Here is a 288,358-nt window from a genome sequence, read left to right on the forward strand (position 1 = left end):
AAGAGGGACTGAGCACAGCATTTCAACCCAGGTTTAATATCAGACTGTTAGGAAGTCACAGCGGAGATAGGAGGGACTGAGCACAGCATTTCAACCCAGGTTTAATATCACACTGTTAGAGGAAGTCAGAGAGGAGATAGGAGGGACTGAGCACAGCATTTCAACCCAGGTTTAATATCAGACTGTTAGAGGAAGTCAGAGAGGTGATAGGAGGGACTGAGCACAGCATTTCAACCCAGGTTTAATATCAGACTGTTAGGAAGTCACAGCGGAGATAGGAGGGACTGAGCACAGCATTTCAACCCAGGTTTAATATCACACTGTTAGAGGAAGTCAGAGAGGAGATAGGAGGGACTGAGCACAGCATTTCAACCCAGGTTTAATATCACACTGTTAGAGGAAGTCAGAGAGGAAATAGGAGGGACTGAGCACAGCATTTCAACCCAGGTTTAATATCAGACTGTTAGAGGAAGTCAGAGAGCTGATAGGAGGGACTGAGCACAGCATTTCAACCCAGGTTTAATATCAGACTGTTAGAGGAAGTCAGAGAGGTGATAGGAGGGACTGAGCACAGCATTTCAACCCAGGTTTAATATCAGACTGTTAGAGGAAGTCAGAGAGGAGATAGGAGGGACTGAGCACAGCATTTCAACCCAGGTTTAACATCAGATTGTTAGAGGAAGTCAGAGAGGTGATAGGAGGGACTGAGCACAGCATTTCAACCCAGGTTTAATATCAGACTGTTAGAGGAAGTCAGAGAGGAGATAGGAGGGACTGAGCACAGCATTTCAACCCAGGTTTAATATCAGACTGTTAGAGGAAGTCAGAGAGGTGATAGGAGGGACTGAGCACAGCATTTCAACCCAGGTTTAACATCAGATTGTTAGAGGAAGTCAGAGAGGAGATAGGAGGGACTGAGCACAGCATTTCAACCCAGGTTTAATATCAGACTGTTAGAGGAAGTCAGAGAGGTGATAGGAGGGACTGAGCACAGCATTTCAACCCAGGTTTAATATCAGACTGTTAGAGGGAGTCAGAGAGGTGATAGGAGGGACTGAGCACAGCATTTCAACCCAGGTTTAATATCAGACTGTTAGGAAGTCACAGCGGAGATAGGAGGGACTGAGCACAGCATTTCAACCCAGGTTTAATATCAGACTGTTAGAGGAAGTCAGAGAGGTGATAGGAGGGACTGAGCACAGCATTTCAACCCAGGTTTAATATCAGACTGTTAGAGGAAGTCAGAGAGGAGATAGGAGGGACTGAGCACAGCATTTCAACCCAGGTTTAATATCAGACTGTTAGAGGAAGTCAGAGAGGTGATAGGAGGGACTGAGCACAGCATTTCAACCCAGGTTTAATATCAGATTGTTAGAGGAAGTCAGAGAGGAGATAGGAGGGACTGAGCACAGCATTTCAACCCAGGTTTAATATCAGACTGTTAGAGGAAGTCAGAGAGGTGATAGGAGGGACTGAGCACAGCATTTCAACCAAGGTTTAATATCAGACTGTTAGAGGAAGTCAGAGAGGTGATAGGAGGGACTGAGCACAGCATTTCAACCCAGGTTTAATATCAGACTGTTAGAGGAAGTCAGAGAGGTGATAGGAGGGACTGAGCACAGCATTTCAACCCAGGTTTAATATCAGATTGTTAGAGGAAGTCAGAGAGGTGATAGGAGGGACTGAGCACAGCATTTCAACCAAGGTTTAATATCAGACTGTTAGAGGAAGTCAGAGAGGTGATAGGAGGGACTGAGCACAGCATTTCAACCCAGGTTTAATATCAGACTGTTAGAGGAAGTCAGAGCGGAGATAGGAGGGACTGAGCACAGCATTTCAACCCAGGTTTAATATCAGACTGTTAGAGGAAGTCAGAGAGGAGATAGGAGGGACTGAGCACAGCATTTCAACCCAGGTTTAATATCAGACTGTTAGAGGAAGTCAGAGAGGTGATAGGAGGGACTGAGCACAGCATTTCAACCCAGGTTTAATATCAGACTGTTAGAGGAAGTCAGAGAGGAGATAGGAGGGACTGAGCACAGCATTTCAACCCAGGTTTAATATCAGACTGTTAGAGGAAGTCAGAGAGGTGATAGGAGGGACTGAGCACAGCATTTCAACCCAGGTTTAATATCAGACTGTTAGAGGAAGTCAGAGCGGAGATAGGAGGGACTGAGCACAGCATTTCAACCCAGGTTTAATATCACACTGTTAGAGGAAGTCAGAGAGGTGATAGGAGGGACTGAGCACAGCATTTCAACCCAGCTTTAATATCAGACTGTTAGAGGAAGTCAGAGAGGTGATAGGAGGGACTGAGCACAGCATTTCAACCCAGGTTTAATATCAGACTGTTAGAGGAAGTCAGAGAGGTGATAGGAGGGACTGAGCGCAGCATTTCAACCCAGGTTTAATATCAGACTGTTAGAGGAAGTCAGAGCGGAGATAGGAGGGACTGAGCACAGCATTTCAACCCAGGTTTAATATCAGACTGTTAGAGGGAGTCAGAGAGGTGATAGGAGGGACTGAGCACAGCATTTCAACCCAGGTTTAATATCAGACTGTTAGAGGGAGTCAGAGAGGTGATAGGAGGGACTGAGCACAGCATTTCAACCCAGGTTTAATATCAGACTGTTGGAGGAAGTCAGAGAGGTGATAGGAGGGACTGAGCACAGCATTTCAACCCAGGTTTAATATCAGACTGTTAGAGGAAGTCAGAGAGGTGATAGGAGGGACTGAGCACAGCATTTCAACCCAGGTTTAATATCAGACTGTTAGAGGGAGTCAGAGAGGAGATTGGAGGGACTGAGCACAGCATTTCAACCCAGGTTTAATATCAGACTGTTAGAGGAAGTCAGAGAGGAGATAGGAGGGACTGAGCACAGCATTTCAACCCAGGTTTAATATCAGACTGTTAGAGGAAGTCAGAGAGGTGATAGGAGGGACTGAGCACAGCATTTCAACCCAGGTTTAATATCAGACTGTTAGAGGAAGTCAGAGAGGTGATAGGAGGGACTGACCACAGCATTTCAACCCAGGTTTAATATCAGATTGTTAGAGGAAGTCAGAGAGGTGATAGGAGGGACTGAGCACAGCATTTCAACCCAGGTTTAATATCAGACTGTTAGAGGAAGTCAGAGCGGAGATAGGAGGGACTGAGCACAGCATTTCAACCCAGGTTTAATATCAGACTGTTAGAGGAAGTCAGAGAGGTGATAGGAGAGACTGAGCACAGCATTTCAACCCAGGTTTAATATCAGACTGTTAGAGGAAGTCAGAGAGGTGATAGGAGGGACTGAGCACAGCATTTCAACCCAGGTTTAATATCAGACTGTTAGAGGAAGTCAGAGAGGAGATAGGAGGGACTGAGCACAGCATTTCAACCCAGGTTTAATATCAGACTGTTAGAGGAAGTCAGAGAGGAGATAGGAGGGACTGAGCACAGCATTTCAACCCAGGTTTAATATCAGACTGTTAGAGGAAGTCAGAGCGGAGATAGGAGGGACTGAGCACAGCATTTCAACCCAGGTTTAATATCAGACTGTTAGAGGAAGTCAGAGAGGTGATAGGAGGGACTGACCACAGCATTTCAACCCAGGTTTAATATCAGACTGTTAGAGGAAGTCAGAGCGGAGATAGGAGGGACTGAGCACAGCATTTCAACCCAGGTTTAATATCAAAAATATACAGGTGGACTGAAGGAGCCCAAGTGATGTTTCTGTTCTAATGTGGAGAGAGGATTAACCTGGTAACCAGAGACCATTGTGTAGAAACCCCACCAAATCTGTTAATCCAGGTTGAATTAGCGAGCATTTAGCGAGAAAGAGGATAATGAGGGGAGGCTGGAACGGATTAGCTGCAGAAAAGTCGTATATGACAATTTTACGAACAATGATGGACAGGTAAAGACCCTTTGGTCCATCCAGACTTTCCCAGGCAATTGCCATACTTTGTTCTAGTTATCCCAAACCAAACCATGGGTGAGGTGAAAAAACACAGGTCAATTTGGGGGATTTAAATAGGGGAAATTCCTCTCCAACCCATCTAGGCGATTGAAACTAGTCCAGCAGATCAATCTTGCACTGAATTCCCGGAAGTATCTTCCTGTTGTAAGAGGTGATGTCCACACTAAACAGGAACAGGTCCAGCTCTCGCCTGAAGGAATTCACCGAGTCAGTGTCCACCGCCAGAGAAGGTATCCTGTTCCAGAGGTCGACTATTCTCTGGGAAAAGAACCACCTCCTGACATCTAACTTAAATTTGGCTTTGCACAACTTAAAATGGTGACCCCTGGCCCTCCGTAAGCTATGTAATTGGAACAAACTGTCAAATGGAACACAATCGATTCCCTTCATCATCTTATAAACCTCAATCAGTTCACCGCTTAGTCTTTGCTTCTCTAAAGTGTAGAGTCCACATTCTTAGCCTATCTTGATAGCTAAATTGCTTTATACTGGGAATTAGTGTAATGTCCCTCTGCATCAGTTTCAAAGGCTCTACCACCCACCTTATGTGGGGACCATAATTGGACACAGTATTCCAAGTGAGGCCTTTACCAAGGTCTTGTACTAGGACAGAATAGGTCGTCTTATACCCTACTGTCCTATGAACGCACCCCAATACCCCCTTTGTTCTAGCTATCACTTCACGACATTGCTCCTGTACCTTTAGAGATGTATCCACCAGAATACCCGGATCTTCCTTTCTCCCCCTTATTTAATGCCATGAAGGGTGTATGAATGTTGAGCACTCGCACTGCCCACAGGCATAACACGGCACTTATCCAAGCTAAACACCATTTGCCAGTCATGTGCCCAATCTCCCAACACATTAAGATGTAGTTTTGTGGAGCCGTGACTATACAGGTTGATGGAATTTTGTACATGCGGTGTATGTGGGTTATCAGAAGGTGTTTGATAATGTGGCTCACCAGAAGGTGTTTGATAATGTGGCTCACCAGAAGGTGTTTGATAATGTGGCTCACCAGAAGGTGTTTGATAATGTGGCTCACCAGAAGGTGTTTGATAATGTGGCTCACCAGAAGGTGTTTGATAATGTGGCTCACCAGAAGGTGTTTGACAATGTGCCTCACCAGAAGGTGTTTGATAATGTGGCTCACAGGAAGGTGTTTGATAATGTGGCTCACCAGAAGGTGTTTGATAATGTGGCTCACAGGAAGGTGTTTGATAATGTGGCTCACAGGAAGGTGTTTGATAATGTGGCTCACCAGAAGGTGTTTGATAATGTGTCTCACCAGAAGGTGTTTGATAATGTGGCTCACCAGAAGGTGTTTGATAATGTGGGTTATCGGAAGGTGTTTGATAATGTGGCTCACCAGAAGGTGTTTGATAATGTGGCTCACCAGAAGGTGTTTGATAATGTGTCTCACCAGAAGGTGTTTGATAATGTGTCTCACCAGAAGGTGTTTGATAATGTGGCTCACCAGAAGGTGTTTGATAATGTGGCTCACCAGAAGGTGTTTGATAATGTGGCTCACCAGAAGGTGTTTGATAATGTGTCTCACCAGAAGGTGTTTGATAATGTGGCTCACCAGAAGGTGTTTGATAATGTGGCTCACCAGAAGGTGTTTGATAATGTGGCTCACCAGAAGGTGTTTGATAATGTGGCTCACAGGAAGGTGTTTGATAATGTGGCTCACCAGAAGGTGTTTGATAATGTGGCTCACCAGAAGGTGTTTGATAATGTGGCTCACCAGAAGGTGTTTGATAATGTGTCTCACCAGAAGGTGTTTGATAATGTGGCTCACCAGAAGGTGTTTGATAATGTGGCTCACCAGAAGGTGTTTGATAATGTGGCTCACCAGAAGGTGTTTGATAATGTGGCTCACCGGAAGGTGTTTGATAATGTGGCTCACCAGAAGGTGTTTGATAATGTGGCTCACCAGAAGGTGTTTGATAATGTGGCTCACCAGAAGGTGTTTGATAATGTGGCTCACCGGAAGGTGTTTGATAATGTGGCTCACCAGAAGGTGTTTGATAATGTGGCTCACCAGAAGGTGTTTGATAATGTGGCTCACAGGAAGGTGTTTGATAATGTGGCTCACCAGAAGGTGTTTGATAATGTGGCTCACCAGAAGGTGTTTGATAATGTGTCTCACAGGAAGCTGTCGCCGTTTGGTATACGATGACATGTAGCCGCCTGGGTAGAATGTGGATAATGTGTTTAGTTTTCTCCATTTGTGTTCACAGATCCGAACTCTACAATCACTGAGTTCTTGACAAAGTGCGAAGATTACCAGCTGTTCCAGTTCACGAAATTCTACCGGGACAGACTGGAACAGGCGATTGAAGGAGGGGTGGACGGAGTCAGCTCGTTGTTAACATACGAGAGGCATTTCAGTGGACAAGAACATCGGGTAAGTGGGAGGGACACAGAATGAGTCTGGATTATCCAAACATCACAGAACTGACAGGATATCAGATCTTAGAATCACAGAGTGTTACCGAAGAGAAACTTGTCAAATAGGAACTAAATAGATAAAACTGAAAATATTGTGAATCTGAAACAATGATATGAAGAGGTGAAAATACCCAGCGGATCCGTCAGTATCTGTACAAAGGACCGGGGAACGGTTTGGGTATAACTCTTTGTGGACTGAAAACAAAGGGAACAGTTTTAGTGGGACTGGGAAAAGGAGAGGCCAGAGGCAACAGACAGGAATTTCAGGGAACGTCGTGAGTTTACTGACCTGGAAACTACTTAAAGTAAATGAAGGAAATGAGAGATGACAAAAATCATCTGTGGAGTAAATGAGAGGCTTTTCAAGAACAAAAACACAATGGCTAAAATGTCTGAGACACGAACAGGAAAACTAACTCCCCAAAGAATGAGGATTGAAAACCCGACGCTGTGCAGGTTTTTCCTCCCCCTGCATCACCGGGAGTCAATTCCAACTTTGACAGAGACTCAATACTGGCGGTAGAACCTGTCGAGGAGTGTCACTCCCCGGGACAGCACTTCAGGAAATTACAGCAAGCAGCCTGTACTGTTCTGTCAGTTACCTGTAATGGAACAGAGCCAAATGGAAATGATAATCGGGCAGGGTGTATAATGGATGGTCGACCTGCTACCAACTTTCCCAGTCGATAATCTAGGAAATTTACTCTCATCCCAACCTCCTGCTCACTGCCCATTACTGTTAATATCCCACCTAGTCTCATCCCAACCCCCTGCTCACTGCCCATTACTGTTAATATCCCACCTAGTCTAATCCCAACCTCCTGCTCACTACCCATTACTGTTAATATCCCACCTAGTCTAATCCCAACCTCCTGCTCACTGCCCATTACTGTTAATATCCCACCTAGTCTAATCCCAACCTCCTGCTCACTGCAGATTACTGTTAATATCCCACCTAGTCTAATCCCAACCTCCTGCTCACTGCCCATTACTGTTAATATCCCAGCTAGTCTAATCCCAACCTCCTGCTCACTGCCCATTACTGTTAATATCCCACCTAGTCTAATCCCAACCTCCTGCTCACTGCCCATTACTGTTAATATCCACCGAGTCTAATCCCAACCTCCTGCTCACTGCCCATTACTGTTAATATCCCACCTAGTCTAATCCCAACCTCCTGCTCACTGCCCATTACTGTTAATATCCCACCTAGTCTAATCCCAACCTCCTGCTCACTGCCCATTACTGTTAATATCCCACCTAGTCTAATCCCAACCTCCTGCTCACTGCCCATTACTGTTAATATCCCACCTAGTCTAATCCCAACCTCCTGCTCACTGCCCATTACTGTTAATATCCCACCTAGTCTAATCCCAACCTCCTGCTCACTGCCCATTACTGTTAATATCCCACCTAGTCTAATCCCAACCTCCTGCTCACTGCCCATTACTGTTAATATCCCACCTAGTCTAATCCCAACCTCCTGCTCACTGCCCATTACCGTTAATATCCCACCTAGTCTAATCCCAACCTCCTGCTCACTGCCCATTACCGTTAATATCCCACCTAGTCTAATCCCAACCTCCTGCTCACTGCCCATTACTGTTAATATCCCATCTAGTCTAATCCCAACCTCCTGCTCACTCCCCATTACTGTTAATATCCCACCTAGTCTAATCCCAACCTCCTGCTCACTGCCCATTACTGTTAATATCCCATCTAGTCTAATCCCAACCTCCTGCTCACTCCCCATTACTGTTAATATCCCACCTAGTCTAATCCCAACCTCCTGCTCACTACCCATTACTGTTAATATCCCACCTAGTCTAATCCCAACCTCCTGCTCACTGCCCATTACTGTTAATATCCCACCTAGTCTAATCCCAACCTCCTGCTCACTGCCCATTACTGTTAATATCCCACCTAGTCTAATCCCAACCTCCTGCTCACTGCCCATTACTGTTAATATCCCACCTAGTCTAATCCCAACCTCCTGCTCACTACCCATTGCGGTTAATATCCCACCTAGTCTAATCCCAACCTCCTGCTCACTGCCCATTACTGTTAATATCCCACCTAGTCTAATCCCAACCTCCTGCTCACTGCCCATTACTGTTAATATCCCACCTAGTCTAATCCCAACCTCCTGCTCACTACCCATTACCGTTAATATCCCACCTAGTCTAATCCCAACTTCCTGCTCACTGCCCATTACTGTTAATATCCCACCTAGTCTAATCCCAACCTCCTGCTCACTGCCCATTACTGTTAATATCCCACCTAGTCTATTCCCAACCTCCTGCTCACTGCCCATTACTGTTAATATCCCACCTAGTCTAATCCCAACCTCCTGCTCACTACCCATTACTGTTAATATCCCACCTAGTCTAATCCCAACCTCCTGCTCACTGCCCATTACTGTTAATATCCCACCTAGTCTAATCCCAACCTCCTGCTCACTGCCCATTACTGTTAATATCCCACCTAGTCTAATCCCAACCTCCTGCTCACTACCCATTGCGGTTAATATCCCACCTAGTCTAATCCCAACCTCCTGCTCACTGCCCATTACTGTTAATATCCCACCGAGTCTAATCCCAACCTCCTGCTCACTGCCCATTACTGTTAATATCCCACCTAGTCTAATCCCAACCTCCTGCTCACTGCCCATTACTGTTAATATCCCACCTAGTCTAATCCCAACCTCCTGCTCACTGCCCATTACCGTTAATATCCCACCTAGTCTAATCCCAACTTCCTGCTCACTGCCCATTACTGTTAATATCCCACCTAGTCTAATCCCAACCTCCTGCTCACTGCCCATTACTGTTAATATCCCACCTAGTGTAATCCCAACCTCCTGCTCACTGCCCATTACTGTTAATATCCCACCTAGTCTAATCCCAACCTCCTGCTCACTGCCCATTACTGTTAATATCCCACCTAGTCTAATCCCAACCTCCTGCTCACTGCCCATTACTGTTAATATCCCACCTAGTCTAATCCCAACCTCCTGCTCACTGCCCATTACTGTTAATATCCCACCTAGTCTAATCCCAACCTCCTGCTCACTACCCATTACCGTTAATATCCCACCTAGTCTAATCCCAACTTCCTGCTCACTGCCCATTACTGTTAATATCCCACCTAGTCTAATCCCAACCTCCTGCTCACTGCCCATTACTGTTAATATCCCACCTAGTCTAATCCCAACCTCCTGCTCACTACCCATTACCGTTAATATCCCACCTAGTCTAATCCCAACTTCCTGCTCACTGCCCATTACTGTTAATATCCCACCTAGTCTAATCCCAACCTCCTGCTCACTGCCCATTACTGTTAATATCCCACCTAGTCTAATCCCAACCTCCTGCTCACTACCCATTGCGGTTAATATCCCACCTAGTCTAATCCCAACCTCCTGCTCACTGCCCATTACTGTTAATATCCCACCGAGTCTAATCCCAACCTCCTGCTCACTACCCATTGCGGTTAATATCCCACCTAGTCTAATCCCAACCTCCTGCTCACTACCCATTACCGTTAATATCCCACCTAGTCTAATCCCAACTTCCTGCTCACTGCCCATTACTGTTAATATCCCACCTAGTCTAATCCCAACCTCCTGCTCACTGCCCATTACTGTTAATATCCCACCTAGTCTAATCCCAACCTCCTGCTCACTGCCCATTACTGTTAATATCCCACCTAGTCTAATCCCAACCTCCTGCTCACTGCCCATTACTGTTAATATCCCACCTAGTCTAATCCCAACCTCCTGCTCACTGCCCATTACTGTTAATATCCCACCTAGTCTAATCCCAACCTCCTGCTCACTACCCATTGCGGTTAATATCCCACCTAGTCTAATCCCAACCTCCTGCTCACTGCCCATTACTGTTAATATCCCACCGAGTCTAATCCCAACCTCCTGCTCACTACCCATTGCGGTTAATATCCCACCTAGTCTAATCCCAACCTCCTGCTCACTGCCCATTACCGTTAATATCCCACCTAGTCTAATCCCAACTTCCTGCTCACTGCCCATTACTGTTAATATCCCACCTAGTCTAATCCCAACCTCCTGCTCACTGCCCATTACCGTTAATATCCCACCTAGTCTAATCCCAACCTCCTGCTCACTGCCCATTACTGTTAATATCCCACCTAGTCGAATCCCAACCTCCTGCTCATTACCAATTACTGTTAATAACCCACCTAGTCTAATCCCAACCTCCTGCTCACTGCCAATTACTGTTAATAACCCAGCTAGTCTAATCCCAACCTCCTGCTCATTACCAATTACTGTTAATAACCCACCTAATCTAATCCCAACCTCCTGCTCACTGCCCATTACTGTTAATATCCCAGCTAGTCTAATCCCAACCTCCTGCTCACTGCCCATTACTGTTAATATCCCACCTAGTCTAATCCCAACCTCCTGCTCACTGCCCATTACTGTTAATATCCCACCTAGTCTAATCCCAACCTCCTGCTCATTACCAATTACTGTTAATAACCCACCTAGTCTAATCCCAACCTCCTGCTCACTGCCCATTACTGTTAATAACCCACCTAGTCTAATCCCAACTTCCTGCTCGCTGCCCATTACCGTTAATATCCCACCTAGTCTAATCCCAACCTCCTGCTCACTGCCCATTACTGTTAATATCCCACCTAGTCTAATCCCAACCTCCTGCTCACTGCCCATTACTGTTAATAACCCACCTAGTCTAATCCCAACCTCCTGCTCACTGCCCATTACTGTTAATAACCCACCTAGTCTAATCCCAACTTCCTGCTCACTGCCCATTACCGTTAATATCCCACCTAGTCTAATCCCAACCTCCTGCTCACTGCCCATTACTGTTAATATCCCACCTAGTCTAATCCCAACCTCCTGCTCACTGCCCATTACTGTTAATATCCCACCTAGTCTAATCCCAACCTCCTGCTCACTGCCCATTACTGTTAATATCCCACCTAGTCTAATCCCAACCTCCTGCTCACTGCCCATTACTGTTAATATCCCACCTAGTCTAATCCCAACCTCCTGCTCACTACCCATTACTGTTAATATCCCCTCTAGTCTAATCCCAACCTCCTGCTCACTGCCTATTACTGTTAATATCCCACCTAGTCTAATCCCAACCTCCTGCTCACTGCCCATTACTGTTAATATCCCACCTAGTCTAATCCCAACCTCCTGCTCACTGCCCATTACTGTTAATATCCCACCTAGTCTAATCCCAACCTCCTGCTCACTGCCCATTACTGTTAATAACCCACCTAGTCTAATCCCAACCTCCGGCTCACTGCCCATTACTGTTAATATCCCACCTAGTCTAATCCAAACCTCCTGCTCACTGCCCATTACCGTTAATATCCCACCAAGTCTAATCCCAACCTCCTGCTCACTGCCCATTACTATTAATATCCCACCTAGTCTAATCCCAACCTCCTGCTCACTGCCCATTACTGTTAATATCCCACCTAGTCTAATCCCAACCTCCTGCTCACTACCCATTACTGTTAATATCCCACCTAGTCTAAACCCAACCTCCTGCTCACTGCCCATTACCGTTAATATCCCACCTAGTCTAATCCCAACCTCCTGCTCACTACCCATTACTGTTAATATCCCACCTAGTCTAATCCCAACCTCCTGCTCACTACCCATTACTGTTAATATCCCACCTTGTCTAATCCCAACCTCCTGCTCACTACCCATTACTGTTAATATCCCACCTAGTCTAATCCCAACCTCCTGCTCACTACCCATTACTGTTAATATCCCACCTAGTCTAATCCCAACCTCCTGCTCACTGCCCATTACTGTTAATAACCCACCTAGTCTAATCCCAACCTCCGGCTCACTGCCCATTACTGTTAATATCCCACCTAGTCTAATCCAAACCTCCTGCTCACTGCCCATTACCGTTAATATCCCACCAAGTCTAATCCCAACCTCCTGCTCACTGCCCATTGCTGTTAATATCCCACCTCGTCTAATCCCAACATCCTGCTCACTCCCCATTACTGTTAATATCCCACCTAGTCTAATCCCAACCTCCTGCTCACTACCATTACCGTTAATATCCCACCAAGTCTAATCCCAACCTCCTGCTCACTGCCCATTACCGTTAATATCCCACCTAGTCTAATCCCAACCTCCTGCTCACTACCATTACCGTTAATATCCCACCAAGTCTAATCCCAACCTCCTGCTCACTACCCATTACCGTTAATATCCCACCTAGTCTAATCCCAACCTCCTGCTCACTGCCCATTACCGTTAATATCCCACCTAGTCTAATCCCAACCTCCTGTTCCCTACCCATTGCCGTTAATATCCCACCTCGTCTATTCCCAACCTCCTGCTCACTGCCCATTACGGTTAATATCCCACCTAGTCCAATCCCAACCTCCTGCTCACTGCCCATTACTGTTAATATCCCACCTAGTCTAATCCCAACCTCCTGCTCACTGCCCATTACCGTTAATATCCCACCTAGTGTAATCCCAACCTCCTGCTCACTGCCCATTACTGTTAATATCCCACCTAGTCTAATCCCAACCTCGTGCTCACTGCCCATTACCGTTAATATCCCACCTAGTCTAATCCCAACCTCCTGCTCACTGCCCATTGCTGTTAATATCCCACCTAGTCTAATCCCAACCTCCTGCTCACTGCCCATTGCTGTTAATATCCCACCTAGTCTAATCCCAACCTCCTGCTCACTGCCCATTACCGTTAATATCCCACCTAGTCTAATCCCAACCTCCTGCTCACTGCCCATTGCTGTTAATATCCCACCTAGTCTAATCCCAACCTCCTGCTCACTACCCATTGCTGTTAATATCCCACCTAGTCTATTCCCAATCTCCTGCTCACCACCCATTACTGTTGATATCCCACCTTGTCAAATTCCAACCTCCTGTTGACCGCATTATGGTTAGTATCCCAATTAGTCCAGGTGCAATCTTCTGTTCACTCCCCATTCTCCAGCATTAATTTCTATCCACGCAGCAAAGGAAATTGATTTTATTTTTAAAAAAAGGTCCACTTGCTTCTAACATAGCTTGTGGGATTGAATTCTGCTTTGTAACCACCTCGTGTGTAATTCAGTTTATCAACCTTCACACCGAATTCTTCTAAATAGCATAAATATGTTCCCTCTGGGCAATCAGTGGAAACTATCAGTAACTATTTATTGGATCATAACTCTTCAGAATCTGAAGACTTGCAGCAAACCCTCACTTAATCTGCTCACCTCTAGTGGATTGAGTCCAACGTTCTCAAATCGCACTCTCTAACGGTAACTCCACATCCCTGCTAACATCTTCGTGTAATTGCACGCCAGCTTTTCCACTGCTATTACATCCTAAACATGGAGTGCACAAACCTGTGCACAACTGGGTAAATTACCAGCCCCTGTGCACTTGGCGTGGGACGTCACTCCCCAGGGGGAACATGAGGAAATTGAGATTACTCAGTCTGTAATTACCTGCCCCTGTGCACTTGGTGTGGGACGTCACTCCCCAGGGAGGAACATGAGGAAATTGAGATTACTCAGTCTGTAATTACCTGCCCCTGTGCACTTGGTGTGGGACGTCACTCCCCAGGGGGGAACATGAGGAAATTGAGATTTCTCAGTCTGTCATTTTCCATCCGCTCACTTTACTGGTTTGGTTTCTGCACCATTTTGTTCAAGGACTGAGTGACTGGGGATAAATTAGTGATAGTTTCATATTTTTGCAATAGGCCAGATTTTGCGGTAGAAATAACGGTGGGGCTAACAGCGCTCACTGTTATTCAAGTGTAAATTGGACAGTAACTTCCAGCGACTGCACATGCGGAGTTAAACAGGAAAATCGGGAAGGTCCTGTCCGAGTTGCCCTGCTGCTCACAAAGCTGAGCGAGAATGGTGTCTCGCCGAGAGACTCGCCACTGAAATGGAATGGCATAAAATAACTGTACTTACCTGATAGATAAACAGGAAACTCGCCAGGAAAAGTCAGGACTTGCCTATTCCAGTGTAATTATTTTTTTACCGGTGTGATCAGTCTTAACTAATGCCAGACAACCTCTCTTGCACTGAAAATTGACCTTTACACCTGTGGAGTCTCATTCCTTCAGATTTTAATCATTGTTGGAGCTGTACAGACAAAAATTCAATAATATTGGTAACTTTTCTTTCTGTCTTTTTTTGTTCCCTCTGAACATAAGATAAGAAATAATAGCAGGAGTCGGCCATTTATCCCTTCGAGCCTGCTCTGCCATTCAATAAGATCATGGCTGATCTTCTACCTCACCTCCCCTTTCCTGCAATAACCCCATGTCCCTTGATTCCCTTAAGATTCAGAAATCTATCATAGAAACATAGAAGATAGGAGGAGAGGGCCATTCGGCCCCTCGAGCCTGTTCCGCCATTTAAGGAGATCATGGCTGATCATCCAAATTGAGTACCTTGTCTCTGCTTTCTCCCCATATCCCTTTAGCCTTAAGAAATATATTTAACTCCTTCATGAATATATTTAATGAATTGGCCTCAAGTACCTTCTGTGGTAGAGAATTCCACAGGTTCACCACTCTGGGTGACGAAATTCCTCCTCATCTCAGTCCTAAATGGCTTACCCCTTATCCTTAGACTGTGACCCCTGGTTCTGGACTCCCCGGCCATCGGGAACATCCTTCCAGCATCTAGTCTATCTAGTCCTGTTAGAATTTTATATGTTTTAATGAGATCGCCTCTCATTCTTCTAAACTCCAGCGCGTATAAGCCCAATCGACCCAATCTTTCTCATACGTCATTCCTGCCATCCCAGGTATCAGTCTGGTGAATCTTCGCTGCACTCCCTCCATGGCAACAACATCCTTCCTCAGATAAGGCGACCAAAACTGCACACAATACTCAAGGTGTTGTCTCACCAAGGCCCTGTACTACTGCTGCAAGACATCCTTCCTCCTGTACTCGAATCCTCTCGCTATGAAGGCCAACATACCATTTGCCTTCTTAACTGCCTGCTGCAACTGCATGCTTGCCTTCAGCGACTGGTGCACAAGCACACCCAGGTCTCGATGCACTTCCCCTTTTCTCAATCAATTGCCGTTCAGATAATCTGCCTTCCTGTTTTTGCCACCAAAGTGGATAACCTCACATTTATCCACGTTACATTGCATCTGCCATACATCTGCCCAATCACCCAACCTGTCCAAATAATACTGGATTTTCTCTGCATCCTCCTCACAGCACACACGCCCACCCAGCTTTGTGGCATCTGCAAATTTGGAGATATTACATCTAGTTCCCTCGTCTAGATCATTAATATATATTGTGAATAGCTGGGGTCCTAGAACCGATCCCTGCGGTACCCCACTGGTCACTGCCTGCCACTCAGAAAAAGACCCACTTATTCCAACACTTTGTTCCTGTCTGCCAACCAGTGCTCTATCCAAGTCAGTACCTTACCCCCAGTCCCATGTGCTTTAACTTTACACACTAATCTCTTATGCGGGTTCTCATCGAAAGCCTTCTGAAAATCCAAATACACCACATCCACTGGTTCTCCCGTATCTATTTTACCAGTTACATCCTCAAAAAATTCCAGTGGATTAGTCAAGCATGATTTATCTTTTGTAAGTCCATGTTGACTTTGTCCGATCCCGTCACTGTTTTCCAAGTGCTCTGCTATTACATCTTTTAAAATGGATTCTCTACCAACTTTTTAAATAGTGGGGTAACATTAGCTACCCTCCAATCCATGGGAACTGTTCCAGAGCCTATAGAATTTTGGAAGATGACCAGCAATGCATCTACAATTTCTAGGGCCACTTCCTTAATTACACTAGGATGTAGATTATCAGGCCGTGGGGATTTATCGGCCTTCAATCCCATCAATTTCCCTAACACCATTTCCCTACAAATACTGATTTCATTCAATTCCTCCCTCTCTTTAGACCATATGTTCCCCGACATCTCTGGGAGGTGATCTGTGTTCTCCTTTTTGAAGACAGAACCAAAATATGTATTTAGTTGGTCTGCCATTTCTTTGTTCCCCATTATAAATTCCCTTGAATCTAACTGCAAGGGACCTACGCTTGACTCCACCAATCTTTTTCTCTTCACATATCTATAGAAGCTTTTACAGTCAGTTTTTATGAACCCTGCAAGCTTACTCTCATTCTATCTTCTGCCTCCTAATTAATCCCTTTGTCCTTCTTTGTTGAATCCTAAACTGCTCCCAATCCTCAGGATTATTGCTTTTTCTTGCCAATTTATATGTCCTCTCCTTGGATCTTATGCTATCCCTAATTTCCCTTGTTAGCCACGGTTGAGTCGCATTTATTGTTTTATTTTTATGCCAAACTGGGATGAACACATTCTGTAGTTCATCCATGCAATCTTTAAATGTTTACCAATGCCTATCCACCGTCAACCCTTTGAGTGACATTCCCCAATCCATCCTAGCCAACTCACGCCTCATACCATCATAGTTTCCTTTATTTAAATTCAGGACCCTAGTCTCTGATTCAACTACTTCACTCTCCATTTTAATTAAGAATTCTATCATATTATGATTGCTCTGAACCAAGGGGCCTCGTACAACAAGAATGTTGACCGATGTTGATCTCTGTCCTGAATATACCCAATGACTGAGTCTCCACAGCCCTCTGGGGTAGAGAATTCCAAAGATTCACCACCCTCTGAGTGAAGAAATTTCTCCTTATCTCAGTCCTAAATGGCCGACCTCTGTTTCTAAGACTGTGCCCCTGGTTACAGACTCCCCAGCCCGGGGAAACATCCTCCCTGCATCTACCCTGTCAAGCCCTGTAAGAATGTTGTATGTTTCAGTGAGAACCATTCTGAATCCAATCTTTCTTTCCCTCTCTTTATTTCACTTTCTGAATGTGATTTGACATTGCATTCTATATTCTAACTAAGACTTCCTGGTTCAGACTTTGCGTAAAGATTCTTCAAGCTGATTGGTTAAGGAATCATACAGTCGCTTCTCCTGTTCCCTCTGCAGAGGGCGCTGGGTGTTTTGGCTCTAATTTACACTGACGATGAAGAAACGGCGATATCTGTTCAAGTCAGGATCGTATGTTACTTGAAGTGGAACTTGGAGGTGGCGGTGTTTCCATGCGGATGATGCTCTTGTTCTTCTAGGTGGCAGAGGGCGCGGGTTTGAGAGGCGCCGTCAAAGAAGCCTTGGCGAACTGCTGCAGTTCTTTCTGTAAACAGCACACACTGCAGTGATGGTGCACTGTTGGTGGAGGGATTGGATGTTTAAGGTGGTGGGTGGACTGATGAAGTGTATTTCTCTGTCCTGGATTGCAGGGAGCTTCTTGAGTGTTGTTGCAGCTGCACCTATCCAGGCAAGTGGTGAGTTTTCCATCACACGCCGCATTTGTACCTTTATAGGTGCAGGAGAGGCTCCTGGGTGGCCGGGAGTTGTGCCACTCGCCACAGAATACCCAGCCTCTTACCTGCTCTAGCAGCCACGAGTTTTTTTTGTGGCGAGTAAATGGTAGGGATTTGACGATGGCAATGCCAGTGAATGACAAACGGACATGGTTGGACTCTCTTGTGGGAGATGGGCATTGCCTGACACTTGTGGCGCGCGAATGTTACTGACCACTTGTCCGCCCAAGCCTAGATTTTTGTCCAGGACTTGCTGCATTCGAGCACGGGCTGCTTCATTATCTGACTAATTGAAAATGGAGCTGAACAGTGAAATCATCAGAGAACATCCCCACTCCTGGCTTTATGATGGAGGGAAGGTAATTGGCGAAGCAGCTGAAGTGGTTAGTCCGAAGACTCTGCCCCGAGGAACTCCTGCAGTGATGTCCTGGTGCTGAGACGATTCACCTCCAATAACCACACTCCATGGTGTCACACACGTCGAACACTGTCCCGAGGATCTCCTGCAGTGATGTCCTGGTGCTGAGACGATTCACCTCCAATAACCACACTCCATGGTGCCACACACGTCGAACACTGTCCCGAGGATCTCCTGCAGTGATGTCCTGGTGCTGAGACGATTCACCTCCAATAACCACACTCCATGGTGTCACACACGTCGAACACTGCCCCGAGGATCTCCTGCAGTGATGTCCTGCTGCTGAGACGATTCTCCAATAACCACACTCCATGGTGCCACACACGTCGAACACTGTCCCGAGGATCTCCTGCAGTGATGTCCTGGTGCTGAGACGATTCACCTCCAATAACCACACTCCATGGTGCCACACACGTCGAACACTGTCCCGAGGATCTCCTGCAGTGATGTCCTGGTGCTGAGACGATTCTCCAATAACCACACTCCATGGTGCCACACACGTCGAACAGTGCCCCGAGGAACTCCTGCAGTCATGTCCTGGTGCTGAGACGATTCTCCAATAACCACACTCCATGGTGTCACACACACGTCGAACACTGTCCCGAGGATCTCCTGCAGTGATGTCCTGGTGCTGAGACGATTCGCCTCCAATAACCACACTCCATGGTGCCACACACGTCGAACACTGTCCCGAGGATCTCCTGCAGTGATGTCCTGGTGCTGAGACGATTCTCCAATAACCACACCCCATGGTGCCACACACGTCGAACACTGTCCCGAGGATCTCCTGCAGTGATGTCCTGGTGCTGAGACGATTCTCCAATAACCACACTCCATGGTGCCACACACGTCGAACACTGTCCCGAGGATCTCCTGCAGTGATGTCCTGGTGCTGAGATGATTCTCCTCCAATAACCACACTCCATGGTGCCACACACGTCGAACACTGTCCCGAGGATCTCCTGCAGTGATGTCCTGGTGCTGAGATGATTCTCCAATAACCACACTCCATGGTGCCACACACGTCGAACACTGTCCCGAGGATCTCCTGCAGTGATGTCCTGGTGCTGAGACGATTCTCCAATAACCACACCCCATGGTGCCACACACGTCGAACACTGCCCCGAGGATCTCCTGCAGTGATGTCCTGGTGCTGAGACGATTCTCCTCCAATAACCACATTCCATGGTGTCACACACGTCGAACACTGTCCCGAGGATCTCCTGCAGTGATGTCCTGGTGCTGAGACGATTCTCCAATAACCACACTCCATGGTGTCACACACGTCGAACACTGCCCCGAGGAACTCCTGTAGTGATGTCCTGGTGCTGAGACGATTCTCCTCCAATAACCACACTCCATGGTGCCACACACGTCGAACACTGTCCCGAGGATCTCCTGTAGTGATGTCCTGGTGCTGAGACGATTCTCCAATAACCACACTCCATGGTGCCACACACGTCGAACACTGTCCCGAGGATCTCCGGCAGTGATGTCCTGGTGCTGAGACGATTCTCCAATAACCACACTCCATGGTGTCACACACGTCGAACACTGCCCCGAGGATCTCCTGCAGTGATGTCCTGGTGCTGAGACGATTCTCCAATAACCACACTCCATGGTGTCACACACGTCGAACACTGTCCCGAGGATCTCCTGCAGTGATGTCCTGGTGCTGAGACGATTCTCCAATAACCACACTCCATGGTGTCACACACGTCGAGCACTGTCCTGAGGATCTCCTGCAGTGATGTCCTGGTGCTGAGACGATTCTCCAATAACCACACTCCATGGTGCCACACACGTCGAACACTGTCCCGAGGATCTCCTGCAGTGATGTCCTGGTGCTGAGACGATTCCCCAATAACCACACTCCATGGTGTCACACACGTCGAACACTGTCCCGAGGATCTCCTGCAGTGATGTCCTGGTGCTGAGACGATTCTCCAATAACCACACTCCATGGTGTCACACACGTCGAACACTGTCCCGAGGAACTCCTGCAGTGATGTCCTGGTGCTGAGACGATTCTCCAATAACCACACTCCATGGTGTCACACACGTCGAGCACTGTCCCGAGGATCTCCTGCAGTGATGTCCTGGTGCTGAGACGATTCTCCTCCAATAACCACACTCCATGGTGTCACACACGTCGAACACTGTCCCGAGGAACTCCTGCAGTGATGACCTGGTGCTGAGACGATTCTCCAATAACCACACTCCATGGTGCCACACACGTCGAACACTGTCCCGAGGATCTCCTGCAGTGATGTCCTGGTGCTGAGACGATTCTCCAATAACCACACTCCATGGTGTCACACACGTCGAACACTGTCCCGAGGAACTCCTGCAGTGATGTCCTGGTGCTGAGACGATTCTCCAATAACCACACTCCATGGTGTCACACACGTCGAACACTGTCCCGAGGATCTCCTGCAGTGATGTCCTGGTGCTGAGACGATTCTCCTCCAATAACCACACTCCATGGTGTCACACACGTCGAACACTGTCCCGAGGATCTCCTGCAGTGATGTCCTGGTGCTGAGATGATTCTCCAATAACCACACTCCATGGTGTCACACACGTCGAACACTGTCCCGAGGATCTCCTGCAGTGATGTCCTGGTGCTGAGACGATTCTCCAATAACCACACTCCATGGTGTCACACACGTCGAACACTGTCCCGAGGATCTCCTGCAGTGATGTCCTGGTGCTGAGACGATTCTCCTCCAATAACCACACTCCATGGTGTCACACACGTCGAACACTGTCCCGAGGAACTCCTGCAGTGATGTCCTGGTGCTGAGACGATTCTCCAATACCCACACTCCATGGTGCCACACACGTCGAACACTGTCCCGAGGATCTCCTGCAGTGATGTCCTGGTGCTGAGACGATTCTCCTCCAATAACCACACTCCATGGTGTCACACACGTCGAACACTGTCCCGAGGATCTCCTGCAGTGATGTCCTGGTGCTGAGACGATTCTCCAATAACCACACTCCATGGTGCCACACACGTCGAACACTGTCCCGAGGATCTCCTGCAGTGATGTCCGGGTGCTGAGACGATTCTCCAATAACCACACTCCATGGTGCCACACACGTCGAACACTGTCCCGAGGATCTCCTGCAGTGATGTCCTGGTGCTGAGACGATTCTCCAATAACCACACTCCATGGTGCCACACACGTCGAACACTGTCCCGAGGATCTCCTGCAGTGATGTCCTGGTGCTGAGACGATTCTCCAATAACCACACTCCATGGTGTCACACACGTCGAACACTGTCCCGAGGAACTCCTGCAGTGATGTCCTGGTGCTGAGACGATTCTCCAATAACCACACTCCATGGTGTCACACACGTCGAACACTGTCCCGAGGATCTCCTGCAGTGATGTCCTGGTGCTGAGACGATTCTCCAATAACCACACTCCATGGTGTCACACACGTCGAACACTGTCCCGAGGATCCCCTGCAGTGATGTCCTGGTGCTGAGACGATTCTCCAATAACCACACTCCATGGTGTCACACACGTCGAACACTGTCCCGAGGATCTCCTGCAGTGATGTCCTGGTGCTGAGACGATTCTCCAATAACCACACTCCATGGTGCCACACACGTCGAACACTGTCCCGAGGAACTCCTTCAGTGATGTCCTGGTGCTGAGACGATTCTCCTCCAATAACCACACTCCATGGTGCCACACACGTCGAACACTGTCCCGAGGATCTCCTGCAGTGATGTCCTGGTGCTGAGACGATTCTCCTCCAATAACCACACTCCATGGTGCCACACATGTCGAACACTGTCCCGAGGATCTCCTGCAGTGATGTCCGGGTGCTGAGACGATTCTCCAATAACCATACTCCATGGTGTCACACACGTCGAACATTGTCCCGAGGATCTCCTGCAGTGATGTCCTGGTGCTGAGACGATTCACCAATAACCACACTCCATGGTGCCACACACGTCGAACACTGTCCCGAGGATCTCCTGCAGTGATGTCCGGGTGCTGAGACGATTCTCCAATAACCACAGGCAATGGAGTCACACACGTCGAACACTGTCCCGAGGATCTCCTGCAGTGATGTCCTGGTGCTGAGACGATTCTCCAATAACCACACTCCATGGTGTCACACACGTCGAACACTGACCCGAGGATCTCCTGCAGTGATGTCCTGGTGCTGAGACGATTCTCCAATAACCACACTCCATGGTGTCACACATGTCGAACACTGTCCCGAGGATCTCCTGTAGTGATGTCCTGGTGCTGAGACGATTCTCCAATAACCACACTCCATGGTGTCACACACGTCGAACACTGCCCCGAGGATCTCCTGCAGTGATGTCCTGGTGCTGAGACGATTCTCCAATAACCACACTCCATGGTGCCACACACGTCGAACACTGTCCCGAGGATCTCCTGTAGTGATGTCCTGGTGCTGAGACGATTCTCCAATAACCACACTCCATGGTGTCACACACGTCGAACACTGTCCCGAGGATCTCCTGCAGTGATGTCCTGGTGCTGAGACGATTCTCCAATAACCACACTCCATGGTGCCACACACGTCGAACACTGTCCCGAGGATCTCCTGTAGTGATGTCCTGGTGCTGAGACGATTCTCCAATAACCACACTCCATGGTGCCACACACGTCGAACACTGTCCCGAGGAACTCCTGCAGTGATGACCTGGTGCTGAGATGATTCAGCTCCAATAACCACACTCCATGGTGCCACACACGTCGAACACTGTCCCGAGGATCTCCTGCAGTGATGTCCTGGTGCTGAGACGATTCTCCAATAACCACACTCCATGGTGCCACACACGTCGAACACTGTCCCGATGATCTCCTGCAGTGATGTCCTGGTGCTGAGACGATTCTCCAATAACCACACTCCATGGTGTCACACACGTCGAACACTGTCCCGAGGATCTCCTGCAGTGATGTCCTGGTGCTGAGATGATTCTCCAATAACCACACTCCATGGTGTCACACACGCCGAACACTGTCCCGAGGAACTCCTGCAGTGATGTCCTGGTACAGAGACGATTCTCCTCCAATAACCACACTCCATGGTGTCACACACGTCGAAAACTGTCCCGAGGATCTCCTGCAGTGATGTCCTGGTGCTGAGACGATTCTCCAATAACCACACTCCATGGTGCCACACACGTCGAACACTGTCCCGAGGAACTCCTGCAGTGATGTCCTGGTACAGAGACGATTCTCCTCCAATAACCACACTCCATGGTGTCACACACGTCGAACACTGTCCCGAGGATCTCCTGCAGTGATGTCCTGGTGCTGAGACGATTCTCCAATAACCACACTCCATGGTGTCACACACGTCGAACACTGTCCCGAGGATCTCCTGCAGTGATGTCCTGGTGCTGAGACGATTCTCCTCCAATAACCACACTCCATGGTGTCACACACGTCGAACACTGTCCCGAGGAACTCCTGCAGTGATGTCCTGGTGCTGAGACGATTCTCCAATAACCACACTCCATGGTGTCACACACGTCGAACACTGTCCCGAGGATCTCCTGCAGTGATGTCCTGGTGCTGAGACGATTCTCCAATAACCACACTCCATGGTGCCACACACGTCGAACACTGTCCCGAGGATCTCCTGCAGTGATGTCCTGGTGCTGAGACGATTCTCCAATAACCACACTCCATGGTGCCACACACGTCGAACACTGTCCCGAGGATCTCCTGCAGTGATGTCCTGGTGCTGAGACGATTCTCCAATAACCACACTCCATGGTGCCACACACGTCGAACACTGTCCCGAGGATCTCCTGCAGTGATGTCCTGGTGCTGAGACGATTCTCCAATAACCACACTCCATGGTGCCACACACGTCGAACACTGTCCCGAGGATCTCCTGCAGTGATGTCCTGGTGCTGAGACGATTCTCCAATAACCACACTCCATGGTGTCACACACGTCGAACACTGCCCCGAGGAACTCCTGCAGTGATGTCCTGGTGCTGAGACGATTCTCCAATAACCACACTCCATGGTGTCACACACATCGAACACTGTCCCGAGGATCTCCTGCAGTGATGTCCTGGTGCTGAGACGATTCTCCAATAACCACACTCCATGGTGTCACACACGTCGAACACTGTCCCGAGGATCTCCTGCAGTGATGTCCTGGTGCTGAGACGATTCTCCAATAACCACACTCCATGGTGTCACACACGTCGAACACTGTCCCGAGGAACTCCTGCAGTGATGTCCTGGTGCTGAGACGATTCTCCAATAACCACACTCCATGGTGTCACACACGTCGAACACTGTCCCGAGGATCTCCTGCAGTGATGTCCTGGTGCTGAAACGATTCTCCAATAACCACACTCCATGGTGCCACACACGTCGAACACTGTCCCGAGGATCTCCTGCAGTGATGTCCTGGTGCTGAGACGATTCTCCTCCAATAACCACACTCCATGGTGCCACACAGGTTGAACACTGTCCCGAGGATCTCCTGCAGTGATGTCCTGGTGCTGAGACGATTCTCCAATAACCACACACCATGGTGCCACACACGTCGAACACTGTCCCGAGGATCTCCTGCAGTGATGTCCTGGTGCTGAGACGATTCTCCAATAACCACACTCCATGTTGTCACACACGTCGAACACTGTCCCGAGGATCTCCTGCAGTGATGTCCTGGTGCTGAGACGATTCTCCTCCAATAACCACACTCCATGGTGTCACACACGTCGAACACTGTCCCGAGGATCTCCTGCAGTGATGTCCGGGTGCTGAGATGATTCTCCAATAACCACACTCCATGGTGTCACACACGTCGAACACTGCCCCGAGGATCTCCTGCAGTGATGTCCTGGTGCTGAGACGATTCTCCAATAACCACACTCCATGGTGTCACACACGTCGAACACTGTCCCGAGGATCTCCTGCAGTGATGTCCTGGTGCTGAGACGATTCTCCAATAACCACACTCCATGGTGCCACACACGTCGAACACTGTCCCGAGGATCTCCTGCAGTGATGTCCTGGTGCTGAGGCGATTCTCCTCCAATAACCACACTCCATGGTGCCACACACGTCGAACACTGTCCCGAGGATCTCCTGCAGTGATGTCCTGGTGCTGAGACGATTCTCCTCCAATAACCACACTCCATGGTGCCACACACGTCGAACACTGTCCCGAGGATCTCCTGCAATGATGTCCTGGTGCTGAGACGATTCTCCAATAACCACACTCCATGGTGTCACACACGTCGAACACTGTCCCGAGGATCTCCTGCAGTGATGTCCTGGTGCTGAGACGATTCTCCAATAACCACACTCCATGGTGCCACACACGTCGAACACTGTCCCGAGGAACTCCTGCAGTGATGTCCTGGTGCTGAGACGATTCTCCAATAACCACACTCCATGGTGTCACACACGTCGAACACTGTCCCGAGGATCTCCTGCAGTGATGTCCTGGTGCTGAGACGATTCTCCAATAACCACACTCCATGGTGTCACACACGTCGAACACTGTCCCGAGGATCTCCTGCAGTGATGTCCTGGTGCTGAGACGATTCTCCAATAACCACACTCCATGGTGCCACACACGTCGAACACTGTCCCGAGGATCTCCTGCAGTGATGTCCTGGTGCTGAGACGATTCTCCAATAACCACACTCCATGGTGCCACACACGTCGAACACTGTCCCGAGGATCTCCTGCAGTGATGTCCTGGTGCTGAGACGATTCTCCAATAACCACACTCCATGGTGCCACACACGTCGAACACTGTCCCAAGGATCCCCTGCAATGATGTCCTGGTGCTGAGACGATTCTCCAATAACCACACTCCATGGTGCCACACACGTCGAACACTGTCCCGAGGAACTCCTGCAGTGATGTCCTGGTACAGAGACGATTCTCCTCCAATAACCACACTCCATGGTGTCACACACGTCGAACATTGTCCCGAGGATCTCCTGCAGTGATGTCCTGGTGCTGAGACGAGTCTCCAATAACCACACTCCATGGTGCCACACACGTCGAACACTGTCCCGAGGAACTCCTGCAGTGATGTCCTGGTGCTGAGACGATTCTCCAATAACCACACTCCATGGTGCCACACACGTTGAACACTGTCCCGAGGATCTCCTGCAGTGATGTCCTGGTGCTGAGACGATTCTCCAATAACCACACTCCATGGTGCCACACACGTCGAACACTGTCCCAAGGATCCCCTGCAATGATGTCCTGGTGCTGAGACGATTCTCCAATAACCACACTCCATGGTGCCACACACGTCGAACACTGTCCCGAGGAACTCCTGCAGTGATGTCCTGGTACAGAGACGATTCTCCTCCAATAACCACACTCCATGGTGTCACACACGTCGAACATTGTCCCGAGGATCTCCTGCAGTGATGTCCTGGTGCTGAGACGAGTCTCCAATAACCACACTCCATGGTGCCACACACGTCGAACACTGTCCCGAGGAGCTCCTGCAGTGATGTCCTGGTGCTGAGACGATTCTCCAATAACCACACTCCATGGTGTCACACACGTCGAACACTGTCCCGAGGATCTCCTGCAGTGATGTCCTGGTGCTGAGACGATTCTCCAATAACCACACTCCATGGTGCCACACACGTCGAACACTGTCCCGAGGATCTCCTGCAGTGATGTCCTGGTGCTGAGATGATTCTCCAATAACCACACTCCATGGTGTCACACACGTTGAACACTGCCCCGAGGAACTCCTGCACTGATGTCCTGGTGCTGAGACGATTCTCCAATAACCACACTCCATGGTGTCACACACGTCGAACACTGTCCCAAGGATCTCCTGCAGTGATGTCCTGGTGCGGAGACGATTCTCCTCCAGTAACCACACTCCATGGTGTCACACACGTCAAACACTGTCCCGAGAAACTGATGCAGTGATGTCCTGGTGCTGAGATGATTCTCCTCCAATAACCACACTCCATGGTGCCACACACGTCGAACACTGTCCCGAGGATCTCCTGCAGTGATGTCCTGGTGCTGAGATGATTCTCCTCCAATAACCACACTCCATGGTGTCACACACGTCGAACACTGTCCCGAGGATCTCCTGCAGTGATGTCCTGGTGCTGAGACGATTCACCTCCAATAACCACACTCCATGGTGTCACACTCGACGAACACTGTCCCGAGGATCTCCTGCAGTGATGTCCTGGTGCTGAGACGATTCACCTCCAATAACCACACTCCATGGTGTCACACACGTCGAACACTGTCCCGAGGAACTCCTGCAGTGATGTCCTGGTGCTGAGACGATTCTCCAATAACCACACTCCATGGTGTCACACACGTCGAACACTGTCCCGAGGATCTCCTGTAGTGATGTCCTGGTGCTGAGACGATTCTCCAATAACCACACTCCATGGTGTCACACACGTCGAACACTGTCCCGAGGATCTCCTGCAGTGATGTCCTGGTGCTGAGACGATTCTCCAATAACCACACTCCATGGTGCCACACACGTCGAACACTGTCCCGAGGATCTCCTGTAGTGATGTCCTGGTGCTGAGACGATTCTCCAATAACCACACTCCATGGTGCCACACACGTCGAACACTGTCCCGAGGAACTCCTGCAGTGATGACCTGGTGCTGAGATGATTCAGCTCCAATAACCACACTCCATGGTGCCACACACGTCGAACACTGTCCCGAGGATCTCCTGCAGTGATGTCCTGGTGCTGAGACGATTCTCCAATAACCACACTCCATGGTGCCACACACGTCGAACACTGTCCCGATGATCTCCTGCAGTGATGTCCTGGTGCTGAGACGATTCTCCAATAACCACACTCCATGGTGTCACACACGTCGAACACTGTCCCGAGGATCTCCTGCAGTGATGTCCTGGTGCTGAGATGATTCTCCAATAACCACACTCCATGGTGTCACACACGCCGAACACTGTCCCGAGGAACTCCTGCAGTGATGTCCTGGTACAGAGACGATTCTCCTCCAATAACCACACTCCATGGTGTCACACACGTCGAAAACTGTCCCGAGGATCTCCTGCAGTGATGTCCTGGTGCTGAGACGATTCTCCAATAACCACACTCCATGGTGCCACACACGTCGAACACTGTCCCGAGGAACTCCTGCAGTGATGTCCTGGTACAGAGACGATTCTCCTCCAATAACCACACTCCATGGTGTCACACACGTCGAACACTGTCCCGAGGATCTCCTGCAGTGATGTCCTGGTGCTGAGACGATTCTCCAATAACCACACTCCATGGTGTCACACACGTCGAACACTGTCCCGAGGATCTCCTGCAGTGATGTCCTGGTGCTGAGACGATTCTCCTCCAATAACCACACTCCATGGTGTCACACACGTCGAACACTGTCCCGAGGAACTCCTGCAGTGATGTCCTGGTGCTGAGACGATTCTCCAATAACCACACTCCATGGTGCCACACACGTCGAACACTGTCCCGAGGATCTCCTGCAGTGATGTCCTGGTGCTGAGATGATTCTCCAATAACCACACTCCATGGTGTCACACACACCGAACACTGTCCCGAGGATCTCCTGCAGTGATGTCCTGGTGCTGAGATGATTCTCCAATAACCACACTCCATGGTGTCACACACGTCGAACACTGTCCCGAGGATCTCCTGCAGTGATGTCCTGGTGCTGAGACGATTCTCCTCCAATAACCACACTCCATGGTGTCACACACGTCGAACACTGTCCCGAGGATCTCCTGCAGTGATGTCCTGGTGCTGAGACGATTCTCCAATAACCACACTCCATGGTGTCACACACGTCGAACACTGTCCCAAGGATCTCCTGCAGTGATGTCCTGGTGCTGAGACGATTCACCTCCAATAACCACACTCCATGGTGTCACACACGTCGAACACTGTCCCGAGGAACTCCTGCAGTGATGTCCTGGTGCTGAGACGATTCTCCAATAACCACACTCCATGGTGTCACACACGTCGAACACTGTCCCGAGGATCTCCTGCAGTGATGTCCTGGTGCTGAGACGATTCTCCTCCAATAACCACACTCCATGGTGCCACACACGTCGAACACTGTCCCGAGGATCTCCTGCAGTGATGTCCTGGTGCTGAGACGATTCTCCAATAACCACACTCCATGGTGCCACACACGTCGAACACTGTCCCGAGGATCTCCTGCAGTGATGTCCTGGTGCTGAGACGATTCTCCAATAACCACACTCCATGGTGCCACACACGTCGAACACTGTCCCGAGGATCTCCTGCAGTGATGTCCTGGTGCTGAGACGATTCTCCAATAACCACACTCCATGGTGTCACACACGTCGAACACTGTCCCGAGGATCTCCTGCAGTGATGTCCTGGTGCTGAGACGATTCTCCAATCACCACACTCCATGGTGTCACACACGTCGAACACTGTCCCGAGGAACTCCTGCAGTCATGTCCTGGTGCTGAGACGATTCTCCAATAACCACACTCCATGGTGTCACACACGTCGAACACTGTCCCGAGGATCTCCTGCAGTGATGTCCTGGTGCTGAGACGATTCTCCAATAACCACACTCCATGGTGTCACACACGTCGAACACTGTCCCGAGGAACTCCTGCAGTGATGTCCTGGTGCTGAGACGATTCTCCAACAACCACACTCCATGGTGTCACACACGTCGAACACTGTCCCGAGGATCTCCTGCAGTGATGTCCTGGTGCTGAAACGATTCTCCAATAACCACACTCCATGGTGCCACACACGTCGAACACTGTCCCGAGGATCTCCTGCAGTGATGTCCTGGTGCTGAGACGATTCTCCTCCAATAACCACACTCCATGGTGCCACACAGGTTGAACACTGTCCCGAGGATCTCCTGCAGTGATGTCCTGGTGCTGAGACGATTCTCCAATAACCACACTCCATGGTGTCACACACGTCGAACACTGTCCCGAGGATCTCCTGCAGTGATGTCCTGGTGCTGAGACGATTCTCCAATAACCACACTCCATGGTGCCACACACGTCGAACACTGTCCCGAGGAGCTCCTGCAGTGATGTCCTGGTGCTGAGATGATTCTCCAATAACCACACTCCATGGTGCCACACACGTCGGACACTGTCCCGAGGATCTCCTGCAGTGATGTCCTGGTGCTGAGACGGTTCTCCAATAACCACACTCCATGGTGCCACACACGTCGAACACTGTCCCGAGGATCTCCTGCAGTGATGTCCTGGTGCTGAGACGATTCTCCAATAACCACACTCCATGTTGTCACACACGTCGAACACTGTCCCGAGGATCTCCTGCAGTGATGTCCTGGTGCTGAGACGATTCTCCTCCAATAACCACACTCCATGGTGTCACACACGTCGAACACTGTCCCGAGGATCTCCTGCAGTGATGTCCGGGTGCTGAGATGATTCTCCAATAACCACACTCCATGGTGTCACACACGTCGAACACTGCCCCGAGGATCTCCTGCAGTGATGTCCTGGTGCTGAGACGATTCTCCAATAACCACACTCCATGGTGTCACACACGTCGAACACTGTCCCGAGGATCTCCTGCAGTGATGTCCTGGTGCTGAGACGATTCTCCAATAACCACACTCCATGGTGCCACACACGTCGAACACTGTCCCGAGGATCTCCTGCAGTGATGTCCTGGTGCTGAGGCGATTCTCCTCCAATAACCACACTCCATGGTGCCACACACGTCGAACACTGTCCCGAGGAACTCCTGCAGTGATGTCCTGGTGCTGAGACGATTCTCCAATAACCACACTCCATGGTGTCACACACGTCGAACACTGTCCCGAGGATCTCCTGCAGTGATGTCCTGGTGCTGAGACGATTCTCCAATAACCACACTCCATGGTGTCACACACGTCGAACACTGTCCCGAGGATCTCCTGCAGTGATGTCCTGGTGCTGAGACGATTCTCCAATAACCACACTCCATGGTGCCACACACGTCGAACACTGTCCCGAGGATCTCCTGCAGTGATGTCCTGGTGCTGAGACGATTCTCCAATAACCACACTCCATGGTGCCACACACGTCGAACACTGTCCCAAGGATCCCCTGCAATGATGTCCTGGTGCTGAGACGATTCTCCAATAACCACACTCCATGGTGCCACACACGTCGAACACTGTCCCGAGGAACTCCTGCAGTGATGTCCTGGTACAGAGACGATTCTCCTCCAATAACCACACTCCATGGTGTCACACACGTCGAACATTGTCCCGAGGATCTCCTGCAGTGATGTCCTGGTGCTGAGACGAGTCTCCAATAACCACACTCCATGGTGCCACACACGTCGAACACTGTCCCGAGGAACTCCTGCAGTGATGTCCTGGTGCTGAGACGATTCTCCAATAACCACACTCCATGGTGCCACACACGTTGAACACTGTCCCGAGGATCTCCTGCAGTGATGTCCTGGTGCTGAGACGATTCTCCAATAACCACACTCCATGGTGCCACACACGTCGAACACTGTCCCAAGGATCCCCTGCAATGATGTCCTGGTGCTGAGACGATTCTCCAATAACCACACTCCATGGTGCCACACACGTCGAACACTGTCCCGAGGAACTCCTGCAGTGATGTCCTGGTACAGAGACGATTCTCCTCCAATAACCACACTCCATGGTGTCACACACGTCGAACATTGTCCCGAGGATCTCCTGCAGTGATGTCCTGGTGCTGAGACGAGTCTCCAATAACCACACTCCATGGTGCCACACACGTCGAACACTGTCCCGAGGAGCTCCTGCAGTGATGTCCTGGTGCTGAGACGATTCTCCAATAACCACACTCCATGGTGTCACACACGTCGAACACTGTCCCGAGGATCTCCTGCAGTGATGTCCTGGTGCTGAGACGATTCTCCAATAACCACACTCCATGGTGCCACACACGTCGAACACTGTCCCGAGGATCTCCTGCAGTGATGTCCTGGTGCTGAGATGATTCTCCAATAACCACACTCCATGGTGTCACACACGTTGAACACTGTCCCGAGGATCTCCTGCAGTGATGTCCTGGTGCTGAGACGATTCTCCAATAACCACACACCATGGTGTCACACACGTCGAACACTGTCCCAAGGATCTCCTGCAGTGATGTCCTGGTGCGGAGACGATTCTCCTCCAGTAACCACACTCCATGGTGTCACACACGTCAAACACTGTCCCGAGAAACTGATGCAGTGATGTCCTGGTGCTGAGATGATTCTCCTCCAATAACCACACTCCATGGTGCCACACACGTCGAACACTGTCCCGAGGATCTCCTGCAGTGATGTCCTGGTGCTGAGACGATTCACCTCCAATAACCACACTCCATGGTGTCACACACGTCGAACACTGTCCCGAGGATCTCCTGCAGTGATGTCCTGGTGCTGAGACGATTCACCTCCAATAACCACACTCCATGGTGTCACACTCGACGAACACTGTCCCGAGGATCTCCTGCAGTGATGTCCTGGTGCTGAGACGATTCACCTCCAATAACCACACTCCATGGTGTCACACACGTCGAACACTGTCCCGAGGAACTCCTGCAGTGATGTCCTGGTGCTGAGACGATTCTCCAATAACCACACTCCATGGTGTCACACACGTCGAACACTGTCCCGAGGATCTCCTGCAGTGATGTCCTGGTGCTGAGACGATTCTCCAATAACCACACTCCATGGTGTCACACACGTCGAACACTGCCCCGAAGATCTCCTGCAGTGATGTCCTGGTGCTGAGACGATTCTCCAATAACCACACTCCATGGTGCCACACACGTCGAACACTGTCCCGAGGATCTCCTGCAGTGATGTCCTGGTGCTGAGACGATTCTCCAATAACCACACTCCATGGTGCCACACACGTCGAACACTGTCCCGAGGATCTCCTGCAGTGATGTCCTGGTGCTGAGATGATTCTCCAATAACCACACTCCATGGTGTCACACACGTCGAACACTGTCCCGAGGATCTCCTGCAGCGATGTGCTGGTGCTGAGACGATTCTCCTCCAATAGCCACACTCCATGGTGTCACACACGTTGAACACTGTCCCGAGCATCTCCTGCAGTGATGTCCTGGTGCTGAGACGATTCGCCTCCAATAACCACACTCCATGGTGTCACACACGTCGAACACTGCCCCGAGGATCTCCTGCAGTGATGTCCTGGTGCTGAGACGATTCGCCTCCAATAACCACACTCCATGGTGCCACACACGTCGAACACTGTCCCGAGGATCTCCTGCAGTGATGTCCTGGTGCTGAGACGATTCTCCAATAACCACACTCCATGGTGTCACACACGTCGAACACTGTCCCGAGGAACTCCTGCAGTGATGTCCTGGTGCTGAGATGATTCTCCTCCAATAACCACACTCCATGGTGCCACACACGTCGAACACTGTCCCGAGGAACTCCTGCAGTGATGTCCTGGTGCTGAGACGATTCGCCTCCAATAACCACACTCCATGGTGTCACACACGCCGAACACTGTCCCGAGGAACTGATGCAGTGATGTCCTGGTGCTGAGATGATTCTCCTCCAATAACCACACTCCATGGTGCCACACACGTCGAACACTGTCCCGAGGATCTCCTGCAGTGATGTCCTGGTGCTGAGATGATTCTCCTCCAATAACCACACTCCATGGTGTCACACACGTCGAACACTGACCCAAGGATCTCCTGCAGTGATGTCCTGGTGCTGAGACGATTCTCCTCCAATAACCACACCCCATGGTGTCACACACGTCGAACACTGTCCCGAGGATCTCCTGCAGTGACGTCCTGGTGCTGAGACGATTCTCCAATAACCACACTCCATGGTGTCACACATGTCGAACACTGTCCCGAGGAACTCCTGCAGTGATGTCCTGGTGCTGAGACGATTCTCCAATAACCACACTCCATGGTGTCACACACGTCGAACACTGTCCCGAGGATCTCCTGCAGTGATGTCCTGGTGCTGAGACGATTCTCCAATAACCACACTCCATGGTGTCACACACGTCGAACACTGTCCCGAGGAACTCCTGCAGTGATGTCCTGGTGCTGAGACGATTCTCCAATAACCACACTCCATGGTGCCACACACGTCGAACACTGTCCCGAGGATCTCCTGCAGTGATGTCCTGGTGCTGAGACGATTCTCCAATAACCACACTCCATGGTGCCACACACGTCGAACACTGTCCCGAGGATCTCCTGCAGTGATGTCCTGGTGCTGAGACGATTCTCCTCCAATAACCACACTCCATGGTGCCACACACGTCGAACACTGCCCCGAGGATCTCCTGCAGTGATGTCCTGGTGCTGAGACGATTCTCCAATAACCACACTCCATGGTGTCACACACGTCGAACACTGTCCCGAGGATCTCCTGCAGTGATGTCCTGGTGCTGAGACGATTCTCCTCCAATAACCACACTCCATGGTGCCACACACGTCGAACACTGCCCCGAGGAACTCCTGCAGTGATGTCCTGGTGCTGAGACGATTCTCCAATAACCACACTCCATGGTGCCACACACATCGAACACTGACCCGAGGATCTCCTGCAGTGATGTCCTGGTGCTGAGACGATTCTCCAATAACCACACTCCATGGTGCCACACACGTCGAACACTGTCCCGAGGAACTCCTGCAATGATGTCCTGGTGCTGAGACGATTCTCCAATAACCACACTCCATGGTGTCACACACGTCGAACACTGTCCCGAGGATCTCCTGCAGTGATGTCCTGGTGCTGAGACGATTCTCCAATAACCACACTCCATGGTGTCACACACGTCGAACACTGTCCCGAGGATCTCCTGCAGTGATGTCCTGGTGCTGAGACGATTCTCCAATAACCACACTCCATGGTGTCACACACGTCGAACACTGTCCCGAGGATCTCCTGCAGTGATGTCCTGGTGCTGAGACGATTCTCCAATAACCACACTCCATGGTGCCACACACGTCGAACACTGTCCCGAGGATCTCCTGCAGTGATGTCCTGGTGCTGAGACGATTCTCCAATAACCACACTCCATGGTGTCACACACGTCGAACACTGTCCCGAGGATCTCCTGCAGTGATGTCCTGGTGCTGAGACGATTCTCCTCCAATAACCACACCCCATGGTGTCACACACACCGAACACTGCCTTGATGCCAAGCACAGTCACTGTCACCTCACAGCTGGAATTCAGTTCTTTGGTCCTTTGTTTGGAGTCGATTGGTCCTGGTGGAACTCAAATTGAGCCTCGGTGAGCAGCTTATTTGTGACGAAGTGCTGCTTGATCGCAGTGTTTATAACTCCTTCCAACACTTTTCTGATGATGATTGCGAGCAGGCTGATAGGGCGGTAATTGATCGGGTTGGATTTGTCCTGCTCTTTGTGGACTGGACATACCTGGACAATTCTCTACATTGTTGGGCAGATTCCAGTGATGTGGATATACTGGAACAACTTCACTAGATGTGCGGTTGGTTCCAAAGCACAGATCTTCAACACCACAGCCAGAATATTGACGGGACCTTTAGCATTTGCTGTGCCCAGTTCATTCATTTGTTTCTTGATACTGAAATGCCGGGGAATTCTGCACTAAATCTCACACCTACTGTACATTCTGGAACTTTTGTCACCTTTAGTGCTTCCTCCAAGTTGTGTTCAAAATAGAGGCGTACTGATTCATTGGCTGAGGGAGGGCGGTAGGTGGTAATCAGCAGGAGGTTTCCTTGCCCATGTTTGACCTGAAGGCATGAGATTTCCTTGGCTCTGGAGTCAATGTTAATGGCACGAAGGACACTTGCATCTGAGGGTACATCACTGCGCCCCACCATTGGTGGGTCTCTCCTGTCCGATGACTGCTGATGGAGGATCCTGTGACTTTGCCTAATAACTATGATTTTAAATGTATCACTACGTCACACAGTTGCTTGACTAATGTGTGGTCCACTTCTCCCTACTTTGGCACCAGTCCCCAGGAGTTAATGAGGAGGGCTTTGCAGGGTTGACTGGGCTGGGTGTTCCTGCGCCGTGTCCGAATCCAATGCAGAAGCCGAGCGGTCCGCCCGTTTTTTTTATTCTGTATCCTTTCTAGAGGCTTTCTAGGCCATTTCAGAGGCCATCACATTGGTGAAGGACTGGAGTCGCGTATAGACCAGGCGTAAAGGGCATTGGGTTTTACGACAATCTTTACTAATATCAGCTTTTTGTTTTGAAATGTTTCAAATTTGAATTCAAATTCATGAAACGTCCACGATGATATTTGGACCGTTATCTCAGGATTACTTGTCCAGTAACATAACCAACAGGCTATCGTTCTCGACGTCTCATCATCTCTGTGTCCATTGTCTGATTGCACCTCTGAAGTGCCTTTCGACGCTTTCTTTTCTGCATTAAAGGTGTTATATAAATGTAATCTTTGATGATGACAGTCCTGACTACACCAACCCCATTGCTGGATATCTGTTCCCGGTTACCGAGGTTTCATACCGGCAGTGGATGTGTAAAATAACGGGTGTCGGACATTTCAATTACCCGGGGGGGAAAGCGATTAAATTTTTCATTATTTTTATTGGTCAATTCTCCAGCCCGACACCAACAGTGATTGTTTCGATTAGTCAGTGTAATTTCTCAGGCAGTTTTCTAGCTGTTTCTCTCACTTCAGATTCGTTCCTTCCCTGCCACTAGAGTTCTGACTCGCTGCTTTTTTATTTCTCGGGAAATCACAAAGTGCAGCAGCAGGAAAAACTGAGAGAAAGGAGTCTATCATATTGTCAGTCAGTAATCTGATGTCATGTTGGACACTGAAGGACAGAGACAAATAATCACGTTAAAACTGCTCTCAGTGATTCCTCACTCTCCGAGAACTATAATTCATCAAATTTCTTTGCCGTTAATGACTGAATCAAGATGTTTACAGAATATTCAGCCCATGTTCAGAATGGATCAGAACCCGGCACAGTGACTGCTTCCTGTGCTCAACAACTGGGAGATCCCATCACTGAGCAGATCCTTTCCTTCACATTCTCGGTGTTTATATTTCACTCAGCTCCTCAATATATTCATTACTATTCTTTGCAGGAAGTCACTGAGCTCGCGGAGAAGGGAAACCGGGCAGACAGTTCCAAACTTCTCCTAACTCTGGTGATGGAGAAAGGCTCTCAGGCCCGAAGAGTGATGTGGGAATCCTTTGTGAAAATGCGGTATGGGGTACCAAAGCTGGACAAAATACTGAAAGAAATGCAGGAACTTGGTACGTTAAACTCAGACACTGAATTCAAATTCAGATTCAAACAGGATTTCACTATAATATTACACAGATCTGATTTCATGAACGCTAATTGATTTAAACAGGTTCTGATCCATTTGATTACATGAACATCACACGAGGTTTATCCGAAGTACCCAGTCACCTGAGAGGTAAGTGATGAAATGGAGATTTCAAACCGTTTATTTCACTATAGAATCCAAATATTTGACTCAAGCTGATTTGTTTAAATGTTGGCAGAATTTGTGAATGAGAAGGTCCAAGGCTCAGGGAATAGGATTGAACATTATTTGGATTCGTGATTAATCCACAAAAGTTCTGCATAGATTCAATTTACAAATAAAGCCGATTTTTTAATTATTGGTAAATTTGCAGGTCTTGTATGCTCCAGTTAATCCGACTGTACATTGCCTACACCTGGCAGGATCCTGATACACTGAAACCCCATACACACCTGGCAGGATCCTGATACACTGTGAAACCCCATACACACCTGGCAGGATCCTGATACACGGTGAAACCCCATACACACCTGGCAGGACCCTGATACACTGTGAAACCCCATACACACCTGGCAGGATCCTGATACACTGTGAAACCCCATACACACCTGGCAGGATCCTGATACACTGTGAAACCCCATACACACCTGGCAGGATCCTGATACACTGTGAAACCACATACACACCTGGCAGGATCCTGATACACTGTGAAACCCCACACACACCTGGCAGGATCCTGATACACTGTGAACCCCATACACACCTGGCAGGATCCTGATACACTGTGAAACCCCATACACACCTGGCAGGATCCTGATACACTGTGAAACCCCATACACACCTGGCAGGACCCTGATACACTGTGAAACCCCATACACACCTGGCAGGATCCTGATACACTGTGAAACCCCATACACACCTGGCAGGATCCTGATACACTGTGAAACCCCATACACACCTGGCAGGATCCTAATACACTGTGATAAACCCCATACACACCTGGCAGGATCCTGATACACTGTGAAACCCCATACACACCTGGCAGGATCCTGATACACTGTGAAACCCCATACACACCTGGCAGGATCCTGATACACTGTGAAACCCCATACACACCTGGCAGGATCCTAATACACTGTGATAAACCCCATACACACCTGGCAGGATCCTGATACACTGTGAGAAACCCCATACACACCTGGCAGGATCCTGATACACTGTGAACCCCATACACACCTGGCAGGATCCTGATACACTGTGAAACCACATACACACCTGGCAGGATCCTGATACACTGTGAAACCACATACACACCTGGCAGGATCCTGATACACTGTGAAACCCCATACACACCTGGCAGGATCCTGATACACTGTGAAACCCCATACACACCTGGCAGGATCCTGATACACCGTGATAAACCCCATACACACCTGGCAGGATCCTGATACACCGTGATAAACCCCATACACACCTGGCAGGATCCTGATACACCGTGATAAACCCCATACACACCTGGCAGGATCCTGATACACTGTGAAACCCCATACACACCTGGCAGGATCCTGATACACTGAAACCCCATACACACCTGGCAGGATCCTGATATACTGTGAAACCCCATACACACCTGGCAGGATCCTGATACACTGTGAAACCCCATACACACCTGGCAGGATCCTGATACACTGTGAACCCCATACACACCTGGCAGGATCCTGATACACTGTGAAACCACATACACACCTGGCAGGATCCTGATACACTGTGAAACCCCATACACACCTGGCAGGATCCTGATACACTGTGAAACCCCATACACACCTGGCAGGATCCTGATACACTGTGAAACCCCATACACACCTGGCAGGACCCTGATACACTGTGAAACCCCATACACACCTGGCAGGATCCTGATACACTGTGAAACCCCATACACACCTGGCAGGACCCTGATACACTGTGAAACCCCATACACACCTGGCAGGATCCTGATACACTGTGAAACCCCATACACACCTGGCAGGATCCTAATACACTGTGATAAACCCCATACACACCTGGCAGGATCCTGATACACTGAAACCCCATACACACCTGGCAGGATCCTGATACACTGTGAAACCCCATACACACCTGGCAGGATCCTGATACACTGTGAAACCCCATACACACCTGGCAGGATCCTGATACACTGTGAAACCCCATACACACCTGGCAGGATCCTGATACACTGTGAAACCCCATACACACCTGGCAGGATCCTGATACACTGAAACCCCATACACACCTGGCAGGATCCTAATACACTGTGATAAACCCCATACACACCTGGCAGGATCCTGATACACTGTGAAACCCCATACACACCTGGCAGGATCCTGATACACTGTGAACCCCATACACACCTGGCAGGATCCTGATACACTGTGAAACCACATACACACCTGGCAGGATCCTGATACACTGTGAAACCACATACACACCTGGCAGGATCCTGATACACTGTGAAACCCCATACACACCTGGCAGGATCCTGATACACTGTGAAACCCCATACACACCTGGCAGGATCCTGATACACTGTGAAACCCCATACACACCTGGCAGGATCCTGATACACCGTGATAAACCCCATACACACCTGGCAGGATCCTGATACACTGTGAAACCCCATACACACCTGGCAGGATCCTGATACACTGAAACCCCATACACACCTGGCAGGATCCTGATATACTGTGAAACCCCATACACACCTGGCAGGATCCTGATACACTGTGAAACCCCATACACACCTGGCAGGATCCTGATACACTGTGAACCCCATACACACCTGGCAGGATCCTGATACACTGTGAAACCACATACACACCTGGCAGGATCCTGATACACTGTGAAACCCCATACACACCTGGCAGGATCCTGATACACTGTGAAACCCCATACACACCTGGCAGGACCCTGATACACTGTGAAACCCCATACACACCTGGCAGGATCCTGATACACTGTGAAACCCCATACACACCTGGCAGGATCCTGATACACTGTGATAAACCCCATACACACCTGGCAGGATCCTGATACACTGTGAAACCCCATACACACCTGGCAGGATCCTGATACACTGTGATAAACCCCATACACACCTGGCAGGATCCTGATACACTGAAACCCCATACACACCTGGCAGGATCCTGATACACTGTGAAACCCCATACACACCTGGCAGGATCCTGATACACTGAAACCCCATACACACCGGGCAGGATCCTGATACACTGTGAAACCCCATACACACCTGGCAGGATCCTGATACACTGTGATAAACCCCATACACACCTGGCAGGATCCTGATACACTGTGAAACCCCATACACACCTGGCAGGATCCTGATACACTGTGATAAACCCCATACACACCTGGCAGGATCCTGATACACTGAAACCCCATACACACCTGGCAGGATCCTGATACACTGTGAAACCCCATACACACCTGGCAGGATCCTGATACACTGAAACCCCATACACACCGGGCAGGATCCTGATACACTGTGAAACCCCATACACACCTGGCAGGATCCTGATACACTGAAATTCTATGCACCGAAGATTTACAGCTGTTCACACAGTCGAACATTAATCCTTGGTGGGATGTGAGGGAAGGACAATGCCTCAGTTATCTGCATGCACGAAAACCCAGAACTTGCAATCTGGCAATATTTTGCTCGACAGATCGCACCCATCTGTTAGAAATGGACATTTGTTGGCATAGAGTTGGGCTCGTTGCCCAGCGAATACCCACGAAACTGAGCCTGTCAAGATCCCCTTGAAGCCTCTTCACATCCTCTTCACAACTGATACTTTCGCCTAGCTTTGTATCATCAGCAAATTTGGAAATGTTACATTTAGTCCCCTCATCCAAATCATTGATGTAGATTGTGAATAGCTGGAGCCCAAGCACCGATCCTTGCGGTACCCCACTAGTCACAGCCTGCCATCCTGAAAAAGACACGTTTATCCCTACTCTTTGTTTTCTGTCTGCTAACCAATTCTCAATCCATGCTAGTAGATTACCCCCAATAATACCCCCTAATTTTGTTCACCAACCTCTTGTGTGCGACCTTATCGAAGGCCTTCTGAAAATCAAAATACATCACATCTACTGGTTACCCTTTGTCTACTCCACTAGTTACATTCTCAAAGATGACAACCAATGCGTCCACTATCCCAATGGCCACCTTTTTCAAAACCCTAGGATGTAGGTCATCCGGTCCTTGAGATTTATCGACTTTTAGTCCCATTAATTTTGCTAGTACTGTTTTATTACAAATAATAATTTCTTTAAGTTCTTCATTCTCGTTACACCCTTGGTTTTCTTGTATTTCTGGGAGGTTTTTTGTGTCTTCCTCCGTGAAGACAGAAACAAAGAATTTATTTAATTTCTCTGCCGTTTCCTCATTCCCCATTATAAATTTTCCTGTCTGAATGTAAAGGACCTACATTTACCTTTGCCAGTCTTTTCCTTTTCACATACCTAATAGAAGCTTTTACAATCCGTTTTTATATTTTCACTAGTTTGTGCTCATATTCCATTTTCCCTTTTATCAATTTCTTGGTCCCCCTTTGCTGATTTCTAAAAAGATCCCAATCCTCAGGCTGACCGCTTTTTCTGGCAACTTTATAAGCTTCCTCCTTTGACTTAATACTGGCTTTAATTTCTTTTGTTAGCCATGGTTGGATCACTTTTCCTTTTGGGTTTGTCTGCCCTAGAGGAATATATGTTGCAAATTATGCATTATTGTCTTAAATGTTAGCCATTGTATGTCCACCTTCATACCTTTTAGCGTAGTCTCCCAATCTACCATGGCCAACTTGTCCCTCGTACCCTTGTAGTTTCCTCTGTTTAGATTGAAGACCGTAGTTTCAGATTGGACTACATCACTCAAACTTAATGTAAAATTCAATCATATTATGGTCACTTGTCCCTAAAGGCCCCTTTACCACAAGATTATTGATTAGCCCTTTCTCATTACACAGTACCAGATCCAGAATAGCCTGTTCCCTGGTTGGTTCCTCCACATACTGATCCAGGAAACCATCTCGCGTGCATTCCAAGAATTCGTCCTCCACACCATTAGTGGTATTTTGATTTGCCCAGTCAATATGTAGATTAAAGTCGCCCATGATTACCGTATTGCCCTTGTTACATGCACTTCTAATTTCTTGATTGATACTGTGCCCTACATTACCAGTACTGTTTGGTGGCCTATACACAACTCCCACCAATGTTTTCCACCCTTTGCTGTTTCTTAGCTCCACCCAAACTGATTCCAGTTCTGCATCTCGATCTGCTGAGCCAAGATCTTTAATCTCCACCGTACCAATCTCATCCCTTATTAACAGCGTTACGGCGCCTCCTTTTCCTTTTTGTCTGTCCTTCCTAAATGTTGAGTACCCTGGAACATTCAGTTCCCAGCTTTGGTTACCCTGCAACCATGTCTCTGTAATGGCAATTACATCGCACCCATTTACTTCTATTAGTGCCATTAATTCATCCACCTTGTTGCGAATGCTACATGCATTTAGATAAAGTGCCTTCAACTTTGCCTGTTTAATATTTTTCTGCACTTTGACCCTCTTTACTGTTGGCCTTTGTTTCTGCTCCCTACTAGTTTTGCTGACTACTTTTCTAACTTGCGCTTCCAGCTTTGTTTCTCCCCATTCTGGGCCCACACTTAGCTTCCCAGCCCCCTGACAAACTAGTTTAAATCCTTCCCAACAGCACTAGGAAACCCCCTGCGAGGATGTTGGTCCCGGTTCTGCCGAGGTGTAACCCGTCCGGCTTGTACAGGTCCCACCTTCCCCAGAATCGGTCCCAATGCCTCAGGAATTTAAATCCCTCCCTCCTACACCATCTCTCCAGCCACACATTCATCTGGTCTATTCTATTTCTGCTCTTGCTCGCACGTGGCACTGGGAGTAATCCTGAGACTACCTTTGAGGTCCTGCTTTGTAATTTATTTCCTAGCTCCCTATATTCTGCTTGCAGGACCTCGTCCCTCTTTCTACCTATGTCGTTAGTACCGATATGGACCATGACCTATGGCTGTTCACCCTCCCCCTTCAGAATGTCCTGCTGCCGCTCAGTGACATCCTTGACCCTGGCACCAGGGAGGCAACATACCATCCTGGAGTCACGCCTGTGGCCACAGAAACATCTGTGTTCCCCTTATGATAGAATCCCCTATCAGTATTGCTCTCCCGCTCTTTTTCCTCTTCCCCACCGCCCCCCCCCCGTGCAGCTGAGCCACTCGTAGTGCTGCAGACTTGACTCTTGCTGCATTCCCCTAAGAAACCATCTCCCCCAGCAGTATCCAAAGCGGAAAATCTGTTGGAGAGGGAGATGGACCCAGGGGACTCCTGCAATACCTTCCTAGTTCTTTTACTCTGCCTGGCGGTCACCCATTCCCTTTCTGCCTGTGCACCCTTTACCTGCGGTGTGACCACCTCGTTAAACGTGCTATCCACGTAGATCTCCGCTTCGCGGATGCTCCACAGTGACTCCAGCCGCAGCTCCAGATCCGAAACGCGGAACAGCTAGTGGAGAGTTTTCCCCTCGATTCCCATTGACTTCAGTTTTACTAGGGCTCCTTGATGCCACACTCGGTCAAATGCTGCCTTGATGGCAAGGGCAGTCACTCTCACCTCACCTCTGGAATTCAGCTCCTTTGTCCATGTTTGGACCAAGGCTGCAATGAGGTTGGGAGCTGAGTGGTCTTGGCGGAACCCAAACTGGGCATCAGTGAGCAGGTTATTGGTGAGTAAGTGTCGCTTGATAGCACTGTCGATGACACCTTCCATCACTTAGCTGATAATTGAGAGTAGACTGATGGGGTGGCTAGTTCTGGGGCACAAGTCTTCAGTACGACAGCTGGGCTGTTGTCAGGGCCCATAGCCTTTGCTGTATCCAGTGCGGTTTCTTGATATCTGGAGTGAATTGTATAGGCTGAAGACTGGCTTCTGTGAGGGTGGGGCCCTCAGGAGGAGTCTGGCCCCAAAGTTTTCTACGCACTAGATTCTCGCGATCACTGTGTCGAGAACGTTGGGTTTTCTGAACTTTAATTCAAATCAACAGAAGTTAATGGGGATTCCCTTTTGTGAACTGTTGTGACCTCAACAGACTGTCTAAGCAGCCAATCTAAAGTCAGAATTCTCACAGACAGCGAACAAGGAAGTGAACAAGCCCTTAAAATTATAACATTTAAAAATGTTAGAGCAAAACAAAGCTTGGGGCTCTCAAGGGGGAAAACCAAACCTGATATAAAGATGGGCAAACATTAAAATATTTCTTTTGAAAATTTTCTTAAAACAAATATTTCTATTAAAATGCACAAATTTCGCACTGCGCAAAAGTAAAATTAGTTTCCAGACCCTTAACAGTTGTTTACTAGTAATAACGCTTTAATTCCCCAGTTTCAACAATTCCTTTCTATCTCACGTTTTGTGAGGAATTGGACAGTGTACATACTGTGGAAGAGCTGAAGCTCTCTTCAGTTTCCCTGATCTGGTATTGACACTGATTGCCGGCTCCGTGGGGGCAGGTGGTGGGGGTGGGGGGCCACAGCACAGCTAGTTTCAGAGCTGTCATTGACAAGTCCGCAACTTCAGGATTTTCGCATGCACCTGCTCATGTGCCAAAATCCCAAAGTTGCCGTCAGCTCAAAGGAGGAATCTTGGCGAATGCTGTCAGTTCGCCGTCATTCCGACCGCAAATTCTGGGTTCACAATTTCTGAAACACAATATAACGATATGATTTCAAAAGGCCTTCGATAAGGTCTTCTTAGGCAGTCCCTCAGAACCGTGGATGACTTGCTTCCACATTAAAAATGAGTTCTCAGGTGACTGATGAGTCCAATGCGGGACCTACAGTCTCTGTCACAGGTGGGGCAGACGGTGGTTGAAGGGGCGGGTGGGTGGGGTGCTTGTGTTGACGTGCGCTCCTTGCGCTGCCTGTGCTTGGCTTCCGCTTGCTCCCGGCGAAGAGACTCGAGGTGTTCGGCGCCTTTCCGGATGCTTCTCCTCCACTTTGTGCAGTCTTGGGCCAGGGATTCCCAGGTGTCAGTGGGGATGTTACACTTTTTCAAGGAGGCTTTGAGGGTGTCCTTGAAGCGTTTTCTCTGCCCACCTCGGGCTCTCATGCCGTGCCAGAGCTCCGAGTAGAGCGCATGTTTTGGGAGAATCGGGGGAATTAATAATCATAGAAATCATAGAAACCACACAGTGCAGATAGAGGCTATTTCGGCCCATCGAGCCTGCACCGACACATATCCCACCCGATCTCCGTAACCCCTACACCAACACATGTATTTGTAGGGAAATGGTGTTAGGAAAATTGATGGGACTGAAGGCCGATAAATCCCCAGGGCCTGATAATCTACATCCCAGGGTACTTAAGGAAGTGGCCCTAGAAATAGTAGATGCATTGCTGATCATCTTCCAGAACTCAATAGACTCTGGAACAGTACCCATGGATTGGCGGGTAGCTAATGTTACCCCACTATTCAAAAAAGGTGGCAGAGAAAAAGCGGGGAATTATAGACCGGTAAGCCTGACATCGGTAGTGGGGAAAATGCTAGAGTCCATTATAAAAGATGTAATAGCAGAGCACTTGGAAAGCAGTGACAGGATCGGACAAAGTCGACATGGATTTACAAAAGGTAAATCATGCTTGACTAATCTACTGGAATTTTTTGAGGATGTAACTGGTAAAATAGATAAGGGAGAACCAGTGGATGTGGTGTATTTGGACTTTCAGAAGGCTTTTGATAATTTTGCATGCTAACCTCTTATGCGGGACCTTAAGGCACATGGGATTGGGGGCAAGGTATTGACTTGGATAGAGAACTGGTTGGCGGACAGAAAGCAAAGAGTTGGAATAAACGGGTCGTTTTCCGAGTGGCAGGCAGTGACTAGTGGGGTACCGCAAGGATCGGTCCTAGGACCCCAGCTGTTCACAATATATATTAATGATCTGGACGAGGGAATTGGATGTAATATCTCCAAATTTGCAGATGACACAAAGCTGGGTGGGAGGGTATGCTGTGAGGAGGATGTCATGAAACTCCAGTACGATTTGGACAGGTTGGGTGATTGGGCAGAAACATGGCAAATGCACTATAATGTGGATAAATGTGAGGTTATCCACTTTGGTGGCAAAAACAGGAAGGCAGATTATTATTTGAATGGCAATAGATTGGGAGAAGGGGAAGTGCAACGAGACCTGGGTGTTCTTGTGCACCAGTCGCTGAAGGTAAGCATGCGGGTGCAGCAGGCGGTTAAGAAGGCAAATGGTATGTTGGCCTTCGTAGCAAGAGGGTTCGAGTACAAGAACAAGGATGTCTTGCTGCAGTTGTACAGGGCCTTGGTGAGACTGCACCTTGAGTATTGTGTGCAGTTTTGGTCGCCTTACCTGAGGAAGGACGTTCTTGCCATGGAGGGAGTGCAGCGAAGATTCACCAGGCTGATACCTGGGATGGCAGGAATGACGTACGAGGAGAGATTGTGTCAATTGGGCTTATACTCACTGGAGTTTAGAAGATTGAGAGGGGATCTCATCGAAACCTATAAAATTCTGTCAGGTCTGGACAGACTAGATGCAGGAAGGATGTTCCCGATGGTCGGGGAGTCCAGAACCAGGGGTCATCGGATAAGGGGTAAGCCATTTAGGACTGAAATGAGGAGGAACTTCTTCACCCAGAGAGTGGTGAACCTGTGGAATTCTCTGCCACAGAGGGCGGTGGAGGCCAGTTCATTAAATATATTCAAGAAAGAGTTGGATATATTTCTTGAGGCTGAAGGGATCAAGGGATATGGGGAGAAGGCAGGGACAGGGTACTGAATTTGGATGATCAGCCATGATCTCATTGAATGGCGGAGCAGGCTCGAAGGGCCGAATAGCCTACTCCTCCTATCTTCTATGTTTCTATGTCTCGTATCGGGCATGTGGACAATGTGACCCGTCCATCGGAGCTGATCGAGCGTGGTCAAAGCTTCGATGCTGGGGATGTTGGCCTGAGCGAGAACACTGACGTTGGTGCATCTATCCTGCCAATGGATTTGCAGGATTTTACGGAGGCAGCGTTGGTGGTACTGCTGCAGTGCTTTGAGGTGCCTGCTGTACATGGCTCATGTCTCTGAGGCATACAGCAGGGCGGGTATCACTGATGCTCTGTAGACCATGATCTTAGTGCCGGGTTTGAGGTCCTGGTCTTCAAACACACTCTTCCTCAGGCGACCGAAGGCTGCACTGGCACACTGTAGGTGGTGTTGGACTTCGTCGTCGATGTCTGCCCTTGTTGACAATAGGCTCCCGAGGTATGGAAAGTGGTCCAAGTTGTCCAAGGCCTTGTCGTGGATTTTGATAATCGGGGCAGTACAGTGTGGTGGGGGCAGATTGGTAGAGGACCTTTGTCTTACGGATGTTTAGTGCAAGGCCCATGCTCTCGTACGCTTCAGTGAAGGTGTTGACGATGGTTTGGAGTTCGACCTCCGAGTGAGCGCAGACGCAAGCGTCATCTGCAGTTCGCCGTCATTCTGGCCGCAAATTCTGGGTTCACAATTTCTGAAACACAATATAACAGGATATGATTTCAAAAGCCTTCGATAAGGTACCCCATAATAGACTGATGAGCAAGGTCAGAGAATGTGGAGTCAGGGGACAAGTAGCAGAATGGATTGCTGGCTGGCTTCAGGACAGAAAGCGGAGAGTAGGAGTAAAGGGGAGCTATTCACAGTGGCAGAAGGTGGGTAGTGGTGTTCCACAGGATCACTGCTGGGACCACTGCTGTTCACAATTTACATTAACGATTTAGAGTTAGGAATCAAAAACACAATTTCTAAATTTGCAGATGACACCAAATTGTGGGGGGAGGATAGTCAATACTGAGGAGGACTGCAACAAGTTACAGGAGGCCATTAATAAACTTGCAGAATGGGCATATAATTGGCAGATGAAGTTCAACATATAAAAATGTGAGGTAGGAAGAATATTTTGGTAGGAAGAATGGGGAGGTCGCCCATCACTTGGAGGGTGCGAGTCGAGGTGGGGTAGAGGAACAAAGGGATCTCGGAGTACAAATACACAAATCACTAAAAGTTGCGACACAGGTTAGTAAGGCCATAAAAAAAGCAAACCAAGCACTAGGGTTTATTTCTAGAGGGATAGAATTGAAAAGTAGTGAAATTATGCTAAACCTGTATCGAACCTTGGTTAGACCACACTTGGAGTACTGTGCACATTTCTGGTCGCCATATTATAAAAAGAATATAGAGGCACTGGAGAGGGTGCAGAGAATATTTACAAAGATGATACCAGAAATGCGAGGGTATACATATCAGGAAAGGATGAACAGGCTGGGTCTCTCTTCTCTTGAAAAAAGAAATGAGGGGTGACCTAATAGAGGTCTTTAAAATGATGAAACATTTTGATAGAGTGGATACAGAGAGAATGTTTCCACTTGTGGGGAAGAGCATAACTAGAGGCCTCAATATAAGACAGTCACCAAGAAATCCAATAGGGAATTCAGAAGAAACTTCTTTACCCAGAGAGTGGTGAGAATGTGGAACTCGCTGCCACAGGGAGTGGTTGAAGGGAATAGTATAGATGTATTTAAGGGGAGGCTAGACAAGCATACGAGGGAGAAGGGAATCGAGGGTTACACTGATAGATTTAGATGAGGAAAGACGGGAGGAGGCTCGAGTGGAGCATAAACACCGGCATGGACTGGTTGGGTCGAATGGCCTGTTTCTGTGCCGTATAACCTGTGTAATGATTCGGGACAGCAAATAGCCATTTGTCCCAAATGAGCGTTTCTCTATTATAGAGATGAACCCAACTAGCCCTCCTCTCAGTGTATCCACAGAATCGCATTTACTTGTCTCCATACTCCACTAACACTGCCCCTTTAGTGTCCTTCCCTGATAACTGTTCCCCCGCTCTATTACCCTTTGGGTAAAAAAGTTACCTTGGGTTCCCTTCCTACTTCTGACATTCAATTTTCTCGGTTACTAATTAATTTGTAAATGTGAGCCTGTTTCCTGGAGTAATGTCATGAATTCCATTAAAACGTTTCAATTCCGAAGTCTCTTGCCCAAACAAAGCACAACTAACCCCCTCAACCCCACCTGGACTCGCACCCTCCAAGTGATAGGCGACCTCCCCATTCTTCCTGCCAAAATGTAATACCTCACATTTTTCTGTGTTGAACTTCATCTGCTAATTATATGCCCATTCTGCAAGTTTATTAATGGCCTCCTGTAACTTCTCAGTATTGACAATCCTCCCCACACAATTTGGTGACATCTTTCTCATTCCCCTCTGTACCTTCAGAATGACAGTAACCTTCACCAGTGATCAGGTGACTGTGGAAGTGGAGTTAATACACCAGATAACCAGAGTCCTGAAGCAACAGCAAATGACCTCCTGTCCTTTCACAGCCTGTCTCTCGCTCAGTGCCCACAATACCACAGATAACATGTCCGAGTCCTGATATAAGGACAGTGGATTTCTGTTAAGGATCGGAGAGGATTAAAAAGGGAATTCCAGAGCTTAGGGCCAAGGAATCTGAAAAAAGGCTGGCAATGATGGAATGATGAAAATTTGGAACGCGCAAGAGGCCAGAATTGGAGGAGTGCAGAGATCTCTGGTTGTAGGGCTCGAGGAAGCTACAGGGATTGGAAGGGTGAGGTTATGGAGGGATCGGAATGCAAAAATGATTATTTTTAAAATGAGGCATTGCCGGATGCGGAGCTGATGTAGGTCAGCGAGGAATGGGGTGAGGGGTGACTGGGACTTCGGGCAAGTTAGGTTCAGGGCAGCAGAGTTTTGAATGACCTCAAGTTTCCGGAGGGTGCAAGGTGGGAGGCTGACCAAGAGCGCTTTGGAATAGAGAGGCTGAGCAGGAGAGGGTTGGAGTTGTTCAATCTGGAGGTAATGAAGACATTGGTGTGGGTTTCAGCAGCAGATGAGCTGAGGCAAGGGCGGAGATGGCCAATATTATGGAGGTGGAAGTAGGCGGTCTTGGTGATGGAGAGGATATGGGGTTGGAATCTCAGTTAAGGATCAAATAGTCCGCCGATTGGAACTTACTTCCCTTCCCAGTCTGTCCATCACCCAATGCACACAATATCACAGATAACGTGCCCACGGTCTGATAAAATAATAGTGGGCTTCACACCATTCACAGTCTGTCCATCACCCAATGTACACAATATCATAGATAACGTGCCCACGGTCTGATAAAATAATAGTGGGCTTCTGACCATTCACAGTCTGTCCATCACCCAGTGTACACAATATCACAGATAACGTGCCCACGGTCTGATAAAATAATAGTGGGCTTCTGACCATTCCCAGTCTGTCCATCACCCAATGTACACAATATCATAGATAACGTGCCCAAGGTCTGATAAAATAATAGTGGGCTTCTGACCATTCACAGTCTGTCCATCACCCAATGTACACAATATCACAGATAATGTGCCCACGGTCTGATAAAATAATAGTGGGCTTCTGACCATTCACAGTCTGTCCATCACCCAATGTACACAATATCACAGATAACGTGCCCAAGGTCTGATAAAATAATAGTGGGCTTCTGACCATTCACAGTCTGTTCATCACCCAATGTACACAATATCATAGATAACGTGCCCAAGGTCTGATAAAATAATAGTGGGCTTCTGACCATTCACAGTCTGTCCATCACCCAATGTACACAATATCATCGATAACGTGCCCACGGTCTGATAAAATAATAGTGGGCTTCTGACCATTCACAGTCTGTCCATCACCCAATGTACACAATATCACAGATAACGTGCCCAAGGTCTGATAAAATAATAGTGGGCTTCTGACCATTCACAGTCTGTCCATAGAGTCATAGAGTCATAGAGTTTTACAGCACAGAAAGAGGCCCTTCGGCCCATCGTGTCTGCGCCGCCCATCCATCCCTGTCCAGTCTAATCCCATTTTCCAGCATTTGCTCCATAGCCTTGTATGCAATGGCATTTCAAGTGCTCATCCAAATGCTTCTTGAATGTTGTGAGGGTTCCTGCCTCTACCACCCTTTCAGGCATTGAGTTCCACATTCCAACCACCCTCTGGGTGAAGAAGTTCCTCCTCAAATCCCCTCTAAATCTCCTGCCCCTTACCCTGAATCTATGCCCCCTTGTTATTGACCCCCCTACTAAGGGGAAAAGTTCCTCTTTATCTACCCTATCTATGCCCCTCATCATTTTGTACACCTCAATCAGGTCCCCCCTCAGCCTTCTTTGCTCCAAGGAAACAACCCCAGCCTGTCCCACCTCTCTTCAAAGCTGAGGTGCTCCATCCCAGGTAACATCCTGGTGAATCTTCTCTGCACCCTCTCCAAAGCAATCACATCCTTCCTATAGTGAGGCGACCAGAACTGCACACAGTACTCCAGCTGTGGCCTCACCAGCGTTTTGTACAGCTCCATCATAACCTCCCTGCTCTTATATTCTATGCCTCGGCTAATGAAGGCAAGTATCCCATATGCCTTTTTAACTACCTTATCTACCTGTTCCGCTGCCTTCAGGGATCTATGTACATGTACACCAAGGTCCCTCTGACCCTCTGTACTTCCTAGGGTCCTACCACTCATTGTGTATTCCCTTGCCTTATTTGTCCGTCCAAAATGCATCACCTCGCACTTTTCAGGGTTAAATTCCGTTTGCCACTTTTCCGCCCATCTGACCAACCCGTTTATATCGTCCTGTAGCCTGAGGCTTTCCTCCTCGCAATTTACCACCCCACCAATTTTCGTGTCATCTGCGAACTTACTGATCATACCTTTTACATTCTCATCCAAATCATTTATGTAGATCACAAACAACAAGGGACCCAGCACCGATCCCTGAGGTACCCCACTGGACACAGGCTTCCAGTCACAAAAGCAACCTTCGAACATCACCCTCTGCCTCCTGCCACTCAGCCAGTTTAGGATCCAACGCGCCAAGGCACCCTGGATCCCATGGGCTCTTACCTTCTTGACCAGTCTCCTATGCGGGACTTTGTCAAAAGCTTTACTGAAGTCCATGTAAACCACATCCACAGCATTTCCCTCATCTAGCCCCCTAGTCACCCCCTCGAAAAATTCAATCAGATTTGTCAGACATAATTTACCCTTGACAAAGCCATGCTGACTATCCCCGATTAATCCTTGCCTCTCCAAGTGGAGACTAATTTTGTCCCTCAGAATTTTTTCCAATAATTTCCCTACCACAGATGTTAGGCTCACTGGCCTGTAATTCCCTGGTTTATCCCTGCTACCCTTCTTGAATAATGGTACTACATTAGCTGTTCTCCAGTCCTCTGGGACATCCCATGTGGCCAGAGAGGTTCTGAAAATTTGTGTCAGAGCCCCTGCAATCTCCTCCTTTTCCTCCCACAGCAGCCTGGGATACATCTCGTCCGGGCCTGGGGATTTATCCACTTTTTGGCCTGCCAAAACCGCTAGCACCTCCTCCCTCTCGATGCTAATATGTTCAAGTATGTCACAGTCCCCTTGCCCGATTTCTGTGTCTGCATCGTCTTTCTCCATAGTGAACACAGATGCAAAAAATTCATTTAAAACCCCGCCTACCTCGTCTGGTTCTACACACAGATTGCCACTTTGGTCCCTAATGGGCCCTACCCTTTCCCTGGTTATCCTCTTGCCCTTAATATACTTATAAAACATCTTGGGATTTTCCTTTATTTTGCTCGCCAGTGTTATTTCATGGCCCCTCCTCGTCCTCCTAATTTCTTTTTTAAGTATGCCCCTGCACTTTTTATACTCCTCTAGAGCTTCTTCCATCTTTAGTCTTTTGTAACTGCCAAAAGCCCCCCTTTTATTCCTAATGCATTTTTGTATATCCCTTGTCATCCAAGGTTCCCTTTGCTTGTTGGTCCCACCCTTGACCTTTACAGGAACATGTTGGCATTGTACTCTCTCTATTTCCCTTCTGAAAGTCTCCCACTGTTTTGATGTGGATTTTCCTATAAGTAGCTGCTCCCAGTCCACTTTGGCCAGATCCTGCCTTATCATATTAAAATCGGCCTTCCCCCAATTTAGAACCCTTATTTCCGGGCCGTCTTTGTCCTTTTCCATGACCACCTTAAATCTCACCGAATTATGGTCACTGTCGCCAAAATGCTCTCCTACTGACACTTCCACCATTTGCCCGGCTACATTCCCTAGAATTAGGTCCAGTACCGCCCCCTCTCTTGTAGGACTTTCTACATGTTGGCTCAAAAAGCTCTCCTAGATGCACTTTAAGAATTCTGCACCCTCTAAGCCTTTCACACTCTGAATATCCCAATTTATATTGGGGAAGTTGAAATCCCCCACGATTATTACCCTATTATTTTCGCACTTTTCTGAGATTTGCCTACATGTCTGTTCCTCTATCTCCCCCTGACTGTTTGGGGGCCTATAGTACACTCCCAGCAAAGTGTTTGCCCCCTTTTTGTTTTTAAGTTCTACCCATATGGCCTCATTAGAGGAACCCGCTAATATATCATCCCTCCTTACAGCAGTAATTGACTCCTTAATTAATATTGCAACACCCCCTCCCCTTTTACACCCCCCTCTGTCTCGCCTGAAGATTCTATACCCCGGAATATTGAGCTGCCAGTCCTGACCCTCCCTCAACCATGTCTCCATGATAGCAACAATATCGTACTCCCATGTGTTCAACAACAACTTCAGTTCATCCACCTTATTTGCAAGACTCCTTGCATTAAAATAAATGCCTTCCAGCCCTGCCAATTCTCTTTTGCCTTCACATATTTGCTCTGCCTTCCCAGCTGACTTGTTTTTCCCTCTGTATTTGGCTGTAAATCACCCCCTACTATAGCTCCACTCTGTACCCCATCCCCCTGCCAAGTTAGTTTAAACCCCCCCCCAGCAGTGCTAGCAAACCTCCCCGCAAGGATATTGGTTCCCCTCTGGTTCAGGTGTAAACCATCCGAATTGTACAAGTCCCACATTTTCCAGAAGCAGACCCAGTGATCCAGGAAACTAAAGCCCTCCCCCCTGCACCATCCCTTTAGCCACGCATTCATCTGTTCTATCTTCCTATTCCTATACTCACCAGCACGTGGCACTGGGAGTAATCCAGAGATTACAACCCTTGAGGTCCTGCTCCTTAATCCTTCACAATATCATAGATAACGTGCCGAAGGTCTGAAAAAATAATAGTGGGCTTCTGACCATTCACAGTCTGTCCATCACCCAATGTACACAATATCATAGATAACGTGCCCACGGTCTGATAAAATAATAGTGGGTTTCTGACCATTCCCAGTCTGTCCATCACCCAATGTACACAATATCATAGATAACGTGCCGACGGTCTGATAAAATAATAGTGGGCTTCTGACCATTCAGTCTGTCCATCACCCAATGTACACAATATCATAGATAACGTGCCCACGGTCTGATAAAATAATAGTGGGCTTCTGACCTTTCACAGTCTGTCCATCACTCAATGCACACAACATCATCGATAACGTGCCCAAGGTCTGATAAATTAATAGTGGGCTTCTGACCATTCACAGTCTGTCCATCACCCAATGTACACAATATCATCGATAACCTGCCCACGGCCTGATAAAATAATAGTGGGCTTCTGACCATTCACAGTCTGTCCATCACCCAATGTCCACAATATCATAGATAACGTGCCCACGGTCTGATAAAATAATAGTGGGCTTCTGACCATTCCCAGTCTGTCCATCACCCAATGTACACAATATCATAGATAACGTGCCCACGGTCTGATAAAATAATAGTGTGCTTCTGACCATTCACAGTCTGTCCATCATCCAATGTACACAATATCATAGATAACGTGCCCACGGTCTGATAAAATAATAGTGGGCTTCTGAACATTCACAGTCTGTCCATCACCCAATGTAAACAATATCATAGATAACGTGCCCAAGGTCTGATAAAATAATAGTGGGCTTTTGACCATTCACAGTCTGTCCATCACCCAATGTACACAATATCATCGATAACGTGCCCAAGGTCTGATAAAATAATAGTGGGCTTCTGACCATTCACAGTCTGTCCATCACCCAATGTACACAATATCATAGATAACGTGCCCACGGTCTGATAAAATAATAGTGGGCTTCTGACCATTCACAGTCTGTCCATCACCCAATGCACACAATGTCATAGATAACGTGCCCAAGGTCTGATAAAATAATAGTGGGCTTCTGACCATTCACAGTCTGTCCATCACCCAATGTACACAATATCATAGATAACGTGCCCACGGTCTGATAAAATAATAGTGGGCTTCTGACCATTCACAGTCTGTCCATCACCCAATGTACACAATATCATAGATAACGTGCCCACGGACTGATAAAATAATAGTGGGCTTCTGACCATTCCCAGTCTGTCCATCACCCAATGTACACAATATCATAGATAACGTGCCCAAGGTCTGATAAAATAATAGTTGGCTTCTGACCATTCACAGTCTGTCCATCACCCAATGTACACAATATCATAGATAACGTGCCCAAGGTCTGATAAAATAATAGTGGGTTTCTGACCATTCACAGTCTGTCCATCACCCAATGTACACAATATCATAGATAACGTGCCCACGGTCTGATAAAATAATAGTGTGCTTCTGACTATTCACAGTCTGTCCATCATCCAATGTACACAATATCATAGATAACGTGCCCACGGTCTGATAAAATAATAGTGGGCTTCTGAACATTCACAGTCTGTCCATCACCCAATGTACACAATATCATAGAAAACGTGCCCACGGTCTGATAAAATAATAGTGGGCTTCTGACCATTCACAGTCTGTCCATCACCCAATGTACACAATATCACAGATAACGTGCCCAAGGTCTGATAAAATAATAGTGGGCTTCTGACCATTCACAGTCTGTCCATCACCCAATGTACACAATATCGTAGATAACGTGCCCAAGGTCTGATAAAATAATAGTGGGCTTCTGACCATTCACAGTCTGTCCATCACCCAATGTACACAATATCGTAGATAACGTGCCCACGGTCTGATAAAATAATAGTGGGCTTCTGACCATTCACAGTCTGTCCATCACCCAATGTACACAATATCATAGATAACGTGCCCAAGGTCTGCTAAAATAATAGTGGGCTTCTGACCATTCACAGCCTGTCCATCACCCAATGTACACAATATCATAGATAACGTGCCCACGGTCTGATAAAATAATAGTGGGCTTCTGACCATTCACAGTCTGTCCATCACCCAATGTACACAATATCATAGATAACGTGCCCACGGTCTGATAAAATAATAGTGGGTTTCTGACCATTCCCAGTCTGTCCATCACCCAATGTACACAATATCATAGATAACGTGCCGACGGTCTGATAAAATAATAGTGGGCTTCTGACCATTCAGTCTGTCCATCACCCAATGTACACAATATCATAGATAACGTGCCCACGGTCTGATAAAATAATAGTGGGCTTCTGACCTTTCACAGTCTGTCCATCACTCAATGCACACAACATCATCGATAACGGGCCCAAGGTCTGATAAATTAATAGTGGGCTTCTGACCATTCACAGTCTGTCCATCACCCAATGTACACAATATCATAGATAACGTGCCGACGGTCTGATAAAATAATAGTGGGCTTCTGACCATTCAGTCTGTCCATCACCCAATGTACACAATATCATAGATAACGTGCCCACGGTCTGATAAAATAATAGTGGGCTTCTGACCTTTCACAGTCTGTCCATCACTCAATGCACACAACATCATCGATAACGGGCCCAAGGTCTGATAAATTAATAGTGGGCTTCTGACCATTCACAGTCTGTCCATCACCCAATGTACACAATATCATCGATAACCTGCCCACGGCCTGATAAAATAATAGTGGGCTTCTGACCATTCACAGTCTGTCCATCACCCAATGTCCACAATATCATAGATAACGTGCCCACGGTCTGATAAAATAATAGTGGGCTTCTGACCATTCCCAGTCTGTCCATCACCCAATGTACACAATATCATAGATAACGTGACCAAGGTCTGATAAAATAATAGTGGGCTTCTAACCATTCACAGTCTGACCATCACCCAATGTACACAATATCATAGATAACGTGCCCACGGTCTGATAAAATAATAGTGGGCATCTGACCATTCACAGTCTGTCCATCACCCAATGTACACAATATCATAGATAACGTGCCCACGGTCTGATAAAATAATAGTGGGCTTCTGACCATTCACAGTCTGTCCATCACCCAATGTACACAATATCATAGATAACGTGCCCAAGGTCTGATATAATAATAGTGGGCTTCTGACCATTCACAGTCTGTCCATCACCCAATGTACACAATATCATAGATAACGTGCCCATGGTCTGATAAAATAATAGTGGGCTTCTGACCATTCACAGTCTGTCCATCACCCAATGTACACAATATCATAGATAACGTGCCCACGGTCTGATAAAATAATAGTGGGCTTCTGACCATTCACAGACTGTCCATCACCCAATGTACACAATATCATAGATAACGTGCCCACGGTCTGATAAAATAATAGTGGGCTTCTGACCATTCACAGTCTGTCCATCACCCAATGTACACAATATCATAGATAACGTGCCCACGGACTGATAAAATAATAGTGGGCTTCTGACCATTCCCAGTCTGTCCATCACCCAATGTACACAATATCATAGATAACGTGCCCACGGTCTGATAAAATAATAGTGTGCTTCTGACCATTCACAGTCTGTCCATCATCCAATGTACACAATATCATAGATAAAGTGCCCACGGTCTGATAAAATAATAGTGGGCTTCTGAACATTCACAGTCTGTCCATCACCCAATGTAAACAATATCATAGATAACGTGCCCAAGATCTGATAAAATAATAGTGGGCTTTTGACCATTCACAGTCTGTCCATCACCCAATGTACACAATATCATCGATAACGTGCCCACGGTCTGCTAAAACAATAGTGGGCTTCTGACCATTCACAGTCTGTCCATCACCCAATGTACACAATATCACAGATAACGTGCCCAAGGTCTGATAAAATAATAGTGGGCTTCTGACCATTCACAGTCTGTCCATCACCCAATGTACACAATATCGTAGATAACGTGCCCACGGTCTGATAAAATAACAGTGGGCTTCTGACCATTCCCAGTCTGTCCATCACCCAAGGTACACCATATCATAGATAACGTGCCCACGGTCTGATAAAATAATAGTGTGCTTCTGACCATTCAGAGTCTGTCCACCCAATGTACACAATATCATCGATAACGTGCCCAGGGTCTGATAAAATAATAGTGGGCTTCTGACCATTCACAGTCTGTCCATCACCCAATGTACACAATATCATAGACAACGTGCCCACGGTCTGATAAAATAATAGTGGGCTTCTGACCATTCCCAGTCTATCCATCACCCAATGTACACAATATCATAGATAACGTGTCCACGGTCTGATAAAATAATAGTGGGCTTCTGACCATTCACAGTCTGTCCATCACCCAATGTATACAATATCATAGATAACGTGCCCATGGTCTGATAAAATAATAGTGGTCTTCTGACCATTCACAGTCTGTCCATCACCCAATGTACACAATATCATAGATAACGTGCTCATGGTCTGCTAAAATAATAGTGGGCTTCTGACCATTCACAGCCTGTCCATCACCCAATGTACACAATATCATAGATAACGTGCCCAAGGTCTGATAAAATAATAGTGGGCTTCTGACCATTCACAGTCTGTCCATCACCCAATGTACACAATATCATAGATAACGTGCCCAAGGTCTGCTAAATTAATTGTGGGCTTCTGACCATTCACAGTCTGTCCATTACCCAATGTACACAATATCATAGATAACGTGCCCACGGTCTGATAAAATAATAGTGGGCTTCTGACCATTCACAGTCTGTCCATCACCCAATGTACACAATATCATAGATAACGTGCCCAAGGTCTGATAAATTAATAGTGGGCTTCTGACCATTCACAGTCTGTCCATCACCCTATGTACACAGTATCATAGATAATGTGCCCACGGTCTGATAAAATAATAGTGGGCTTCTGACCATTCACAATCTGTCCATCACCAAATGTACACAATATCATAGATAACGTGCCCAAGGTCTGATAAAATAATAGTGGGCTTCTGACCATTCACAGTCTGTCCATCACCCAATGCACACAATATCATAGATAACGTGCCCAAGGTCTGATAAAATAATAGTGGGCTTCTGACCATTCCCAGTCTGTCCATCAGCCAATGTACACAATATCACAGATAACGTGCCCACGGTCTGATAAAATAATAGTGGGCTTCTGACCATTCACAGTCTGTCCATCACCCAATGTACACAATATCATAGATAACGTGCCCACGGTCTGATAAAATAATAGTGGGCTTCTGACCATTCACAGTCTGTCCATCACCCAATGTACACAATATCCCAGATAATGTGCCCAGGGTCTGATAAAATAATAGTGGGCTTCTGACCATTCCCAGTCTGTCCATCACCCAATGTACACAATATCAAAGATAACGTGACCAAGGTCTGATAAAATAATGGTGGGCTTCTAACCATTCACAGTCTGACCATCACCCAATGTACACAATATCATAGATAACGTGCCCACGGTCTGATAAAATAATAGTGGGCTTCTGACCATTCACAGTCTGTCCATCACCCAATGTACGCAATATCATCGATAACGTGCCCACGGTCTGATAAAATAATAGTGGGCTTCTGACCATTCACAGTCTGTCCATCACCCAATGTACACAATATCATCGATAAAGTGCCCAAGGTCTGATATAATAATAGTGGGCTTCTGACCATTCACAGTCTGTCCATCACCCAATGTACACAATATCATAGATAACGTGCCCACGGTCTGATAAAATAATAGTGGGCTTCTGACCATTCACAGTCTGTCCATCACCCAATGTACACAATGTCATAGATAACGTGCCCTCGGTCTGTTAAAATAATAGTGGGCTTCTGACCATTCACAGTCTGTCCATCACCCAATGTACACAATATCATAGATAACGTGCCCACGGACTGATAAAATAATAGTGGGCTTCTGACCATTCCCAGTCTGTCCATCACCCAATGTACACAATATCATAGATAACGTGCCCAAGGTCTGATAAAATAATAGTGGGCTTCTGACCATTCACAGTCTGTCCATCACCCAATGTACACAATATCATAGATAACGTGCCCAAGGTCTGATAAAATAATAGTGGGTTTCTGACCATTCACAGTCTGTCCATCACCCAATGTACACAATATCATAGATAACGTGCCCACGGTCTGATAAAATAATAGTGTGCTTCTGACTATTCACAGTCTGTCCATCATCCAATGTACACAATATCATAGATAACGTGCCCACGGTCTGATAAAATAATAGTGGGCTTCTGACCATTCACAGTCTGTCCATCACCCAATGTACACAATATCATCGATAACGTGCCCAAGGTCTGATAAAATAATAGTGGGCTTCTGACCATTCACAGTCTGTCCATCACCCAATGTACACAATATCATAGATAACATGCCCACGGTCTGATAAAATAATAGTGGGCTTCTGACCATTCACAGTCTGTCCATCACCCAATGCACACAATATCATAGATAACGTGCCCAAGGTCTGATAAAATAATAGTGGGTTTCTGACCATTCACAGTCTGTCCATCACCCAATGTACACAATATCATCGATAACGTGCCCAAGGTCTGATAAAATAATAGTGGTCTTCTGACCATTCACAGTCTGTCCATCACCCAATGCACACAATATCATAGATAACGTGCCCACGGTCTGCTAAAACTATAGTGGGCTTCTGACCATTCACAGTCTGTCCATCACCCAATGTACACAATATCATAGATAACGTGCCCAAGGTCTGATAAAATTATAGTGGGCTTCTGACCATTCACAGTCTGTCCATCACCCAATGTACACAATATCATAGATAACGTCCCCAAGGTCTGATAAAATAATAGTGGGCTTCTGACCATTCCCAGTCTATCCATCACCCAATGTACACAATATCGTAGATAACGTGCCCACGGTCTGATAAAATAATAGTGGGCTTCTGACCATTCTCAGTCTGTCCATCACCCAATGTACACAATATCATAGATAACGTGCCCAAGGTCTGATAAAATAATAGTGGGCTTCTGACCATTCACAGTCTGTCCATCACCCAATGTACACAATATCATAGATAACGTGCCCAAGGTCTGATAAAATAATAGTGTGCTTCTGACCATTCACAGTCTGTCCATCATCCAATGTACACAATATCATAGATAACGTGCCCACGGTCTGATAAAATAATAGTGGGCTTCTGAACATTCACAGTCTGTCCATCACCCAATGTACACAATATCATCGATAACGTGCCCACGGTCTGATAAAATAATAGTGTGCTTCTGACCATTCACAGTCTGTCCATCACCCAATGTACACAATATCATCGATAACGTGCCTAAGGTCTGATAAAATAATAGTGGGCTTCTGACCATTCAGAGTCTGTCCATCACCCAATGTACACAATATCATCGATAACGTGCCCAGGGACTGATAAAATAATAGTGGGCTTCTGACCATTCACAGTCTGTCCATCACCCAATGTACACAATATCATAGACAACGTGCCCACGGTCTGATAAAATAATAGTGGGCTTCTGACCATTCCCAGTCTATCCATCACCCAATGTACACAATATCATAGATAACGTGTCCAGGGTCTGATAAAATAATAGTGGTCTTCTGACCATTCACAGTCTGTCCATCACCCAATGTACACAATATCATAGATAACGTGCCCATGGTCTGATAAAATAATAGTGGGCTTCTGACCATTCACAGCCTGTCCATCACCCAATGTACACAATATCATAGATAACGTGCCCAAGGTCTGATAAAATAATAGTGGGCTTCTGACCATTCCCAGTCTATCCATCACCCAATGTACACAATATCACAGATAACGTGCCCAAGGTCTGCTAAATTAATAGTGGGCTTCTGACCATTCACAGTCTGTCCATCACCCAATGTACACAATATCATAGATAACGTGCCCACGGTCTGATAAAATAATAGTGGGCTTCTGACCATTCACAGACTGTCCATCACCCAATGTACACAATATCATAGATAACGTGCCCAAGGTCTGATAAAATAATAGTGGGCTTCTGACCATTCACAGTCTGTCCATCACCCAATGTACACAATATCATAGATAACGTGCCCACGGTCTGATAAAATAATAGTGGGCTTCTGACCATTCACAGTCTGTCCATCACCCAATGTACACAATATCACAGATAACGTGCCCAAGGTCTGATAAATTAATAGTGGGCTTCTGACCATTCACAGTCTGTCCATCACCCAATGTACACAATATCATAGATAACGTGCCCACGGTCTGATAAAATAAAAGTGGGCTTCTGACCATTCCCAGTCTGTCCATCACCCAATGTACACAATATCATAGATAACGTGCCCAAGGTCTGATAAAATAATAGTGGGCTTCTGACCATTCACAGTCTGTCCATCACCCAATGTACACAATATCATAGATAACGTGCCCAAGGTCTGATAAAATAATAGTGGGCTTCTGACCATTCACAGTCTGTCCATCACCCAATGTACACAATATCACAGATAACGTGCCCAAGGTCTGATAAAATAATAGTGGGCTTCTGACCATTCACAGTCTGTCCATTACCCAATGTACACAATATCATAGATAACGTGCCCAAGGTCTGAAAAAATAATAGTGGGCTTCTGACCATTCACAGTCTGTCCATCACGCAATGTACACAATATCATAGATAACATGCCCACGGTCTGATAAATTAATAGTGGGCTTCTGACCATTCACAGTCTGTCCATCACCCAATGTACACAATATCATAGATAACGTGCCCACGGTCTGATAAAATAATAGTGGGCTTCTGCCCATTCACAGTCTGTCCATCACCCAATGTACACAATATCATAGATAATGTGCCCAAGGTCTGATAAATTAATAGTGGGCTTCTGACCATTCACAGTCTGTCCATCACACAATGTACACAATATCATAGATGAAGTGCCCAAGGTCTGATAAAATAATAGTGGGCTTCTGACCATTCACAGTCTGTCCATCACCCAATGTGCACAATATCATAGATAACGTGCCCACGGTCTGATCAAATAATAGTGGGCTTCTGACCATTCACAGTCTGTCCATCACCCAATGTACACAATATCACAGATAATGTGCCCAGGGTCTGATAAAATAATAGTGGGCTTCTGACCATTCCCAATCTGTCCATCACCCAATGTACACAATATCAAAGATAACGTGACCAAGGTCTGTAAAATAATGGTGGGCTTCTAACCATTCACAGTCTGACCATCACCCAATGTACACAATATCATAGATAACGTGCCCACGGTCTGATAAAATAATAGTGGGCTTCTGACCATTCACAGTCTGTCCATCACCCAATGTACGCAATATCATCGATAACGTGCCCACGGTCTGATAAAATAATAGTGGGCTTCTGACCATTCACAGTCTGTCCATCACCCAATGTACACAATATCATAGATAACGTGCCCAAGGTCTGATATAATAATAGTGGGCTTCTGACCATTCACAGTCTGTCCATCACCCAATGTACACAATATCATAGATAACGTGCCCACGGTCTGATAAAATAATAGTGGGCTTCTGACCATTCACAGTCTGTCCATCACCCAATGTACACAATATCATAGATAACGTGCCCACGGTCTGATAAAATAATAGTGGGCTTCTGACCATTCACAGACTGTCCATCACCCAATGTACACAATATCATAGATAACGTGCCCACGGTCTGATAAAATAATAGTGGGCTTCTGACCATTCACAGTCTGTCCATCACCCAATGTACACAATGTCATAGATAACGTGCCCTCGGTCTGTTAAAATAATAGTGGGCTTCTGACCATTCACAGTCTGTCCATCACCCAATGTACACAATATCATAGATAACGTGCCCACGGTCTGATAAAATAATAGTGGGCTTCTGACCATTCACAGTCTGTCCATCACCCAATGTACACAATATCATAGATAACGTGCCCACGGACTGATAAAATAATAGTGGGCTTCTGACCATTCCCAGTCTGTCCATCACCCAATGTACACAATATCATAGATAACGTGCCCAAGGTCTGATAAAATAATAGTGGGCTTCTGACCATTCACAGACTGTCCATCACCCAATGTACACAATATCATAGATAACGTGCCCAAGGTCTGATAAAATAATAGTGGGTTTCTGACCATTCACAGTCTGTCCATCACCCAATGTACACAATATCATAGATAACGTGCCCACGGTCTGATAAAATAATAGTGTGCTTCTGACTATTCACAGTCTGTCCATCATCCAATGTACACAATATCATAGATAACATGCCCACGGTCTGATAAAATAATAGTGGGCTTCTGAACATTCACAGTCTGTCCATCACCCAATGTACACAATATCATCGATAACGTGCCCACGGTCTGATAAAATAATAATGTGCTTCTGACCATTCACAGTCTGTCCATCGCCCAATGTACACAATATCATCGATAACGTGCCCAAGGTCTGATAAAATAATAGTGGGCTTCTGACCATTCACAGTCTGTCCATCACCCAATGTACACAATATCATAGATAACATGCCCACGGTCTGATAAAATAATAGTGGGCTTCTGACCATTCACAGTCTGTCCACCCAATGTACACAATATCATCGATAACGTACCCAGGGTCTGATAAAATAATAGTGGGCTTCTGACCATTCACAGTCTGTCCATCACCCAATGTACACAATATCATAGACAACGTGCCCACGGTCTGATAAAATAATAGTGGGCTTCTGACCATTCCCAGTCTATCCATCACCCAATGTACACAATAAAATAGATAACGTGCCCAAGGTCTGCTAAAATAATAGTGGGCTTCTGACCATTCACAGTCTGTCCATCACCCAATGTACACAATATCATAGATAACGTGCCCAAGGTCTGATAAAATAATAGTGGGCTTCTGACCATTCCCAGTCTATCCATCACCCAATGTACACAATATCATAGAATAACGTGCCCACGGTCTGCTAAAACAGTAGTGGGCTTCTGACCATTCACAGTCTGTCCATCACCCAATGTACACAATATCACAGATAACGTGCCCAAGGTCTGATAAAATAATAGTGTGCTTCTGACCATTCAGAGTCTGTCCACCCAATGTACACAATATCATCGATAACGTGCCCAGGGTCTGATAAAATAATAGTGGGCTTCTGACCATTCACAGTCTGTCCATCACCCAATGTACACAATATCATAGACAACGTGCCCACGGTCTGATAAAATAATAGTGGGCTTCTGACCATTCCCAGTCTATCCATCACCCAATGTACACAATATCATAGATAACGTGTCCACGGTCTGATAAAATAAGAGTGGGCTTCTGACCATTCACAGTCTGTCCATCACCCAATGTATACAATATCATAGATAACGTGCCCATGGTCTGATAAAATAATATTGGTCTTCTGACCATTCACAGTCTGTCCATCACCCAATGTACACAATATCATAGATAACGTGCCCAAGGTCTGCTAAATTAAAAGTGGGCTTCTGACCATTCACAGTCTGTCCATTACCCAATGTACACAATATCATAGATAACGTGCCCACGGTCTGATAAAATAATAGTGGGCTTCTGACCATTCACAGTCTGTCCATCACCCAATGTACACAATATCATAGATAACGTGCCCAAGGTCTGATAAATTAATAGTGGGCTTCTGACCATTCACAGTCTGTCCATCACCCTATGTACACAGTATCATAGTTAATGTGCCCACGGTCTGATAAAATAATAGTGGGCTTCTGACCATTCACAATCTGTCCATCACCAAATGTACACAATATCATAGATAACGTGCCCAAGGTCTGATAAAATAATAGTGGGCTTCTGACCATTCACAGTCTGTCCATCACCCAATGCACACAATATCATAGATAACGTGCCCAAGGTCTGATAAAATAATAGTGGGCTTCTGACCATTCCCAGTCTGTCCATCACCCAATGTACACAATATCATAGATAACGTGCCCACGGTCTGATAAAATAATAGTGGGCTTCTGACCATTCACAGTCTGTCCATCACCCAATGTACACAATATCATAGATAACGTGCCCACGGTCTGATAAAATAACAGTGGGCTTCTGACCATTCACAGTCTGTCCATCACCCAATGTACACAATATCACAGATAATGTGCCCAGGGTCTGATAAAATAATAGTGGGCTTCTGACCATTCCCAGTCTGTCCATCACCCAATGTACACAATATCAAAGATAACGTGACCAAGGTCTGATAAAATAATGGTGGGCTTCTAACCATTCACAGTCTGTCCATCACCCAATGTACACAATATCATATATAACGTGCCCACGGTCTGATAAAATAATAGTGGGCTTCTGACCATTCACAGTCTGTCCATCACCCAATGTACGCAATATCATCGATAACGTGCCCACGGTCTGATAAAATAATAGTGGGCTTCTGACCATTCACAGTCTGTCCATCACCCAATGTACACAATATCATAGATAACGTGCCCAAGGTCTGATATAATAATAGTGGGCTTCTGACCATTCACAGTCTGTCCATCACCCAATGTACACAATATCATAGATAACGTGCCCACGGTCTGATAAAATAATAGTGGGCTTCTGACCATTCACAGTCTGTCCATCACCCAATGTACACAATGTCATAGATAACGTGCCCTCGGTCTGTTAAAATAATAGTGGGCTTCTGACCATTCACAGTCTGTCCATCACCCAATGTACACAATATCATAGATAACGTGCCCACGGACTGATAAAATAATAGTGGGCTTCTGACCATTCCCAGTCTGTCCATCACCCAAAGTACACAATATCATAGATAACGTGCCCAAGGTCTGATAAAATAATAGTGGGCTTCTGACCATTCACAGTCTGTCCATCACCCAATGTACACAATATCATAGATAACGTGCCCAAGGTCTGATAAAATAATAGTGGGTTTCTGACCATTCACAGTCTGTCCATCACCCAATGTACACAATATCATAGATAACGTGCCCACGGTCTGATAAAATAATAGTGTGCTTCTGACTATTCACAGCCTGTCCATCATCCAATGTACACAATATCATAGATAACGTGCCCACGGTCTGATAAAATAATAGTGGGCTTCTGAACATTCACAGTCTGTCCATCACCCAATGTGCACAATATCATCGATAACGTGCCCACGGTCTGATAAAATAATAATGTGCTTCTGACCATTCACAGTCTGTCCATCACCCAATGTACACAATATCATCGATAACGTGCCCAAGGTCTGATAAAATAATAGTGGGCTTCTGACCATTCCCAGTCTATCCATCACCCAATGTACACAATATCGTAGATAACGTGCCCACGGTCTGATAAAATAATAGTGGGCTTCTGACCATTCCCAGTCTGTCCATCACCCAATGTACACAATATCATCGATAACGTGCCCACGGTCTGATAGAATAATAGTGGGCTTCTGACCATTCACAGTCTGTCCATCACCCAATGTACACAATATCATAGATAACGTGCCCAAGGTCTGATAAAATAATAGTGGGCTTCTGACCATTCACAGTCTGTCCATCACCCAATGTATACATTATCACAGATAACGTGCCCAAGGTCTGATAAAATAATAGTGGGCTTCTGACCATTCACAGTCTGTCCATTACCCAATGTACACAATATCATAGATAACGTGCCCAAGGTCTGATAAAATAATAGTGGGCTTCTGACCATTCACAGTCTGTCCATCACCCAATGTACACAATATCATAGATAACGTGCCCAAGGTCTGATAAATTAATAGTGGGCTTCTGACCATTCACAGTCTGTCCATCACCCTATGTACACAGTATCATAGATAATGTGCCCACGGTCTGATAAAATAATAGTGGGCATCTGACCATTCTCAGTCTGTCCATCACCCAATGTACACAATATCACAGATAACGTGCCCAAGGTCTGATAAAATAATAGTGGGCTTCTGACCATTCCCAGTCTATCCATCACCCAATGTACACAATATCATAGATAACGTGCCCACGGTCTGATAAAATAATAGTGGGCTTCTGACCATTCACAGTCTGTCCATCACCCAATGTACACAATATCATAGATAACGTGCCCACGGTCTGCTAAAACAATAGTGGGCTTCTGACCATTCACAGTCTGTCCATCACCCAATGTACACAATATCACAGATAACGTGCCCAAGGTCTGATAAAATAATAGTGGGCTTCTGACCATTCCCAGTCTATCCATCACCCAATGTACACAATATCATAGATAACGTGCCCACGGTCTGATAAAATAATAGTGGGCTTCTGACCATTCACAGTCTGTCCATCACCCAATGTACACAATGTCATAGATAACGTGCCCTCGGTCTGTTAAAATAATAGTGGGCTTCTGACCATTCACAGTCTGTCCATCACCCAATGTACACAATATCATAGATAACGTGCCCACGGTCTGATAAAATAATAGTGGGCTTCTGACCATTCACAGTCTGTCCATCACCCAATGTACACAATATCATAGATAACGTGCCCACGGACTGATAAAATAATAGTGGGCTTCTGACCATTCCCAGTCTGTCCATCACCCAATGTACACAATATCATAGATAACGTGCCCAAGGTCTGATAAAATAATAGTGGGCTTCTGACCATTCACAGACTGTCCATCACCCAATGTACACAATATCATAGATAACGTGCCCAAGGTCTGATAAAATAATAGTGGGTTTCTGACCATTCACAGTCTGTCCATCACCCAATGTACACAATATCATAGATAACGTGCCCACGGTCTGATAAAATAATAGTGTGCTTCTGACTATTCACAGTCTGTCCATCATCCAATGTACACAATATCATAGATAACGTGCCCACGGTCTGATAAAATAATAGTGGGCTTCTGAACATTCACAGTCTGTCCATCACCCAATGTACACAATATCATCGATAACGTGCCCACGGTCTGATAAAATAATAATGTGCTTCTGACCATTCACAGTCTGTCCATCGCCCAATGTACACAATATCATCGATAACGTGCCCAAGGTCTGATAAAATAATAGTGGGCTTCTGACCATTCACAGTCTGTCCATCACCCAATGTACACAATATCATAGATAACATGCCCACGGTCTGATAAAATAATAGTGGGCTTCTGACCATTCACAGTCTGTCCACCCAATGTACACAATATCATCGATAACGTACCCAGGGTCTGATAAAATAATAGTGGGCTTCTGACCATTCACAGTCTGTCCATCACCCAATGTACACAATATCATAGATAACGTGCCCATGGTCTGATAAAATAATAGTGGGCTTCTGACCATTCACAGCCTGTCCATCACCCAATGTACACAATATCATAGATAACGTGCCCAAGGTCTGATAAAATAATAGTGGGCTTCTGACCATTCCCAGTCTATCCATCACCCAATGTACACAATATCACAGATAACGTGCCCAAGGTCTGCTAAATTAATAGTGGGCTTCTGACCATTCACAGTCTGTCCATCACCCAATGTACACAATATCATAGATAACGTGCCCACGGTCTGATAAAATAATAGTGGGCTTCTGACCATTCACAGACTGTCCATCACCCAATGTACACAATATCATAGATAACGTGCCCAAGGTCTGATAAAATAATAGTGGGCTTCTGACCATTCACAGTCTGTCCATCACCCAATGTACACAATATCATAGATAACGTGCCCACGGTCTGATAAAATAATAGTGGGCTTCTGACCATTCACAGTCTGTCCATCACCCAATGTACACAATATCACAGATAACGTGCCCAAGGTCTGATAAATTAATAGTGGGCTTCTGACCATTCACAGTCTGTCCATCACCCAATGTACACAATATCATAGATAACGTGCCCACGGTCTGATAAAATAAAAGTGGGCTTCTGACCATTCCCAGTCTGTCCATCACCCAATGTACACAATATCATAGATAACGTGCCCAAGGTCTGATAAAATAATAGTGGGCTTCTGACCATTCACAGTCTGTCCATCACCCAATGTACACAATATCATAGATAACGTGCCCAAGGTCTGATAAAATAATAGTGGGCTTCTGACCATTCACAGTCTGTCCATCACCCAATGTACACAATATCACAGATAACGTGCCCAAGGTCTGATAAAATAATAGTGGGCTTCTGACCATTCACAGTCTGTCCATTACCCAATGTACACAATATCATAGATAACGTGCCCAAGGTCTGAAAAAATAATAGTGGGCTTCTGACCATTCACAGTCTGTCCATCACGCAATGTACACAATATCATAGATAACATGCCCACGGTCTGATAAATTAATAGTGGGCTTCTGACCATTCACAGTCTGTCCATCACCCAATGTACACAATATCATAGATAACGTGCCCACGGTCTGATAAAATAATAGTGGGCTTCTGCCCATTCACAGTCTGTCCATCACCCAATGTACACAATATCATAGATAATGTGCCCAAGGTCTGATAAATTAATAGTGGGCTTCTGACCATTCACAGTCTGTCCATCACACAATGTACACAATATCATAGATGAAGTGCCCAAGGTCTGATAAAATAATAGTGGGCTTCTGACCATTCACAGTCTGTCCATCACCCAATGTGCACAATATCATAGATAACGTGCCCACGGTCTGATCAAATAATAGTGGGCTTCTGACCATTCACAGTCTGTCCATCACCCAATGTACACAATATCACAGATAATGTGCCCAGGGTCTGATAAAATAATAGTGGGCTTCTGACCATTCCCAATCTGTCCATCACCCAATGTACACAATATCAAAGATAACGTGACCAAGGTCTGTAAAATAATGGTGGGCTTCTAACCATTCACAGTCTGACCATCACCCAATGTACACAATATCATAGATAACGTGCCCACGGTCTGATAAAATAATAGTGGGCTTCTGACCATTCACAGTCTGTCCATCACCCAATGTACGCAATATCATCGATAACGTGCCCACGGTCTGATAAAATAATAGTGGGCTTCTGACCATTCACAGTCTGTCCATCACCCAATGTACACAATATCATAGATAACGTGCCCACGGTCTGATAAAATAATAGTGTGCTTCTGACTATTCACAGTCTGTCCATCATCCAATGTACACAATATCATAGATAACGTGCCCACGGTCTGATAAAATAATAGTGGGCTTCTGAACATTCACAGTCTGTCCATCACCCAATGTACACAATATCATCGATAACGTGCCCACGGTCTGATAAAATAATAATGTGCTTCTGACCATTCACAGTCTGTCCATCGCCCAATGTACACAATATCATCGATAACGTGCCCAAGGTCTGATAAAATAATAGTGGGCTTCTGACCATTCACAGTCTGTCCATCACCCAATGTACACAATATCATAGATAACATGCCCACGGTCTGATAAAATAATAGTGGGCTTCTGACCATTCACAGTCTGTCCACCCAATGTACACAATATCATCGATAACGTACCCAGGGTCTGATAAAATAATAGTGGGCTTCTGACCATTCACAGTCTGTCCATCACCCAATGTACACAATATCATAGATAACGTGCCCATGGTCTGATAAAATAATAGTGGGCTTCTGACCATTCACAGCCTGTCCATCACCCAATGTACACAATATCATAGATAACGTGCCCAAGGTCTGATAAAATAATAGTGGGCTTCTGACCATTCCCAGTCTATCCATCACCCAATGTACACAATATCACAGATAACGTGCCCAAGGTCTGCTAAATTAATAGTGGGCTTCTGACCATTCACAGTCTGTCCATCACCCAATGTACACAATATCATAGATAACGTGCCCACGGTCTGATAAAATAATAGTGGGCTTCTGACCATTCACAGACTGTCCATCACCCAATGTACACAATATCATAGATAACGTGCCCAAGGTCTGATAAAATAATAGTGGGCTTCTGACCATTCACAGTCTGTCCATCACCCAATGTACACAATATCATAGATAACGTGCCCACGGTCTGATAAAATAATAGTGGGCTTCTGACCATTCACAGTCTGTCCATCACCCAATGTACACAATATCACAGATAACGTGCCCAAGGTCTGATAAATTAATAGTGGGCTTCTGACCATTCACAGTCTGTCCATCACCCAATGTACACAATATCATAGATAACGTGCCCACGGTCTGATAAAATAAAAGTGGGCTTCTGACCATTCCCAGTCTGTCCATCACCCAATGTACACAATATCATAGATAACGTGCCCAAGGTCTGATAAAATAATAGTGGGCTTCTGACCATTCACAGTCTGTCCATCACCCAATGTACACAATATCATAGATAACGTGCCCAAGGTCTGATAAAATAATAGTGGGCTTCTGACCATTCACAGTCTGTCCATCACCCAATGTACACAATATCACAGATAACGTGCCCAAGGTCTGATAAAATAATAGTGGGCTTCTGACCATTCACAGTCTGTCCATTACCCAATGTACACAATATCATAGATAACGTGCCCAAGGTCTGAAAAAATAATAGTGGGCTTCTGACCATTCACAGTCTGTCCATCACGCAATGTACACAATATCATAGATAACATGCCCACGGTCTGATAAATTAATAGTGGGCTTCTGACCATTCACAGTCTGTCCATCACCCAATGTACACAATATCATAGATAACGTGCCCACGGTCTGATAAAATAATAGTGGGCTTCTGCCCATTCACAGTCTGTCCATCACCCAATGTACACAATATCATAGATAATGTGCCCAAGGTCTGATAAATTAATAGTGGGCTTCTGACCATTCACAGTCTGTCCATCACACAATGTACACAATATCATAGATGAAGTGCCCAAGGTCTGATAAAATAATAGTGGGCTTCTGACCATTCACAGTCTGTCCATCACCCAATGTGCACAATATCATAGATAACGTGCCCACGGTCTGATCAAATAATAGTGGGCTTCTGACCATTCACAGTCTGTCCATCACCCAATGTACACAATATCACAGATAATGTGCCCAGGGTCTGATAAAATAATAGTGGGCTTCTGACCATTCCCAATCTGTCCATCACCCAATGTACACAATATCAAAGATAACGTGACCAAGGTCTGTAAAATAATGGTGGGCTTCTAACCATTCACAGTCTGACCATCACCCAATGTACACAATATCATAGATAACGTGCCCACGGTCTGATAAAATAATAGTGGGCTTCTGACCATTCACAGTCTGTCCATCACCCAATGTACGCAATATCATCGATAACGTGCCCACGGTCTGATAAAATAATAGTGGGCTTCTGACCATTCACAGTCTGTCCATCACCCAATGTACACAATATCATAGATAACGTGCCCAAGGTCTGATATAATAATAGTGGGCTTCTGACCATTCACAGTCTGTCCATCACCCAATGTACACAATATCATAGATAACGTGCCCACGGTCTGATAAAATAATAGTGGGCTTCTGACCATTCACAGTCTGTCCATCACCCAATGTACACAATATCATAGATAACGTGCCCACGGTCTGATAAAATAATAGTGGGCTTCTGACCATTCACAGACTGTCCATCACCCAATGTACACAATATCATAGATAACGTGCCCACGGTCTGATAAAATAATAGTGGGCTTCTGACCATTCACAGTCTGTCCATCACCCAATGTACACAATGTCATAGATAACGTGCCCTCGGTCTGTTAAAATAATAGTGGGCTTCTGACCATTCACAGTCTGTCCATCACCCAATGTACACAATATCATAGATAACGTGCCCACGGTCTGATAAAATAATAGTGGGCTTCTGACCATTCACAGTCTGTCCATCACCCAATGTACACAATATCATAGATAACGTGCCCACGGACTGATAAAATAATAGTGGGCTTCTGACCATTCCCAGTCTGTCCATCACCCAATGTACACAATATCATAGATAACGTGCCCAAGGTCTGATAAAATAATAGTGGGCTTCTGACCATTCACAGACTGTCCATCACCCAATGTACACAATATCATAGATAACGTGCCCAAGGTCTGATAAAATAATAGTGGGTTTCTGACCATTCACAGTCTGTCCATCACCCAATGTACACAATATCATAGATAACGTGCCCACGGTCTGATAAAATAATAGTGTGCTTCTGACTATTCACAGTCTGTCCATCATCCAATGTACACAATATCATAGATAACATGCCCACGGTCTGATAAAATAATAGTGGGCTTCTGAACATTCACAGTCTGTCCATCACCCAATGTACACAATATCATCGATAACGTGCCCACGGTCTGATAAAATAATAATGTGCTTCTGACCATTCACAGTCTGTCCATCGCCCAATGTACACAATATCATCGATAACGTGCCCAAGGTCTGATAAAATAATAGTGGGCTTCTGACCATTCACAGTCTGTCCATCACCCAATGTACACAATATCATAGATAACATGCCCACGGTCTGATAAAATAATAGTGGGCTTCTGACCATTCACAGTCTGTCCACCCAATGTACACAATATCATCGATAACGTACCCAGGGTCTGATAAAATAATAGTGGGCTTCTGACCATTCACAGTCTGTCCATCACCCAATGTACACAATATCATAGACAACGTGCCCACGGTCTGATAAAATAATAGTGGGCTTCTGACCATTCCCAGTCTATCCATCACCCAATGTACACAATAACATAGATAACGTGCCCAAGGTCTGCTAAAATAATAGTGGGCTTCTGACCATTCACAGTCTGTCCATCACCCAATGTACACAATATCATAGATAACGTGCCCAAGGTCTGATAAAATAATAGTGGGCTTCTGACCATTCCCAGTCTATCCATCACCCAATGTACACAATATCATAGATAACGTGCCCACGGTCTGATAAAATAATAGTGGGCTTCTGACCATTCACAGTCTGTCCATCACCCAATGTACACAATATCATAGAATAACGTGCCCACGGTCTGCTAAAACAGTAGTGGGCTTCTGACCATTCACAGTCTGTCCATCACCCAATGTACACAATATCACAGATAACGTGCCCAAGGTCTGATAAAATAATAGTGTGCTTCTGACCATTCAGAGTCTGTCCACCCAATGTACACAATATCATCGATAACGTGCCCAGGGTCTGATAAAATAATAGTGGGCTTCTGACCATTCACAGTCTGTCCATCACCCAATGTACACAATATCATAGACAACGTGCCCACGGTCTGATAAAATAATAGTGGGCTTCTGACCATTCCCAGTCTATCCATCACCCAATGTACACAATATCATAGATAACGTGTCCACGGTCTGATAAAATAAGAGTGGGCTTCTGACCATTCACAGTCTGTCCATCACCCAATGTATACAATATCATAGATAACGTGCCCATGGTCTGATAAAATAATATTGGTCTTCTGACCATTCACAGTCTGTCCATCACCCAATGTACACAATATCATAGATAACGTGCCCAAGGTCTGCTAAATTAAAAGTGGGCTTCTGACCATTCACAGTCTGTCCATTACCCAATGTACACAATATCATAGATAACGTGCCCACGGTCTGATAAAATAATAGTGGGCTTCTGACCATTCACAGTCTGTCCATCACCCAATGTACACAATATCATAGATAACGTGCCCAAGGTCTGATAAATTAATAGTGGGCTTCTGACCATTCACAGTCTGTCCATCACCCTATGTACACAGTATCATAGTTAATGTGCCCACGGTCTGATAAAATAATAGTGGGCTTCTGACCATTCACAATCTGTCCATCACCAAATGTACACAATATCATAGATAACGTGCCCAAGGTCTGATAAAATAATAGTGGGCTTCTGACCATTCACAGTCTGTCCATCACCCAATGCACACAATATCATAGATAACGTGCCCAAGGTCTGATAAAATAATAGTGGGCTTCTGACCATTCCCAGTCTGTCCATCACCCAATGTACACAATATCATAGATAACGTGCCCACGGTCTGATAAAATAATAGTGGGCTTCTGACCATTCACAGTCTGTCCATCACCCAATGTACACAATATCATAGATAACGTGCCCACGGTCTGATAAAATAACAGTGGGCTTCTGACCATTCACAGTCTGTCCATCACCCAATGTACACAATATCACAGATAATGTGCCCAGGGTCTGATAAAATAATAGTGGGCTTCTGACCATTCCCAGTCTGTCCATCACCCAATGTACACAATATCAAAGATAACGTGACCAAGGTCTGATAAAATAATGGTGGGCTTCTAACCATTCACAGTCTGTCCATCACCCAATGTACACAATATCATATATAACGTGCCCACGGTCTGATAAAATAATAGTGGGCTTCTGACCATTCACAGTCTGTCCATCACCCAATGTACGCAATATCATCGATAACGTGCCCACGGTCTGATAAAATAATAGTGGGCTTCTGACCATTCACAGTCTGTCCATCACCCAATGTACACAATATCATAGATAACGTGCCCAAGGTCTGATATAATAATAGTGGGCTTCTGACCATTCACAGTCTGTCCATCACCCAATGTACACAATATCATAGATAACGTGCCCACGGTCTGATAAAATAATAGTGGGCTTCTGACCATTCACAGTCTGTCCATCACCCAATGTACACAATGTCATAGATAACGTGCCCTCGGTCTGTTAAAATAATAGTGGGCTTCTGACCATTCACAGTCTGTCCATCACCCAATGTACACAATATCATAGATAACGTGCCCACGGACTGATAAAATAATAGTGGGCTTCTGACCATTCCCAGTCTGTCCATCACCCAAAGTACACAATATCATAGATAACGTGCCCAAGGTCTGATAAAATAATAGTGGGCTTCTGACCATTCACAGTCTGTCCATCACCCAATGTACACAATATCATAGATAACGTGCCCAAGGTCTGATAAAATAATAGTGGGTTTCTGACCATTCACAGTCTGTCCATCACCCAATGTGCACAATATCATCGATAACGTGCCCACGGTCTGATAAAATAATAATGTGCTTCTGACCATTCACAGTCTGTCCATCACCCAATGTACACAATATCATCGATAACGTGCCCAAGGTCTGATAAAATAATAGTGGGCTTCTGACCATTCCCAGTCTATCCATCACCCAATGTACACAATATCGTAGATAACGTGCCCACGGTCTGATAAAATAATAGTGGGCTTCTGACCATTCCCAGTCTGTCCATCACCCAATGTACACAATATCATAGATAACGTGCCCACGGTCTGATAGAATAATAGTGTGCTTCTGACCATTCACAGTCTGTCCATCACCCAATGTACACAATATCATAGATAACGTGCCCAAGGTCTGATAAAATAATAGTGGGCTTCTGACCATTCACAGTCTGTCCATCACCCAATGTATACATTATCACAGATAACGTGCCCAAGGTCTGATAAAATAATAGTGGGCTTCTGACCATTCACAGTCTGTCCATTACCCAATGTACACAATATCATAGATAACGTGCCCAAGGTCTGATAAAATAATAGTGGGCTTCTGACCATTCACAGTCTGTCCATCACCCAATGTACACAATATCATAGATAACGTGCCCAAGGTCTGATAAATTAATAGTGGGCTTCTGACCATTCACAGTCTGTCCATCACCCTATGTACACAGTATCATAGATAATGTGCCCACGGTCTGATAAAATAATAGTGGGCATCTGACCATTCTCAGTCTGTCCATCACCCAATGTACACAATATCACAGATAACGTGCCCAAGGTCTGATAAAATAATAGTGGGCTTCTGACCATTCCCAGTCTATCCATCACCCAATGTACACAATATCATAGATAACGTGCCCACGGTCTGATAAAATAATAGTGGGCTTCTGACCATTCACAGTCTGTCCATCACCCAATGTACACAATATCATAGATAACGTGCCCACGGTCTGCTAAAACAATAGTGGGCTTCTGACCATTCACAGTCTGTCCATCACCCAATGTACACAATATCACAGATAACGTGCCCAAGGTCTGATAAAATAATAGTGGGCTTCTGACCATTCCCAGTCTATCCATCACCCAATGTACACAATATCATAGATAACGTGCCCACGGTCTGATAAAATAATAGTGGGCTTCTGACCATTCCCAGTCTGTCCATCACCCAATGTACACAATATCATAGATAACGTGCCCAAGGTCTGATAAAATAATAGTGGGCTTCTGACCATTCACAGACTGTCCATCACCCAATGTACACAATATCATAGATAACGTGCCCAAGGTCTGATAAAATAATAGTGGGTTTCTGACCATTCACAGTCTGTCCATCACCCAATGTACACAATATCATAGATAACGTGCCCACGGTCTGATAAAATAATAGTGTGCTTCTGACTATTCACAGTCTGTCCATCATCCAATGTACACAATATCATAGATAACGTGCCCACGGTCTGATAAAATAATAGTGGGCTTCTGAACATTCACAGTCTGTCCATCACCCAATGTACACAATATCATCGATAACGTGCCCACGGTCTGATAAAATAATAATGTGCTTCTGACCATTCACAGTCTGTCCATCGCCCAATGTACACAATATCATCGATAACGTGCCCAAGGTCTGATAAAATAATAGTGGGCTTCTGACCATTCACAGTCTGTCCATCACCCAATGTACACAATATCATAGATAACATGCCCACGGTCTGATAAAATAATAGTGGGCTTCTGACCATTCACAGTCTGTCCACCCAATGTACACAATATCATCGATAACGTACCCAGGGTCTGATAAAATAATAGTGGGCTTCTGACCATTCACAGTCTGTCCATCACCCAATGTACACAATATCATAGACAACGTGCCCACGGTCTGATAAAATAATAGTGGGCTTCTGACCATTCCCAGTCTATCCATCACCCAATGTACACAATAACATAGATAACGTGCCCAAGGTCTGCTAAAATAATAGTGGGCTTCTGACCATTCACAGTCTGTCCATCACCCAATGTACACAATATCATAGATAACGTGCCCAAGGTCTGATAAAATAATAGTGGGCTTCTGACCATTCCCAGTCTATCCATCACCCAATGTACACAATATCATAGATAACGTGCCCACGGTCTGATAAAATAATAGTGGGCTTCTGACCATTCACAGTCTGTCCATCACCCAATGTACACAATATCATAGAATAACGTGCCCACGGTCTGCTAAAACAATAGTGGGCTTCTGACCATTCACAGTCTGTCCATCACCCAATGTACACAATATCACAGATAACGTGCCCAAGGTCTGATAAAATAATAGTGTGCTTCTGACCATTCAGAGTCTGTCCACCCAATGTACACAATATCATCGATAACGTGCCCAGGGTCTGATAAAATAATAGTGGGCTTCTGACCATTCACAGTCTGTCCATCACCCAATGTACACAATATCATAGACAACGTGCCCACGGTCTGATAAAATAATAGTGGGCTTCTGACCATTCCCAGTCTATCCATCACCCAATGTACACAATATCATAGATAACGTGTCCACGGTCTGATAAAATAAGAGTGGGCTTCTGACCATTCACAGTCTGTCCATCACCCAATGTATACAATATCATAGATAACGTGCCCATGGTCTGATAAAATAATATTGGTCTTCTGACCAATCACAGACTGTCCATCACCCAATGTACACAATATCGTAGATAACGTGCCCAAGGTCTGCTAAATTAAAAGTGGGCTTCTGACCATTCACAGTCTGTCCATTACCCAATGTACACAATATCATAGATAACGTGCCCACGGTCTGATAAAATAATAGTGGGCTTCTGACCATTCACAGTCTGTCCATCACCCAATGTACACAATATCATAGATAACGTGCCCAAGGTCTGATAAATTAATAGTGGGCTTCTGACCATTCACAGTCTGTCCATCACCCTATGTACACAGTATCATAGTTAATGTGCCCACGGTCTGATAAAATAATAGTGGGCTTCTGACCATTCACAATCTGTCCATCACCAAATGTACACAATATCATAGATAACGTGCCCAAGGTCTGATAAAATAATAGTGGGCTTCTGACCATTCACCGTCTGTCCATCACCCAATGCACACAATATCATAGATAACGTGCCCAAGGTCTGATAAAATAATAGTGGGCTTCTGACCATTCCCAGTCTGTCCATCACCCAATGTACACAATATCATAGATAACGTGCCCACGGTCTGATAAAATAATAGTGGGCTTCTGACCATTCACAGTCTGTCCATCACCCAATGTACACAATATCATAGATAACGTGCCCACGGTCTGATAAAATGACAGTGGGCTTCTGACCATTCACAGTCTGTCCATCACCCAATGTACACAATATCACAGATAATGTGCCCAGGGTCTGATAAAATAATAGTGGGCTTCTGACCATTCCCAGTCTGTCCATCACCCAATGTACACAATATCAAAGATAACGTGACCAAGGTCTGATAAAATAATGGTGGGCTTCTAACCATTCACAGTCTGTCCATCACCCAATGTACACAATATCATATATAACGTGCCCACGGTCTGATAAAATAATAGTGGGCTTCTGACCATTCACAGTCTGTCCATCACCCAATGTACACAATATCATAGATAACGTGCCCAAGGTCTGATATAATAATAGTGGGCTTCTGACCATTCACAGTCTGTCCATCACCCAATGTACACAATATCATAGATAACGTGCCCACGGTCTGATAAAATAATAGTGGGCTTCTGACCATTCACAGTCTGTCCATCACCCAATGTACACAATGTCATAGATAACGTGCCCTCGGTCTGTTAAAATAATAGTGGGCTTCTGACCATTCACAGTCTGTCCATCACCCAATGTACACAATATCATAGATAACGTGCCCACGGACTGATAAAATAATAGTGGGCTTCTGACCATTCCCAGTTTGTCCATCACCCAAAGTACACAATATCATAGATAACGTGCCCAAGGTCTGATAAAATAATAGTGGGCTTCTGACCATTCACAGTCTGTCCATCACCCAATGTACACAATATCATAGATAACGTGCCCAAGGTCTGATAAAATAATAGTGGGTTTCTGACCATTCACAGTCTGTCCATCACCCAATGTACACAATATCATAGATAACGTGCCCACGGTCTGATAAAATAATAGTGTGCTTCTGACTATTCACAGCCTGTCCATCATCCAATGTACACAATATCATAGATAACGTGCCCACGGTCTGATAAAATAATAGTGGGCTTCTGAACATTCACAGTCTGTCCATCACCCAATGTGCACAATATCATCGATAACGTGCCCACGGTCTGATAAAATAATAATGTGCTTCTGACCATTCACAGTCTGTCCATCACCCAATGTACACAATATCATCGATAACGTGCCCAAGGTCTGATAAAATAATAGTGGGATTCTGACCATTCACAGTCTGTCCATCACCCAATGTACACAATATCGTAGATAACGTGCCCACGGTCTGATAAAATAATAGTGGGCTTCTGACCATTCCCAGTCTGTCCATCACCCAATGTACACAATATCATAGATAACGTGCCCACGGTCTGATAGAATAATAGTGGGCTTCTGACCATTCACAGTCTGTCCATCACCCAATGTACACAATATCATAGATAACGTGCCCAAGGTCTGATAAAATAATAGTGGGCTTCTGACCATTCACAGTCTGTCCATCACGCAATGTACACAATATCACAGATAACGTGCCCAAGGTCTGATAAAATAATAGTGGGCTTCTGACCATTCACAGTCTGTCCATTACCCAATGTACACAATATCATAGATAACGTGCCCAAGGTCTGATAAAATAATAGTGGGCTTCTGACCATTCACAGTCTGTCCATCACCCAATGTACACAATATCATAGATAACGTGCCCAAGGTCTGATAAATTAATAGTGGGCTTCTGACCATTCACAGTCTGTCCATCACCCTATGTACACAGTATCATAGATAACGTGCCCACGGTCTGATAAAATAATAGTGGGCATCTGACCATTCTCAGTCTGTCCATCACCCAATGTACACAATATCATAGATAACGTGCCCAAGGTCTGATAAAATAATAGTGGGCTTCTGACCATTCCCAGTCTATCCATCACCCAATGTACACAATATCACAGATAACGTGCCCACGGTCTGATAAAATAATAGTGGGCTTCTGACCATTCACAGTCTGTCCATCACCCAATGTACACAATATCATAGATAACGTGCCCACGGTCTGATAAAATAATAGTGGGCTTCTGACCATTCCCAGTCTATCCATCACCCAATGTACACAATATCATAGATAACGTGCCCACGGTCTGCGAAAACAATAGTGGGCTTCTGACCATTCACAGTCTGTCCATCACCCAATGTACACAATATCAAAGATAACGTGACCAAGGTCTGATAAAATAATGGTGGGCTTCTAACCATTCACAGTCTGACCATCACCCAATGAACACAATATCATAGATAACGTGCCCACGGTCTGATAAAATAATAGTGGGCTTCTGACCATTCACAGTCTGTCCATCACCCAATGTACGCAATATCATCGATAACGTGCCCACGGTCTGATAAAATAATAGTGGGCTTCTGACCATTCACAGTCTGTCCATCACCCAATGTACACAATATCATAGATAACGTGCCCAAGGTCTGATATAATAATAGTGGGCTTCTGACCATTCACAGTCTGTCCATCACCCAATGTACACAATATCATAGATAACGTGCCCACGGTCTGATAAAATAATAGTGGGCTTCTGACCATTCACAGTCTGTCCATCACCCAATGTACACAATATCATAGATAACGTGCCCACGGTCTGATAAAATAATAGTGGGCTTCTGACCATTCACAGACTGTCCATCACCCAATGTACACAATATCATAGATAACGTGCCCACGGTCTGATGAAATAATAGTGGGCTTCTGACCATTCACAGTCTGTCCATCACCCAATGTACACAATGTCATAGATAACGTGCCCTCGGTCTGTTAAAATAATAGTGGGCTTCTGACCATTCACAGTCTGTCCATCACCCAATGTACACAATATCATAGATAACGTGCCCAAGGTCTGATAAAATAATAGTGGGCTTCTGACCATTCCCAGTCTGTCCATCACCCAATGTACACAATATCATAGATAACGTGCCCACGGTCTGATAAAATAATAGTGGGCTTCTGACCATTCACAGTCTGTCCATCACCCAATGTACACAATATCATAGATAACGTGCCCACGGTCTGATAAAATGACAGTGGGCTTCTGACCATTCACAGTCTGTCCATCACCCAATGTACACAATATCACAGATAATGTGCCCACGGTCTGATAAAATAATAGTGGGCTTCTGACCATTCACAGTCTGTCCATCACCCAATGTACACAATATCATAGATAACGTGCCCAAGGTCTGATATAATAATAGTGGGCTTCTGACCATTCACAGTCTGTCCATCACCCAATGTACACAATATCATAGATAACGTGCCCACGGTCTGATAAAATAATAGTGGGCTTCTGACCATTCACAGTCTGTCCATCACCCAATGTACACAATGTCATAGATAACGTGCCCTCGGTCTGTTAAAATAATAGTGGGCTTCTGACCATTCACAGTCTGTCCATCACCCAATGTACACAATATCATAGATGACGTGCCCACGGACTGATAAAATAATAGTGGGCTTCTGACCATTCCCAGTCTGTCCATCACCCAATGTACACAATATCATAGATAACGTGCCCAAGGTCTGATAAAATAATAGTGGGCTTCTGACCATTCACAGTCTGTCCATCACCCAATGTACACAATATCATAGATAACGTGCCCAAGGTCTGATAAAATAATAGTGGGTTTCTGACCATTCACAGTCTGTCCATCACCCAATGTACACAATATCACAGATAACGTGCCCACGGTCTGATAAAATAATAGTGTGCTTCTGACTATTCACAGTCTGTCCATCATCCAATGTACACAATATCATAGATAACGTGCCCACGGTCTGATAAAATAATAGTGGGCTTCTGAACATTCACAGTCTGTCCATCACCCAATGTACACAATATCATCGATAACGTGCCCACGGTCTGATAAAATAACAATGTGCTTCTGACCATTCACAGTCTGTCCATCACCCAATGTGCACAATATCATCGATAACGAGCCCAAGGTCTGATAAAATAATAGTGGGCTTCTGACCATTCACAGTCTGTCCATCACCCAATGTACACAATATCATAGATAACGTGCCCAAGGTCTGATAAAATAATAGTGGGCTTCTGACCATTCCCAGTCTATCCATCACCCAATGTACACAATATCATAGATAACGTGCCCACGGTCTGATAAAATAATAGTGGGCTTCTGACCATTCACAGTCTGTCCATCACCCAATGCACACAATATCATAGATAACGTGCCCACGGTCTGATAAAATAATAGTGGGCTTCTGACCATTCCCAGTCTATCCATCACCCAATGTACACAATATCATAGATAACGTGCCCACGGTCTGCTAAAACAATAGTGGGCTTCTGACCATTCACAGTCTGTCCATCACCCAATGTACACAATATCACAGATAAAGTGCCCAAGGTCTGATAAAATAATAGTGGGCTTCTGACCATTCCCAGTCTATCCATCACCCAATGTACACAATATCGTAGATAACGTGCCCACGGTCTGATAAAATAATAGTGGGCTTCTGACCATTCCCAGTCTGTCCATCACCCAATGTACACAATATCATAGATAACGTGCCCACGGTCTGATAGAATAATAGTGGGCTTCTGACCATTCACAGTCTGTCCATCACCCAATGTACACAATATCATAGATAACGTGCCCAAGGTCTGATAAAATAATAGTGGGCTTCTGACCATTCACAGTCTGTCCATCACCCAATGTACACAATATCACAGATAACGTGCCCAAGGTCTGATAAAATAATAGTGGGCTTCTGACCATTCACAGTCTGTCCATTACCCAATGTACACAATATCATAGATAACGTGCCCAAGGTCTGATAAAATAATAGTGGGCTTCTGACCATTCCCAGTCTATCCATCACCCAATGTACACAATATCATAGATAACGTGCCCACGGTCTGATAAAATAATAGTGGGCTTCTGACCATTCACAGTCTGTCCATCACCCAATGTACACAATATCATAGATAACGTGCCCACGGTCTGCTAAAACAATAGTGGGCTTCTGACCATTCACAGTCTGTCCATCACCCAATGTACACAATATCACAGATAACGTGCCCAAGGTCTGATAAAATAATAGTGGGCTTCTGACCATTCCCAGTCTATCCATCACCCAATGTACACAATATCATAGATAACGTGCCCACGGTCTGATAAAATAATAGTGGGCTTCTGACCATTCACAGTCTGTCCATCACCCAATGTACACAATATCATAGATAACGTGCCCACCGTCTGATAAAATAATAGTGGGCTTCTGACCATTCCCAGTGTATCCATCACCCAATGTACACAATATCATAGATAACGTGCCCACGGTCTGCTAAAACAATAGTGGGCTTCTGACCATTCACAGTCTGTCCATCACCCAATGTACACAATATCACAGATAAAGTGCCCAAGGTCTGATAAAATAATAGTGGGCTTCTGACCATTCCCAGTCTATCCATCACCCAATGTACACAATATCACAGATAACGTGCCCAAGGTCTGATAAATTAATAGTGGGCTTCTGACCATTCACAGTCTGTCCATCACCCTATGTACACAGTATCATAGATAATGTGCCTACGGTCTGATAAAATAATAGTGGGCATCTGACCATTCTCAGTCTGTCCATCACCCAATGTACACAATATCACAGATAACGTGCCCAAGGTCTGATAAAATAATAGTGGGCTTCTGACCATTCCCAGTCTATCCATCACCCAATGTACACAATATCATAGATAACGTGCCCACGGTCTGATAAAATAATAGTGGGCTTCTGACCATTCACAGTCTGTCCATCACCCAATGTACACAATATCATAGATAACGTGCCCACGGTCTGCTAAAACAATAGTGGGCTTCTGACCATTCACAGTCTGTCCATCACCCAATGTACACAATATCACAGATAACGTGCCCAAGGTCTGATAAAATAATAGTGGGCTTCTGACCATTCCCAGTCTATCCATCACCCAATGTACACAATATCATAGATAACGTGCCCACGGTCTGATAAAATAATAGTGGGCTTCTGACCATTCACAGTCTGTCCATCACCCAATGTACACAATGTCATAGATAACGTGCCCTCGGTCTGTTAAAATAATAGTGGGCTTCTGACCATTCACAGTCTGTCCATCACCCAATGTACACAATATCATAGATAACGTGCCCACGGTCTGATAAAATAATAGTGGGCTTCTGACCATTCACAGTCTGTCCATCACCCAATGTACACAATATCATAGATAACGTGCCCACGGACTGATAAAATAATAGTGGGCTTCTAACCATTCCCAGTCTGTCCATCACCCAATGTACACAATATCATAGATAACGTGCCCAAGGTCTGATAAAATAATAGTGGGCTTCTGACCATTCACAGACTGTCCATCACCCAATGTACACAATATCATAGATAACGTGCCCAAGGTCTGATAAAATAATAGTGGGTTTCTGACCATTCACAGTCTGTCCATCACCCAATGTACACAATATCATAGATAACGTGCCCACGGTCTGATAAAATAATAGTGTGCTTCTGACTATTCACAGTCTGTCCATCATCCAATGTACACAATATCATAGATAACGTGCCCACGGTCTGATAAAATAATAGTGGGCTTCTGAACATTCACAGTCTGTCCATCACCCAATGTACACAATATCATCGATAACGTGCCCACGGTCTGATAAAATAATAATGTGCTTCTGACCATTCACAGTCTGTCCATCGCCCAATGTACACAATATCATCGATAACGTGCCCAAGGTCTGATAAAATAATAGTGGGCTTCTGACCATTCACAGTCTGTCCATCACCCAATGTACACAATATCATAGATAACATGCCCACGGTCTGATAAAATAATAGTGGGCTTCTGACCATTCACAGTCTGTCCACCCAATGTACACAATATCATCGATAACGTACCCAGGGTCTGATAAAATAATAGTGGGCTTCTGACCATTCACAGTCTGTCCATCACCCAATGTACACAATATCATAGACAACGTGCCCACGGTCTGATAAAATAATAGTGGGCTTCTGACCATTCCCAGTCTATCCATCACCCAATGTACACAATAACATAGATAACGTGCCCAAGGTCTGCTAAAATAATAGTGGGCTTCTGACCATTCACAGTCTGTCCATCACCCAATGTACACAATATCATAGATAACGTGCCCAAGGTCTGATAAAATAATAGTGGGCTTCTGACCATTCCCAGTCTATCCATCACCCAATGTACACAATATCATAGATAACGTGCCCACGGTCTGATAAAATAATAGTGGGCTTCTGACCATTCACAGTCTGTCCATCACCCAATGTACACAATATCATAGAATAACGTGCCCACGGTCTGCTAAAACAATAGTGGGCTTCTGACCATTCACAGTCTGTCCATCACCCAATGTACACAATATCACAGATAACGTGCCCAAGGTCTGATAAAATAATAGTGTGCTTCTGACCATTCAGAGTCTGTCCACCCAATGTACACAATATCATCGATAACGTGCCCAGGGTCTGATAAAATAATAGTGGGCTTCTGACCATTCACAGTCTGTCCATCACCCAATGTACACAATATCATAGACAACGTGCCCACGGTCTGATAAAATAATAGTGGGCTTCTGACCATTCCCAGTCTATCCATCACCCAATGTACACAATATCATAGATAACGTGTCCACGGTCTGATAAAATAAGAGTGGGCTTCTGACCATTCACAGTCTGTCCATCACCCAATGTATACAATATCATAGATAACGTGCCCATGGTCTGATAAAATAATATTGGTCTTCTGACCAATCACAGACTGTCCATCACCCAATGTACACAATATCGTAGATAACGTGCCCAAGGTCTGCTAATTAAAAGTGGGCTTCTGACCATTCACAGTCTGTCCATTACCCAATGTACACAATATCATAGATAACGTGCCCACGGTCTGATAAAATAATAGTGGGCTTCTGACCATTCACAGTCTGTCCATCACCCAATGTACACAATATCATAGATAACGTGCCCAAGGTCTGATAAATTAATAGTGGGCTTCTGAACATTCACAGTCTGTCCATCACCCTATGTACACAGTATCATAGTTAATGTGCCCACGGTCTGATAAAATAATAGTGGGCTTCTGACCATTCACAATCTGTCCATCACCAAATGTACACAATATCATAGATAACGTGCCCAAGGTCTGATAAAATAATAGTGGGCTTCTGACCATTCACCGTCTGTCCATCACCCAATGCACACAATATCATAGATAACGTGCCCAAGGTCTGATAAAATAATAGTGGGCTTCTGACCATTCCCAGTCTGTCCATCACCCAATGTACACAATATCATAGATAACGTGCCCACGGTCTGATAAAATAATAGTGGGCTTCTGACCATTCACAGTCTGTCCATCACCCAATGTACACAATATCACAGATAATGTGCCCAGGGTCTGATAAAATAATAGTGGGCTTCTGACCATTCCCAGTCTGTCCATCACCCAATGTACACAATATCAAAGATAACGTGACCAAGGTCTGATAAAATAATGGTGGGCTTCTAACCATTCACAGTCTGTCCATCACCCAATGTACACAATATCATATATAACGTGCCCACGGTCTGATAAAATAATAGTGGGCTTCTGACCATTCACAGTCTGTCCATCACCCAATGTACACAATATCATAGATAACGTGCCAAGGTCTGATATAATAATAGTGGGCTTCTGACCATTCACAGTCTGTCCATCACCCAATGTACACAATATCATAGATAACGTGCCCACGGTCTGATAAAATAATAGTGGGCTTCTGACCATTCACAGTCTGTCCATCACCCAATGTACACAATGTCATAGATAACGTGCCCTCGGTCTGTTAAAATAATAGTGGGCTTCTGACCATTCACAGTCTGTCCATCACCCAATGTACACAATATCATAGATAACGTGCCCACGGACTGATAAAATAATAGTGGCTTCTGACCATTCCCAGTCTGTCCATCACCCAAAGTACACAATATCATAGATAACGTGCCCAAGGTCTGATAAAATAATAGTGGGCTTCTGACCATTCACAGTCTGTCCATCACCCAATGTACACAATATCATAGATAACGTGCCCAAGGTCTGATAAAATAATAGTGGGTTTCTGACCATTCACAGTCTGTCCATCACCCAATGTACACAATATCATAGATAACGTGCCCACGGTCTGATAAAATAATAGTGTGCTTCTGACTATTCACAGCCTGTCCATCATCCAATGTACACAATATCATAGATAACGTGCCCACGGTCTGATAAATAATAGTGGGCTTCTGAACATTCACAGTCTGTCCATCACCCAATGTGCACAATATCATCGATAACGTGCCCACGGTCTGATAAAATAATAATGTGCTTCTGACCATTCACAGTCTGTCCATCACCCAATGTACACAATATCATCGATAACGTGCCCAAGGTCTGATAAAATAATAGTGGGATTCTGACCATTCACAGTCTGTCCATCACCCAATGTACACAATATCGTAGATAACGTGCCCACGGTCTGATAAAATAATAGTGGGCTTCTGACCATTCCCAGTCTGTCCATCACCCAATGTACACAATATCATAGATAACGTGCCCACGGTCTGATAGAATAATAGTGGGCTTCTGACCATTCACAGTCTGTCCATCACCCAATGTACACAATATCATAGATAACGTGCCCAAGGTCTGATAAAATAATAGTGGGCTTCTGACCATTCACAGTCTGTCCATCACGCAATGTACACAATATCACAGATAACGTGCCCAAGGTCTGATAAAATAATAGTGGGCTTCTGACCATTCACAGTCTGTCCATTACCCAATGTACACAATATCATAGATAACGTGCCCAAGGTCTGATAAAATAATAGTGGGCTTCTGACCATTCACAGTCTGTCCATCACCCAATGTACACAATATCATAGATAACGTGCCCAAGGTCTGATAAAATAATAGTGGGCTTCTGACCATTCCCAGTCTATCCATCACCCAATGTACACAATATCACAGATAACGTGCCCACGGTCTGATAAAATAATAGTGGGCTTCTGACCATTCACAGTCTGTCCATCACCCAATGTACACAATATCATAGATAACGTGCCCACGGTCTGATAAAATAATAGTGGGCTTCTGACCATTCCCAGTCTATCCATCACCCAATGTACACAATATCATAGATAACGTGCCCACGGTCTGCGAAAACAATAGTGGGCTTCTGACCATTCACAGTCTGTCCATCACCCAATGTACACAATATCAAAGATAACGTGACCAAGGTCTGATAAAATAATGGTGGGCTTCTAACCATTCACAGTCTGACCATCACCCAATGAACACAATATCATAGATAACGTGCCCACGGTCTGATAAAATAATAGTGGGCTTCTGACCATTCACAGTCTGTCCATCACCCAATGTACGCAATATCATCGATAACGTGCCCACGGTCTGATAAAATAATAGTGGGCTTCTGACCATTCACAGTCTGTCCATCACCCAATGTACACAATATCATAGATAACGTGCCCAAGGTCTGATATAATAATAGTGGGCTTCTGACCATTCACAGTCTGTCCATCACCCAATGTACACAATATCATAGATAACGTGCCCACGGTCTGATAAAATAATAGTGGGCTTCTGACCATTCACAGTCTGTCCATCACCCAATGTACACAATATCATAGATAACGTGCCCACGGTCTGATAAAATAATAGTGGGCTTCTGACCATTCACAGACTGTCCATCACCCAATGTACACAATATCATAGATAACGTGCCCACGGTCTGATGAAATAATAGTGGGCTTCTGACCATTCACAGTCTGTCCATCACCCAATGTACACAATGTCATAGATAACGTGCCCTCGGTCTGTTAAAATAATAGTGGGCTTCTGACCATTCACAGTCTGTCCATCACCCAATGTACACAATATCATAGATAACGTGCCCACGGTCTGATAAAATAATAGTGGGCTTCTGACCATTCACAGTCTGTCCATCACCCAATGTACACAATATCATAGATGACGTGCCCACGGACTGATAAAATAATAGTGGGCTTCTGACCATTCCCAGTCTGTCCATCACCCAATGTACACAATATCATAGATAACGTGCCCAAGGTCTGATAAAATAATAGTGGGCTTCTGACCATTCACAGTCTGTCCATCACCCAATGTACACAATATCATAGATAACGTGCCCAAGGTCTGATAAAATAATAGTGGGTTTCTGACCATTCACAGTCTGTCCATCACCCAATGTACACAATATCACAGATAACGTGCCCACGGTCTGATAAAATAATAGTGTGCTTCTGACTATTCACAGTCTGTCCATCATCCAATGTACACAATATCATAGATAACGTGCCCACGGTCTGATAAAATAATAGTGGGCTTCTGAACATTCACAGTCTGTCCATCACCCAATGTACACAATATCATCGATAACGTGCCCACGGTCTGATAAAATAACAATGTGCTTCTGACCATTCACAGTCTGTCCATCACCCAATGTGCACAATATCATCGATAACGTGCCCAAGGTCTGATAAAATAATAGTGGGCTTCTGACCATTCACAGTCTGTCCATCACCCAATGTACACAATATCATAGATAACGTGCCCAAGGTCTGATAAAATAATAGTGGGCTTCTGACCATTCCCAGTCTATCCATCACCCAATGTACACAATATCATAGATAACGTGCCCACGGTCTGATAAAATAATAGTGGGCTTCTGACCATTCACAGTCTGTCCATCACCCAATGCACACAATATCATAGATAACGTGCCCACGGTCTGATAAAATAATAGTGGGCTTCTGACCATTCCCAGTCTATCCATCACCCAATGTACACAATATCATAGATAACGTGCCCACGGTCTGCTAAAACAATAGTGGGCTTCTGACCATTCACAGTCTGTCCATCACCCAATGTACACAATATCACAGATAAAGTGCCCAAGGTCTGATAAAATAATAGTGGGCTTCTGACCATTCCCAGTCTATCCATCACCCAATGTACACAATATCGTAGATAACGTGCCCACGGTCTGATAAAATAATAGTGGGCTTCTGACCATTCCCAGTCTGTCCATCACCCAATGTACACAATATCATAGATAACGTGCCCACGGTCTGATAGAATAATAGTGGGCTTCTGACCATTCACAGTCTGTCCATCACCCAATGTACACAATATCATAGATAACGTGCCCAAGGTCTGATAAAATAATAGTGGGCTTCTGACCATTCACAGTCTGTCCATCACCCAATGTACACAATATCACAGATAACGTGCCCAAGGTCTGATAAAATAATAGTGGGCTTCTGACCATTCACAGTCTGTCCATTACCCAATGTACACAATATCATAGATAACGTGCCCAAGGTCTGATAAAATAATAGTGGGCTTCTGACCATTCCCAGTCTATCCATCACCCAATGTACACAATATCATAGATAACGTGCCCACGGTCTGATAAAATAATAGTGGGCTTCTGACCATTCACAGTCTGTCCATCACCCAATGTACACAATATCATAGATAACGTGCCCACGGTCTGCTAAAACAATAGTGGGCTTCTGACCATTCACAGTCTGTCCATCACCCAATGTACACAATATCACAGATAACGTGCCCAAGGTCTGATAAAATAATAGTGGGCTTCTGACCATTCCCAGTCTATCCATCACCCAATGTACACAATATCATAGATAACGTGCCCACGGTCTGATAAAATAATAGTGGGCTTCTGACCATTCACAGTCTGTCCATCACCCAATGTACACAATATCATAGATAACGTGCCCACCGTCTGATAAAATAATAGTGGGCTTCTGACCATTCCCAGTGTATCCATCACCCAATGTACACAATATCATAGATAACGTGCCCACGGTCTGCTAAAACAATAGTGGGCTTCTGACCATTCACAGTCTGTCCATCACCCAATGTACACAATATCACAGATAAAGTGCCCAAGGTCTGATAAAATAATAGTGGGCTTCTGACCATTCCCAGTCTATCCATCACCCAATGTACACAATATCACAGATAACGTGCCCAAGGTCTGATAAAATAATAGTGGGCTTCTGACCATTCACAGTCTGTCCATTACCCAATGTACACAATATCATAGATAACGTGCCCAAGGTCTGATAAAATAATAGTGGGCTTCTGACCATTCACAGTCTGTCCATCACCCAATGTACACAATATCATAGATAACGTGCCCACGGTCTGATAAAATAATAGTGGGCTTCTGACCATTCACAGTCTGTCCATCACCCAATGCACACAATATCATAGATAACGTGCCCAAGGTCTGATAAAATAATAGTGGGCTTCTGACCATTCACAGTCTGTCCATCACCCAATGTACACAATATCATAGATAACGTGCCCAAGGTCTGATAAAATAATAGTGGGCTTCTGACCATTCCCAGTCTATCCATCACCCAATGGACACAATATCATAGATAACGTGCCCACGGTCTGATAAAATAATAGTGGGCTTCTGACCATTCACAGTCTGTCCATCACCCAATGTACACAATATCATAGATAACGTGCCCACGGTCTGCTAAAACAAAAGTGGGCTTCTGACCATTCACAGTCTGTCCATCACCCAATGTACACAATATCACAGATAACGTGCCCACGGTCTGATAAAATAATAGTGGGCTTCTGACCATTCCCAGTCTGTCCATCACCCAAGTACACAATATCATAGATAACGTGCCCATGGTCTGATAAAATAATAGTGTGCTTCTGACCATTCAGAGTCTGTCCACCCAATGTACACAATATCATCGATAACGTGCCCAGGGTCTGATAAAATAATAGTGGGCTTCTGACCATTCACAGTCTGTCCATCACCCAATGTACACAATATCATAGATAACGTGCCCAAGGTCTGATAAAATAATAGTGGGCTTCTGACCATTCACAGTCCGTCCATCACCCAATGTACACAATATCATAGATAACGTGCCCACGGTCTGATAAAATAATAGTGGGCTTCTGACCATTCCCAGTCTATCCATCACCCAATGTACACAATATCATAGATAACGTGCCCACTGTCTGCTAAAACAATAGTGGGCTTCTGACCATTCACAGTCTGTCCATCACCCAATGTACACAATATCACAGATAACGTGCCCAAGGTCTGATAAAATAATAGTGGGCTTCTGACCATTCCCAGTCTATCCATCACCCAATGTACACAATATCATAGATAACGTGCCCACGGTCTGCTAAAACAATAGTGGGCTTCTGACCATTCACAGTCTGTCCATCACCCAATGTACACAATATCACAGATAACGTGCCCAAGGTCTGATAAAATAATAGTGGTCTTCTGACCATTCACAGTCTGTCCATCACCCAATGTACACAATATCGTAGATAACGTGCCCACGGTCTGATAAAATAATAGTGTGCTTCTGACCATTCACAGTCTGCCCATCACCCAATGTACACAATATCATAGACAACGTGCCCACGGTCTGATAAAATAATAGTGGGCTTCTGACCATTCCCAGTCTATCCATCACCGTATGTACACAATATCATAGACAACGTGCCCACGGTCTGATAAAATAATAGTGGGCTTCTGACCATTCACAGTCTGTCCATCACCCAATGTACACAATATCATAGATAACGTGCCCACGGTCTGATAAAATAATAGTGGGCTTCTGACCATTCACAGTCTGACCATCACCCAATGTACACAATATCATAGATAACGTGCCCAAGGTCTGATAAAATAATAGTGGGCTTCTGACCATTCACAGTCTGTCCATCACCCAATGTACACAATATCATAGATAACGTGCCCACGGTCTGATAAAATAATAGTGGGCTTCTGACCATTCACAGTCTGTCCATCACCCAATGTACACAATATCATAGATAACGTGCCCAAGGTCTGATAAATTAATAGTGGGCTTCTGACCATTCACAGTCTGTCCATCACCCAATGTACACAATATCATAGATAACGTGCCCAAGGTCTGATAAAATAATAGTGGGCTTCTGACCATTCACAGTCTGTCCATCACCCAATGTACACAATATCATAGATAAGGTGCCCAAGGTCTGATAAATTAATAGTGGGCTTCTGACCATTCCCAGTCTATCCATCACCCAATGTACACAATATCATAGATAACGTGCCCACGGTCTGATAAAATAATAGTGGGCTTCTGACCATTCACAGTCTGTCCATCACCCAATGTACACAATATCATAGATAACGTGCCCACGGTCTGATAAAATAATAGTGTGCTTCTAACCATTCAGAGTCTGTCCACCCAATGTGCACAATATCATCGATAACGTGCCCAGGGTCTGATAAAATAATAGTGGGCTTCTGACCATTCACAGTCTGTCCATCACCCAATGTGCACAATATCATAGACAACGTGCCCACGGTCTGATAAAATAATAGTGGGCTTCTGACCATTCCCAGTCTATCCATCACCCAATGTACACAATATCATAGATAACGTGTCCAGGGTCTGATAAAATAATAGTGGTCTTCTGACCATTCACAGTCTGTCCATCACCCAATGTACACAATATCATAGATAACGTGCCCATGGTCTGATAAAATAATAGTGGGCTTCTGACCATTCACAGCCTGTCCATCACCCAATGTACACAATATCATAGATAACGTGCCCAAGGTCTGATAAAATAATAGTGGGCATCTGACCATTCACAGTCTGTCCATCACCCAATGTACACAATATCATAGATAACGTGCCCAAGGTCTGCTAAATTAATAGTGGACTTCTGACCATTCACAGTCTGTCCATCACCCAATGTACACAATATCATAGATAACGTGCCCAAGGTCTGATAAAATAATAGTGGGCTTCTGACCATTCACAGTCTGTCCATCACCCAATGAACACAATATCATAGATAACATGCCCACGGTCTGATAAATTAATAGTGGGCTTCTGACCATTCACAGTCTGTCCATCACCCAATGTACACAATATCATAGATAACGTGCCCACGGTCTGATAAAATAATAGTGGGCTTCTGCCCATTCACAGTCTGTCCATCACCCAATGTGCACAATATCATAGATAACGTGCCCAAGGTCTGATAAAATAATAGTGGGCTTCTGACCATTCACAGTCTGTCCATCACCCAATGTACACAATATCATAGATAATGTGCCCAAGGTCTGATAAATTAATCGTGGGCTTCTGACCATTCACAGTCTGTCCATCACACAATGTGCACAATATCATAGATGAAGTGCCCAAGGTCTGATAAAATAATAGTGGGCTTCTGACCATTCACAGTCTGTCCATCACCCAATGTACACAATATCATAGATAACGTGCCCAAGGTCTGATAAAATAATAGTGGGCTTCTGACCATTCACAGTCTGTCCATCACCCAATGTACACAATATCATAGATAACATGCCCACGGTCTGATAAATTAATAGTGGGCTTCTGACCATTCACAGTCTGTCCATCAACCAATGTACACAATATCATCGATAACGTGCCCAAGGTCTGATAAAATAATAGTGGGCTTCAACCATTCACAATCTGTCCATCACCAAATGTACACAATATCATAGATAACGTGCCCAAGGTCTGATAAAATAATAGTAGGCTTCTGACCATTCACAGTCTGTCCATCACCCAATGTACACAATATCATAGATAACGTGACCAAGGTCTGATAAAATAATAGTGGACTTCCAACCATTCACAGTCTGACCATCACCCAATGCACACAATATCATAGATAACGTGCCCACGGTCTGATAAAATAATAGTGGGCTTCTGACCATTCACAGTCTGTCCATCACCCAATGTACACAATATCACAGATAACGTGCCCACGGTCTGATAAAATAATAGTGGGCTTCTGACCATTCACAGTCTGTCCATCACCCAATGTACACAATATCATAGATAACGTCCCCAAGGTCTGATATAATAATAGTGGTCTTCTGACCATTCACAGTCTGTCCATCACCCAATGTACACAATATCATAGATAACGTGCCCATGGTCTGATAAAATAATAGTGGGCTTCTGACCATTCACAGTCTGTCCATCACCCAATGTACACAATATCATAGATAACGTGCCCACGGTCTGATTAAATAATAGTGGGCTTCTGACCATTCACAGCCTGTCCATCACCCAATGTACACAATATCAGAGATAACGTGCCCACGGTCTGATTAAATAATAGTGGGCTTCTGACCATTCACAGTCTGTCCATCACCCAATGTACACAATGTCATAGATAACGAGCCCACGGTCTGATAAAATAATGGTGGGCTTCTGAACATTCACAGTCTGTCCATCACCCAATGTACACAATATCATCGATAACGTGCCCAAGGTCTGATAAAATAATAGTGGGCTTCTGACCATTCACAGTCTGTCCATCACCCAATGTACACAATATCATAGATAACGTGCCCACGGTCTGATAAAATAATAGTGGGCTTCTGACCATTCACAGTCTGTCCATCACGCAATGCACACAATATCATAGATAACGTGCCCAAGGCCTGATAAAATAATAGTGGGCTTCTGACCATTCACATTCTGTCCATCACCCAATGTACACAATATCATAGATAACGTGCCCAAGGTCTGATAAAACAATAGTGGGCTTCTGACCATTCCCAGTCTATTCCTCACCCAATCTACACAATATCATAGATAACGTGCCCACGGTCTGCTAAAATAATAGTGGGCTTCTGACCATTCACAGTCTGTCCATCACCCAATGTACACAACATCATAGATAACGTGCCCAAGGTCTGATAAAATAATAGTGGGCATCTGACCATTCACAGTCTGTCCATCACCCAATGTACACAATATCATAGATAACGTGCCCAAGGTCTGATAAAATAATAGTGGGCTTCTGACCATTCACATGCTGTCGATCACCCAATGTACACAATATCATCGATAACATGCCCAAGGTCTGATAAAATAATAGTGGGCTTCTGACCATTCACAATCTGTCCATCACCAAATGTACACAATATCATAGATAACGTGCCCAAGGTCTGATTAAATAATAGTGGGCTTCTGACCATTCACAGTCTGTCCATCACCCAATGCACACAATATCATAGATAACGTGCCCAAGGTCTGATATAATAATAGTGGGCTTCTGACCATTCCCAGTCTGTCCATCACCCAATGTACACAATATCATAGATAACGTGCCCACGGTCTGATAAAATAATAGTGGGCTTCTGACCATTCACAGTCTGTCCATCACCCAATGTACACAATATCATAGATAACGTGCCCACGGTCTGATAAAATAATAGTGGGCTTCTGACCATTCACAGTCTGTCCATCACCCAATGTACACAATATCATAGATAATGTGCCCAGGGTCTGATAAAATAATAGTGGGCTTCTGACCATTCCCAGTCTGTCCATCACCCAATGTACACAATATCATAGATAACGTGACCAAGGTCTGATAAAATAATAGTGGACTTCTAACCATTCACAGTCTGACCATCACCCAATGTACACAATATCATAGATAACGTGCGCACGGTCTGATAAAATAATAGTGGGCTTCTGACCATTCACAGTCTGTCCATCACCCAATGCACACAATATCATAGATAACGTGCCCACGGTCTGATAAAATAATAGTGGGCTTCTGACCATTCACAGTCTGTCCATCACCCAATGTACACAATATCATAGATAAGGTGCCCAAGGTCTGATAAATTAATAGTGGGCTTCTGACCATTCACAGTCTGTCCATCACCCTATGTACACAGTATCATCGATAATGTGCCCACGGTCTGATAAAGTAATAGTGGGCATCTGACCATTCTCAGTCTGTCCATCACCCAATGTACACAATATCATAGATAACGTGCCCAAGGTCTGATAAAATAATAGTGGGCTTCTGACCATTCACAGTCTGTCCATCACCCAATGTACACAATATCATAGATAACGTGCCCACGGTCTGATAAAATAATAGTGGGCTTCTGACCATTCACAGTCTGTCCATCACCCAATGTACACAATATCATAGATAACGTGCCCAAGGTCTGCTAAAACAATAGTGGGCTTCTGACCATTCACAGTCTGTCCATCACCCAATGTACACAATATCATAGATAACGTGCCCAAGGTCTGATAAAATAATAGTGGGCTTCTGACTATTCCCAGTCTATCCATCACCCAATGTACACAATATCATAGATAACGTGCCCACGGTCTGATAAAATAATAGTGGGCTTCTGACCATTCACAGTCTGTCCATCACCCAATGTACACAATATCATAGATAACGTGCCCACGGTCTGATAAAATAATAGTGTGCTTCTGACCATTCAGAGTCTGTCCACCCAATGTGCACAATATCATCGATAACGTGCCCAGGGTCTGATAAAATAATAGTGGGCTTCTGACCATTCACAGTCTGTCCATCACCCAATGTGCACAATATCATAGACAACGTGCCCACGGTCTGATAAAATAATAGTGGGCTTCTGACCATTCCCAGTCTATCCATCACCCAATGTACACAATATCATAGATAACGTGTCCAGGGTCTGATAAAATAATAGTGGTCTTCTGACCATTCACAGTCTGTCCATCACCCAATGTACACAATATCATAGATAACGTGCCCATGGTCTGATAAAATAATAGTGGGCTTCTGACCATTCACAGCCTGTCCATCACCCAATGTACACAATATCATAGATAACGTGCCCAAGGTCTGATAAAATAATAGTGGGCTTCTGACCATTCACAGTCTGTCCATCACCCAATGTACACAATATCATAGATAACGTGCCCAAAGTCTGCTAAATTAATAGTGGACTTCTGACCATTCACAGTCTGTCCATCACCCAATGTACACAATATCATAGATAACGTGCCCAAGGTCTGATAAAATAATAGTGGGCTTCTGACCATTCACAGTCTGTCCATCACCCAATGAACACAATATCATAGATAACATGCCCACGGTCTGATAAATTAATAGTGGGCTTCTGACCATTCACAGTCTGTCCATCACCCAATGTACACAATATCATAGATAACGTGCCCACGGTCTGATAAAATAATAGTGGGCTTCTGCCCATTCACAGTCTGTCCATCACCCAATGTGCACAATATCATAGATAACGTGCCCAAGGTCTGATAAAATAATAGTGGGCTTCTGACCATTCACAGTCTGTCCATCACCCAATGTACACAATATCATAGATAATGTGCCCAAGGTCTGATAAATTAATAGTGGGCTTCTGACCATTCACAGTCTGTCCATCACACAATGTGCACAATATCATAGATGAAGTGCCCAAGGTCTGATAAAATAATAGTGGGCTTCTGACCATTCACAGTCTGTCCATCACCCAATGTACACAATATCATAGATAACGTGCCCACGGTCTGATAAAATAATAGTGGGCTTCTGACCATTCACAGTCTGTCCATCACCCAATGTACACAATATCATAGATAACGTGCCCAAGGTCTGATAAAATAATAGTGGGCTTCTGACCATTCACAGTCTGTCCATCACCCAATGTACACAATATCATAGATAACATGCCTACGGTCTGATAAATTAATAGTGGGCTTCTGACCATTCACAGTCTGTCCATCAACCAATGTACACAATATCATCGATAACGTGCCCAAGGTCTGATAAAATAATAGTGGGCTTCAACCATTCACAATCTGTCCATCACCAAATGTACACAATATCATAGATAACGTGCCCAAGGTCTGATAAAATAATAGTGGGCTTCTGACCATTCACAGTCTGTCCATCACCCAATGTACACAATATCATAGATAACGTGACCAAGGTCTGATAAAATAATAGTGGACTTCCAACCATTCACAGTCTGACCATCACCCAATGCACACAATATCATAGATAACGTGCCCACGGTCTGATAAAATAATAGTGGGCTTCTGAACATTCACAGTCTGTCCATCACCCAATGTACACAATATCACAGATAACGTGCCCACGGTCTGATAAAATAATAGTGGGCTTCTGACCATTCACAGTCTGTCCATCACCCAATGTACACAATATCATAGATAACGTCCCCAAGGTCTGATATAATAATAGTGGTCTTCTGACCATTCACAGTCTGTCCATCACCCAATGTACACAATATCATAGATAACGTGCCCATGGTCTGATAAAATAATAGTGGGCTTCTGACCATTCACAGTCTGTCCATCACCCAATGTACACAATATCATAGATAACGTGCCCACGGTCTGATTAAATAATAGTGGGCTTCTGACCATTCACAGCCTGTCCATCACCCAATGTACACAATATCAGAGATAACGTGCCCACGGTCTGATTAAATAATAGTGGGCTTCTGACCATTCACAGTCTGTCCATCACCCAATGTACACAATGTCATAGATAACGAGCCCACGGTCTGATAAAATAATGGTGGGCTTCTGAACATTCACAGTCTGTCCATCACCCAATGTACACAATATCATCGATAACGTGCCCAAGGTCTGATAAAATAATAGTGGGCTTCTGACCATTCACAGTCTGTCCATCACCCAATGTACACAATATCATAGATAACGTGCCCACGGTCTGATAAAATAATAGTGGGCTTCTGACCATTCACAGTCTGTCCATCACGCAATGCACACAATATCATAGATAACGTGCCCAAGGCCTGATAAAATAATAGTGGGCTTCTGACCATTCACATTCTGTCCATCACCCAATGTACAAAATATCATAGATAACGTGCCCAAGGTCTGATAAAACAATAGTGGGCTTCTGACCATTCCCAGTCTATTCCTCACCCAATGTACACAATATCATAGATAACGTGCCCACTGTCTGCTAAAATAATAGTGGGCTTCTGACCATTCACAGTCTGTCCATCACCCAATGTACACAACATCATAGATAACGTGCCCAAGGTCTGATAAAATAATAGTGGGCATCTGACCATTCACAGTCTGTCCATCACCCAATGTATACAATATCATAGATAACGTGCCCAAGGTCTGATAAAATAATAGTGGGCTTCTGACCATTCACATGCTGTCGATCACCCAATGTACACAATATCATCGATAACATGCCCAAGGTCTGATAAAATAATAGTGGGCTTCTGACCATTCACAATCTGTCCATCACCAAATGTACACAATATCATAGATAACGTGCCCAAGGTCTGATTAAATAATAGTGGGCTTCTGACCATTCACAGTCTGTCCATCACCCAATGCACACAATATCATAGATAACGTGCCCAAGGTCTGATATAATAATAGTGGGCTTCTGACCATTCCCAGTCTGTCCATCACCCAATGTACACAATATCATAGATAACGTGCCCACGGTCTGATAAAATAATAGTGGGCTTCTGACCATTCACAGTCTGTCCATCACCCAATGTACACAATATCATAGATAACGTGCCCACGGTCTGATAAAATAATAGTGGGCTTCTGACCATTCACAGTCTGTCCATCACCCAATGTACACAATATCATAGATAATGTGCCCAGGGTCTGATAAAATAATAGTGGGCTTCTGACCATTCCCAGTCTGTCCATCTCCCAATGTACACAATATCATAGATAACGTGACCAAGGTCTGATAAAATAATAGTGGACTTCTAACCATTCACAGTCTGACCATCACCCAATGTACACAATATCATAGATAACGTGCGCACGGTCTGATAAAATAATAGTGGGCTTCTGACCATTCACAGTCTGTCCATCACCCAATGCACACAATATCATAGATAACGTGCCCACGGTCTGATAAAATAATAGTGGGCTTCTGACCATTCACAGTCTGTCCATCACCCAATGTACACAATATCATCGATAACGTGCCCAAGGTCTGATAAAATAATAGTGGGCTTCTGACCATTCACAGTCTGTCCATCACCCAATGTACACAATATCATAGATAACGTGCCCACGGTCTGATAAAATAATAGTGGGCTTCTGACCATTCACAGTCTGTCCATCACCCAATGCACACAATAACATAGATAACGTGCCCAAGGTCTGATAAAATAATAGTGGGCTTCTGACCATTCACAGTCTGTCCATCACCCAATGTACACAATATCATAGATAACGTGCCCAAGGTCTGATGAAATAATAGTGGGCTTCTGACCATTCACAGTCTGTCCATCACCCAATGTACACAATATCATAGATAACGTGCCCAAGGTCTGATAAAATAATAGTGGGCTTCTGACCATTCACAGTCTGTCCATCACCCAATGTACACAATATCGTAGATAACGTGCACACGGTCTGATAAAATAATAGTGGGCTTCTGACCATTCCCAGTATGTCCATCACCCAATGTACACAATATCATAGATAACGTGCCCACGGTCTGATAAAATAATAGTGCGCTTCTGACCTTTCCCAGTCTGTCCATCACCCAAGGTACATAATATCATAGATAACGTGCCCACGGTCTGATAAAATAATAGTGGGCTTCTGACCATTCACAGTCTGTCCATCACCCAATGTACACAATATCACAGATAGCGTGCCCACGGTCTGATAAAATAATAGTGGGCTTCTGACCATTCACAGTCTGTCCATCACCCAATGTACACAATATCATCGATAACGTGCCCAGGGTCTGATAAAATAATAGTGGGCTTCTGACCATTCACAGTCTGTCCATCACCCAATGTACACAATATCATAGATAACGTGCCCACGGTCTGATAAAATAATAGTGGGCTTCTGACCATTCCCAGTCTATCCATCACCCAATGTACACAATATCATAGATAACGTGTCCAGGGTCTGATAAAATAATAGTGGGCTTCTGACCATTCACAGTCTGTCCATCACCCAATGTACACAATATCGTAGATAACGTGCCCACGGTCTGATAAAATAATAGTGGGCTTCTGACCATTCACAGTCTGTCCATCACCCAATGCACACAATATCATAGATAACGTGCCCAAGGTCTGATATAATAATAGTGGGCTTCTGACCATTCCCAGTCTGTCCATCACCCAATGTACACAATATCATAGATAACGTGCCCACGGTCTGACAAATTAATAGTGGGCTTCTGACCATTCACAGTCTGTCCATCACCCAATGTACACAATATCATAGATAACGTGCCCATGGTCTGATAAAATAATAGTGGGCTTCTGACCATTCACAGTCTGTCCATCACCCAATGTACACAATATCATAGATAACGTGCCCATGGTCTGATTAAATAATAGTGGGCTTCTGACCATTCACAGTCTGTCCATCACCCAATGTACACAATATCATAGATAAGGTGCCCAAGGTCTGATAAATTAATAGTGGGCTTCTGACCATTCCCAGTCTATCCATCACCCAATGTACACAATATCATAGATAACGTGCCCACGGTCTGATAAAATAATAGTGGGCTTCTGACCATTCACAGTCTGTCCATCACCCAATGTACACAATATCATAGATAACGTGCCCACGGTCTGATAAAATAATAGTGGGCTTCTGACCATTCACAGTCTGTCCATCACCCAATGTACACAATATCATAGATAACGTGCCCAAGGTCTGCTAAAACAATAGTGGGCTTCTGACCATTCACAGTCTGTCCATCACCCAATGTACACAATATCATAGATAACGTGCCCAAGGTCTGATAAAATAATAGTGGGCTTCTGACTATTCCCAGTCTATCCATCACCCAATGTACACAATATCATAGATAACGTGCCCACGGTCTGATAAAATAATAGTGGGCTTCTGACCATTCACAGTCTGTCCATCACCCAATGTACACAATATCATAGATAACGTGCCCACGGTCTGATAAAATAATAGTGTGCTTCTGACCATTCAGAGTCTGTCCACCCAATGTGCACAATATCATCGATAACGTGCCCAGGGTCTGATAAAATAATAGTGGGCTTCTGACCATTCACAGTCTGTCCATCACCCAATGTGCACAATATCATAGACAACGTGCCCACGGTCTGATAAAATAATAGTGGGCTTCTGACCATTCCCAGTCTATCCATCACCCAATGTACACAATATCATAGATAACGTGTCCAGGGTCTGATAAAATAATAGTGGTCTTCTGACCATTCACAGTCTGTCCATCACCCAATGTACACAATATCATAGATAACGTGCCCATGGTCTGATAAAATAATAGTGGGCTTCTGACCATTCACAGCCTGTCCATCACCCAATGTACACAATATCATAGATAACGTGCCCAAGGTCTGATAAAATAATAGTGGGCTTCTGACCATTCACAGTCTGTCCATCACCCAATGTACACAATATCATAGATAACGTGCCCAAAGTCTGCTAAATTAATAGTGGACTTCTGACCATTCACAGTCTGTCCATCACCCAATGTACACAATATCATAGATAACGTGCCCAAGGTCTGATAAAATAATAGTGGGCTTCTGACCATTCACAGTCTGTCCATCACCCAATGAACACAATATCATAGATAACATGCCCACGGTCTGATAAATTAATAGTGGGCTTCTGACCATTCACAGTCTGTCCATCACCCAATGTACACAATATCATAGATAACGTGCCCACGGTCTGATAAAATAATAGTGGGCTTCTGCCCATTCACAGTCTGTCCATCACCCAATGTGCACAATATCATAGATAACGTGCCCAAGGTCTGATAAAATAATAGTGGGCTTCTGACCATTCACAGTCTGTCCATCACCCAATGTACACAATATCATAGATAATGTGCCCAAGGTCTGATAAATTAATAGTGGGCTTCTGACCATTCACAGTCTGTCCATCACACAATGTGCACAATATCATAGATGAAGTGCCCAAGGTCTGATAAAATAATAGTGGGCTTCTGACCATTCACAGTCTGTCCATCACCCAATGTACACAATATCATAGATAACGTGCCCACGGTCTGATAAAATAATAGTGGGCTTCTGACCATTCACAGTCTGTCCATCACCCAATGTACACAATATCATAGATAACGTGCCCAAGGTCTGATAAAATAATAGTGGGCTTCTGACCATTCACAGTCTGTCCATCACCCAATGTACACAATATCATAGATAACATGCCTACGGTCTGATAAATTAATAGTGGGCTTCTGACCATTCACAGTCTGTCCATCAACCAATGTACACAATATCATCGATAACGTGCCCAAGGTCTGATAAAATAATAGTGGGCTTCAACCATTCACAATCTGTCCATCACCAAATGTACACAATATCATAGATAACGTGCCCAAGGTCTGATAAAATAATAGTGGGCTTCTGACCATTCACAGTCTGTCCATCACCCAATGTACACAATATCATAGATAACGTGACCAAGGTCTGATAAAATAATAGTGGACTTCCAACCATTCACAGTCTGACCATCACCCAATGCACACAATATCATAGATAACGTGCCCACGGTCTGATAAAATAATAGTGGGCTTCTGAACATTCACAGTCTGTCCATCACCCAATGTACACAATATCACAGATAACGTGCCCACGGTCTGATAAAATAATAGTGGGCTTCTGACCATTCACAGTCTGTCCATCACCCAATGTACACAATATCATAGATAACGTCCCCAAGGTCTGATATAATAATAGTGGTCTTCTGACCATTCACAGTCTGTCCATCACCCAATGTACACAATATCATAGATAACGTGCCCATGGTCTGATAAAATAATAGTGGGCTTCTGACCATTCACAGTCTGTCCATCACCCAATGTACACAATATCATAGATAACGTGCCCACGGTCTGATTAAATAATAGTGGGCTTCTGACCATTCACAGCCTGTCCATCACCCAATGTACACAATATCAGAGATAACGTGCCCACGGTCTGATTAAATAATAGTGGGCTTCTGACCATTCACAGTCTGTCCATCACCCAATGTACACAATGTCATAGATAACGAGCCCACGGTCTGATAAAATAATGGTGGGCTTCTGAACATTCACAGTCTGTCCATCACCCAATGTACACAATATCATCGATAACGTGCCCAAGGTCTGATAAAATAATAGTGGGCTTCTGACCATTCACAGTCTGTCCATCACCCAATGTACACAATATCATAGATAACGTGCCCACGGTCTGATAAAATAATAGTGGGCTTCTGACCATTCACAGTCTGTCCATCACGCAATGCACACAATATCATAGATAACGTGCCCAAGGCCTGATAAAATAATAGTGGGCTTCTGACCATTCACATTCTGTCCATCACCCAATGTACAAAATATCATAGATAACGTGCCCAAGGTCTGATAAAACAATAGTGGGCTTCTGACCATTCCCAGTCTATTCCTCACCCAATGTACACAATATCATAGATAACGTGCCCACTGTCTGCTAAAATAATAGTGGGCTTCTGACCATTCACAGTCTGTCCATCACCCAATGTACACAACATCATAGATAACGTGCCCAAGGTCTGATAAAATAATAGTGGGCATCTGACCATTCACAGTCTGTCCATCACCCAATGTATACAATATCATAGATAACGTGCCCAAGGTCTGATAAAATAATAGTGGGCTTCTGACCATTCACATGCTGTCGATCACCCAATGTACACAATATCATCGATAACATGCCCAAGGTCTGATAAAATAATAGTGGGCTTCTGACCATTCACAATCTGTCCATCACCAAATGTACACAATATCATAGATAACGTGCCCAAGGTCTGATTAAATAATAGTGGGCTTCTGACCATTCACAGTCTGTCCATCACCCAATGCACACAATATCATAGATAACGTGCCCAAGGTCTGATATAATAATAGTGGGCTTCTGACCATTCCCAGTCTGTCCATCACCCAATGTACACAATATCATAGATAACGTGCCCACGGTCTGATAAAATAATAGTGGGCTTCTGACCATTCACAGTCTGTCCATCACCCAATGTACACAATATCATAGATAACGTGCCCACGGTCTGATAAAATAATAGTGGGCTTCTGACCATTCACAGTCTGTCCATCACCCAATGTACACAATATCATAGATAATGTGCCCAGGGTCTGATAAAATAATAGTGGGCTTCTGACCATTCCCAGTCTGTCCATCTCCCAATGTACACAATATCATAGATAACGTGACCAAGGTCTGATAAAATAATAGTGGACTTCTAACCATTCACAGTCTGACCATCACCCAATGTACACAATATCATAGATAACGTGCGCACGGTCTGATAAAATAATAGTGGGCTTCTGACCATTCACAGTCTGTCCATCACCCAATGCACACAATATCATAGATAACGTGCCCACGGTCTGATAAAATAATAGTGGGCTTCTGACCATTCACAGTCTGTCCATCACCCAATGTACACAATATCATCGATAACGTGCCCAAGGTCTGATAAAATAATAGTGGGCTTCTGACCATTCACAGTCTGTCCATCACCCAATGTACACAATATCATAGATAACGTGCCCACGGTCTGATAAAATAATAGTGGGCTTCTGACCATTCACAGTCTGTCCATCACCCAATGCACACAATAACATAGATAACGTGCCCAAGGTCTGATAAAATAATAGTGGGCTTCTGACCATTCACAGTCTGTCCATCACCCAATGTACACAATATCATAGATAACGTGCCCAAGGTCTGATGAAATAATAGTGGGCTTCTGACCATTCACAGTCTGTCCATCACCCAATGTACACAATATCATAGATAACGTGCCCAAGGTCTGATAAAATAATAGTGGGCTTCTGACCATTCACAGTCTGTCCATCACCCAATGTACACAATATCGTAGATAACGTGCACACGGTCTGATAAAATAATAGTGGGCTTCTGACCATTCCCAGTATGTCCATCACCCAATGTACACAATATCATAGATAACGTGCCCACGGTCTGATAAAATAATAGTGCGCTTCTGACCTTTCCCAGTCTGTCCATCACCCAAGGTACATAATATCATAGATAACGTGCCCACGGTCTGATAAAATAATAGTGGGCTTCTGACCATTCACAGTCTGTCCATCACCCAATGTACACAATATCACAGATAGCGTGCCCACGGTCTGATAAAATAATAGTGGGCTTCTGACCATTCACAGTCTGTCCATCACCCAATGTACACAATATCATCGATAACGTGCCCAGGGTCTGATAAAATAATAGTGGGCTTCTGACCATTCACAGTCTGTCCATCACCCAATGTACACAATATCATAGATAACGTGCCCACGGTCTGATAAAATAATAGTGGGCTTCTGACCATTCCCAGTCTATCCATCACCCAATGTACACAATATCATAGATAACGTGTCCAGGGTCTGATAAAATAATAGTGGGCTTCTGACCATTCACAGTCTGTCCATCACCCAATGTACACAATATCGTAGATAACGTGCCCACGGTCTGATAAAATAATAGTGGGCTTCTGACCATTCACAGTCTGTCCATCACCCAATGCACACAATATCATAGATAACGTGCCCAAGGTCTGATATAATAATAGTGGGCTTCTGACCATTCCCAGTCTGTCCATCACCCAATGTACACAATATCATAGATAACGTGCCCACGGTCTGACAAAATAATAGTGGGCTTCTGACCATTCACAGTCTGTCCATCACCCAATGTACACAATATCATAGATAACGTGCCCATGGTCTGATAAAATAATAGTGGGCTTCTGACCATTCACAGTCTGTCCATCACCCAATGTACACAATATCATAGATAACGTGCCCATGGTCTGATTAAATAATAGTGGGCTTCTGACCATTCACAGCCTGTCCACCCAATGTACACAATATCACAGATAACGTGCCCACGGTCTGATAAAATAATAGTGGGCTTCTGACCATTCACAGTCTGTCCATCACCCAATGTACACAATATCACAGATAACGTGCCCACGGTCTGATAAAATAATAGTGGGCTTCTGACCATTCACAGTCTGTCCATCACCCAATGTACACAATATCATCGATAACGTGCCCAGGGTCTGATAAAATAATAGTGGGCTTCTGACCATTCACATTCTGTCCATCACCCAATGTACACAATATCATCGACAACGTGCCCACGGTCTGATAAAATAATAGTGGGCTTCTGACCATTCACAGTCTGTCCATCACCCAATGTACACAATATCATAGATAACGTGCCCACGGTCTGATAAAATAATAGTGGTCTTCTGACCATTCACAGTCTGTCCATCACCCAATGTACACAATATCATAGATAACGTGCCCACGGTCTGATAAAATAATAGTGGGCTTCTGACCATTCACAGTCTGTCCATCACCCAATGTACACAATATCATAGATAACGTGCCCAAGGTCTGCTAAATTAATTGTGGGCTTCTGACCATTCACAGTCTGTCCATCACCCAATGTACACAATATCACAGATAACGTGCCCACGGTCTGATAAAATAATAGTGGGCTTCTGACCATTCACAGTCTGTCCATCACCCAATGTACACAATATCATAGATAACGTGCCCACGGTCTGATTAAATAATAGTGGGCTTCTGACCATTCACAGTCTGTCCATCACCCAATGTACACAATATCATAGATAACGTGCCCACGGTCTGATAATATAATAGTGGGCTTCTGACCATTCACAGTCTGTCCATCACCCAATGTACACAATGTCATAGATAACGTGCCCAAGGTCTGATAAAATAATAGTGGGCTTCTGACCATTCACAGTCTGTCCATCACCCAATGTACACAATATCATAGATAACGTGCCCACGGTCTGATAATATAATAGTGGGCTTCTCACCATTCACAGTCTGTCCATCACCCAATGTACACAATATCATAGATAACGTGCCCAAGGTCTGATAAAATAATAGTGGGCTTCTGACCATTCCCAGTCTGTCCATCACCCAATGTACACAATATCATAGATAACGTGCCCACGGTCTGATAATATAATAGTGGGCTTCTGACCATTCACAGTCTGTCCATCACCCAATGTACACAATATCATAGATAACGTGCCCACGGTCTGATAAATTAATAGTGGGCTTCGGACCATTCACAGTCTGTCCATCACCCAATGTACACAATATCACAGATAAAGTGCCCACGGTCTGATAAAATAATAGTGGGCTTCTGACCATTCACAGTCTGTCCATCACCCAATGTACACAATATCATAGATAACGTGCCCAAGGTCTGATAAATTAATAGTGGGCTTCGGACCATTCACAGTCTCTCCATCACCCAATGTACACAATATCATAGATAACGTGCCCAAGGTCTGATAAAATAATAGTGAGCTTCTGACCATTCACAGTCTGTCCATCACCCAATGTACACAATATCATCGATAACGTGCCCACGGTCAGCTAAAATAATAGTGGGCTTCTGACCATTCCCAGTCTGTCCATCACCCAATGTATACAATATCATAAATAACGTGCCCAAGGTCTGATAAAATAATAGTGGGCTTCTGACCATTCACAGTCTGTCCATCACCCAATGTACACAATATCATAGATAACGTGCCCACGGTCTGATTAAATAATAGTGGGCTTCTGACCATTCATAGTCTGTCCATCACCCAATGTACACAATATCATAGATAACGTGCCCACGGTCTGATAAAATAATAGTGGGCTTCTGAACATTCACAGTCTGTCCATCACCCAATGTACACAATATCATCGATAACGTGCCCAAGGTCTCATAAAATAATAGTGGGCTTCTGACCATTCACAGTCTGTCCATCACCCAATGTACACAATATCATAGATAACGTGCCCACGGTCTGATAAAATAATAGTGGGCTTCTGACCATTCACAGTCTGTCCATCACCCAATGCACACAATATCATAGATAACGTGCCCAAGGTCTGATAAAATAATAGTGGGCTTCTGACCATTCACAGTCTGTCCATCACCCAATGTACACAATATCATAGATAACGTGCCCAAGGTCTGATAAAATAATAGTGGGCTTCTGACCATTCACAGTCTGTCCACCACCCAATGTACACAATATCATAGATAACGTGCCCAAGGTCTGATAAAATAAAAGTGGGCTTCTGACCATTCCCAGTCTATCCATCACCCAATGTACACAATATCATAGATAACGTGCCCACGGTCTGATAAAATAATAGTGGGCTTCTGACCATTCACAGTCTGTCCATCACCCAATGTACACAATATCATAGATTACGTGCCCACGGTCTGCTAAAATAATAGTGGGCTTCTAACCATTCACAGTCTGTCCATCACCCAATGTACACAATATCACAGATAACGTGCCGAAGGTCTGATAAACTAACAGTGGGCTTCTGACCATTCACAGTCTGTCCATCACCCAATGTACACAATATCGTCGATAACGTGCCCACGGTCTGATAAAATAATAGTGGGCTTCTGACCATTCCCAGTCTGTCCTAACTCCTATCTATCCCCCTTACAATTGAATCCCCTATCACTATAGCCCTATCCCTCTTTTTCCCGCCCTTCTGTGCAGCAGAGCCAGTCATGGTGCCCTGAACCTGGCTGCTGGTGCCTTCCCCTGATAAGTCATCTCCCCCAACAGTACCCAAAACGGTAAACCTGTTTTGGAGGGAGATGACCGCAGGTGACTCCTGCACTACCTTCCTGCCTTTACCCTGCCTTTTGGTCACCCATTTACTGTCTGAGCTAGCCTTTACCTGCGGTGTGACCAACTCACTGAATGTGCTATCCACAACATCCTCAGCATCGCGTATGCTCCAGAGTGAGTCCATTCGCAGCTCCAGCGCCGCCATGCGGTCCGCTAGGAGCTGCAGCTGGACACACTTTCTGCACACATAGTTGTCAGGGACAGTGTCCCTGATTTCCCACATGGCACAGGAGGAGCATGACACGGGTCCGAGCTGCCCTTCCATGACTTAACCCTTACAATACCCTTTTATTTACTACGATTTAGCTTAATTATTGAATTCTACTTAGAATAAGTTTGTGAAAGTACTCACCAACCAGTCACCTACCTGTTTTCTGGTGTTGTATTTTCACTGCCGCCTCCTGTCCTGGAACCTTTTCCACCTAGGTTAGGCTCCTGAAATAAAAATAAATTGAACCGACCTTTTCAACTTCCCCTAACCCCTAAAAGGTTAGAGGAGGTGGAAGGGTGGGAGACACCACACTGTAGTGTTTCGCGTTTAGCAACAGCTCCACCTATATAAGAGTTACTGGCCTCCTGCTCTCCCGACTGCACCAGCTGTGAAAGAAAAAGCCCGCGAAAGGTGAGCTTTTAAACTCACCAGTTACTGGCCTCCTGCTCTCCCGACTGCCACAGCAGTTACTGGCCTCCTGCTCTCCCGACTGCACCAGCCTCTCTCCGGTTTTTATACCGGTCTCACCACACTGCTCCCGACTGGTCTCGGGCCTCGCTGGTCGCCGGGTTTTCTCCCGAGCTCCTCCTCGCTGCTCCCGCTGGTCCCGACTGGTCTCGGGCCTCGCCTCTCTCCGGTTTTTATACCGGTCTCACCACACTGCTCCCGACTGGTCTCGGGCCTCGCTGGTCGCCGGGTTTTCTCCCGAGCTCCTCATCGCTGGTCCCGACTGGTCTCGGGCCTCGCCTCTCTCCGGTTTTTATACCGGTCTCACCACACTGCTCCCGACTGGTCTCGGGCCTCGCTGGTCGCCGGGTTTTCTCCCGAGCTCCTCCTCGCTGCTCCCGCTGGTCCCGACTGGTCTCGGGCCTCGCCTCTCTCCGGTTTTTATACCGGTCTCACCACACTGCTCCCGACTGGTCTCGGGCCTCGCTGGTCGCCGGGTTTTCTCCCGAGCTCCTCCTCGCTGCTCCCGCTGGTCCCGACTGGTCTCGGGCCTCGCCTCTCTCCGGTTTTTATACCGGTCTCACCACACTGCTCCCGACTGGTCTCGGGCCTCGCTGGTCGCTGGGTTTTCTCCCGAGCTCCTCCTCGCTGCTCCCGCTGGTCCCGATAACGTGCCCAAGGTCTGATAAAATAATAGTGGGCTTCTGACCATTCACAGTCTGTCCATCACCCAATGCACACAATATCATATATAACGTGCCCAAGGTCTGATAAAATAATAGTGGGCTTCTGACCATTCACAGTCTGTCCATCACCCAATGTACACAATATCATAGATAACGTGCCCACGGTCTGATAAATTAATAGTGGGCTTCTGACCATTCACAGTCTGTCCATCACCCAATGTACACAATATCATAGATAACGTGCCCAAGGTCTGATCAAATAATAGTGGGCTTCTGACCATTCACAGTCTGTCCATCACCCAATCTACACAATATCATAGATAACGTGCCCAAGGTCTGATAAAATAATAGTGGGCTTCTGACCGTTCACAGTCTGTCCATCACCCAATGTACACAATATCATAGATAACGTGCCCATGGTATGATAATATAATAGTGGGCTTCTGACCATTCACAGTCTGTCCATCTCCCAATGCACACAATATCATAGATAACGTGCCCACGGTCTGATAAAATAATAGTGGGCTTCTGACCATTCACAGTCTGTCCATCACCCAATGTACACAATATCATAGATAACGTGCCCAAGGTCTGATAAAATAATAGTAGGCTTCTGACCATTCACAGTCTGTCCATCACCCAATGTACACAATATCATAGATAATGTGCCCAAGGTCTGATTAATTAATAGTGGGCTTCTGACCATTAACAGTCTGTCCATCACCCAATGTACACAATATCATAGATAACGTGCCCACGGTCTGATAAATTAATAGTGGGCTTCTGACCATTCACAGTCTGTCCATCACCCAATGTACACAATATCATAGATAACGTGCCCAAGGTCTGATAAAATAATAGTGGGCTTCTGACCATTCACAGTCTGTCTATCACTCAATGTACACAATATCATAGATAACGTGCCTGCGGTCTGGTAAAATAATAGTGGGCTTCTGACCATTCACAGTCTGTTCATCACCCAATGTACACAATATCATAGATAACGTGCCCATGGTCTGATAAAATAATAGTGGGCTTCTGAGCATTCACAGTCTGTCCATCGCCCAATGTACACAATATCACAGATAACGTGCCCAAGGTCTGATAAAATAATAGTGGGCTTCTGACCATTCACAGTCTGTCCATCACCCAATGTACACAATATCATAGATAACGTGCCCAAGGTCTGATAAAATAATAGTGGGCTTCTGCCCATTCACAGTCTGTCCATCACCCAATGTACACAATATCATAGATAACGTGCCCAAGGTCTGATAAAATAATAGTGGGCTTCTGACCATTCACAGTCTGTCCATCACCCAATGTTCACAATATCATAGATAACGTGCCCACGGTCTGATAATATAATAGTGGGCTTCTGACCATTCACAGTCTGTCCATCACCCAATGTACACAATATCATAGATAACGTGCCCACGGTCTGATAAAATAATAGTGGGCTTCTGACCATTCACAGTCTGTCCATCACCCAATGCACACAATATCATAGATAAAGTGCCCACGGTCTGATAAAATAATAGTTGGCTTCTGACCATTCACAGTCTGTCCATCACCCAATGTACACAATATCATAGATAACGTGCCCAAGGTCTGATAAATTAATAGTGGGCTTCGGACCATTCACAGTCTGTCCATCACCCAATGTACACAATATCATAGATAACGTGCCCAAGGTCTGATAAAATAATAGTGGGCTTCTGACCATTCACAGTCTGTCCATCACCCAATGTACACAATATAGAAACATAGAAACATAGAGATAGGAACAGGAGTCGGCCATTCGGCCCTTCGAGCCTGCTCCGCCATTCAATGAGATCATGGCTGATCTTCGTCTGAGATCATAGCTGATCTTACCAGTTCAGTACCCCGTCCCCGCCTTTTCTCCGTAACCCTTAATCCCCTTAGCCTTCAGAAATATATCCAATTCTCTCTTGAAAATATTTATTGAATTAGCCTTCACAGCCCTCTGTGGCAGGGAATTCCACAGGCTCACCACTCTTTGAGTGAAGAAATTCTTCCTCATCTCTGTTTTAAATGATTTGCCCGCTATTTTTAGACTGTGGCCCCTGGTTCTGTGCTCCCCGGCCATTGGAAACATTCTCTCTGAATTCAGCCTGTCCAGGCCTGCCATAATTTTATATGTTTCGATGAGATCCCCTCTCAATCTTCTAAACTCCAGTGAGTACAAGCCCAAACTATTTAATCTCTCTTCGTAGGTCATTCCCGCCATTCCAGGTATCAGCCTGGTGAATCGCCGTTGCACTCTTTCCATGGCAAGAACATCCTTCCGCAGATGGGGCGACCAAAACTGTACACAATACTCCAGATGCGGTCTCACCAGCACCTTGTACAGCTGTAGTAAGGTATCCCTATTCCTATACTCGAACCCCCTTGATATGAAGGCCAACATACCATTTGCCTTCTTAATCGCCTGTTGCACCTGCATGCTCCCCTTCAGTGACTGGTGCACAAGAACACCCAGGTCCCTCTGCACTTCCCCATCTCCCAATCTATTGCCATTTAGATAATAATCTACCCTCCTGTTTTTACCCCCAAAGTGGATAACCTCGCATTTATCCACATTATAGTGCATCTGCCACGTATCCGCGCATTCCCCCAACCTGTCCAAATCGCACTGTAGCCTCCTGACATCCTCATCAGAGCCCACCCCTCCTCCTAGTTTAGTGTCGTCAGCGAATTTGGAAATATTGCATCCAATTCCCTGATCCAGATCATTTATATATATTGTGAACAGCTGGGGTCCCAGGACAGATCCTTGCGGCACCCCGCTGGTCACTGCCTGCCACTCCGAAAACGAGCCGTTTATTCCAACTCTCTGTTTTCTATCCGCCAGCCAGTTCTCTATCCACGTTAATACTTTGCCCCCAATCCCATGAGCCTTAATTTTGCATGATAATCTTTTGTGTGGAACCTTATCGAAGGCTTTCTGGAAGTCAAGGTACACCACATCCACTGGCTCTCCCCCATCTATTTTACCAGTTACTTCCTCAAAAAATTCCAGCAGATTAGTCAAACACGATTTACCCTTTGTAAATCCATGTTGACTCTGTCCGATCCTTTCCCCATTTGTCAAGTGCTCCGCTATTTTATCCTTAATAATGGACTCTAGCATTTTGCCCACAACCGATGTAAGGCTTACTGGTCTATAATTCCCTGCTTTCTCTCTACCCCCCTTTTTAAATATTGGGGTAACATTAGCTACCCTCCAATCCACGGGTACTGTTCCCGAGTCAATGGAGTTCCGGAAGATGATCCTTAGAGCATCTGCTATCTCCAGGGCCACCTCCTTAAGTACCCTAGGATGTAGTTTATCAGGTCCCGGGGATTTGTCGGCCTTCAGTCCCCTCAACTTACCCAACACCATATCCCTAGAGATACTAATTTCTGTCAGCTCCTCCCTCTCATTAGTCCCTATGTTTGCCGATATTCCTGGGAGGTTATTTGTGTCCTCCTTTGTGAATACAGAACCAAAGTATGAGTTTAATTGGTCTGCCATTTCCTTATTCTCCATTATATATTCTCCCGAATCGGACTGCGAGGGACCGACTTGGGATTTTACCAGTCTTTTCCTCCTGATATACCGATAAAAGCTTTTGCAGTCTGTCTTTATGTTTGCTGCAAGTTTACTTTCGTATTCTATTTTCCCCTTCCTGATTAATCCCTTTGTCCTCTTTTGCTGTATCCTGTACTGCCCCCAATCTTCCGGTCTGGTGCTTTTTTTTGCCAGTTGATATGCCCTTTTTTTTGATTTTATGCTGTCCCTAATTTCCCTCGTTATCCACGGTTGAGTCACCTTTTTAGGTTTATTTTTATGCCAAACCGGTATAAACATGTTCTGGAATTCTTCCATTCTATCTTTGAATGCTTGCCATTGTCTATCCACTGTCAATCCCCCCAGAAACACCACCCAATCAATCTTACCCAATTCCCGTCTCATACCCTCGTAATTCCCTTTATTTAAGTTCTGGACCTTAGTCTCTGATTCAATTTCCTCACTCTCCATCTTGACTGAGAGCTCGATCATATTATAATCGCTCTGACCCAAGGGGCCTCGTACAAGAAGATTGCTGATAAGTCCCTTCTCATTGCACAATACCCAGTCTAAAATGGCCTGATCTCGAGTCGGCTCCTCGACATATTGGTCCAGATAACCGTCCCGAAAACATTCCAGGAATTCCTCCTCCTCAGAATTTTTACTAATTTGGGTAGTCCAATCAATATGTAAATTAAAGTCACCCATGATGACAGCTGTGCTCTTATCGCACGCTTCTCTAATTTCCCTTATTATGCCTTCCCTCACCTCCATATTACTATTTGGAGGCCTATATATCACACCCACTAACGTTTTCCTCCCCTTGCTATTTCTCATTTCTACCCATACAGATTCCGTTTCATCCGAGTTAATATCCTTCCTTTCCATTGCATTAATCCCCTCCTTTACCAGCAATGCTACCCCACCTCCCCTACCTTTTTGCCGATCCTTCCTAAATATTGTATATCCCTGGATGTTAAGTTCCCAGCCTTGCCCACCCTGCAGCCACGTTTCTGTAATCCCAATCAAATCATACTTGTTTACCTCTATTTCCACAACTAATTCATCCACCTTGTTCCTAATGCTTCTAGCATTAAGATACAAAGCCTTCATGCTTGCTTTTTTCACACTCTCATTATGAATTAGTTTGGCCCTTTGTGTTTCTCTCCTTTGCTTATTGCTTCTCACCTTTCTACCATCTATTTCTGACTTCATATGACTTCCCTCTTTTCCACTACCTAGGTTCCCATCCCCCTGCCAAATTAGTTTAAATCCTCCCGAACCGCCCTAGAAAATATTACCCCGAGGACATCGGCTCCCTCACAGTTCAGGTGTCGACCGTCCCCTTGGTACAGGTCACTCCTCCCCAAGAACTGGTTCCAATGCCTCAAGAATTTAAATCCCTCTCCCTTGCACCACTGCTCAAGCCACGTATTTAGCTTATCTATCTTACTCTCTCTAAACTTATTAGCTCGTGGCACTGGTAGCAATCCAGAGATTACTACCTTTGAGGTCCTACTTTTCAATTTAGCTCCTAACTCCCTAAATTCAGCTTGTAGGACCTCCTCCCTCTTTTTACCTACATCGTTGGTACCTACATGTACCACGACAACTGGCTGATCCCCCCTCCCCCTTCAGAATGCTCTGCACCCGCTCCGAGACATCCTTGACCCTTGCACCAGGGAGGCAACATACCATCTTGGAGTCTCGGTCTCGGCCACAGAAACTCCTATCTATCCCCCTTACAATTGAATCCCCTATCACTATAGCCCTATCCCTCTTTTTCCCGCCCTTCTGTGCAGCAGAGCCAGTCATGGTGCCCTGAACCTGGCTGCTGGTGCCTTCCCCTGATAAGTCATCTCCCCCAACAGTACCCAAAACGGTAAACCTGTTTTGGAGGGAGATGACCGCAGGTGACTCCTGCACTACCTTCCTGCCTTTACCCTGCCTCTTGGTCACCCATTTACTGTCTGAGCTAGCCTTTACCTGCGGTGTGACCAACTCACTGAATGTGCTATCCACAACATCCTCAGCATCGCGTATGCTCCAGAGTGAGTCCATTTGCAGCTCCAGCGCCGCCATGCGGTCCGCTAGGAGCTGCAGCTGGACACACTTTCTGCACACATAGTTGTCAGGGACAGTGTCCCTGATTTCCCACATGGCACAGGAGGAGCATGACACGGGTCCGAGCTGCCCTTCCATGACTTAACCCTTACAATACCCTTTTATTTACTACGATTTAGCTTAATTATTGAATTCTACTTAGAATAAGTTTGTGAAAGTACTCACCAACGAGTCACCTACCTGTTTTCTGGTGTTGTATTTTCACTGCCGCCTCCTGTCCTGGAACCTTTTCCACCTAGGTTAGGCTCCTGAAATAAAAATAAATTGAACCTACCTTTTCAACTTCCCCTAACCCCTAAAAGGTTAGAGGAGGTGGAAGGGTGGGAGACACCACACTGTAGTGTTTCGGGTTTAGCAACAGCTCCACCTATATAAGAGTTACTGGCCTCCTGCTCTCCCGACTGCACCAGCTGTGAAAGAAAAAGCCCGCGAAAGGTGAGCTTTTAAACTCACCAGTTACTGGCCTCCTGCTCTCCCGACTGCCCCAGCAGTTACTGGCCTCCTGCTCTCCCGACTGCACCAGCCTCTCTCCGGTTTTTATACCGGTCTCACCACACTGCTCCCGACTGGTCTCGGGCCTCGCTGGTCGCCGGGTTTTCTCCCGAGCTCCTCCTCGCTGCTCCCGCTGGTCCCGACTGGTCTCGGGCCTCGCCTCTCTCCGGTTTTTATACCGGTCTCACCACACTGCTCCCGACTGGTCTCGGGCCTCGCTGGTCGCCGGGTTTTCTCCCGAGCTCCTCATCGCTGGTCCCGACTGGTCTCGGGCCTCGCCTCTCTCCGGTTTTTATACCGGTCTCACCACACTGCTCCCGACTGGTCTCGGGCCTCGCTGGTCGCCGGGTTTTCTCCCGAGCTCCTCCTCGCTGCTCCCGCTGGTCCCGACTGGTCTCGGGCCTCGCCTCTCTCCGGTTTTTATACCGGTCTCACCACACTGCTCCCGACTGGTCTCGGGCCTCGCTGGTCGCCGGGTTTTCTCCCGAGCTCCTCCTCGCTGCTCCCGCTGGTCCCGACTGGTCTCGGGCCTCGCCTCTCTCCGGTTTTTATACCGGTCTCACCACACTGCTCCCGACTGGTCTCGGGCCTCGCTGGTCGCTGGGTTTTCTCCCGAGCTCCTCATCGCTGCTCCCGCTGGTCCCGATAACGTGCCCAAGGTCTGATAAAATAATAGTGGGCTTCTGACCATTCACAGTCTGTCCATCACCCAATGCACACAATATCATATATAACGTGCCCAAGGTCTGATAAAGTAATAGTGGGCTTCTGACCATTCCCAGTCTGTCCATCACCCAATGTACACAATATCATAGATAACGTGCCCACGGTCTGATAAAATAATAGTGGGCTTCTGACCATTCACAGTCTGTCCATCACCCAATGTACACAATATCATAGATAACGTGCCCAAGGTCTGATAAAATAATAGTGGGGTTCTGACCATTCACAGTCTGTCCATCACACAATGTACACAATATCATAGATAACGTGCCCAAGGTCTGATAAAATAATATTGCGCTTCTGACCATTCACAGTCTGCCCATCACCCAATGTACACAAAATCATCGATAACGTGCCCACGGTCTGATAAAATAAATATGGGCTTCTGACCATTCACAGTCTGTCCATCACCCAATGTACACAATTTCATAGATAACATGCCCACGGTCTGATAAAATAACAGTGGGCTTCTGACCATTCACAGTCTGTCCATCACCCAATGTACACAATATCATAGATAACGTGCCCAAGGTCTGATCAAATAATAGTGGGCTTCTGACCATTCACAGTCTGTCCATCACCCAATCTACACAATATCATAGATAACGTGCCCAAGGTCTGATAAAATAATAGTGGGCTTCTGACCATTCACAGTCTGTCCATCACCCAATGTACACAATATCATAGATAACGTGCCCATGGTATGATAATATAACAGTGGGCTTCTGACCATTCACAGTCTGTCCATCTCCCAATGCACACAATATCATAGATAACGTGCCCACGGTCTGATAAAATAATAGTGGGCTTCTGACCATTCACAGTCTGTCCATCACCCGATGTACACAATATCATAGATAACGTGCCCAAGGTCTGATAAAATAATAGTAGGCTTCTGACCATTCACAGTCTGTCCATCACCCAATGTACACAATATCATAGATAATGTGCCCAAGGTCTGATTAATTAATAGTGGGCTTCTGACCATTAACAGTCTGTCCATCACCCAATGTACACAATATCATAGATAACGTGCCCACGGTCTGATAAATTAATAGTGGGCTTCTGACCATTCACAGTCTGTCCATCACCCAATGTACACAATATCATAGATAACGTGCCCAAGGTCTGATAAAATAATAGTGGGCTTCTGACCATTCACAGTCTGTCTATCACTCAATGTACACAATATCATAGATAACGTGCCTGCGGTCTGGTAAAATAATAGTGGGCTTCTGACCATTCACAGTCTGTTCATCACCCAATGTACACAATATCATAGATAACGTGCCCACGGTCTGATAAAATAATAGTGGGCTTCTGAGCATTCACAGTCTGTCCATCGCCCAATGTACACAATATCACAGATAACGTGCCCAAGGTCTGATAAAATAATAGTGGGCTTCTGACCATTCACAGTCTGTCCATCACCCAATGTACACAATATCATAGATAACGTGCCCAAGGTCTGATAAAATAATAGTGGGCTTCTGCCCATTCACAGTCTGTCCATCACCCAATGTACACAATATCATAGATAACGTGCCCAAGGTCTGATAAAATAATAGTGGGCTTCTGACCATTCACAGTCTGTCCATCACCCAATGTTCACAATATCATAGATAACGTGCCCACGGTCTGATAATATAATAGTGGGCTTCTGACCATTCACAGTCTGTCCATCACCCAATGTACACAATATCATAGATAACGTGCCCATGGTCTGATAAAATAATAGTGGGCTTCTGACCATTCACAGTCTGTCCATCACCCAATGCACACAATATCATAGATAACGTGCCCACGGTCTGATAAAATAATAGTGGGCTTCTGCCCATTCACAGTCTGTCCATCACCCAATGTACACAATATCACAGATAACGTGTCCAAGGTCTGATAATATAATAGTGGGCTTCTGACCATTCACAGTCTGTCCATCACCCAATGTACACAATATCATAGATAATGTGCCCATGGTCTGATAAATTAATAGTGGGCTTCTGACCATTAACAGTCTGTCCATCACCCAATGTACACAATATCATAGATAACGTGCCCAAGGTCTGATAAAATAATAGTGGGCTTCTGACCATTCACAGTCTGTCCATCACCCAATGTACACTATATCATAGATAACGTGCCCAAGGTCTGATAAAATTATAGTGGGCTTCTGACCATTCACAGTCTGTCCATCACACAATGTATACAATATCATAGATAACGTGCCCACGGTCTGATAAATTAATAGTGGGCTTCTGACAATTCACAGTCTGTCCATCACCCAATGCACACAATATCATAGATAACGTGCCCACGGTCTGATAAAATAATAGTGGGCTTCTGACCAATCACAGTCTGTCCATCACCCAATGTACACAATATCATCGTTGACGTGCCTACGGTCTGATAAATTAATAGTGGGCTTCTGACCATTCACAGTCTGTCCATCACCCAATGTACACAATATCACAGATAACGTGCCCACGGTCTGATAAAATAATAGTGCTCTTCTGACCATTCACAGTCTGTCCATCACCCAATGTACACAATATCATAGATAACGTGCCCAAGGTCTGATAAAATAATAGTGGGCTTCTGACCAATCACAGTCTGTCCATCACCCAATGTACACAATATCATAGATAACGTGCCCAAGGTCTGATAAAATAATAGTGGGCTTCTGACCATTCACTGCCTGTCCATCACCCAATGCACACAATATCATAGATAACATGCCCACGGTCTGATAAATTAATAGTGGGCTTCTGACCATTCACAGTCTGTCCATCACCCAATGTACACAATATCATAGATAACGTGCCCACGGTATGATAATATAATAGTGGGCTTCTGACCATTCACAGTCTGTCCATCTCCCAATGCACACAATATCATAGATAACGTGCCCACGGTCTAATAAAATAATAGTGGGCTTCTGACCATTCACAGTCTGTCTATCACTCAATATACACAATATCATAGATAACGTGCCTGCGGTCTGGTAAAATAATAGTGGGCTTCTGACCATTCACAGTCTGTTCATCACCCAATGTACACAATATCATAGATAACGTGCCCACGGTCTGATAAAATAATAGTGGGCTTCTGACCATTCACAGTCTGTCCATCGCCCAATGTACACAATATCACAGATAACGTGCCCAAGGTCTGATAAAATAATAGTGGGCTTCTGACCATTCACAGTCTGTCCATCACCCAATGTTTACAATATCATAGATAACGTGCCCACGGTCTGATAATATAATAGTGGGCTTCTGACCATTCACAGTCTGTCCATCACCCAATGTACACAATATCATAGATAACGTGCCCATGGTCTGATAAAATAATAGTGGGATTCTGACCATTCACAGTCTGTCCATCACCCAATGCACACAATATCATAGATAACGTGCCCACGGTCTGATAAAATAATAGTGGGCTTCTGCCCATTCACAGTCTGTCCATCACCCAATGTACACAATATCATAGATAACGTGTCCAAGGTCTGATAATATAATAGTGGGCTTCTGACCATTCACAGTCTGTCCATCACCCAATGTACACAATATCATAGATAATGTGCCCAAGGTCTGATAAATTAATCGTGGGCTTCTGACCATTAACAGTCTGTCCATCACCCAATGTACACAATATCATAGATAACGTGCCCAAGGTCTGATAAAATAATAGTGGGCTTCTGACCATTCACAGTCTGTCCATCACCCAATGTACACAATATCATCGATAACGTGCCCACGGTCTGATAAATTAATAGTGGGCTTCTGACCATTCACAGTCTGTCCATCACCCAATGTACACAATATCATAGATAACGTGCCCAAGGTCTGATAAAATAATAGTGGGCTTCTGACCATTCACAGTCTGTCCATCACCCAATGTACACAATATCATAGATAACGTGCCCAAGGTCTGATAAAATAATAGTGGGCTTCTGACCATTCACAGTCTGTCCATCACCCAATGTACACAATATCATAGATAACGAGCCCAAGGTCTGATAAAATAAGAGTGGGCTTCTGACCATTCACAGTCTGTCCATTACCCAATGTACACAATATCATAGATAACGTGCCCAAGGTCTGATAAAATAATAGTAGGCTTCTGACCATTCACAGTCTGTCCATCACCCAATGTACACAATATCATAGATAACGAGCCCAAGGTCTGATAAAATAATAGTGGGCTTCTGACCATTCACAGCCTGTCCATCACCCAATGTACACAATATCATAGATAACGTGCCCAAGGTCTGATAAAATAATAGTGGGCTTCTGACCATTCACAGTCTGTCCATCACCCAATGTACACAATATCATAGATAACGTGCCCACGGTCTGATAAAATAATAGTGGGCTTCTGACCATTCACAGTCTGTCCATCACCCAATGTACACAATATCATAGATAACGTGCCCACGGTCTGGTAAAATAATAGTGGGCTTCTGACCATTCACAGTCTGTCCATCACCCAATGTACACAATATCATAGATAACGTGCCCAAGGTCTGATAAAATAATAGTGGGCTTCTGACCATTCACAGTCTGTCCATCACCCAATGTACACAATATCATAGATAACGTGCCCACGGTCGGATAAAATAATAGTGGGCTTCTGACCATTCACAGTCTGTCCATCACCCAATGTACACAATATCATAGATAACGTGCCCAAGGTCTGATAAAATAATAGTGGGCTTCTGACCATTCACAGTCTGTCCATCACCCAATGTACACAATATCATAGATAACATGCCCAAGGTCTGATAAAATAATAGTGGGCTTCTGACCATTCACAGTCTGTCCATCACCCAATGTACACAATATCATCGATAATGTGCCCACTGTCTGATAAAATAATAGTGGGCTTCTGACCACTCACAGTCTGTCCATCACCCAATGTAAACAATATCAAAGATAACGAGCCCAAGGTCTGATAAAATAATAGTGGGCTTCTGACCATTCACAGTCTGTCCATCACCCAATGTACACAATATCATAGCTAACGTGCCCAAGGTCTGATAAAATAATAGTGGGCTTCTGACCATTCCCAGTCTGTCCATCACCCAATGTACACAATATCATAGATAACGTGCCCACGGTCTGATAAAATAATAGTGGGCTTCTGACCATTCACAGTCTGTCCATCACCCAATGCACACAATATCATATATAACGTGCCCAAGGTCTGATAAAGTAATAGTGGGCTTCTGACCATTCCCAGTCTGTCCATCACCCAATGTACACAATATCATAGATAACGTGCCCACGGTCTGATAAAATAATAGTGGGCTTCTTGACCATTCACAGTCTGTCCATCACACAATGTACACAACATCATAGATAACGTGCCCAAGGTCTGATAAAATAATAGTGGGCTTCTGACCATTCACAGTCTGTCCATCACCCAATGTACACAATATCATAGATAACGTGCCCACGGACTGATAAAATAATAGTGGGCTTCTGACCATTCACAGTCTGTCCATCACCCAATGTACACAATATCAAAGATAACGAGCCCAAGGTCTGATAAAATAATAGTGGGCTTTTGACCATTCACAGTCTGTCCATCACCCAATGTACACAATATCATAGCTAACGTGCCCAATGTCTGATAAAATAATAGTGGGCTTCTGACCATTCACAGTCTGTCCATCACCCAATGTACACAATATCATAGATAACGTGCCCAAGGTCTGATAAAATAATAGTGGGCTTCTGACCATTCACAGTCTGTCCATCACCCAATGCACACAATATCATATATAACGTGCCCAAGGTCTGATAAAGTAATAGTGGGCTTCTGACCATTCCCAGTCTGTCCATCACCCAATGTACACAATATCATAGATAACGTGCCCACGGTCTGATAAAATAATAGTGGGCTTCTGACCATTCACAGTCTGTCCATCACCCAATGTACACAATATCATAGATAACGTGCCCAAGGTCTGATAAAATAATAGTGGGGTTCTGACCATTCACAGTCTGTCCACCACCCAATGTACACAATATCGTAGATAACGTGCCCAAGGTCTGATAAAATAATATTGCGCTTCTGACCATTCACAGTCTGCCCATCACCCAATGTACACAAAATCATCGATAACGTGCCCACGGTCTGATAAAATAAATATGGGCTTCTGACCATTCACAGTCTGTCCATCACCCAATGCACACAATATCATAGATAACGTGCCCACGGTCTGATAAATTAATAGTGGGCTTCTGACCATTCACAGTCTTTCCATCACCCAATGTACACAATATCATAGATAACGTGCCCAAGGCCTGATAAAATAATAGTGGGCTTCTGACCATTCACAGTCTGTCCATCACCCAATCTACACAATATCATAGATAAAGTGCCCACGGTCTGATAAAATAATAGTGGGCTTCTGACCATTCACAGTCTGTCCATCACCCAATGTACACAATATCATAGATAACGTGCCCACGGTCTGATAAAATAATAGTGGGCTTCTGACCATTCACAGACTGTCCATCACCCAATGTACACAATATCATAGATAACGAGCCCAAGGTCTGATAAAATAATAGTGGGGTTCTGACCATTCACAGTCTGTCCATCACCCAATGTACACAATATCATAGATAACGTGCCCAAGGTCTGATAAAATAATAGTGGGCTTCTGACCATTCACAGTCTGTCCATCACCCAATGTACACAATATCATAGATAACGTGCCCAAGGTCTGATAAAATAATAGTGGGCTTCTGACCATTCACAGTCTGTCCATCACACAATGTATACAATATCATAGATAACGTGCCCACGGTCTGATAAATTAATAGTGGGCTTCTGACAATTCACAGTCTGTCCATCACCCAATGCACACAATATCATAGATAACGTGCCCACGGTCTGATAAAATAATAGTGGGCTTCTGACCATTCACAGTCTGCCCATCACCCAATGTACACAATATCATAGATGATGTGCCTACGGTCTGATAAATTAATAGCGGGCTTCTGACCATTCACAGTCTGTCCATCACCCAATGTACACAATATCATAGATAACGTGCCCACGGTCTGATAAAATAATAGTGCTCTTCTGACCATTCACAGTCTGTCCATCACCCAATGTACACAATATCATAGATAACGTGCCCACGGTCTGATAAAATAATAGTGGGCTTCTGACCATTCCCAGTCTGTCCATCACCCAATGTACACAATATCATAGATAACGTGCCCAAGGTCTGATAATACAATACTGGGCTTCTGACCATTCACTGCCTGTCCATCACCCAATGTACACAATATCATAGATAACATGCCCACGGTCTGATAAATTAATAGTGGGCTTCTGACCATTCACAGTCTGTCCATCACCCAATGTACACAATATCATAGATAACGTGCCCACGGTCTGATAAAATAATAGTGCTCTTCTGACCATTCACAGTCTGTCCATCACCCAATGTACACAATATCATAGATAACGTGCCCAAGGTCTGATAAAATAATAGTGGGCTTCTGACCATTCACAGTCTGTCCATCACCCAATGTACACAATATCATAGATAACGTGCCCAAGGTCTGATAAAATAATAGTGGGCTTCTGACCATTCACAGTCTGTCCATCACACAATGTACACAATATCATAGATAACATGCCCACGGTCTGATAAATTAATAGTGGGCTTCTGACCATTCACAGTCTGTCCATCACCCAATGTACACAATATCATAGATAACGTGCCCACGGTATGATAATATAACAGTGGGCTTCTGACCATTCACAGTCTGTCCATCTCCCAATGCACACAATATCATAGATAACGTGCCCACGGTCTGATAAAATAATAGTGGGCTTCTGACCATTCACAGTCTGTCCATCACCCAATGTACACAATATCATAGATAACGTGCCCAAGGTCTGATAAAATAATAGTGGGCTTCTGACCATTCACAGTCTGTCCATCACCCAATGTACACAATATCATAGATAACGTGCCCAAGGTCTGATAAAATAATAGTGGGCTTCTGACCATTCACAGTCTGACCATCACCCAATGTACACAATATCATAGATAACGTGCCCACGGTCTGATAAAATAATAGTGGGCTTCTAACCATTCACAGTCTGACCATCACCCAATGTACACAATATCATAGATAACGTGCCCACGGTCTGATAAAATAATAGTGGGCTTCTAACCATTCACAGTCTGTCCATCACCCAATGTACACAATATCACAGATAACGTGCCCAAGGTCTGATAAAATAATAGTGGGCTTCTGACCATTCACAGTCTGTCCATCACCCAATGTACACAATATCATAGGTAATGTGCCCAAGGTCTGATATAATAATAGTGGGCTTCTGACCATTCACAGTCTGTCCATCACCCAATGTACACAATATCATAGATAACGTGCCCACGGTCTGATAAAATAATAGTGGGGTTCTGACCATTCACAGTCTGTCCATCACCCAATGTACACAATATCATAGATAACGTGCCCAAGGTCTGATAAAATAATAGTGGGCTTCTGACCATTCACAGTCTGTCCATCACACAATGTCCACAATATCATAGCTAACGTGCCCACGGTCTGATAAAATAATAGTGGGCTTCTGACCATTCCCAGCCTGTCCATCACCCAATGTACACAATATCATAGATAACGTGCCCAAGGTCTGATAATACAATACTGGGCTTCTGAACATTCACTGCCTGCCCATCACCCAATGTACACAATATCATAGATAACATGCCCACGGTCTGATAAATTAATAGTGGGCTTCTGACCATTCACAGTCTGTCCATCACCCAATGTACACAATATCACAGATAACGTGCCCACGGTATGATAATATAATTGTGGGCTTATGACCATTCACAGTCTGTCCATCTCCCAATGCAGACAATATCATAGATAACGTGCCCACGGTCTGATAAAATAATAGTGGGCTTCTGACCATTCACAGTCTGTCCATCACCCAATGTACACAATATCATAGATAACGTGCCCAAGGTCTGATAAAATAAGAGTAGGCTTTTGACCATTCACAGTCTGTCCATCACCCAATGTACACAATATCATAGATAATGTGCCCAAAGTCTGATTAATTAATAGTGGGCTTCTGACCATTAACAGTCTGTCCATCACCCAATGTACACAATATCATAGATAACGTGCCCAAGGTCTGATAAAATAATAGTGGGCTTCTGACCATTCACAGTCTGTCTATCACTCAATGTACACAATACCATAGATAACGTGCCCAAGGTCTGGTAAAATAATAGTGGGCTTCTGACCATTCACAGTCTGTTCATCACCCAATGTACACAATATCATAGATAACGTGCCCACGGTCTGATAAAATAATAGTGGGCTTCTGACCATTCACAGTCTGTCCATCGCCCAATGTACACAATATCACAGATAAGGTGCCCAAGGTCTGATAAAATAATAGTGGGCTTCTGACCATTCACAGTCTGTCCATCACCCAATGTACACAATATCATAGATAACGTGCCCAAGGTCTGATAAAATAATAGTGGGCTTCTGCCCATTCACAGTCTGTCCATCACCCAATGTACACAATATCATAGATAACTTGCCCAAGGTCTGATAAAATAATAGTGGGCTTCTGACCATTCACAGTCTGTCCATCACCCAATGTTCACAATATCATAGATAACGTGTCCAAGGTCTGATAATATAATAGTGGGCTTCTGACCATTCACAGTCTGTCCATCACCCAATGTACACAATATCATAGATAATGTGCCCAAGGTCTGATAAATTAATAGTGGGCTTCTGACCATTAACAGTCTGTCCATCACCCAATGTATACAATATCATAGATAATGTGCCCAAGGTCTGATAAAATAATAGTGGGCTTCTGACCATTCACAGTCTGTCCATCACCCAATGTACACAATATCATAGATAACGTGCCCAAGGTCTGATAAAACAATAGTGGGCTTCTGACCATTCACAGTCTGTCCGTCACACAATGTACACAATATCATAGATAACCTGCCCACGGTCTGATAAAATAATAGTGGGCTTCTGACCATTCCCAGTCTGTCCATCACCCAATGTACACAATATCATAGATAACGTGCCCAAGGTCTGATAATACAATACTGGGCTTCTGACCATTCACTGCCTGTCCATCACCCAATGTTCACAATATCATAGATAACATGCCCACGGTCTGATAAATTAATAGTGGGCTTCTGACCATTCACAGTCTGTCCATCACCCAATGTACACAATATCATCGATAAGGTGCCCACGGTCTGATAAAATAATAGTGGGGTTCTGACCACTCACAGTCTGTCCATCACCCAATGTACACAATATCATAGGTAACGTGCCCAAGGTCTGATATATTAATAGTGGGCTTCTGACCATTCACACTCTGTCCATCACCCAATTTACACAATATCATCGATAACGTGCCCACGGTCTGATAAAATAATAGTGAGCTTCTGACCATTTACAGTCTGTCCATCACCCAATGTACACAATATCATAGATAACGTGCCCAAGGTCTGATAAAATTATAGTCGGCTTCTGACCATTCACAGTCTGTCCATCACCCAATGTACACAATATCATAGATAACGTGCCCAAGGTCTGATAAAATAATAGTGGGCTTCTGACCATTCACAGTCTGTCCATCACCCAATGTACACAATATCACAGATAACGTGCCCACGGTCTGATAAAATGATAGTGGGCTTCTGACCATTCACAGTCTGTCCATCACACAATGTACACAATATCATAGATAACGTGCCCAAGGTCTGATAAAATAATAGTGGGCTTCTGACCATTCACAGTCAGTCCATCATCCAATCTACACAATATCATAGATAACCTGCCCAAGGTCTGATAAAATAATAGTGGGCTTCTGACCATTCACAGTCTGTCCATCACCCAATGTACACAATATCATAGATAACGTGCCCAAGGTCTGATAAAATAATAGTGGGCTTCTGACCATTCACAGTCTGTCCATCACCCAATGTGCACAATATCATAGATAACGAGCCCAAGGTCTGATAAAATAATAGTGGGGTTCTGACCATTCACATTCTGTCCATCACCCAATGTACACAATATCATAGATAACGTGCCCACGGTCTGATAAAATAATAGTGGGCTTCTGACCATTCACAGTCTGTCCATCACCCAATGTACACAATATCACAGATAACGTGCCCACGGTCTAATAAAATAATAGTGGGCTTCTGACCATTCACTGTCTGACCATCACCCAATGTACACAATATCATAGATAACGTGCCCACGGTCTGATAAAATAATAGTGGGCTTCTAACCATTCACAGTCTGTCCATCACCCAATGTACACAATATCATAGATAACGTTCCCAAGGTCTGATAAAATAATAGTGGGCTTCTGACCATTCACAGTCTGACCATCACCCAATGTACACCATATCATAGATAACGTGCCCACGGTCTGATAAAATAATAGTGGGCTTCTAACCATTCACAGTCTGACCATCACCCAATGTACACAATATCATAGATAACGTGCCCACGGTCTGATAAAATAATAGTGGGCTTCTAACCATTCACAGTCTGTCCATCACCCAATGTACACAATATCACAGATAACGTGCCCAAGGTCTGATAAAATAATAGTGGGCTTCTGACCATTCACAGTCTGTCCATCACCCAATGCACACAATATCATAGGTAATGTGCCCAAGGTCTGATATAATAATAGTGGGCTTCTGACCATTCACAGTCTGTCCATCCCCCAATGTACACAATATCATAGATAACGTGCCCACGGTCTGATAAAATAATAGTGTGGTTCTGACCATTCACAGTCTGTCCATCACCCAATGTACACAATATCATAGATAACGTGCCCAAGGTCTGATATAATAATAGTGGGCTTCTGATCATTCACAGTCTGTCCATCACCCAATGTACACAATATCATAGATAACGTGCCCAAGGTCTGATAAATTAATAGTGGGCTTCTGACCATTCACAGTCTGTCCATCGCCCAATGAACACAATATCATAGATAACGTGCCCAAGGTCTGATAAAATATTGGTGGGCTTCTGACCATTCACAGTCTGTCCATCACCCAATGTACATAATATCATCGATAATGTGACCACTGTCTGATAAACTAATAGTGGGCTTCTAACCATTCACAGTCTGTCCATCACCCAATGTACACTATATCATAGATAACGTGCCCAAGATCTGATAAAATAATAGTGGGCATCTGACCATTCACAGTCTGACCATCACCCAATGTACACAATATCATAGATAACGTGCCCACGGTCTGATAAAATAATAGTGGGCTTCTAACCATTCACAGTCTGACCATCACCCAATGTACACAATATCACAGATAACGTGCCCACGGTCTGATAAAATAATAGTGGGCTTCTAACCATTCACAGTCTGTCCATCACCCAATGTACACAATATCACAGATAACGTGCCCAAGGTCTGATAAAATAATAGTGGGCTTCTGACCATTCACAGTCTGTCCATCACCCAATGTGCACAATATCATAGATAACGTGCCCAAGGTCTGATAAAATAATAGTGGGCTTCTGACCATTCACAGTCTGTCCATCACCCAATGTTCGCAATATCATAGATAACGCGCCCACGGTCTGATAATATAATAGTGGGCTTCTGACCATTCACAGTCTGTCCATCACCCAATGTTCACAATATCATAGATAACGCGCCCACGGTCTGATAATATAATAGTGGGCTTCTGACCATTCACAGTCTGTCCATCACCCAATGTACACAATATCATAGATAACGTGCCCATGGTCTGATAAAATAATAGTGGGCTTCTGACCATTCACAGTCTGTCCATCACCCTATGCACACAATATCATAGATAACGTGCCCACGGTCTGATAAAATAATAGTGGGCTTCTGCCCATTCACAGTCTGTCCATCACCCAATGTACACAATATCATAGATAACGTGTCCAAGGTCTGATAATATAATAGTGGGCTTCTGACCATTCACAGTCTGTCCATCACCCAATGTACACAATATCATCGATAATGTGCCCAAGGTCTGATAAATTAATAGTGGGCTTCTGACCATTAACAGTCTGTCCATCACCCAATGTACACAATATCATAGATAACGTGCCCAAGGTCTGATAAAATAATAGTGGGCTTCTGACCATTCACAGTCTGTCCATCACACAATGTATACAATATCATAGATAACGTGCCCACGGTCTGATAAATTAATAGTGGGCTTCTGACAATTCACAGTCTGTCCATCACCCAATGCACACAATATCATAGATAACGTGCCCACGGTCTGATAAAATAATAGTGGGCTTCTGACCATTCACAGTCTGTCCATCACCCAATGTACGCAATATCATCGATGACGTGCCTACGGTCTGATAAATTAATAGTGGGCTTCTGACCATTCACAGTCTGTCCATCACCCACTGTACACAATATCATAGATAACGTGCCCACGGTCTGATAAAATAATAGTGCTCTTCTGACCATTCACAGTCTGTCCATCACCCAATGCACACAATATCACAGATAACGTGCCCAAGGTCTGATAAAATAATAGTGGGCTTCTGACCATTCACAGTCTGTCCATCACACAATGTACACAATATCATAGATAACGTGCCCACGGTCTGATAAAATAATAGTGGGCTTCTGACCATTCACAGTCTGTCCATCACCCAATGTACACAATATCATAGATAACGTGCCCACGGTCTGATAAAATAATAGTGGGGTTCTGACCATTCACAGTCTGTCCATCACCCAATGTACACAATATCATAGATAACGTGCCCAAGGTCTGATATAATAATAGTGGGCTTCTGACCATTCACAGTCTGTCCATCACCCAATGTACACAATATCATAGATAACGTGCCCAAGGTCTGATAAATTAATAGTGGGCTTCTGACCATTCACAGTCTGTCCATCACCCAATGTACACAATATCATAGATAACGTGCCCAAGGTCTGATAAAACAATAGTGGGCTTCTGACCATTCACAGTCTGTCCGTCACACAATGTACACAATATCATAGATAACCTGCCCACGGTCTGATAAAATAATAGTGGGCTTCTGACCATTCCCAGTCTGTCCATCACCCAATGTACACAATATCATAGATAACGTGCCCAAGGTCTGATAATACAATACTGGGCTTCTGACCATTCACTGCCTGTCCATCACCCAATGTTCACAATATCATAGATAACATGCCCACGGTCTGATAAATTAATAGTGGGCTTCTGACCATTCACAGTCTGTCCATCACCCAATGTACACAATATCATAGATAAGGTGCCCACGGTCTGATAAAATAATAGTGGGGTTCTGACCACTCACAGTCTGTCCATCACCCAATGTACACAATATCATAGATAACGTGCCCAAGGTCTGATATATTAATAGTGGGCTTCTGACCATTCACACTCTGTCCATCACCCAATTTACACAATATCATCGATAACGTGCCCACGGTCTGATAAAATAATAGTGGGCTTCTGACCATTCACAGTCTGTTCATCACCCAATGTACACAATATCATAGATCACGTGCCCACGGTCTGATAAAATAATAGTGGGCTTCTGACCATTCACAGTCTGTCCATCACCCAATGCACACAATATCATAGATAATGTGCCCACGGTCTGATAAAATAATAGTGGGCTTCTGACCATTCACAGTCTGTCCATCACCCAATGTACACAATATCATCGATGACGTGCCCACCGTCTGATAAATTAATAGTGGGCTTCTGACCATTCACAGTCTGTCCATCACCCAATGTACACAATATCATAGATAACGTGCCCACGGTCTGATAAAATAATAGTGGTCTTCTGACCATTCACAGTCTGTCCATCACCCAATGTACACAATATCATAGATAACGTGCCCAAGGTCTGATAAAATAATAGTCGGCTTCTGACCATTCACAGTCTGTCCATCACCCAATGTACACAATATCATAGATAACGTGCCCAAGGTCTGATAAAATAATAGTGGGCTTCTGACCATTCACAGTCTGTCCATCACCCAATGTACACAATATCACAGATAACGTGCCCACGGTCTGATAAAATGATAGTGGGCTTCTGACCATTCACAGTCTGTCCATCACACAATGTACACAATATCATAGATAACGTGCCCAAGGTCTGATAAAATAATAGTGGGCTTCTGACCATTCACAGTCTGTCCATCACCCAATGTGCACAATATCATAGATAACGAGCCCAAGGTCTGATAAAATAATAGTGGGGTTCTGACCATTCACAGTCTGTCCATCACCCAATGTACACAATATCATAGATAACGTGCCCACGGTTTGATAAAATAATAGTGGGCTTCTGACCATTCACAGTCTGTCCATCACCCAATGTACACAATATCACAGATAACGTGCCCACGGTCTAATAAAATAATAGTGGGCTTCTGACCATTCACTGTCTGACCATCACCCAATGTACACAATATCATAGATAACGTGCCCACGGTCTGATAAAATAATAGTGGGCTTCTAACCATTCACAGTCTGTCCATCACCCAATGTACACAATATCATAGATAACGTTCCCAAGGTCTGATAAAATAATAGTGGGCTTCTGACCATTCACAGTCTGACCATCACCCAATGTACACAATATCATAGATAACGTGCCCACGGTCTGATAAAATAATAGTGGGCTTCTAACCATTCACAGTCTGACCATCACCCAATGTACACAATATCATAGATAACGTGCCCACGGTCTGATAAAATAATAGTGGGCTTCTAACCATTCACAGTCTGTCCATCACCCAATGTACACAATATCACAGATAACGTGCCCAAGGTCTGATAAAATAATAGTGGGCTTCTGACCATTCACAGTCTGTCCATCACCCAATGCACACAATATCATAGGTAATGTGCCCAAGGTCTGATATAATAATAGTGGGCTTCTGACGATTCACAGTCTGTCCATCCCCCAATGTACACAATATCATAGATAACGTGCCCACGGTCTGATAAAATAATAGTGGGGTTCTGACCATTCACAGTCTGTCCATCACCCAATGTACACAATATCATAGATAACGTGCCCAAGGTCTGATATAATAATAGTGGGCTTCTGATCATTCACAGTCTGTCCATCACCCAATGTACACAATATCATAGATAACGTGCCCAAGGTCTGATAAATTAATAGTGGGCTTCTGACCATTCACAGTCTGTCCATCACCCAATGAACACAATATCATAGATAACGTGCCCAAGGTCTGATAAAATATTGGTGGGCTTCTGACCATTCACAGTCTGTCCATCACCCAATGTACATAATATCATCGATAATGTGACCACTGTCTGATAAACTAATAGTGGGCTTCTAACCATTCACAGTCTGTCCATCACCCAATGTACACTATATCATAGATAACGTGCCCAAGATCTGATAAAATAATAGTGGGCTTCTGACCATTCACAGTCTGACCATCACCCAATGTACACAATATCATAGATAACGTGCCCACGGTCTGATAAAATAATAGTGGGCTTCTAACCATTCACAGTCTGACCATCACCCAATGTACACAATATCATAGATAACGTGCCCACGGTCTGATAAAATAATAGTGGGCTTCTAACCATTCACAGTCTGTCCATCACCCAATGTACACAATATCACAGATAACGTGCCCAAGGTCTGATAAAATAATAGTGGGCTTCTGACCATTCACAGTCTGTCCATCACCCAATGTGCACAATATCATAGATAACGTGCCCAAGGTCTGATAAAATAATAGTGGGCTTCTGACCATTCACAGTCTGTCCATCACCCAATGTTCACAATATCATAGATAACGCGCCCACGGTCTGATAATATAATAGTGGGCTTCTGACCATTCACAGTCTGTCCATCACCCAACGTTCACAATATCATAGATAACGCGCACACGGTCTGATAATATAATAGTGGGCTTCTGACCATTCACAGTCTGTCCATCACCCAATGTACACAATATCATAGATAACGTGCCCATGGTCTGATAAAATAATAGTGGGCTTCTGACCATTCACAGTCTGTCCATCACCCAATGCACACAATATCATAGATAACGTGCCCACGGTCTGATAAAATAATAGTGGGCTTCTGACCATTCACAGTCTGTCCATCACACAATGTATACAATATCATAGATAACGTGCCCACGGTCTGATAAATTAATAGTGGGCTTCTGACAATTCACAGTCTGTCCATCACCCAATGCACACAATATCATAGATAACGTGCCCACGGTCTGATAAAATAATAGTGGGCTTCTGACCATTCACAGTCTGTCCATCACCCAATGTACGCAATATCATCGATGACGTGCCTACGGTCTGATAAATTAATAGTGGGCTTCTGACCATTCACAGTCTGTCCATCACCCAATGTACACAATATCATAGATAACGTGCCCACGGTCTGATAAAATAATAGTGCTCTTCTGACCATTCACAGTCTGTCCATCACCCAATGCACACAATATCACAGATAACGTGCCCAAGGTCTGATAAAATAATAGTGGGCTTCTGACCATTCACAGTCTGTCCATCACACAATGTACACAATATCATAGATAACGTGCCCACGGTCTGATAAAGTAATAGTGGGCTTCTGACCATTCCCAGTCTGTCCATCACCCAATGTACACAATATCATAGATAACGTGCCCAAGGTCTGATAATACAATACTGGGCTTCTGACCATTCACTGCCTGTCCATCACCCAATGTACACAATATCATAGATAACATGCCCACGGTCTGATAAATTAATAGTGGGCTTCTGACCATTCACAGTCTGTCCATCACCCAATGTACACAATATCATAGATAACGTGCCCAAGGTCTGATAAAATAATAATGGGCTTCTGACCATTCACAGTCTGTCCATCACCCAATGTACACAATATCATAGATAAGGTGCCCACGGTCTGATAAAATAATAGCGGGCTTCTGACCATTCACAGTCTGTCCATCACCCAATATACACAATATCATAGATAACGTGCCCAAGGTCTGATAAAATAATAGTGGGCTTCTGACCATTCACAATCTGTCCATCTCCCAATGTACACAATATCATAGATAACGTGCCCAAGGTCTGATAAAATAATAGTGGGCTTCTGACCATTCACAGTCTGTCCATCACCCAATGTACACAATATCATAGATAACGTGCCCACGGTCTGATAAATTAATAGTGGGCTTCTGACCATTCACAGTCTGTCCATCACCCAATGTACACAATATCATAGATAACGTGCCCAAGGTCTGATAAAATAATAGTGGGCTTCTGACCATTCACAGTCTGTCCATCACCCAATGTACACAATATCATAGATAACGTGCCCAAGGTCTGATAAAATAATAGTGGGCTTCTGACCATTCACAGTCTGTCCATCACCCAATGTACACAATATCATAGATAACGAGCCCAAGGTCTGATAAAATAAGAGTGGGCTTCTGACCATTCACAGTCTGTCCATTACCCAATGTACACAATATCAAAGATAACGTGCCCAAGGTCTGCTAAAATAATAGTGGGCTTCTGACCATTCACAGTCTGTCCATCACCCAATGTACACAATATCATCGATAACGAGCCCAAGGTCTGATAAAATAAAAGTGGGCTTCTGACCATTCACAGCCTGTCCATCACCCAATGTACACAATATCATAGATAACGTGCCCAAGGTCTGATAAAATAATAGTGGGCTTCTGACCATTCACAGTCTGTCCATCACCCAATGTACACAATATCATAGATAACGTGCCCACGGTCTGATAAAATAATAGTGGGCTTCTGACCATTCACAGTCTGTCCATCACCCAATGAACACAATATCATAGATAACGTGCCCAAGGTCTGATAAAATATTAGTGGGCTTCTGACCATTCACAGTCTGTCCATTACCCAATGTACATAATATCATCGATAATGTGACCACTGTCTGATAAACTAATAGTGGGCTTCTAACCATTCACAGTCTGTCCATCACCCAATGTACACTATATCATAGATAACGTGCCCAAGATCTGATAAAATAATAGTGGGCTTCTGACCATTCACAGTCTGACCATCACCCAATGTACACAATATCATAGATAACGTGCCCACGGTCTGAAATAATAATAGTGGGCTTCTAACCATTCACAGTCTGTCCATCACCCAATGTACACAATATCACAGATAACGTGCCCAAGGTCTGATAAAATAATAGTGGGCTTCTGACCATTCACAGTCTGTCCATCACCCAATGTGCACAATATCATAGATAACGTGCCCAAGGTCTGATAAAATAATAGTGGGCTTCTGACCATTCACAGTCTGTCCATCACCCAATGTTCACAATATCATAGATAACGCGCCCACGGTCTGATAATATAATAGTGGGCTTCTGACCATTCACAGTCTGTCCATCACCCAATGTTCACAATATCATAGATAACGCGCCCACGGTCTGATAATATAATAGTGGGCTTCTGACCATTCACAGTCTGTCCATCACCCAATGTACACAATATCATAGATAACGTGCCCATGGTCTGATAAAATAATAGTGGGCTTCTGACCATTCACAGTCTGTCCATCACCCAATGCACACAATATCATAGATAACGCGCCCACGGTCTGATAAAATAATAGTGGGCTTCTGCCCATTCACAGTCTGTCCATCACCCAATGTACACAATATCATAGATAACGTGTCCAAGGTCTGATAATATAATAGTGGGCTTCTGACCATTCACAGTCTGTCCATCACCCAATGTACACAATATCATAGATAATGTGCCCAAGGTCTGATAAATTAATAGTGGGCTTCTGACCATTAACAGTCTGTCCATCACCCAATGTACACAATATCATAGATAACGTGCCCAAGGTCTGATAAAATAATAGTGGGCTTCTGACCATTCACAGTCTGTCCATCACACAATGTATACAATATCATAGATAACGTGCCCACGGTCTGATAAATTAATAGTGGGCTTCTGACAATTCACAGTCTGTCCATCACCCAATGCACACAATATCATAGATAACGTGCCCACGGTCTGATAAAATAATAGTGGGCTTCTGACCATTCACAGTCTGTCCATCACCCAATGTACGCAATATCATCGATGACGTGCCTGCGGTCTGATAAGTTAATAGTGGGCTTCTGACCATTCACAGTCTGTCCATCACCCAATGTACACAATATCATAGATAACGTGCCCACGGTCTGATAAAATAATAGTGCTCTTCTGACCATTCACAGTCTGTCCATCACCCAATGCACACAATATCACAGATAACGTGCCCAAGGTCTGATAAAATAATAGTGGGCTTCTGACCATTCACAGTCTGTCCATCACACAATGTACACAATATCATAGATAACGTGCCCACGGTCTGATAAAATAATAGTGGGCTTCTGACCATTCCCAGTCTGTCCATCACCCAATGTACACAATATCATTGATAACGTGCCCAAGGTCTGATAATACAATACTGGGCTTCTGACCATTCACTGCCTGTCCATCACCCAATGTACACAATATCATAGATAACATGCCCACGGTCTGATAAATTAATAGTGGGCTTCTGACCATTCACAGTCTGTCCATCACCCAATGTACACAATATCATAGATAACGTGCCCAAGGTCTGATAAAATAATAATGGGCTTCTGACCATTCACAGTCTGTCCATCACCCAATGTACACAATCTCTTAGATAAGGTGACCACGGTCTGATAAAATAATAGCGGGCTTCTGACCATTCACAGTCTGTCCATCACCCAATATACACAATATCATAGATAACGTGCCCAAGGTCTGATAAAATAATAGTGGGCTTCTGACCATTCACAATCTGTCCATCTCCCAATGTACACAATATCATAGATAACGTGCCCAAGGTCTGATAAAATAATAGTGGGCTTCTGACCATTCACAGTCTGTCCATCACCCAATGTACACAATATCATAGATAACGTGCCCACGGTCTGATAAATTAATAGTGGGCTTCTGACCATTCACCGTCTGTCCATCACCCAATGTACACAATATCATAGATAACGTGCCCAAGGTCTGATAAAATAATAGTGGGCTTCTGACCATTCACAGTCTGTCCATCACCCAATGTACACAATATCATAGATAACGTGCCCATGGTCTGATAAAATAATAGTGGGCTTCTGACCATTCACAGTCTGTCCATCACCCAATGTACACAATATCATAGATAACGAGCCCAAGGTCTGATAAAATAAGAGTGGGCTTCTGACCATTCACAGTCTGTCCATTACCCAATGTACACAATATCAAAGATAACGTGCCCAAGGTCTGCTAAAATAATAGTGGGCTTCTGACCATTCACAGTCTGTCCATCACCCAATGTACACAATATCATAGATAACGAGCCCAAGGTCTGATAAAATAAAAGTGGGCTTCTGACCATTCACAGCCTGTCCATCACCCAATGTACACAATATCATAGATAACGTGCCCAAGGTCTGATAAAATAATAGTGGGCTTCTGACCATTCACAGTCTGTCCATCACCCAATGTACACAATATCATAGATAACGTGCCCACGGTCTGATAAAATAATAGTGGGCTTCTGACCATTCACAGTCTGTCCATCACCCAATGTACACAATATCATAGATAACGTGCCCACCGTCTGGTAAAATAATAGTGGGCTTCTGACCATTCACAGTCTGTCCATCACCCAATGTACACAATATCATAGATAACGTGCCCAAGGTCTGATAAAATAATAGTGGGCTTCTGACCATTCACAGTCTGTCCATCACCCAATGCACACAATATCATAGATAACGTGCCCACGGTCGGATAAAATAATACTTGACTTCTGACCATTCAAAGTCTGTCCATCACCCAATGTACACAATATCATAGATAACGTGCCCAAGGTCTGATAAAATAATAGTGGGCTTCTGACCATTCACAGTCTGTCCATCACCCAATGTACACAATATCATCGATAATGTGCCCACTGTCTGATAAAATAATAGTGGGCTTCTGACCATTCACAGTCTGTCCATCACCCAATGTAAACAATATCAAAGATAACGAGCCCAAGGTCTGATAAAATAATAGTGGGCTTCTGACCATTCACAGTCTGTCCATCACCCAATGTACACAATATCATAGATAACGTGCCCAAGGTCTGATAAAATAATAGTGGGCTTCTGACCATTCACAGTCTGTCCATCACCCAATGCACACAATATCATAGATAACGTGCCCACGGTCGGATAAAATAATACTTGACTTCTGACCATTCAAAGTCTGTCCATCACCCAATGTACACAATATCATAGATAACGTGCCCAAGGTCTGATAAAATAATAGTGGGCTTCTGACCATTCACAGTCTGTCCATCACCCAATGTACACAATATCATCGATAATGTGCCCACTGTCTGATAAAATAATAGTGGGCTTCTGACCATTCACAGTCTGTCCATCACCCAATGTAAACAATATCAAAGATAACGAGCCCAAGGTCTGATAAAATAATAGTGGGCTTCTGACCATTCACAGTCTGTCCATCACCCAATGTACACAATATCATAGATAACGTGCCCAAGGTCTGATAAAATAATAGTGGGCTTCTGCCCATTCACAGTCTGTCCATCACGCAATGTACACAATATCATAGATAACGTGCCCAAGGTCTGATAAAATAATAGTGGGCTTCTGACCATTCACAGTCTGTCCATCACCCAATGTTCACAATATCATAGATAACGTGCCCATGGTCTGATAATATAATAGTGGGCTTCTGACCATTCACAGTCTGTCCATCACCCAATGTACACAATATCAAAGATAACGTGCCCAAGGTCTGATAAAATAATAGTGGGCTTCTGACCATTCACAGTCTGTCCATCACCCAATGTACACAATATCACAGATAACGTGCCCACGGTCTGATAAAATAATAGTGGGCTTCTGACCACTCACAGTCTGTCCATCACCCAATGTACACAATATCATAGATAACGTGCCCAAGGTCTGATAAAATAATATTGCGCTTCTGACCATTCACAGTCTGCCCATCACCCAATGTACACAAAATCATCGATAACGTGCCCACGGTCTGATAAAATAAATATGGGCTTCTGACCATTCACAGTCTGTCCATCACCCAATGTACACAATATCATAGATAACGTGCCCACGGTCTGATAAATTAATAGTGGGCTTCTGACCATTCACAGTCTGTCCATCATCCAATGTACACAATATCATAGATAACGTGCCCAAGGCCTGATAAAATAGTAGTGGGCTTCTGACCATTCACAGTCTGTCCATCACCCAATCTACACAATATCATAGATAAAGTGCCCACGGTCTGATAAAATAATAGTGGGCTTCTGACTATTCACAGTCTGTCCATCACCCAATGGACACAATATCATAGATAACAAGCCCACGGTCTGATAAAATAATAGTGGGCTTCTGACCATTCACAGTCTGTCCATCACCTAATGTACACAATATCATAGATAACGTGCCCAAGGTCTGATAAAATAATAGTAGGCTTCTGACCATTCACAGTCTGTCCATCACCCAATGTACACAATATCATAGATAATGTGCCCAAGGTCTGATTAATTAATAGTGGGCTTCTGACCATTCACAGTCTGTCCATCACCCAATGTACACAATATCATAGATAACGTGCCCACGGTCTGATAAAATAATAGTGCTCTTCTGCCCATTCACAGTCTGTCCATCACCCAATGTACACAATATCATAGATAACGTGCCCAAGGTCTGATAAAATAATAGTGGGCTTCTGACCATTCACAGTCTGTCCATCACCCAATGTACACAATATCATAGATAACGTGCCCAAGGTCTAATAAAATAATAGTGGGCTTCTGACCATTCACAGTCTGTCCATCACACAATGTACACAATATCATAGATAACGTGCCCACGGTCTGATAAAATAATAGTGGGCTTCTGACCATTCCCAGTCTGTCCATCACCCAATGTACACAATATCATAGATAACGTGCCCAAGGTCTGATAATACAATACTGGGCTTCTGACCATTCACTGCCTGTCCATCACCCAATGTACACAATATCATAGATAACATGCCCACGGTCTGATAAATTAATAGTGGGCTTCTGACCATTCACAGTCTGTCCATCACCCAATGTACACAATATCATAGATAACGTGCCCAAGGTCTGATAAAATAATAGTGGGCTTCTGACCATTCACAATCTGTCCATCTCCCAATGTACACAATATCATAGATAACGTGCCCAAGGTCTGATAAAATAATAGTGGGCTTCTGACCATTCACAGTCTGTCCATCACTCAATGCACACAATATCATAGATAACGTGCCCAAGGTCTGATAAAATAATAGTGGGCTTCTGACCATTCACAGTCTGTCCATCACCCAATGTACACAATATCATAGATAACGTGCCCACGGTCTGATAAATTAACAGTGGGCTTCTGACCATTCACAGTCTGTCCATCACCCAATGTACACAATATCATAGATAACGTGCCCAAGGTCTGATAAAATAATAGTGGGCATCTGACCATTCACAGTCTGTCCATCACCCAATGTACACAATATCATAGATAACGTGCCCAAGGTCTGATAAAATAATAGTGGGCTTCTGACCATTCACAGTCTGTCCATCACCCAATGTACACAATATCATAGATAACGAGCCCAAGGTCTGATAGAATAAGAGTGGGCTTCTGACCATTCACAGTCTGTCCATTACCCAATGTGCACAATATCATAGATAACGTGCCCAAGGTCTGATAAAATAATAGTGGGCTTCTGACCATTCACAGTCTGTCCATCACCCAATGTACACAATATCATAGATAACGAGCCCAAGGTCTGATAAAATAAAAGTGGGCTTCTGACCATTCACAGCCTGTCCATCACCCAATGTACACAATATCATAGATAACGTGCCCAAGGTCTGATAAAATAATAGTGGGCTTCTGACCATTCACAGTCTGTCCATCACCCAATGTACACAATATCACAGATATCGTGCCCAAGGTCTGATAAATTAATAGTGGGCTTCTGACCATTCACAGTCTGTCCATCACCCAATGTACACAATATCATAGATAACGTGCCCACGGTCTGATAAAATAATAGTGGGCTTCTGACCATTCACAGTCTGTCCATCACCCAATGTACACAATATCATAGATAACGTGCCCAAGGTCTGATAAAATAATAGTGTGCTTCTGACCATTCACAGTCTGTCCATCACCAGTGTAAACAATATCAAAGATAACGAGCCCAAGGTCTGATAAAATAATAGTGGGCTTCTGACCATTCACAGTCTGTCCATCACCCAATGCACACAATATCATATATAACGTGCCCAAGGTCTGATAAAGTAATAGTGGGCTTCTGACCATTCCCAGTCTGTCCATCACCCAATGTACACAATATCATAGATAACGTGCCCACGGTCTGATAAAATAATAGTGGGCTTCTGACCATTCACAGTCTGTCCATCACCCAATGTACACAATATCATAGATAACGTGCCCAAGGTCTGATAAAATAATAGTGGGCTTCTGACCATTCACAGTCTGTCCATTACCCAATGTACACAATATCAAAGATAACGTGCCCAAGGTCTGCTAAAATAATAGTGGGCTTCTGACCATTCACAGTCTGTCCATCACCCAATGTACACAATATCATAGATAACGAGCCCAAGGTCTGATAAAATAAAAGTGGGCTTCTGACCATTCACAGCCTGTCCATCACCCAATGTACACAATATCATAGATAACGTGCCCAAGGTCTGATAAAATAATAGTGGGCTTCTGACCATTCACAGTCTGTCCATCACCCAATGTACACAATATCATAGATAACGTGCCCACGGTCTGATAAAATAATAGTGGGCTTCTGACCATTCACAGTCTGTCCATCACCCAATGTACACAATATCATAGATAACGTGCCCACCGTCTGGTAAAATAATAGTGGGCTTCTGACCATTCACAGTCTGTCCATCACCCAATGTACACAATATCATAGATAACGTGCCCAAGGTCTGATAAAATAATAGTGGGCTTCTGACCATTCACAGTCTGTCCATCACCCAATGCACACAATATCATAGATAACGTGCCCACGGTCGGATAAAATAATACTTGGCTTCTGACCATTCACAGTCTGTCCATCACCCAATGTACACAATATCATAGATAACGTGCCCAAGGTCTGATAAAATAATAGTGGGCTTCTGACCATTCACAGTCTGTCCATCACCCAATGTACACAATATCATAGATAACATGCCCAAGGTCTGATAAAATAATAGTGGGCTTCTGACCATTCACAGTCTGTCCATCACCCAATGTACACAATATCATCGATAATGTGCCCACTGTCTGATAAAATAATAGTGGGCTTCTGACCATTCACAGTCTGTCCATCACCCAATGTAAACAATATCAAAGATAACGAGCCCAAGGTCTGATAAAATAATAGTGGGCTTCTGACCATTCACAGTCTGTCCATCACCCAATGTACACAATATCATAGATAACGTGCCCAAGGTCTGATAAAATAATAGTGGGCTTCTGCCCATTCACAGTCTGTCCATCACGCAATGTACACAATATCATAGATAACGTGCCCAAGGTCTGATAAAATAATAGTGGGCTTCTGACCATTCACAGTCTGTCCATCACCCAATGTTCACAATATCATAGATAACGTGCCCATGGTCTGACAATATAATAGTGGGCTTCTGACCATTCACAGTCTGTCCATCACCCAATGTACACAATATCAAAGATAACGTGCCCAAGGTCTGATAAAATAATAGTGGGCTTCTGACCATTCACAGTCTGTCCATCACCCAATGTACACAATATCACAGATAACGTGCCCACGGTCTGATAAAATAATAGTGGGCTTCTGACCACTCACAGTCTGTCCATCACCCAATGTACACAATATCATAGATAACGTGCCCAAGGTCTGATAAAATAATATTGCGCTTCTGACCATTCACAGTCTGCCCATCACCCAATGTACACAAAATCATCGATAACGTGCCCACGGTCTGATAAAATAAATATGGGCTTCTGACCATTCACAGTCTGTCCATCACCCAATGTACACAATATCATAGATAACGTGCCCACGGTCTGATAAATTAATAGTGGGCTTCTGACCATTCACAGTCTGTCCATCATCCAATGTACACAATATCATAGATAACGTGCCCAAGGCCTGATAAAATAGTAGTGGGCTTCTGACCATTCACAGTCTGTCCATCACCCAATCTACACAATATCATAGATAAAGTGCCCACGGTCTGATAAAATAATAGTGGGCTTCTGACTATTCACAGTCTGTCCATCACCCAATGGACACAATATCATAGATAACAAGCCCACGGTCTGATAAAATAATAGTGGGCTTCTGACCATTCACAGTCTGTCCATCACCTAATGTACACAATATCATAGATAACGTGCCCAAGGTCTGATAAAATAATAGTAGGCTTCTGACCATTCACAGTCTGTCCATCACCCAATGTACACAATATCATAGATAATGTGCCCAAGGTCTGATTAATTAATAGTGGGCTTCTGACCATTCACAGTCTGTCCATCACCCAATGTACACAATATCATAGATAACGTGCCCACGGTCTGATAAAATAATAGTGCTCTTCTGCCCATTCACAGTCTGTCCATCACCCAATGTACACAATATCATAGATAACGTGCCCACGGTCTGATAAAATAATAGTGGGCTTCTGACCATTCCCAGTCTGTCCATCACCCAATGTACACAATATCATAGATAACGTGCCCAAGGTCTGATAATACAATACTGGGCTTCTGACCATTCACTGCCTGTCCATCACCCAATGTACACAATATCATAGATAACATGCCCACGGTCTGATAAATTAATAGTGGGCTTCTGACCATTCACAGTCTGTCCATCACCCAATGTACACAATATCATAGATAACGTGCCCAAGGTCTGATAAAATAATAGTGGGCTTCTGACCATTCACAATCTGTCCATCTCCCAATGTACACAATATCATAGATAACGTGCCCAAGGTCTGATAAAATAATAGTGGGCTTCTGACCATTCACAGTCTGTCCATCACTCAATGCACACAATATCATAGATAACGTGCCCAAGGTCTGATAAAATAATAGTGGGCTTCTGACCATTCACAGTCTGTCCATCACCCAATGTACACAATATCATAGATAACGTGCCCACGGTCTGATAAATTAACAGTGGGCTTCTGACCATTCACAGTCTGTCCATCACCCAATGTACACAATATCATAGATAACGTGCCCAAGGTCTGATAAAATAATAGTGGGCATCTGACCATTCACAGTCTGTCCATCACCCAATGTACACAATATCATAGATAACGTGCCCAAGGTCTGATAAAATAATAGTGGGCTTCTGACCATTCACAGTCTGTCCATCACCCAATGTACACAATATCATAGATAACGAGCCCAAGGTCTGATAGAATAAGAGTGGGCTTCTGACCATTCACAGTCTGTCCATTACCCAATGTGCACAATATCATAGATAACGTGCCCAAGGTCTGATAAAATAATAGTGGGCTTCTGACCATTCACAGTCTGTCCATCACCCAATGTACACAATATCATAGATAACGAGCCCAAGGTCTGATAAAATAAAAGTGGGCTTCTGACCATTCACAGCCTGTCCATCACCCAATGTACACAATATCATAGATAACGTGCCCAAGGTCTGATAAAATAATAGTGGGCTTCTGACCATTCACAGTCTGTCCATCACCCAATGTACACAATATCACAGATATCGTGCCCAAGGTCTGATAAATTAATAGTGGGCTTCTGACCATTCACAGTCTGTCCATCACCCAATGTACACAATATCATAGATAACGTGCCCACGGTCTGATAAAATAATAGTGGGCTTCTGACCATTCACAGTCTGTCCATCACCCAATGTACACAATATCATAGATAACGTGCCCAAGGTCTGATAAAATAATAGTGTGCTTCTGACCATTCACAGTCTGTCCATCACCCAGTGTAAACAATATCAAAGATAACGAGCCCAAGGTCTGATAAAATAATAGTGGGCTTCTGACCATTCACAGTCTGTCCATCACCCAATGCACACAATATCATATATAACGTGCCCAAGGTCTGATAAAGTAATAGTGGGCTTCTGACCATTCCCAGTCTGTCCATCACCCAATGTACACAATATCATAGATAACGTGCCCACGGTCTGATAAAATAATAGTGGGCTTCTGACCATTCACAGTCTGTCCATCACCCAATGTACACAATATCATAGATAACGTGCCCAAGGTCTGATAAAATAATAGTGGGGTTCTGACCATTCACAGTCTGTCCATCACGCAATGTACACAATATCATAGATAACGTGCCCAAGGTCTGATAAAATAATATTGCGCTTCTGACCATTCACAGTCTGCCCATCACCCAATGTACACAAAATCATCGATAACGTGCCCTCGGTCTGATAAAATAAATATGGGCTTCTGACCATTCACAGTCTGTCCATCACCCAATGTACACAATATCATAGATAACGTGCCCACGGTCTGATAAATTAATAGTGGGCTTCTGACCATTCACAGTCTGTCCATCATCCAATGTACACAATATCATAGATAACGTGCCCAAGGCCTGATAAAATAATAGTGGGCTTCTGACCATTCACAGTCTGTCCATCACCCAATCTACACAATATCATAGATAAAGTGCCCACGGTCTGATAAAATAATAGTGGGCTTCTGACTATTCACAGTCTGTCCATCACCCAATGTACACAATATCATAGATAACAAGCCCACGGTCTGATAAAACAATAGTGGGCTTCTGACCATTCACAGTCTGTCCATCACCCAATGTACACAATATCATAGATAACGTGCCCAAGGTCTGATAAAATAATAGTGGGCTTCTGACCATTCACAGTCTGTCCATCACCCAATGTACACAATATCATAGATAACGAGCCCAAGGTCTGATAGAATAAGAGTGGGCTTCTGACCATTCACAGTCTGTCCATTACCCAATGTGCACAATATCATAGATAACGTGCCCAAGGTCTGATAAAATAATAGTGGGCTTCTGACCATTCACAGTCTGTCCATCACCCAATGTACACAATATCATAGATAACGAGCCCAAGGTCTGATAAAATAAAAGTGGGCTTCTGACCATTCACAGCCTGTCCATCACCCAATGTACACAATATCATAGATAACGTGCCCAAGGTCTGATAAAATAATAGTGGGCTTCTGACCATTCACAGTCTGTCCATCACCCAATGTACACAATATCACAGATATCGTGCCCAAGGTCTGATAAATTAATAGTGGGCTTCTGACCATTCACAGTCTGTCCATCACCCAATGTACACAATATCATAGATAACGTGCCCACGGTCTGATAAAATAATAGTGGGCTTCTGACCATTCACAGTCTGTCCATCACCCAATGTACACAATATCATAGATAACGTGCCCAAGGTCTGATAAAATAATAGTGTGCTTCTGACCATTCACAGTCTGTCCATCACCCAGTGTAAACAATATCAAAGATAACGAGCCCAAGGTCTGATAAAATAATAGTGGGCTTCTGACCATTCACAGTCTGTCCATCACCCAATGCACACAATATCATATATAACGTGCCCAAGGTCTGATAAAGTAATAGTGGGCTTCTGACCATTCCCAGTCTGTCCATCACCCAATGTACACAATATCATAGATAACGTGCCCACGGTCTGATAAAATAATAGTGGGCTTCTGACCATTCACAGTCTGTCCATCACCCAATGTACACAATATCATAGATAACGTGCCCAAGGTCTGATAAAATAATAGTGGGGTTCTGACCATTCACAGTCTGTCCATCACCCAATGTACACAATATCATAGATAACGTGCCCAAGGTCTGATAAAATAATATTGCGCTTCTGACCATTCACAGTCTGCCCATCACCCAATGTACACAAAATCATCGATAACGTGCCCACGGTCTGATAAAATAAATATGGGCTTCTGACCATTCACAGTCTGTCCATCACCCAATGTACACAATATCATAGATAACGTGCCCACGGTCTGATAAATTAATAGTGGGCTTCTGACCATTCACAGTCTGTCCATCATCCAATGTACACAATATCATAGATAACGTGCCCAAGGCCTGATAAAATAATAGTGGGCTTCTGACCATTCACAGTCTGTCCATCACCCAATCTACACAATATCATAGATAAAGTGCCCACGGTCTGATAAAATAATAGTGGGCTTCTGACTATTCACAGTCTGTCCATCACCCAATGTACACAATATCATAGATAACAAGCCCACGGTCTGATAAAACAATAGTGGGCTTCTGACCATTCACAGTCTGTCCATCACCCAATGTACACAATATCATAGATAACGTGCCCAAGGTCTGATAAAATAATAGTAGGCTTCTGACCATTCACAGTCTGTCCATCACCCAATGTACACAATATCATAGATAATGTGCCCAAGGTCTGATTAATTAATAGTGGGCTTCTGACCATTCACAGTCTGTCCATCACCCAATGTACACAATATCATAGATAACGTGCCCACGGTCTGATAAAATAATAGTGCTCTTCTGACCATTCACAGTCTGTCCATCACCCAATGTACACAATATCATAGATAACGTGCCCACGGTCTGATAAAATAATAGTGGGCTTCTGACCATTCCCAGTCTGTCCATCACCCAATGTACACAATATCATAGATAACGTGCCCAAGGTCTGATAATACAATACTGGGCTTCTGACCATTCACTGCCTGTCCATCACCCAATGGACACAATATCATAGATAAGGTGCCCACGGTCTGATAAAATAATAGCGGGCTTCTGACCATTCACAGTCTGTCCATCACCCAATATACACAATATCATAGATAACGTGCCCAAGGTCTGATAAAATAAGAGTGGGCTTCTGACCATTCACAGTCTGTCCATTACCCAATGTACACAATATCATAGATAACGTGCCCAAGGTCTGATAAAATAATAGTGAGCTTCTGACCATTCACAGTCTGTCCATCACCCAATGTACACAATATCATAGATAACGTGCCCAAGGTCTGATAAAATAATAGTGGGCTTCTGACCATTCACAGTCTGTCCATCACCCAATGTACACAATATCATAGATAACGTGCCCACGGTCTGATAAAATAATAGTGGGCTTCTGACCATTCACAGTCTGTCCATCACCCAATGTACACAATATCATCGATAACGTGCCCACGGTCTGGTAAAATAATGGTGGGCTTCTGACCATTCACAGTCTGTCCATCACCCAATGTACACAATATCATAGATAACGTGCCCAAGTTCTGATAAAATAATAGTGGGCTTCTGACCATTCACAGTCTGTCCATCACCCAATGTACACAATATCATAGATAACGTGCCCACGGTCGGGTAAAATAATAGTGGGCTTCTGACCATTCACAGTCTGTCCATCACCCAATGTACACAATATCATAGATAACGTGCTCAAGGTCTGATAAAATAATAGTGGGCTTCTGACCATTCACAGTCTGTCCATCACCCAATGTACACAATATCAAAGATAACATGCCCAAGGTCTGATAAAATAATAGTGGGCTTCTGACCATTCACAGTCTGTCCATCACACAATGTACACAATATCATCGATAATGTGCCCACTGTCTGATAAAATAATAGTGGGCTTCTGACCATTCACAGTCTGTCCATCACCCAATGTAAACAATATCAAAGATAACGAGCCCAAGGTCTGATAAAATAATAGTGGGCCTCTGACCATTCACAGTCTGTCCATCACCCAATGTATACAATATCATAGATAACGTGCCCAAGGTCTGATAAAATAATAGTGGGCTTCTGCCCATTCACAGTCTGTCCATCACCCAATGTACACAATATCATAGATAACGTGCCCAAGGTCTGATAAAATAATAGTGGGCTTCTGACCATTCACAGTCTGTCCATCACCCAATGTTCACAATATCATAGATAACGTGCCCACGGTCTGATAATATAATAGTGGGCTTCTGACCATTCACAGTCTGTCCATCACCCAATGTACACAATATCATAGATAACGTGCCCACGGTCTGATAAAATAATAGTGGGCTTCTGACCATTCACAGTCTGTCCATCACCCAATGTTCACAATATCAAAGATAACGTGCCCAAGGTCTGATAAAATAATAGTGGGCTTCTGACCATTCACAGTCTGTCCATCACCCAATGTACACAATATCATAGATAACGTGCCCAAGGTCTGATAAAATAATAGTGTGCTTCTGACCATTCACAGTCTGTCCATCACCCAATGTAAACAATATCAAAGATAACGAGCCCAAGGTCTGATAAAATAATAGTGGGCTTCTGACCATTCACAGTCTGTCCATCACCCAATGCACACAATATCATATATAACGTGCCCAAGGTCTGATAAAGTAATAGTGGGCTTCTGACCATTCCCAGTCTGTCCATCACCCAATGTACACAATATCATAGATAACCTGCCCACGGTCTGATAAAATAATAGTGGGCTTCTGACCATTCACAGTCTGTCCATCACCCAATGTACACAATATCATAGATAACGTGCCCAAGGTCTGATAAAATAATAGTGGGGTTCTGACCATTCACAGTCTGTCCATCACCCAATGTACACAATATCATAGATAACGTGCCCAAGGTCTGATAAAATAATATTGCGCTTCTGACCATTCACAGTCTGCCCATCACCCAATGTGCACAAATCATCGATAACGTGCCCACGGTCTGATAAAATAAATATGGGCTTCTGACCATTCACAGTCTGTCCATCACCCAATGTACACAATATCATAGATAACGTGCCCACGGTCTGATAAATTAATGGTGGGCTTCTGACCATTCACAGTCTGTCCATCACCCAATGTACACAATATCATAGATAACGTGCCCAAGGCCTGATAAAATAATAGTGGGCTTCTGACCATTCACAGTCTGTCCATCACCCAATCGACACAATATCATAGATAAAGTGCCCACGGTCTGATAAAATAATAGTGGGCTTCTGACTATTCACAGTCTGTCCATCACCCAATGTACACAATATCATAGATAACAAGCCCACGGTCTGATAAAATAATAGTGGGCTTCTGACCATTCACAGTCTGTCCATCACCCAATGTACACAATATCATAGATAACGTGCCCAAGGTCTGATAAAATAATAGTAGGCTTCTGACCATTCACATTCTGTCCATCACCCAATGTACACAATATCATAGATAATGTGCCCAAGGTCTGATTAATTAATAGTGGGCTTCTGACCATTAACAGTCTGTCCATCACCCAATGTACACAATATAATAGATAACGTGCCCACGGTCTGATAAAATAACAGTGGGCTTCTGACCATTCACAGACTGTCCATCACCCAATGTACACAATATCATAGATAACGAGCCCAAGGTCTGATAAAATAATAGTGGGGTTCTGACCATTCACAGTCTGTCCATCACCCAATGTACACAATATCATAGATAATGTGCCCAAGGTCTGATAAATTAATAGTGGGCTTCTGACCATTCACACTCTGTCCATCACCCAATTTACACAATATCATCGATAACGTGCCCACGGTCTGATAAAATAATAGTGGGCTTCTGACCATTCACAGTCTGTCCATCACCCAATGCACACAATATCATAGATAAGGTGCCCACGGTCTGATAAAATAACAGTGGGCTTCTGACCATTCACAGTCTGTCCATCACCCAATGTACACAATATCATAGATAACGTGCCCACGGTCTGATAAAATAATAGTGGGCTTCTGACCATTCACAGTCTGACCATCACCCAATGTACACAATATCATAGATAACGTGCCCACGGTCTGATAAAATAATAGTGGGCTTCCAACCATTCACAGTCTGTCCATCACCCAATGTACACAATATCATCGATAACGTGCCCAAGGTCTGATAAAATAAAATTGTGCTTCTGACCATTCACAGTCTGTCCATCACCCAATGTACACAATATCATAGATAACGTGCCCACGGTCTGATAAAATAATAGTGGGCTTCTAACCATTCACAGTCTGACCATCACCCAATGCACACAATATCATCGATAACGTGCCCACGGTCTGATAAAATAATAGTGGGCTTCTAACCATTCACAGTCTGTCCATCACCCAATGTACACAATATCATAGGTAATGTGCCCAAGGTCTGATATAATAATAGTGGGCTTCTGACCATTCACAGTCTGTCCATCACCCAATGTACACAATATCATAGATAACGTGCCCACGGTCTGATAAAATAATAGTGGGGTTCTGACCATTCACAGTCTGTCCATCACCCAATGTACACAATATCATAGATAACGTGCCCAAGGTCTGATAAATAAATAGTGGGCTTCTGACCATTCACAGTCTGTCCATCACCCAATGAACACAATATCATAGATAACGTGCCCACGGTCTGATAAAATAATAGTGGGCTTCTGACCATTCACAGTCTGTCCATCACCCAATGTACACAATATCACAGATAACGTGCCCACGGTCTGATAAAATAATAGTGGGCTTCTGACCATTCACAGTCTGACCATCACCCAATGTACACAATATCATAGATAACGTGCCCACGGTCTGATAAAATAATAGTGGGCTACTAACCATTCACAGTCTGTCCATCACCCAATGTGCACAATATCATAGATAACGTGCCCAAGGTCTGATAAAATAATAGTGGGCTTCTGACCATTCACAGTCTGACCATCACCCAATGTACACAACATCATAGATAACGTGCCCACGGTCTGATAAAATAATAGTGGGCTTCTAACCATTCACAGTCTGACCATCACCCAATGTACACAATATCATAGATAACGTGCCCACGGTCTGATAAAATAATAGTGGGCTTCTAACCATTCACAGTCTGACCATCACCCAATGTACACAATATCATAGATAACGTGCCCACGGTCTGATAAAATAATAGTGGGCTTCTAACCATTCACAGTCTGACCATCACCCAATGTACACAATATCATAGATAACGTGCCCACGGTCTGATAAAATAATAGTGGGCTTCTAACCATTCACAGTCTGTCCATCACCCAATGTACACAATATCACAGATAACGTGCCCAACGTCTGATAAAATAATAGTGGGCTTCTGACCATTCACAGTCTGTTCATCACCCAATGTACACAATATCATAGATAACGTGCCCACGGTCTGATAAAATAATAGTGGGCTTCTGACCATTCACAGTCTGTCCATCACCCAATGCACACAATATCATAGATAATGTGCCCACGGTCTGATAAAATAATAGTGGGCTTCTGACCATTCACAGTCTGTCCATCACCCAATGTACAAAATATCATCGATGACGTGCCCACGGTCTGATAAATTAATAGTGGGCTTCTGACCATTCACAGTCTGTCCATCACCCAATGTACACAATATCATAGATAACGTGCCCAAGGTCTGATAAAATAATAGTCAGCTTCTGACCATTCACAGTCTGTCCATCACCCAATGTACACAATATCACAGATAACGTGCCCACGGTCTGATAAAATAATAGTGGGCTTCTGACCATTCACAGTCTGTCCATCACCCAATGGACACAATATCATAGATAACGTGCCCACGGTCTGCTAAAATAATAGTGGGCTTCTGACCATTCACAGTCTGTCCATCACCCAATGGACACAATATCATAGATAACGTGCCCACGGTCTGCTAAAATAATAGTGGGCTTCTAAACATTCACAGTCTGACCATCACCCAATGTACACAATATCATCGATAACATGCCCACGGTCTGATAAAATAATAGTGGGCTTCTAACCATTCACAGTCTGTCCATCACCCAATGTACACAATATCATAGATAACGTGCCCAAGGTCTGATAAAATAATAGTGGGCTTCTGACCATTCACAGTCTGACCATCACCCAATGTACACAATATCATAGATAACGTGCCCACGGTCTGATAAAATAATAGTGGGCTTCTAAACATTCACAGTCTGACCATCACCCAATGTACACAATATCATAGATAACGTGCCCACGGTCTGATAAAATAATAGTGGGCTTCTAACCATTCACAGTCTGTCCATCACCCAATGTACACAATATCACAGATAACGTGCCCAAGGTCTGATAAAATAATAGTGGGCTTCTGACCATTCACAGTCTGTCCATCACCCAATGTACACAATATCATAGGTAATGTGCCCAAGGTCTGATATAATAATAGTGGGCTTCTGACCATTCACAGTCTGTCCATCACCCAATGTACACAATATCATACATTACGTGCCCACGGTCTGATAAAATAATAGTGGGGTTCTGACCATTCACAGTCTGTCCATCACCCAATGTACACAATATCATAGATAACGTGCCCAAGGTCTGATATAATAATAGTGGGCTTCTGACCATTCACAGTCTGTCCATCACCCAATGTGCACAATATCATAGATAACGTGCCCAAGGTCTGATAAATTAATAGTGGGCTTCTGACCATTCACAGTCTGTCCATCACCCAATGAACACAATATCACAGATAACGTGCCCAAGGTCTGATAAAATAATAGTGGGCTTCTGACCATTCACAGTCTGTCCATCACCCAATGTAAACAATATCAAAGATAACGAGCCCAAGGTCTGATAAAATAATAGTGGGCTTCTGACCATTCACAGTCTGTCCATCACCCAATGTACACAATATCATAGATAACGTGCCCAAGGTCTGATAAAATAATAGTGGGCTTCTGACCATTCACAGTCTGTCCATCACCCAATGTACACAATATCACAGATAACGTGCCCAAGGTCTGATAAAATAATAGTGGGCTTCTGACCATTCACAGTCTGTCCATCACCCAATGTACACAATATCATAGATAACGTGCCCACGGTCTGATAAAATAATAGTGGGGTTCTGACCATTCACAGTCTGTCCATCACCCAATGTACACAATATCATAGATAACGTGCCCAAGGTCTGATATAATAATAGTGGGCTTCTGACCATTCACAGTCTGTCCATCACCCAATGTACACAATATCATAGATAACGTGCCCAAGGTCTGATAAATTAATAGTGGGCTTCTGACCATTCACAGTCTGTCCATCACCCAATGAACACAATATCAAAGATAACGTGCCCAAGGTCTGATAAAATAATAGTGGGCTTCTGACCATTCACAGTCTGTCCATCACCAAATGTACACAATATCATCGATAATGTGACCACTGTCTGATAAAATAATGGTGGGCTTCTGACCATTCACAGTCTGTCCATCACCCAATGTAAACAATATCAAAGATAACGAGCCCAAGGTCTGATAAAATAATAGTGGGCTTCTGACCATTCACAGTCTGTCCATCACCCAATGTACACAATATCATAGATAACGTGCCCAAGGTCTGATAAAATAATAGTGGGCTTCTGGCCATTCACAGTCTGTCCATCACCCAATGTACACAATATCATAGATAACGTGCCCAAGGTCTGATAAAATAATAGTGGGCTTCTGACCATTCACAGTCTGTCCATCACCCAATGCACACAATATCATATATAACGTGCCCAAGGTCTGATAAAGTAATAGTGGGCTTCTGACCATTCCCAGTCTGTCCATCACCCAATGTACACAATATCATAGATAACGTGCCCACGGTCTGATAAAATAATAGTGGGGTTCTGACCATTCACAGTCTGTCCATCACCCAATGTACACAATATCACAGATAACGTGCCCAAGGTCTGATAAAATAATATTGCGCTTCTGACCATTCACAGTCTGCCCATCACCCAATGTACACAAAATCATAGATAACGTGCCCACGGTCTGATAAAATAAATATGGGCTTCTGACCATTCACAGTCTGTCCATCACCCAATGTACACAATTTCATAGATAACGTGCCCAAGGCCTGATAAAATAATAGTGGGCTTCTGACCATTCACAGTCTGTCCATCACCCAATGCACACAATATCATAGATAAAGTGCCCACGGTCTGATAAAATAATAGTGGGCTTCTGACTATTCACAGTCTGTCCATCACCCAATGTACACAATATCATAGATAACAAGCCCACGGTCTGATAAAATAATAGTGGGCTTATGACCATTCACAGTCTGTCCATCACCCAATGTACACAATATCATAGATAACGTGCCCAAGGTCTGATAAAATAATAGTGGGCTTCTGACCATTCACAGTCTGTCCATCACCCAATGTACACAATATCATAGATAACGTGCCCACGGTCTGATAAAATAATAGTGGGCTACTGACCATTCACAGTCAGTCCATCATCCAATGCACACAATATCATAGATAACGTGCCCACCGTCTGATAAAATAATAGTGGGCTTCTGACCATTCCCAGTCTGTCCAACACCCAATGTACACAATATCATAGATAACGTGCCCAAGGTCTGATAAATTAATAGTGGGCTTCTGACCATTCACAGTCTGTCCATCACCCAATGTACACAATATCATAGATAACATGCCCACGGTCTGATAAATTAATAGTGGGGTTCTGACCATTCACAGTCTGTCCATCACCCAATGTACACAATATCATAGATAACGTGCCCAAGGTCTGATAAAATAATAGTGGGCTTCTGACCATTCACAGTCTGTCCATCACCCCAATGTACACAATATCATCGATAACGTGCCCAAGGTCTGATAAAATAATAGTGGGCTTCTGACCATTCACAGTCTGTCCATCACCCAATGTACACAATATCATAGATAACGAGCCCAAGGTCTGATAAAATAATAGTGGGCTTCTGACCATTCACAGTCTGACCGTCACCCAATGTACACAATATCATAGATAACGTGCCCACGGTCTGATAAAATAATAGTGGGCTTCTAACCATTCACAGTCTGTCCATCACCCAATGTACACAATATCATAGATAACGTGCCCAAGGTCTGATAAAATAATAGTATGCTTCTGACCATTCCCAGTCTGTCCATCACCCAATGTACACAATATAATAGATAACGTGCCCAAGGTCTGATAAAATAATAGTGGGCTTCTGACCATTCACAGTCTGTCCATCACCCAATGTACACAATATCATAGATAACGTGCCCACGGTCTGATTAAATAATAGTGGGCTTCTGACCATTCACAGTCTGTCCATCACACAATGTACACAATATCACAGATAACGTGCCCAAGGTCTGATAAAATAATAGTGGGCTTCTGACCATTCACAGTCTGTCCATCACCCAATGTACACAATATCACAGATAACGTGCCCACGGTCTGAAAAAATAATAGTGGGCTTCTGACCATTCCCAGTCTGTCCATCACCCACTGTACACAATATCATCGATTACGTGCCCACGGTCTGATCAAATAATAGTGGGCTTCTGACCATTCACAGTCTGTCCATCACCCAATGTACACAGTATCATAGATAACGTGCCCACGGTCTGATAAAATAATAGTGGGCTTCTGACCATTCACAGTCTGTCCATCACTCAATGTACACAATATCATAGATAACGGACCCAAGGTCTGATAAAATAATAGTGGGCTTCTGACCATTCACAGTCTGTCCATCACCCAATGTACACAATATCACAGATAACGTGCCCAAGGTCTGATAAAATAATAGTGGGCTTCTGACCATTCCCAGTCTGTCCATGACCCAATGTACACAATATAATTGATAACGTGCCCAAGGTCTGATAAAGTAATAGTGGGCTTCTGACCATTCACAGTCTGTCCATCACCCAATGTACACAATATCATAGATAACATGCCCACGGTCTGATAAATTAATAGTGGGGTTCTGACCATTCACAGTCTGTCCATCACCCAATGTACACAATATCATAGATAACGTGCCCAAGGTCTGATAAAATAATAGTGGGCTTCTGACCATTCACAGTCTGTCCATCACCCCAATGTACACAATATCATCGATAACGTGCCCAAGGTCTGATAAAATAATAGTGGGCTTCTGACCATTCACAGTCTGTCCATCACCCAATGTACACAATATCATAGATAACGAGCCCAAGGTCTGATAAAATAATAGTGGGCTTCTGACCATTCACAGTCTGTCCATCACCCAATGTACACAATATCATAGATAACGTGCCCACGGTCTGATTAAATAATAGTGGGCTTCTGACCATTCACAGTCTGTCCATCACACAATGTACACAATATCACAGATAACGTACCCAAGGTCTGATAAAATAATAGTGTGCTTCTGACCATTCACAGTCCGTCCATCACCCAATGTACACAATATCATAGGTAACGTGCCCATGGTCTGATAAAATAATAGTGGGCTTCTGACCATTCACAGTCTGTCCATCACCCAATGTACACAATATCATAGGCAATGTGCCCAAGGTCTGATATAATAATAGTGGGCTTCTGACCATTCACAGTCTGTCCATCGCCCAATGTACACAATATCACAGATAACGTGCCCAAGGTCTGATAAAATAATAGTGGGCTTCTGACCATTCACAGTCTGTCCATCACCCAATGTGCACAATATCACAGATAACGTGCCCACGGTCTGAAAAAATAATAGTGGGCTTCTGACCATTCCCAGTCTGTCCATCACCCACTGTACACAATATCATCGATTACGTGCCCACGGTCTGATCAAATAATAGTGGGCTTCTGACCATTCACAGTCTGTCCATCACCCAATGTACACAGTATCATAGATAACGTGCCCACGGTCTGATAAAATAATAGTGGGCTTCTGACCATTCACAGTCTGTCCATCACTCAATGTACACAATATCATAGATAACGGACCCAAGGTCTGATAAAATAATAGTGGGCTTCTGACCATTCACAGTCTGTCCATCACCCAATGTACACAATATCACAGATAACGTGCCCAAGGTCTGATAAAATAATAGTGGGCTTCTGACCATTCCCAGTCTGTTCATCACCCAATGTACACAATATAATAGATAACGTGCCCAAGGTCTGATAAAATAATAGTGGGCTTCTGACCATTCACAGTCTGTCCATCACCCAATGTACACAATATCATAGGTAACGTGCCCACGGTCTGATAAAATAATAGTGGGCTTCTGACTATTCACAGTCTGTCCATCACCCAATGTACACAATATCACAGATAACGTGCCCAAGGTCTGATAAAATAATAGTGGGCTTCTGACCATTCACAGTCTGTCCATCACCCAATGTACACAATATCATAGGTAATGTGCCCAAGGTCTGATATAATAATAGTGGGCTTCTGACCATTCACAGTCTGTCCATCACCCAATGTACACAATATCATAGATAACGTGCCCACGGTCTGATAAAATAATAGTGGGCTTCTGACCATTCACAGTCTGTCCATCACCAAATGTACACAATATCATAGATAACGAGCCCACGGTCTGATAAAATAATTGTGGGCTTCTGACCATTCACAGTCTGTCCATCACCCAATGTACACAATATCATCGATAACGTGCCCACGGTCTGATAAAATAATAGTGGGCTTCTGACCATTCACAGTCTGTCCATCACCCAATGTACACAATATCACAGATAACGTGCCCACGGTCTGATAATATAATAGTGGGCTTCTGACCATTCACAGTCTGTCCATCACCCAATGTACACAATATCATAGATAACGTGCCCACGGTCTGATAAAATAATAGTGGGCTTCTGACCATTCACAGTCTGTCCATCACACAATGTACACAATATCACAGATAACGTGCCCAAGGTCTGAAAAAATAATAGTGGGCTTCTGAGCATTCACAGTCTGTCCATCACCCAATGTACACAATATCATAGGTAACGTGCCCACGGTCTGATAAAATAATAGTGGGTTTCTGACCATTCACAGTCTGTCCATCACCCAATGTACACAATATCACAGATAACGTGCCCAAGGTCTGATAAAATAACAGTGGGCTTCTGACCATTCACAGTCTGTCCATCACCCAATGTACACAATATCATAGGCAATGTGCCCAAGGTCTGATATAATAATAGTGGGCTTCTGACCATTCACAGTCTGTCCATCGCCCAATGTACACAATATCATAGATAACGTGCCCACGGTCTGATAAAATAATAGTGGGCTTCTGACCATTCACAGTCTGTCCATCGCCCAATGTACACAATATCATAGATAACGTGCCCACGGTCTGATAAAATAATAGTGGGCTTCTGACCATTCACAGTCTGACCATCACCCAATGTACACAATATCATAGATAACGTGCCCACGGTCTGATAAAATAATAGTGGGCTTCTAACCATTCACAGTCTGTCCATCACCCAATGTACACAATATCATAGATAACGTGCCCAAGGTCTGCTAAAATAATAGTGGGCTTCTGACCATTCCCAGTCTGTCCATCACCCAATGTACACAATATAATAGATAACGTGCCCAAGGTCTGATAAAATAATAGGATGCTTCTGACCATTCCCAGTCTGTCCATCACCCAATGTACACAATATAATAGATAACGTGCCCAAGGTCTGATAAAATAATAGTGGCCTTCTGACCATTCACAGTCTGTCCATCACCCAATGTACACAATATCATAGATAACGTGCCCACGGTCTGATTAAATAATAGTGGGCTTCTGACCATTCACAGTCTGTCCATCACACAATGTACACAATATCACAGATAACGTGCCCAAGGTCTGATAAAATAATAGTGTGCTTCTGACCATTCACAGTCCGTCCATCACCCAATGTACACAATATCATAGGTAACGTGCCCACGGTCTGATAAAATAATAGTGGGCTTCTGACCATTCACAGTCTGTCCATCACCCAATGTACACAATATCATAGGCAATGTGCCCAAGGTCTGATATAATAATAGTGGGCTTCTGACCATTCACAGTCTGTCCATCGCCCAATGTACACAATATCACAGATAACGTGCCCAAGGTCTGATAAAATAATAGTGGGCTTATGACCATTCCCAGTCTGTCCATCACCCAATGTACACAATATCACAGATAACGTGCCCACGGTCTGATAAAATAATAGTGGGCTTCTGACCATTACCAGTCTGTCCATCACCCACTGTACACAATATCATCGATTACGTCCCCACGGTCTGATCAAATAATAGTGGGCTTCTGACCATTCACAGTCTGTCCATCACCCAATGTACACAGTATCATAGATAACGTGCCCACGGTCTGATAAAATAATAGTGGGCTTCTGACCATTCACAGTCTGTCCATCACCAAATGTACACAATATCATAGATAACGAGCCCACGGTCTGATAAAATAATTGTGGGCTTCTGACCATTCACAGTCTGTCCATCACCCAATGTACACAATATCATCGATAACGTGCCCACGGTCTGATAAAATAATAGTGGGCTTCTGACCATTCACAGTCTGTCCATCACCCAATGTACACAATATCACAGATAACGTGCCCACGGTCTGATAATATAATAGTGGGCTTCTGACCATTCACAGTCTGTCCATCACCCAATGTACACAATATCATAGATAACATGCCCAAGGTCTGATAAAATAATAGTGGGCTTCTGACCATTCACAGTCTGTCCATCACCCAATGTACACAATATCATAGATAACGTGCCCACGGTCTGATAAAATAATAGTGGGCTTCTGACCATTCACAGTCTGTCCATCACACAATGTACACAATATCACAGATAACGTGCCCAAGGTCTGAAAAAATAATAGTGGGCTTCTGAGCATTCACAGTCTGTCCATCACCCAATGTACACAATATCATAGGTAACGTGTCCACGGTCTGATAAAATAATAGTGGGTTTCTGACCATTCACAGTCTGTCCATCACCCAATGTACACAATATCACAGATAACGTGCCCAAGGTCTGATAAAATAATAGTGGGCTTCTGACCATTCACAGTCTGTCCATCACCCAATGTACACAATATCATAGGCAATGTGCCCAAGGTCTGATATAATAATAGTGGGCTTCTGACCATTCACAGTCTGTCCATCGCCCAATGTACACAATATCATAGATAACGTGCCCACGGTCTGATAAAATAATCGTGGGCTTCTGACCATTCACAGTCTGTCCATCACCCAATGTACACAGTATCATAGATAACGAGCCCACGGTCTGATAAAATAATAGTGGGCTTCTGACCATTCACAGTCTGTCCATCACCCAATGTACACAATATCATCGATAACGTGCCCACGGTCTGATAAAATAATAGTGGGCTTCTGACCATTCACAGTCTGTCCATCACCCAATGTGCACCATATCATAGATAACATGCCCAAGGTCTGATAAAATAATAGTGGGCTTCTGACCATTCACAGTCTGTCCATCACCCAATGTACACAATATCATAGATAACGTGCCCACGGTCTTAAAAAATAATAGTGGGCTTCTGACCATTCACAGTCTGTCCATCACCCAATGTACACAATATCATAGATAACGTGCCCAAGGTCTGATAAAATAATTGTGGGCTTCTGACCATTCCCAGTCTGTCCATCACCCAATGTAAACAATATCATAGATAATGTGCCCAAGCTCTGAAAAAATAATAGTGGGCTTCTGACCATTCACAGTCTGTCCATCACCCAATGTACACAATATCATAGGTAACGTGCCCAAGGTCTGATAAAATAATAGTGGGCTTCTGACCATTCACAGTCTGTCCATCACCCAATGTAGACAATTTCATAGATAACGTGCCCAAGGTCTGATAAAATAATAGTGGGCTTCTGACCATTCACAGTCTGTCCATCACCCAATGTACACAATATCATAGATAACGAGCCCACGGTCTGATAAAATAATAGTGGGCTTCTGTCCATTCACAGTCTGTCCATCACCCAATGTACACAATATCACAGATAACGTGCCCAAGGTCTGATAAAATAATAGTGGGCTTCTGACCATTCACAGTCTGTCCATCACCCAATGTACACAATATCACAGATAACGTGCCCACGGTCTGAAAAAATAATAGTGGGCTTCTGACCATTCACAGTCTGTTCATCACCCAATGTACACAATATCATAGATTACGTGCCCACGGTCTGATCAAATAATAGTGGGCTTCTGACCATTCACAGTCTGTCCATCACCCAATGTACACAGTATCATAGATAACGTGCCCACGGTCTGATAAAATAATAGTGGGCTTCTGACCATTCACAGTCTGTCCATCACTCAATGTACACAATATCATAGATAACGGACCCAAGGTCTGATAAAATAATAGTGGGCTTCTGACCATTCACAGTCTGTCCATCACCCAATGTACACAATATCACAGATAACGTGCCCAATGTCTGATAAAATAATTGTGGGCTTCTGACCATTCACAGTCTGTCCATCACCCAATATACACAATATCATAGGTAACGTGCCCACGGTCTGATAAAATAATAGTGGGCTTCTGACCATTCACAGTCTGTCCATCACCCAATGTACACAATATCACAGATAACGTGCCCAAGGTCTGATAAAATAATAGTGGGCTTCTGACCATTCACAGTCTGTCCATCACCCAATGTACACAATATCATAGGTAATGTGCCCAAGGTCTGATATAATAATAGTGGGCTTCTGACCATTCACAGTCTGTCCATCACCCAATGTACACAATATCATAGATAACGTGCCCACGGTCTGATAAAATAATAGTGGGCTTCTGACCATTCACAGTCTGTCCATCACCCAATGTACACAATATCATCGATAACGTGCCCACGGTCTGATAAAATAATAGTGGGCTTCTGACCATTCACAGTCTGTCCATCACCCAATGTACACAATGTCACAGATAACGTGCCCACGGTCTGATAAAATAATAGTGGGCTTCTGACCATTCACAGTCTGTCCATCACCCAATGTACACAATATCATAGATAACGTGCCCACGGTCTGATAAAATAATAGTGGGCTTCTGACCATTCACAGTCTGTCCATCACACAATGTACACAATATCACAGATAACGTGCCCAAGGTCTGAAAAAATAATAGTGGGCTTCTGAGCATTCACAGTCTGTCCATCACCCAATGTACACAATATCATAGGTAACGTGTCCACGGTCTGATAAAATAATAGTGGGTTTCTGACCATTCACAGTCTGTCCATCACCCAATGTACACAATATCACAGATAACGTGCCCAAGGTCTGATAAAATAATAGTGGGCTTCTGACCATTCACAGTCTGTCCATCACCCAATGTACACAATATCATAGGCAATGTGCCCAAGGTCTGATATAATAATAGTGGGCTTCTGACCATTCACAGTCTGTCCATCGCCCAATGTACACAATATCATAGATAACGTGCCCACGGTCTGATAAAATAATCGTGGGCTTCTGACCATTCACAGTCTGTCCATCACCCAATGTACACAGTATCATAGATAACGAGCCCACGGTCTGATAAAATAATAGTGGGCTTCTGACCATTCACAGTCTGTCCATCACCCAATGTACACAATATCATCGATAACGTGCCCACGGTCTGATAAAATAATAGTGGGCTTCTGACCATTCACAGTCTGTCCATCACCCAATGTGCACCATATCATAGATAACATGCCCAAGGTCTGATAAAATAATAGTGGGCTTCTGACCATTCACAGTCTGTCCATCACCCAATGTACACAATATCATAGATAACGTGCCCACGGTCTTAAAAAATAATAGTGGGCTTCTGACCATTCACAGTCTGTCCATCACCCAATGTACACAATATCATAGATAACGTGCCCAAGGTCTGATAAAATAATTGTGGGCTTCTGACCATTCCCAGTCTGTCCATCACCCAATGTAAACAATATCATAGATAATGTGCCCAAGCTCTGAAAAAATAATAGTGGGCTTCTGACCATTCACAGTCTGTCCATCACCCAATGTACACAATATCATAGGTAACGTGCCCAAGGTCTGATAAAATAATAGTGGGCTTCTGACCATTCACAGTCTGTCCATCACCCAATGTAGACAATTTCATAGATAACGTGCCCAAGGTCTGATAAAATAATAGTGGGCTTCTGACCATTCACAGTCTGTCCATCACCCAATGTACACAATATCATAGATAACGAGCCCACGGTCTGATAAAATAATAGTGGGCTTCTGTCCATTCACAGTCTGTCCATCACCCAATGTACACAATATCACAGATAACGTGCCCAAGGTCTGATAAAATAATAGTGGGCTTCTGACCATTCACAGTCTGTCCATCACCCAATGTACACAATATCACAGATAACGTGCCCACGGTCTGAAAAAATAATAGTGGGCTTCTGACCATTCACAGTCTGTTCATCACCCAATGTACACAATATCATAGATTACGTGCCCACGGTCTGATCAAATAATAGTGGGCTTCTGACCATTCACAGTCTGTCCATCACCCAATGTACACAGTATCATAGATAACGTGCCCACGGTCTGATAAAATAATAGTGGGCTTCTGACCATTCACAGTCTGTCCATCACTCAATGTACACAATATCATAGATAACGGACCCAAGGTCTGATAAAATAATAGTGGGCTTCTGACCATTCACAGTCTGTCCATCACCCAATGTACACAATATCACAGATAACGTGCCCAATGTCTGATAAAATAATTGTGGGCTTCTGACCATTCACAGTCTGTCCATCACCCAATATACACAATATCATAGGTAACGTGCCCACGGTCTGATAAAATAATAGTGGGCTTCTGACCATTCACAGTCTGTCCATCACCCAATGTACACAATATCACAGATAACGTGCCCAAGGTCTGATAAAATAATAGTGGGCTTCTGACCATTCACAGTCTGTCCATCACCCAATGTACACAATATCATAGGTAATGTGCCCAAGGTCTGATATAATAATAGTGGGCTTCTGACCATTCACAGTCTGTCCATCACCCAATGTACACAATATCATAGATAACGTGCCCACGGTCTGATAAAATAATAGTGGGCTTCTGACCATTCACAGTCTGTCCATCACCCAATGTACACAATATCATCGATAACGTGCCCACGGTCTGATAAAATAATAGTGGGCTTCTGACCATTCACAGTCTGTCCATCACCCAATGTACACAATGTCACAGATAACGTGCCCACGGTCTGATAAAATAATAGTGGGCTTCTGACCATTCACAGTCTGTCCATCACCCAATGTACACAATATCATAGATGACGTGCCCACGGTCTGAAAAAATAATAGTGGGCTTCTGACCATTCACAGTCTGTCCATCACCCCAATGTACACAATATCATAGATAACGTGCCCAAGGTCTGATAAAATAATAGTGGGCTTCTGACCATTCACAGTCTGTCCATCACCCAATGTACACAATATCATAGATAACGAGCCCAAGGTCTGATAAAATAATAGTGGGCTTCTGACCATTCACAGTCTGACCATCACCCAATGTACACAATATCATAGATAACGTGCCCAAGGTCTGCTAAAATAATAGTCGGCTTCTGACCATTCACAGTCTGTCCATCACCCAATGTACACAATATCATAGATAACGTGCCCAAGGTCTGATAAAATAATAGTGGGCTTCTGACCATTCACAGTCTGTCCATCACCCAATGTACACAATATCATAGATAACGTGCCCAAGGTCTGATAAAATAATAGTGGGCTACTGACCATTCACAGTCAGTCCATCATCCAATGTACACAATATCATAGATAACGTGCCCACCGTCTGATAAAATAATAGTGGGCTTCTGACCATTCCCAGTCTGTCCATCACCCAATGCACACAATATCATAGATAACGTGCCCAAGGTCTGATAAAATAATAGTGGGTTTCTGACCATTCACAGTCTGTCCATCACCCAATGTACACAATATCACAGATAACGTGCCCAAGGTCTGATAAAATAATAGTGGGCTTCTGACCATTCACAGTCTGTCCATCACCCAATGTACACAATATCATAGATAACGAACCCAAGGTCTGATAAAATAATAGTGGGCTTCTGACCATTCACAGTCTGTCCATCACCCAATGTACACAATATCACAGATAACGTGCCCACGGTCTGATAAAATAATAGTGGGCTTCTGACCATTCACAGTCTGACCATCACCCAATGTACACAATATCATAGATAACGTGCCCACGGTCTGATAAAATAATAGTGGGCTTCTGACCATTCACAGTCTGTCCATCACCCAATGTACACAATATCATAGATAACGTGCCCAAGGTCTGATAAAATAATAGTGGGCTTCTGACCATTCACAGTCTGACCATCACCCAATGTACACAATATCATACATAACGTGCCCACGGTCTGATAAAATAATAGTGGGCTTCTAACCATTCACAGTCTGACCATCACCCAATGTACACAATATCACAGATAACGTGCCCAAGGTCTGATAAAATAATAGTGGGCTTCTGACCATTCACAGTCTGTCCATCACCCAATGTACACAATATCATCGATAATGTGACCACTGTCTGATAAAATAATAGTGGGCTTCTGACCATTCACAGTCTGTCCATCACCCAATGTAAACAATATCAAAGATAACGAGCCCAAGGTCTGATAAAATAATAGTGGGCTTCTGACCATTCACAGTCTGTCCATCACCCAATGTACACAATATCATAGATAACGTGCCCAAGGTCTGATAAAATAATAGTGGGCTTCTGACCATTCACAGTCTGTCCATCACCCAATGTACACAATATCATAGATAACGTGCCCAAGGTCTGATAAAATAATAGTGGGCTTCTGACCATTCACAGTCTGTCCATCACCCAATGCACACAATATATATAACGTGCCCAAGGTCTGATAAAGTAATAGTGGGCTTCTGACCATTCCCAGTCTGTCCATCACCCAATGTACACAATATCATAGATAACGTGCCCACGGTCTGATAAAATAATAGTGGGCTTCTGACCATTCACAGTCTGTCCATCACCCAATGTACACAATATCATAGATAACGAGCCCAAGGTCTGATAAAATAATAGTGGGCTTCTGACCATTCACAGTCTGTCCATCACCCAATGTACACAATATCACAGATAACGTGCCCACGGTCTGATCAAATAATAGTGGGCTTCTGACCATTCACAGTCTGACCATCACCCAATGTACACAATATCATAGATAACGTGCCCACGGTCTGATAAAATAATAGTGGGCTTCTAACCATTCACAGTCTGTCCATCACCCAATGTACACAATATCATAGATAACGTGCCCAAGGTCTGATAAAATAATAGTGGGCTTCTGACCATTCACAGTCTGACCATCACCCAATGTACACAATATCATAGATAACGTGCCCACGGTCTGATAAAATAATACTGGGCTTCTGACCATTCACAGTCTGTCCATCACCCAATGTACACAATATCATAGGGAATGTGCCCAAGGTCTGATATAATAATAGTGGGCTTCTGACCATTCACAGTCTGTCCATCACCCAATGTACACAATATCATAGATAACGTGCCCACGGTCTGATAAAATAATAGTGGGGTTCTGACCATTCACAGTCTGTCCATCACCCAATGAACACAATATCATAGATAACGTGCCCAAGGTCTGATATGATAATAGTGGGCTTCTGACCATTCACAGTCTCTCCATCACCCAATGTACACAATATCATAGATAACGTGCCCAAGGTCTGATAAATTAATAGTGGGCTTCTGACCATTCACAGTCCGTCCATCACCCAATGAACACAATATCATAGATAACGTGCCCAAGGTCTGATAAAATAATAGTGGGCTTCTGACCATTCACAGTCTGTCCATCACCCAATGTACACAATATCATCGATAATGTGACCACTGTCTGATAAAATAATAGTTGGCTTCTCACCATTCACAGTCTGTCCATCACCCAATGTAAACAATATCAAAGATAATGAGCCCAAGGTCTGATAAAATAATAGTGGGCTTCTGACCATTCACAGTCTGTCCATCACCCAATGTACACAATATCATAGATAACGTGCCCAAGGTCTGATAAAATAATAGTGGGCTTCTGACCATTCACAGTCTGTCCATCACCCAATGTACACAATATCATAGATAACGTGCCCAAGGTCTGCTAAAATAATAGTGGGCTTCTGACCATTCACAGTCTGTCCATCACCCAATGCACACAATATCATATATAACGTGCCCAAGGTCTGATAAAGTAATAGTGGGCTTCTGACCATTCCCAGCCTGTCCATCACCCAATGTACACAATATCATAGATAACGTGCCCACGGTCTGATAAAATAATAGTGGGCTTCTGACCATTCACAGTCTGTCCATCACCCAATGTACACAATATCATAGATAACGAGCCCAAGGTCTGATAAAATAATAGTGGGGTTCTGACCATTCACAGTCTGTCCATCACCCAATGTACACAATATCATAGATAACGTGCCCACAGTCTGATAAAATAATAGTGGGCTTCTGACCATTCACAGTCTGTCCATCACCCAATGTACACAATATCACAGATAACGTGCCCACGGTCTGATAAAATAATAGTGGGCTTCTGACCATTCACAGTCTGACCATCACCCAATGTACACAATATCATAGATAACGTGCCCACGGTCTGATAAAATAATAGTGGGCTTCTAACCAGTCACAGTCTGTCCATCACCCAATGTACACAATATCATAGATAACGTGCCCAAGGTCTGATAAAATAATAGTGGGCTTCTGACCATTCACAGTCTGACCATCACCCAATGTACACAATATCATAGATATCGTGCCCACGGTCTGATAAAATAATAGTGGGCTTCTAACCATTCACAGTCTGACCATCACCCAATGTACACAATATCATAGATAACGTGCCCACGGTCTGATAAAATAATAGTGGGCTTCTAACCATTCACAGTCTGTCCATCACCCAATGTACACAATATCACAGATAACGTGCCCAAGGTCTGATAAAATAATAGTGGGCTTCTGACCATTCACAGTCTGTCCATCACCCAATGTACACAATATCATAGGTAATGTGCCCAAGGTCTGATATAATAATAGTGGGCTTCTGACCATTCACAGTCTGTCCATCACCCAATGTACACAATATCATAGATAACGTGCCCACGGTCTGATAAAATAATAGTGGGGTTCTGACCATTCACAGTCTGTCCATCACCCAATGTACACAATATCATAGATAACGTGCCCAAGGTCTGATATAATAATAGTGGGCTTCTGACCATTCACAGTCTGTCCATCACCCAATGTTCACAATATCATAGATAACGTGCCCAAGGTCTGATAAATTAATAGTGGGCTTCTGACCATTCACAGTCTGTCCATCACCCAATGAACACAATATCATAGATAACGTGCCCAAGGTCTGATAAAATAATAGTGGGCTTCTGACCATTCACAGTCTGTCCATCACCCAATGTACACAATATCATCGATAATGTGACCACTGTCTGATAAAATAATAGTGGGCTTCTGACCATTCACAGTCTGTCCATCACCCAATGTAAACAATATCAAAGATAACGAGCCCAAGGTCTGATAAAATAATAGTGGGCTTCTGACCATTCACAGTCTGTCCATCACCCAATGTACACAATATCATCGATAACGTGCCCAAGGTCTGATAAAATAATAGTGGGCTTCTGACCATTCACAGTCTGTCCATCACCCAATGTGCACAATATCATAGATAACGTGCCCAAGGTCTGATAAAATAATAGTGGGCTTCTGACCATTCACAGTCTGTCCATCACCCAATGCACACAATATCATATATAACGTGCCCAAGGTCTGATAAAGTAATAGTGGGCTTCTGACCATTCCCAGTCTGTCCATCACCCAATGTACACAATATCATAGATAACGTGCCCACGGTCTGATAAAATAATAGTGGGGTTCTGACCATTCACAGTCTGTCCATCACCCAATGTACACAATATCATAGATAACGTGCCCACGGTCTGATAAAATTAATATGGGCTTCTGACCATTCACAGTCTGTCCATCACCCAATGTACACAATTTCATAGATAACATGCCCACGGTCTGATAAATTAATAGTGGGCTTCTGACCATTCACAGTCTGTCCATCACCCAATGTACACAATATCATAGATAACGTGCCCAAGGCCTGATAAAATAATAGTGGGCTTCTGACCATTCACAGTCTGTCCATCACCCAATCCACACAATATCATAGATAAAGTGCCCACGGTCTGATAAAATAATAGTGGTCTTCTGACCATTCACAGTCTGTCCATCGCCCAATGTACACAATATCATAGATAACGTGCCCAAGGTCTGATAAAATAATAGTGGGCTTCTGACCATTCACAGTCTGTCCATCACCCAATGTACACAATATCATAGATAACGTGCCCACGGTATGATAAAATAATAGTGGGCTTCTGACCATTCACAGTCTGTCCATCACCCAATGCACACAATATCATAGATAACGTGCCCACGGTCTGATAAAATAATAGTGGGCTTCTGACCATTCACAGTCTGTCCATCACCCAATGTGCACAATATCATAGATAACGTGCCGAAGGTCTGATAAAATAATAGTAGGCTTCTGACCATTCACAGTCTGTCCATCACCCAATGTACACAATATCATAGATAATGTGCCCAAGGTCTGATTAATTAATAGTGGGCTTCTGACCATTCACAGTCTGTCCATCACCCAATGTACACAATATCAGAGATAACGTGCCCACGGTCTGATAAATTAATAGTGGGCTTCTGACCATTCACAGTCTGTCCATCACCCAATGTACACAATATCATAGATAACGTGCCCAAGGTCTGATAAAATAATAGTGGGCTTCTGACCATTCACAGTCTGTCTATCACTCAATGTACACAATATCATAGATAACGTGCCTGCGGTCTGGTAAAATAATAGTGGGCTTCTGACCATTCACAGTCTGTCCATCACCCAATGTACACAATATAATAGATAACGTGCCCAAGGTCTGATAAAATAATAGTGGGCTTCTGACCATTCACAGTCTGTCCATCACCCAATGTACACAATATCATAGATAACGTGCCCAAGGTCTGATAAATTAATAGTGGGCTTCTGACCATTCACACTCTGTCCATCACCCAATTTACACAATATCATCGATAACGTGCCCACGGTCTGATAAAATAATAGTGGGCTTCTGACCATTCACAGTCTGTTCATCAACCAATGTACACAATATCATAGATAACGTGCCCACGGTCTGATAAAATAATAGTGGGCTTCTGACCATTCACAGTCTGTCCATCACCCAATGCACACAATATCATAGATAATGTGCCCACGGTCTGATACAATAATAGTGGGCTTCTGACCATTCACAGTCTGTCCATCACCCAATGTACACAATATCATAGATAACGTGCCCACGGTCTGATAAAATAACAGTGGTCTTCTGACCATTCACAGTCTGTCAATCACCCAATGTACACAATATCATAGATAACGTGCCCAAGGTCTGATAAAATAATAGTCGGCTTCTGACCATTCACAGTCTGTCCATCACCCAATGTACACAATATCATAGATAACGTGCCCAAGGTCTGATAAAATAATAGTGGGCTTCTGACCATTCACAGTCTGTCCATCACTCAATGTACACAATATCGCAGATAACGTGCCCACGGTCTGATAAAATAATAGTGGGCTTCTGACCATTCACAGTCTGTCCATCACACAATGCACACAATATCATGGATAACGTGCCCAAGGTCTGATAAAATAATAGTGGGCTACTGACCATTCACAGTCAGTCCATCATTCAATGCACACAATATCATAGATAACGTGCCCACCGTCTGATAAAATAATAGTGGGCTTCTGACCATTCCCAGTCTGTCCATCACCCAATGTACACAATATCATAGATAACGTGCCCAAGGTCTGATAAATTAATAGTGGGCTTCTGACCATTCACAGTCTGTCCATCACCCCAATGTACACAATATCATAGATAACGTGCCCAAGGTCTGATAAATTAATAGTGGGCTTCTGACCATTCACAGTCTGTCCATCACCCCAATGTACACAATATCATAGATAACGTGCCCAAGGTCTGATAAAATAATAGTGGGCTTCTGACCATTCACAGTCTGTCCATCACCCAATGTACACAATATCATTGATAACGAGCCGAAGGTCTGATAAAATAATAGTGGGCTTCTGACCATTCACAGTCTGACCATCACCCAATGTACACAATATCACAGATAACGTGCCCACGGTCTGATAAAATAATAGTGGGCTTCTAACCATTCACAGTCTGTCCATCACCCAATGTACACAATATCATAAATAACGTGCCCAAGGTCTGCTAAAATAATAGTGGGCTTCTGACCATTCCCAGTCTGTCCATCACCCAATGTACACAATATAATAGATAACGTGCCCAAGGTCTGATAAAATAATAGTATGCTTCTGACCATTCCCAGTCTGTCCATCACCCAATGTACACAATATAACAGATAACGTGCCCAAGGTCTGATAAAATAATAGTGGGCTTCTGACCATTCACAGTCTGTCCATCACCCAATGTACACAATATCATAGATAACGTGCCCACGGTCTGATAAAATAATAGTGGGCTTCTGACCATTCACAGTCTGTCCATCACCCAATGTACACAATATCACAGATAACGTGCCCAAGGTCTGATAAAATAATAGTGGGCTTCTGACCATTCACAGTCTGTCCATCACCCAATGTACACAATATCATAGATAACGTGCCCACGGTCTGATAAAATAATAGTGGGCTTCTGACCATTCACAGTCTGTCCATCACCAAATGTACACAATATCATAGATAACGAGCCCTCGGTCTGATAAAGTAATAGTGGGCTTCTGACCATTCACAGTCTGTCCATCACCCAATGTACACCATATCATAGATAACATGCCCAAGGTCTGATAAAATAATAGTGGGCTTCTGACCATTCACAGTCTGTCCATCACCCAATGTACACAATATCACAGATAACGTGCCCACGGTCTGATAATATAATAGTGGGCTTCTGACCATTCACAGTCTGTCCATCACCCAATGTACACAATATCATAGATAACATGCCCAAGGTCTGATAAAATAATAGTGGGCTTCTGACCATTCACAGTCTGTCCATCACCCAATGTACACAATATCATAGATAACGTGCCCACGGTCTGATAAAATAATAGTGGGCTTCTGACCATTCACAGTGTGTCCATCACACAATGTACACAATATCACAGATAACGTGCCCAAGGTCTGAAAAAATAATAGTGGGCTTCTGAGCATTCACAGTCTGTCCATCACCCAATGTACACAATATCATAGGTAACGTGCCCACGGTCTGATAAAATAATAGTGGGTTTCTGACCATTCACAGTCTGTCCATCACCCAATGTACACAATATCACAGATAACGTGCCCAAGGTCTGATAAAATAATAGTGGGCTTCTGACCATTCACAGTCTGTCCATCACCCAATGTACACAATATCATAGGCAATGTGCCCAAGGTCTGATATAATAATAGTGGGCTTCTGACCATTCACAGTCTGTCCATCGCCCAATGTACACAATATCATAGATAACGTGCCCACGGTCTGATAAAATAATAGTGGGCTTCTGACCATTCACAGTCTGTCCATCACCCAATGTACACAGTATCATAGATAACGAGCCCACGGTCTGATAAAATAATAGTGGGCTTCTGACCATTCACAGTCTGTCCATCACCCAATGTACACAATATCATAGATAACGTGCCCACGGTCTTAAAAAATAATAGTGGGCTTCTGACCATTCACAGTCTGTCCATCACCCAATGTACACAATATCATAGATAACGTGCCCAAGGTCTGATAAAATAATTGTGGGCTTCTGACCATTCCCAGTCTGTCCATCACCCAATGTACACAATATCATAGATAACGTGCCCACGGTCTGGTAAAATAACAGTGGGCTTCTGACCATTCACAGTCTGTCCATCACCCAATGTACACAATATCATAGATAACATGCCGAAGGTCTGATAAAATAATAGTGGGCTTCTGACCATTCACAGTCTGTCCATCACCCAATGTACACAATATCATAGATGACGTGCCCAAGGTCTGCTAAATTAATAGTGGGCTTCTGACCATTCACAGTCTGTCCATCACCCAATGTACACAATATCATAGATAACGTGACCAAGGTCTGATAAAATAATAGTGGGCTTCTGATCATTCCCAGTCTGTCCATCACCCAATGGACACAACATAATAGATAACGTGCCCAAGCTCTGATAAAATAATAGTGGGCTTCTGACCATTCACAGTCTGTCCATCACCCAATGTACACAATATCATAGGTAACGTGCCCAAGGTCTGATAAAATAATAGTGGGCTTCTGACCATTCACAGTCTGTCCATCACCCAATGTACACAATATCATAGATAACGAGCCCACGGTCTGATAAAATAATAGTGGGCTTCTGTCCATTCACAGTCTGTCCATCACCCAATGTACACAATATCATAGATAACGTGCCCAAGGTCTGATAAAATAATAGTGGGCTTCTGATCATTCCCAGTCTGTCCATCACCCAATGGACACAACATAATAGATAACGTGCCCAAGCTCTGATAAAATAATAGTGGGCTTCTGACCATTCACAGTCTGTCCATCACCCAATGTACACAATATCATAGGTAACGTGCCCAAGGTCTGATAAAATAATAGTGGGCTTCTGACCATTCACAGTCTGTCCATCACCCAATGTGCACAATATCATAGATTACGTGCCCACGGTCTGATCAAATAATAGTGGGCTTCTGACCATTCACAGTCTGTCCATCACCCAATGTACACAATATCAAAGATAACGAGCCCACGGTCTGATAAAATAATAGTGGGCTTCTGTCCATTCACAGTCTGTCCATCACCCAATGTACACAATATCACAGATAACGTGCCCAAGGTCTGATAAAATAATAGTGGGCTTCTGACCATTCACAGTCTGTCCATCACCCAATGTACACAATATCACAGATAACGTGCCCACGGTCTGAAAAAATAATAGTGGGCTTCTGACCATTCACAGTCTGTTCATCACCCAATGTGCACAATATCATAGATTACGTGCCCACGGTCTGATCAAATAATAGTGGGCTTCTGACCATTCACAGTCTGTCCATCACCCAATGTACACAGTATCATAGATAACGTGCCCACGGTCTGATAAAATAATAGTGGGCTTCTGACCATTCACAGTCTGTCCATCACTCAATGTACACAATATCATAGATAACGGACCCAAGGTCTGATAAAATAATAGTGGGCTTCTGACCATTCACAGTCTGTCCATCACCCAATGTGCACAATATCATAGGTAACATGCCCACGGTCTGATAAAATAATAGTGGGCTTCTGACCATTCCCAGTCTGTCCATCACCCAATGTACACAATATAATAGATAACGTGCCCAAGGTCTGATAAAATAATAGTGGGCTTCTGACCATTCACAGTCTGTCCATCACCCAATGTACACAATATCATAGGTAACGTGCCCACGGTCTGATAAAATAATAGTGGGCTTCTGACCATTCACAGTCTGTCCATCACCCAATGTACACAATATCACAGATAACGTGCCCAAGGTCTGATAAAATAATAGTGGGCTTCTGACCATTCACAGTCTGTCCATCACCCAATGTACACAATATCATCGATAACATGCCCAAGGTCTGATAAAATAATAGTGGGCTTCTGACCATTCACAGTCTGTCCATCACCCAATGTACACAATATCATAGATAACGTGCCCACGGTCTGATAAAATAATAGTGGGCTTCTGACCATTCACAGTCTGTCCATCACACAATGTACACAATATCACAGATAACGTGCCCAAGGTCTGAAAAAATAATAGTGGGCTTCTGAGCATTCACAGTCTGTTCATCACCCAATGTACACAATATCATAGGTAACGTGCCCACGGTCTGATAAAATAATAGTGGGTTTCTGACCATTCACAGTCTGTCCATCACCCAATGTACACAATATCACAGATAACGTGCCCAAGGTCTGATAAAATAATAGTGGGCTTCTGACCATTCACAGTCTGTCCATCACCCAATGTACACAATATCATAGGCAATGTGCCCAAGGTCTGATATAATAATAGTGGGCTTCTGACCATTCACAGTCTGTCCATCGCCCAATGTACACAATATCATAGATAACGTGCCCACGGTCTGATAAAATAATAGTGGGCTTCTGACCATTCACAGTCTGTCCATCACCCAATGTACACAGTATCATAGATAACGAGCCCACGGTCTGATAAAATAATAGTGGGCTTCTGACCATTCACAGTCTGTCCATCACCCAATGTACACAATATCATCGATAACGTGCCCACGGTCTGATAAAATAATAGTGGGATTCTGACCATTCACAGTCTGTCCATCACCCAATGTACACCATATCATAGATAACATGCCCAAGGTCTGATAAAATAATAGTGGGCTTCTGACCATTCACAGTCTGTCCATCACCCAATGTACACAATATCATAGATAACGTGCCCACGGTCTTAAAAAATAATAGTGGGCTTCTGACCATTCACAGTCTGTCCATCACCCAATGTACACAATATCATAGATAACGTGCCCAAGGTCTGATAAAATAATTGTGGGCTTCTGACCATTCCCAGTCTGTCCATCACCCAATGTACACAATATCATAGATAACGTGCCCACGGTCTGATAAAATAATAGTGGGCTTCTGACCATTCACAGTCTGTCCATCACCCAATGTACACAATATCATAGATAACGTGCCCAAGGTCTGATAAATTAATAATGGGCTTCTGATCATTCCCAGTCTGTCCATCACCCAATGGACACAACATAATAGATAACGTGCCCAAGCTCTGATAAAATAAAAGTGGGCTTCTGACCATTCACAGTCTGTCCATCACCCAATGTACACAATATCATAGGTAACGTGCCCAAGGTCTGATAAAATAATTGTGGGCTTCTGACCATTCACAGTCTGTCCATCACCCAATGTAGACAATATCATAGATAACGTGCCCAAGGTCTGATAAAATAATAGTGGGCTTCTGACCATTCACAGTCTGTCCATCACCCAATGTACACAATATCAGAGATAACGAGCCCACGGTCTGATTAAATAATCGTGGGCTTCTGTCCATTCACAGTCTGCCCATCACCCAATGTACACAATATCACAGATAACGTGCCCAAGGTCTGATAAAATAATAGTGGGCTTCTGACCATTCACAGTCTGTCCATCACCCAATGGACACAATATCACAGATAACCTGCCCACGGTCTGAAAAAATAATAGTGGGCTTCTGACCATTCACAGTCTGTCCATCACCCAATGTACACAATATAATAGATAACGTGCCCAAGGTCTGATAAAATAATAGTGGGCTTCTGACCATTCACAGTCTGTCCATCACCCAATGTACACAATATCATAGATAACGTGCCCAAGCTCTGATAAAATAATAGTGGGCTTCTGACCATTCACAGTCTGTCCATCACCCAATGTACACAATATCATAGATAACGTGCCCACGGTCTGATAAAATAATAGTGGGCTTCTGACCATTCACAGTGTGTCCATCACACCATGTACACAATATCACAGATAACGTGCCCAAGGTCTGAAAAAATAATAGTGGGCTTCTGAGCATTCACAGTCTGTCCATCACCCAATGTACACAATATCATAGGTAACGTGCCCACGGTCTGATAAAATAATAGTGGGCTTCTGACCATTCACAGTCTGTCCATCACCCAATGTACACAATATCACAGATAACGTGCCCAAGGTCTGATAAAATAATAGTGGGCTTCTGACCATTCACAGTCTGTCCATCACCCAATGTACACAATATCATAGGCAATGTGCCCAAGGTCTGATATAATAATAGTGGGCTTCTGACCATTCACAGTCTGTCCATCGCCCAATGTACACAGTATCATAGATAACGAGCCCACGGTCTGATAAAATAATAGTGGGCTTCTGACCATTCACAGTCTGTCCATCACCCAACGTACACAATATCATCGATAACGTGCCCACGGTCTGATAAAATAATAGTGGGCTTCTGACCATTCACAGTCTGTCCATCACCCAATGTACACCATATCATAGATAACATGCCCAAGGTCTGATAAAATAATAGTGGGCTTCTGACCATTCACAGTCTGTCGATCACCCAATGTACACAATATCATAGATAACGTGCCCACGGTCTTAAAAAATAATAGTGGGCTTCTGACCATTCACAGTCTGTCCATCACCCAATGTACACAATATCATAGATAACGTGCCCAAGGTCTGATAAAATAATTGTGGGCTTCTGACCATTCCCAGTCTGTCCATCACCCAATGTACACAATATCATAGATAACGTGCCCACGGTCTGGTAAAATAACAGTGGGCTTCTGACCATTCACAGTCTGTCCATCACCCAATGTACACAATATCATAGATAACATGCCGAAGGTCTGATAAAATAATAGTGGGCTTCTGACCATTCACAGTCTGTCCATCACCCAATGTACACAATATCATAGATGACGTGCCCAAGGTCTGCTAAATTAATAGTGGGCTTCTGACCATTCACAGTCTGTCCATCACCCAATGTACACAATATCATAGATAACGTGCCCAAGGTCTGATAAAATAATAGTGGGCTTCTGATCATTCCCAGTCTGTCCATCACCCAATGGACACAACATAATAGATAACGTGCCCAAGCTCTGATAAAATAATAGTGGGCTTCTGACCATTCACAGTCTGTCCATCACCCAATGTAGGCAATTTCACAGATAACATGCCGAAGGTCTGATAAAATAATAGTGAGCTTCTGACCATTCACAGTCTGTCCATCACCCAATGTACACAATATCATAGATAACATGCCGAAGGTCTGATAAAATAATAGTGAGCTTCTGACCATTCACAGTCTGTCCATCACCCAATGTACACAATATCATAGATAACGTGCCCACGGTCTGATAAAATAATAGTGGGCTTCTGTCCATTCACAGTCTGTCCATCACCCAATGTACACAATATCACAGATAACGTGCCCAAGGTCTGATAAAATAATAGTGGGCTTCTGACCATTCACAGTCTGTCCATCACCCAATGTACACAATATCACAGATAACGTGCCCACGGTCTGAAAAAATAATAGTGGGCTTCTGACCATTCACAGTCTGTTCATCACCCAATGTGCACAATATCATAGATAACGTGCCCACGGTCTGATCAAATAATAGTGGGCTTCTGACCATTCACAGTCTGTCCATCACCCAATGTACACAGTATCATAGATAACGTGCCCACGGTCTGATAAAATAATAGTGGGCTTCTGACCATTCACAGTCTGTCCATCACTCAATGTACACAATATCATAGATAACGGACCCAAGGTCTGATAAAATAATAGTGGGCTTCTGACCATTCACAGTCTGTCCATCACCCAATGTACACAATATCATAGGTAACATGCCCACGGTCTGATAAAATAATAGTGGGCTTCTGACCATTCCCAGTCTGTCCATCACCCAATGTACACAATATAATAGATAACGTGCCCAAGGTCTGATAAAATAATAGTGGGCTTCTGACCATTCACAGTCTGTCCATCACCCAATGTACACAATATCATAGATAACGTGCCCAAGCTCTGATAAAATAATAGTGGGCTTCTGACCATTCACAGTCTGTCCATCACCCAATGTACACAATATCATAGATAACGTGCCCACGGTCTGATAAAATAATAGTGGGCTTCTGACCATTCACAGTGTGTCCATCACACCATGTACACAATATCACAGATAACGTGCCCAAGGTCTGAAAAAATAATAGTGGGCTTCTGAGCATTCACAGTCTGTCCATCACCCAATGTACACAATATCATAGGTAACGTGCCCACGGTCTGATAAAATAATAGTGGGCTTCTGACCATTCACAGTCTGTCCATCACCCAATGTACACAATATCACAGATAACGTGCCCAAGGTCTGATAAAATAATAGTGGGCTTCTGACCATTCACAGTCTGTCCATCACCCAATGTACACAATATCATAGGCAATGTGCCCAAGGTCTGATATAATAATAGTGGGCTTCTGACCATTCACAGTCTGTCCATCGCCCAATGTACACAGTATCATAGATAACGAGCCCACGGTCTGATAAAATAATAGTGGGCTTCTGACCATTCACAGTCTGTCCATCACCCAATGTACACAATATCATCGATAACGTGCCCACGGTCTGATAAAATAATAGTGGGCTTCTGACCATTCACAGTCTGTCCATCACCCAATGTACACCATATCATAGATAACATGCCCAAGGTCTGATAAAATAATAGTGGGCTTCTGACCATTCACAGTCTGTCGATCACCCAATGTACACAATATCATAGATAACGTGCCCACGGTCTTAAAAAATAATAGTGGGCTTCTGACCATTCACAGTCTGTCCATCACCCAATGTACACAATATCATAGATAACGTGCCCAAGGTCTGATAAAATAATTGTGGGCTTCTGACCATTCCCAGTCTGTCCATCACCCAATGTACACAATATCATAGATAACGTGCCCACGGTCTGGTAAAATAACAGTGGGCTTCTGACCATTCACAGTCTGTCCATCACCCAATGTACACAATATCATAGATAACATGCCGAAGGTCTGATAAAATAATAGTGGGCTTCTGACCATTCACAGTCTGTCCATCACCCAATGTACACAATATCATAGATGACGTGCCCAAGGTCTGCTAAATTAATAGTGGGCTTCTGACCATTCACAGTCTGTCCATCACCCAATGTACACAATATCATAGATAACGTGCCCAAGGTCTGATAAAATAATAGTGGGCTTCTGATCATTCCCAGTCTGTCCATCACCCAATGGACACAACATAATAGATAACGTGCCCAAGCTCTGATAAAATAATAGTGGGCTTCTGACCATTCACAGTCTGTCCATCACCCAATGTACACAATATCATAGATAACATGCCGAAGGTCTGATAAAATAATAGTGAGCTTCTGACCATTCACAGTCTGTCCATCACCCAATGTACACAATATCATAGATAACGTGCCCACGGTCTGATAAAATAATAGTGGGCTTCTGTCCATTCACAGTCTGTCCATCACCCAATGTACACAATATCACAGATAACGTGCCCAAGGTCTGATAAAATAATAGTGGGCTTCTGACCATTCACAGTCTGTCCATCACCCAATGTACACAATATCACAGATAACGTGCCCACGGTCTGAAAAAATAATAGTGGGCTTCTGACCATTCACAGTCTGTTCATCACCCAATGTGCACAATATCATAGATAACGTGCCCACGGTCTGATCAAATAATAGTGGGCTTCTGACCATTCACAGTCTGTCCATCACCCAATGTACACAGTATCATAGATAACGTGCCCACGGTCTGATAAAATAATAGTGGGCTTCTGACCATTCACAGTCTGTCCATCACTCAATGTACACAATATCATAGATAACGGACCCAAGGTCTGATAAAATAATAGTGGGCTTCTGACCATTCACAGTCTGTCCATCACCCAATGTACACAATATCATAGGTAACATGCCCACGGTCTGCTAAAATAATAGTGGGCTTCTGACCATTCCCAGTCTGTCCATCACCCAATGTACACAATATAATAGATAACGTGCCCAAGGTCTGATAAAATAATAGTGGGCTTCTGACCATTCACAGTCTGTCCATCACCCAATGTACACAATATCATAGGTAACGTGCCCACGGTCTGATAAAATAATAGTGGGCTTCTGACCATTCACAGTCTGTCCATCACCCAATGTACACAATATCACAGATAACGTGCCCAAGGTCTGATAAAATAATAGTGGGCTTCTGACCATTCACAGTCTGTCCATCACCCAATGTACACAATATCATAGATAACGTGCCCACAGTCTGATAAAATAATAGTGGGCTTCTGACCATTCACAGTCTGTCCATCACCAAATGTACACAATATCATAGATAACGAGCCCACGGTCTGATAAAATAATAGTGGGCTTCTGACCATTCACAGTCTGTCCATCACCCAATGTACACAATATCATCGATAACGTGCCCACGGTCTGATAAAATAATAGTGGGCTTCTGACCATTCACAGTCTGTCCATCACCCAATGTACACCATATCATAGATAACATGCCCAAGGTCTGATAAAATAATAGTGGGCTTCTGACCATTCACAGTCTCTCCATCACCCAATGTACACAATATCATAGATAACATGCCCAAGGTCTGATAAAATAATAGTGGGCTTCTGACCATTCACAGTCTGTCCATCACCCAATGTACACAATATCATAGATAACGTGCCCACGGTCTGATAAAATAATAGTGGGCTTCTGACCATTCACAGTCTGTCCATCACACAATGTACACAATATCACAGATAACGTGCCCAAGGTCTGAAAAAATAATAGTGGGCTTCTGAGCATTCACAGTCTGTCCATCACCCAATGTACACAATATCATAGGTAACGTGCCCACGGTCTGATAAAATAATAGTGGGTTTCTGACCATTCACAGTCTGTCCATCACCCAATGTACACAATATCACAGATAACGTGCCCAAGGTCTGATAAAATAATAGTGGGCTTCTGACCATTCACAGTCTGTCCATCACCCAATGTACACAATATCATAGGCAATGTGCCCAAGGTCTGATATAATAATAGTGGGCTTCTGACCATTCACAGTCTGTCCATCGCCCAATGTACACAATATCATAGATAACGTGCCCACGGTCTGATAAAATAATAGTGGGCTTCTGACCATTCACAGTCTGTCCATCACCCAATGTGCACAGTATCATAGATAACGAGCCCACGGTCTGATAAAATAATAGTGGGCTTCTGACCATTCACAGTCTGTCCATCACCCAATGTACACAATATCATCGATAACATGCCCAAGGCCTGATAAAATAATAGTGGGCTTCTGACCATTCACAGTCTGTCCATCACCCAATGTACACAATATCATAGATAACGTGCCCACGGTCTTAAAAAATAATAGTGGGCTTCTGACCATTCACAGTCTGTCCATCACCCAATGTACACAATATCATAGATAACGTGCCCAAGGTCTGATAAAATAATTGTGGGCTTCTGACCATTCCCAGTCTGTCCATCACCCAATGTACACAATATCATAGATAACGTGCCCACGGTCTGATAAAATAACAGTGGGCTTCTGACCATTCACAGTCTGTCCATCACCCAATGTACACAATATCATCGATAACATGCCCAAGGTCTGATAAAATAATAGTGGGCTTCTGACCATTCACAGTCTGTCCATCACCCAATGTACACAATATCATAGATAACGTGCCCAAGGTCTGATAAATTAATAATGGGCTTCTGATCATTCCCAGTCTGTCCATCACCCGATGGACACAACATAATAGATAACGTGCCCAAGCTCTGATAAAATAATAGTGGGCTTCTGACCATTCACAGTCTGTCCATCACCCAATGTACACAATATCATAGGTAACGTGCCCAAGGTCTGATAAAATAATTGTGGGCTTCTGACCATTCACAGTCTGTCCATCACCCAATGTAGACAATATCATAGATAACGTGCCCAAGGTCTGATAAAATAATAGTGGGCTTCTGACCATTCACAGTCTGTCCATCACCCAATGTACACAATATCAGAGATAACGAGCCCACGGTCTGATAAAATAATAGTGGGCTTCTGTCCATTCACAGTCTGTCCATCACCCAATGTACACAATATCACAGATAACGTGCCCAAGGTCTGATAAAATAATAGTGGGCTTCTGACCATTCACAGTCTGTCCATCACCCAATGTACACAATATCACAGATAACCTGCCCACGGTCTGAAAAAATAATAGTGGGCTTCTGACCATTCACAGTCTGTCCATCACTCAATGTACACAATATCATAGATAACGGACCCAAGGTCTGATAAAATAATAGTGGGCTTCTGACCATTCACAGTCTGTCCATCACCCAATGTACACAATATCACAGATAACGTGCCCAAGGTCTGATAAAATAATAGTGGGCTTCTGACCATTCACAGTCTGTCCATCACCCAATGTACACAATATAATAGATAACGTGCCCAAGGTCTGATAAAATAATAGTGGGCTTCTGACCATTCACAGTCTGTCCATCACCCAATGTACACAATATCATAGGTAACGTGCCCACGGTCTGATAAAATAATAGTGGGCTTCTGACCATTCACAGTCTGTCCATCACCCAATGTACACAATATCATAGATAACGTGCCCACGGTCTGATAAAATAATAGTGGGCTTCTGACCATTCACAGTCTGTCCATCACCCAATGTACACCATATCATAGATAACATGCCCAAGGTCTGATAAAATAATAGTGGGCTTCTGACCATTCACAGTCTGTCCATCACCCAATGTACACAATATCATCGATAACGTGCCCACGGTCTGATAAAATAATAGTGGGCTTCTGACCATTCACAGTCTGTCCATCACCCAATGCACACCATATCATAGATAACATGCCCAAGGTCTGATAAAATAATAGTGGGCTTCTGACCATTCACAGTCTGTCCATCACCCAATGTACACAATATCACAGATAACGTGCCCACGGTCTGATAAAATAATAGTGGGCTTCTGACCATTCACAGTCTGTCCATCACCCAATGTACACAATATCATAGATAACGTGCCCATGGTCTGAAAAAATAATAGTGGGCTTCTGACCATTCACAGTCTGTCCATCACCCAATGTACACAATATCATCGATAACGTGCCCACGGTCTGATAAATTAATAGTGGGCTTCTGACCATTCACAGTCTGTCCATCACCCAATGTACACAATATCATCGATAACGTGCCCACGGTCTGATAAATTAATAGTGGGCTTCTGACCATTCACAGTCTGTCCATCACCCAATGTACACAATATCATCGATAACGTGCCCAAGGTCTGATAAAATAATAGTGGGCTTCTGACCATTCACAGTCTGTCCATCACCCAATGTACACAATATCATAGATAACGTGCCCACGGTCTGATAAAATAATAGTGGGCTTCTGACCATTCACAGTCTGTCCATCACCCAATGTACACAATATCATAGATAACGTGCCCACGGTCTGATAAAATAATAGTGGGCTTCTGACCATTCACAGTCTGTCCATCACCCAATGTACACAATATCATAGATAACGTACCCAAGGTCTGATAAAATAATAGTGGGCTTCTGAACATTCACAGTCTGTCCATCACCCAATGTACACAATATCATAGATAACGTGCCCAAGGTCTGATAAATTAATAGTGGGCTTCTGACCATTCCCAGTCTGTCCATCACCCAATGTACACAATATCGTCGATAACGTGCCCAAGGTCTGATAAAATAATAGTGTTCTTCTGACCATTCACAATCTGTCCATCACCCAATGTACACAATATCATAGGTAACGTGCCCAAGGTCTGATACATTAATAGTGGGCTTCTGACCATTCACAGTCTGTCCATCACCCAATGTACACAATATCGTCGATAACGTGCCCAAGGTTTGATAAAATAATAGTGGGCTTCTGACCATTCACAGTCTGTCCATCACCCAATGTACACAATATCATAGATAACGTGCCCAAGGTCTGCTAAAATAATAGTGGGCTTCTGACCATTCACAGTCTGTCCATCACCCAATGTACACAATATCATAGATAACGTGCCCAAGGTTTGATAAAATATTAGTGGGCTTCTGACCATTCACAGTCTGTCCATCACCCAATGTACACAATATCATAGATAACGTGCCCACGGTCTGATAAAATAATAGTGAGCTTCAGACCATTCACAGTCTGTCCATCATCCAATGTACACAATATCATCGATAACGTGCCCAAGGTTTGATAAAATAATAGTGGGCTTCTGACCATTCACAGTCTGTCCCTCTTCCACAGATATCCAATGTCCTATTTCCCATTTCTGAAGATTGTAAGCACCACTGACTGCGTGAATGATTGATCCACTAGAAGTCTACTGTCTTATAACCAGGATCATGTGTAGATTTGTAATGAACATAAGAAATAAGAAATAGGAGCAGGAGGAGGCCATTTGGCCCCTCGAGCCTGCTCTGCCATTCAGTGAGATCATGGTTGTTCTTCTACCTCATCTCCACTTTCCAGCATTATCCCCATATTCCTTGATTCCCTTAATATCCAAAAATCTATCGATCTCTGTCTTGAATATACCCAATGACTGAGCCTCCACAGCCCTCTGGGGTAGATAATTACAAAGATTCACCACCCTCTGTGAACAAATGTCTCCTCATCTCAGTCCTAAATGGTCACCTCATACATTCTGAGACAGTGACCCCTGGTTCTAGACTCCCCAGCCAGGGGCAACAGCCTCCCAGCATCTACCCTGTCAAACCCTGTAAGAATTGTGTATGTTTCAATGAGATCACCTCTCACTCTTCTAAACTCTGGAGAATATAGACCTAGTCTCCTCTATCTCTCCTCATAGAACGGTACCCCCATCACAGCAACCAGGCTGGAGAGCCTTTGTTGCACTCTCTCTATGGCAAGTATATCTTTCCTTTTGGTAAGGAGACCAAAACTGTACAAAATACTCCAGCTGTGGTCTCACCAGGGCCCTATATAATTGCAGTAAGATGTCTTTACTATTGTACTCAAATCCTCTTGTAATAAAGGCCAACATACCATTTGATGTCCTAATTGCTTGCTGTACCTGCATGTTAACTTTCAGTGATTCGTGTACAAGGACACTCTGGTCCCTCTGAACACCAACATTTCTCAATCTCTCACCATTACTCTGCTTTTCTATTTTTCCTACCAAAGTGGATAACTTCACATTTCTCCACGTAATATTCCATGTCCCATGTTCTTGCCCACGCACTTAGCCTGTCTATATCCCCTTGAAGCCTCTTTGCATCCTCCTCACAACTTACATTCCCACCCAGCTTTGTATCATCAGCAAACTTGGATATATTACATTTGGTCCCCTCATCCAAATCATTGATGTAGATTGTGAATAGCTGAGGCCCAAGCACTGATCCTTGCGGTACCCCACTAGTTACAGCCTGCCAACCCGAAAATGACCCGTTTGTTCCTACTCTCTTCTGTCCGTTAACCAATCCTCAATCCATGCTAGTATATTACCCCCAATCCCATGAGCCCTAATTTTGTTTAACAACCTCTTGTGTGGTACCTTACTGAATGCCTTCTGAAAATCCAAATGCACCACATCTACTGGTTCCCCCTTATCTATTCTGCTAGTTACAACCTCAAAAATCTCTAACAGATTCGTCAAACACGATTTCCCTTTCATAAATCCATGTTGAATCTGCCCAATCCTATTACAGGAAAGTTTCTGGTATCCGGCACGGGTGGGACCGAGCTGGTGCCGGTCGATCAACAATGCCGGAGAACCGAGCGCTATATTTAAAAGTTACGGAGCTCAGCGCTCCGTCTAAAGCAACAAACCCTGTTGCTTTTCAAAACAATCGGCACGGCTTGCAAGCGTCTCTGTAGCTTAGCAACAGCTTCAGCTAGCCACAAATGAGTAAAAAAAATAACTAAAAGTAAAAAAAAGTTATCTGAACCGACTCCTGAATTTTGCCAGTGGATAGAGCATTCCGGTTATTTAGTGGCCGGTTAATCGAAAGTTTCCTGGATTATTTTCTAAGTGCCCTGTTATCTCTTCCTTAATAATAGATTCTATCATCTTCCCTACGACTGATGTCAGGCAAACTGGTCTGAAGTTCCCCATTTTTTTCTCTCCCCCTCCTTTCTTAAATAATGCGATTATATTTGCTACCTTCCAATCCGCGGGGACCGTTCTAGAATCAAGGGAATTTTGGAAAATGTCATCCAATGCATCCACTATCTCTATAGCCAACTCTTTCAAAACCCTAGGATGTAGGCCATCAGGTCCAAGGGATTTGTCGGCTTTCAGTCCCATTAATTTCTCCAGTACTTTTTACTAATACTAATTTCTTTCAGTTCCTCATTCTCGCTGGACCCTTGGTTCTCCACTATTTCCAGGAATTTTTTTGCATTGTTCTTCCGTGAAGACAGACACAAAGTATTTATTTAATTTATCTGCCATTTCCTTATTCCCTGTTATAATTTCCCCTGTCTCAGCCTGTAAAGGACCCACATTTACTGTCACTAATCTTTTCCCTTTTACGTAACTATAGCAGATTTTACAGTCTGTTTTTATGTCTCTCGCTAGTTTACTCTCATTCTATTTTCCCTTTCATTATCAGTTTCTGGTCCTCTTTTGCTGAATTCTAAAATACTCACAAACCTCAGGCCTACTCTTTTTAGCAACAATATAAGCATCTTCCTTTGATCTAATACTATCTTTAATGTCTCTTGTTAGCCACGGTAGGAACACTTTTCCTGTGGGGTTTTTGTGCCTTAAAGGAATATAAATTTGCTGTAAATTATGTATTAAATCTTTAAATGCTAGCCATTGTTTGTCTACCATCATAGCTTTTAATGTAGTTTCCCAATCTACCTTAGCCACCTCGTCCCTCATAACTACATAGTTTGCTTTGTTTAGATTTAAGACCCTAGTTTCAGATTTAACTAAATCACTTTTAAACGCAATGTAAAATTCTATCATATTATGGTCACTCTTCCCTAAAGGCCCCTTTACTACAAGGTTATTAATTAATCCTTTCTCATTGCACAATACTAGATCTAAACTAGCCTGTTCCCTAGTTGGTTCCTCAACATACTGATCTACAAACCTAACTTGCATACATTCCGTGAATTTGTCCTCCACACTATTACTGCACATTTGGATTGCTCAGTCTATATGTAGATTAAAGTCCCCCATGATCACTGTATTACCCTTGTTACATTCGCCTCTAATTTCCTGATTTATACTCTGCCCTACGTTACAACTACTGTTTGGGGGCCTATAAACAACTCCCACCAATGTTTTCAGCCCCTTGCTGTTTCTTAGCTCCACCCAAACTGACTCTAATTCTTGATTTTCGGAGCTAAGATCCTTTCTCTCTGCTGTCTTTATCCCATCCTTTATTATCAGGGCTAACCCTCCTACTTTTCCATTTTGCTTAACTCTTCTAAAAGTTAAGTATCCTGAAATATTTAGTTCCCAACCTTGGCCACCTTGCAACCACATCTCCGTTATGGCTATTAGATCAAACCTGTCAATTCCTATCTGCAGTATTAATTCATCTATTTTGTTGCGAATGCTTCACCCATTCAGATATAGTGCCTTTAGCTTTGACTTATTTCTATTTTCCCTGATGTCACCTTGGTCCCTGATGCCTTATTACCTTTGTTACTCTCTCTGTCCCATCCTGACCCACTCTGCTTATTTTTACCCAAGACTCTACGCTGCTCTCGAGCCTTGACATTTCTCTCACTGCTTTTAAATTTACTCTTTCCTGAAGCCTCCCACCCCCCAGCCATTCATTAGTTTAATGCCCTGTCTGCTGCCCCAGTTATTCGGTTCACCAGGGCACTGGTCCCAGCCCCGTGGAGCCTGTCCCAAAGGAACAGCTCCCTCTTTCCCCAGTACTGGTGCCAGTGCCCCATAAATTGAAAGCCCTTCCTCCCACACCACTCGTTGAGCCACACAGTTAAACCTCTATTCTGTTTGTCCCTATGTCAATTTGTGCGGGGCTCAGGTACCAATCCAGAGATTATTACCTTTTGAGGTTCTGTTTTTTAATTTGGATCCTAGCTCCTCAAACACCCTCAGCAGAACCTCTTTCCTAGTTATACCTCTGTCTTTGGGTCCTACGTGGACCACGACAACTGGATCCTCCCCCTCCAAGTTCTTCTCCAGTCTCGAGGATGTCAATAGTAAAGGGCAGGCCGGAAAGTATTAAACATCAGAGGGAAAAGTCATATCATTGAAACCTGCATGTTCAGTGAATACTGTATTAGAATCAAGTGAGGATTTGAAACTCTTCTTGGCCATTGTTCGCTTTCAAACGAGGTTTCCATTAACTCAGTTTTAACTTCAACACACACCTCTATTGAAGCTGTGAATTAAACCGTGCAACATTTTACTGAATAATGAAATGTTATTGAGAAGTTGTCTTTATGTCAGTACAACTAACATTGAGACCACTTTCTGTCTGTTCTAATTGAAGATGTTCAGCAGAAACACAAGGAAACACTCCGGGAACAAACTGAAACACTGAGAGTGAACACGATCCTAATAAAGGAGAAGGTTAAGATTTTCCAGCTGGTTGATCAATACGCTGAGCTAACGATCATTTCTACTGTTCGAGATCGGACACTTGTAGAACATGAACTGCTGGCAAGAGGCCGAGACCATGAAGAGTGGAGAGAGCAACACCTCCGGGGAGTACTGGAGAAAATCCGAACTGATCAATTGTTCCACAGCAGTTTTTCCCAGAGAAAATCCAAATCTGGGAGTTCCGGAGCAGTGAGCGGAGTCCCGGGGATTGGGAAAACAACAATGGTACAAAAGATTGTTCATGACTGGGCCACTGGGAAAATATACCCAAACTTTCAATTTGTTTTCAGTTTTAAATTCCGGGATTTGAACGCTATTAATTGTAGAATAAACCTGAGGAATCTGATACTGGATCAGTATCCTTACTTTGGGAATATTCTTAGGGAGCTCTGGAAGAACCCAGAGGGATTGCTGTTTATATTCGATGGTTTGGATGAATTCAAGGACAGGATCGATTTTGCTGACAATCGGAGAAATACTGAACCTCAGCACAGGTGCACAGATCCTGAAGACTGGTGTGAAGTGACTGACATTGTGTACAGTTTAATACAGCACAAGCTGCTCCCAGGATGTTCAGTGCTAGTGACCAGCCGCCCCACTGCATTACATTTATTGGAAAAGGCTGAGATCAGTGTCTGGGCTGAAATCCTGGGATTTGTTGGTGAAGAACGGAAGGAATATTTCAACAAGTTTTTTGAAGATCAGACGGTGGCAGCAGCTGTTTTCAAACACGTGGAAGAGAACGAGATCCTGTACACCATGTGCTACAACCCTTCCTACTGCTTGATTCTCGGTCTGTCACTGGGCCCCTTCTTTACACAAAGAGACAGGAATCAGCAGCGAGTTCCCAAGACCATCACCCAACTATATTCCTACTATATTTACAACATTCTGAAAAACCATGGCCGAGAGATTGAAAGCCCCCGTGATGTGTTACTGAAGCTTGGTGAGATGGCCTTCACAGGAGTCTCCGAGAAGAAGATTGTGTTTGGAAATGGAGATTTGGTCAAGTACAATCTACAACATTCCCAGTTCCTGTCTGGGTTCATGGTGGAACTTCTGGAGAGAGATGAATCTGCCCAGAGCGTGGTGTACACATTCCCGCACCTCACCATCCAAGAGTTTGTAGCCGCACTCGCACAATTCCTGACTCCAGATCCTGGGGACATCCTGAAACTCCTCAGAGAATCCCACAGCAAGGAAGATGGGCGATTTGAGATATTTCTCCGTTTTGTTGCTGGTCTCTCCTCCCCACAGGCAGCTCGGCCCCTGGAGGAGTTTCTGGGTCGATTTCTTCATCAAACCACCTGCCGAGCGATTGACTGGGTGAAGGAGAAGGTTGAAGGACAGATTGGAGACACAGGGAGTGTAACTGGTCAAAAGAACCTCCTGAACACATTCCACTACCTGTTTGAGTCTCAGAATAAAGCACTGGCTCAGACCACAGTGGGATCTGTGGAAACACTTAGATTTAGTAGATTGATATTGACCCCGATTGACTGTGCGGTCTTGTCTCACATCATTGGACTCTGTGATTCAATAAAAGACCTCAATCTAGAAGGCTGCTCCATTCAGTGTGAAGGACTCCATCGGCTGGGACCCGTACTGCACAAATGCCGGGTGTTGAGGTAACTCTATTTGTCTCTAACTGTTGGGTGAATTGTAGAACAGTCACGGATTGTGTTGTTGCTACATTCAGTGTGAAGGACTCCAGCGGCTGGGACCCGTACTGCACAAATGCCGGGAGTTGAGGTAACTGTTTATTTGTCTCTAACTGTTGGGTGAATTGTAGAACAGTCACGGATTGTGTTGTTGCTCCGTAATGTAGGGAAACAAACAGTTCAGTTAAACCAGGGAGAAGCGGATTCAACACAAATATGACCAATAATAAGAGGATCGGTCAGTAATTCCCTCAGGACTGGAGAATCTAAAATGGATCCTTGTGAACAAGTAGGGATTTTACAGTCTTTATCGGATCAGCAGATACAGGTCACTGAGAGTCTGATAATTTAATTACAATAAATCATATTTAATAAGGCTGGACAGGTAAACATATAAAATATAATCCGGCAGTAAAGATAAAATTAATTTAAAATATTTTCCACATCCACCATTTCAACTGGAAACAGGAGAGAAACCCAAGTTTAAATCACTAACAGTTCGATATTTACTCCAATACCGTGCAGGGTGTATCCTGTCGAGGGGTTAGTTTCCTGGATTGGGAATATTGGGGAATCGGGAATTCTTTCAGCTGTAAATGTTTACAATTATTCACAGTCCTGAACATTGAGTAAAGATTGATATTCAGGATCTTAAACCTGCCGGTGAAAAGGTTCCAATCTAACCAGAGTACAGACATACACCAGCCAGCGGTGGGGCCTCGCACACAGCGGGCAGCTCCTGGGTAAACCGGGGGCAGTGGACCCGAGAATACCCCATAATCCACCCCGCGTGTGTCAGGCCCCGCTCGGGGAGGGAACTTCCGAAAATTCCCCAAAAACTGTCGGGCCAGTTACACCTGAAATAAATGTAGAGCCAGTTTAATAATGGGAATAAAGTAAAAGACTCCCCTCCCCTATAAACTAGGAGCACAGGGACATTTAAAACTTGTAACAGGACAGAATAAACTCTCTTGCTGCTATTGACAAACATTCACTATAAGCCCTCTGACTCCCACAGCTACCTGGAATACACTTCCTCCCACCTCGCTCCCTGTAAGGACGCTGGCCCATTCTCCCAGTTTTTCTGATGATGCCACATTCCATCCAGTGCTTCCGACATGTCTTCCTTTTCCCTCAACCGAGGATTCCCCTCTACCGTGGTTGACGCGGCTCTTGACCGTGTCTGTTCTGTTTCCCACACTTCTGCTCTCACCCCTGCCCCTCCCTCCCAGAACCACGATAGGTTCCCCTTGTCTTCACCTTTCACCCCACCAGCCTCCACATTTAATCTCTCCTGTCTTCCACCCTATCACAGACCTTCCCTTTTGTTCTGTCCTCCGCTCCCCCCACCTTTCCCGGCCCCGACACTTGCTTAAACATCTGTTACATCTGTAACTTGTTCCAGTTCTGACGAGGGGTCCTTGTCCTGAAACATTAACTCTGTTTCTCTCTCTGTAGATGCTGCCTGACCTGCTGGGTATTTCCAGCATTTTGTGGCGACACGCCACCACTGGACACAATCCGCTCACAGCGGTACGGACAGTTTAAGCAGACGCCCCCAACCGGGGGCCCTTTCCTCCAGCAACTTGTTTCCCACAGGGACAGGCTGCCAGGAGCACTTCCTGTCTGGGGAGTATTTAAGTCAGGCGCGGGCTCTTCCAGTTCCTGTTTTGCCATGAGGCTGAAATAAAAAGCTGTACTGTTTCACTGGCTCTGGTCTCGACTCCCACGTTTGCCGCGGTATCTCAACACTGGTGACCCCGGCACTCAGGACGAATCCTAAACTAGCATGGCGGATACAAACGCAGTCACGGTTAAATCATCCGCCGCTCCAGCAGCCCCTGGGCCTCGCCCCTCCACATCGCCCCTAAGCCCGGCGGAGGCTGGCGCCCTTGTGGGGACTACTGCCACCTTAACAACGCCACCACCCCCGACCGATACCCGGTGTCTCACATCCAGGACTTCTCGGCCCAACTGGCCAGATGAACCGTCTTTTCCAAAGTCGACCTGGTGCGCGGTTACCATCAAGTCCCCGTACACCCCGCGGACATTCCCAAAACAGCCGTCATCACCCCATTCGGCCTGTTCGAGTTCCTGAGGATGCCCTTCGGCCTCAAGAATGCAGCCCAGGCTTTCCAGCGCCTTATGGACTCGGTCCTGCGGGACCTGAACTTCCTATTCGTCTATCTAGACGACATTCTCGTGGCCAGCTCCTCCAAACAGGAACACCTCGAACACCTTCGCGTCCTGTTCGGGCGCCTAGCCCAACACGGGCTCATCCTCAGCCCGGCAAAGTGCCAATTCGGCCTAACCGAGATCGATTTTCTCGGTCACCACATCACCCCTGCTGGGGCCGTCCCCCTGCCCAACAAGGTGCAGGCCGTCCAGCAGTTCCCCCACCCCACAACCATCAAGGGCCTCCAGGAGTTCCTCGGGATGGTGAACTTCTACAACAGGTTCATCCCCAGAGCTGCAGCCCTCATGAAGCCCCTATACGACTCCCTCCGAGGTAAATCCGGCAAGATGGCCGTAGCCTGGACCACTGACACGTCAGCCGCCTTCGATGCCACCAAAAACGCGCTCGCCGACGCCACTCTGCTCGCGCACCCGAGGGCCGACGCCCGGGTCGCGCTCACCACCGACGTCTCCGACCACACGGTCGGGGCCGTGTTCGAGCAGTGGGTTAATGGCGCGTGGCAGCCACTTGCCTTCTACAGCCGCCAACTGCGCCCCCCGGAGATCAAATACTCCACTTTCGACCGCGAGCTTCTCGCACTCCACCTGTCGGTCCGCCATTTCAGGTTCCTCCTGGAAGGCCGCCCCTTCACCGCGTATGTGGACCACAAGCCACTCACATACGCGATGGCCAAGCACACCGAACCCTGGTCCACTCGGCAGCAACGCCAGCTCACGGCCGTGTCCGAGTTTACCACGGACATCCAGCACGTCTCCGGCAGAGACAACGTTGTTGCCGACTGCCTTTCCTGTCCCGCCATCTGCGCGAATCACCTCGCGGCTGACTACGCGCAACTAACAGCGGCCCAGCTCGTGGACCCAGACCTCCTTTCGGCGGCTACCAGCCTGCCAGGGCTACGCCTAGCCAAGGTTGCGCACGGGCCCGAAGCCACGGCAGTTACTTGCGACATCACACTCAGCCAACCCAGGCCGGTCGTCCCTGAAACCTGGCGCCGCCGCGTCTTCGACGCGCTCCATGGGCTCTCCCACCCGGGTTCCCGCGCGTCCGTCAAACTCCTCTCCCAGCGTTTCATCTGGCGCGGCCTCAGCAGAGATGTTCGGACTTGGGCCACCTCCTGCCTCGCCTGCCAACAGGCTAAGGTACAACGGCATACAAAAGCACCCCTGGGAGACTTCGAGGTACCCAGCCGCCGCTTCGACCACATACACGTCGACATCGTCGGGCCCCTGCCGCCATCGCAAGGCCAGACTTATCTCCTCACAATGGTCGACCGCTACACACGCTGGCCTGAGGCAGCGCCGCTGACCTCCACCACCACAGCCGACATCGCCAGGGCGTTCGTTAACACCTGGGTAGCGAGGTTCGGCGTACCGGCCGACATAACCTCCGACAGAGGCGCCCAGTTCACCTCCGAACTCTGGACGGCCACAGCATGCAACCTCGGTGTGACGCTCCACCGAACCACGGCGTACCACCCGCAGGCCAACGGGCTTTGTGAACGCTTCCACAGGTCACTCAAGGCCTCACTCCGCGCCGGCCTGCAGGACAGTACCTGGACTGACCACCTACCGTGGGTACTACTAGGCCTATGCACCGCGGTCAAAGAAGACCTCCAGTCCTTGGCAGCGGAGTTAGTCTACGGACAACCGCTGCGCGTCCCAGGCGAATTCCTTCCGGAGGCTACCACGCCTTGGTCGGCCGACCAGCAGCGGCTCAACTCTTTCTCTTCCGCTCAGCAGTTCGCCCCACTTCCGGTCAACCGACACGGCGAACTCGCACCTCACGTTCTGCCAAATTTACAGCAGGCGCGCTTCATCTTCGTGTGACACGACGCGCACCGCGGACCCCTGCGACCCCCGTACGATGGACCGTACGAAGTACTACAAACCGGGGACAAGGTCTTCAAGCTGCGACTCGGCGACAGGGTCGAGACAGTCTCCATCGACCGGCTCAAACCAGCACACACAGAACCAGGGGAACAGGTCCCCGTGGCCCGGCCTCCAACTAGAGGCCGTCCAGCCAGCACAGCCGGCGGCAAACCGCCAGGCCCCGCCAACTAGACCGGCGATAACGCAGAGCCGCTGCGGCAGAACCATCAGACCACCGTCACGACTCGTCCACTCCTCCTAAGCGGATTCTGGGGGGAGCTCTGTGGCGACACGCCACCACTGGACACAATCCGCTCACGGCGGTACGGACAGTTTAATCAGACGCCCCCAACCTGGGGCCCTTTCCTCCAGCAACTTGTTTCCCACAGGGACAGGCTGCCGGGAGCACTTCCTGTCTGGGGAGTATTTAAGTCAGGCGCGGGCTCTTCCAGTTCCTGTTTTGCCATGAGGCTGAAATAAAAAGCTGTACTGTTTCACTGGCTCTGGTCTCAACTCCCACGTTTGCCGCGGTATCTCAACAATTTCCTGTTTTTATTTCAGAATTAATTCTCCTTGTTATATAAAATCCTGGGGGGTGGATTTTACAGCAGCAGTGAGCGTTTCACAATATAACTCACCCAGAGTTATTGTACAGATTAATATAATGCACAGAGTAGAAAGCACAGGGAATCACCGCTTTATCATTTAATTCTGAAAAAATCGACCGATTCCCATAAAATCCGGGATTTAAGGAGCAGCAGAACTGAGACAAGTTTCTCCAAACATGACGAGGCCGGTCACTGAGCTCCAGGAGGGTAATTCTGATCATCAGGGAATGAGACCGGACTGAGGGACATTTAAAGGCTCCACACAGACAGCACTTTATTTAATAAATACATTAACGGACAGTCCCTGAATATATGGGCAGCTGGACAGAGTGAGATACATTCCCAGTGAGGGGGGAATTTCACAGGGGTCAGCGGGCGCGATCAGTGGCGGGTCGGGTGGGAAAATGGATTTTTCCCCAGCGGGTCAGGACCCCGCTGTCAACCCGCCACCACGTGCCTTTCCCAAATGTCGGGTCTGTCAGTGCAGAGCAGACCCGACACGTAGCGGCGGGGGAGGCAATTCAGGTCATTATAACCTTGTTAACAGAGGATTACAGTAACAACTATTTTCAGCTCGCCTTCAGAGTTTACATAGAAACATAGAAGATAGAAGCAGGAGTCGGCCAATCGGCCCCTCGAGCCTGCTCCGCCATTCAATGCGATCATGGCTGATCATCCAAATTCAGTACCCGGTCCCTGCTTTCTCCCCATACCCCTTGATCCCTTTAGCCTTAAGAAATATATCCAACTCCTCCTTGAATATATTTAATGAATTGGCCTCTGCTGCCTTCTGTGGTAGAGAATTCCACAGGTTCACCACTCTCTGGGTGAAGAAATTCCTCCTCATTTCTGTCCTAAAAGGTCTACCCCTTATCCTTTAGACTGTGACCCCTGGTTCTGGACTCCCCCGCCATCGGGAACATCCTTCCTGCATCTAGTCTGTCTAGTCCGGTTAGAATTTTATAAGTTTCAGTGAGATCCCCTCTCATTCTTCTAAACTCCAGCGAGTACAAGCCCAATCGACCCAATCTCTCTTCATACATCATTCCTGCCATCCCAGGTATCAGCCTGGTGAATCTTCGCTGAACTCCCTCCATGGCAAGAATATCCTTCCTCAGATGAGGTGACCAAAACTGCACACAATACTCAAGATGTGGTCTCACCAAGGCCCTGTACAACTGCAGCAAGACCTCCTTGTTCCTGTACTCAAACCCTCTCGCTACGAAGGCCAACATACCATTTGCCGCCTTAACCGCCTGCTGTACCTGCATGCTTACCTTCAGCGACTGGTGCACAAGGACACCCAGGTCTCATTGCACTTCCCCTTCTCCCAATCTATTGCCATTCAGATAATAATCTGCCTTCCTGTTTTTGGCACCAAAGTGGATAACCTCACATTTATCCACGTTGTATTGCATCTGCCATGCTTCTGCCCAATCACCCAACCTGTCCAAATCATCCTGGAGTTTCTCAGCATCCTCCTCACAACACACACACCCACCCAGCTTTGTGTCATCTGCAAATTTGGAGATATTACATCTAGTTCCCTTGTCTAGATCATTAATATATATTGTGAATAGCTGGGGTCCAAGGACCGATCCCTGCGGTACCCCACTAGTCACTGCCTGCCTCTCAGAAAAAGACCCGTTTATTCCAACTCTTTGCTTTCTATCTGCCAACCAGTTCTCTATCCAAGTCAATACCTTGCCCCCAATCCCATGTGCCTTAACTTTACACATTAATCTCTTATGTGGGACCTTATTGAAAGCCTTCTGAAAGTCCAAATACACCACATCCACTGGTTCTCCCTTATCTATTTTACTAGTTACATCCTCAAAAAATTCCAGTAGATTATTCAAGCACAATTTACCTTTTGTAAATCCATGTTGACTTTGTCCGATCCAGTCGCTGTTTTCCAAGTGCTCTGCTATTACATCTTTTATAATGGACTCAAGCATTTTCCTCACTACCGATGTCAGGCTTACCGGTCTGTAATTCCCTGTTTTCTCTCTACCACCTTTTTTGAACAGTGGGGTAACATTAGCTACCCTCCAATCCATGGGTACTGTTCCAGATTCCATCAAATGTTGGCAGATGATCAGCAATGCATCTACTATTTCTAGGGCCACTTCCTTCAGTACCCTAGGATGTAGATTATCAGGCCCTGGGGATTTATCGGCCTTCAATCCCATCAATTTCCCTAACACCATTTCCCTACAAATACTGATTTCTTTCAGTTCCTCCCTTTCATCAGACCCTATGTTCCTGTGGTCCACGCTGCTCGGGGATCACGTCAGGTAACCAGGGCAGGAGTTGAAAGGTCATGGAATCATTTCATTACTTGACAGCTGGAAATGTGCTATAAAAGCTCCCATCTCACAGCTGTTCACTTTCCAAGCTCAGAAGCTGTTGCTTACTGCATTTGGAAGACAGATTGAGCTTTATGCATGTTGCAAGTGTTTGGAGCAAACTCTCTATCCAGTGTCACCTCATTGGAACAACCTCTCTCACCGTTAACAGATAGCTTCTGATATCTTAAGTTCACCTGCCATCTATTACACCAGCATGGGTCTGGTTTATACTGTCTCAGCTTGGGCCTCAGAGTCTCACCACGATCAGCCCCAACACCAGCAGCACCAGGCACACCAGCAGCACCAACAACAACACCAACCTTCTCCACAACTCCTGATGCTGCACAGCACAGAGGGCATCAACACCCGGCCACATTGCTGACCAGGTCACCAGAGATGGCCTCACCATGGCCAGAATTTCTTCACTTGGTGCTGCTCACCCTGGATGACACATGATGCGCCAGGTTAACACCAGCCCACACCAACAACACAAAGCATCCCTACAATGCCCAAACCATTCCTGTCACACTCATCAGCATTGCAGGGGCTACCGTTATGTCTCACCATTCACTGCAACTCACTAAGCCACTTCCAAACATGTACACAAATCTTTCGAAGAACGGAAAGTGTTGAAAATAAAGATTTCAATGTTTGACACCACATTAACAGAAACTTCACATGAACATTGGCTAAAACAATTGCCTATCCTTGTGTGTTGTTAGTTGGTATGATTGGACTAGGATGAGGGTGAGTGTGAGGGGTGGCTTGTGAGATGGGGATGTGATAATATAGATAGAGAGGAATGGGTGGAGGTGCAAGGTAAGTTGATGAGAGTAAGAATGTGCAGGAGTAGGGTGGGGAAGGCAGAGTGATGGGGATGTGATAATATAGAGAGAGATGGGTGGAGGTGCAGGGTAAGTTGGTGAGAGTAAGGATGTTCAGGAGTAGGGTGGGAAGGCAGAGTGATGGGGATGTGATAATATAGAGAGAGATGGGTGGAGGTGCAGGGTAAGTTGGTGAGAGTAAGGATGTTCAGGAGTAGGGTGGGGAAGGCAGAGTGATGGGGATGTGATAATATAGAGAGAGATGGGTGGAGGTGCAGGGTAAGTTGGTGAGAGTAAGGATGTTCAGGAGTAGGGTGGGGAAGGCAGAGTGATGGGGATGTGATAATATAGAGAGAGATGGGTGGAGGTGCAGGGTAAGTTGGTGAGAGTAAGGATGTTCAGGAGTAGGGTGGGGAAGGCAGAGTGATGGGGATGTGATAATATAGAGAGAGATGGGTGGAGGTGCAGGGTAAGTTGGTGAGAGTAAGGATGTTCAGGAGTAGGGTGGGGAAGGCAGAGTGATGGGGATGTGATAATATAGAGAGAGATGGGTGGAGGTGCAGGGTAAGTTGGTGAGAGTAAGGATGTTCAGGAGTAGGGTGGGGAAGGCAGAGTGATGGGGATGTGGTCATATAGAGAGAGATGGGTGGAGGTGCAGGGTAAGTTGGTGAGAGTAAGGATGTTCAGGAGTAGGGTGGGGAAGGTAGAGTGATGGGGATGTGATAATATAGAGAGAGATGGGTGGAGGTGCAGGGTAAGTTGGTGAGAGTAAGGATGTTCAGGAGTAGGGTGGGGAAGGCAGAGTGATGGGGATGTGATAATATAGAGAGAGATGGGTGGAGGTGCAGGGTAAGTTGGTGAGAGTAAGGATGTTCAGGAGTAGGGTGGGGAAGGCAGAGTGATGGGGATGTGATAATATAGAGAGAGATGGGTGGAGGTGCAGGGTAAGTTGATGAGAGTAAGGATGTTCAGGAGTAGGGTGGGGAAGGTAGAGTGATGGGGATGTGATAATATAGAGAGAGATGGGTGGAGGTGCAGGGTAAGTTGGTGAGAGTAAGGATGTTCAGGAGTAGGGTGGGGAAGGTAGAGTGATGGGGATGTGATAATATAGAGAGAGATGGGTGGAGGTGCAAGGTAAGTTGGTGAGAGTAAGGATGTTCAGGAGTAGGGTAGGGAAGGCAGAGTGATGGGGATGTGATAATATAGAGAGAGATGGGGGGAGGTGCAGGGTAAGTTGGTGAGAGTAAGGATGTTCAGGAGTAGGGTGGGGAAGGCAGAGTGATGGGGATGTGATAATATAGAGAGAGATGGGTGGAGGTGCAGGGTAAGTTGGTGAGAGTAAGGATGTTCAGGAGTAGGGTGGGGAAGGCAGAGTGATGGGGATGTGATAATATAGAGAGAGATGGGTGGAGGTGCAGGGTAAGTTGATGAGAGTAAGGATGTTCAGGAGTAGGGTGGGGAAGGCAGAGTGATGGGGATGTGATAATATAGAGAGAGATGGGTGGAGGTGCAGGGTAACTTGGTGAGAGTAAGGATGTTCAGGAGTAGGGTTGGGAAGGCAGAGTGATGGGGATGTGATAATATAGAGAGAGATGGGGGGAGGTGCAGGGTAAGTTGGTGAGAGTAAGGATGTTCAGGAGTAGGGTGGGGAAGGCAGAGTGATGGGGATGTGATAATATAGAGAGAGATGTGTGGAGGTGCAAGGTAAGTTGGTGAGAGTAAGGATGTTCAGGAGTAGGGTGGGGAAGGCAGAGTGATGGGGATGTGATAATATAGAGAGAGATGGGTGGAGGTGCAGGGTAAGTTGGTGAGAGTAAGGATGTTCAGGAGTAGGGTGGGGAAGGCAGAGTGATGGGGATGTGATAATATAGAGAGAGATGGGTGGAGGTGCAGGGTAAGTTGGTGAGAGTAAGGATGTTCAGGAGTAGGGTGGGGAAGGCAGAGTGATGGGGATGTGATAATATAGAGAGAGATGGGTGGAGGTGCAGGGTAAGTTGGTCAGAGTAAGGATGTTCAGGAGTAGGGTGGGGAAGGCAGAGTGATGGGGATGTGATAATATAGAGAGAGATGGGTGGAGGTGCAGGGTAAGTTGGTGAGAGTAAGGATGTTCAGGAGTAGGGTGGGGAAGGCAGAGTGATGGGGATGTGATAATATAGAGAGAGATGGGGGGAGGTGCAGGGTAAGTTGGTGAGAGTAAGGATGTTCAGGAGTAGGGTGGGGAAGGCAGAGTGATGGGGATGTGATAATATAGAGAGAGATGGGTGGAGGTGCAGGGTAAGTTGGTGAGAGTAAGGATGTTCAGGAGTAGGGTGGGGAAGGCAGAGTGATGGGGATGTGATAATATAGAGAGAGATGGGTGGAGGTGCAGGGTAAGTTGGTGATAGTAAGGATGTTCAGGAGTAGGGTGGGGAAGGCAGAGTGATGGGGATGTGATAATATAGAGAGAGATGGGTGGAGGTGCAAGGTAAGTTGGTGAGAGTAAGGATGTTCAGGAGTAGGGTGGGGAAGGCAGAGTGATGGGGATGTGATGAGAGGCACAGCCTGATGAAGTTAAGTGAGGCTTTGCAGGAACGTTTTCTGATCTACTGAGATCATTGAAAGGTTTGTGTCACTGCAGGCTGCTCCTCCCGACCACATCCCTGCTTGAGCCCCACTGTGCAATGTGCACCCAGGCTGTGTTGGTCTCTTCCGCCCCTTGGAAGTGAAGAGAACCTCCCTGCGGGCTGTGGCTCCCTCCATAATCATCGAGAGGGAGTTCTGGGAGAGCCTGGGTGCAGCCGAGCTCCTCTGTGCTGATGTCAGTGTTTGTAGAACCTCAGTACTGTAGAACACAGAGCACAATGGGCAAAGTCAATGTGTGTCATCAAACCCGCTTCCCCCAATTCCCCAGAGTGAGGCCGCGACCCCCGACCCCGGACACACCCAACCTCCCCCGGCCCCGCCCGACCCCCCGCCCGACCCTCCGGCCGCTCCTCCGCCGGCCCCGCCCGACCGCCGCCTCTGGCCCCCGGCCTCGCCCCGACCCTCTCCCGACCCCGACCCTCGTCCGACCCTCTCCCGGCCCCGCCCGACCGCCGCCTCTGGCCCCCGGCCTCGCCCCGACCCTCTCCAGACCCCGACCCTCGTCCGACCCTCTCCCGGCCCCGCCCGACCCTCTCCGACCCCGCCCGACCCTCTCCGACCCCGGCCGCACCCGACACCGACCCGCCACCAACTCTCCACCGACCCTGACCCCAGCCCGAACCCGGCCCGACCCTCCACCGACCCTCCACCGGCCCCGCCCGACCGCCGCCTCTGGCCCCCGGCCTCGCCCCGACCCTCTCCCGACCCCGGCCCTGCCAGACCCTCTCCAGACCCCGACCCTCGTCCGACCCTCCCCCGGCCCCGCCCAACCCTCTGCCGACCCCGGCCGCACCCGACCCGCCACCAACTCTCCACCGACCCTGACCCCCGCCCGACCCTCCACCGACCTTCACCGGACCCCGCCCGACCGTTGCCGATGGTGAAAACCGGGTGATTAATTTCCTGAAGTACTTTCAGTGATTGCTGTAATATCCCAGAGAGAAAAGTATATCAGATCCGGGCTTTGATTCAGTTTGTTTCTCTCTCTCTGTTTGTTTTTAGGCTGAATGGCATTCAATTGGGAGATTCAGGAATGAAACTAGTGTCTGCGGCTCTGAGGAACCCGGACTGTAAAATACAGAGACTGGAGTAAGTACCAGACTGTGTGAGATTGTGTTTATAATAACTGGATGTCTGACACTGAACATTATTATTAGTATCAGTAATAGTGTCATTAATAAACACTGTTGATTGACTCTGATTCCTGTTATTTCTCTCTCTCATCCCCAGGCTGGGTTGTGTCAGTCTCACAGATTCTTGTGCTGAGGATCTCGCCTCCGCTCTCAGTACAAACCGCTCACTGACGGATGTGAACCTGGGTTATAATGAACTGGGAGATTCAGGAGTGAAACTAGTGTCTGCGGCTCTGAGGAACCCGGACTGTAAAATACAGAGACTGGGGTAAGTACCAGACTGTGTGAGATTGTGTTTATAATAACTGGATGTCTGACACTGAACATTATTATTAGTATCAGTAATAGTGTTATTAATAAACTCTGGGGATTGACTCTGATTCCTGTTATTTCTCTCTCTGATCCCCAGGTTGGCTAATGTCAGTCTCACAGATTCTTGTGCCGAGGATCTCGCCTCCGCTCTCAGTACAAACCGCTCACTGACGGTTCTGAACCTGAGTAATAATAATCTGGGAGATTCAGGAGTGAAACGACTGTCTGCGGCTCTGAGGAACCCGGACTGTAAAATACAGAAACTGCAGTAAGTACCAGACTGTGTGAGATTGTGTTTATAATAACTGGATGTCTGACACTGAACATTATTATTAGTATCAGTAATAGTGTTATTAATAAACTCTGGGAATTTACTCTGATTCCTGTTATTTCTCTCTCTGATCCCCAGTCTGGATTCTGTCGGTCTCACAGATTCTTGTGCTGAGGATCTCGCCTCCACTCTCAGTACAAACCGCTCACTGACGGGTCTGGACCTGGGATCAAACTCATTCACAGACCGATCTGTCGCTGCTCTCCGCCGCCTCATACTGACCTGCAGGAGTCTGGAGCAGATCATGTGAGTGTTTGTGTTAATGTTTAATGTAATAAATAAAATATCAATGGGATTCAGTCACTTTTCTGGGTAATATTTGTCTGTAATTATTATTGAAATATTAACCCCTGTCTCGCAGTTATTTACACTGTTGTTCAATCTGTTTATTTCCTGTTTAATCTTTAATCTGTTTCAGGCTGAGGGGGAATCACTTCAGTTCATCCGGAAAAAAACAGCTGGAGTTACTGCGGGGAACAAGACCCAGACTGAGTGTGGAAGTGTGAACATTGGTGACCTCACTGCTCCCATTGTGTGACCATTCCAAGTGATGACCTCACTGCTCCCATTGTGTGACCATTCCAAGTGATGACCTCACTGCTCCCATTGTGTGACCATTCCAAGTGATGACCTCACTGCTCCCATTGTGTGACCATTCCAAGTGATGACCTCACTGCTCCCATTGTGTGACCATTCCAAGTGATGACGTCACTGCTCCCATTGTGTGACCATTCCAAGTGATGACCTCACTGCTCCCATTCTGTGACCATTCCAAATGATGATGTCACTGCTCCCATTGTGTGACCATTCCAAGTGATGACCTCACTGCTCCCATTGTGTGACCATTCCAAGTGATGACCTCACTGCTCCCATTGTGTGTCCATTCCAAGTGATGACCTCACTGCTCCCATTGTGTGACCATTCCAAGTGATGACCTCACTGCTGTCATTTTGTGAACAGTCCAAGTGATGACCTCACTGCTCCCATTGTGTGAACAGTCCAAGTGATGACCTCACTGCTCCCATTGTGTGAACATTCCAAGTGATGACCTCACTGCACCCATTGTGTGACCATTCCAAGTGATGATGTCACTGCTCCCATTGTGTGACCATTCCAAGTGATGACCTCACTGCTCCCATTGTGTGAACATTCCAAGTGATGACCTCACTGCTCCCATTGTGTGACCATTCCAAGTGATGACCTCACTGCTCCCATTGTGTGAACAGTCCAAGTGATGACCTCACTGCTCCCATTGTGTGACCATTCCAAGTGATGACCTCACTGCTCCCATTGTGTGACCATTCCAAGTGATGACCTCACTGCTCCCATTGTGTGACCATTCCAAGTGATGACCTCACTGCTCCCATTGTGTGACCATTCCAAGTGATGACCTCACTGCTCCCATTGTGTGACCATTCCAAGTGTTGACCTCACTGCTCCCATTGTGTGACCATTCCAAATGATGATGTCACTGCTCCCATTGTATGACCATTCCAAGTGATGACCTCATTGCTCCCATTGTGTGACCATTCCAAGTGATGACCTCACTGCTCCCATTGTGTGGCCATTCCAAGTGATGACCTCACTGCTCCCATTGTGTGACCATTCCAAGTGATGACGTCACTGCTCCCGTTGTGTGACCATTCCAAGTGATGACCTCACTGCTCCCATTGTGTGACCAGTCCAAGTGATGACCTCACTGCTACCATTGTGTGAACAGTCCAAGTGATGACCTCACTGCTCCCATTGTGTGACCATTCCAAGTGATGACCTCACTGCTCCCATTGTGTGAACAGTCCAAGTGATGACCTCACTGCTCCCATTGTGTGAACAGTCCAAGTGATGACGTCACTGCTCCCATTGTGACAATTCCAAGTGATGACCTCACTGCTCCCATTGTGTAACCATTCCAAGTGATGACGTCACTGCTCCCATTGTGTGACCATTCCAAGTGATGACGTCACTGCTCCCATTGTGTTAACATTCCAAGTGATGATCTCACTGCTCCCATTGTGTGAACATTCCAAGTGATGACCTCACTGCTCCCATTGTGTGACCATTCCAAGTGATGACCTCACTGCTCCCATTGTGTGAACAGTCCAAGTGATGACGTCACTGCTCCCATTGTGACAATTCCAAGTGATGACGTCACTGCTCCCATTGTGTAACCATTCCAAGTGATGACGTCACTGCTCCCATTGTGTGACCATTCCAAGTGATGACCTCACTGCTCCCATTGTGTGAACATTCCAAGTGATGACCTCACTGCTCCCATTGTGTGAACAGTCCAAGTGATGACCTCACTGCTCCCATTGTGTCACCATTCCAAGTGATGACGTCACTGCTCCCATTGTGTGACCATTCCAAGTGATGACCTCACTGCTCCCATTGTGTGAACAGTCGAAGTGATGACCTCACTGCTCCCATGGTGTGACCGTTCCAAGTGATGACCTCACTCCTCCCATTGTGTGACCATTCCAAGTGATGACCTCACTGCTCCCATTGTGTGACCATTCCAAGTGATGACCTCACTGCTCCCATTGTGTGACCATTCCAAGTGATGACCTCACTGCTGTCATTTTGTGAACAGTCCAAGTGATGACCTCACTGCTCCCATTGTGTGAACAGTCCAAGTGATGACCTCACTGCTCCCATTGTGTGAACATTCCAAGTGATGACCTCACTGCACCCATTGTGTGACCATTCCAAGTGATGACCTCACTGCTCCCATTGTGTGAACAGTCCAAGTGATGACCTCACTGCTCCCATTGTGTGAACATTCCAAGTGATGACCTCACTGCTCCCATTGTGTGACCATTCCAAGTGATGACCTCACTGCTCCCATTGTGTGACCATTCCAAGTGATGACCTCACTGCTCCCATTGTGTGACCATTCCAAGTGATGACCTCACTGCTCCCATTGTGTGACCATTCCAAGTGTTGACCTCACTGCTCCCATTGTGTGACCATTCCAAATGATGATGTCACTGCTCCCATTGTGTGACCATTCCAAGTGATGACCTCATTGCTCCCATTGTGTGACCATTCCAAGTGATGACCTCACTGCTCCCATTGTGTGGCCATTCCAAGTGATGACCTCACTGCTCCCATTGTGTGACCAGTCCAAGTGATGACGTCACTGCTCCCGTTGTGTGACCATTCCAAGTGATGACCTCACTGCTCCCATTGTGTGACCAGTCCAAGTGATGACCTCACTGCTACCATTGTGTGAACAGTCCAAGTGATGACCTCACTGCTCCCATTGTGTGACCATTCCAAGTGATGACCTCACTGCTCCCATTGTGTGAACAGTCCAAGTGATGACCTCACTGCTCCCATTGTGTGAACAGTCCAAGTGATGACGTCACTGCTCCCATTGTGACAATTCCAAGTGATGACCTCACTGCTCCCATTGTGTAACCATTCCAAGTGATGACGTCACTGCTCCCATTGTGTGACCATTCCAAGTGATGACGTCACTGCTCCCATTGTGTGAACATTCCAAGTGATGACCTCACTGCTCCCATTGTGTGACCATTCCAAGTGATGACCTCACTGCTCCCATTGTGTGAACAGTCCAAGTGATGACGTCACTGCTTCCATTGTGACAATTCCAAGTGATGACGTCACTGCTCCCATTGTGTAACCATTCCAAGTGATGACGTCACTGCTCCCATTGTGTGACCATTCCGTGATGACCTCACTGCTCCCATTGTGTGAACATTCCAAGTGATGACCTCACTGCTCCCATTGTGTGAACAGTCCAAGTGATGACCTCACTGCTCCCATTGTGTCACCATTCCAAGTGATGACGTCACTGCTCCCATTGTGTGACCATTCCAAGTGATGACCTCACTGCTCCCATTGTGTGAACAGTCGAAGTGATGACCTCACTGCTCCCATGGTGTGACCGTTCCAAGTGATGACCTCACTGCTCCCATTGTGTGACCATTCCAAGTGATGACCTCACTGCTCCCATTGTGTGACCATTCCAAGTGATGACCTCACTGCTCCCATTGTGACCATTCCAAGTGATGACCTCACTGCTCCCATTGTGTGAACAGTCGAAGTGATGACCTCACTGCTCCCATTGTGTGACCATTCCAAGTGATGACCTCCCTGCTCCCATTGTGTAACCATTCCAAGTGATGACCTCACTGCTCCCATTGTGTGACCAGTCCAAGTGATGACCTCACTGCTCCCATTGTATGACCAGTCCAAGTGATGACCTCACTGCTCCCATTGTGTGACCATTCCAAGTGATGACCTCACTGCTCCCATTGTATGACCAGTCCAAGTGATGACCTCACTGCTCCTGTTGTGTGACCATTCCTAGTGATGACCTCACTGCTCCCATTGTGTGACCATTCCAAGTGATGACCTCACTGCTCCCATTGTGTGACCATTCCAAGTGATGACCTCACTGCTCTCATTGTGTGACCAGTCCAAGTGATGATGTCACTGCTCCCATTGTGTGACCATTCCAAGTGATGATCTCACTGCTCCCATTGTGTGAACAGTCCAAGTGATGACCTCACTGCTCCCATTGTGTGACCATTCCTAGTGATGACCTCACTGCTCCCATTGTGTGACCATTCCAAGTGATGACCTCACTGCTCCCATTGTGTGACCAGTCCAAGTGATGACGTCACTGCTCCCATTGTGTGACCAGTCCAAGTGATGACCTCACTGCTCCCATTGTGTGACCAGTCCAAGTGATGACCTCACTGCTCCCATTGTGTGACCATTCCAAGTGATGACCTCACTGCTCCCATTGTGTGACCATTCCAAGTGATGACCTCACTGCTCCCATTGTGTGACCATTCCAAGTGATGACCTCACTGCTCCCATTGTGTGACCATTCCAAGTGATGACCTCACTGCTCCCATTGTGTGACCATTCCAAGTGATGACCTCACTTTTCACATTGTGTGAACATTCCTAGTGATGACCTCACTGCTCCCATTGTGTGACCAGTCCAAGTGATGACCTCACTGCTCCCATTGTGTGACCATTCCAAGTGATGACCTCACTGCTCCCATTGTGTGACCATTCCAAGTGATGACCTCACTGCTCCCATTGTGTGACCAGTCCAAGTGATGACCTCACTGCTCCCATTGTGTGAACAGTCCAAGTGATGACATCACTGCTCCCATTGTGACCATTCCAAGTGATGACCTCACTGCTCCCATTGTGTGACCAGTCCAAGTGATGACCTCACTGCTCCCGTTGTGTGAACATTCCAAGTGATGACCTCACTGCTCCCATTGTGTGACCAGTCCAAGTGATGACCTCACTGCTCCCATTCTGTGACCAGTCCAAGTGATGACCTCACGGCTCCCATTGTGTGACCATTCCAAGTGATGACCTCACTGCTCCCATTGTGTGACCAGTCCAAGTGATGACCTCACTGCTCCCATTGTGTGACCATTCCAAGTGATGACCTCACTGCTCCCATTGTGTGACCAGTCCAAGTGATGACCTCACTGCTCCCATTGTGTGACCATTCCAAGTGATGACCTCACTGCTCCCATTGTGTGACCATTCCAAGTGATGACCTCACTGCTCCCATTGTGTGAACATTCCAAGTGATGACTGTGGTAAACCACTATTTTCCCTGTTTGGATGTGTATGTGTATTCCACTAGGTACAGGTCTGGACATGCCTCGGCTGACTCCTCACACTATTCCAGGTATATAAGTGACTACCTCCCAGTCCCTTAGTATTCTGGACGGGTCGACCACTCGAGACAAGACCTTCATTCTTTAGTTAATAAAAGCTTGGTTGTTACTCGCTTAACCTCAGTCTTTTGAGTAATTGATGGCGCATCAATGACCTCACTGCTCCCATTGTGTGAACAGTCCAAGTGATGACCTCACTGCTCCCATTGTGTGACCAGTCCAAGTGATGACCTCACTGCTCCCATTGTGTGAACAGTCCGAGTGATGTCACTGCTCCCATTGTGTGACCATTCCAAGTGATGACCTCACTGCTCCCATTGTGTGACCATTCCAAGTGATGACCTCACTGCTCCCATTGTGTGACCATTCCAAGTAATGACCTCACTGCTCCCATTGTGTGACCATTCCAAGTGATGACCTCACTGCTCCCATTGTGTGACCATTCCTGGTGATGACCTCACTGCTCCCATTGTGTGACCATTCCCAGTGATGACCTCACTGCTCCCATTGTGTGACCATTCCAAGTGATGACCTCACTGCTCTCATTGTGTGACCATTCCAAGTGATGTCACTGCTCCCATTGTGTGACCATTCCAAGTGATGACCTCACTGCTCCCATTGTGTGACCATTCCAAGTGATGACCTCACTGCTCCCATTGTGTGAACAGTCCAAGTGATGACCTCACTGCTCCCATTGTGTGAACAGTCCAAGTGATGACGTCACTGCTCCCATTGTGACAATTCCAAGTGATGACCTCACTGCTCCCATTGTGTAACCATTCCAAGTGATGACGTCACTGCTCCCATTGTGTGACCATTCCAAGTGATGACGTCACTGCTCCCATTGTGTGAACATTCCAAGTGATGACCTCACTGCTCCCATTGTGTGAACATTCCAAGTGATGACCTCACTGCTCCCATTGTGTGACCATTCCAAGTGATGACCTCACTGCTCCCATTGTGTGAACAGTCCAAGTGATGACGTCACTGCTCCCATTGTGACAATTCCAAGTGATGACGTCACTGCTCCCATTGTGTAACCATTCCAAGTGATGACGTCACTGCTCCCATTGTGTGACCATTCCAAGTGATGACCTCACTGCTCCCATTGTGTGAACATTCCAAGTGATGACCTCACTGCTCCCATTGTGTGAACAGTCCAAGTGATGACCTCACTGCTCCCATTGTGTCACCATTCCAAGTGATGACGTCACTGCTCCCATTGTGTGACCATTCCAAGTGATGACCTCACTGCTCCCATTGTGTGAACAGTCGAAGTGATGACCTCACTGCTCCCATGGTGTGACCGTTCCAAGTGATGACCTCACTGCTCCCATTGTGTGACCATTCCAAGTGATGACCTCACTGCTCCCATTGTGTGACCATTCCAAGTGATGACCTCACTGCTCCCATTGTGTGACCATTCCAAGTGATGACCTCACTGCTGTCATTTTGTGAACAGTCCAAGTGATGACCTCATTGCTCCCATTGTGTGAACAGTCCAAGTGATGACCTCACTGCTCCCATTGTGTGAACATTCCAAGTGATGACCTCACTGCACCCATTGTGACCATTCCAAGTGATGATGTCACTGCTCCCATTGTGTGACCATTCCAAGTGATGACCTCACTGCTCCCATTGTGTGAACATTCCAAGTGATGACCTCACTGCTCCCATTGTGTGACCATTCCAAGTGATGACCTCACTGCTCCCATTGTGTGAACAGTCCAAGTGATGACCTCACTGCTCCCATTGTGTGAACATTCCAAGTGATGACCTCACTGCTCCCATTGTGTGACCATTCCAAGTGATGACCTCACTGCTCCCATTGTGTGACCATTCCAAGTGATGACCTCACTGCTCCCATTGTGTGACCATTCCAAGTGATGACCTCACTGCTCCCATTGTGTGACCATTCCAAGTGTTGACCTCACTGCTCCCATTGTGTGACCATTCCAAATGATGATGTCACTGCTCCCATTGTGTGACCATTCCAAGTGATGACCTCATTGCTCCCATTGTGTGACCATTCCAAGTGATGACCTCACTGCTCCCATTGTGTGGCCATTCCAAGTGATGACCTCACTGCTCCCATTGTGTGACCATTCCAAGTGATGACGTCACTGCTCCCGTTGTGTGACCATTCCAAGTGATGACCTCACTGCTCCCATTGTGTGACCAGTCCAAGTGATGACCTCACTGCTACCATTGTGTGAACAGTCCAAGTGATGACCTCACTGCTCCCATTGTGTGACCATTCCAAGTGATGACCTCACTGCTCCCATTGTGTGAACAGTCCAAGTGATGACCTCACTGCTCCCATTGTGTGAACAGTCCAAGTGATGACGTCACTGCTCCCATTGTGACAATTCCAAGTGATGACCTCACTGCTCCCATTGTGTAACCATTCCAAGTGATGACGTCACTGCTCCCATTGTGTGACCATTCCAAGTGATGACGTCACTGCTCCCATTGTGTGAACATTCCAAGTGATGACCTCACTGCTCCCATTGTGTGACCATTCCAAGTGATGACCTCACTGCTCCCATTGTGTGAACAGTCCAAGTGATGACGTCACTGCTCCCATTGTGACAATTCCAAGTGATGACGTCACTGCTCCCATTGTGTAACCATTCCAAGTGATGACGTCACTGCTCCCATTGTGTGACCATTCCGTGATGACCTCACTGCTCCCATTGTGTGAACATTCCAAGTGATGACCTCACTGCTCCCATTGTGTGAACAGTCCAAGTGATGACCTCACTGCTCCCATTGTGTCACCATTCCAAGTGATGATGTCACTGCTCCCATTGTGTGACCATTCCAAGTGATGACCTCACTGCTCCCATTGTGTGAACAGTCGAAGTGATGACCTCACTGCTCCCATGGTGTGACCGTTCCAAGTGATGACCTCACTGCTCCCATTGTGTGACCATTCCAAGTGATGACCTCACTGCTCCCATTGTGTGACCATTCCAAGTGATGACCTCACTGCTCCCATTGTGACCATTCCAAGTGATGACCTCACTGCTCCCATTGTGTGAACATTCCGAGTGATGACCTCACTGCTCCCATTGTGTGAACAGTCGAAGTGATGACCTAACTGCTCCCATTGTGTGACCATTCCAAGTGATGACCTCCCTGCTCCCATTGTGTAACCATTCCAAGTGATGACCTCACTGCTCCCATTGTGTGACCAGTCCAAGTGATGACCTCACTGCTCCCATTGTATGACCAGTCCAAGTGATGACCTCACTGCTCCCATTGTGTGACCATTCCATGTGATGACCTCACTGCTCCCATTGTATGACCAGTCCAAGTGATGACCTCACTGCTCTCATTGTGTGACCAGTCCAAGTGATGATGTCACTGCTCCCATTGTGTGACCATTCCAAGTGATGATCTCACTGCTCCCATTGTGTGAACAGTCCAAGTGATGACCTCACTGCTCCCATTGTGTGACCATTCCTAGTGATGACCTCACTGCTCCCATTGTGTGACCAGTCCAAGTGATGACGTCACTGCTCCCATTGTGTGACCAGTCCAAGTGATGACCTCACTGCTCCCATTGTGTGACCAGTCCAAGTGATGACCTCACTGCTCCCATTGTGTGACCATTCCAAGTGATGACCTCACTGCTCCCATTGTGTGACCATTCCAAGTGATGACCTCACTGCTCCCATTGTGTGACCATTCCAAGTGATGACCTCACTGCTCCCATTGTGTGACCATTCCAAGTGATGACCTCACTGCTCCCATTGTGTGACCATTCCAAGTGATGACCTCACTTTTCCCATTGTGTGAACATTCCTAGTGATGACCTCACTGCTCCCATTGTGTGACCAGTCCAAGTGATGACCTCACTGCTCCCATTGTGTGACCATTCCAAGTGATGACCTCACTGCTCCCATTGTGTGACCATTCCAAGTGATGACCTCACTGCTCCCATTGTGTGACCAGTCCAAGTGATGACCTCACTGCTCCCATTGTGTGAACAGTCCAAGTGATGACATCACTGCTCCCATTGTGACCATTCCAAGTGATGACCTCACTGCTCCCATTGTGTGACCAGTCCAAGTGATGACCTCACTGCTCCCGTTGTGTGAACATTCCAAGTGATGACCTCACTGCTCCCATTGTGTGACCAGTCCAAGTGATGACCTCACTGCTCCCATTCTGTGACCAGTCCAAGTGATGACCTCACGGCTCCCATTGTGTGACCATTCCAAGTGATGACCTCACTGCTCCCATTGTGTGACCAGTCCAAGTGATGACCTCACTGCTCCCATTGTGTGACCATTCCAAGTGATGACCTCACTGCTCCCATTGTGTGACCAGTCCAAGTGATGACCTCACTGCTCCCATTGTGTGACCATTCCAAGTGATGACCTCACTGCTCCCATTGTGTGACCATTCCAAGTGATGACCTCACTGCTCCCATTGTGTGACCATTCCAAGTGATGACGTCACTGCTCCCATTGTGTGACCAGTCCAAGTGATGACCTCACTGCTCCCATTGTGTGAACATTCCAAGTGATGACTGTGGTAAACCACTATTATACCTGTTTGGATGTGTATGTGTATTCCACTAGGTACAGGTCTGGACATGCCTCGGCTGACTCCTCACACTATTCCAGGTATATAAGTGACTACCTCCCAGTCCCTTAGTATTCTGGACGGGTCGACCACTCGAGACAAGACCTTCATTCTTTAGTTAATAAAAGCTTGGTTCTTACTCGCTTAACCTCAGTCTTTTGAGTAATTGATGGCGCATCAATGACCTCACTGCTCCCATTGTGTGAACAGTCCAAGTGATGACCTCACCGCTCCCATTGTGTGACCAGTCCAAGTGATGACCTCACTGCTCCCATTGTGTGAACAGTCCGAGTGATGACCTCACTGCTCCCATTGTGTGACCATTCCTAGTGATGACCTCACTGCTCCCATTGTGTGACCATTCCCAGTGATGACCTCACTGCTCCCATTGTGTGACCATTCCAAGTGATGACCTCACTGCTCTCATTGTGTGACCATTCCAAGTGATGTCACTGCTCCCATTGTGTGACCATTCCAAGTGATGATGTCACTTCTGCCCTCACCCCTGCCCCTCCCTCCCGGAACCACGATAGGGTTCCCCTTGTCCTCACCTTTCACCCCACCAGCCTCCACATTCAACGGATCATCCTCTGACATTTCCGCTACCTCCAAAGTGATCCCACCACCAAACGTATCTTCCCCTCCCCTCCCCTTTCAGCATTCCGCAGGGACCGCTCCCTCCGAGACACCCTCGTCCACTCCTCTATCACCCCAAACAGCCCTTCCTCTTCGCCTGGCACCTTCCCGTGCAAGCGGAGGAGATGTAACACCTGCCCCTATACCTCCCCCCTTCCCACTGTCCAGGGCCCCAAACACCCCTTCCAGGTGAAACAGCAATTTACTTGTACTTCTCGCAATCTAGTATACTGTATTCGCTGCTCACGATGCGGTCTCCTCTACATTGGGGAGACCAAACGCAGATTGGGTGACCGCTTTGCGGAACACCTCCGTTCAGTCCATAAGGGTGACCCCGAGCTTCCGGTCGCCTGTCATTTTAATTCACCGCTCCATTCCCACTCGGACCTCACCGTCCTTGGCCTCTTGTGTTGTTCCACGGAAGCTCAACGTAAACTCGAGGAACAGCATCTCATCTTCCGATTAGGCAGTCTGCAGCCTTCCGGACTCAATATCGAGTTCAACAATTTCAGATCATAAGCTCGGCCCCCATTTCATTTTCTTGTAATTTTTCCACTCCTTTTCCCCCCGCCCCCCTTTCCTTTTGCTTCTCTCTCACACCTGGCAGCTATCTTTTGCCCTGCCAGTACACTTTACACCTAATCCCAGCCTATTACCATCTCGTCTAGCTTCTAATCTCTTTTACTTCTTTTGTTTCTTTTATTCTTTTGTCCGATCGCAGCCCTGCCTCCGATGTAGTTTCTTTTCTTTCCAGTTTTGAAGAAGGGTCCAACCCGAAACGTCAACACAAATTTCTCTCCACGGATGTTGCCTGACCTGCTGAGTTTTTCCAGCATTTTCTGTTGTTATTTCGGATTTCCAACATCTGCAGTATTTTGCTATCATACTAGTGTTTGGTTCACTGCCACACCTCTTCTAGGAATGCCTACCTTGAAGAAGTTCTGCTCTTCTCTTCGATGGGATCTCCGTTTGGCTCTTCAACCTTGTTCATCTTCATTACTTTCAGTTTCCCTTCTCGTGTTTGATCAGGTATCTGCCAAGACTCGGTTTCACAGCCACATCATTTTCCTCAGCAACTGTCTCCGGTTCCGACTTACTCCACGTGGATTCCAACTAAACTTCCACCCTTCGTGCTTCGGATCCACCCAGGATTACAAATATCTCCAAGATATTCATCGTTCCTCGAACTACTGCTCTCGCCGCATCCTGAGATCCACGCTCAACGCCATGCGGCGCCACATGAACACACTCGACTTCTCTCTTCAGCAACACCAGCGCACTCTATCTCAAAGCTGTCCGGGTCCACAGTTCCATTTCATCCTTCGACTCATCCGATGCTTCAACAAAAAACTTTTCTTCTTCCTTTCCGATGTCAAGGATCGCAAGCTTCATCAACTCTTGGACACCAACGCCCCTCCGGAACCTTCTTCCCCTTCACTTTCCTCTGACCCCCCTTCTCCCAATCCCACCCCCTGCCGCGTTTTCACTATCCCCTCTGACCTTCCACTCTCTGACCCTGAACGATCAGTCCTCAGCAAAGGCCTGAGCTTCATCCCCTTACGCCCCCACCTCAATGAATTTCGAGCTCGGCACGATGTTGAGCTCTTTTTCCGCCGCCTTCGTCTCCGTGCCCACTTCACTGGCCAGGAGTCTTGCCCCCGCACAACTGACCCTTTCTCCCGCTTGCAGAATTCCCATTCTACCTGGACCCCTCCCCCTGGCCTCTTACCCTCTCTAGATCTTTTCATCGCTAACTGCCGCCGTGACATCGGCCGTCTCCATTTCTCTGCTCCCCTCACTCACTCCAACCTACCTCCCTCTGAACTTGCAGCACTCCATTCTGTTAGATCCAACCCTGACATTGTCATTAAACCTGCTGACAAGGGTGGTGCTGTTGTTGTTTGGCGCACTGACCTCTACCTAGCGGAAGCTGAACGCCAACTCTCCGACACCTCCTCCTACCTCCACCTGGACTATGACCCCACTACCGAACATCAAACCACCGTTTCCAAGACTGTCACTGACCTCATCTCCTCTGGAGATCTTCCCCCTGCTGCCACCAACCTCATAGTTCCCCAACCCCGCACAGCCCGCTTCTACCTCCTTCCCAAGATCCACAAACAGGACTGCCCTGGTAGACCCATCGTTTCAGCCTGTTCTTACCCCACGGAACTTATCTCTTCCTATCTTGACTCTATCTTTTCTCCCCTTGTCCAGTCTCTTCCCACCTACATCCGCGACTCTTCGGATGCCCTCCGCCACTTTAACAGTTTCCAGTTTCCTGGCCCCAACCGCTTCCTTTTCACCATGGACGTACAATCCCTCTACACCTCCATCCCCCACCCGGATGGCCTGAGGGCGCTCCGCTTCTTCCTTGAACAGAGGCCCGACCAGTCCCCATCCACCACGACCCTCCTCCGCCTGGCTGAACTTGTTCTCACATTGAACAACTTCTCCTTTAACTCCACTCATTTCCTCCAAATCAAAGGTGTTGCCATGGGTACCCGCATGGGTCCTAGCTGTGCCTGCCTTTTCGTGGGCTATGTGGAACAATCTTTGTTCCAGTCCTACTCGGGTCCACTCCCTCACCTCTTTTTCCGATACATTGATGACTGTATCGGTGCCGTTTCCTGCTCTCGCCCCGAACTTGACAATTTCATTCACTTTGCCTCCAATTTCCACCCTTCCCTCACCTTCACATGGTCCACCTCCGACTCTTCCCTTCCCTTCCTCGACTTCTCCGTCTCCATCTCTGGGGATAGGTTATCGACCAATATTCACTACAAGCCCACTGACTCCCACAGCTACCTGGACTACACTTCCTCCCACCCCGCTTCCTGTAAGGACTCTATTCCATTCTCCCAGTGCCTCCGCCGTATCTGCTCCGATGACGCCACCTTCCACACCAGTGCTTCAGACATGTCTTCCTTTTTCCGCAACCGAGGATTCCCCTCTACTGTGGTTGACACTGCCCTCGAACGTGTCAGTTCTATCTCCCGCACTTCTGCCCTCACCCCTGCCCCTCCCTCCCGGAACCACGATAGGGTTCCCCTTGCCCTCACCTTTCACCCCACCAGCCTCCACATTCAACGGATCATCCTCCGGCATTTCCGCTACCTCCAAAGTGATCCCACCACCAAACGTATCTTCCCCTCCCCTCCCCTTTCAGCATTCCGCAGGGACCGCTCCCTCCGAGACACCCTAGTCCACTCCTCTATCACCCCAAACAGCCCTTCCTCTTCGCCTGGCACCTTCCCGTGCAAGCGGAGGAGATGTAACACCTGCCCCTATACCTCCCCCCTTCCCACTGTCCAGGGCCCCAAACACCCCTTCCAGGTGAAACAGCGATTTACTTGTACTTCTCGCAATCTAGTATACTGTATTCGCTGCTCACGATGCGGTCTCCTCGACATTGGGGAGGCCAAACGCAGATTGGGTGACCGCTTTGCGGAACACCTCCGTTCAGTCCGTAAGGGTGACCCCGAGCTTCCGGTCGCCTGTCATTTTAATTCACCGCTCCATTCCCACTCGGACCTCACCGTCCTTGGCCTCTTGTATTGTTCCACGGAAACTCAACGTAAACTCGAGGAACAGCACCTCATCTTCCGATTAGGCAGTCTGCAGCCTTCCGGACTCAATATCGAGTTCAACAATTTCAGATCATAAGCTCGGCCCCCATTTCATTTTCTCTTGTAATTTTTCCACTCCTTTTCCCCCCCCCCCTTTCCTTTTGTTTCTCTCTCACACCTGGCAGCTATCTCTTGCCCTGCCAGTACACTTTACACCTAATCCCAGCCTATTACCATCTCGTCTAGCTTCTAATCTCTTTTAATTCTTTTGTTTCTTTTATTCTTTTGTCCGATCGCAGCCCTGCCTCCGATGTAGTTTCTTTTCTTTCCAGTTTTGAAGAAGGGTCCAACCCGAAACGTCAACTCAAATTTCTCTCCACGGATGTTGCCTGGCCTGCTGAGTTTTTCCAGCATTTTCTGTTGTTATATTGATGATGTCACTGCTCCCATTGTGTGACCATTCCAAGTGATGACCTCACTGCTCCCATTGTGTGAACAGTCAAAGTGATGACCTCACTGCTCCCATTGTGTGACCATTCCTAGTGATGACCTCACTGCTCCCATTGTGTGACCATTCCAAGTGATGACCTCACTGCTCCCATTGTGTGACCAGTCCAAGTGATGACGTCACTGCTCCCATTGTGTGAACATTCCAAGTGATGACCTCACTGCTCCCATTGTGTGACCATTCCAAGTGATGACCTCACTGCTCCCATTGTGTGAACATTCCAAGTGATGACGTCACTGCTCCCATTGTGTGACCATTCCAAGTGATGACCTCACTGCTCCCATTGTGTGACCATTCCAAGTGATGACCTCACTGCTCCCATTGTGTGACCATTCCAAGTGATGACCTCACTGCTCCCATTGTGTGACCATTCCAAGTGATGACCTCACTGCTCCCATTGTGTGAACATTCCAAGTGATGACCTCACTACTCCCATTGTGTGACCAGTCCAAGTGATGACCTCACTGCTCCCATTGTGTGACCATTCCAAGTGATGACCACACTGCTCCCATTGTGTGAACATTCCAAGTGATGACGTCACTGCTCCCATTGTGTGACCATTCCAAGTGATGACCTCACTGCTCCCATTGTGTGAACAGTCCAAGTGATGACCTCACTGCTCCCATTGTGTGAACAGTCCAAGTGATGACCTCACTGCTCCCATTGTGTGACCATTCCAAGTGATGACCTCACTGCTCCCATTGTGTGAACAGTACAAGTGATGATGTTACTGCTCCCATTGTGTGACCATTCCAAGTGATGACCTCACTGCTCCCATTGTGTGACCATTCCAAGTGATGACCTCACTGCTCCCATTGTGTGACCATTCCAAGTGATGACCTCACTGCTCCCATTGTGTGAACATTCCAAGTGATGACCTCACTACTCCCATTGTGTGACCAGTCCAAGTGATGACCTCACTGCTCCCATTGTGTGACCATTCCAAGTGATGACCACACTGCTCCCATTGTGTGAACATTCCAAGTGATGACATCACTGCTCCCATTGTGTGACCATTCCAAGTGATGACCTCACTGCTCCCATTGTGTGAACAGTCCAAGTGATGACCTCACTGCTCCCATTGTGTGAACAGTCCAAGTGATGACCTCACTGCTCCCATTGTGTGACCATTCCAAGTGATGACCTCACTGCTCCCATTGTGTGAACAGTACAAGTGATGATGTTACTGCTCCCATTGTGTGACCATTCCAAGTGATGACCTCACTGCTCCCATTGTGTGACCATTCCAAGTGATGACCTCACTGCTCCCATTGTGTGACCATTCCAAGTGATGACCTCACTGCTCTCATTGTGTGACCATTCCAAGTGATGACGTCACTGCTCCCATTGTGTGAACATTCCAAGTGATGACCTCACTGCTCCCATTGTGTGACCATTCCAAGTGATGACGTCACTGCTCCCATTGTGTGACCATTCCAAGTGATGACCTCACTGCTCCCATTGTGTGAACATTCCAAGTGATGACTTCACTGCTCCCTTTGTGTGAACATTCCAAGTGATGCTGTCACTGCTCCCATTGTGTGAACAGTCCAAGTGATGACCTCACTGCTCCCATTGTGTGAACATTCCAAGTGATGACGTCACTGCTCCCATTGTGTGAACATTCCAAGTGATGACCTCACTGCTTCCATTGTGTGACCAGTCCAAGTGATGACCTCACTGCTCCCATTGTGTGACCATTCCAAGTGATGACCTCACTGCGCCCATTGTGTGACCATTCCAAGTGATGACCTCACTGCTCCCGTTGTGTGACCATTCCAAGTGATGACCTCACTGCTCCCATTGTGTGACCATTCCAAGTGATGACATCACTGCTCCCATTGTGTGACCATTCCAAGTGATGACCTCACTGCTTCCATTGTGTGACCATTCCAAGTGATGACCTCACTGCTCCCATTGTGTGAACAGTCCAAGTGATGACCTCACTGCTCCCGTTGTGTGACCATTCCAAGTGATGACCTCACTGCTCCCATTGTGTGACCATTCCAAGTGATGACGTCACTGCTCCCATTGTGTGAACAGTCCAAGTGATGACCTCACTGCTCCCATTGTGTGACCATTCCAAGTGATGACCTCACTGCTCCCATTGTGTGACCATTCCAAGTGATGACGTCACTGCTCCCATTGTGTGACCAGTCCAAGTGATGACATCACTGCTCCCGTTGTGTGACCATTCCAAGTGATGACCTCACTGCTCCCATTGTGTGACTGTCCCCGCCCCTCCCCCTCCCCCGACCCGACCAGTCCTGATGGCCGAGACTGTCCCCGACCCGACCAGTCCTGATGGCCGAGACTGTCCCCGCCCCTCCCCCGACCCGACCAGTCCTGATGGCCGAGACTGTCCCCGCCCCTCCCCCGACCCGACCAGTCCTGATGGCCGAGACTGTCCCCGCACCTCCCCCGATCCGATCCGACCCGACCAGTCCTGATGGCCGAGACTGTCCCCGCGCGTCCCCCGACCTGACCAGTCCTGATGACCGAGACTGTCCCCGACCCGACCAGTCCTGGTGGCCGAGACTGTCCCCGCGCGTCCCCCGACCTGACCAGTCCTGATGACCGAGACTGTCCCCGACCCGACGAGTCCTGATGACCGAGACTGTCCCCGCCACTCCCTGACCCAACCAGTCCTGATGGCCGAGACTGTCCCCGCCCCTCCCCCGACCAGTCCTGATGGCTGAGACTGTCCCCGCCTCTCCCCCTACCCGACCCGACCAGTCCTGATGGCCGAGACTGTCCCCGCCCCTCCCCCGACCCGACCAGTCCTGATGGCCGAGACCGTCCCCGCCCCTCCCCGACCCGACCAGTCCTGATGGCCGAGACTGTCCCCGCCCCTCCCCGACCCGACCCGACCAGTCCTGATGGCCGAGACTGGCCCCGCCCCTCCCCGACCCGACCAGTCCTGATGGCCGAGACTGTCCCCGCCCCTCCCCGACCCGACCCGACCAGTCCTGATGGCCGAGACTGTCCCCGCCCCTAACCCGACCCGACCAGTCCTGATGGCCGAGACTGTCCCCGCCCCTAACCCGACCCGACCAGTCCTGATGGCCGAGACTGTCCCCGCCCCTAACCCGACCCGACCAGTCCTGATGGCCGAGACTGTCCCCGCCCCTCCCCCGACCCGACCAGTCCTGATGGCCGAGACTGTCCCCGACCCGACCAGTCCTGATGGCCGAGACTGTCCCCGCCCATCCCCCGACCCGACGAGTCCTGATGGCCGAGACTGTCCCCGCCCCTCCCCCGACCCGACCAGTCCTGATGGCCGAGACTGTCCCCGCCCATCCCCCGAGCCGACGAGTCCTGATGGCCGAGACTGTCCCCGCCCCTCCCCTGACCCGACCAGTCCTGATGGCCGAGACTGTCCCCGCCCCTCCCCCGACCCGACCAGTCCTGATGGCCGAGACTGTCCCCGCCCATCCCCCGAGCCGACGAGTCCTGATGGCCGAGACTGTCCCCGCCCCTCCCCTGACCCGACCAGTCCTGATGGCCGAGACTGTCCCCGCCACTCCCCCGACCCGACCTGACCAGTCCTGATGGCCGAGACTGTCCCCGCCCCTCCCCTGACCCGACCAGTCCTGATGGCCGAGACTGTCCCCGCCCCTCCCCCGACCCGCCCAGTCCTGATGGCCGAGACTGTCCCCGCCCCTCCCCCGACCAGTCCTGATGGCCGAGACTGTCCCCGCCCCTCCCCCGACCCGACCCGACCAGTCCTGATGGCTGAGACTGGCCCCGCCCCTCCCCCGACCCGACCCGAACAGTCCTGATGGCCGAGACTGACCCCGCTCCTCCCGCAACGCGACCCGAACAGTCCTGATTGCCGAGAGTATCCCCGCCCCTCCCCCGACCCGACCAGTCCCGATGGCCGAGATTGTCCCCGCCCCTCCCCCGACCCGACCAATCCTGATGGCCCAGACTGTTCCCGCCCCTCCTCCGACCCGACCCGACCACTCCTGATGGCCGAGACTGTCCCCTCCCCTCCCCCGGCCCGACCAGTCCTGATGGCCGAGAATGTCCCCGCCCCTCCCCCAACCCGACCAGTCCTGATGGCCGAGATTGTGCCCGCCCTTCCCCCGACCCGACCAGTCCTGAAGGCCGAGACTGACCCCGCCCCTCCCCTGACCTGACCCGTCCTGATGGCCGAGAGTGTCCCCGCCCCTCCCCCGACCTGACCCGACCCGACCAATCATGATGTCCGAGACAGTCCCTGCCCATCCCCCGACCCGACCAGTCCTGATGGCAAAGACTGTCCCCGCCCCTCCCCCGACCCGACCCGACCAGTCCTTATGGCCGAGACTGTCCCCGCCCCTCCCCCGACCTGACCAGTCCTGATGGCCGAGACTGTCCCCGCCCCTCCCCCGACCCGACCCGACCAGTCCTTATGGCCAACAGTGTCCCCGCCCCTCGCCCGACCCGACCAGACCTGATGGCCGACTCTGACACCGCCCCTCCCCCTACCCAACCAGTCCTAAAGGCCGAGAATGTCCCCGCCCCTCCCCCCACCCGAACAGTCCTGATGGCCGAGGCTCTCCCCGCCCCTCCCCCGACCCGACCAGTCCTGATGGCCAAGACTGTCCCCGCCCCTCCCCTGACCCAAACAGTCCTGATGGCCGAGACTGTCCCAGAACTTCCCCCGACCCGACCAGTCCTGATGGCCGAGACTGTCCCCGCCCCTCCCCCTCCCCCGACCCGAACAGTCCTGATGACCGAGACTGGCCCCGCCTCTCCCCCGACCCGACCGGTCCTGATGGCCGAGACTGTCCCCTCCCCTCCTCCGACCAGTCCTGATGGCCGAGACTGTCCCTGCCCTACCCCGACCCGACCAGTCCTGATGGCCGAGGCTGTCCCCGCCCCTCCCCCGACCAGACCAGTCCTGATGGCCGAGGCTGTCCCCGCCCCTCCCCCGACCAGACCAGTCATGATGGCCGAGACTGTCCCCGCTCCTACGCCGATCCGACCCGACCAGTCCTGATGGTCGAGACTGTCCCCGCCCCTCCCCCGACCCGAGCAGTCCAGATGGCCGAGACTGTCCCCACCCCTCCCCTGACCGGACCAGTCCTGATGGCCGAGACTGTCCCCGCCCCTCCCCCTACCCGACCACTCCTGATGGCTGAGACTGCCCCGCCCCTCCCCTGACCCGACCAGTCCTGATGGCCGAGACTGTCCCCGCCCCTCCCCCTACCCGACCACTCCTGATGGCTGAGACTGCCCCGCCCCTCCCCCGACCCGACCAGTCCTGATGGCCGAGACTGTCCCCGCCCCTCCCCCGACCCGAACAGTCCTGATGGCCCAGACTGTCCCCGCCCCTCCCCGACCAGTCTTGGTTGCCGAGACTGTCCCCGCCCCTCCCCCGACCCGACCAGTCCTGAGGGCCGAGACTGTCCCCGCACCTCCCCCGACCCGAACAGTCCTGATGGCCGAGACTGTCCCTGCCCCTCCCCCGACCCGACCAGCCGTGATGGCCGACACTGTCCCCACCCCAGCCCGACCCGACCTGATGGCCAAGACTGTCCCCGCCCCTCCCCCGACCCGACCAGTTCTGATGGCCGAGACTGTCCCCGACCTGACCCGACCCGACCAATCATGATGTCCGAGACTGTCCCCGACCCGACCCGACCAGTCCTGATGGCCGAGACTGTCCCTCCCCCGACCCGACCCGACCGGTCCTGATGGCCGAGACTGTCCCCGACCCGACCCGACCAGTCCTGATGGCCGAGACTTTCCACGCCCCTCCCCCGACCCCACCAGTCCTGATGACCGAGACTGGCCCCGCCCCTCCCCAGACCCGACCAGGCCTGATGGCCGAGGCTGTCCCCGCCCCTCCCCCGACCAGTCCTGATGGCCGAGACTGTCCCTGCCCCTCCCCCGACCCGACCATTCCTGATGGCCGACACTGTCCCCGACCCAACCAATCCTGATGGCCTAGACTGTCCCCGCCCCTCCCCCGACCCGACCAGTCCTAATGGCCGAGACTGTCCCCTCTCCTCCCCCGACCCGACCAGTCCTGATGGCCGAGACTGTCCCCGCACCTACCCCGACCAGTCCTGATGGCCGAGACTGTCCCCGCCCCTCCCCCAACCCGACCAGTCCTGATGGCCGAGACTGTCCCCGACCCGACCAGTCCTGATGTCCGAGACTGTATCCGCCCCTCCCCCGACCCGAACAGTCCTGATGGCCGAGGCTGTCCCTGCCCCTCCCCCGACCCGACCAGTCCTGATGGCCGAGACTGTCCCCGCACATCCCCCGATCCGATCCGACCCGACCAGTCCTGATGGCCGAGACTGTCCCCGCACATCCCCCGATCCGATCCGACCTGACCAGTCCTGATGACCGAGACTGTCCCCGACCCGACCAGCCCTGATGGCCGAGACAGTCCCCGCGCGTCCCCCGACCTGACCAGTCCTGATGGCCGAGACTGTCCCCGCGCGTCCCCCGACCCGACCAGTCCTGATGGCCGAGACTGTCCCCGACCCGACCAGTCCTGATGGCCGAGACTGTCCCCGCCCCTCCCCCGACCCGACCAGTCCTGATGGCTGAGACTGTCCCCGCCTCTCCCCCTACCCGACCCGACCAGTCCTGATGGCCGAGACTGTCCCCGCCCCTCCCCCGACCCGACCAGTCCTGATGGCCGAGACCGTCCCCGCCCCTCCCCGACCCGACCAGTCCTGATGGCCGAGACTGTCCCCGACCCGACCAGTCCTGATGGCCGAGACTGTCCCCGCCCCTAACCCGACCCGACCAGTCCTGATGGCCGAGACTGTCCCCGCCCCTAACCCGACCCGACCAGTCCTGATGGCCGAGACTGTCCCCGCCCATCCCCCGACCCGACGAGTCCTGATGGCCGAGACTGTCCCTGCCCCTCCCCTGACCCGACCAGTCCTGATGGCCGAGACTGTCCCCGCCACTCCCCCGACCCGACCTGACCAGTCCTGATGGCCGAGACTGTCCCTGCCCTACCCCGACCCGACCAGTCCTGATGGCCGAGGCTGTCCCCGCCCCTCCCCCGACCAGACCAGTCATGATGGCCGAGACTGTCCCCGCCCCTCCCCCGACCAGTCCTGATGGCCGAGACTGTCCCCGCCCCTCCCCCGACCCGACCCGACCAGTCCTGATGGCTGAGACTGGCCCCGCCCCTCCCCCGACCCGACCCGAACAGTCCTGATGGCCGAGACTGACCCCGCTCCTCCCGCAACGCGACCCGAACAGTCCTGATTGCCGAGAGTATCCCCCGCCCCTCCCCCGACCCGACCAGTCCTGATGGCCGAGATTGTCCCCGCCCTTCCCCCGACCCGACCAGTCCTGAAGGCCGAGACTGACCCCGCCCCTCCCCCGACCCGACCAGTCCTGATGGCCGAGATTGTCCCCGCCCTTCCCCCGACCCGACCAGTCCTGAAGGCCGAGACTGACCCCGCCCCTCCCCTGACCAGACCCGTCCTGATGGCCGAGAGTGTCCCCGACCTGAACCGACCCGACCAATCATGATGTCCGAGACTGTCCCTGCCCATCCCCCGACCCGACCAGTCCTGATGGCCAAGACTGTCCCCGCCCCTCCCCCGACCCGACCCGACCAGTCCTTATGGCCGAGACTGTCCCCGCCCCTCCCCCGACCTGACCAGTCCTGATGGCCGAGACTGTCCCCGCCCCTCCCCCGACCTGACCAGTCCTTATGGCCAACACTGTCCCCGCCCCTCGCCCGACCCGACCAGACCTGATGGCCGACTCTGACACTGCCCCTCCCCCTACCCAACCAGTCCTAAAGGCCGAGAATGTCCCCGCCCCTCCCCCCACCCGAACAGTCCTGATGGCCGAGGCTCTCCCCGCCCCTCCCCGACCCGACCAGTCCTGATGTCCGAGACTGTCCCCGCCCCTCCCCCGACCCGACCCGACCAGTCCTGATGGCCAAGACTGTCCCAGCCCCTCCCCTGACCCAAACAGTCCTGATGGCCGAGACTGTCCCAGAACTTCCCCCGACCCGACCAGTCCTGATGGCCGAGACTGTCCCCGCCCCTCCCCCTCCCCCTCCCCCGACCCGAACAGTCCTGATGACCGAGACTGGCCCCGCCTCTCCCCCGACCCGACCGGTCCTGATGGCCGAGACTGTCCTCGCCCCTCCCCCGACCTGACCAGTCCTGATGGCCGAGACTGTCCCCTCCCCTCCTCCGACCAGTCCTGATGGCCGAGACTGTCCCTGCCCTACCCCGACCCGACCAGTCCTGATGGCCGAGGCTGTCCCCGCCCCTCCCCCGACCAGACCAGTCATGATGGCCGAGACTGTCCCCGCTCCTACGCCGATCCGACCCGACCAGTCCTGATGGCCGAGACTGTCCCCGCCCCTCCCCCGACCCGAGCAGTCCAGATGGCCGAGACTGTCCCCACCCCTCCCCTGACCCGACCAGTCCTGATGGCCGAGACTGTCCCCGCCCCTCCCCTGACCCATCCAGTCCTGATGGCAGAGACTGTCCCCGCCCCTCCCCCGACCCATCCAGTCCTAATGGCCGAGACTGTCCCCGCCCCTCCCCCGACCCATCCAGTCCTGATGGCAGAGACTGTCCCCGCCCCTCCCCCGACCCATCCAGTCCTGATGGCAGAGACTGTCCCCGCCCCTCCCCCGACCCATCCAGTCCTAATGGCCGAGACTGTCCCCGCCCCTCCCCCGACCCATCCAGTCCTGATGGCAGAGACTGTCCCCGCCCCTCCCCCGACCCATCCAGTCCTAATGGCCGAGACTGTCCCCGCCCCTCCCCCGACCCGACCAGTCCTGATGGCCAATACTGTTCCCGCCCCTCTCCCGACCCGACCAGTCCTGATGGCAGAGACTGTCCCCGCCCCTCCCCCGACCCATCCAGTCCTGATGGCCCAGACTGTCCCCGCCCCTCCCCCGACCCATCCAGTCCTAATGGCCGAGACTGTCCCCGCCCCTCCCCCGACCCATCCAGTCCTGATGGCAGAGACTGTCCCCGCCCCTCCCCCGACCCATCCAGTCCTGATGGCTGAGACTGTCCCCGCCCCTCCCCTGACCCGACCCAACCAGTCCTGATGGCTGAGACTGTCCCCGCCCCTCCCCTGACCCGACCAGTCCTGATGGCCGAGACTATCTCCGCCCCTCCCCCAATCCTGATGGCCGAGACTGTCCCCGCCCCTCCCCCGACCCGTCCTGTCCTGATGGCCGAGACTGTCCCCGCCCCTCCCCCAACCACATAGAAGACTGGTTGGGTCAAGGAATATGTGGGTCAGTGGCAGCTTGGATAAGGAATTGGTTTAAGGACTGAAAACAGCGAGTTGTGGTAAATGGCTGTTTTTCAAACTGGAGGATTGTAGACAGTGGTCTTCCCCGAGGGGCAGTGCTGGGGCCACTGCTTTTTTTGGAAAATATAAATGACCTGGATATTGGAATACAGAGTAGAATTTCTAAATTTGCTGATGACACCAAACTTGGAGGTGTGGCAAACAGTGAGGATGATACCAATCCACTGCAACAGGACATAGAAGAATAGCAGAATGGGCAGACAAGTGGCAGATGGAATTTAGTACAGAGAAGTGTGAGGTGATGCATTTTAGCAGAAGGAACAGGGAGAGGCAATATACACTTAATGGCACAATCTTAATGAGTGTGCAGGGACAGAGGGACCTGGGAGTTAATGTGCGTAGGTCCCTGAAGGTGGCGGGTCATATTGAGAGTGTGGTTAACAAAGCATTTGGGATCTTGTAAGGGGTTTTGTCCTGGTTCTCTCTCTCCCGTGAGATCTCTCTCTTTTACACAGTAATTTACCGAGAGTTTTGACCCACTCACCCCTTAGGTTCTGTACACTGGACTTTGAGGCAGGAACTACGATGCAGAGAATACTCTGTAGACCAGGTTTAATGAAACAAAGTGAAATTTTATTCCATGAAGAAAAATTGGATGTAAGCCAATAAGGTACATGGGAGGGGAAAACAAATCATAATACAGTACTGATCAATATATCCACAGGCATATAATACTTTACAAGGTTCAACATGAAATATTGGAAACACACGGAACATTGAGGGACAACAACTCATTGTTAATTATCCCTTAAAATGCCCACCCCCTAAACCTAGCTCGGTTAGATTATGAGGGGCCAGAAACATGCTCACCAGTCCCAGTTAGAAAGTAGAGGTTTTGAAGTCTGAGTTTTGGTCCTCTCAGGCGTCCTGTCTCCACGTGGTCAGCGGAACACAGCGGGCTGTGACAGACTCTTTTCTCCCTCGAGGTGATGGACACGGACAGGCTGGATGTTAGCAGGCCTGGACGTCAGCGTGGAGAGAGCCCAACTGTTTGACCATTTTCTTATAGGTTTCTTTGTGGAGGGTCGCCGTCTTTTGTCTCGTCAACGGCCCGGGGTTTATCGATGATCTCCCGATAGCTACCCCGGGTCTGGACGCAGACTCTGCCTGGACCACCAATGCCTCTACAAAGCTCTCTTTTGATCAACTCCGTCGGTCATCTCCCAGATGCTCTCCCTTCAAGAAGTGCTCCCGATGATCTCTGATGGCCTCATTGCTCCCGATCCTTCCCGATGGCCTCAATCTCCGATGATCTCGAATCAATAGCCCCCGATGCCTACCGCGGGTCTCCAGTTATACTTTTCATCGAGGCCCTTATCTCCCACCATATCAAGGTTAGTCTTTGTTTAACTTTTGATGGGCTTGTAGCACAGCGGGGTAGTCATTGTGTTTGAAGTACCTTCAGGATGGCCGGTAACTGCCATCTCTGGTCTGGAATGACCTTGTATTGTCTTTAATGAGTCTTGATGTCCCCCTTCGAACTTGAAGCTGTTTCCCTTTGTCTGGGTAAACAGTTTGATGGCATTTATCTACAGGCCGATCTGATCAGATCTGCATCCAATCCATATGTATGGGGTTCTGTCTGGTTTCGCATTCTCTGAAATTGCATTCCAGAACTTACTGTGGGCTGAATCCACAAAAGCTGTCTGTGGACTGCAGGAACCATTTAAAAATGTCCCAAAAAGCTGGTCACGGGGTCTGGCGGCCATTTTGTGTGCCCCTTTTCCTGGGCTTCTTTTCAAACAGTCTTTAAAAAATTAAGGCCTTTTCTGCCAATAGACCCTTATAGGACAATGTTCAATTTTGCGAATCCTACAATCTTGGGCTTAATAAATAGAGGTATTGAGTACAAAAGTAGAGAAGTTATGCTGAACCTTTATAAAGCGCTGGTTAGGCCACAACTGGAATAATGCGTCCAGTTCTGGTCACCACACTTTAGGAAGGATGTGAAGGCCCTTGAGAGGGTGCAGAGGAGATTTACCAGAATGGTTCCGGGGATGGGGGATCTTAGCTACAAGGACAGGTTGGAGAAGCTGGATTTGTTTTCATTAGAGCAAAGGAGGTTGCGGGGTGATTTGATCGAGGTGTACAAGATTATGATGGGTTTGGATAGACTAGACGGGGAAAGGCTGTTCCCACTAGTTGATGGTACAAGGACTAGGGGACACAGATTTAAGGTTTTGGGTAAGAGATACAGGGGGGACGTGAGGAAAAACTTTTTTACGCAGCGAGTGGTGAGGACCTGGAACTCGCTGCCGACGGAAGTGGTGGAAGTGGAGACACTCAATGTTTTCAAGGGGAGACTGGGTAGGCACTTGAGGGAAATAAACTTGCAGGGCTACGGGGATAGAGTGGGGGAATGGGACTGGCTGGATTGTTCTACAGAGAGCTGGCAGGGACTCGATGGGCCAAATGGCCTCCTTTTTTTGCCGTTATGACTCTATGACCTCTACCACCTAGAAGGATAAGGGCAGCAGACGCATGGGAACACCACCACCTCCAAGTTCCCCTCCATGTTACACACCATCCTGACTTGGAAGTATATCGACCGATCCTTCATCGTCGCTGGGTCAAAATCCTGGAACTCCCTCTGAACAGCGCTGTGGGAGCACCTTCACCACACGGACTGCAGCGGTTCAAGAAGGCGGCTCACTTCCACCTTCTCGAGGGCAATTAGGGATGGGCAATAAATGCTGGCCTTGCCAGCGACGCCCAGATCCCATGAACGAATAAAATAAAAACGACCTCCCTGATTTTGTCCGTATATTTTCCTTTCCTGCTCTTTCTCTTCCTGCCTTTCCTCTCCACATCTCTCTCTAATTGGCTGCTACATTACATTCCTACATGACCACACTTCAGAAGTCCTGCAATTGCTGCACAGCGCTTGGAGATGTCCTGAAATTGTGAAAGGTGCGATACATATTCAAGATCTTTCTTCGTACTTATCTCCTCTCCTGTCTCATTTTTGAAATGTCAGTGTTTCTTATCATCACTCACTTTCTCCTCAAATTCTTTCTTCTCATCTCCTTCGTTTGTCTCTTTCTTACTTTGATCTTTTAGTTTTTCTTTCCTTGTCTCACATTTATTTCGAATATCCTGTTTCACTTCCCTTATTACTCTCACTATTACCTCAATGCTAATCAATCGGGGGGAAACTCTCCACTGGCTGGAGTCAGACCGAGCACAAAGGAAGATGGTTGTGGTCGTTGGAGGTCAATCATCACCGCCCCAGGATATCGCTGCAGGAGTTCCTCAGGGCAGTGTCCTCGGCCCAACCATCTTCAACTGCTCCATCAATGACCTTCCCTCCATTATAAGGTCAGAAGTGGGGATGTTCCCTGATGACTGCACAGTGTTCAGTTCCATTTGCAACTCCTCAGATAATGAAGCCGTCCATGCCCGCATGCAGCAAGACCTGGATGACATTCAGGCTTGGGCTGGTAAGTGGCAGTTAACATTCGCACCACACAAGTGAGGATATAGAATGCAAAATATGGTAACAACTCGCTTCGCATGGCCAAGGACCCTGTCAATCTAAAATGGAGGATCCTGTCAGCATAAAATGGTGGTGAAATGTCAACATCACTGAGTCACTTGTATATTGTACAAGAATTGATCACGCTAACCTTGTAACGAGCTTAAGAGCAGTCAGACCGCAGTCATGTGATGGAGAAACTGTAAGAATTGATCACGTTAACCTTGTAACTAGCTTAAGAGCAGTCAGACCGCAGTCATGTGATAGATTGTCAAGAAACTGTATAAATATTTGACCTTTTTGCTTTGTAACTTACTTGCTCTGGTGAGCCTGTTGGACTCTACTGGAGTCAGGACTGTGCTGTATCAGAGTAAGTCTCCCGGGATGACGAAATAAAACTGTTGAACGCAACCAACCGGTATTCGACTCAGTGTTTGTACTGAACCAGATTGAGGGCAAAAGAATCGGAATCATCACAAGTGCCAGGCAATGACTATCACCGACAAGCGAGCGTCTAACCACTGCCCCTTGACATTCAACAGCATTACCATCGCCGAATCCCCCACCATCAATATTCTGGGGTCACCATTGACCAGAAACCTAACTGGACGAGCCACATAAATACTGTGGCAACAAGAGCAGGTCTGAGGCTGGGTATTCTGTGGTGAGTGTCTCACCTCCTGACTCTCCAAAGCCTTTCCACCATCTACAAGGCACAAGTCAAGAGTGTGATAGAATACTCTCCACTTGCCTGGATGAGTGCAGCTCCAACAACACTCAAGAAGCTCGACACCACCCAGGACAAAGCAGCCCGCTTGATTGGCATCCCATCCACCAACTTAAACATTCACTCCCTCCACCACCGGCGTACCATGGCTGCAGTGTGTGTCATCTACAAGATGCACTGCAGCAACTCGCCAAGGCTTCTTCGGCAGCACCTCCCAAACCGACGACCTCTTCTACCTAGAAGTACAAGGACAGCAAGTGCATGGGAACAACTGATAGAATACATAGGTCCCTGAAGGCAGCAGGACAGGTAGATAAGTTGGTTAAAAAGGCATATGGGATACTTGCCTTCATTAGTTGTGGCATAGAATATAAGAGCAGGGAGGTTATGATGGAGCTGTACAAAACGCTGGTAAGGCCACAGCTGGAGTACTATGTGCAGTTCTGGTCGCCACACTATAGGAGGGATGTGATTGCATTGGAGAGGGTGCAGAGGAGGTTCACCAGGATGTTACCTGGGATGGAGCGCTTCAGCTATGAAGAGAGACTGGACAGGCTGGGGTTGTTTTCTAAGAGCAGAGAAGGCTGAGGGGGGACCTGATTGAGGTGTACAAAATTATGAGGGGCATAGATAGGGTAGATAGAAAGGAACTTTTCCCCTTAGTAGAGGGGGTCAATAACCAGGGGGCATAGATTCAAGGTAAGGGGCAGGAGGTTTAGAGGGGATTTGAGGAAGAACTTTTTTACCCAGAGGGTGGTTGGAATCTGGAACTCACTGCTGAAAGGGTGGCAGAGGCAGGAACCCTCAACATTCAAGAAGCATTTAGATGAGCACTTGAAACACCATAGCATAAAAGGCTACGAACCAAGTGCTGGAAAATGGGATTAGAATAGGCAGGGCTTGATGGCCGGCGCGGACACGATGGGCCGAAGGGCCTCATTCTGTGCTGTATAACTCTATGACTCTATGACCACCACCTCCAAGTCAAACACCATCCCCACCTGCTTCAAGATGACATTGGTTATTCCAGTCCCCAAAAAAACAAAAGTAACCTGTTTAAACGACTACCGCCCCATAGCATTCACTTCTGTCATGATGAAGTGCTTTGAGAAGCTGGTCAAAACCCACATCAACTCCTTACTAACTGACACACTGGACCCACTCCAATTTGCTTACCGCCCAAAAAGATCTAGGGATGATGCCATCGCCACTGTACTGCACACTGCCTTATCACACCTGGATAAGAGGAACACCTATGTGAGAATGTTGTTCATTGATTGTAGTTCAGCATTCAATACCATTATCCCCTCCAAGCTCAGTGAGCTAGGACTTAACACCTCCCTATGCAACTGGATCCTGGACTTCCTGACGGGCCGACCCCAGGTGGTGAAAATAGGCAGTAACACCTCCTCAACACTGATCCTGAACACGGGAGCTCCCCAGGGTTGTGTGCTCAGCCCCCTTCTGTACTCCCTGTTTACTCACGATTGCGTGGCCACGCACAACTCCAACATCAAGTTTGCTGATGACACTACCGTTGTAGGCCTGATCACAGGTGGCGACGAGACAGGCTAGAGGGAGGAGGTAAGAGCTCTAGCAGAATGGTGCAAGTACAACAACCTCTCCCTCAACATCAGCAAAACAAAGGAGATGATCGTGGATTACAGGAAGCGGCAGGGGGAGGGACATACCCCAATCTACATCGAAGGGGCTGAGGTGGAGAGGGTCAGCAGCTTCAAATTCCTGGGTGTATTCATTATGGAGGACTTAACGTGGTCCCATCACATCGATGTTGTAACCAAGAAGGCATGCCAACGCCTGTTCTTCCTCAGGAGACTGAAGAAATTTGGAATGGCCTCCCAGATTCTCACCAACTTCTACCGGTGCACCATCGAGAGTATCCTGTCTGGCTGCATCACTACCTGGTATGGCAACTGCACCGCCACAGACCGCAAGGCTCTACAGATGGTGGTGAAAGCTGCACAACACACTATAGGAATTAAACTACCTGCTGTCCAGGATATCTACCCCGAGAGGTGCCGGGGGAAGGCCCTGAGAATCATTAAAGACGCGAGCCACCCCAGCCACAACCTCTTCGCCCTGCTCCCGTCCGGTAAGAGATACCGAAGCATACGGTCTCGTACCAGCAGGTTTCAAAACAGCTTCTACCCCCAGGCCATAAGACTCATGAACGTATAATTTATTATTATTTATTACTGTTGTTTTATTTATTATTACTATATTTCTATTAGTATTTTTATCATTGTTATGCCATATTTATTCCAATGTTGGGAGGACTCGTAAAAATCAACATTTCATTGTGCAGTACACACGTCTGCTGCATATATGACAAATAAAATTGAATTGAATTGAATTGAAGTATATCGGCCGTTCCTTCATCGTCGCTGGGTCAAAATCCTGGAACTCCCTGACAGCACTGTGGGAGCACCTTCACCACACGGACTGCAGCAGTTCAAGAAGGCGGCTCACCACCACCTGCTCAAGGGCAATTAGGGATGGGCAATAAATGCCGGCCTTGCCAGCGACGCCCACATCCCATGAATGAATTAAAAAAACTTCATCCCATAACACGGGTCCAGGGGCTCAGTGCTGTTTAATTAATCAGAAAAAGACAAAGTACAACAACATACTGGTCAGATTAACAGAGTCTCATCATATTTATGAGGCCACAAACTTAAAATAGTCACTAATAAATCCAGGAGGGAATTCAGGAGAAATGTCTTTACCCAGAGAGTGGTGAGAATGGGGAACTCGCTACCACAGGGAGTAGTTAAGGTGAACAGCATAGATGGATTTATGGGGAAGCCACACGAGGGAGAACGGAATAGGAGGAGATGTTGATCGGGTTAATTGAGGTAGGGTGGGTGTGGGGCATAAACACTGGCATGGACCAGTTGGGCCGAATGGCCTGTTTCTGTGCTGTACATTCTATGTCACACCATGAACAGTTAATCAAAGGTAATCATCAGCACAACAGTCTTAAAGATTAAACAGCAGTACAAGAATTTATAAAATATTCATCCATTCCATGTTCATGTCACCCCAGCTGTCTGCAGGGCCCTGTGCTACAGAACAGTGTGAACTCGCTGGTGTGTCAGCAGAGTCGAGGACTGAGAGAATCCCTTCCCACACACAGAGCAGGTGAACGTCCTCTCCCCAGTGTGAATTCGCTGGTGTCTCCTCAGCTCCCCAGAGCTTTTAAAGCTCTTACCACAGTCAGAACATTTAAATAGTCTCTCATCAGTGTGAACTTACTGGTGTGTCAGCAGGTTGGATGACTGAGTGAATCCCTTCCCACACACAGAGCAGGTGAACATTTTCTCCCCAGTGTGAACTCGCTGGTGTCCGTTCAGATTCCTGGAGCTTTTAAAGCTCTTCCCACAGACAGAACATTTAAAAGGTCTCACATCAGTGTGAACTCGCTGGGGTGCCAGCAGATTGGAGGAGCGACTGAATCAGGTCCTGATGAATCGAGCGACTCTGTCTGTTCTTGACGTGATGTTTGGTCTGAGCTTCCTGTCTGTAAATGCTCCACTTCTAAAACCCTGTAAAAGGAGTGTAGAAAGGGGTAAGAGGGAGAATGTTGCCTCATGTCCCCCTTTCCCAGCCCAGGGGCAGTGAAGCTGATTTTCAGGCCCCAGCTGCTGCACAGGTTACATACGAACATACGAATTAGGAGCAGGAGTCGGCCTCTCGGCCCCTCGAGCCTGCTCCGCCATTCAATAAGATCATGGCTGATCCGATTACGCCACATTCCTGCCTACCCCCGATAACCTTTCACCCCCTTGCTTATCAAGAATCTATCTACCTCTGCCTTAAAAATATTCAAAGCCTCTGCTTCCACCGCCCTCTGAGGAAGAGAGTTCCAAAGAAGGCCATCAGGCCCCGGGGACTTGTCAGCCCGCAGCTCCAACAATTTGCTCAGTACCACTTCCCTGGTGATTGTCATTTTCACAGATCACAGAAACCCCACAGTGCAGATAGAGGCCATTTCGGCCCATCGAGCCTGCACCGACACATATCCCACCCGATCCCCGTAACCCCTACACCAACACATATCCCACCCGATCCCCGTAACCCCTACACCAACACATATCCCACCCGATCCCCGTAACCCCTACACCGACACATATCCCACCCGATCCCCGTAACCCCTACACCAACACATATCCCACCCGATCCCCGTAACCCCTACACCAACACACATCCCACCCGATCCCCGTAACCCCTACACCGACACATATCCCACCCGATCCCCGTAACCCCTACACCAACACATATCCCACCCGATCCCCGTAACCCCTACACCAACACATATCCCACCCGATCCCCGTAACCCCTACACCAACACATATCCCACCCTATCCCCGTAACCCCACTTATTTAATCCCCCTAACACTAAGGGTCAATTTATCATAGCCAATCAACCTAACCCGCACATCGTTGGACTGTGGGAGGAAACCGGAGCACCCGGAGGAAACCCACGCAAACACGGGGAGAATGTGCAAACTCCACACAGGGAGGGAGGAATTTCTTGAATTCCTCCCTCCCTTCCATTTCCTGATTTACAGCTATTTCTGGGATGTTACTTGTATCCTCTATAATGAAGACCGATGCAAAATACCTGTTCAATTCAACTGCCATCTCCTTATTTTCCATTATTAATTCCCCAGACTCACTTTCTATAGGACCAATGCTCACTTTGTTAACTCTTTTCTTTTTTAAATATCTATAGAAACTCTTACTATCTGTTTTTATATTTCTAGTTAGCTTTCTCTCATACTCTAATTTTTCTCTCCTTATTAACCTTATATTCATTCTTTGCTGTTTTTTATATTCTGTCCAATCTTCTGACCTGCCACCCATCTTTGCGCAATTATATGCTTTTTCTTTAAGTTTGATACTATCTTTAACTTTTTTAGTTAACCACGGATGGTGGGTCCTCCCCTTGGAATTTTTCTTTCTCGTTGGAATGTATCTATTCTGTGTACAGGAAACTTTCTGGTACCCTGCACTGATGGGACCGAGCTGGTGCCGTTAGATCAAAACTGCCATAGAAACCAGCGCTAATGTTAAAACATACGGAGCTTCTGAGCAGCTTGCAAGCATCTAGCTGAAGCTGTTGCTTAGCTACAGAGACGCTTGCAGAGCCAGGACTGGAGAAAAAAAGCAACAAAAAGAAAAAAAACTTATCTGAACTGACTCCTGAATTTTGCCAGTAGATAGAGTTTTCCGTACATTTAACCTCCGGATAAATGAAAGTTTCCTGTATTCTGAAATATCCCCTTAAATGTCTGCCACTGCAACTCTATTGACCTGTCCCTTAACCTAATTTGCCAGTTCACTTTAACTAGCTCTGCTTTCATGCCCTCGTAATTGCCCTTATTTAAGTTTAAAATACTAGTCTTGGACCCACTCTTCTCTCCCTCAAACTGAAGGTAAAATTCAATCATATTATGATCGCTGTTACCTAGGGGCGCCTTCACTATGAGGTCATTAATTAATCCTATCTCGTTGCACAATACCAGGCCTGATTTACCACATCTCAACAAGTTTGATCCCTTGCCCCCACTATTTAGTTTAAAACCCTCTCTACCGCCCCAGTTATATGACTTGCCAGGACACTGGTCCCAGCACGGTTCAAGTGAAGACCGTCCCAACGATACAGATCCCACTTTCCCCAGTGTGGTATAGCCTGCTCTCTGGTTGGCTCCAGAACGTGCTGTTCAAAGAAACTATCCCGAAAACATTCTATGAACTCCCCATCTAGGCTACCTTTGCCCATCTGATTTTTCCCATCTATATGTAGAATAAAATCCCCCACAATTATTGCCGTACCTTTCTGACAAGCTCTCATTATTTCTTCCTTTACACTCCATCCTACTGTTAGGGGGCCTGTACACCACTCCCACAAGTGACATTTTGCCTTTATCATTTCTCATCTCTACCCAAACCGCTTTGACATCCTGGTTTCCTGAACTTGGGTCATCCCTCTCTATTGTGCTAATACCATCATTAATTATCAGAGCCACCCCTCCACCTTTTCCCACCTTCCTGTCCTTCCTAAATGTTATGTACCCTTCAATATTCAGGTCCCAATCTATGTCACCCTGCAGCCATGTTTCTGTAATGGCTATCAGGTCGTACTTATTTATTCCTATTTGCTCTATCAGTTCATCTGTTTTGTTTTGAATGCTTCGTGCATTCAGATGCAGAGCCTTTAGTTTTGTCCTTTTATTATTTTTGTAACCTCTAGCCTTATCTGTTGATTTACTCTTAGATTTGTACTCTCTATCCCTTCCTGTCATGGTCTGTTTATCATTTCCCATATTAATACCTTTCTCTGTTGCCTTGTCTCCACTCTTTGATTTACTACATCTCAACAAGTTTGATCCCTTGCCCCCACTATTTAGTTTAAAACCCTCTCTACCACCCCAGTTATATGACTCGCCAGAACACTGGTCCCAGCACGGTTCAGGTGAAGACCGTCCCAACGATACAGATCCCACTTTCCCCAGTGTGGTGCCAGTGCCCAGGAATCGAAACCCATTTCTCCCACACCAGTCTTTGAGCCACGCATTCATCTCTCTAATTTTATTTACCCTATGCCAATTTGCTCGTGGCTCAGCTAAGAATGCAGACATTATTATCCTTGAGGTTCTACTTTTTAATTTAGCCCCTAGCAGCTCACACTCTCTCAGCAGAACCTCTTTCCTAGTTCTACCTATGTCGTTGGTACCAACATGGACCGTGGCCACTGGCTCCTCCCCCTCTCACTGCAAGTTCCTCTCCAGCCCGGAAGAGATGTCCCGAACCCTGGCACCAGGCAGGCAACACAGCCGTCTGGACTCTAACTGGTTGAAAGGATCAACAGTAATGGCGGCTGCAATCCCCACAAGCTCCCGCGCTCCAGCCACCGCGCTGAGTTGTGGCTGACCCCGCGCATGTGCCCCATGGCCCCGCCCTCTCCTCCTCCACAGGTGCCCGGCCCGCACCGCGCATGCTCAGCACACACCCTGGGCCCCTGTCAATCATCCTCCCCCCACGCCTGCGCGCTGGGCCCCTGAGCTCCAGGCTGCCGCGCGGGGCTTTCTTTGTAAAGTCGGTGTTGGTGAAGAGCCGCAATCAGTGAGGGAAAGTGAGTTTTCCCCCAGATCCGATTGAGATCAGAGGAGGGGAGAGAATAAAGGGGAATCCAAACCTGAGAGTCCGAGGGCTCTGCAGGCACTGAATGGAGCGACTTCACTCGGGCGGAGCCGGAGAGTGCCTCAGGGGCACGTGACCGTGGGCAGCGGGCGGGATTGATGTGTCCGCCGACCAATAGGGAGAGAGATCGCAGGAGCAGTGGACGGGTGGTGGGTGACGCGCTCTCCAACGTCTTGATGTCATAAAAGGTGGAAACGTCATGACGTCAATAGAACGTGTTCCTGCTGAGTGGTCTCTATCAATGATTTGGACTGGAATGTAGGAAGTATGATTAAGAAGTTTGCAGATGATGCAAAAGTTGTCCGTGTGGTTGATAATGAAGAAGAAAGCTGCAGACTGCAGGAAGATATCAATGGACTGGTCAGGTGGGCAGAACAGTGGCAAATGGAATTCAATCCAGAGAAGTGTGAGGTAATGCATCTGGGGAGGGCTAACAAGGCAAGGGAATACACTATAAATGGTGGGACACTGAGAAGTGCAGAGGATCAGAGGGACCTTGGAGTGCATGTCCACAGATCCCTGAAGGTAGCAGGACAGGTAGATAAGGTGGTTAAGAAGACACACGGGATACTTGCCTTTATTAGCCGAGGCACAGAATATAAGAGCAGGGAGGTTATGCTTGAACTGTATAAAACACTAGTTAGGCCGCAGCTAGAGTACTGCGTGCAGTTCTGGTCACCACATTACAGGAAGGATGTGATTGCACTAGAGAGGGTACAGAGGAGATTTACGAGGAGGTTGCCTGGGCTGGGGAATTTTAGCTATGAGGAAAGATTGGAGAGGCTGGGGTTGTTTTCTTTGCAACAGAGGAGGCTGAGGGGAGACTTAACTGAGGTGTATACAATTATGAGAGGCCTAGATAGAGTGGATAGGAAGGACCTATTTCCCTTGGCAGAAAGGTCAATAACCAGGGGGCACAGATTTAAAGTAATTGGTTGAAGGTTTAGAGAGAATTTGAGGCAAACTTTCTTCACCCGGAGGGTGGTGGAGGTCTGGAACTCACCGCCTGACAGGGTGGTCGAGGCAGAGACCCTCATCACATTTAAAAAGTACTTGGATGTGTACTTGAAGTGCCGAAACCTACAGGGCTACGGACCAAGTGCTGGAAAGTGGCATTAGGGTGGAGAGCTCTTTGTCAGCCGGCATGGACATGATGGGCCGAATGGCCTCCTTCTGTGCTGTAAATGTCTATGATTCTATGAGTGAGGGAGTCTGGGGGTCAAGGTTGACTGACATTCTGCGCTGACCCTTGACCTCCCTTTCCCCCGCTCCCCAGGATAGGTTGCCCATTCCAGCTGCTCACTGTGGGGGAGCTCAGCTGATCCCGGCCTGGGATGCAGTTGGGGAGACTGCAGTTAGCCTCAGTGCCCTGGGCTCCTGTTACTGATCACTGTCCAGTCACCCCGGCAGCAAAGGCCGAGTCTGCAAAGGGGGCTTGATTTTGTCTGTGATTCCCCCCAAGGTTGAATAGGCTGCCAACAGTCAGTGCACACCCTCACACATTGGCCACTCGGAGGGGCACTAGAAGGCAACCAGTGACTGTGGGACTGTATCCCAGCGGATACCCGCCCTTCACAATAGAGCGAGGGAAACTTGAATAACAGTTAGAAAAACTAAAAAGGGCCGGGGGAGTTCACCCTGTGTCCTGGGGCCAATGTTTATCGCTCACCCAACATCACCAATACAGCTTATCCAGTCATTATCACACTGCTATCTGTGTGAGCTTGGTGTGAGTGAATTCACTGCCACGTTTCCTGCCTGAAACCCTCATCCAAACCTTTGTTACCTCCAGACTCGACTGTTCGTACCCTAACTCGCACCAAGTCCCGTTCACCCTGTGCTCGCTGACTCACATTGGCTCTCGGTCCAGCGATCTCATCCTTGTTCTCAAATCTCTCCATGGCCCTCGGTCTCTCCCTATCTCTGTAACCTCCTCCAGCCCCACAACCCTCCCCGATCTCTGCGCTCCTTGATATATGATCAGCCATGATCTCATTGAATGGCGGAGCAGGCTCGAGGGGCCGAATGGCCTACTCCTGCTCCTATCTTCTATGTTTCTATGTTTCCCACCCCTCCAGCCAAATCCTCTGGTAGTCTCCTAGCTCGTCCTGTCATTAATTCATAGGGGGTCAGTCTGGTCGTTCGTCCTGGGGTGGCTCGCAGCCTCATTAGTATGCTGGGTAATATTTCCGACCATCCCTTCCCTGTTTCTTGGATGACTTTTGTCAGTGTGTTTTTCAGTGTCCTATTCATTCTTTCTACCATCCCCGAGCTCTGGGGGTGATATGGTATGTGATATTTTTGTGTCACATGTAGCAGTTTACAGATTTCTTTCATTATTTTGCTGGTGAAATGAGTGCCGTTGTCTGAGTCAATTTGCAGAGGCACTCCCCAACGGGGTATAACCTCGGTAGCCAATATTAGTGCAACTGTTTGTGCAGAGCAGTCTCGGGTGGCAAAGGCTTCCACCCACCTGGTAAATTGGTAATTTATTACCAGGCAATATTTCTTCCCCCGGTCCTGCGCTAAGGGGCCGGTAAAGTCAATTTGTAAATGTTCCCAGGGTCCTTGGGGCCTGGGTTGGTTTGCTACTCTAACTCGACATCTCTGTCCTACATTATTCTTGCGCATATTATACAGCGGTGGCAATATTTCGCTACTTCCCGACCTATCTTTGGCCACCACCAGTATTGTGTCAGTAGGTGCAACATGTTACTTCTGCCAGTATGTGTTACACCATGGTTTAGCGCCATCAGTTGTTGTCTACAACGTTCCGGTGCCACCACCTGGTTACGTGGGCCCCATTTCCAAATTCCATCTTGTAATTGCGCGCCAGCTTGTCTCCATTTCTCCTTTTGCTCTTTGCTAGTTGATATACCTATCAATTCATCCAATGAAAAGCGACGAGTTAAGATAGTAACTATAGGTTTTTATTGGCTAAATAACAGAGCCCACCCTCGTGGGTGATCGGGTCCAACAAGGAGGAATACCAGCCAGTCGACCACCTTTATACCTGGGCAAACAGGCGGAGTCATGGGCGGAGTCAGCTGTGGTCAGCCCAGGTATAACAGCGTGACAAGAGGTGACCTTGTGTAGTGATACAACAGTGTGAACAGTGATAACCATAGTGTAACAATATAAACAGTGATAACCATAGTGTAACGATAGTGAACGATAAAAGTGGTTAACCACATTCACCCCTTGTTTAGATTTGAGTCCGGCGGGGTGAAGTGTACTACCAGTTCGGGTATGTCAGTCTGTCCGGAGGCCTCGTAAGTCTCTCTGATCGGCGCAGCAGCGGCGGTGGTGATGCAGTATCCGATGTTAATGCTGGTGTCTGTGTGGTCGGCGAAGGCTCATGAGGTTCCGGCATGCCGTCTACCTGGGGTGGATTTGGGGGGGTGGTGGGGGGTAACGGTGGTGTCTCAGGGGTGCCCGAGGGTGCAAGGTCTCGTAAGGTGACTGTGTCCTCCCGCCCGTCTGGGTATGCCACATAGGCGTACTGGGGGTTGGCGTGCAGGAGGTCCACCCTCTCGACCAGGGGGTCCATTTTATGGGCCCTCACGTACTTTCACAGCAAGACGGGCCCCGGAGAAGTCAGCCATGTTGGTAGCGAGGTTCCCGTAGTTGACTTCCTGGGGAAAACAAACATTCGTTCATGGGGGGTGGCGTTAATGGCCGTGCAAAGCAGTGACCAGATGGAATGCAGTGCTGCCGGGAGGACTTCCTGCCAGCAAGAGGTTGGCAGGCCCTTAGACTTTAAGGCTAAGAGAACGGCCTTCCAGACAGTCGCGTTCTCTCTTTCCACCTGGCCGTTCCCTCGGGGGTTGTAGCTGGTGGTCCTGCTTGCAGCAATGCCTCTCGCTAGTAGGAACTGGCGAAGTTCCTCGCTCATGAAGGATGAGCCCCGGTCGCTATGTATATAGTTCGGGAACCCGAACAAGGCGAAGAGGTTGTTCAGGCATTTGATGACCGTGGTACTGGTCATGTCTGGGCAGGGGAAGGCAAAGGGGAAACGGGAGTACTCATCAATGATGTTGAGGAAGTACACATTACGGTCAGAGGACGGGAGGGGCCCCTTAAAATCGATGCTCAAGCGCTCGAAGGGGTGGGTGGCCTTGATCAGGCTTGCTCTGTCCAGCCTAAAGAAATGCGATTTGCATTCGGCACAGGTTTGGCAGTTCTTGGTCATGGTCCTGACCTCCTCGATGGAGTAGGGCAGGTTGTGGGCCTTAATGAAGTGGTAAAGTCTGGTGACCCCGGGGTGGCAGAGGTCGTTGTGGAGGGTCTGCAGTCTATCAATTTGTGCGTTGGCGCATGTACTTCGTGATAGAGCATCTGGGGGTTCGTTCAGTTTACCAGGCCGGTACAAGATATCATAATCATAGGTGGAGAGCTCGATTCTCCACCTCAAGATCTTGTCGTTCTTGATTTTGCCCCTCAGCTTGTTATTAAACATAAAAGCGACCGAACGCTGGTCGGTGAGGAGGGTAAATCGTTTGCCTGCCAGGTAATGCCTCCAGCATCTTACTGCCTCCACGATCGCCTGGGCCTCCTTCTCGACCGAAGAGTGTCGGATCTCAGGGCCCTGGAGGGTCACACACAGAAATCACAGAAACCCCACAGTGCAGATAGAGGCCATTTCGGCCCATCGAGCCTGCACCGACACATATCCCACCCGATCCCCGTAACCCCTACACCAACACTTATCCCACCCTATCCCCGTAACCCCACGTATTTAATCCCCCTAACACTAAGGGTCAATTTATCATAGCCAATCAACCTAACCCGCACATCTTTGGACTGTGGGAGGAAACCGGAGCACCCGGAGGAAACCCACGCAAACACGGGGAGAATGTGCAAACTCCACACAGACAGTCACCCGAGGCCGGATTCGAACCCGGGTCCCTGGCGCTGTGAGGCGACAGTGCTAACCACTATGCCACCGTGCTGCCCTCCTTGAGAAGAAGGCCACAGGTCTCCCCGCCTGGTTAAGGGTTGCTGCTAAGGCGAAGTCGGATGCATCGCTCTCCACTTGGAAAGGGATAGACTCATCCACCGCGTGCATTGTGGCCTTAGCAATGTCTCCCTTTATGAGGGAGAAGGCTGCGCATGCTTCTGCCATCAGGGGGAAGGAGGTGGACTTCATGAGGGGTCTGGCTTTGTCCGCATAATTCGGCACCCATTGGGCATAGTAGGCGAAGAGCCCCAGGGTTCTCTTCAGCGCCTTTGGACAGTGGGGGAGGGGTAGCTCCATGAGGGGGCGGATTCTTTCGGGGTCGGGGCCGATGACCCCGTTCTCTACTATGCAGCCGAGGATGGCGAGACGCGTGGTGTTAAACACACATTTCTCCTTATTGTAAGTGAGGTTCAGCCGTTCGGCCGTACGGAGGAATTTCTCCAGATTAACATCGTGGTCCTGCCGGTCGCGGCCGCAGATGGTGACGTTATCTAGATAAGGGAACGTGGCCTGCAGCCCGTTCTGGTCAACCATCCGGTCCATCTCCCTTTGGAAGACCGAAACCCCGTTGGTGACGCCGAAGGGAACCCTAAGGAAGTGGTAGAGGTGGCCATTCGACTCGAAGGCGGTATACTGGTGGTCCTCAGGGTGGATAGGGAGTTGGTGATAGGCCAACTTAAGGTCGATGGTGGAGAATACCCAGTACTGTGCAATCTGATTGACCATATCAGATATGCGGGGAAGGGGGTATGCGTCCAGCTGGGTGTACCGGTTTATGGTTTGGCTGTAGTCGATGACCAGGCGGTTTTTATTGCCGGTCTTAACGACTACGACCTGGGCACGCCAGGGGCTGTTGCTCCTCTCGATGATGCCCTCCTTCAGGAGACGCTGCACCTCAGAGCTAATAAAAGCTCTGTCCCCGGCGCTGTACCGCCTGCTCTTGGTGGCGACGGGTTTACAGTCACGGGTGAGCTTAGCGAACAGGGAGGGGGCGGGACCTTGAGGGTGGATAGGCCACAGGTGGTATGCGGTGGGCGGTTTAAAAGCTGCTGGTTGTCGACTGTGAGTGGGGGGAGGGGTCCACCGTATGCCAAAGTGACACTTTGAAGGTGGGATTGGAAGTCCAGCCCTAGTAGGACGGCAGCGCAGAGCTGGGGCAGGACGAGGAGTTTAAAATTTTTATACTCCGTGCCCCTAACCGACAGGGTCACAACACAATAGCCGCTGATGTCTGTAGAATGGGACCTCGACGCCATCGAGATCTGGTTGCGCGTTGGCCGGACAGTGAGGGAGTAGTGGCTCACCGTGTCTGGATGGATGAAACTCTCCGTGCTTCCGCTGTCGAACAAGTCGTGGCGTGGCCGTTTACTTTGATGTCCATCATGGACTTGGACAGGTGATGCGGGCGAGCTTGGTCCAGTGTGACGGAGGCTAGTGTATGGCTGAGCGAGCTGCTGTAGTCTGCGGGTGAGGCGGTGGTCGGGTCTGGAGACAAGGTGGCGGTCTAGTGTGGTGGACAAAATGGCGGCGCCCAAGAGGTTGAATAAAATGGCGGAGGAGATGGCCGCCCCCACAACTCACATGAGGCACTGCTGGCGTCGGTGGTCTTGATCAAAGATGGCCGCCCCCACGACTCACACGAGGGGATACTGGCATCTGTGGCCTTGATGAAAGATGGCCGCCCCCACAACTCGCATGAGGCACTGCTGGCGTCTGTGGCTCTCCCCCTGCAGGCCTTAGCGAAGTGGCCTTTCTTGTGGCAATCGGAGCAAGTCGCGTTTCTTGCAGGGCAGCGCGTCCTCAGGTGTTTCGCCTGGCCACAGAAGAAGCAGCCGGCGGCCCGATCGCAGGGCTCCGATGTTGCAGTCGGTACCGGGGGTGGCGGTCCCGATCGGTTCTGGGACGCCGACGCTGAGGTAGGTCCCACAGGCGGCGGTGCGAGGGGTATTGCGGTCGGGGTCGGGCCCGAGTCCCAGGGTCGCGCAGCACAGTACCTGGAATACGCCTCGAGGTCCCGATGGGCCATTTCCAGAGAGCGAGCGAGGGCTGCAGTTGTATTCAGGTCGAGGTCCTTTGATTCTAGCAGTCTTTGCAGTGAGTAGTCGGACCGAAGGCCTTTCACGAAGGCATCGCGGATATTCCTTTCAGTATTTTCTGCAGCCGTTACAGCTTTAAAGTCACAGTCCCTGCCGAGTGTTTGTAGCGCCCGTAAAAATTCATCTACAGACTCTCCTGGCTGTTGCGAGCGGGATCTTAGGAGATGTCTGGCATACATAGAGTTTACCGGGCTCCGGTACTGCTCTTTCAGCAGGTTGAGGGCGTCCTCGTATGTAGTAAGGTCCTGGATGAGTGCAAATACTTTAGGGCTCACTTGGGCGGTCAGAACTCTTAGTTTGGATCCCTGAGGCACGCCGGATTCTCCCAGGTAGGATTCGAAACAGCTCAGCCAGTGTTTGAAGTCGAGGGCTGAGTTCGCTGCCTGTGGGTTTAGATCCAGGTACGGCGGTCGGAGGGCTCGCAGCCAGGCCGGCTGCTGTGGCTGTTGTAGCTGGCCGTTTGGCTGGTCGTTTGGCTGCTCCAATCCACTCATTTTTAGCCAATAAAATTGATATACCTATCAATTCATCCAATGAAAAGCGACGAGTTAAGATAGTAACTATAGGTTTTTATTGGCTAAATAACAGAGCCCACCCTCGTGGGTGATCGGGTCCAACAAGGAGGAATACCAGCCAGTCGACCACCTTTATACCTGGGCAAGCAGGCGGAGTCATGGGCGGAGTCAGCTGTGGTCAGCCCAGGTATAGCAGCGTGACAAGACGTGACCTTGTGTAGTGATACAACAGTGTAAACAGTGATAACCATAGTGTAACGATATAAACAGTGATAACCATAGTGTAACGATAGTGAACGATAAAAGTGGTTTACCACACTAGTATTTTCTTGTAGCTCCATTATATTCACTTCCTGTACCCCACTGACTATCATGACCATATTTATTTCGTTTTTGAACGCGTCCTCTGGTTGCATTTCTTCTGCAGCTAGTTTTGCGGCTAGATCTGCATACCTATTCCCCATAGGGGCCTGGTCCTGGGGTTCATAGAAATATAGAAGATAGGAGCAGGAGTAGGCCATTCGGACCCTCGAGCCTGCTCCACCATTCAATGAGATCATGGCTGATCATCCAAATTCAGTACCCTGTCCCTGCCTTCTCCCCATATCCCTTGATCCCTTTAGCCTTAAGAAATATATCCAACTCCTTCTTGAATATATTTAATGAATTGGCCTCCACTGCCTTCTGTGGTAGAGAATTCCACAGGTTCACCACTCTCTGGGTGAAGAAATTCCTCCTCATCTGTCCTAAATGGCTTACCCCTTATCCTTAGACTGTGACCCCTGGTTCTGGACTCCCCGACCATCAGGAACATCCTTCCTGCATCCAGTCTGTCCAGTCCTGTTAGAATTTTATAAGTTTCAATGAGGTCACCTCTCATTCTTCTAAACTCCAGCAAGTATAAGCCCAATCGACCCAATCTCTCCTCATACATAATTCCTGCCATCCCAGGTATCAGCCTGGTGAATCTTCGCTGCACTCCTTCCACGGCAAGAACATCCTTCCTCAGATAAGACGACCAAAACTGCACACAATACTCAAGGTGTGATCTCACCAAGGCCCTGTACAACTGCAGCAAGACATCCTTGTTCTTGTACTCAAACCCTCTCGCTATGAAGGCCAACATACCATTTGCCTTCTTAACTGCCTGCTGCACCTGCATGCTTAACTTCAACGACTGGTGCACAAGGATGCCCAGGTCTCGTTGCACTTCCCCTTCTCCCAATCTATTGCCATTCAGATAATAATGTGCCTTCCTGTTTTTGACACCAAAGTGAATAACCTCGCATTTATCCACGTTAATTTGCATCTGCCATGCTTCTGCCCAATCACCCAACCTGTCCAAATCATACTGGAGTTTCTCGGCATCCTCACAGCACACACGCCCACCCAGCTTTGTGTCGTCTGCAAACTTGGAGATATTACATCTAGTTCCCTCGTCCAGATCATTTATATTGTGAATTGCTGGGGTCCAAGGACCAATCCCTGCGGTACCCCACTAGTCACTGCCTGCCACTCGGAAAAAGAGCCGTTTATTCCAACTCTTTGCTTCCTGTCTGCTAACCAGTTCTCTATCCAAGTCAATACCTTGCCCCAAATCCCATGTGCCTTAACTTTACACGCTAATCTCTTATGCGGGACCTTATTGAAAGCCTTTTGAAAGTCCAAATACACCACATCCACTGGTTCTCCCTTATCTATTTTACCAGTTACATCCTCAAAAAATTCCAGTGGATTAGTCAAGCATGATTTACCTTTTGTAAATCCATGTTGACTTTGTCCGATCCGGTCACTTTTTTCCAAGTGCTCTGCTATTACATCCTTTATAATGGACTCTAGCATTTTCCCCACTACCGATGTCAGGCTTACTGGTCTGCAATTCCCCATTTTTGCTCTACCACCTTTTTTGAATAGTGGGGTAACATTAGCTACCCTCCAATCCATGGGAACTGTTCCAGATTCCATCGAATGTTGGAAGATGATCAGCAATGCATCTACTATTTCTAGGGCCACTTCCTTAAGTACCCTAGGATGTAGATTATCAGGCCCTGGGGATTTGTTGGCCTTCAATCCCATCAATTTCCCTAACAATATTGATTTCTTTCAGTTCCACCCTTTCATCAGACCCTATGTTCCCCGACATCTCTGGGAGGTTATTTGTGTCCTCCTTTGTGAAGACAGAATCAAAGTATGTGTTTAAGACCAGGCCAAGTGCAAGATAGATTAAGGCGATACTTAGTACAACTAAATCAGGAGGTACAAGCACTAAATATAGTAAGGAACCAACAACAGATTAAAGATCTAGAAAGGCAGAATGCTGGACTTAAACCAGACGAGTTGCCCAGAATAGGTCAACAAGTAATGACGCAAGTTATCGGAAGAAAGGGAATGGGGGCCGTTGGATGGGGCCATGTACTGTATTAATGACAAGTGATACGTGTGTTTGTCTACAGGAACCGATGGGTATGCGATGGAAGCAATGGACCCAGGTCAAACCATTTAACACTAAAGACCCCCATTCTACCCTCTCCTCTAGGGGAAAGAGCTCGGAAGATGACCAGACCTCTGTTTAAATTACAGATAAACATGGATCCAGTCGACCCTTTATATCAGAGGGTCCGTCTCGGGGAGAAGAAGCTCTCCCGGTTTACCCTTACACCTGAGAACTCATTTTTAATGTGGAAGCAAGTCATCCTCGGTTCCAAGGGACTGCCTAAGAAAGAAGAAGATATAATTGGAGTAAGACTTCTTTACTCCTGTACTCAAATCCTCTTGTAATGAAGGCCAGCAGACCATTTGCCTTCTTAACTGCCTTTCACGACCACCGGACGTCCCAAAGCGCTTTACAGCCAATGAAGTACTTTTGAAGTGTATTCACTGTTGTAATGTGGGAAACGCGGCAGCCAATTTGCGCACAGCAAGCTCCCACAAACAGCAATGTGATAATGGCCAGATAATGTTTTTTCGTCATGTTGATGGAGGGATAAATATTGGGCTCAAAACACCGGGGATAACGTCTTCGAAATAGCACCACGGGATCTTTTACATCGACCTGAGGGGGCAGACGGGGGCCTCGGTTTAACGTCTCATCCGTAGGACGGCACCTCCGACACTGCAGCGCTCCCTCAGTGCTGCCCCGCCGACAGTGCGGCGCTCCCTCAGTACTGCCCCTCCGACGGTGCAGCGCTCCCTCAGTGCTGCCCCGCCGACAGTGCGGCGCTCCCTCAGTACTGCCCCTCCGACAGTGCAGCGCTCCCTCAGTACTGCCCCTCCGACAGTGCGGCGCTCCCTCAGTACTGCCCCGCCGACAGTGCGGCGCTCCCTCAGTGCTGCCCCGCCGACAGTGCGGCGCTCCCTCAGTACTGCCCCTCCGACGGTGCGGCGCTCCCTCAACTACTGCCCCTCCGACAGTGCGGCGCTCCCTCAGTACTGCCCCTCCGACAGTGCGGCGCTCCCTCAGTACTGCCCCTCCGACAGTGCGGCGCTCCCTCAGTACTGCCCCTCCGACAGTGCGGCGCTCCCTCAGTACTGCCCCTCCGACAGTGCGGCGCTCCCTCAGTACTGCCCCTCCGACAGTGCCTCACTCCCTCAGTACTGCCCCTCTGACAGTGCGGCGCTCCCTCAGCACTGCCCCTCCGACAGTGCGGCGCTCCCTCAGTACTGCCCCTCCGACAGTGCGGCGCTCCCTCAGTACTGCCCCTCCGACAGTGCGGCGCTCCCTCAGTACTGCCCCTCCGACAGTGCGGCGCTCCCTCAGTACTGCCCCTCCGACAGTGCGGCGCTCCCTTAGCACTGCCCCTCTGACAGTGCAGCGCTCCCTCAGCACCGCACTGGAGTGTCAGCCTCGCTTTATGTGCTCAAGTCCCTGGAGCGGGATTTGAACCCACAACCTTCTGACTCTGCTATCCACTGAGCCACAGCTGACTCCAGTCTTTTACACAGTTTCATCATAACTTCCTTGCTTTTGCACTCTACGCCTCTCCTAAAGCAGGGGAGTTATGATGAATTGTTAAACCGTTTTTTTTGCAGAGTTACCAAGGCTGTCTGTAGGAAACAATTTTACATTTGAAAGAAGCTTGTATTGTGAAGCTTATGCCCCTTTGCCAGGCCCGCTGCCTGCGGCCCCTCTCCCAGATTCCAGCCCCAGCTCCGTGCTGCCTGCGGCTCCTCTCCCAGATTCCAGCCCCAGCTCTGTGCTGCCTGCGGCCCCTCTCCCAGATTCCAGCCCCAGCTCTGTGCTGCCTGCGGCCCCTCTCCCAGATTCCAGCCCCGGCTCTGTGCTGCCTGCGGCCCCTCTCCCAGATTCCAGCCCCAGCTCTGTGCTGCCTGCGGCCCCTCTCCCAGATTCCAGCCCCAGCTCTGTGCTGCCTGCGGCCCCTCTCCCAGATTCCAGCCCCAGCTCTGTGCTGCCTGCGGCCCCTCTCCCAGATTCCAGCCCCAGCTCTGTGCTGCCTGCGGCCCCTCTCCCAGATTCCAGCCCTGGCTCTGTGCTGCCTGCGGCCCCTCTCCCAGATTCCAGCCCCAGCTCTGTGCTGCCTGCGGCCCCTCTCCCAGATTCCAGCCCCAGCTCTGTGCTGCCTGCGGCCCCTCTCCCAGATTCCAGCCCCAGCTCTGTGCTGCCTGCGGCCCCTCTCCCAGATTCCAGCCCCAGCTCTGTGCTGCCTGCGGCCCCTCTCCCAGATTCCAGCCCCAGCTCTGTGCTGCCTGAGCTGCTCTCACCTGGGGACAGCGCGTCACAATCGGCCCCAGTGCACCGGAGCTGGAGAGGAGGCCCCGCCCCCTTGCCGCGCCACCATTGGTTGGAGGACCAGACCGCCCAGTTCAGTCCTCCCAGCTCAGCCCTCGTCCTATTGGTCAGAGCTCCCGTCAGTCACAGGCCGGGTCGGGCCTCCAACCACCTGATTGGGCATCTTCCTCTGATGACGTCACAAGCGGGCCCCAGCCTACCAGCGCCGGGGAGGAAGGTCCCGCCCCCTAGCCGAGCCGCCATTGGTTGGAGGACCAGGCCGCCCAGTTCAGGCCTCCCAGCCAAGCCCTCTTCCTATTGGTCCGCGCTCCCGTCAGTCAGAATCACATTGCTCCGGCTCACTCCGCCCCCCCGCGCGGCTCAATCCGCTTCGTTCGGTGTCCGCGGAGGTCCCGCCCGCCCGACTCTCAGGTTTGGATTTTCTCGTCTTTTACTTTATAATCTCGCTCTCCGCTCCCCCCTCACCTCGATTTAAATCGATTCTCCAACACTTGACTTTACCGCGGCCGCTGATTCCGCCTCTTCCCCGGGCCCGGCCTTCCGTCTGCTGCCCGGAGGCCCCGCGCAGGCGCACTGGCAGCCTCGTTTTGTGGTGAGGGGGCCGAATGAGCATGCGCGGCCCCGCCTCTCCACATTTAAAGGGACACCCATCCCCTCCACATTTAAAGGGACACCCTCCCCCTCCACATTTAAAGGGACACCCACCCCTGCCGCATTTAAAGGGACACCCATCCACTCCGCTTTTAAAGGGACACCAACCCCCTCTGCATTTAAAGGGACACCCACCCACCTCCACATTTAAAGGGACACCCACCACCTCCACATGTAAAGGGACACCCACCCCCTCCGCATTTAAAGGGACACCCACCCGCTCTGCATTTAAAGGGACACCAACCCCCTCTGCATTTAGGGACACCCACCCCCTCCACATTTAAAGGGACACCCACCCACTCCACATTTGAAGGGACTCCCTCCACCCCCCCCTCTCATGTCCTCTACTGTGGAGGAGGAATTCCTGGAGTGTTTACGGGATGGTTTCCTGCATCAATATGTCGAGGAACCAACCAGAGATCAGGCCATCTTAGACTGGGTATTATGTAACGACAAAGGATTAATTAGCAATCTTGTTGTACGAGGCCCCTTGGGTTCGAGTGATCATAATATGATCAAATTCTTCACTAAGATGGAGAATGAAGTTGTTGACTCAGAGACTAGGGTCCTAAATTTAAATAAAGGAAACTACGATGGTCTGAGGAGCGAGTTGGGTAGGATTGATTGGGGAATGGCACTCAAAGGGTTGACGGTGGATAGGCAATGGCAAAAATTCAAAGACTGCATGGATGAACTACAGAATTTGTTCATCCCAGTTTAGCATAAAAATAAAACAAAAATGGTGACTCAACCGTGGCTAACAAGGGAAATTAGGGATAGCATAAGATCCAAGGAGAGAACATATAAATTGTCCAGAAAAAGCAGTAAACCTGAGGATTGGAAGCAGTTTAGGATTCAACAAAGGAGGACAAAGGGATTAATTAAGAAGGGGAAAATAGAATATGAGAGTAAGCTTGCAGGAAACATAAAAAGTGACTGTAAAAGCTTTTATAGATATGTGAAGAGAAAAAGAACATAAGAAGTAGGAGCAGAAGTAGACCATACGGCCCCTCGGGCCTGCTCCGCCATTCAATAGGATCATGGCTGATCCGAACATAGACTCACGTCCACTTCCCTGCCCGCTCCTCGTAACCCCTAATTCCCTTATCAGTTAGGAAACTGTCTATCTCCGTTTTAAATTTATTTAATGTCGCAGCTTCCACAGCTCTCTGAGGTAGCAAATTCCATAGATTTTCCACCCTCTGAGTGAAGAAGTTTCTCCTCATCTCAGTTTTGAAACGGCAGCCCCTTATTCTTAGATTATGCCCCCTAGTTCTAGTCTCACCCATCAGTGGAAACATCCTCACCGCATCCACCCGGTCAAGCCCCCTCACAATCTTATATGTTTCGATAAGATCACCTCTCATTCTTCTGCATTCCAATGAGTAGAGTCCCAACCTACTGAACCTTTCCTCATAAGTCAACCCCGTCATCTCCGGAATCAACTGAGTGAACCTTTTCTGAACTGCCTCGAGAGCAAGTATATCTTTTCTTAAATATGGAAACCAAAACTGTATGCAATATTCCAGGTGTGGCCTCACCAGTACTCTGTATAACTGAAGCAAGACTTCCCTGCTTTTATACTCCATCCCCCTTGCAATAAAAGCCAAGATTCCATTGGCCTTCCTGATCACCTGCTGTACCTGCATACTAACCTTCTGTGTTTCATGCACCAGGACCCCCAGACCCCTTTGTACTGTAACACTTTGCAGTTTCTCTCCATTTAGATAATAACTTGCTCTTTGATTTTTTCTGCCAAAGTGCATAACCTCACACTTTCCAACATTATATTCCATTTGCCAAATTTCTGCCCACTCACTTAGCCTGTCTATGTGCTTTTGCAGGTTTTTTATGTCCTCACTCACTGCTTTCCCTCCCATCTTTGTATCGTCGGCAAACTTGGATATGTTGCACTCGGTCCCTTCCTCCAAATCGTTAACATAGATTGTAAAGAGTTGGGGTCCCAGCACTGACCCCTGCAGAACACCACTAGTTACTGATTGCCAACCCGAGAATGAACCATTTATCCCAACTCTCTGTTTTCTGTTAGATAGCCAATCTTCCACCCATGCCAGTATATTACCCCCAATCCTATGATTTTTTATCTTGTGCAGTAATCTTTTGTGTGGCACCTTGTCAAATGCCTTTTGGAAGTCCAAATACACCACATCCACTGGTTCCCCTTTATCCACCCTGTTTGTTACATCCTCAAAGAATTCGAGCAAATTTGTCAAACATGACTTCCCCTTTATAAAACCATGCTGACTCTGTCCGATTAAATTATGCTTATCCAAAAGTCCTGTTACTGCTTCCTTAATAATGGACTCCAACATTTTACCAACCACAGATGTTAGGCTAACTGGTCTATAGTTTCCAGCCTTTTGTCTACCTCCCTTTTTAAATAAGGGTGTTACATTAGCAGTTTTCCAATCTGCTAGGACCTTGCCTGAATCCAGGGAGTTTTGGAAAATTACCACCAATGCATCCGCAATCCCCACCGCTACCTCTCTCAAGACCCTAGGATGTAAGCCATCAGGTCCAGGGGATTTAACCGCCTTAAGTCCCATTATCTTACCGAGTACCATTTCCTTAGTGATTTTAATCGTGTTTAGCTCCTTCCCCCCCCCCCATAGCCCCGTTTGTCCAGTGTTGGGATATTTTTAGTGTCCTCTACTGTAAAGACTGATACAAAATATTTGTTCAGCATTTTTGCCATCTCCATGATCCCCACTACTAATTTCCTGGTCTCGTCCTCTAAGGGACCAACATTCACTTTAGCCACCCTTTTTCTTTTTATATAACTGTAGAAACCTTTGCTATCTGTTTTTATAGTTTTTGCTAGTTTACTTTCATAATCTGTCTTCCCTTTCTTAATTAATCTTTTAGTTATTCTTTGCTGGCTTTTAAATGCTTCCCAATCGTCTATCCTCCCACTAGATTTGGCTACTTTATATGCCCTTGTTTTCAGTCGGATACTATCCTTTATTACTTTACTTAGCCACGGATGGCTGTCTTTTCTTTTACGCCCCTTTTTCCTCAGTGGAATATATTTTTCTTGAAAGTTGTGAAATATCTCCTTGAATATACACCACTGCTCATGTACCATCTTACACCTTAATCTATTTTCCCAGTCCACTTTAATCAACTCTGCTCTCATACCTTCATAGTCTCCTTTATTTAAGCTTAGTACGCTGGTTTGAGTTCCAACTCTCTCACCCTCCAATTGAATTTGGAATTCAACCATGTTATGGTCACTCATTCCAAGGGGATCCTTTACTAGGACATTTTCTATTAATCCTGTCTCATTACACAGGACCAGATCTAAGATTGCCTGCCCCCTGGTTGGTTCAGTAACATACTGCTCAAGAAACCCGTCCCTAATGCACTCTATGAACTCTTCCTCAAGGCTGCCCTGCCCAATTTGATTTGTCCAGTCAATATGAAAGTTAAAATCTCCCATGATTACAGCAGTTCCCTTATTACAAGCCCCAACTATTTGCTGATTTATACTCCGACCAATAGAGTTAGGAGGCCTATAGACTACGCCCACTAGTGACTTTTTCCTCTTATTATTCCTTATTTCCACCCAAACCATTTCACTATCCTGATCCTTTGACCCAATATCATTTCTCACTATTGCAGTGATTTCATCCTTTATTAACACAGCCACCCCACCTCCTTTTCCTTCCTGTCTGTCCTTCCTAATAGTCAAATACCCCTGGATGTTTAGTTCCCAGTCATGGTCACCTTGCAGCCACGTCTCCGTAATGGCCACCAGATCATACCCATGTGTAGTTATTTGTACCGTCAACTCGTCTATTTTGTTACGAATGCTGCGTGCATTCAGATAAAGAACTTTTAAATATGTTTTGTGACAATTTATTCCAGCTTTTACCCCCTTTACTACTTTACCTTTATCTTTATATATTCTGTCCCTTCCTGACATGCTCAACTTTTTAATTCCCCCACTGCTACCTTGCTCTATTGCCTTCTCCGCTGACATTTTTATTTTTTGCTCTCTTGAAACCTCCCCCCCACTAATTAGTTTAAAGCCCTTTCTACAGACCTAGTTATTTGATTCGCCAGGATTCTAGTCCCAGCACTGGCCAAGTGAAGTCCGTCCCAACGGAACATCTCTCTCCTGTCCCAGTACTGGTGCCAGTGTCCCAAGAAGCAAAACCCATTTCTCCCACACCAGTCTTTGAGCCACGCATTTAACTCTCTGATTTTATTTACCCTCGCCAAATTTGCTCGGGAGGGCAGGTACAGCACGGGTTAGATACAGAGTAAAGCTCCCTCTACACTGTCCCATCAAACACTCCCAGGGCAGGTACAGCACGGGTTAGATACAGAGTAAAGCTCCGTCTATACTGTCCCATCAAACACTCCCAGGGCAGGTACAGCGCGGGTTAGATACAGAGTAAAGCTCCCTCTACAATGTCCCATCAAACACTCCCAGGGCAGGTACAGCACAGGTTAGATACAGAGTAAAGCTCCCTCTACACTGTCCCATCAAACACTCCCAGGGCAGGTACAGCACGGGTTAGATACAGAGTAAAGCTCCCTCTACAGTGTCCCATCAAACACTCCCAGGGCAGGTACAGCACAGGGTTAGATACTGAGTAAAGCTCACTCTACACTGTCCCATTAAACACTCCCAGGGCAGGTACAGCACAGGGTTAGATACAGAGTAAAGCTCCCTCTACACTGTCCCATCAAACACTCCCAGGGCAGGTACAGCACGGGTTAGATACAGAGTAAAGCTCCCTCTACACTGTCCCATCAAACACTCCCAGGGCAGGTACAGCACGGGTTAGATAGAGAGTAAAGCTCCCTCTACATTGTCCCATCAAACACCCCCAGGGCAGGTACAGCACGGGTTAGATAGAGAGTAAAGCTCCCTCTACATTGTCCCATCAAACACTCCCAGGGCAGGTACAGCACGGGTTAGATACAGAGTAAAGCTCCCTCTACACTGTCCCATCAAACACTCCCAGGGCAGGTACAGCACGGGTTAGCTACAGAGTAAAGCTCCCTCTACACTGTCCCATCAAACACTCCCAGGGCAGGTACAGCACGGGTTAGATACAGAGTAAAGCTCCCTCTACACTGTCCCATCAAACACTCCCAGGACAGGTACAGCACGGGTTAGCTACAGAGTAAAGCTCCCTCTACACTGTCCCATCAAACACTCCCAGGGCAGGTACAGCACGGGTTAGATACAGAGTAAAGCTCCCTCTACACTGTCCCATCAAACACTCCCAGGGCAGGTACAGCATGGGTTAGATACAGAGTAAAGCTCCCTCTACACTGTCCCATCAAACACTCCCAGGACAGGTACAGCACGGGGTAGATACAGAGTAAAGCTCCCTCTACACTGTCCCATCAAACACTCCCAGGGCAGGTACAGCACGGGTTAGATAGAGAGTAAAGCTCCCTCTACACTGTCCCATCAAACACTCCCAGGGCAGGTACAGCACGGGTTAGATACAGAGTAATGCTCCCTCTACACTGTCCCATCAAACACTCCCAGGGCAGGTACAGCACGGGTTAGATACAGAGTAAAGCTCCCTCTACACTGTCCCATCAAACACTCCCAGGGCAGGTACAGCACGGGTTAGATACAGAGTGTCAGCCGTGTCTCAGGCGGCAGCACTCTCTCCTCTGAGTCAGAAGGTTGTGGGTTGAAGTCCCACTCCAGAGACTGGAGTCTAAAACTCTGTGCTGCCCCTCCAGTGCAGTGCTGAGGGAGTAAAGCCCAGTGCAGAGTAAAGTTCCCTCTGCACTGCTCCACTAACAGGCCTGAGCCCCAAACTCACAAGAGCGCCCTCTGCTGCATTCCACTTGTCTCAACAGCGGGAGAAGCAGGCAGCGGAAGTCCCGCCCCTCAGACACCCCGATTGGTTGGAGGACCCATCGCCACCTCAGTCCTCCAAGCTCTGCCCGCTCTCTCCCTATTGGTCGGAGCTCCCGTCAGTCACCGCCGTGGAGTTGATGACGTGCCCCAGTCCGGCTCCCTGCAGAAGACAAGGGGCTGCGGCCGCTCAATCCGCTCCGCTCGGTGCCGGGAGGGCGCTGGGACGGTGCGGTTTGTGTTTTCTGTTTAGTTATCTCCCCGCCCGCGCTTCTCTCCGCTATATATAAAAAACCCTGATTAAACTCACTTTCCGCCGGTGATCCGGACTCTCGCGGTTGCTGGGCCGACCCAGAATGCGAGGCGCTGCGCAGACGCGGTAGCGGCTCAACCTCGGGAGCGGGGCCCGGCGGCGCATGCGGAGTAGAGGGAGGGGGCGGGGCCTGTTAAGAACCCGCGCTCCCCTTGCAGCGGTGCATGCGGAGTAGGGGGAGGGGGCGGGTCCTGTTCAGTGCCCGTGCTCACCTTGGAGCGGCGCATGCGGAGTAGGGGGAGGGGGCGGGGCCTGTTCAGAGCCCGCGCTCCCCTTGCAGCGGTGCATGCGGAGTAGGGGGAGGGGGCGGGGCCTGTTAAGAGCCCGCGCTCCCCTTGCAGCGGTGCATGCGGAGTAGCGGGAGGGGGCGGGGCCTGCTAAGAGCCCGCGCTCCCCTTGGAGCGGTGCATGCGGAGTAGGGGAGGGGCGGGGCCTGTTCAGAGCCCGCACTCACCTTGGAGCGGCGCATGCGGTGTAGGGGGAGGGGGCGGGGCCTGTTAAGAGCCCGCGCTCCCCTTGGAGCAGGGCATGCGGAGTAGGGGGAGGGGCGGGGCCTGTTCACAGCCCGCACTCACCTTGGAGCGGCGCATGCGGAGTAGGGGAGGGGCGGGGCCTGTTCAGAGCCCGCACTCACCTTGGAGCGGTGCATGCAGAGTAGGGGGAGGGGGCGGGGCCTGTTAAGAGCCCGCGCTCCCCTTGGAGCAGGGCATGCGGAGTAGGGGGAGGGGCGGGGCCTGTTCACAGCCCGCACTCACCTTGGAGCGGCGCATGCGGAGTAGGGGAGGGGCGGGGCCTGTTAAGAGCCCGTGCTCCCCTTACAACGGCGCATGCGGAGTAGGGGAGGGGCGGGGCCTGTTCAGAGCTCGCGCTCACCTTGGAGCGGCGCATGCGGAGTAGGGGGAGGGGCGGGGCCTGTTCACAGCCCGCACTCACCTTGGAGCGGCGCATGCGGAGTAGGGGAGGGGCGGGGCCTGTTCAGAGCTCGGGCTCACCTTGGAGCGGTGCATGCAGAGTAGGGGGAGGGGGCGGGGCCTGTTCAGAGCCCACGCTCACCTTGGAGCGGTGCATGCGGAGTAGGGGGAGGGGGCGGGTCCTGTTCAGTGCCCGCGCTCACCTTGGAGCGGCACATGCGGAGTAGGGGGAGGGGGCGGGGCCTGTTCAGAGCCCGCGCTCACCTTGGAGCGGTGCATGTGGAGTAGGGGGAGGGGATGGGGCCTGTTCAGAGCCCGCGCTCACCTTGGAGCGGCGCATGCGGTGTAGGGGGAGGGGGCGGGGCCTGTTCAGAGCTCGCGCTCACCTTGGAGCAGCGCATGCAGAGTAGGGGGAGGGGGCGGGGCCTGTTCAGAGCCCGCGCTCACCTTGGAGCGGTGCATGCGGAGTAGGGGAAGGGGGCGGGGCCTGTTCAGAGCCCGCACTCACCTTGGAGCGGCGCATGCGTAGTAGGGGGAGAGGGCGGGGCTTGTTCAGTGCCCGCGCTCACCTTGGAGCAGCGCATGCAGAGTAGGGGGAGGGGGCGGGGCCTGTTCAGAGCCCGCGCTCACCTTGGAGCAGCGCATGCAGAGTAGGGGGAGGGGGCGGGGCCTGTTCAGAGCCCGCACTCACCTTGGAGTGGTGCATGCGGAGTAGGGGGAGGGGGCGGGGCCTGTTCAGAGCCCGCGCTCACCTTGGAGCGGTGCATGCGGTGTAGGGGGAGGGGCCTGTTCAGTGCCCGCGCTCACCTTGGAGCGGCACATGCGGAGTAGGGGGAGGGGGTGGGGCCTGTTCAGAGCCTGCGCTCACCTTGGAGCGGCACATGCGGAGTAGGGGGAGGGGGCGGGTCCTGTTCAGAGCCCGCACTCACCTTGGAGCGGCGCATGCGGAGTAGGGGAGGGGCGGGGCCTGTTCAGAGCCCGCGCTCACCTTGGAGCGGCGCATGCGGAGTAGGGGGAGGGGGCGGGGCCTGTTCAGAGCCCGCGCTCACCTTGGAGCGGCGCATGCGGAGTAGGGGGAGGGGGCGGGGCCTGTTCAGAGCCCGCGCTCACCTTGGAGCGGTGCATGTGGAGTAGGGGGAGGGGGTGGGGCCTGTTCAGAGCCCGCGCTCACCTTGGAGCAGCGCATGCAGAGTAGGGGGAGGGGGTGGGGCCTGTTCAGAGCCCGCGCTCACCTTGGAGCTGCGCATGCGGAGTAGGGGGAGGGGGCGGGGCCTGTTCAGAGCCCGCGCTCACCTTGGAGCGGAGCATGTGGAGTAGGGGGAGGGGGCGGGGCCTGTTCAGAGCCCGCGCTCACCTTGGAGCGGCACATGCCGTGTCGGGGGAGGGGGCGGGGCCTGTTGAGAGCCCGCACTCACCTTGGAGCGGCACATGCGGAGTAGGGGGAGGGGGTGGGGCCTGTTCAGAGCCCGCGCTCACCTTGGAGCGGCGCATGCGGAGTAGGGGGAGGGGGCGGGGCCTGTTGAGAGCCCGCACTCACCTTGGAGCGGCGCATGCGGAGTAGGGGGAGGGGGCGGGGCCTGTTCAGTGCCCGCGCTCACCTTGGAGCGGCGCATACGGAGTAGGGGGCGGGGCCTGTTCAGAGCCCGCACTCACCTTGGAGCGGCGCATGCGGAGTAGGGGAGGGGCGGGGCCTGTTCAGAGCCCGCACTCACCTTGGAGCGGCGCATGCGGAGTAGGGGGAGGGGGCGGGGCCTGTTCAGAGCCCGCGCTCACCTTGGAGCGGCGCATGCGGAGTAGGGGGAGGGGGCGGGGCCTGTTCAGTGCCCGCGCTCACCTTGGAGCAGCGCATGCAGAGTAGGGGGAGGGGGTGGGGCCTGTTCAGAGCCCGCGCTCACCTTGGAGCGGTGCATGTGGAGTAGGGGGAGGGGATGGGGCCTGTTCAGAGCCCGCGCTCACCTTGGAGCGGCGCATGCGGTGTAGGGGGAGGGGGCGGGGCCTGTTCAGAGCTCGCGCTCACCTTGGAGCAGCGCATGCAGAGTAGGGGGAGGGGGCGGGGCCTGTTCAGAGCCCGCGCTCACCTTGGAGCGGTGCATGCGGAGTAGGGGAAGGGGGCGGGGCCTGTTCAGAGCCCGCACTCACCTTGGAGCGGCGCATGCGTAGTAGGGGGAGAGGGCGGGGCTTGTTCAGTGCCCGCGCTCACCTTGGAGCAGCGCATGCAGAGTAGGGGGAGGGGGCGGGGCCTGTTCAGAGCCCGCGCTCACCTTGGAGCAGCGCATGCAGAGTAGGGGGAGGGGGCGGGGCCTGTTCAGAGCCCGCACTCACCTTGGAGTGGTGCATGCGGAGTAGGGGGAGGGGGCGGGGCCTGTTCAGAGCCCGCGCTCACCTTGGAGCGGTGCATGCGGTGTAGGGGGAGGGGCCTGTTCAGTGCCCGCGCTCACCTTGGAGCGGCACATGCGGAGTAGGGGGAGGGGGTGGGGCCTGTTCAGAGCCTGCGCTCACCTTGGAGCGGCACATGCGGAGTAGGGGGAGGGGGCGGGGCCTGTTCAGAGCCCGCGCTCACCTTGGAGCGGCACATGCGGAGTAGGGGGAGAGGGCGGGGCCTGTTCAGTGCCCGCGCTCACCTTGGAGCAGCGCATGCAGAGTAGGGGGAGGGGGCGGGGCCTGTTCAGAGCCCGCGCTCACCTTGGAGCAGCGCATGCAGAGTAGGGGGAGGGGGCGGGGCCTGTTCAGAGCCCGCGCTCACCTTGGAGCGGCACATGCGGAGTAGGGGGCGGGGCCTGTTCAGTGCCCGCGCTCACCTTGGAGCGGCGCATGCGGAGTAGGGGAGGGGCCTGTTCAGAGCCCGCGCTCACCTTGGAGCGGCGCATGCGGAGTAGGGGGAGGGGCCTGTTCAGTGCCCGCGCTCACCTTGGAGCGGCGCATGCGGTGTAGGGGGAGGGGGCGGGGCCTGTTCAGAGCTCGCGCTCACCTTGGAGCAGCGCATGCAGAGTAGGGGGAGGGGGCGGGTCCTGTTCAGAGCCCGCGCTCACCTTGGAGCAGCGCATGCAGAGTAGGGGGAGGGGGTGGGGCCTGTTCAGAGCCCGCACTCACCTTGGAGCGGCGCATGCGGAGTAGGGGAGGGGCGGGGCCTGTTCAGAGCCCGCGCTCACCTTGGAGCGGCGCATGCGGAGTAGGGGGAGGGGGCGGGGCCTGTTCAGAGCCCGCGCTCACCTTGGAGCGGCGCATGCGGAGTAGGGGGAGGGGGCGGGGCCTGTTCAGAGCCCGCGCTCACCTTGGAGCGGTGCATGTGGAGTAGGGGGAGGGGGTGGGGCCTGTTCAGAGCCCGCGCTCACCTTGGAGCAGCGCATGCAGAGTAGGGGGAGGGGGCGGGGCCTGTTCAGAGCCCACGCTCACCTTGGAGCTGCGCATGCGGAGTAGGGGGAGGGGGCGGGGCCTGTTCAGAGCCCGCGCTCACCTTGGAGCGGAGCATGTGGAGTAGGGGGAGGGGGCGGGGCCTGTTCAGAGCCCGCGCTCACCTTGGAGCGGCACATGCCGTGTCGGGGGAGGGGGCGGGGCCTGTTGAGAGCCCGCACTCACCTTGGAGCAGCACATGCGGAGTAGGGGGAGGGGGTGGGGCCTGTTCAGAGCCCGCGCTCACCTTGGAGCGGCGCATGCGGAGTAGGGGGAGGGGGCGGGGCCTGTTGAGAGCCCGCACTCACCTTGGAGCGGCGCATGCGGAGTAGGGGGAGGGGGCGGGGCCTGTTCAGTGCCCGCGCTCACCTTGGAGCGGCGCATGCGGTGTAGGGGGAGGGGGCGGGGCCTGTTCAGAGCTCGCGCTCACCTTGGAGCAGCGCATGCAGAGTAGGGGAGGGGTGGGGCCTGTTCAGAGCCCGCGCTCACCTTGGAGCGGCGCATGCGGAGTAGGGGGAGGGGGCGGGGCCTGTTCAGAGCCCGCGCTCACCTTGGAGCGGCGCATGCGGAGTAGGGGGAGGGGGCGGGGCCTGTTCAGTGCCCGCGCTCACCTTGGAGCGGCGCATACGGAGTAGGGGGCGGGGCCTGTTCAGAGCCCGCACTCACCTTGGAGCGGCGCATGCGGAGTAGGGGAGGGGCGGGGCCTGTTCAGAGCCCGCACTCACCTTGGAGCGGCGCATGCGGAGTAGGGGGAGGGGGCGGGGCCTGTTCAGAGCCCGCGCTCACCTTGGAGCGGCGCATGCGGAGTAGGAGTAGGGGGCGGGGCCTGTTCAGAGCCCGCACTCACCTTGGAGCGGCGCATGCGGAGTAGGGGAGGGGCGGGGCCTGTTCAGAGCCCGCACTCACCTTGGAGCGGCGCATGCGTAGTAGGGGGAGAGGGCGGGGCTTGTTCAGTGCCCGCGCTCACCTTGGAGCAGCGCATGCAGAGTAGGGGGAGGGGGCGGGGCCTGTTCAGAGCCCGCACTCACCTTGGAGCGGTGCATGCGGAGTAGGGGGAGGGGGCGGGGCCTGTTCAGAGCCCGCGCTCACCTTGGAGCGGTGCATGCGGTGTAGGGGGAGGGGGCGGGGCCTGTTCAGAGCCTGCGCTCACCTTGGAGCGGTGCATGTGGAGTAGGGGGAGGGGGCGGGGCCTGTTCAGAGCCCGTGCTCACCTTGGAGCGGTGCATGTGGAGTAGGGGGAGGGGGCGGGGCCTGTTCAGTGCCCGCGCTCACCTTGGAGCGGAGCATGTGGAGTAGGGGGAGGGGGCGGGGCCTGTTCAGAGCCCACGCTCACCTTGGAGCGGAGCATGCGGAGTAGGGGGAGGGGGCGGGGCCTGTTCAGTGCCCGCGCTCACCTTGGAGCGGCACATGCGGAGTAGGGGGAGGGGGCGGGGCCTGTTCAGAGCCCGCACTCACCTTGGAGCGGCACATGCGGAGTAGGGGGAGAGGGCGGGGCCTGTTCAGTGCCCGCGCTCACCTTGGAGCGGTGCATGTGGAGTAGGGGGAGGGGGAGGGGCCTGTTCAGTGCCCGCGCTCACCTTGGAGCGGCGCATGCGGTGTAGGGGGAGGGGGCGGGGCCTGTTCAGAGCTCGCGCTCACCTTGGAGCGGTGCATGTGGAGTAGGGGGAGGGGGTGGGGCCTGTTCAGAGCCCGCGCTCACCTTGGAGCGGTGCATGCAGAGTAGGGGGTGGGGGTGGGGCCTGTTCAGAGCCCGCGCTCACCTTGGAGCAGCGCATGTGGAGTAGGGGGAGGGGGAGGGGGAGGGGCCTGTTCAGTGCCCGCGCTCACCTTGGAGCAGCGCATGCAGAGTAGGGGGTGGGGGCGGGTCCTGTTCAGAGCCCGCGCTCACCTTGGAGCGGCACATGCGGAGTAGGGGGAGGGGGTGGGGCCTGTTCAGAGCCCGCGCTCACCTTGGAGCGGCACATGCGGAGTAGGGGGAGGGGGCGGGTCCTGTTCAGAGCCCGCACTCACCTTGGAGCGGCGCATGCGGAGTAGGGGGAGGGGGCGGGGCCTGTTCAGAGCCCGCACTCACCTTGGAGCGGCGCATGCGGAGTAGGGGGCGGGGCCTGTTCAGTGCCCGCGCTCACCTTGGAGCGGCGCATGCGGTGTAGGGGGAGGGGGCGGGGCCTGTTCAGAGCTCGCGCTCACCTTGGAGCAGCGCATGCAGAGTAGGGGGAGGGGGCGGGTCCTGTTCAGAGCCCGCGCTCACCTTGGAGCAGCGCATGCAGAGTAGGGGGAGGGGGTGGGGCCTGTTCAGAGCCCGCACTCACCTTGGAGCGGCGCATGCGGAGTAGGGGAGGGGCGGGGCCTGTTCAGAGCCCGCGCTCACCTTGGAGCGGCGCATGCGGAGTAGGGGGAGGGGGCGGGGCCTGTTCAGAGCCCGCGCTCACCTTGGAGCGGCGCATGCGGAGTAGGGGGAGGGGGCGGGGCCTGTTCAGAGCCCGCGCTCACCTTGGAGCGGTGCATGTGGAGTAGGGGGAGGGGGTGGGGCCTGTTCAGAGCCCGCGCTCACCTTGGAGCAGCGCATGCAGAGTAGGGGGAGGGGGTGGGGCCTGTTCAGAGCCCGCGCTCACCTTGGAGCTGCGCATGCGGAGTAGGGGGAGGGGGCGGGGCCTGTTCAGAGCCCGCGCTCACCTTGGAGCGGAGCATGTGGAGTAGGGGGAGGGGGCGGGGCCTGTTCAGAGCCCGCGCTCACCTTGGAGCGGCACATGCCGTGTCGGGGGAGGGGGCGGGGCCTGTTGAGAGCCCGCACTCACCTTGGAGCGGCACATGCGGAGTAGGGGGAGGGGGTGGGGCCTGTTCAGAGCCCGCGCTCACCTTGGAGCGGCGCATGCGGAGTAGGGGGAGGGGGCGGGGCCTGTTGAGAGCCCGCACTCACCTTGGAGCGGCGCATGCGGAGTAGGGGGAGGGGGCGGGGCCTGTTCAGTGCCCGCGCTCACCTTGGAGCGGCGCATGCGGTGTAGGGGGAGGGGGCTGGGCCTGTTCAGAGCTCGCGCTCACCTTGGAGCAGCGCATGCAGAGTAGGGGAGGGGGTGGGGCCTGTTCAGAGCCCGCGCTCACCTTGGAGCGGCGCATGCGGAGTAGGGGGAGGGGGCGGGGCCTGTTCAGTGCCCGCGCTCACCTTGGAGCGGCGCATACGGAGTAGGGGGCGGGGCCTGTTCAGAGCCCGCACTCACCTTGGAGCGGCGCATGCGGAGTAGGGGAGGGGCGGGGCCTGTTCAGAGCCCGCACTCACCTTGGAGCGGCGCATGCGGAGTAGGGGGAGGGGGCGGGGCCTGTTCAGAGCCCGCGCTCACCTTGGAGCGGCGCATGCGGAGTAGGGGGAGGGGGCGGGGCCTGTTCAGTGCCCGCGCTCACCTTGGAGCAGCGCATGCAGAGTAGGGGGAGGGGGTGGGGCCTGTTCAGAGCCCGCGCTCACCTTGGAGCGGTGCATGTGGAGTAGGGGGAGGGGATGGGGCCTGTTCAGAGCCCGCGCTCACCTTGGAGCGGCGCATGCGGTGTAGGGGGAGGGGGCGGGGCCTGTTCAGAGCTCGCGCTCACCTTGGAGCAGCGCATGCAGAGTAGGGGGAGGGGGCGGGGCCTGTTCAGAGCCCGCGCTCACCTTGGAGCAGCGCACGCAGAGTAGGGGGAGGGGGTGGGGCCTGTTCAGAGCCCGCGCTCACCTTGGAGCGGTGCATGCGGAGTAGGGGAAGGGGGCGGGGCCTGTTCAGAGCCCGCACTCACCTTGGAGCGGCGCATGCGTAGTAGGGGGAGAGGGCGGGGCTTGTTCAGTGCCCGCACTCACCTTGGAGCGGTGCATGTGGAGTAGGGGGAGGGGGTGGGGCCTGTTCAGAGCCCGCACTCACCTTGGAGCGGTGCATGTGGAGTAGGGGGAGGGGGCGGGGCCTGTTCAGAGCCCGTGCTCACCTTGGAGCGGTGCATGTGGAGTAGGGGGAGGGGGCGGGGCCTGTTCAGTGCCCGCGCTCACCTTGGAGCGGAGCATGTGGAGTAGGGGGAGGGGGCGGGGCCTGTTCAGAGCCCACGCTCACCTTGGAGCGGAGCATGCGGAGTAGGGGGAGGGGGCGGGGCCTGTTCAGTGCCCGCGCTCACCTTGGAGCGGCACATGCGGAGTAGGGGGAGGGGGCGGGGCCTGTTCAGAGCCCGCACTCACCTTGGAGCGGCGCATGCGGAGTAGGGGGAGAGGGCGGGGCCTGTTCAGAGCCCGCACTCACCTTGGAGCGGAGCATGCGGAGTAGGGGGAGAGGGCGGGGCCTGTTCAGAGCCCGCACTCACCTTGGAGCGGAGCATGCGGAGTAGGGGGAGGGGGCGGGGCCTGTTCAGAGCCCGCACTCACCTTGGAGCGGCACATGCGGAGTAGGGGGAGAGGGCGGGGCCTGTTCAGTGCCCGCGCTCACCTTGGAGCGGCGCATGCGGTGTAGGGGGAGGGGGCGGGGCCTGTTCAGTGCCCGCGCTCACCTTGGAGCGGCGCATGCAGAGTAGGGGGTGGGGGTGGGGCCTGTTCAGAGCCCGCGCTCACCTTGGAGCGGTGCATGTGGAGTAGGGGGAGGGGGCGGGGCCTGTTCAGAGCCCGCACTCACCTTGGAGCGGCACATGCGGAGTAGGGGGAGGGGGTGGGGCCTGTTCAGAGCCCGCGCTCACCTTGGAGCGGCGCATGCGGAGTAGGGGGAGGGGGCGGGGCCTGTTCAGAGCCCGCACTCACCTTGGAGCGGCGCATGCGGAGTAGGGGGAGGGGCCTGTTCAGTGCCCGCGCTCACCTTGGAGCGGCGCATGCGGTGTAGGGGGAGGGGGCGGGGCCTGTTCAGAGCTCGCGCTCACCTTGGAGCAGCGCATGCAGAGTAGGGGGAGGGGGCGGGTCCTGTTCAGAGCCCGCGCTCACCTTGGAGCAGCGCATGCAGAGTAGGGGGAGGGGGTGGGGCCTGTTCAGAGCCCGCACTCACCTTGGAGCGGCGCATGCGGAGTAGGGGGAGGGGGCGGGGCCTGTTCAGAGCCCGCGCTCACCTTGGAGCGGTGCATGTGGAGTAGGGGGAGGGGGTGGGGCCTGTTCAGAGCCCGCGCTCACCTTGGAGCAGCGCATGCAGAGTAGGGGGAGGGGGTGGGGCCTGTTCAGAGACCGCGCTCACCTTGGAGCTGCGCATGCGGAGTAGGGGGAGGGGGCGGGGCCTGTTCAGAGCCCGCGCTCACCTTGGAGCGGAGCATGTGGAGTAGGGGGAGGGGGCGGGGCCTGTTCAGAGCCCGCGCTCACCTTGGAGCGGCACATGCGGTGTCGGGGGAGGGGGCGGGGCCTGTTGAGAGCCCGCACTCACCTTGGAGCGGCACATGCGGAGTAGGGGGAGGGGGTGGGGCCTGTTCAGAGCCCGCGCTCACCTTGGAGCGGCGCATGCGGAGTAGGGGGAGGGGGCGGGGCCTGTTGAGAGCCCGCACTCACATTGGAGCGGCGCATGCGGAGTAGGGGGAGGGGGCGGGGCCTGTTCAGTGCCCGCGCTCACCTTGGAGCGGCGCATGCGGTGTAGGGGGAGGGGGCGGGGCCTGTTCAGAGCTCGCGCTCACCTTGGAGCAGCGCATGCAGAGTAGGGGAGGGGGTGGGGCCTGTTCAGAGCCCGCGCTCACCTTGGAGCGGTGCATGCGGAGTAGGGGGAGGGGGCGGGGCCTGTTCAGAGCCCGCGCTCACCTTGGAGCGGTGCATGCGGTGTAGGGGGAGGGGGCGGGGCCTGTTCAGAGCCTGCGCTCACCTTGGAGCGGTGCATGTGGAGGAGGGGGCGGGGCCTGTTCAGAGCCCGTGCTCACCTTGGAGCGGTGCATGTGGAGTAGGGGGAGGGGGCGGGGCCTGTTCAGTGCCCGCGCTCACCTTGGAGCGGAGCATGTGGAGTAGGGGGAGGGGGCGGGGCCTGTTCAGAGCCCACGCTCACCTTGGAGCGGAGCATGCGGAGTAGGGGGAGGCGCGGGGCCTGTTCAGAGCCCACGCTCACCTTGGAGCGGAGCATGCGGAGTAGGGGGAGGGGGCGGGGCCTGTTCAGAGCCCGCACTCACCTTGGAGCGGTGCATGCGGAGTAGGGGGAGGGGGCGGGGCCTGTTCAGAGCCCGCACTCACCTTGGAGCGGCACATGCGGAGTAGGGGGAGGGGGTGGGGCCTGTTCAGAGCCCGCGCTCACCTTGGAGCGGCGCATGCGGAGTAGGGGGAGGGGGCGGGGCCTGTTGAGAGCCCGCACTCACCTTGGAGCGGCGCATGCGGAGTAGGGGGAGGGGGCGGGGCCTGTTCAGTGCCCGCGCTCACCTTGGAGCGGCGCATGCGGTGTAGGGGGAGGGGGCGTGGCCTGTTCAGAGCTCGCGCTCACCTTGGAGCAGCGCATGCAGAGTAGGGGGAGGGGGTGGGGCCTGTTCAGAGCCCGCGCTCACCTTGGAGCGGCGCATGCGGAGTAGGGGGAGGGGGCGGGGCCTGTTCAGTGCCCGCGCTCACCTTGGAGCGGCGCATACGGAATAGGGGGCGGGGCCTGTTCAGAGCCCGCACTCACCTTGGAGCGGCGCATGCGGAGTAGGGGAGGGGCGGGGCCTGTTCAGAGCCCGCGCTCACCTTGGAGCGGCGCATGCGGAGTAGGGGGAGGGGGCGGGGCCTGTTCAGAGCCCGCGCTCACCTTGGAGCGGCGCATGCGGAGTAGGGGGAGGGGGCGGGGCCTGTTCAGTGCCCGCGCTCACCTTGGAGCAGCGCATGCAGAGTAGGGGGAGGGGGTGGGGCCTGTTCAGAGCCCGCGCTCACCTTGGAGCGGCGCATGCGGTGTAGGGGGAGGGGGCGGGGCCTGTTCAGAGCTCGCGCTCACCTTGGAGCAGCGCATGCAGAGTAGGGGGAGGGGGCGGGGCCTGTTCAGAGCCCGCGCTCACCTTGGAGCAGCACACGCAGAGTAGGGGAGGGGGTGGGGCCTGTTCAGAGCCCGCGCTCACCTTGGAGCGGTGCATGCGGAGTAGGGGGAGGGGGCGGGGCCTGTTCAGAACCCGCACTCACCTTGGAGCGGCGCATGCGGAGTAGGGGGAGGGGGCGGGGCCTGTTCAGTGCCCGCGCTCACCTTGGAGCAGCGCATGCAGAGTAGGGGGAGGGGGCGGGGCCTGTTCAGAGCCCGCACTCACCTTGGAGCGGTGCATGTGGAGTAGGGGGAGGGGGCGGGGCCTGTTCAGAGCCCGTGCTCACCTTGGAGCGGCACATGCGGAGTAGGGGGCGGGTCCTGTTCAGAGCCCGCGCTCACCTTGGAGCGGCACATGTGGAGTAGGGGGCGGGGCCTGTTCAGAGCCCGCGCTCACCTTGGAGCAGCGCATGCGGAGTAGGGGGCGGGGCCTGTTCAGAGCCCGCGCTCACCTTGGAGCGGCGCATGTGGAGTAGGGGGCGGGGCCTGTTCAGAGCCCGCGCTCACCTTGGAGCGGCGCATGCGGAGTAGGGGGCGGGGCCTGTTCAGAGCCCGCGCTCACCTTGGAGCGGCGCATGCGGAGTAGGGGGCGGGGCCTGTTCAGAGCCCGCGCTCACCTTGGAGCGGCGCATGCGGAGTAGGGGGCGGGGCCTGTTCAGAGCTCGCCTCCAACAATGAGAACAACAACTTGTATTTCTATAGCGCCTTTAACGTAGGAACACGTCCCACGGCGCTGCACAGGAGTATTGTAAGACATTGAAAAATGTGACCCCGAGCCACATACGGAGAAATTAGGGCAGATGGCCAACAGCTTGGTCACAGAGGTGGGTTTTGATCAGCCATGATCTCATTGAATGGCGGAGCAGGCTCGAGGGGCCGAATGGCCCACTCCTGCTCCTATTTTCTATGAAAGAGAGGCGGAGAGGTTCAGGGAGGGAATTCCAGAGCTTAGGGCCGAGGCAACCGAAGACACGGCCACTGATGGTGCAGCGATTATAATCAGGGATGCTCAAGAGGGCAGAATTGGAGGAGCGCAGATGTCTCGGGGGGAGGAGGTTGTTTTCTTTGGAACCGAGGAGGCTGAGGGGAGACCTGATTGAGGTGTATAAAATTCTGAGGGCCGAGATAGGAAGGACCTATTTCCCTTGGCAGAGAGGTCCACAACCAGGGGGCATAGATTTAAAGTAATTGGTCGGACCTTTAGAGGGGAGTTGAGGAGAAATGTTTTCACCCAGTGGGTGGTGGGGGTCTGGAACTCACTGCCTGACAGGGTGGTAGAGGCAGACAGGGTGGTAGAGGCAGAGACCCTCATCACATTTTAAAAAGTACTTGGATATGCACCTGAAGTGCCGTAACCTACAAGGCTACAGACCAAGTGCTGGAAAGTGGGATTAGTGAAGTGCCAGACAAGTGAAGGCACAACGTCTGGGTGTGAATCTAATAATAACCTCACGGACCGTATAGGTGTGATAACCAGACGGGCTTGTGGTTATAGTCTGGTCACAGATGGACTAAATTCCCCGAATTAGCAGGAGTTCAGGAGGTGGTCAACAGATGGGTTCAAACAATCCCATTTCCTGAGCGGTAACCTGCTCCGTGTGTGGAAAGGGATTCGCTCTGTCCTCCAACCTGGTGAGACACCAGTGAGTTCACACTGGAGAGAGGCCATTCACCTGCTCCGTGTGTAGGAAGGAATTCACTTGGTTATCCAATCTTGTGTGAAGAACAAGCCACTTATGCCGTTGTCAGTTGGAACAGACTCGAGAAGATCGCGCGCGAATCCACTGTACTTCTATTCCCCAGATTGAGGGAATTATCACCCGATCTGTGTTATGCAGCATCTTAATAAAGTCTGGAGAGACAATTTGTGTTCTTGTGAGCTTGATTATCTGGTATCCGAAACCCTGGGACTCCCGATCATTAGAGTCAACCTCAGTGTGTGGAAAGGGATTGCCTGGTGTATCCCACCCGCTGACACACCAGAGTGTCCACAGTGTGACTGCAGTGGGTCGATTCCACTCATTTCCTGTAAACCTGTTGTTAAAAACCTGAGCCAGTGTGTTGTGAGCCAAAGAGCCTTGTGTCCAATGAGGGGAATAAAGGCCCACAGCCTCCCCGGGCCCCGGGCCCTGAACAAGAGACTGGAGAAACTCCCTGACCTGCGGATCAGACAAACACTACAAACAGCAAGGGACCCAACACCGAGCCCTGCAGTACACCACTGGACACAGGCTTCCAGACACAAAAACAACCTTCGACCATCACCCTCTGCCTCCTGTCACTAAGCCAATTTTGGATCCAATGTACCAAATTGCCCTGGATCCCATGGGTTCTTATCTTTTTGACCAATCTCCCATGCGGGACTTTGTTAGAAGCCTCACTGAAGTCCATGTAGACTACATCAACTGCACTACCCTCATCCACACATCTAGTCACCCCCTCAAAAAATTCAATCAAATTGGTCAGACATGATCTCCCCCTGACAAAGCCATGCTGACTATCCCTGATTAATCCCTGCCTCTCCAAGTGTAGACTAATTCTGTCCCTCAGATTTTTTTTCAATAATTCCCCTACCACTGATGTTAGGCTCACTGGCCTGTAATACCCTGGTTTATCCCTACTACCCTTCTTGAACAATGGTACTTCGTTAGCTGTTCTCCAGTCCTCTGGCACATCCCCTGTGGCCAGAGAGGTTCTGAAAATTTGTGTCAGAGCCCCTTGCCTCACACAGCAGCCTGGGATACATCCCGTCAGGGCCTGGGGATTTATCCACTTTTAAGCCCGCTAAAACCACTAGTACCTCCTCCCTCTCAATACTAATTTGTTCAAGTATATCACAATCCCCCTGCCTGATTTCTATGCCTACATCACCCTTCTCCATAGTGAACACAGATGCAAAATATTCATTTAAAACCTCACCTACATCTTCTGACTCTACACACAGATTGCCACTTTGGTCCCGAATGGGCTCTACTCTTTCCCTGGTTATCCTCTTGCCCTTAATATACTAATAAAACACCTTGGGATTTTCCTTTATTTTGTCCGCCAGTGTTTTTTCATGCCCCCTCTTCGCTCTCATAGAAACATAGAAGATAGGAGCAGGAGTAGGCCATTCGGCCCCTCGAGCCATTTAATGAGATCATGGCTGATCATCCAAATTCAGTACCCTGTCCCTGCTTTCTCTCCATATCCCTTGATCCCTTTAGCCTTAAGAAATATATCTAACTCCTTCTTGAATATATTTAATGAATTGGCCTCAACTGCCTTCTGTGGTAGAGAATTCCACAGGTTCACCATTCTCTGGGTGAAGAAATTCCTCCTCATCTCAGTCCTAAATGGCTTACCCCTTATCCTCAGACTGTGACCCCTGGTTCTGGACTCCCCGGCCATCGGGAACATCCTTCCTGCATCTAGTCTGTCTAGTCCTGTTAGAATTTTATAAGTTTCAATGAGATTCCCCTCTCATTCTTCTAAACTCTAGCGAATATAAGCCCAATCGACCCAATCTCTCCTCATACATCATTCCTGCCATCCCAGGTATCAGTCTGGTGAATCTTCGCTGCACTCCCTCCATAGCAAGAACATCCTTCCTCAGATAAGGTGACCAAAACTGCACACAATACTCAAGGTGTGGTCTCACCAAGGCCCTGTACAACTGCAGCAAGACATCCTTGTTCCTGTACTCAAACCCTCTCGCTACAAAGGCCAACATACCATTTGCCTTCTTAACTGCCTGCTGCAGCTGCATGCTTACCTTCAGCAACTGGTGCACAAGGACACCCAGGTCTCGTTGCACTTCCCCTTCTCCCAATCTATTGCCATTCAGATAATAATCTGCCTTCCTGTTTTTGCCACCAAAGTGGATAACCGCATTTATCCACATTATACAGCATCTGCCATGCTTCTGCCCAATCACCCAACCTGTCCAAATCATACTGGAGTTTCTCGGCATCCTCCTCACAGCACACATGCCCACCCAGCTTTGTGTCATCTGCAAACATGGAGATATTACATCTAGTTCCCTCGTCTAGATCATTAATATATATTGTGAATAGCTGGGGTCCTAGGACCAATCCCTGCAGTACCCCACTAGTCACTGCCTGCCACTCGGAAAAAGAGCCGTTTATTCCAACTCTTTGCTTCCTGTCTGCCAACCAGTTCTCTATCCAAGTCAGTACCTTGCCCCCAATCCCATGTGCCTTAACTTTACACGCTAATCACTTATGCGGGACCTTATCGAAGGCCTTCTGAAAGTCCAAATACACCACATCCACTGGTTCTCCCTTATCTAGTCTACCAGTTACATCCTCACAAAATTCCAGTAGATTAGTCAAACACGATTTACCTTTTGTAAATCCATGTTGACTTTGTCAAAGGCAGCATTTATTGCCCAGCCCCTGCTTAAAAACCTGTTCCATCTCCAGCTTTTTCCAGTTGTGACGAAGGGTCATCGACCTGAAAGGTTGACTCTGTTTCTCGCTCCACAGATGCTGCCGGACCTGCTGAGTACATCCAGCGTTTTCTGTCTTCTGCAGGGAGCTGGACTGGGGCACGTGATCAACTCCACGGCGGTGACTGACGGGAGCTCCGACCAATAGGGAGAGAGCGGGCGAAGCTCGGACTGAGGTGAGTGCGGGTCCTCCAACCAATCGGGGTGTCCGAGGGGCGGGACTTCCGCCGCCTGCTTCTCCCGCTGCTGAGACAAGTGGAATGCAGCAGAGGGCGCTCTTCTGGTTGGGTGTTTAAACAAATGGACTGTAACTTAATAAAACTTTAAAAGAAGCTTAACAAATTTAATTAAATTCACCCCGGCCAGGGTGACAATGCACTCCAGTCCCCGCGGTGCCCACCGGTCTCGGAAGGCCTCAAGTGTGCCGGCGGACACCTCGTGCTCCATCTCCAGGGCCACCCTGGCGTGAACATAGCCGCGGAAGAGAGGCAGACAATCGGGCCAAACGACCCCCTCGACCGCCCACTGCCCGGACCTGCTAATGGCCACTTTGGCCAGGCCCAGGAGCAGTCACACGAGGAGGTCCTCCGATCTGCCCTCTCCCCTCCGCACCAGGTGACCGAAGATCAGGAGCGCGGGACTGAAGTGCATCCAAAAATCGAGGAGCAGCCCCTTTGAATACTGAAAGAGGGGCTGCAACCTCTCACATTCCATGTATACGTGGAACACGGACTCCTCCAGGCCGCAGAAAAGGCAGGCGGCCTGGGAGTCCGTGAACCTCCTTAAAACCATATTGCATGGCACTGCTCCATGCAACACCCTCCAGGCCAATCCCCAATAGAACAAGGGAGGACTCCCACGTAGAGAGCCCTCCATTGGGGACCTCCGCCACCGCCGGACAGCAAGATGGCACGCCAAGGCGTGTCTGGACGGCAGACGAAGATGGCAAAGTGGAAAGTGTGCAGGAGCAACCCGTACAGGAAACCCCTCCATGCAGAACTTAACGTCACGGAGGGCATTTCCCCGAGACGGCTCAAGTTGTGAGGTGCCGGTTCCCAAGAGGGGTTTCAGGGCCACGCGCCGATGAGGAATTCCATCCAAACGGGGGTCAGTTCAGACGGGATCGCCCCATGTGCTTGAGCCTCCTCGATACACCTAGTGGAGTCAGGGCCCAGTGCCACTTTCAGCGTCTCGATGGCTTTGGCAGCGAGCTGGACGTTGGCCCAGGACAGGCGCTGTGCCAGCTCCTCCGGCACCATCCAGCCCGCTCCTCCACCATCGAGCAGGTCCCCAACCCTGGTCACCTTACCAGGCACAGCCCTGCCCTCCGCCAGTCGCCCGATCCAGTGGTCACGGAGGTGCAGATTCCTGAGCAGCGGCTCCTGAAGGAGAGCCACCACTCCTGATGGGGGAGAACTCTGCCTGGAGGCGATGCTGTTCCAGACCCATAGCAGTTCCTGGTAAAAGACAGGCAGCTCCCACAGGCAGGCACGCGTACGGCCCAATTCCACAAACAGGAGCTGCGTGTCGTAATTGAGGCCGTGCAGCTGGCGGAAGAAATACGTCGCCAGCGCACACCACCGAAGAGGATTCTCGACGTACAGGTATCTCTGCAGGCTCCGAAGATGGAAAGTCGCCGCCCGGGTGCGAAGGCACACCAGCGCCTGACCGCCCTCCCTAAGCGGGAGACTCAGAACCGCGGCAGAGACCCAGTGTTTCCCTTTGTCCCAGAAGAAGTCGATGAGCTTCTTCTGCATCTTGGTGACAAACGCAGGGGGCGGGATCAAAGTGACCAACCGGTACCACAACATGGCAGCCACCAGCTGGTTTATGACCAGCGCTCGACCCCTGTAGGACAACACTCGGAGCAGTCCTGTCCAGCGTCCTAGGCGAGCGGTGACTTTGGCCTCCAGCTCTTGCCAGTTCACCGGCCAGGCGTGCTCGGCGGGGCTGAGGTAGACTCCCAAGTAGAGGAGGTGCGTGGTGCTCCAGGCGAAGGGCCTGAACTCCTCCGGCAGGGAGTCCACCCGCCACTGGCCCACCAGGAGTCCAGAACATTTCTCCCAGTTGATCCTGGCGGAGGATGCGTCCGAGTAAATCTGCTGGCATTCTCGCATCCTCCGCAAGTCAGCGGGATCCGTGACCATGAGGAGCACGTCATCGGCGTAAGCCGAGAGGACGACTGCCACACCCGGCCCTTGCAGAGCCAGTCCCGTCAGCCTCTTCCGCAAGAGGCGCAGGAAAGGCTCCCTGCAGACGGCATATAACTGGCCAGACATGGGGCATCCCTGACGCACCCCCCTCCTGAAGCGAAGGGGCACCGCCAAAGACCCGTTAACTTTAATCAGACACTCCGCGGCAGCATACAGAAGTCGGATCCGGGTGACGAAATGCGTCCCGAACCCGAATGCACGCAGAGTCCCGAAGAGATACTCGTGATCCACCCTGTCGAACGCTTTCTCCTGATCCAGGGAAAGGAAGGTGACCGACAGACCAGCCCTCTGGGAATGGTGGACCAGGTCCTGGACCAGATGCTGAGACAAGTAGAATGCAGCAGAGGGCGCTCTTGTGAGTTTGGGGCTCAGGCCTGTTAGTGGAGCAGTGCAGAGGGAACTTTACTCTGCACTGGGCTTTACTCCCTCAGCACTGCACTGGAGGGGCAGCACAGAGTTTTAGACTCCAGTCTCTGGAGTGGGACTTCAACCCACAACCTTCTGACTCAGAGGAGAGAGTGCTGCCGCCTGAGACACGGCTGACACTCTGTATCTAACCCGTGCTGTACCTGTCCTGGGAGTGTTTGATGGGTGAGTGTAGAGGGAGCTTTACTCTGTATCTAACCCCGTGCTGTACCTGCCCTGGGAGTGTTTGATGGGACAGTGTAGAGGGAGCTTTACTCTGTATCTAACCCGTGCTGTACCTGCCCTGGGAGTGTTTGATGGGACAGTGTAGAGGGAGCTTTACTCTGTATCTAACCTGTGCTGTACCTGCCCTGGGAGTGTTTGATGGGACAGTGTAGAGGGAGCTTTACTCTGTATCTAACCCTGTGCTGTACCTGCCCTGGGATTGTTTGATGGGACAGTGTAGAGGGAGCTTTACTCTGTATCTAACCTGTGCTGTACCTGCCCTGGGAGTGTTTGATGGGACAGTGTAGAGGGAGCTTTACTCTGTATCTAACCCGTGCTGTACCTGCCCTGGGAGTGTTTGATGGGACAGTGTAGAGGGAGCTTTACTCTGTATCTAACCCTGTGCTGTACCTGCCCTGGGAGTGTTTGATGGGACAGTGTAGAGGGAGCTTTACTCTGTATCTAACCCGTGCTGTACCTGCCCTGGGAGTGTTTGATGGGACAGTGTAGAGGGAGCTTTATTCTGTATCTAACCCGTGCTGTACCTGCCCTGGGAGTGTTTGATGGGACAGTGTAGAGGGAGCTTTACTCTGTATCTAACCCGTGCTGTACCTGCCCTGGGAGTGTTTGATGGGACAGTGTAGAGGGAGCTTTACTCTGTATCTAACCCGTGCTGTACCTGCCCTGGGAGTGTTTGATGGGACAGTGTAGAGGGAGCTTTATTCTGTATCTAACCCGTGCTGTACCTGCCCTGGGAGTGTTTGATGGGATAGTGTAGAGGGAGCTTTACTCTGTATCTAACCCGTGCTGTACCTGCCCTGGGAGTGTTTGATGGGACAGTGTAGAGGGAGCTTTACTCTGTATCTAACCCGTGCTGTACCTGCCCTGGGAGTGTTTGATGGGATAGTGTAGAGGGAGCTTTACTCTGTATCTAACCCGTGCTGTACCTGCCCTGGGAGTGATTGATGGGACAGTGTAGAGGGAGCTTTACTCTGTATCTAACCCGTGCTGTACCTGCCCTGGGAGTGTTTGATGGGACAGTGTAGAGGGAGCTTTACTCTGTATCTAACCCGTGCTGTACCTGCCCTGGGAGTGTTTGATGGGACAGTGTAGAGGGAGCTTTACTCTGTATCTAACCCGTGCTGTACCTGCCCTGGGAGTGTTAGATGGGACAGTGTAGAGGGAGCTTTACTCTGTATCTAACCCGTGCTGTACCTGCCCTGGGAGTGTTTGATGGGACAGTGTAGAGGGAGCTTTACTCTGTATCTAAACCGTGTTGTACCAGCCCTGGGAGTGTTTGATGGGACAGTGTAGAGGGAGCTTTACTCTGTATCTAACCCGTGCTGTACCTGCCGTGGGAGTGGTTGATGGGACAGTGTAGAGGGAGCTTTACTCTGTATCTAACCCATGCTGTACCTGCCCTGGGAGTGTTAGATGGGACAGTGTAGAGGGAGCTTTACTCTGTATCTAACCCGTGCTGTACCTGCCCTGGGAGTGTTAGATGGGACAGTGTAGAGGGAACTTTATTCTGTATCTAAACCATGCTGTACCTGCCCTGGGAGTGTTAGATGGGACAGTGTAGAGGGAGCTTTATTCTGTATCTAACCCATGCTGTACCTGCCATTGTAGAATCACGTGAGACTCTAGAATTGTTATAAATAATTGATATTCGGACCTGACATAACAAAGTCAAACAACCTTATCCTGGGGAACACCACTCAGAACTGAGGGTGATCAGGACCCTGTTCTGGGTGAGTTGACGCTGTTCTTGTTCTTCTTGCTCGAATGTCGCTCATGGTTCTCACTAAGTCTGGATGTTTTATGCCCTTAGCTTCCTGAGTCTGTTGCTGGGCAGAATACAATATGTAGCCTTGTTTTTCCAATAGTTCAACAGCTGCCTTTGTTACGTCTCACCTTTCACAACTGTCACCAGGTTGTGTAAGCTTTGACCTTGAACAGTCGAGCAGGCCGCAGTCAGTCTGCCCTGCTGTTCCGTTCTGGGCACGGCCCCTCAGGAAGGATATACTGGCCTTGGAGGGAGGCAGCACAGATTCACCAGAATGATACCGGAGCTGAAAGGCTTAAATTATGGGGACAGGTTCCACAGACGAGGCTGGTATTCCCTCGAGTATAGGAGATTAAGGGGTGATCTAATTGTGGTGTTTAAGATGACTAAAGGATTTGATAGAGTCGAGAGAGAGAAACTGTTTCCTCTGGTGGAGCTGTGGGGAGTCCAGAACAAGGGGGCACAACCTTAAAATTAGAGCTCGACCGTTCAGGGGTGATGTCAAGAAGCACTTCTTCACACACAGGGTAGTGGAAATCTGGATCACACTCCCACAAAAAGCTGTTGAGTCTGGGGGTCAACTGAAAATATCAAAATGGAGATTGATAGATTTTGTTGGTTATGGGTGGTGAGGATTATGGAACCAAGGTAGGTAGATGGAGTGAGATACGGATTAGTCGTGATCTGATTGAATGGCGGAATAGGCTCGAGGAGCTGAATGGCCTCGTCCTGTTCCGAGGTTCCTTCCCCACCCTGTGCAGATTGTGAATCTCCATCACCTGTTGTAGAGGTGAGTAAAGGGGATTTAGTCCATCTGTGACCAGACCATAACCACAAGCCCGTCTGGGTATCACACCTATACGGTCCGTGAGGTTATTATTAGATTCACACCCAGACGTTGTGCCTTTACTTGTCGACCTATTCTATGTGATAACATGAACAGTCCACCGGCGCGCTCGAGGCCTTCCACAACCGGTGGGTACCGGAGGGACTGGCGTGCATCATCACCCCCAAAAATAGAATTTTAATTTAATTTGTTAAGTTCCCATTATACTTTTTTTGTTATGTTACAGGTTTTATTGGTTGTGCCCCTTTAAAAAGGGGGCACATGGTTGACTTTTAATAGGCAATTGCCTGTGATAAGGGAAAAAAATAACATGAACAGTCAAATCAACAGAATCATAAGCACAACAGTTTGAAAGATTAAACAATAGTACAGGAATTTATAAAACATTCTCATTTCCACGTTCATGTCACCCCAGCTCTCTCCAGGGCCCTGCGCTACAGAACAGTGTGAACTCGCTGGTGTCTCAGAAGGTTATTGGAGTGTTTAAAGCTCTTCCCACAGTCAGAACATTTAAAGGGTCTCTCATCAGTGTGAACAAGCTGATGTTGCTTCAGCTCCCCAGAGCTTTTAAAGCTCTTCTGACAGACAGAACATTTAAAGGGTCTCTTATCAGTGTGAACTCGCTGGTGTGTGGTCATAGCCTCGGATCTTTTAAAGCTTTTCCCACAGTCAGAACATTTAAAGGGTCTCTCATCAGTGTGAACAAACTGGTGTCCCAGCAAGGTAGATGAATCAGTGAATCCCTTTCCACACACAGAGCAGGTGAACGGCCTCTCCCCAGTGTGAATTCGTTGGTGTGTGGTCAGAGCCCTGGGGCTTTTAAATCTCTTCCCACAGTCAGAACATTTAAAGTGTCTCTCATCAGTGTGAACTCGCTGGTGTCTCAGCAGGTGACTGGAGTTTTTAAAGCTCTTCCCACAGTCAGAGCATGTAAATGGTCTCTCATCAGTGCGAACGCGCTGGTGTTGCTTCAGCTCCCCAGAGCTTTTAAAGCTTTTTCCACAGTCAGAACATTTAAAGGGTCTCTCATCAGTGTGAACAAGCTGGTGTTGCTTCAGCTCCCCAGAGCTTTTAAAGCTCTTCCCACAGTCAGAACATTTAAAGGGTCTCTCATCAGTGTGAACTAGCTGGTGTCTCAGCAGTTTATTGGAGTATTTAAAGCTCTTCCCACAGTCAGAACATGTAAACACTCTCTCATCGGTGTGAACAAGCTGGTGTTGCTTCAGGTTCCCGGTGCATTTAAAGCACTTCTGACAGAGAGGACATTTAAACGCTCTCTCATCAGTGTGAACAAGCTGGTGTCTGGTCAGAGCCCCGGGGCTTTTAAAGCTCTTCCCACAGTCGGAACATTTCAACGGCCTCTCATCAGTGTGAACTTTGTGGTGTGCCTGCAGGTTGGATAACTGTGTGAATCGCTTCCCACACATGGAGCAGGTGAACGGCCTTGCCCCAGTGTGAACTTGCTGGTGTGTCTGCAGGTTGGATGACTGAGTGAAACTTTTCCCACACACAGAGCAGGTGAACGGTCTCTCTCCAGTGTGAGACCGCTGGTGTTTTGTCAG

The 288,358-nt window shown here is 47.4% G+C and overlaps 1 protein-coding gene across 1 annotated transcript; it reads left to right on the forward strand.

The window, feature by feature from the left end:
* The first annotated feature begins 6,207 nt into the window (after positions 1-6,207).
* Positions 6,208-211,372, forward strand: LOC147084229 (NACHT, LRR and PYD domains-containing protein 3-like). Its single transcript, XM_085979485.1, has 9 exons — positions 6,208-6,373; positions 37,372-37,543; positions 37,645-37,710; positions 196,749-198,486; positions 209,992-210,078; positions 210,220-210,390; positions 210,532-210,702; positions 210,844-211,011; positions 211,184-211,372. The coding sequence occupies exons 2-9, from the start codon at positions 37,438-37,440 to the stop codon at positions 211,269-211,271; spliced, it is 2,595 nt and encodes an 864-aa protein (XP_085835611.1). The 5' UTR covers positions 6,208-6,373; positions 37,372-37,437; the 3' UTR covers positions 211,272-211,372.
* Positions 211,373-288,358: the final 76,986 nt, after the last annotated feature.

This window comes from Somniosus microcephalus, unplaced genomic scaffold, assembly GCF_052327205.1.
Source record: "Somniosus microcephalus isolate GS21.2 unplaced genomic scaffold, FLI_Smic_1.0 unresolved_chr9, whole genome shotgun sequence".
NCBI lineage: Eukaryota > Metazoa > Chordata > Chondrichthyes > Squaliformes > Somniosidae > Somniosus > Somniosus microcephalus.

What these genes read in the sequence shown, in the direction of transcription:
- LOC147084229 (XM_085979485.1), top strand. Translation starts at nt 37,438, where the DNA reads ATGGAGAAAGGCTCTCAGGCCCGAAGAGTGATGTGGGAATCCTTTGTG. An exon ending in AGTACCCAGTCACCTGAGAG is followed by an intron (nt 37,711 to 196,748) that starts GTAAGTGATGAA and finishes TTCTAATTGAAG; the next exon opens with ATGTTCAGCAGAAACACAAG. An exon ending in AGGAGTCTGGAGCAGATCAT is followed by an intron (nt 211,012 to 211,183) that starts GTGAGTGTTTGT and finishes AATCTGTTTCAG; the next exon opens with GCTGAGGGGGAATCACTTCA.